Here is a 281,197-nt window from a genome sequence, read left to right as displayed (position 1 = left end):
GAGCAAATAAGAGTGGCCAGTGTGAGTGCTGAGGACTGGCCTGGGGGCATGCCCCACAACCTGGCTGTGGGGGACTCCCTGGGGCAACCCCAGGGAAAGAGGGAAGAGGTACCCATGAACCTGACAGGGTGAAACCACTGGGGCACTGGAAGTCAGGAGGTCTGGGTTCTGGTCCCATTCATGCGAACTTCTCTGTGACCTTGGGTAAGTCTCTTTCCCCCTTTGGGCAGCAGTCTCTACTTCTAAGAGGGATGGATGGGACCATCTGGTCTCTTAGGACTCCCCCATCTCTGACATTCTTCCTTACCTTAAACCAAGCTTTCTAACAACAAACAGGGCTGTGTAAAGATGGGGTGATGTGCGCCCCTTCTTTATTCCAGAGCACAACATCACCAGGCTCTCTCACAGAGGTAGGATGTGGTACATACTTGCCCTCTGTTCCAAATGTCTTGTCTACCTTCTCTGCCTTTAAGGTCATCCAGAAGAGCACAGTCCAATAGAACTTTCTGAAATGATGGGAATGTCCTATATCTGTGCTGTCCTGTAGGGTGACCATTAGCCACATGCAGATACTGAACACCTGAAGTGCAACCAAGGAACTGGCGTTTAATTTACTTACTTTTATTTTATTTAAGTTTCAATAGTCACATGTGGCCCATGGCTATTATATCAGACAGCACAGCTCTAAATCCTTTAAGTCCAGTTCATTCATTTATTCATTCACGAATTCATTCATTCATCCAACAATATTTATTGAGTGCCTGGTGTGGCCAGGCCCGGTGGAGGCTGTTGAGAATGGGCTGGCATGATCCCTGCCCTCATGACACATTTATAGTGGGAAGAGATGGGAGCTAGTGGAGAGAAAAAACGAATAGACAAACAAAATGATCGGAAATTATAATAAGGACTAAGAAAGAAACCAACTAGGGACTGAGACAGAATACAAAGCTTAGGAGAGACCTCCATTACATGGGGGAGTCAGAAAATATGTCTCTGAGGAGGTGTCCCTTAAGCTGGGACCCAAGGGATGAGAAGGAGCACTCCCAGGAGAAGGGGGGAGGGTGCAAGAGGTCGGGAGGTGGGCAGGCAGAAAGAGTTGGTGAGTTTGCAGCAGCCGGCAGTGTTGGGCTGTAAGGGGTGTCGGGGAGGGGCCAGGAAGTGAGGGGCGGGGCCTGCCGCAGAGGCCCGCAGGGAGGACTGTGGACTGAGCAGTAGGGGTAACGCTGGGCGTGCTTGCTTCGGCAGCACATATACTAAAAAAGAGCAATGTGGGGCTCTGAGGGGCTCCAGCAGCCTGAATGCACACCTTCAGACGCTGACGTGGCTGCTCCGAAGGGAAATGGAGGAGGCATTAAGGGAAGCCAGGGACGGTCGCCTAGGAGAGCGGCCCTGGCCAGGGTGGTGTAAGCAAGGAGCGCGGGTGTGTGTGTGTTGTGGGGGGGCCTCCACCGGGAAGCGCTCCTTGGCTCCCGAAGCTGGACCAGGCACCTCTCTGTGATTATTCCACCTGTCACAGCATTTTCACCTCCTGTCATTCATTGCCTGTTATAGTGGGACCCACCAGATGTGGGCCTTTCCCCACAGGGCCACGTCTGATTCTGTGTCCCCACATGGGCAAGCCCAGCCTGGCGTCCTCCGTCTCTCGGGAAGCGGCTGCCGTGGGAAGCTGGCGTGGTGGTGGGAGAGATGCCCCAACCCCTGCCTCCCCTGCTACTCCTCATTTTGCAGCTTAGAGCCTCTTTCCCAGGCTTGGCCTCAGCTCACTCTCCCAACAGTCCTGACAGGTAGGCGGAGCAGGAATCCTCCTCTACCCGTTTTAGGGATGAACAAATAGAGAGACCAAGTGCCTTGTCCTGGAGCAGGAATCTCTCTTTGAGGACACAAAGAGGAGTTACCTCTTTGGAGGTTACAGATTATAGAGGTTTCCTGTATAGCTTTAGGTCAGACAGCCTGGATTTGAATGCTGGCTGTTAATTTCTTAGCTGTGTGACTTCAGGCAAAGTAGGTAACCTCTCTGAGCATTAGTGTCCTCATCCCTAAAATGGTGAGAACAACCACATCTATTTCCCAGAGTGGTTGTGGGGCTTGAAGAGTGCTCAGCAGAGTGCCCCGCACACGAGAAGCATTTAGTACTGTTAGCAATAGTTATTTGGGAATCTAATGGAAATTCTGTACTTCCACAAGATGCACATACCTTCCGAAGGGTCACATAGCTCCTGGAGCCCAGCCACGGATGCCTTGGTAGCCATGAACCCCAGGTGAAGAACATATGATAAGAAAGACCCTTACAGCAAAAGTAGTATCTCAGGAATAAAGTACCTAAGGAATAAAAGCTGCGCAAAACTAGCATGGAAAAAAATTTTAACACTTAACCAAGAGGACATTAAGGAAGACTTAAATAGATGGAAAACTTAACATTGATGAAGGTGCCAATTCTCCCAAAATTCATTTACTTTTAAAAAAAGATTTTATTTATTTATTTATTTATTTGAGAGAGAGAGAGAGAGAGTGAGAGAGCGAGCACGAGTGCGAGGAGGGGCAGAGGGGAAGGGAGAAGGCGTGAGAGAATCTCTCACGTGGACTCCTCGCTGAGCTCAGAGCCCACCTGACTCGGAGCTAGATCCCACGACCCTGAGATCATGACCTGAGCAGAGACCAAGAGCCAGAGGCTCAACCGACTGAGCCACCCAGGCGCCACCCAAAATTAATCTATTAGTATATAAATATATTTAATGCAACTCCAATCTAATATTCCAATAGGGATTTCTATGGAATTTGACATATTGATTCTGAAATGTGTGTATAAGAATAAAGATCCAAAAACTAGCCAGGCCATTTCTGAAGAAGAATTAAGGTGGGTAGACTTTCCCTGCCAGACATCAATATTTATTATAAAGCTCTAATAGTTAAAACAGTGTGGGGTTGGCACAGGAATGGACAAACTGACCAGTGAAATAGAACTGACAGCCAGACACAGACCTCTGCATGTAATTTACATGATGGAAGCAGAAAGCAGTATAGAAACATGGATAAAAGTATGTCAGAATCTGGAGCCAGACTGCTTGGCTTTGTATCCTGGCTTTGACACTTACTAGCTGTGTGGTCTTGGGCAAGTTGTTGAATCTCTCTGGCCTCAGTTACCCCAAGGGGGAAAGAGGGACTATACAACAAATGAAGCGGATGACTTGTTACAGATATGGAAAAATGAGATTGAATTTGAGCCCAACTTTTTACCTAAAAGTCAATTTCAAATCAGTTATGTACTTAAATATCAAAAGCAACACTATGAAATTTTGAGAAGAAAATATAAGTGATCATTATTGAAACTTGGGGTAATTCTTTAAAAAGACCTCAGGAGCACCTGGGTGGCACAGTTCGTTAAGCACCCAACCCTTGGTTTTGGCTCAGGTCGTGATCTCAGGGTCCTGGGATCAAGCCTCTCGTGGGGCTCTCTGCTCAGCGCAGAGTCTGCCTAAGACTGTCTCTTCCCCTCCCTCTGCCCCACCCCCACCCCTGCTTGCTCCCACTCTCCAAAATAAATAAGTAAATTTTTAAAAAAGGTTAAAAAAACCTCAAAAGCACTAACCATAAAACACCAATATATTTGACTATGGTAAAATGTAGAACTTCTTTTCTTCAAAAGAAATCTTAAAGTAAAATACTACAAATGCAAGAATATATTTTAAATGCATGTAGTTGATAAAAGATGAGTATCAAGAACATGCAAAATTGGTATGAAAGGAAAACTAGCCCAATCAAAAAATGGGGGGAAAAATGACCAAGCATTTCTTAGAGGAGGAACCATGTATGGCCAATAAACATCTGAAGAGATGCTCAACTTAACTAGTAATCATGGAAACAAAGTCAAGACAACAATGAAATATCATTTTACGTTTGATTGGCCAAAATTAAGAAGTCTGACAATTACAGCAGGTGTGGATCAGTGGAACTGCTTACTCACTGCTGTGGGACCACACACAGATACAAGCACTTTGAGAACAAGTTATTATTTTGGAACATTGGTCATTATCCCAGCCTGTACCTCAGCAATTCTACTAGGTATATACCTCGGGGTTATGTACGAGAATCTTCGTAACACCAATTTGCAATAGCAAAACAACAACAAACCTCCTCCTCCAAGCAAGGGAGTGATAAATACAAAATTTAGGATAGTGATTCCCTGAGGTGGGGAGGGACGCGGGATGGGGAGAGCAACATAAGTAAACGGAAATTATTACTAATGCTCTAAAATTTGAGGGGTGGCCTCACAGATCTTCATTATATCATTAAAAATAAACCAATGAGCATCAGAAGACCAGCCACAGACTGGGAGAAAATATTTGCAAAAGACACATCTGATAAAGGACAGTTATCCAAAATATACAAAGAAAAGAGCTCTTAAGTCTCAACAAAAAGAAAACAAACAACCTGATTAAAAAATGGGACAAAGACCTTAATAGACACCTTACCAAAGAAGAGATACAGATAGCAAATAAGCATATGAAAAGATATTCTACAGCATGTGTCGTAAGGGAAATGCAAATTAAAACAATGAGATATCATGACACATCTTTTAGAATGGCCCAAATCCAAACACTGACAATAGCAAATGTTGACGAGAGTGTGGAGAAGTAGCCCGTTTTCCCTCTCCCAATCCTGAGGCAGACAACCCTGAAGTCCCTTACAACCGCAGCATCAAGGGAAAGCCCAGGGTTTCTGGATGGTGCACAGAGGTCTCAAAGTCAGGTCCAGATGTGGCTCATCCTAACCTGGAGCAATGAACCAGGGAATGAAGACATGGTACCTGCTAATCCCCTACCCAATATAAATTGTGGAACTGGGACACGGTCATTATAATAAACACTCTTATTCCGAAAGGTAAAGAATGGGAGACACCCAGCAGTAGACAGTGGCTCCTGGCAATTCTCAAATTCCATTAGGCAGACAGTTTTAGGGCCCTCTTCCATGGAGATGGAAAATAATGTTGTGTAGGCCCAGCTTCTGCTCCCTAGATAGCTCCTTTATGCATTGTTCTCTGTGGCCTCTGCAGCACTGTGTATGCGGACTTGCCCATGATCCTCCTTGGCCACATCTGAAAATGATGTTGGGGAATATACCCAAATTGGGGATTGGATCATTGCCTCAGTCAACTTTCTGTCCACAGATGGCTCGGGACCCAAGGGCCATTTTATTACTTAATTGTTACAGTCTCTTAGCCCAAGCTGGTAGTTCTTTTTTTTTTTTTTTTTTGAGAGTAAATTATGGGCTTTTATTAGGCAGCCAAGAATGAGCTGAATAATAAAATAAGAATTGGCCCAGAGTAGAGGTCTCCCTGCATTTGACATTTCTACTTTATTCTTTTTTTATTTTTTATTTTTTTATTGTTATGTTAATCACCATACATTATATCATTAGTTTTTGATGTAGTGTTCCATGATTCATTGTTTGTGCATAACACCCAGTGCTCCACGCAGAACGTGCCCTCTTTAATACCCATCACCGGGCTAACCCATCCCCCTACCCGCCTCCCCTCTAGAACCCTCAGTTTGTTTTTCAGAGTCCATCGTCTCTCATGGTTGGTCTCCCCCTCCGATTCCCCGCCCTTCATTTTTCCCCTCCTGCTATCTTCTTCTTCTTTTTTTTTTTCTTAACATATATTGTATTATTTGCTTCAGAGGTACAGATCTGTGATTCAGCAGTCTTGCACAATTCACAGCACTCGCCATAGCACAATGTCTATCACCCAGCCACCCCATCCCTCCCACCCCCCACCACTCCAGCAACCCTCAGTTTGTGTCCTGAGATTAAGAATTCCTCATATCAGTGAGGTCATATGATACATGTCTTTCTCTGATTGACTTATTTCACTCAGCATGACACCCTCCAGTTCCAACCACATCGTTGCAAGTGGCAAGATCTCATTCCTTTTGATGGCTGCATACTATTCCCTTGTGTATATATACCACATCTTCTTTATCCATTCATCTGTCGATGGACATCTTGGCTCTTTCCACAGTTTGGCTACTGTGGACATTGCTGCTATAAACACTGGGGTGCACGTACCCCTTCAGATCCCTACATTTGTATCTTTGGGGTAAATACCCAGTAGTGCAATTCCAAGCTGGTAGCTCTTTTGCAACTAGAACTCTCTTGAAAATGTAGTCGGCTTCTCATCTGTTTGTTTCTGGTCAGTTCCATATGCCACTAAGCCACACCCAGAGATCTTTCCTAGAGATTCTTAGATTTGCTATGCTTCTTTGTTTTCTCACCCCCATAAGTCCTGGGTTCGAATGTGGGTATCTGGGGCCAGCATGCTTTGCTGGGAGTGCTGGCTGTTTTCCTGTTGTCTCTCGGCTCCAAGTTCACCTGTGTATATTTTGGTTCGTGTTGACTGGAACTCAGCAAACCACCACTTCCCAGGTGTCCTTGCCTGATGGCTTCCTGTTAGGTTCTTCCAGTGGGAGAATTGGTGGGAGATGAGAAGGTGGCCAAAGGGGAGGCAGGACTTTCTTCCTCACTTCAGCACCCACTAGCATCCCTCCAAGAGCAAAAGACAGCTGTGGAGTCAGCTTTCAGCTTCTTTTGGCCCTTTCAGCCCCAGACCCATCATGTCCCCTCAAAAGTTTCAGTACCAGCCAGCCACACCTTTAGTGGTATGAAGACAGGTCCCCCAGAGGTCCCGTCATCAGCTGCTTGGTGTCCCCCTCAGATGTCCACACACCAGCTAGTGGTACCCCCCTGCCAGGTCTGAGTAGCAGCCAAGTGGGGTTTCCCAAACTTTAGTTCGGGTATCCGCACCTCTTCCTTTTCATTCCCCAGTCCTAAAGACTAGCTGCTTTTGACAATTACTAGAATCTCCTTACTTCAGCCCTAGGGGTGGTAGCTGCTGCTTGGAGTTACTAATATCCGGGTTATATCAGCATCCTCTTTTTGTTCCTGCAGACTTCCAACACCATTGAACACCAACTCCCTGATTAAATCTCCTTGAGACTCCTGGTGTAGTTTCTGTTTTTCTAACTAGACCAGATACAGGGGGAGGGCCACAAGGCCACGTCCCTTTTGCTGAGCTGTTTTGTCCAGTTGAAAGATTTGCTGGGTGCCGTGCCCTTAGTGGACCTTTACTGCGGTACTGACCCCATAACGCAGTTAGGGGTTTTCACAAGGGGGTGATGGCAATCCCTGTGTTTTCACTTAGCCTTTCCACTCAAAATTCTTCTTGGTTTCATCTTTTATAGATTGAGATCGAGAAACAATCTTGGAAGTCTCTGAGCGTCTTGACTCTTTCTGGTCCATTTCCTTCTTACTTTCAAAGTAGTCAATTATTTTCTTTTACATCTTTTTAAGTTTTAAGTAAACTCCATGCCACACGTGGGACTTGAACTCACAACTCCGAGATCAAGAGTCACATGCTCCACTGACTGAGCCAGCAGGTGCACCACTGATTCTTTTCGTAAAGCATATCTTTCTTGGAGTACCTTGCCAGATGTAGCTAACAGCAGCCAATACACAGTGCTGATGTTCTATTTCCAACCTCTTTCATTGAACTACAAGTTTATTAGACCCCTGATCTGCCCTCCCGCTTACTGCAGGGCATAGTTTTACCAAATGTTTCATCACTGCCTCCAATAACAATGTATTTGCTCCTCCCTGCTCCAACGCAAAGTCAATGCCATATATTTTGGATTACAGCAGCATTCCATCGCTGGTACCTATTTTCTTTTCCTTTCCTTTTTAAGAGTTTATTTATTTATTTGAGAGAGAGAGAGAGTGAGAGAGAGCAAGAGAGCACAAGCTGGGGAAGGGGCAGAGGGAGAGGGACAAGCAGACTCCCCAACTGAGCGTGGAGCCAAACACAGGGCTCGATCTCAGGACCCTGAGATCATGCCCTGAGCCAGAGTTAGACGCTCAACAGACTGAGCCACCCAGGCGCCTCTCTGGTACCAATTTTCCATGTCGGTTGGGAAAAGCTCGGTTATGAAGAGGTAACAAAAATTCCTGCATCTCAGTGGTTTAGTCTCAGTGGTTTAACCCAACAAAGGTTTATTTCTCACTCAGGCCAATGTGTCCATCATAGGCCAACTAGGGACTCTGTTCCATGTTCTCATTCCAGGACTGTATTGAATGCGACACCTCACGATGCGGGGAGATAAAGGGAGGCGGGAAACCATGCACAGACTCTTAGAGCTTCCAACTAAAAGAAAACATGTGACTTGGCCAAAGCAAGTCACATGGCCTAACTTTGGAGGGGTCAGGCACATGCAATTCGACTACGTATCTAGGTGGAGAACAGCACTAATCCAGTAACCCACAGAACGACCAGACCAAATTAGAATGGGAGAATGGAGGGTTCTGAGAAGAAAAAGAGTGGATGTGATAAATCGTGATATGATAGAGCGGTGACAGAGATAATGATAGAGATAATCACAAGTGTATGTTCACCGGTCTGTACCGGTGAACCTGCCCAAATCTAATGAGTGAGAAGAAATTAAGGAAAACAGTACAAGAAGTAGTTAGAAAACAAAAATAATTAGAAACCCTAGGAAAAACAAACAGCTCCGTAAGAAAGGAAATGTAATAGTACCCAATTGGCTCTAAAAAACCAATATTCCCCTAGCTGATAATAATGTAAACACTGTATATTAGTATCAACCTGTAGTCAAAGCTTAGGAGATTTAATTAGGGTCACAGGACAGAATTTAATGTTAACAACCTTGACAATTAAAACATTCAGACAGAGAGAAAACATTCTCTTAGAGAGGCTGAGAGGTCAAAGAGGGAGAGGGAAGCTGAATGGGAAAGGAAGGGCCCTAATATCCTCAGATTACAAAGTGGGGCACCAAGCACTCCTGTCTGTAGATTGTGGAACAACGGAGTGTATGGGTATTACTTGACTTTACAAAGGTCACCAGAGATAGAATACTATTGGGGTGGGAGAGGAGAAGGGTTATGGCAGTGGTATATATTAATTCATCATCTGTCATGGCAGGACACTTATAGATAATGTTTAAAACTGATAAAGTGAAAATTGCTGTATAAGCACATTATTTATAAAATTGTAGATAAAACTAGAAGAAATAGCTGAAATAATTAAAAAGTGGTTGCCTCTTGGGAACAGAACTGGTGGTTAGGAGGAGAGGGGCAGAGTACAAATGTCTTTCATCATAAATCTTTCAGTACTGTTTAATTTTCAAACCATATGGATGGATATAAAAAAAATCATTAAAATACAATTATGTTTTTAAAAGGGCTTTTACAGACAAATGAAACTGAAGATCAAAGAAATTAAGTAACATGTTCAAGGTCATGGAGCTTAGTGGTAGAGCTGGATTCAAACACAGTTCCTTTGACTTTCAGTCTGGGGTTCCTTTTGCTTGCTTACACAAGCTATTTAACAAACATTTATCGAGTGCCTATTTTTTTAAAAGATTTTATTTATTTATTTGAAAGAGAGAGAGAGCACAAGCAGGGTGAAGGGCAGAGGGAGAAGCAGACTCCCCGCTGAGCAGGGAGACGGATGTGGGACCTGATCCCAGGACTCCAGGATCATGACCTGAGCCAAAGGCAGACGCCCAACAGACTGAGCCACCCGGGCACCCCTAAGCACCTATTTTGGATATGATATCAGGTGTAAAGGCCAAGACACAGAAGTCCCATACTGGTCAGAGGTTGCACATAGTCTACTGTAGGAGGGCAGACACTTCAACCAGTCCTTACAGAGCAATGTGGTTTACATGATCATGTGTGCAAGGTTTGAGAACTTAAGTTATTTTAACCACACTCAGTTGACATTGCTGCCTCTTTCCATTTGGACTTCCTCACTGTAATACTTACACTGTGTCAGGTGGTGGTGGGATAGCCGTGGGCTTCTGTGGGGTGACTAAAGGAAAGTTGTGTTGGAAATCCGTTTAGTGGGATATATTTACGTGGTTCTCAGTCATTTCTGTGATTAGTTAGGTTGTTGCTAGCCATGCCAGTGTAGGAATGAAATTATAGTAAATGCTTGAGTAATTCAAAAGAAGGCAGAAAAAGCAGAAGGGGAACAAAGGGCATATGAGATTAAAAAAAAAAACAACCCTAGCAAGATAGTAGACTTAACCAAATCACGCCAATAATCACATTATGTGTGAGCAGCCTTAATACTCCAATTAAAGGGAAGAAATTGTAAGACTGGATTCAAAAAAGCAAAACTCAAATAATTTTATACTATTTATAAGACCATAAAAATATACTTTAAATATTAACACAAATATGTTAAAAGTAAAAGGATAGAAAAAGATATATTATGCTAACAGTAATCAAAAGAAAGTAGATCTAAGAGCAAAGAATATTACCAGGAATAACGAGGGTCATCACATAATGATAAGGGCCAATTCATTAATTGGTCATAACAGTTCTAAGTGGTTATGCACTTAGTAGCAGAGTATCAAAATACATGAAACAATGCCTAATAAAATTGCAAAAAGAAAAGGACAGATATACAATTATAGTAAAATATTTCAACACAATCAACATATTTGATGAAACACCTAGACAAAAAGTAAGTATAGATTTGAATACCACTCAACTGACTTAACCTGATGTTTATAGAATACTCTACCCAACAACAGCAGAATATGCATTCTTTCCAAGTGCACATAAAATACTACAGAAGACCATATTTTGTGCAATAAAACAAGTATCAATATATTTAAAGATTTTTATTTATTTAATTGACAGAGAGAGAGACAGAGAGAGAGGGAACACAAGCAGGGGGAGTGGGAGAGGGAGAAGCAGGCTTCCCGCCGGGCAGGGAGCCCGATGCGGGGCTCGATCCCAGGACCCTGGGATCCTGACCTGAGCCGAAGGCAGTCGCTTAACCAACTGAGCCACCCAGGCGCCCCAAGTGTCAATATATTTAAAGATTTATTTGTTTTATTTAAAAAATTTTAAAAAGATCAAATTAATTAGTTAATTAATTAATTTAAGAGAGGGGTGCGGGAGGAGCAGAGGGAGAGGGACAAGCTGACTCCCTGCTGAGCACAGAGCCTGACACAGGGCTCGATCCCATGACCCTGAGATCATGACCTGAGCCAAAATCAGAGTCGGATGTCTAACCAATTGAGCCACCCAGGTGCCCCTTTATTTATTTTATTATTATTTTTAAAATTTTAAAATTTTATTTATTTTATTTTTTTAAAGATTTTATTTATTTATTTGACAGAGAGAGAGAGAGCACAGGCAGGTGGAGCGGCAGAGGGAGAGGGAGAAGCAGGCTGGGGCTCGATCCCAGGACCCTGGGATCATGACCTGAGCTGAAGGTAGATGCTCAACCCACTGATCCACCCAGAAGTCCCTATTTATTTTATTTTGTTTTGTTTTATTTTATTTTATTTGAGAGAGAGAGAGAGAGAGGGAGGGAGAGAACATGAGGGAGGGGAGTGGCAGAGGGAGAGGGAGAGAGAGATAATCCCAAGCGGACTCCACGCTGAGCAAGTATCCTGATGCATGGCTTGATCTCACCACCCTGAGATCATTACCTGAGTGACACCAAGAGTTGGAGGCTTAACTGACTGAGTCACCCAGGCACCCTTCAATATATTTAAAAGTGTTTTAGTCATACAGAATTAAATTAGAAATTGATAACAGAAAGATATTTGGAAAATTTCCACATATTTTAGGACAAAGAAATGCACTTCTAAATAACTCATAGGTCAAAAAGAAATCACAAGAGATATTAAAAACAAGTTTGACCTGAATGAAATGAAAACACAATGTTAAAGTTTGGGGGATGCAGCTAAAGCAGTACTTGAGGGAAATTTATTGCATTAAACACATATTAGAATAAAGGAAATAAATTACCCGAACTTTCACTGTCACAGAACCAGAAAGTGAAAGCAAACTGCCTAAAAGTTAGCAGAAGATAGGATATAATAATGATAAGGGCAGAAATTAATAAACAGAGAACAGAAAAACAGTAGGAAAAACAAATGAGACAAAATACGGTATTTTGAGAAGATTAACAAAATTGATCAACCTCTAGACAGGCTGACCAGGAAAAAGAAGACTTAGGTGGCTCAGTCAGTTAAGCATCTGCCTTCTGCTTGGGGTCATGATCTCCGGTCCTGAGATGGAGCCCTGCGTCAGGCTCTCTGCTCAGCAGGGAGTCTGCTTCTCCCTCTCCTTCTGCTCTTCCCCCCGGCTCATGCTCTCCCTCATTCTCTCTCTCTCTCTCTCTCTCTCTCAAATAAATAAATAAATAAAGGGGCGCTTGGGTGGCTCAGATGGTTAAGCGTCTGCCTTTGGCTCATGTCATGATCTCCAGGTTGTGGGATTGAGCATCATGTCAGGCTCCCAGCTCAGGGGGGAGTCTGCTTGTCCCTTTCCCTCTGCCCCTCCCCTCCCCGTGCTTGTACTCTCTCTGTTTCTCTCTCTCTAAATGAATAAATAAAATCTTAAAAAGAAAATCTCTAAAAAAAAAAAGAAAAAGAAATTACCAACTTCAGAAATGATAGAGGGGAGATCACTACAAATTCAACAGATATTAACTAGATAATAAGGCAATATTATGAATAACTTCATGCCAATAAATTAAAATTTTTTTGAGAAAATGGAGAAAGATAAAAGTACCAAAGCTCATTTGAGAATAGTTAGGTTAAATAACTCTATATGGGGCACCTGGGTGGCTCAGTTGGTTAAGCGACCACCTTCGGCTCAGGTCATGATCCTGGAGTCCCTGGATCGAGTCCCGCATCAGGCTCCCTGCTCAGTGGGGAGTCTGCTTCTCCCTCTGACCCTCCCCCCTCTCATGTGCTCTCTCTCTCTCACTCTTTCTCTCTCAAATAAATAAAAAAATAAAAATAAATAACTCTATATGTATTAAAGAAATTTTATGTGTAGTTAAAAAGCCTCCCACAAAGCCTCCCATCAGCTTTACATATTGATGGCTTCACTGGCAAATTCTACCAAACATTTAAGGAAGAAATAATATCAGTTTACAAACTCTTGCAGAAAATGAGGAAAAGAATGCTTCCTAACCATTCTTCAAGTCCAGCATTACCCTGATATCAAAACCAGATAAAGATATTACAAGGAAGGACATCTGCAGAACAATATTCATAATGAACAGAGATGCAAAAATTCTTAACAAAATTTTAACAAATCAAAACCCACGATATATAAAAAATAAAATATATCTTTATGCAATACATATTTTCCTAGGGATGAAAAGTTGCTTTAACATTTGAAAAGTAATCAGTGTAATTCACCATATTAACAAATTTTAGAGGACAAACCATATGATCATCTCAATAGATGCAGAAAAAGGATTTGACAAAATCTAACATCCATCCCTGATAAAAACTTGCAGCAAACTAGATATAGAGGGAAGAGAACTTCCTCAATCTGATAAAGGGCCTTTACGAAAAATCTAATATCCTAACATCTTACTTAATGGTGAAAGACTGAATGCCCTCTCCCTAAGATCAAGAGCAAGGAGACGGTGTCGGGATCTTACCATTTGTATTTAATGTTGTGCTGGGAATTTCTAGTCAGGGCAATTAGGCAAGGCAAGAAATAAGAGGCATAGAGATTGGAAATAAAAAGGTAAAACTGTCTTTACTTTCAGACAACATGATCATCTATGAAAAAATAATTTTTTTATTTTTTATTTTTAAGCAATCTCCACACCCAATGGGGGGCTCGAACTCATGACGCTGAGATCAAGAGTTGCACGCTCTATTGACTGAGCCCGACAGGTAGCCCAGAAAATTTTAAAACATCTATAAAATGCCACTGAAAATGAGTTTTAAAAGTTTCAAAATATATGCAAATATAGTAATATACAAAAAGCAATTGTATTTCTACATATTAGCAACATTCTGACTGAAAGTGAAATTTTTATTTTTTAAAGTTTATTTATTTTTAAGTAATCTCTACCTTGAACATGGGGCTTGAAGTCATGACCCCCTGAGATCAAGAGTCGCATGCTCCACCAACTGAGCCAACCAGTTGCCCCTGAAATTGAAATTCTTAAAGTACATTAATAATGGTATAAGTATATGAAATGCTTAGTAATAAATTTGACAGAAGATGTGCAAGGGGTGCCTGGGTGGCTCAGTCGTTAAGTGTCTGCCTTTGGCTCAGGTCATGGTCGCAGGGTCCTGGGATCAAGCCCCGCATCGGGCTCCCTGCTCAGCAGGAAGCCTGCTTCTCCCTCTGCCCCTCCCCTGCTTGTGTTCCCTCTCTTGCTGTGTCTCTCTCTGTCAAATAAATAAAATATTTTTTTAAAAAAAGAAGATGTGCAAGACTTGTAACTGAAAATTATGAAATATTGCAGAGAGAAATTAATGAAAACCTGAACAGATGGAGAGATACACCATGTTCATGGATCAAAAAACTCAATATTATTAATGTCAATTCTTTCCAGATTGATGGATCCAACACCATCCCTATCAAAAGGGATAAACAAAGCAAGATTTATTTTATTTTTGAAAATGTATAAGCCGATTCTAAAATTTATTTATTTATTTATTTTTATTTTTAATTTTTTAAAAGATTTATTTATTTGGCAGAGACACAGCGAGAGAGGGAACACAAGCAGGGGGAATGGGAGAGGGAGAAGCAGGCTTCCTGCTGAGCAGGGAGCCAGATGCGGGACTCGATCCCAGGACCGTGGGATCATGACCTGAGCCGAAGGCAGACACTTAACGACTGAGCCACCCAGGCACCCCAAAATTTATTTATTTTTTAAGGTAATTCTTTTTTCTTTTAAGATTGTATTTATTTATTTAACACACACACACACACACAGAGAGAGAGAGCAAGCACACAAGCAAGGGGAGCGGCAGGCAGAGGGAGAAACAGGACCCCCCCACTGAGCAGGGTGCATTTGGAAAGCAGCAGTCGGACAAATGTAGTCAGTGGCCCAAGATAAACATGGCTCATCTTCTTGGAGTGTTGATTTTACTCAATCGTTTGGGGAGAAGGAGAGGGTAACATTATTCCTCTGTTAAAATTTCTATCAGGGCAAAATTTACATGGAATTTAAAATTACTAATATTGAGTTTTTTGATCCATGAACTACATCCATTAAACAACTGCTCATTTCCTTCCACCCCAGCCCCTGGCAACCACCATTCTACTTTCTATCTCTATGAATTTGACTACTCTAGGAAACTCATATAGTGGAATCGTACAGTATTGTCTTTCGTGATTGACTTATTGCACTTAGCATAATGTCCTCGAGGTTCATCCATGTTCTAGCATGTGTCAGAATTCCCTTCCTTTTTAAGGCTGAATATAGTTCATTGTACACATGTACCACATTTTACTTATTCATTCATCAGTCGAGGGACATTTGGGTTACTTCTACCTTTTGCCTATTGTGAATAGTGCTGCTATGGACACAGGCTGTATAAATATCTCTTGGAGAATCTGTTTTCAATTCTTTTGGATATACAAAAAACTCTTATGATTCAATAATAAGACAATCAATCCAGTTTTTTTTTAATTGGGGAAAGATTTGACTAGACATTGTACCAAAGAAGAAACAAAGATCATGGTAAGTCAGCATACAAAAAGATGCTTAACAACATTAATGGACAGGAAAGTATAAATGAAACCCACAATGATAAAGCACTCTGAATCCACTGAAATGATTCAGATTAAACTGACTGAACGAGTGCTGTGAAAGTGTGGAGGAACTGGAACTCTCAGAGGCTGCTGGTGGGAATGTGGGCCAATACCACCAGGGTGGAAAAACGTTGGCACCTTAAAAAACGTTAAACATACATCTATTGTATGACTTGGCCATTCAACTCCTAGATATGTACCTGAGAAAAATGACAGTCTATGTCCACATGTGGATTTGAACATGAACTTTCATACTGGCTTTATTTGTATACTAGCCAGCAACTAGAAACAATCCAAAATCTGTCAATAAGTGAATGAGTAACCAAATCGTGCTATAACCATAAAATGGCACTCTACTCAGCAATAGAAGTGGACAAATTATTGCCGTGTGCAACATACATATGAATTGCAAAATAACTATGCTGAGTGAATGGAGCCAGACAAAAAAGAATGCATACTGTGTGATTCCATTTGTGTAGCATTCTAGAAACGCAAACTAATCAAGAGTGACAGAGGCAGACTATTGTTTGCCTGGGGATGTGGGGGAGGGGCAGTGTGGGGCAGAAGGAAGAGATGACAAAGGGCCATAGGAAGTTTTGGGGGTGATGATATGTTCATTACCTCGACTGCGATGCTTTCACGGATATATATGTATATATATATTTATATATAATATGTATGTCAAAACTTACCAAATTATATACTTTAAATATGTACAGTCCATTGCATGTAATAATATTTCAATAAAGCTATAAGGCAAAAATAAATAAATTCAAGTAGACCCATAAAGATAAATACTATGTCGCAACGAAAACTATGGAAAGATATTTATGATAATTGTCGAGAGAAAAAAAAGCAGATTACAAAACAGTATATCCAATATGGTCACTTGTTTTTATTTTTTAATTTTTTATTTATCATTGTTATTATTTTTTAAAAGACTTTATTTTTAAGTAATCTCTATACCCAATGTGGGGCTTGAACTCACAACCCTGAGACCAAGAGTCGCATGCTCTACCGACTGCGCCAGCCAGGTGCCCCTGGTCAGTTGTTTTTAGATAACTTGAATATCTCCAGCACTCACCATCTGATTATAAAGACTACCACATTAAAATCAAATCGTGGCTTATGCCAGCCTAGAGCCATCCTGCCAGTGTGGGAATTCCCCTGTGAAGTCCACTGCCCTGCCTGTTTCTGGGTGTCCCCAGATGTGTCTCATTGCACTCAGAAAGCAATCTCGGATGTCATTTGCTGTTGGTGACAGCGGGAGCCTCTGTTGAGCTGAGGCTCCTGCATTAACGTTGCTAGCTGTGCCAGAGATAGGCCCACTCGTCCATGCCGCTGCCAGGCCTCATGCCGCTGCCAGGCCCCATGCGTGGGATGCCCGTCATTCTGGCCCTGACGCTCTTGGACCCTTAGGGTGCTCTGAGAGCATAGCCGGAGCAAAGTGACAAGGGAAAGTGCCCCGTCTTGTTACACAGTCAGGAGGGTGGCTTGGGCCCCAGGTGGGCAGCTTGGCAGCTCTATGTCTGTGGCCTGTCCTTTTCTCGGTAGAGGGGCTGGGGCAGGAGTTCAAGGACCAGCCTCTGGGAGGTATCTGCAATGGCTGATCCTCTGCCCCTCCCATCCTGGTGTGGAATGCAGTCCTCCTGCCAAGCTCCTCCCCCCAAGATCCAAGATCCAAGATCCAAGATCCACCATCCAAAAGTCTTTCAGTGGCCACCATCATCCTCGGTCAGGTCCAGATGAGTGGGTCTCTGCAACATGAATACTGATGGCGATTTTTCTAGGCAGCTCCTTATGCCTATGATCATATCACGTATTTCATATCATATCATATTACATTATACAACATACCATATGTAGACACACACGGTGGGGGAGGAGGGTTGCCTCTATCTCCCCAGTTAGCATGTCTGCATCTTTCAGCTCTAGTCTAGTTGGAAGCACATACCTTAAAATATTAACAGTGATTCTCTCTGAGGAAAGAGACCATGGAGGGTATTCATTTTCTTTGTTCTGTTCTGAGCTGTCCGTTGTAATTTTTTTCTCTGAATACCCATTAGGGCAAGACGGTGTGTGCGGCTCAGAGGCTCGTCTCAGCCCCCGGCTGAGAGTTTGGCACGCAGTAGATGCTCCATAAAGGTGCGAACGAATAGCAGGGATTACTTGTCCAGACCGTAAAGGAGCTGGTTTAGCAATAACAGGCAGGCGGCTTTGGCGCTCTGGCGCCTGGCCTGCTCCACGTGGACCCTGCCAGGTCCGGCGCCCGTGGTTCCGGCTCTGCCCGGCGCCCCGGCATTGACGCCTGGCGGGGCGGGGTGTCTGGCGCCACCGGGCCGGGTGCCCTGGCCCTCTGCGATCGCGGCCGCGCGGGCAGCCCGGGCCGCCCCACCCGTGCGGGGGGAAGGGAGGGGACCAGAGTCATCAGGAGCTCGCCAGGCCGCTTCCGGCGCCTCGCGCAGCCTCCCCCAATCAGGCTCTGCTCTGGCACCTCCATGCCCGGTTCTGAGCGTCTCCCCGCGGAGCTGCTTCTCCGAACGTTCCCCGCAGGCTCCCCCGGCCTCCGCCCTGCAAGCTGTTGGGTCTACAGGGTCGCACCTCTTGGGTAAGACCGGGGCCTCCCGCAGTCCCTCCCCTGCCTCCCTGCCTCCCTGCCTTGCGAAGGACCGCACTCTCTGGGACCCTCGTGCTCCTAAAGCACTCTCTTTAGGCAGAGCTGCCTCTACCCTGGACTGGGCGCCAGACAAGCCACCTGGTGCCTGGTGCCCTCTTGCTCGGGCACGCTGAGGCATGAAGCATCCTGGGGTTTGAGCTGAGATGGGCCCGCCTCTCAGTAGGCTGGGGGAGGCTGGCACCGGGTCAGGGCCTGTGGACCCAAGCCTCAGAGTCCAGAGGGTGCAGCCAATGTGACTCACTGGGACATGGGGTGGGTGGGGGAGCACTAGCCCTTGTTGTGAGGGCAACCTCCCTGCAAGGGCCAGTCCAGGAGGTGGGGCTGGGTCCTGACCCGCAGCAGCTGGGCCCAGGAGTTGGTTCTGGCGCCGGCAGATGCAGGTGGTGAGAGAGGAGCAGGCAGGTCATGTTGGAGCCTGCTAGGCAGGATGGAGTTTAGGATTGGCTGGGCAGGTCCAGTAGTCTGCTCATGCATCCCGCGTCTGGCCTCCGGGGCTTGTTGGCACCCCCACCCCCCATCTCCACCCACTGCTTTCCTTGCCCAGCTTCTCTGTAAAGGGCTGTGGTTCTGAGGGGGGCCTGGCCTTGGAGCGATGTTGTCACCTCCACTTCCTGTCTTGCTGGTATCACTACCTCCCTCCATTGTTCCTCCCTCCTGTCCGCCTTCCCATTTATCCCACAACTTCCTGTATTCTGCCATGCCGAGGCCAAGGGGCCCCCAGAAGGAACTGGAGTCTTCAGCTTGGAGAACAGAGAAGAGGATTCATTCATTCATTTGATCATTCACGTACACACGTATTCGCTTCCACTCACTCAGTCTTTCCCCTTCAATTCCTCCTTCATTCATTCTCGGGACACTTACTGAGCATCCGCTATGTTCAAGACCCTGCGTGTTTGGTGGGAGCGCAGGCAGGATACTCTGATGAATCAACTCCATCCCTGCAGCCAACCGTTCAAGGTCAAGAAGGGGAAATTAGCACAAATCAGCCCAATTTAAGGGAAAAAACAGTGTGAGAGAGAAACGAAGGGCTGTGAAGTGTGTTGGGGGGAAGCGGGGGGGGCAGGGGGACTGAGGAGGTGGATGGAAGTCCCACTTAGGAGGGGCACAGAAGACCTCCTGGAGGTGGTGCCATTTGAGCCAGGCCTGGGTGGGGGGCAGGGTTGGGACGTAGAGCTCTCAGAGGGCATCCAGACAGAGGGAACAGCAGGAACAGAGGGACGCGCAGGTGTGTGAGTGAACGGTTGGGAGCTCTGTTCACGGCTGGAGAAAATGAGAAGAAACGAGTGTGGATGGGGCAGAGGACATGGGCTCCCATCTGTCCGCCTTCTGTCGCAGGCCAGGGGAGCAGCCTTGTTCTGGGTGACCCAGAGCCATGGTCATGGGGTAATGGCAAGACCCTTGTGGCTATTAGAGCTCTTTAATTGTTCAGTCAGCCTTAGATGGAGTGAGCCCTTCAATCTTGGAGGCATGTAAGTGGAGGCTGGGACGGTAGGGGTGTGTGTGTGTGAGAGGAGCGGGGGACAGTTATAGGTTCTGACCCATGGAGGGGTTCAGCTAGGGCAGTTCTGAAGGTGGGAGTTGGAGTGGATGATGTCAGAGGTCCCTTCCTACCCAGAGTCCTATCTGGAAAGGCTAAAAGGCCCAGCAGAGGGAATTCCTGGAGTTTGGTTTTGTATTCATTCATTCATTTCCTCATTTGACCCTATGTCCCTCCCTCCCTCCCTCCCTCCCTCCTTCCTTCCTTCCTTCCTTCCTTCCTTCCTTCCTTCCTTCCTTCCTTCCGTCCTTCCTTCCTTCCCTCCTTCCTTCCTTCCTTCCTTCCCTCCTTCCTTCCTTCCTTCCTTCCGTCCTTCCTTCCTTCCCTCCTTCCTTCCTTCCTTCCTTCCCTCCTTCCTTCCTTCCTTCCTTCCGTCCTTCCTTCCTTCCCTCCTTCCTTCCTTCCTTCCTTCCCTCCTTCCTTCCTTCCTTCCTTCCTTCCTTCCTTCCGTCCTTCCTTCCTTCCCTCCTTCCTTCCTTCCCTCCTTCCTTCCTTCCTTCCTTCCCTCCTTCCTTCCTTCCTTCCTTCCTTCCTTCCTTCCTTCCTTCCTTCCCTCCTTTCTTCCTTCCTTCCTTCCTTCCTTCCTTCCCTCCCTCCCTCCTTCCTTCCTTCCCTCCATCACTAAACCCTTGTTCTGGGCAGACCCCATGCTGAGGACTCAGATGAACTCCCTATCTGTGCGAGTTCCCAGTCTGATGGGGGGACAGACCATGCTAGACAGTGACAACCCAGTATCACTGTGGCATATAAATGGAGGTTACTTCGCTGTGTTTTGTCACTGAGCGGGGTGGTAGAGCTGGGACATGGGCCTGAAGAATGAATGCAGACACGTCTCTTCCAGCCAGGAGGGCCCCATCTGTGGGGCCAGATGAAGGACATCACGTGGGGAAACAAAGTGCTTGTGGGAGAAAATACTCAGGGTCCGGGACTTAAGAGGCAGGCTTTCTTGATTCACAGGACTCCCCAGAGGCGCACTTGGGGACCAGGCCTTTAGGCTACATGAGCGTATGGGGTTCGGGCACTCCTAGAGAAGTCCTTGGTCTGCATAAGCTGTAAGAGGCTACAGTGAGTGCTGGTTACACCCGTGGGCTCTGGACTTCGATCAGGGTTAAAATCCTTATGCTAACTCTTATCAACTGCATGACTTTGGACAAATGACTCTTCGCCTCCAGTTTTCCTCTGTAGGAGAATGATAATGGTGGTATCTTCCTCCTAGGATGAGGCCCAAATGTGGTACTGTATCTGAGGTGCTTGCACAGGGCTGGGTGTGCTCAAACAGCTACAAAAGTGACGGTGGCCATGAGAGGTATGGACAGTCACAAGCCACCTCAACAGTCTCTGGGTCTCATTCTCCCCACCTGTGTCTCCAGCTCACTGGCTCCCACAGTACGGTCCCTGGACCACCAGCATCAGCATCCCTTGGGATCTTATCAGAAATGCAAAATCTTGGGCTCTCCGGGAACTTTTGCTTTCAGCAGTCTGAATTTTAAAACGCCCTCTGCATGATTCTGATGCAGGCTGAAGTTTGGGGAGCACCGACCTCACTCTCACTTAAGACCTCCTTTCTACCCACCTTTCCAGGACTGTGACTCATCCAGGGGTGCGGTGGGTTTCCCATGTTTGGGGCCCTAGTCTGGGGGGCTGATGGGGAGAGGGCACAGAGATGAGTAAGATGTGGTGTCAGCCCTCACGGGCCTTCCAGGAGAGTCGAGAAGGGGAGGCAGGTACCCATGGAAATGTTCACTGGAGCCACAGACCGAACAGAGCTGCCGAAGAGACACGAGTCAGTTCTGTACTAAAGAGCAGAGAGGAGAGAGACCTTTGTGGGCTGCAGAGCCCTCTGCAGAAAGGTCTGGCTGTCTGTGGCTTGTTCCTGACAGTATACTGATTCAACCTTGCTGGGAGTCCTCTTGTAAGTCTCACTGAAGCCTCTCTTATTTTGTGCTTTGCTGTGGGGTGAGATGGACTGGGCTCTAGGCTTGAGGTTAGGAATAGTGATTCCAGACAACTTCCTCATGGACTTTGGGTGGCTCGCTTGTCATCCCTGGGCTTCAGTGTACCCCTCTGTAAGGTAGGGGGACTAGACTGAGTCCAGTGAGTCTGAGACATTGTGGGCCACTGGCGAGCAGGTAGGCTGGGGACCAGAAGCTCTCTGGGTTTCATTCCCCCCTCTGTACCATGTGGCCCTGAAATTGCCCTGCTTGGATGCCGTGTGAGGAGCTGTCCCTTCTCTGGGCTGGTTTTCTTACCAGTCCAGGGAGGTCTCATGATTCCTGTCCTGTTCACTTCACATGGCTTTTATCATGTGGAACACGTTCTTCATTCTTAGAGGCTTCCTGATACCTCAGCCCAGTTGCCTGGCATTCGAGGCTCTCCTCCACAGATTTCCAGCTTTTTTTCTGCAAGATGAGGATCCCGTTCTGTTCCTGTTAGGCCTTCCATCTCACCCTCTTTTCAGACTATCCAGACCCATTCAGTCTTCAGGCCAGAAAGCACCACCTCCTCCAGGAGGCCTCCTAGATTGCCCCAGCCCTCAGGGCCATCCTTGGACCATCTTGCTGTCTTTATGGTGTGACTTTAATTTCTCATTCGTTAATACCAAACTGCTGACAGGCCCCTAAGCTCTTCGAGGGAAAGGCTTAAGTTCACAGGGATGGACATGAGAGCCCTTGACTCCTAGAGCAGGGAGGCTCTGCGACAAGAGGGAACTTGTTCAGAGGCACACAGCACATTAGTGAGAGAACCCGGCCCAGAGTCCAGGTGTCTTAGGCCCAGGAGGAGACATCGGTAGGTGTGTGGGGAGTGAGCTCGAGGCAATGAAGGGCAGAGGCCTCAGACCGGGCTGACCTGTGTTCCAACATGGCTCTGCACTCAATAGCTCTGCCACCTAGGACCATGTCATGTGCCCTCCCCAAGGGACCTTCTGGTGGGTTGGAGTGAGGACAGCACTAGGCCTTGGACACAGCAGGTGCTCAGTTATCATGAGGTGCTCATTATTACTCCTGATCCATTTGTCTACCCCAGCTCCCCTGCCTGGCTCTCCCCTGCCTTCTTCTCTTAACCACTAAGGACTTTATTTTATTGGCCCATTATGAAAAGTCCAAGTGTCAGTGTCAAGGCCTCCTCGTGAAGCCTCTTGCAGAAGTGAGAGGGACAAGGGAAAAATCTGGGTGGTGTCTCAGTCGGTGGTGGCTACAGAGGGCCTGAGCTGGGTGCCCAAGGGGCTGAAGCCTGTGGAACTCATGAGGTGAGATTTGGCAGAGGTCACTTTAAGAAGCACAGGGCTTATTTTAAGGAAGGAGGGGGTGCGCCCTGTCCCTGGCCAGGAGCTACACTGGGCTGCTCTTGGGGGCAGCACTCCCCGAGGGTGAAGAGTCCTAGTAGGTGAGTCTAGTGTCTCTCTGGGAGGCTGCTGGACGCTCCCTGGCTTCCTGCCACCTCCAGCCTGACCCCTTGTGGACGGATGGAAGCCTGGTGACTGGTGTGCCAGTCTAACTGGCTGGGGCTGGTGGGGTGGGGACTCCCGGCCCCTGGGAGGGACCCCGGAGCCAAGAGGCCCTGTGAGCAGGATGTCAGGGGCTGGAAGTGGGGGTGACTAAGTTTGGTTGTGGCTGGAAGTAAAGCTAGTATCCCGCTAGGTGCCCAGTGGGCAGCCAGAGGGCCCCCTGACGTGGCTGGGGCCCAGTTGGCAGCCACTCTCCTTCTGCTCTGCCAGGCGGGCACAGGAACCTCCGAGGGGGGTGCTCCGGGCGAGGGGGGGCAGAGGGCAGTGTGAGGAGAGGCAGGGCTGGGTGATAACAGCTGGGCTCAGGAGGGGCGGGAGCTCGGGAGGAGGGGCGTGAGGAGAGGCTGACCGGCTTCATTTGGAGTCGGAGCCCGGCTGTGGCTCAGGTGACCAGCGTCTCTCTCAGAGGGTGCTGCTGAGTGTGCCACCGGCTAGTGGGATCTCGGCCGCAATGATCCAGAATGTCGGAAATCACCTGCGAAGGGTATGCACGGTGGGCGGGGGTGGGGGGCTGACTGGAGGCCAGCGGGGGCGGGGGAGGGGGCTGCAGGCTGGGGATCCTGAAAGAGAATTGAAGTTTCCATTTTAAGTCAGAAGTTCTCCGTCTTCGCTCTCATTTTCCACGGGCCATTTTCTAGCTCTCCTTGGAAGGAGAAATTGCAGAACTCCTAGGCTGGTTTATTAGAGGTAACAATCCCCAGACAAGCCCCAGGGGCCATGCTGAGGGGAAGTTCTCTGTGTCTGGAATTCTATTCCGGGGGTGTGTGTCTCTCCCAGCCAAGTTCTGTGTGTGCTTCTGCCAGACGTCTGCGCTCCCTGCCTCTGGGGCGTGCTGGAGTTCAGGGCTCGAAGGCCGGGAGGCCGCTAGAAGTTACAGGGCTGGGGGGGAGGGCTGAGTGGGTGAGTGAGGGTGTAGCAGCCTGCGATTCTCGGGGACAATGACCTCTTTGAGAGAGCAAGCTCAGGACCAGGCGTGGGCTCTTGGACAGTTGTCCTGCAAGGTGGCCTTGCAGCCCACGTTTCCCTGGAATGTCTTACCAGGGACTTTGGAGCTGAGATTAGATGCTGAGGTATGGGACAGAGCCACGTGCTCATCACCGCCTGGCGGGGGCCTTTGATCTGGTGAACGGGAGCAGGGTGCAGGACAGACTGGTGGAGGTTGTGCTGGGCGCAGAGTGGGTGTCCTCTGAGGACGTTCTCAGGAAAAGCCTTTTTAAAGGGGGCGGAACAAATAAATCTCTTACCTATCCCCTCCCTCCATCTGCATGACCACCGCTCAGCTCAGACCTCAGCACCCTCCCCTGTCCAGGGCACCTTCTCCCTGCTTCCCCGATTCCACATCCAGCCCCTCCCATCCCCCTCCACTGGAGGGTTGCTTCTAATAGGTAAACCCGATTATCCCGATTATCCCGCACCTGCTCAGCCAGCTGCCTTCAGTATAACGTTCATGTTCCTTACCTGATACAAAAGGCTCTTGGTAATCTGCTTCGGCCTGCCTCTCCGCCCTCGTCCCCCTTTCCTACCCCCATAGGTTCAGCCGTCCTGAACCCCTTGCCACTGCCTCAGCATACCACCTTGGTTCTCTCCTCTGTGCCGTGGTCCCTACTGTGCTTTTTGCTCGGGCGGCCCCTAGCCTCCCCTCGGTCCCCCTGGAAAGTTACCTCTGAGCCCTCAGATCTCAGCTCAGATGCTGACTCCTCCAGAAAGCCTTCCCAGATTTCTCAGGGCACAGGGAGCCTCTGTTAGTTCCTTCTCACACTGGACTGTGTGGTGCACTTGCACGTCCATCCCAGCCAGTGAGTTCCACGAGCCTGCTCCCGGTGTGCCCAGCAGAGGGCCGGGCATGGTCAGAGCTCCAGAGAGCGTCTAATGAATGCATGGGCACAGGCAACCTCTCAGTGAGGCTGAGGGTGGGATCTGAGCAGCAGGGCCTCTTGCCCCCCATCTCTTGAGCTTGGAGCAGAGAGCATTTTCCAGATGGGGCTGTGTCTTCTCCTGTGCCTTTCATGATTTTTTTTCCCATTGATCCCCATCAATAATTGGGGGAGAAGGCAGTGGGGGAAGGATGTATCCTTTTCAACATTTTACAGAGATAACCATATTGTAGTCGCAAATCTGTATATAGTGCTGACCACACTACGCACTGCACCAAACGCTTTGTATATATTAATTCGTTCAGTTCTCTATGAGGTAGGTACAGTTATCATCCCCATATCCCAGATGAGGAAACTGAGGCTCAGAGGGGTTGAGGACTTGCCCAGGCTCAGGATCACACCGGCAGGAAGTGGCAGAGCTGGGATTTGAACTCAGGCAATCTGGCTCCCAAGTCTGAGCTTTTAGGGAACCTGAGGCTCAGCCCTGTGAAAGCCGAGTGAGACTCCAGTCCACATGTTCCGAGTGTGAGCCCACAACGCATTTTGCTTCCCTACACTCTCCTGCCCACTCTCCTGAATCTGGGAGTGGGGGTAGGTATGGGGGTGGAATTGGGCCCATGAGGTGACATGGGTAACCTCATGCCAGCTGAGAACACTCTAGCCTTGATTGCCACCTGTGGACCATTGCCTGCACGGTAGATCTCCTTGGATGCCCCCGTTTCCTCCCGAATTCCCTTAGTTCCTCAATGATACAGGACAGTTTGGGATGGTTTTCTGAGTTGTAACCAAAGCTGTTTTTAATGAAAAGCAAGCAAATAAAAAACCCCACCAAACTCTCTTCACGGGGGTTACAGAAAGCCAGGTTAACTGGGAACAGAAGGGGGCCCTCAGATAACCCACAGCCCTGCTTCCCAGGGTTTGGGGGCCCTTGTCAGTATCTCGTGACACTGCAGATGGCGAATGTTTTAGAGTTAGATGGTTCTGGCTCTTCCCTGCCCCTGGGCATCCATCAAGGCCTCGGAACATGTGAATGAGTGAGGGAGGTGGTAAGCCTGGCAAGCTGAGGGAGCGAGGTGTGTGTGTGTGTGTGTGTGTGTGTGTGTGTGTGTGTTGGGGGGGGCACTGATTGCCTGTGTGCGGGTGCTGGAAAGGTCCTGCTGTCCTGTCTCAGTCCTTGCCTCTCTCAGTGGAGACCCTCCCCTCCCCCACCCAAGTCTGTACTGGGCCCTGAGTCCCACACTCCTGGGCTGGTGAGGACCCACTGGTAGCCTAGTGGGAGACTGGGAAGCTCTGCTCAGCCTCAGTGTTAGCCAGGTCAAGGTCACCTCCTGAGAATTTTACTTACTCTGGGAAATCTGATGGGGCTGTTGATCCCAGCTCCCCTGAGAAGCCCCGCAACCTGGCAATGTCACCGACAGGGAGGTGGGAGGGTCAGAAACAGCTGTGGGCACCTGCGCACGCGCTCATGCAGCCACGGACGTACATGCTCCTCCCCACTCCTGGTGATGGGCCTGCTGCTTTGCCTGGAACCTGGAGACATGGGGAGGTTCTCCCTAGCCCAGCTCCCTGGCCTCATGAAGGGTCTAGTTCAGACTGTGAGGAGGTTTCAGGCACTGTGTTTGGCCCCCCTCCCCCCGATTAGAATCTTATCTTTACCCCGTTGCTCATGTGTAACCTTGGGCCAGGTGCTCCCCCTCTTTGAGTGTCCTCTGAGGTCCCCACCAGCCTTGACATCCTGGGGGTCTGGACTTTTGTGAAGGGTTTGTACACCATCTTGAGGTTGGTCCTGACCGCAAAAGGCAGGGGCCTGTCTGCCTTGAGAACCCCGCTGTGTGGTAGAGGAGGAGAGACCCACAGGAATAAAATGACATGCCTATCATATAGTATGAGTGCAAAAACTACTGAATGAATGACTGTGGGAGCTTGGAAGGGTGCTGAAGTAGTCTCAGAGGGCTTCCTGGAGGAAGAGGCAAGACGCAGACACTTAGCTTCAGCCTATTCAGGAGCCCCATATGAACCCTGGTCTCAGCCATGGACAGACACCCTTAGTGTTTGTAGTCTGTCTGGAGGACTCTTCTTCATCCTTCAAAACCCAGCTCAGCCATCATTTCCCATTCCCATCTGCAACCTGCCTGCCCCCAGAATGAATGGCGTCTCCTCAGGATATTGTACTGATTTCAGTTCTTCCCTGCCCAGGGATTAGCCTGTGGCAGGTACTGAGTACTCTGTGATGAACCCAGGCTGCTGCATGGAGCTGACAGCTCATGAAGGAGACACAGTGAGAAAACAGTTGAGTAAATACAGGATCCGAATCTGTGCCAAGTGCCATGATCAGTAATAACAATGAGAGTAAATGCCACGTAGGTGCTCCCTGTGTGCCAAGCATGCATTAACTCATTTAGCCTTTATAACATCGCTGTGAAGTAGATAACCTTACTATGCCCATGTTGAAGATGAACCTGAGATACAGAGGTTAAGTAACTTGCCCAAGGTTACACAGCTATTAGGCTCAGATTGCTAGAGAACAGGGGACTGTGAGAGAATAACAAGAGAGGTCAGGGGAGGGCTCTCTGAGCCGGTGACAACTGAGCAGAAACTTAGCAGTTGAGAAGGAGACAGCCAGAGGAAGGCCTGGAAGGGCATTCCAGGCAGAAGGAACAGCATTCATTGGCAGGCTCCAAGGTGTGGGGGGCTTGGTGCCTCTGAGCTACTGAGTGGAGGCCGGTGTGGCTTGGACATGAGCGAGCGAGGGCAGAGCAGGTGGGAGGGGCTGAGACAAGGCTGCAGTGGGCTGGGGGTCTAGGCCTTGCACGCAGGGTTTGGGCTTTGGAGTGATAGGGCTTGTATTGTCCTGCCCACCAGACTGTGTGGTACTTGGGGATGCTCTGGTCCCCAGGCTTAGTGCCAAGGTACATAGTCCCTGCACACTGTGCTCAGAGAAACTCGGAGACCTAGGGAGACACATCATCATGGTTTCCGTCTGTATGGCCAGCACCACGAAGGTCCTGGCCACCTTCCCACCCACTCCCTGACCCCTCACAACAGGCAGGTGGGTGATAGGCTCAGGCCCCTGGTACAGACAAGGCACGGAGAAGTGAGATGATGTGCCCGGGCTTGTACAGCTGGCGAGAGACTTAGAATCCTTACCTGCCAGGCTGAGACCCCTTTCCCAGCACCTGTCCTGGCCAGGGAAACATTGGGAACCTCTGCACATCTAGAGAGTAGTCTCACTGTCACACTCAGACCCACCCCATCACAGCCTCCTAGCTCACCTGACCATGCAGATTCAGGGCCGATCACCTGCCCCCCTGCCTCACACATACCGGGGGCTAGCGGAGGCTGTACCCCTGCCCTTCACCTGTGTTTGGTCCAGGCTGGGCCAAGCTGGCCTCCCCAGCACCTCTGCACAGCTGTTCATGAGTCTGGAGACCAGCCTTAGAGATACTAACTCACTTGGCCCTGTAGGCCTTAGGTTCCTCCTCTGGGAACCTGGGCTGTTCCTGTGGATCTTGCTAGATCATTGGCAAGCTCAATGACTTTGGAGGGGTGCGGAGCTCGGCACACGACTGACCATGGTAGATATGGGTCCTTGTCTTTTCATTTCATCCGGACTTCTGTCTCCTCAGTGTTTCAAAGATGGGGTCAGTTTGTTGGATGAGGTGGTAAAAACTAACTCATTGAGTACCTACTCGGTGTCAGGCATACTTCAGCTTCCTAGTAGCGTGGCTGCTAGATATTCATCTGGTTTTGCATGTAAGAAAATGAAGGCTCTAGCCTCGAGCCACTTTGAGCCGGTTAGAGAATTCATAGTCTTTTCTGCGCCCAAGCTACAGCTGGGCGGGGGCCCTGGTGCCAGGGCTCTTCTCCGTGTCCTGGACCGACCTGGCTAAGCAGAGGAAATGACCCCTCTGCCTTGTGCCTGCTCTGTCCTGTGCCTCCAGGGACAGATGGTACCGCCGGTTGGGTGCTCTGCCAGCTCCCCCGCTGCGGGCCTGGGAGCTCCTGCCACTCTCCAGGAGCAGCCTCCCTGTGTGGAGGAGGTGGTATCGGGGTGGGGAGGGAAAGCACCAGAGTCTGGCACTTTGGGGATACTGGGATGAGTCAGACTGGACCTGTCCTCAGGTGCCCCCAGCCTCATGTGGAGACAGAGAGCGGTACAAACCACTGATGACAGCAGAGTGTGGCCAGGCTGTGACAGAGGGAAGCCCAGAGGTGGCCCTTCACCAGCCTCAGGGGCAGGGCAGGCTCCCTGGGGGAAGTGATGGGTTAGCATGGCCTTGGAAGTTTTTTCGGGTCTGGAAGCCTGGTCCAGGCAGAGGCCTCTGTGCATGAGATGTGGGAAAGGAGCTTGTTCTGCTAGCAATGGGGAGAGAATTCAGTAGTGACTCCTTGAGGAGGCCCTCTCCGGCCCCCTTGTCCATGTAGTATGTATGTCCTGCCTGGGGCGTCTTCCATGGTAATAATTTGCCCTCAGCAAATCAGACATTAATTAATGAATGTCGGTAAACATTAAGCATTAAGCATCTCTTTTGGAGACGCAGCTTTGGTAGTGAGAAAAGCAAAGTCCCAGCGCCACCCCTCAGGGCACAGCGCCCTTAGGCAAGTCCTTCAGATAGCCCAGGTCTCAGTTTCCTTTTTTGTGCAAGAGGGATAATTGTCCCTCACAGGGAAGGATTACATGATATTATGGATGCAAAGCCATTATATAATATATATAAAGGCCTGGAACATGGCAGGTACTGAAAAAATTATGCCAGGGAGGCTGGGAGAAAGGGGAGATGTGGGTCAAAGGGTACAAACTTTCAGTTACAAGATGACTAAGTTCTGGAGACCTGGTGTACAGTGTGCAGACCACCGTTAACAACAATGTATCACCTACTTGAAATTTGCTAAGAGAGTAATTCTCAGGTGTTCTCAACCCCCCCTCACCCCCCCGCCCCAAACAGGGTAACTGTAAGGTGATGGATTTTTAATTAGCTTGACTGTGGTCATCCTTCCACAATGTATACATATGTCAAAACATCACATTGTGTGATCTTAAATATAGACAACTTTTATTTGCCAATCCCTGGGACTTTAGGGAGCCATGGGACCTGGTCCCATGCCCAAGGAGTCTCCTATTTCTGCATGTCTGCACCCACTTCACAGTCTGGGAAGCGCCCTACCAGCTTTATCTTGTCTGGTTGTTCGGAAGCCCAGCGAGTTGCCAGGCAGCCCCCCGTGGCACCTCTGCTGTGGCCCGTCCCTCAGGAAGGGATGCTCACTGCCCCATGGCGGTGCCGAACCCCAACCTCACCACTCCTTGCTGGTGTCCTATTTGTGACCTCTAGAGCAGGCTGTGATCTGCCCCCGGGGGTGTGGCCCTGCTAGGTGTGGCCCATTCCCAAGCCTGGAAAGTGGTCAGAGGTCGAGAAGGGGTGTGGCTCTTAAGCCTTCCTAAAGCAGCCTCAGGTTTCCACCATCCTCCAGGGCCGAGCTGAATCAGGTGGGTCTCAATTTCCATTTGATCCCTTGTGGGGGGGGCGTGTGTGGCAAGACCCAGCTCCTGTCCTTCTCTGGGATACTACCCTGTGTGAGCGGTGGCAGGGACAAATGGGGGTTCTGGAGTCAGAAGATTCTGGCTGGCTCTGGGCTAGTAGGCTAGTGGCTGGCTACTCCTTTCTCAGCCTTAGTTTCCTTGTCTGTAACATGGGGCTCTGGGCGTAGTGATGGGCCCGGTCACATACGCCAAGCTGGTTAGTGCCATGCTGGCTTTCCCACAGAGAAGACAAGTTTTAAGATTGAGTGGTATGCCTCCAGGCTTTGAGGGCGGTGGGGTACATGGGGAAGGGGGCTGGAGAGGGGAAGGGGCCCAAGGACCATGACTTTGGGGCAAGGGAAGGGGCAAGCCCCACATTGTTCTCAGCACTCCCCACCCCCCTCAGGGCCCCGTGGGACTCTGAGTTTACTTGATCCCCACCCCCTTGCTTAAGACTAAGAGAAGGTGTGTCTCACCATGCAAACTGGTCCTCAGCAAGGCAGGCAGGAGAGTGGGATGGACTTCTGAGCCCACTAGGCCCTCTGGGTAGGCCATTGTGGGGGTGATGATGGTGGCTGGGGTGCTGAGACCCCTCTGGTGCCGGCGGGATGGACTGTCAGAGACCGCAGCTCTTCCAGCTCTTTCTCCATATCACCTGGAAGGCAATTCATGGAGGTTCTCCAAAGTGCCAGGCTCTGTCTCAGAAGTCCCATGGACTATATGATCTAATCTGCCTCCAGGGCTGATGTCCCCCCTGCAGCACCCCGGCCAGGCTCTGGAGTCAGAACCCAAGTCCACTCCCCCCCGCCTTTCTTTCTCTCTCTCTTTTTTTTTTTTCTTTTTAATAAACTCTATGCCTAATGTGGGGCTCAAACTCACGACTCAGAGATCAAGAGTTGCATGTTCTTCCCACAAAGCCAGCTGGGCACCCCACCCCTCTGCCTTTTACTGGCTGCCTGTCTTCCAGTGGATCTTTCCATGTTCCTTGTCTGAGTTTCCTTTTCTTCAGCCATAAATAAGGACTCCTGCTTCAGAGTGGACTTGAGAATTCCCAAGGACTAGGCCTGGCACACAGTTGGTGCACAGTAGATGGTAGCCATAGATTTATAAAATGGCATCTTCAAGCTTCTGCCAGGCCAATTCTTGGGCAGCCCCTGTCTGTAGGCAGCTCTCTGGCTTGGGGAGATCCCTCTCCTACTGGCTGTGTCCCATCAGCAGCCAGATGAGACCTCCGGTATCTCCCAGCTTCTAAGGCAGATAAGACCCCTTCCCTGTACCCAGGTCCCCTTCCAACTACTTCCTGGTTTCTTCGCGCCCCTTTCCCAGAAAAATCTCTGCAAGAGTTTTCTGTGGTCCCTGCTTCTGCTTCTTTACCTCTTACCCTGTCCCTAATCCATGACTCCTCTCCCTGCCCTCCCTCCACCCCCTTACAGCTTCTCTGCTCATCTGCTGGGACTGCTCAGCTCCTTGACCAGCAGGTGCCCTTGCGGAGACCCACCCCAGGTATCTGGTCCGTCGGCGGGAATGGCTGGGGGGTTGGGCCTAACTGGGACTGACCGCCCTGCTGTTCTTCCAGCAGCCAGAGTTGTCCCAGATCCTCCTTGGGCTCTTTGCACCCTCTGTTCCCCTGCCTTGGAACCCTGTGTCTCCAGAGCCTTGCATGAGTGCTCCTGCTTTCATTCATTCAGAGCTGGGCCTTGAAGCCTCCTTGATTACCTAGGCTGAATTAGCATCTACCACTCCACCACCTTCTCTTTTCATCACATCCGCTGTTTCTTACAGCACTTTTCAGTCTCTAAAATGATCATGTTCCTTTGCTTGTTTATTGCCTGTCCATCAGAGAACACATTTAATGTTGTATTCCCAGCATCTTGAGGGAATGAATGGGAGTTTTAAAAAAGATTGATGTTGATCCCCAGGCAGCATTGGCCTCTTTCTAGCCTTGTGCACCCCTGTATGGTCTTGTTTTGTTTTGTTTTTTGAAGATTTATTTTTTAAGTAATCTCTACCTCCAACGTGTAGCTCAAACTCAGAACCCTGAGATCAAGGGTCACATGCTCTCCCGACTGAGCCAGCTACGTGCCCCTTGTCTTGGTTTTCTCTCTTACTGAACCTCCTGTCCTCTGACCCAGCCAGCACTGAGACGTGTAGCAGGAGGCCCATGACCAGGCCACAAGTAGCCCTACCCCCTCATGGTCTCCCTCCTGCCCGGTTTTCTTCCCCTGCTACCCCTCCCCTCAGCTCCCCCTCACGGGGCTGGGCCTTGTGCTGCCCACCACACCCCGGCTGCAGGCTGCCTCCTCCCTGTCACCGCATCGTTCCCTGCCCTAATCACGTCCCCACCCTCAGCACAGCAGAAGCCTTCAGCCGGAATCGGCACTGCTGTGGGGCGATGAAATGAGGAAATCGTGAGGCCGCTTCTGCAGATCCAACCATGAAGCTGGAGCCTCCCCAGCAGCCGTATCACTTAAAACAAAGTGAGGGCGACAGAAAGACAAAAACACAGGTGGATCCCATGAATCCTGTTCATTTCACCCCTTGGTCTTGTGTTCATATGTTACTGCCTTTCAGGTAGCCACCTGCAACCAGGTTTATCTTTGTCCCAGCTGTTTGATCACATGTTGAATGGAACAGACAAATGTGGTGCTCTACTGGAGACCCCTCCAATCGAACACATTTTCACATTTTTACTGAGCATTTACAATATTCTGGGTCTGTGCAAATGCAAACTGCACAGAATGTGTCTATTCCTGCCTCGTGATCTCTTCCCTTGCTCCTGGGATGCCGTGTTCCCAGTGAACCCGAGCTGGTTTCCAGGGATCTCTGCCTACTCTCCCTTTGTGAGGGGTCTCGAGCCTTTCAGGGGCCTGGGAAAGGAGAGATCCCGGCAACCGATGCATCTGCTTCGACTGCGTGTGGACGCCCGTTGGAGGCCTCTGTGGCATGCCACAGTCTTTTGCCTGTTCAACATCTTGGCTCGTGGCTGAAGCGAAGCCCTGGTAGTTGGTAGACAGTTGGCGGGTTCACCTGGCAGGGATTGTCACAGAGCAGGGCCGAGAGGGCCATCTGATGCTACCGCTGCTGGAGCTTCCCTGCCCCTTTCCTGTCCTCCCAAAGCCTGGGTCCTCGTCCTCAAGCTCGGCGTGGCCTCTGCGAAGGCTGCCGAGCCAGTCGTGGCAGGCGTCTCTCACCCCCAGGCACCGTGCAGGCTCCTGGCGAGGACGATTTCCTGGGTCACTCATCAATGCCTGGATTTGTAGTAACATGAAGAGCTGACACTTTTTAATTACTTTCCCTGGGTCAGAGTCTGTGCTAAGCACCTGGCGCGTATAATCTCACTGAATCCTGTCAGTGATATTATTATTCCCATTTTATAGATGTGGAAAGTGAGGTTTACAGTAGCTGTAGTACTAAAGGGCTTCAGGTTATCCAGGGAGACAGGAGGAGCCGGCACTCCAACACAGCTTCTGTCCCCTGGGCCTCGCTGTGGCCCTCCTGCCGGCTCCCTGGCCTTCCTGTCTGCTTCCTTCTTCTCTCTCTGCCCTGCTCATCCTTTCCTCCACAAGCCCTTCTCACACTCCTCGGAGACAGTGTAGGACACACGGGGACAGGTATGAGAAGGCCACCTTGCGGCTGGAGAACTCGGGGCTCAGGGAAGGCCCTGGGAGTGCCCCGGGAGAACCAGCAGGGCACCTGCTCAGCGCGGCAGCCTCTGCCAGAGCCCAGGCCCGGCTCCGCGTCTCTGACCCTTCCAGCTGGCCACTCGGGGCCTCCAAAGCAGCCTCTTGGAGTTGGCGGTCCTTTGCCAGGCCTATTCTAGCGCCTGGTTCACTCCTTGCCAGTGTAAGGAATGCAGCTGCGGCTAAAGTCATAGCTCTCACTTGGACCACTCCTCTGCTTTGGAATGGTTTCTTGAAGACTTTGCGGGGGGTTGGGGGGGGCAAAAGTTGGTGTGCTGTGTGAGGGGAAGCTGGGCGAGGTGGGAGAGAAGAGACGAGAGGACTGCAGACCCCCGGGGGCGGGGCAGGAGAACTGGGGGCATCTGGGGCCTCCTGCCTAAGCGTGGGAGAAGGGGCCCCACCTGCTGGGGAGGACAGGACCCCATCCCTCAGCACGAGGGGCCTGCAGGGCTGGAGAAGCAGCTGGAGCCTCAGAGGGGCCATGGTCTGCCAGCTTCCTGGGGCAGGAAGTCCTGGCTGTGTGGCCAGAATCCCTCCCGCGGGGCTGAGAGCAGCTCAGGCCTGAGGAATGTGTGCAGCTGGGGGCGGGGGTGGGTAGAAGGGGTCCCTTCCTGCCCTGTTACTTCTCCCTCTGCCTCTCTTCTACTTCTGTTCCCTACCAGCCTCTGTGCTGTGACCTCATGGTTTCCCATTCTCTCTCCCCTCCCCTTCCCTTCTTTCCCTCCTTCTCTCTCTGTAACCTCTCTCTCCTCCCTACTTCCCTCTTCTGACTCTTTCTCCCTCTCCGCCTTGCCGCCCTGGAGGGGCTTGGGGTTCCTGCTGCTGTGCCCGGCTCCAAGGTGAGCGGGGCGTGCCCGCAGGAGCTCGGGTGCCCGTTGCCATGGTGACCCAGAGGCAGGTTGGAAGCAGTTTTGGCAGTCACCTCTCGCTGTAACGGCCCCTCCTAGGTCGCCCCATCTAGACCTTGGCTCCGGGAGGGCAGGGCCCCACTCAGGCTTGTCCACCAGGCGGGCCCTACTCAGCCTCTCAAGAAGCGCTGGAGTAAAAGGGAAGCAGAACCCCCACAAATTACAAAGCACTTGTCTCCCTCCTTTATACCTCAGGACAGCTCTGCAGGGGGCTCATTAGTCACACCTTACTGATGGGGGAGCAGGTGTGTGTTGTTGAACACGTGAGTAACTGGGTGGAGAGGAAGCGAGTTCCCCGGGGCCCCTGTGCCTCTGAGGGTAGGTCTGGGACTCCCTTGCATCGGCCCGCCTCCAGAATCCACTGGCCCACACCGCCTCCGCTCCCCACATTTCCATTTCCCCAAAGTGAGAAACAAAGGCTGGGGGCATCCGTGGTGGTTCAGGAGAGACAAGTCCCTGTCCAGCCAACGGCCCCCTCACAAAGGCAGAGCACCTCACAGTTAGCTGAGTGCCTTTGGTTTGGGGACCTCCCTTAATCCTCACACTACTCTTGGATGGAGGTGGGGTGGGGGTATTTGTCTTTTTTTTTTTCCCCAAGGAGGAGATAACTTCTCAGTAACTTACCCAAGGTCCGCCTGACTCTAAAGACCTTTGGACAGAGATTCACCTGTGCCTCAGTTTCCCCATCCACACAAGCAAGCAGTTGTAATCAATCTCCAAAGCCCTTCTCACTCTCATGGTGGAAGAAGGGTCTGTTGTGTAGATGGAGGCAGGGGGCCAGGGTTCTGTGGTTCAGAGCTGGGGGACCGTGGGCAGGACTTGGGACTACTCTGGGCTTGGGTCCCCTGGGTACCTTGCCAGGGACAACGCTTCAAATATTTGTCCATGGGACAGATGAGGTACAGATGGGAAAGCATTCAGAAAAGGCCCTCCTCACCCTGGCTGGCAGCCTTCTCAGTGGGACAGGGGGAGTTTTCAAGATGACCTAGCTGAGGGTAGGTGTCAGATTTCAGACAAAGTTATTTTTACCCTTGGGGGTGGAGGGAGTCAGGTGATGTTTAGGCTCTTTTCTAGAATGGGGTGAGGGGGCAGGGGTGGGAGTTGGGCCTCTGGTGGGGAACCTCACCTGACCTCATGGCTGACATTCTCCCTGGTCTACATGGGGTGACACTAGTGGAGATTGGGGACCCACTGAACAAACTCATTCATTTGGTCCACAGCAAGCCAGGCACTATGCTGGGCCCTGTGGGTACCAGGAGTAGAGAGACAGGGCTTCTGCCTGGTGGGTCTTCAGATTCAGGCCACCCAAATACTCCCACAATTCAGTGAACATTATTGGAGTGGACAGCATTAGAGAGGAGAGGTACGTTGTGCCAGAAGCATGAGAGTGGGGAAGAGGTAATGGATCTGAATGGTGAGTAGGCTTTGCAGACACAGAGAGTGCTCCAGGCACAGCGAACAGCATGGGCAAAGGCCCTGCAGTGGGAGGTGTGACAGGGCACTCTGTGGGGCCTCATGGGCCTTGGTAAGGGGTTCTTCCTGTAAGCCAAACCCTTCATGGTTGGAAAGAATCTTGGAGACTATCTAGTTAAACGTCCCACTGGACAGATGAGGAAACTGAGGCCTACATAGCTAATAATGAAACCTATCATTTTTACCATGCCAAATATGCCTGCTTCCAATACCTTTAAAAAAAAAAAAATGTTTGGCATTTCACATTTAATTTATGTTAAATGAGCAGACTTACCTGATATTCGTCTAAAATGGTTTCTCTTAAGAATTAAAAAAATAATTTATTGAGGTGAAATACACATAATATGTAATTCACCATTTTCAAGTACACAGTGCAGTGGAACTTGGTACATTCACAATTTGGGCCACCACCGCCTCTGTCTAGATCCAAAACTTTTCTGTCAGTACAAAGTAAAGCCCGTTACCCTTTAAGAAGTTTCTCCCCTGTTGTCCCTCCCCAGCCCCAGGCAGCCACCAGTTTGCTTTCTGTCTCTGGGTTTGTCTATGCTGGAGACTTCACGGGACCGTGCAATAGGTGATCTTTTGTGTCTGGCTTGTTTCACTCAGCATGATGTTTCTGAAATTCAGCCACGTTTTACGTATGGCTGCTTCGTTCCTTCTCCTGTCTGACTAATGTTCCATTGTATGTACATACCACAGTTGGTCCGTCCATTTATTCACCGATGGACGTTTGGACTGTTTCCATCTTTTGGCTATTGTGAATAGTGCCGCTATGAACATGGGTGTGGATACATTTGTTGGAGTCTTTGTTTTCAGTTCCTTTGGGTCTCTACCTAGGAATGGAGTTGCAAAGTCATACGGCGTTTCTATGCTCAGCTTTTTGAGGACCTGCCAAACTGTTTTCCACAGTGGCTCCAACATCTTCTATCCCCCCTGCCCCAGCAGCGTACCGTGTTCTCCAGCCCCTTGCCAACACTTGTTATTGTCCATGATTTTGCTTATAGCCATTCTAGTGTTCACTGTCTTTTAGAATCCTCACTGTGAGCTCAGGTTCTTTTATTTATCTTTTAGGCAGATGAGGAAGCTGAGTCACGGAGAGGTGAAACAACTTTTTCCAAGGTCTTCCGGGAAGGATGAGCTGGTGAAATTTCCATTAATATTCACTTTTACAGGAAGACAACTAAACTGAAAATGTCCCGTGAGGCTCTACTTCTGAAGGGGGGATGGGGCTACCCTGAGGAAAGCTTGGCTTTACCTCAGAGTTTCTATTTTGCTCTGTATCCCTCCTCCCTTCCTCATCAGGTGGGGGTGTAGGGTGGGATTAGAGGGCTGGAGGCCCTCCCATCTCCCTCTTTCATGCTGGCAGAGCATAAGAGCTGGCTCTCAGAAGAAGGGAGAAACCCAGTGCCTGATCAGCCCACGCCACACTGTGCGCTCTGGACAGAGACTCAGGGCCGTGGCCTCTGTTCTCCTTCGTCACTGACTGGCTGTGAGACTTGGAGTCATTTGCTTCTTCTCTCTGAGTCTTAGACTGGAAGAACTTCTTTCATCTTCCCCAGCCCCAAGGCCCCGTGAAAGTTCTAGAGAGATGTAAATGTGGACTTCGGCTGGTCGGTCTGGGATTGCCTTAAACTCTACCATTTCCCAGGGGCTGCTCAGAAGCAAGGTATCTAAGTTGGCTCATCAGTAAAATGGGTAGAATAATAATGCCTCACAGGGTAGATGTAAAAATTACTGAGATAATCCATATGAAATGTCCTAGCACAGAACTCCATACATAGCAGGTGTTCAATAAATGTCGAACCAAGTGAATGGCACATAGGAGGTGCTTACTACAAAATACTGGTTTAATTTTCTACCTTTCCCACCCCATAATCTTGACAAATGTCAAGTGCCAGCACAGCCTGTAGCCAGAAGTAAAATGAGGATGTTTGTAGAGGGCACTGGGGACCATTATTTATCCTATAGAATGCAGATATGAGCTGATGTTATATGACAATCATAAACCAATGGAACAGCCCACTGGGGTCCTCCTAGCCCTTAGGCTGGCTTCCTGGATGAGAGCTCTCTCTTTTTCTCTACAAGTTTGGTAACCACTGCTATCCCTTTTTGCCTTTTTTTGTCTGCTGGGAACCTCAGGACAAAATGCAATTCTCTATGGCAGCATTTTTGAGCAATTGGATTCCTAACATAATCCTCTCTTCCCTTATTTGGTTCCTCAGCTTTGTTTGCATTTTGGCTCTGGGTGCCAAGTGGGGTCTGTGTGCTGTGCACATGCAGACTGCCTCAGAGCCTTTTTTGGGAGGAAGGTAGGGAGCAGGCCTGAAGGGGAGTTTGGGAGGTTGACAAATGCTCCCGCTTTGCTGGTGGGGAAACCGCCAGGAGGACACCCTGGTTTCTCTGAGAGGCTGGATCCCTCTTTGTGGGGACAGGCCATCTGGTTTGGACAGCTTCCTTTCAGCGCTTAGAACGGCCTGCCTCAGGCAATCAGGTCTTTCATGGGATCTGGCCAGTGGCTCCTAGGGTAGTCCAAAGCTGCTTCTCCCTGCGCCCCACCACGGGGCCTGCCTTCTGGTCCCCACTCCCTCAGGAAGTGGGGAGGGAGGAACAGGGGCTTTGCAGTCTCCTATCCAGGCTGGAATTTTTGTTCCACTGTCACTAGCTTGAATTCTCACAGAGGCTCACAGCCTTGTCCCCTCACAGGGTGGCCCTGAGGTTCTGGTGAACTCAGGTGAGAAAGTACTATGTTTGGGTCTCTCCTGGCTATATTTCTGTAGGAAGCCCAAACTCAGCTTTATAATGCTAACAGTAAATGCTCGGTCAATGTTGGCCCTGTGGTGGGTATGCACTAGCCTCAAACACTCAATCTCGTTTAATTTCATCCCCACAATGACACTTAGAGGTAGGTGTTAGAATCCCGTTCTTACAGATGAGGAAACTGAGGCCCACAGAGGTTGAGCATCTTGCCCAAGGTCACACGAGTTAGTTGTGGAACCGAACTTGAACCCCGGCCAGGCCAACTCCTAAGGTCTGTGTACAGACAGCCTCATGTCATGGTGGGTCGGTTGAGAGATCACGTAAGCCTGCTCCTCCCTGCCAAGACAGGTGGGTCTCCTCTGCTCTAGCCCTGTTCCAGATGGTTCTTGAAGGCACTAAGATCTATCTGCTGGCTGGTCTCATTTCCTGGCTCATCACTGTAGGCCACACCCTTCTCCAGGAATCTTCCACAGTTCCTGGAGACTCCTTGGCCCTTCTCCCTTTGACTCCACCTAGTACTTTCCACCTACTTCCTTTGGCCCCATGGGTCGTATCACCCAAGCCACTGTCATTCTACTCTCCCTTTCTGCTGTTCTTCATGTCCTTTCTGCCTCGTCTTCAAGCCTCAGCTCTAGAGCCACCCTGTCTCTCGCGTTTTCCTTCCTTTTCCTCTTTTGTAGGTGTTTTTTGGCATCTGCTCTGTGGCAGTCCTGAGTCTGTCCCTGTCCCATGGGAATGCCTGTCTGATGGCAGAGGTGGCTCACAAAACAGTGACCACACAGTTTGGTTAGGGCTGTGATAGACACAGACGAGGTTGCGGGGCCAGGGAGGCCCTAACTCCCTCTGGGGAAGAGGTGATGGGGACTTGAAGAGGGTGGACGAAGGGCTCACCTGGCACATAGGGCAGTTACAAGGATCCTAGGCAGAAGCAGCACCCACATGGTGAGGGGGTGGAGCTGGGTGAGAGTGGTGCTCTGAGAAATGGCATGTGGTCTCTAGCTTGGGAGAGCCGCTGCAGGACCTGCAGAGTGGGGCCTTGATCCTGAGAGCAACAGGGAGCCATTGAGGAATCTTGAGCAGGGGAGGTGTCTGGTCAGGCTGGCTCTTCAGAAAGGTCTGTGTGGTCCTGAGGGACAAATGAAGTCCCACAGTGGGGGGAGTTATAAAGACTGGACCTAGTGTCCCTGCAAGGCAGGGTACGGAAAGCTATGGTTGTCGTGTTGGTGGATTTGCTGTTGGGAAAGATGGGCCTGGTGCTTGTGGAAGCTAGAAGGAGGTGGAGAGACTGGAGGCCTGTGGACGGGCTGTGGGAACAGTCTAGTGAGCTAGCAGTGCCTGGGGGGGGCCTGAGGGTTTAGGGAGGCGGGTCACTGGGACTTGGTACTTGGAAGAGAGAGGAAATCGAGGTTAAGTCTGTTGGTGTGGGGTTGCTGTCACAGGAGGGCTCATCCTGGCTCCTCAGCTGTGTGATCCAGGGCCAGTCTTTCCCTCTGTGTGCGCCAGTCTCCCTAGCTATGAAGGGATTGGGTGAAGTGGTCCCTTCTGCTCTGACCCAGCAGGTCTATGGCATGGCTGTGGCCCAGGAGGAGGGACACAGGGCCCATGGTGTAGCCAGCTGAGGCCAGGTCTGGGCTGACCAAATCTGGCCAGGTCTGCTGTGGTCTGGGGCCAGTGTAGGCATATCTGTCCTCTGAGAGGGCACAAACTCTGACCCCCGGATGCCCTCCCCACCTTCATAGCAGGCTCTGCCCTCCCAGTCAGCTGTCTTGGCTCAGCCTGGCCTGGCCGCTCCAGGCCCTGACTCCATCCAGGGCCTCTGCTCTCCCCGGGACTGGCCCTGGGAGGAGTGGCCTGGCTCTGGGACCCCATTGGCCGAACCTGGTCTGGGCTGCACACGCCCCTGCCTCCCAGGCTGCTGCCTGCCCAACTTGGGATAGGAGGAGGGCCAGCCTGGCCTGCCATGACATGGGCAGACTGCCTTGGAGCTAAGGAAGGAGTTGGAGTCTGAGAGGCCGTGCCTGGGGCCACTGGTGCTGCTCTGTCCCCTCCACTCATGCTCCAGCCCAGGGGCCCTGCGCCCCCCTCTTGGATGAGAGTGGGGGATGGCCACCGTGGGTCTTGTCCCTCAGTTTGCCTGGGAGCTCAGCCCTGCTCAGAGGAGCATGATATTTCCTGTCTGATAGTGTGGCAGGACCTCTCAGCTTTCTCAGTGGCAATGTCAGCCGGACATGCGAGAACCCTGTAGGGGCAGAGTCCAGTCCTGGAACCAGGACCGGTGGTGCCTTAGGGATTGGCAATCTTCCCCTGCCCCTGCCTGCCCAGTGAGTGACAGATGAAGTTCAGGAGAGGCGGGGACATGCTCAGAATCACATAGCACCAGAGAGACAGGGCTAGGATTTGAACTCAAGTCTGTCTCTGCTCGTCCCTCCACAAACCTTTGATGAGGTCCTACTGTGGGCCAGGCCCTTCTAAGCATGAGCTTCTCAGAGGGAATGGACCAGTTTATCTTTGTTCTCTCGACGTTTGGTCTCAGGGCACAGAAGAAGTGCTCAGTGAATGAATGAATGAATGAATGAATGAATGAACAAATAAGGCAAAGATCCTGCCTCCTCCAGGCCTGTAGAGTCCAATGGGAGGGTAGCGACTCCTTTTCATAGAACAGGAAATAGGAGGCTGTTGAGAGTGGAGACTGACCAGGTGAAAAGCAGAGGGAGGACTGGAACTCAGATGTCCCACCGGCTGGTCTAGGGCTGTTTCCATCCTCACTTTCCACATCTGTAAAATGGGGTCAACAGTCCTCACCCTCTGCCTTCCTTGTGAGGATCCAGTGGGGTGGTAGACGTGAAAATCGGTTTGTGAAGCAGGGACATTGTGTGTAGGGCTTCCTTGTGTGCATGCCTGGAACTGCTCAGAAATCCCATTATGTTCTGCTACCTTTCTTCTGACCGCTTACCCTTTGCATCTTGCTTCCCCTATTTCCCTAGCTTGCTCTATGACTTCTTTCTGGAATGTTCTGCCCAGAACCCCTGGCTGTGGGACAGGTTTGGGAAGAGTACGGGTGACTGGAGTCTCTCTGCCTCCTCCCTCTACCATCTCCCGCACCCAGAAAGGCAGCCATGCAGCCACATCTATGCAGGCCTCCAATGCACAACAGGCTGGAAATGCCTTGGCAGCGGTTACCATGGTGATGGGTCCTGCTGCTCGGACCACAGTGGTCTGCCAGATGCCAGCAGGAGCCTGCAAGCCTGGCAGCCTGGCACCCTGGCACCCTGCAGGCCTCTTCCCAGGCTAAGTGTTCCTGGGGCTGCCTCGTCTCTCTCCTTGATGCCGAGCACTGTACCTCATACCCAGGGGTTCTCAGGAATGAGCTGCCTCTCTAGGGACCCATAAGCTGTTCTGGGTCAGACAGGCCTGGTTTGAATCCCAGTTCTGCTACTTGGGGGTCAGTGACCTTGAACAAGTCACCTTGGTGTGTTTTGAATTTGTTAAATTGGCTATGGGAGCCTCATGGGGGAACTTAGCCAAGGAGGACAGACCCCAGCACAAGAGCCATCCTTGCTCCCGTCTGCAGCTGTGGTGGGGTCAGTGTTGGGTCGTGGCGCTGGGGCATCTCAGCTCCAGCAGTAGACAGTGTAGTGTGGTGGGTAGGACCTCAGACTCTGTAGCCAGACCTTGGGCCACAGCTGTGCTCGCCACTTCCTGGAGCGTCACCTGCAGAGTGAGGGTAGCCATGAACCCACCTCAGGGGTTTGTTGAGTGGATAAAATGGAATTTGGACATGCGAAGTGCTTAGAAGAGTATTTGACGCCTAGGAAGCGTGCTGCAAGTGTTGGCAGCGATTGGTACAGTGGCCACGAGAATTGGAACTCGTGTCACTTCTCTCACACAGGCAGAGGTACTCAGCTCTCGTTCACAGCCTGTTAGGGAGAGCGGCCCAGAGAGACAGGAGGCCCCCTTCTTCATCCCACCCCATCCAGAGTACTGCCGGGTCCCCCCCATCCCTTCTGCCTGCGGACAGGCAAGCTAGGCCCTGGGTAGAAACTCCACCCCCAGTTCATGAGTTTGAGGACTTTTCTCTGCTGTTCCTCCAGCCGGCGGCTGCTGTCGCCCTGGCCTGGATCAGACAGCTGGTTGGTGGCGGCCCAGAGCCCTCCTGGTCAGGAAAGCCAAGTGCTGAGGACAGATGAACACCCAACGGAGGTGCCGCCTCTGATGTCATCCGAAGAATGAGGGAGCCCGAGGAAGGGCGCTCGGGGGGTGAAATAGGAGCTGCTTCTGGGAACACTTTATTGGGAACAGATCCCCAGACCTGACTGCTAGAGCGCTCACCAGGCCTCCCTGCATAGAGGGTGGGGGGGGATCTTTCAAGAATGAAGGTCAGTCTGAGGCACAACTTTAGCAAGCTGGCCCACGAGCAGAAGGGAGGACTGAATTTCTCTCCCCGTCCCTCAGGTTCAACCAAGGTCCTGCTAACATGGAGTTGGTGTCCAGAAGGAAGCTGGGTGGAACTGGCATCCAGTGAGCCCCCTGGGCTCCGAGTGCCTAGGCTGGAGGGTGGTGGCCGCTCTTGGAGTTGGGGTCTGGTGGGAGGTGGCCCCGGGGTGCTCTCCGCTCCCCCTGTGGCACTCAGCTCTTGGGACATGCAGACCTGGGAGAGCCTGCAGCGAGCTGACCTTTCTGTCCCCACCTTTTCCCAGGGCATCGCCTCTGTGTTCTCGAGCCGCACGTCCCGGAAGTCAGCCTCTCGCTCAGAGCACGCCGATGGTGCCATGGCAGACGGTGAGGGGTACCGGAGCCCTACGGAGGTGCAGATGAGCCAGATGGTGCTGCCTTGCCACACCAACCAGCGCGGCGAGCTGAGTGTTGGGCAGCTGCTCAAGTGGATCGACACCACCGCCTGCCTGTCCGGTGAGGCTCCGCCTGGCACAGGTGTCCTCCCGCCGGTGCCCGCCACCTGGAGGAGAGGCCTCGATCCTCAGAGATGGTCACTGTCCCCCCCGAGCGCCACGCTCATTCCTCATCCTGCTCTTTGCTCACGCTGCTCCACCTGCCTGAAATGTCCCCTCCCAGTTCTCGATGCTCAGCTCGGGCCCACCCTCTCTCCCCCCAACGCCCACAGCTCTGAGGGCTGGCCTGCACCCTCGGGTACCTGCTCCAACACAGTGCCGCCTCAAGTGGGGCTGCCCCAGACTGGCCTGAGGGCGCCGTGAGCCAGGGCCACAGCTGCCTGCCTTCCTGAGTTGAGTGGAGCTGAAGCGAGCTCATTCCTCTCCTTTTGGAGTCTGAGTATTCTCCAACCCACAGGAAGCTCGCAGCCCGGTGGGGGCACAGACAGGTGACCTCCTTGCCCCCTCCCCCCCGGCACTGCTTGATGGGAGCTGGGCAAAAGGCACAGTTGGGTCTGTGGGAGAACAGACCAGAGGCCCTGACCCCACCCCGGGCAGGGGAGGAATTCCCAAGGGACTAAGGCGGCGGTGAGCACAGTCCCGAGGGGAAGAGTGACTCAGCCAACAAAATAGAGGTGGGTGAAGCCCACGGCAGAGGCCAGAGGCGTGGCACCTGGGAAAGCTGGGAAGTAGAATAGCCCAGGGTGATCACTCAGTCATTCAACAGCCGCTCATTGGGTGTCTACCACGGGCCAGGCTCTGCTCCCGGCCTGGGGCCCAGAAGTGAACAAGACCGGCAATACTCTTGGCCCTCAAGCGACTTGCCGTCTCCCAGCAGGGAGAGACACCAGACAGACAAAACCCGGATAAACAAAGAGGGTCAGGGTGTAGTAATTGAGGTGAAGAAAGTAGAGGAGGGCTGGGGTGTGGGCCAAGAGGCACAGCCTTAGCTCGGGCCCCCTGACCTTTGCTCAGAGGCCTGGTGACATGGGGACGCTGCTAATGCACGGCTTTCTTCCGATACCAGCCGAGAGGCATGCTGGCTGCCCCTGCGTCACCGCTTCCATGGATGATATCTATTTTGAGCACACCATTAGGTAAGTGGCCCCCCCTGCTTCTTGGTCCCCTTGGTCTGCCCACCACAGAGCCAGGGCCCCTCCTCCATCTCCCCACCTGGTCGGCCTGTGAGCTGCCTGGAACCCTGGAATCTGACTCGACTGACTGAGGGCCTCTGCACAGCAGGTACAGGCCCCTCTGCAGGGGTCTGGGGGACCCACAGGCCAGCAGCTGGCCTGCTGCTGGGTGCTGTGGGGTGGGTTCCCGTGGCCAGGTTTGTGGTTGGACGTTGCTGAGGTGGCATCGTGAGGTGCTTTGCTGTGTGGCTTTGGGGAAGTCAGTCTCTTTCTCTGGGCCTCAGTTTTCTTATCTGCCAAATGGAAGGGATTAGACTTAATCGGTGCTTGTCCTTTGGAACTTGGACATTCTCTGGGGGTTGTTGGTCACTGGACTGTAGAAAGGTTTCTAGGCAAGATCCCTTGGCAAAGCCTGAGTCAGAAGTTTGGGCCATTCAACCTCTGCTTACGTACCTTCCGGAACGAGGAATTCACTACCTCACAGTTTTGTTTTGTGGTTGCCTTTTAAAATTTCTATCCTGGTTAGAAAACTCTGCATCACCCTGTGCTGAGCTTTACCTCCATTTAGCTTTGCTGGGACTCATGGAGCATGCCAAGCCCTTGGCCCAGGACAGGCCTCAGGGGTTGCACACAGTGTTCTGGCCTCCAGGACTGCTCCTAAACTCATCATCAGTGCCTAGGACACCAGACGCCAAGGGCTGATTCAGGACTTTCTGGGTACCCAGCATGTTGCGGTTAAGGAGAGAATTTGGCCAATCCCTGTCTTCATTTATTCGGTCTTTTGTCACTACTAGCATCTGTTCCGGACCAAGGCCCATGCTGGGTTTGGGGTATGCAAAGTCAACTGGAGCATAGTCCCTGTGCCCCAGGAACTCCCATTTGTCAGGAGGCAGATGTAGAAACATAATTTCAATTCAGAGGGGCACCTGCCTTGCTAATAATGATCTCTCACGTATGGGTGCTTTGTAACACTTTTTCTAAATATCTTTTATTTTAGTTTTTGATTTACAAAAAAGTTGTATCTCAGAAGATCGTATGGAGAGTTCCTACATATCTCACACCCAGCACCCAGTTTCCTATTATTAACATTTTAATTAGTACAGTACCTTTATCACTATGAATGAACTAATATTGATGTGTTATTTGTAATGCCTTTTAAATACATTAACTCATTTAATCCTCGGAACAATGCTACGAGGTTCTCGCTATTAGTATCCTCATTTTACAGATAAAGAAACTGAGGCACAGAGAGATGAAATAACTTGCTTAAGGTCATACAGATAGTGGAGGACCCAGGAGCCCCAGAGCTCTTGTTTTTAACCAGTGGGCCACATTTCCTGTATGTCTGGGGGTGAGTGTGATGGCATCGAGGGCTGTCAAAGGGGCTCCCTGGAGGAGGTGTTCGAGCTGGCTTCAGTACCATCAACACCATATGTATGACACTCTGAAGGAGCCACAGCTCCTCTGGGCCAGTTCTAGGTCTCTGCTGCCAACACCGTTTTTGGCACTCAGAGGAGGTAGGGAGGAGAGGGCTGGGGATAGGGAGTGGGCATGCGTGGTGGATGGACCTGCTGCAGGACTCAGAGAGTGAAGGTGAGTCTGGGCCAAGGAGGGTGTGGGTGGGAGGGGAAGCCAGAAAGGATCCTGGGAAGGAGGGCAAGCTGGGGATGGGTCAGGAGCAAGGTTGGTGACCAGGAAAGGCCTGACTGCCCCTGAGGCAACCTGCAGAAGGTTTTTTGGTTTGTTTTTGCTTTTGCCATTTAAAAATATTTCAAAATGTATCTCAAAGTGGTAAGAACTCCTTTAAACATAACCTCAACATCATTGCTACACCTAAACAAAATTAGCAATAATTTCTCGTGAACATCAAATAGCCAGTCAGCATTCAGGGGCTGTCTCCTAATTTTGTTTTTATTTTGTTTTGCTTTATAATTATTTTTGTTGTTCAAGTCAAGATGCAGATTAGGTTGCAACTGATTGCTGTGTCTCTTAAGTCTTTTTTATCTATAGATGCTCCCTCTCCCCCAGCACCCTGTCCCCTCACCATCTCTCTCCTTTTTTCCTCAGAATTTACTTGTGGAGGAGACCTGGTTGTTTGCCCTCTCAAGTTCTCCACCATCTGGGTTTTGCTGTTAGCATCACTGTGGTGTCATTTAATATGCTCCTCTGTTCCCGGCCAGTAAATTGGTCCCGGGGAAGGGCTTGCACAGGGCTCAGATTGTTTGCGGGAGCTGTCTCTCTGTGATGTGAAGAACACCCAGATGGTGTGTTGGGGAGCTAGACTAGGCGGAGGCTGGGCAGTGACCCTGGGGAAGGAGCCAGTTTTGGCCTGAGCTGTGGGATGGAAGAGTCAGGAGGGAAGAGGAGCTCAGGAGTCCAAATGGGTGTCTGCCTGGCTTTGGGGGAAGCTAGTCAGGAGGAGGGAGAGTGGAGGTAGGGGGGAAGAGGAAGAGGAAGAGACACAAATATCTCTTTTTGGGGGTGCCTGGGTGGCTCAGTCGTTAAGCATCTGCCTTCGGCTCAGGTCATGGTCCCAGGGTCCTGGGATCGAGCCCCGCATCGGGCTCCCTGCTCCGCGGGAAGCCTGCTTCTCCCTCTCCCACTCCCCCTGCTTGTGTTCCCTGTCTCGCTGTGTCTCTCTCTGTCAAATGGGTAAATAAAATTTCAAACAAACAAACAAACAAAAAACCCACAAATATCTCTTTTTTTAGCACCACAGAAAATAGGCTTATTTTTTATTTTAGGGATCACGGAAATTTTTTCCTAATTTCTTACCATGAAAACTCTTAAAACTCTAGAAAACTTGAATAGTGCAATGATCACCACCAGTGAGATTCAAGAGTTAACATTTTTTTGCTAAATATGCTTTATCTATATATGGATAAATAAATACGCATACTTCTTTCTCTCTCTCTCTCTCTCTGTCTTTTCTCAACTATTTGAAAGTAAGTTGCAGACATCTTGATACTTCAGCCCTCCACATGTCAGCATGCATCTCCTAGAAATGACAGTCCTTCCATGCCTACTAGGACTGCTGACAGAATAAACAGAAACGGACAAGTCCTTGGAAACAAGAGTTTCTGTTATTTATGGGGGCCAGGCCTGGCACTGGCTCTGTCACAGCCCCTCTCACTCGACCCTCAGTAGTCATGCATCTCGGTACTTCACAGACAAGGAGATAGGCTCAGAGAGGCAAAGTGACTCATCCAAGGTCACGCAACTCAGTAGTGTGACAGTCATGCTTGAGCTGGACTGGAACCCAGGCCCATGTAGTTCTTCCCGCTGTGTCCACTGCCGCCCCTTGACAGGCAGGCCCCTTGGAAGGGACCCTTCCCAGCTTTGGCAAGGAGGCTGTGTATTTGAGGAAGAAATTTGCACTGTGCCCTCTGTTTGTGAGCCAAGGCACAGAGAGATGAAAGGACTTGCTCAAGGTTGTCCCAGCCCCTGTCTGGCTCCTTCTCCTCGTCTATTCTCTGGGCACCCTCTGCTGCCTCTGAGCTGTGGGATGGAAGAGTCAGGAGGGAAGAGGAGCTCAGACATGGAGCTCCTCAGAAGAGGAGCTTAGACACGGAGCAGGCGAAGTGGCTCCTCTAGGGATTCTGACTGTTCATCCGGACATGGGAATTTTTCCAGAGGGAACAGGCTGCAGCTGGAAAAAGTGGGGCCACTGTAGTCCACAGAAGAGTCTAGAACCCTGGCTCTGTTACCTTTTAGTTGGGTAAACTCGGGCAGATGGCTTACCCTCTCTCATGTTCAATCCCCCTAAACCTATCTGTCAAGCTAATCTGGAGGCTCTAATGAGGTAATGCATGGTGCTTGGCACAGAGTAGGCTCGGCACAGAGTAGGCGTTCTTTAAATGTTTCCGTTTTCCTTCCCACCCTCTGTTTACAGTCCCTTGCACTTAGTGGGCTTTCAATAGATGTGGAGTGCGTTGATCCAGGAGGCCACTGTTTATGGAGGACCCAGCCGGTGCCATGTGCTAGGCCTTGGAGGGTCAATGCAGAGCAGGACAGATGTGATCCTGGCCCCAGTGGAGTTTAAGGATTGTGCGGGAGACGGAGTTGCCTCTGTTGGAAGAAGCGTCGGGAGGGTGAATCTTATCAAGTGACAGAGGGGCAGGGCAGGGCAGGTTCCCTGAGGAGGGGACTGTCGAGCCTCAAGCAAAGAGAAGCTTGAACATTCACTGGCCAGGGGAGAGGGGAATGAAATCATGCCACTTCTCCCAGCCTCTGCCTCCCCACCTGTAAAATGAGGTGCTCACGCTGTCTCGCCAGCTTGCTTTGAGGACTCAGTGACATTGCCAATGTGAACATGGCCTGTAAGCCATGACATTGCCCTGCCAGTTCCCCCAGCAGAGGGCCTGCAAGTGTCTGGGCCCCCTCTTCCTTCCCTTTCTCCCTTCTGGAAGGCCCACCTCCTGCTTTTCTCTCCCCAGTGTCGGACAAGTGGTGAATATCAAGGCCAAGGTGAACCGGGCCTTCAACTCCAGCATGGAGGTGTGTGGGGTGGCTGCTGCCTGGCTGTGGGTAGCAGGGTGGCTGGGGTTTCTACCTCCTCTCCCTTCTCAGCCCCCAGCCTGGGCACACTCACATTCACAGGGCCCTGGTGGAGGCAGCAGAGTTCGGGAACAGCTGGCCGGGCTGGGAGGATCCTAAGGCTCTTCCTGTCCAATACCCCATAACACAGAAGGGAAAACTGAGGCCCAGGGAGGGGAAGAGACTTGCCCCAGGTCACCAGGTCATATAGATTCCAACCCGAGACTTGACTTTCAGCCTCCTGGGTCTTCACATCTCACCTCAGACCCTCTTCAGCAGCCAGGTGGTCATGGGAAAGTGGGGAAGACAGCCGCTGAGCCTGACCCTGGAGGCAGCAGGGCTGGAGCAGGGAGAGCCTGGACTTCAGGGCATTGGCTTACCTCCCACAGCCTCTGTCTTCCCGTCGGTGAAATGGGAGCATGATTCCTGTGCTGTGGGGTTCTTAAGTGAGCTCTGCGAGCTCTGGGTGAGAGACTCTCTTTCCCACCTATGGATGGCAGTCCTGGGCAGCTTCCCCTAGCTGGGCCGCTGGTTACTGAGGGGCCATTGAGGCTGGGAGGGCAGAGTCCTGACTACCTCTGGGTACCCCCTGGACATCCCCCCAGATGTCTGTCTTTTCAGTATAGCCAACATTTTACCTACTTTAAGTCCTTTCCTAGATACAGTCTCATTTTCATTCTCCCCTAGGTATGTTCTTTCCCATTTCATTCATTCATTCATTCATTCATTCATTCATTCATTCATTCATATTTTAAGTAGGCTCCACGCCCAACGTGGGGCTTGAACTCACAACCCTGAGATTAAGAGTCACACGCTCTATCAACTGAGCCAGCCAGGCGCCCTGTGCTCACTCCCATTTTATAGATGAGGAAACCAAGGACCACAGAAGGGAAGTGACTTGCCCAAGGCTTTCCAGGGATCCAGGGGTAGAATCAGAACCTGTCTCAGGTTTCTGGCCTCCTAGACTCAGCAGGTGATACAGAAGCATGAGGCCTGGCCTGGGGCGGGCCCTCCTGTCTCATGGAGTTGTGGAGCCTCAGGTTGGGACCTCCATTTCTCCCCTCCTCACTCCTCCTACCTTTTCTTCCTCTCCAGGTGGGCATCCAGGTGGCCTCTGAGGACCTGTGCTCTGAGAAGCAGTGGAGTGTGTGCAAGGCCTTGGCCACCTTTGTGGCCCACCGGGAGCTCCCCAGGGTAGGGGGCTACACCTGGCCGCTCCATGCTGCTGGGCCGCCTGGCTGCTTGTCATGGCAGGCCGGGACCGGGGCCATGAGGTTGGGGGTTAGTGGAGGGGTGGAGGTGGGGGCGCTTCAGGGAATTCACAGAGGAAGCTCCCCCCGACTGTAGCCAGACCTCAGGCACCTTCCCTCGCTCCTCTTCCCCACCTCTCCGTGTGCGTCTCATGTGGGATTCTTCAGATCTCCCCATTCCCTTACGTGTCGTATAGACCTCCCCCATCTTCTGTGCCCTTGCCCAAGAAAGGGGTCTGGGGACATTTGGAGAACGAAAGTGATCTATCAGTCAACATGGAGACAGGAAGTTGGGGACAAAGAGGGGACGAAGACTCGTAACCATCCAGCAGCAGCCCCAGGTGTGCGATGAGGCACAGCCCCTCCTGCTGCTCCAGGAAACCTGTCCTGAGCATCCTCCCGTGCCACACGCCCCCCCCCCCCCCCGTCCCAGGTGAAGCTGAAGCAGACCACACCGCAGACGGAGGAGGAGAAGATGGAGCACAGCGTGGCGGCTGAGCGCCGGCGCATGCGGTTGCTCTATGCGGACACCATCAAGGACCTCCTGGCCAACTGCGCCATTCAGGATGGTGAGTGGCCGTGGGTGCGGAGAGCAGCTGACATCCCGCATGCCCCTGTCTGTCCTCGGCCCCCGCTGGGCAGTCGGGGAAGGACACTCCCACGCACAGGCCTGATGGCCCTCTTGCCTCAAGGTCTCCTTCCGGGAAGGGCATGTTTGGCCTCTTGCTCAGCTCCTGGGAGCTGTGACGATGGAATTAGGACATGAGGAAAACCCTTTATTGTCCACAGAGTGTATTTGGATGTTTAGGATTCAGGGTATTTGGTAAGGTGCTATTGAGCATGGCCTTAAAGACTATAGGATTTTTTAAAAAGCATATGTGTGTGTGTGTGTGTGTACGTACACATATATACATACATATATGCACACATATATGCATATATTATAGGCACACATATCTACATACATATATACACATATCTACATACATATATGCCCACACATATGCATATAGATGCAGGCACACATATATACATACACATATGCACACACATATACATATATGCATATAGATATATACACACATACATACATGCATATATGCACACACATATACATACATGCACACACATGCATATAGATACAGGCACACATATACACATACACATGTGCGCACACATACATATATGCACACCCATGTGCACACACATACACGCACACACACATACATATATGCACACATCTACATATATACATGCCCACACATATACATATAGATGTAGGCACACATATATACACATATGCACACACAATACATGTATACACACATACATATATGCACACACATGTGCACGCACACACATGCACACACATATACATGCATATGTGCACACATATACATTTAGATATATGCACGCATATATACATATAGATATATGCACGCACACAAAAATAGTATAGACATACATATACATATAGAATAAAAAGCAAGACTCTCTCTTACCCAGAACCCGGGCCCCCTCCAGTTGCTCATTTTTGGGCACCTTTCCGGAAGATTCCCTGCATATTTAAGCGTACCGTGTATTATTTAGCCCTCTCTTTTTACCCAAAAGGGAGCATACAGTACATACTGTTCTATATCTTACTTCTTTCCCCTTAAAAGTGCATCTTGGAGATTGTTCTATACCAGCACACAGATCTCCTGTGGAGTGGTAGGATTTTGACAGATGGAGAGATGAGGAAAGGTTTTTCTTGACGGAGAACACAGGCTGGGCAAAGGCCCAGAGGGGTAACCTTGGATTCACTCACCGATCTCCAGAGCGGGAGGATGTGGAGTCTTCTTGAACCCTAGAGGAGGCAACTGTAGGACAATTCAAGTGTAGTTCAGCTGCGCAGAGTGGGAGAGAGCAGGAGGGAGCAGCTGGCCCTAGGGAAGCAGCGAAAGGGGCTCCCAGGTCCATACGCCTTGTGCCTACGGAGTCTGGGGGCTGTGGCTGAGGAGGCCCGGCTCTTGCTACTGTCTTGAGACCCCCCTCGAGCCATCCATCCACCGCAGTGTCCAGGTCCCTGTTGTCCTGACAGCTCTTCCACCTAAGGGTTAGTCCAAAGGCCTCAGCATGGCATCTGGGCCCTTGGCCGGCTACTCAGCGTCACCTGGTGCTGACCCTTGTTTTGCCCTCGCCTCCACCTAAGCCAAGGCCTCGTTGCTTCCTGTGACCGTCCTGCCCATCCTGTCTCCAGATCTCAGCTCGGGCCCCCCATCCACCTCCCCTCCTGCCTACCTGTGGCATCTTGGAGCAGCCGGCAAGCCAAGTGAAAGGCCACCTCTCTGATGGGCCCTCCCTGACGAGGTCTCTCTTCCTAGTCGGTGGGAGATACACGGCACCTCCTTGGGTTCGGGGCGTCATATCAGCATCTGCTCCTCTGACCCCCACAGCCCTGTCCACTCTTGGGCCTCTCCTGCTGAGGATCTCCTGATGCCATTCCCCTGAGGGACAGGGCCTGTCAGGGCAGAGAGAGGGAAGAACTATCATTTTGAGAGGCTGTCTCCTGAGTTTGGTGCCGTGAGATCACACTTCATCTTCACAGTCCAGTGGCTTGGGTCTGACATCCGCCCTTCACCAATGAGGAAACTGAGGGTCAGAGGGTCAGGTTCCCTGACTGGCCCGTCGTACAACCTGTGTAGGGTGGTGCTGGGGTTCAGACCCAGGCGTGTCTTCTCTGTAGGTGGGTGTCCCGTCCACTGCCCCATGACAGCCTCACCTCTCTCAGCCCGAGTGTCCCTGCTCCTCACTCTCAGTGCTGAGTCAATACAAGAATCTGGGTGACCAGGAATGCTGGTGGCGCGGGGGGGGGGGGGGGCGGGTGCTGGGTTTGCCCCGTGGGAGGGTCTGCCCTTGGGAACCTCTCCCCTTCCCACCTCCCTCCCTCTGCCCTTCCCGGGTCAGATCTGGAGAGCAGGGACTGCAGCTGCATGGTGCCCGCCGAGAAGACCCGCGTGGAGAGCGTGGAGCTGGTCCTGCCTCCCCATGCCAACCACCAAGGCAATACCTTTGGGGGCCAGATCATGGCCTGGATGGAGAACGTGGCCACCATCGCAGCCAGGTGAGGGAAGAGTGCACTGTCTCTGCCTTCCCTCCTTTCTCTTCCTCTTTCCCTTGGCCCACTCCCTCTGGGGGAGAAACCCCAGCTTGGTGTTGGCGTTGAAGGCTTCAGGAGCTTGGCTGTTCTGTTAGGGAAACCTAGGGCTTTCAGACCCAGAGAGCCAGAGAGGAGTGATTTTTCTGTGAGCTGGCCGTTCCCTCCCTGGCGCAGTCCTCATCACCTGCGTGGGAAATACCGCCTCCCTAGCCCTGCACTGCAGCCTCCCGTTGGCCAGGCCCTGCCTGCTTTCTTCCTGTATCTTATGCTCCCTGCACCTCAAGCCATTTGCCCTTCCCCATTCCCGTCCTCCGGGTTCCCAGCGCTGCCTCTGCTCCCGCTCTACCCGCACCACCCCCCCCCCCCCCCCCGCCCCCGCCGTGCCACTTCCTCTCTTTTGGTCTGCCGAAGTCTACGAAGCCTCTCTGTTTCCTTCTCCCTAGAGGTGAAAACAATTCTTTCCTTCTTCTAGAATCTCTGCACTTCTCCAGGGCTTGTTCCCTACATATGGGGGTATTTTTTTTCCCAAAGATTTTATTTATTTATTTGACAGAGAGAGACACAGCGAGAGAGGGAGCACAAGCAGGGGGAGTGGGAGAGGGAGAAGCAGGCTTCCCGCCGAGCAGGGAGCCCGACGCGGGGCTCGATCCCAGGACCCTGGGACCATGACCTGAGCCGAAGGCAGAGGCTTAACGACTGAGCCACCCAGGCGCCCCATGGGGGTATTTTTTTATAGCTATGATAACTGACACTCACTGACTGACCCTCATACCTCCATGACTTTGTATTTGCTATTCCCTCTGCCAGGAGTGCCCTCCTTAACCCATGTCTTCCTCAGCCAGGGTAATTACTCCTCACCTCTAAAGAGCCTGGCTCAAATGGGCCCTCCTCTGTGTTGACCCTGTGGGACCCAGTGCAAAAGCAATGCCATTTTGGGCAGCCCAGCCTACGTGTGCGATAAGATCTCAGAGGCGGGTCACAGCCCAGATAGTCAGGGAAGGCTTCCTGGAGAACAGCTCTTGAGCTGGGCCTTGAATGACAAGTAGCTTTGGGTAAGGGGAGGGCTTCTAGGTAGTAGAAGGAGCAGGTGCTGGGGTGTAAAGGTCGAGGGAACATGGGGGAAGGGATTAACCCCAAGGCCTGTCCTTTCATCGGTCACCTCAAGCTTAGCTGCTTGCTAGCCATGCATAGACCTGAGTGTTCTAAGCTGTGAAATGGGACTTCAGTTCTGTTCCTCTGGGCAGAAGTGTCCCAGGTTGAGTGGGAGTGGGTGCGTCAGAGGACAGTGCATGTGAGCTGGGTCTGTAGATGGGGGCAGGGGAGAGGCTGATCCAGGCCTGTGGCTGAAGCACTGGGGCATTTGTCCTGTCTCTCCAACCCCTGCTTCCTCCAGCCGGCTGTGCCGCGCCCACCCTACGCTGAAGGCCATTGAGATGTTCCACTTCCGGGGCCCCTCCCAGGTCGGGGACCGCCTAGTACTCAAGGCCATCGTGAACAACGCCTTCAAACATAGGTAAGGAGTGGGACCAGGGCCCCCTGGGATTGAGGGTTCTTCCTGACCCAGTTGCAAAGCTGCCAGGAACCCTTTCCCCTGCAGATGAGGCCCATGAGGTCTAAACCCTGCCCAGCTGCAGGGCGCCTTCACCATGACCGAGATGCAGCTCTGCTCTTCCCTCCTCTGGGCTCTCCAGCCCCGTGGCTCCTGTGGTCTCAGATCAGACCCTATGCTCAGCGTGTCTCTCTCTTCCCGGCTCCTGCTGCTGGGCCTGGCGCACTGTGCGTGCTCACATCATAGGGCCCCCTCTTGCCAGTGTTCCATCATTTATCAAATCCTTCCTTTTCTCCTAAAACAGTTCATTCCTGGAGCCCTTAATTTGGAATGAAACCTAATACCTCCGAGAAAGCTTACTTTAAATATGTATCTTTGTTGGTGATTTCCGAGATCATAATGTAGTTGTTAAAAGTGAGGGAACCAGGCTCCCTGGGTTCCAGTTTGGCTCACCTTTTACTGGGTGTGTGGCTTTAGGCAACTTACTCCACATCTCTGAGTTTCAGCGTTTTTTAATAGCTGTACTCTTTATTTGTTTATTTATTTATTTCAGGGAGAGAGAGAGAGAAAGCCTGCAAACAGGGGTCGGGGGTAGGTTAGGGGCTGGGGTCCAGAGGCAGGAGGACCACAGGGTCCACAGGGGGACGACCAGAGGCAGAGGGAGAGAGAGAATCTCAAGCAGGCTCCGCGCTCAGCATGCAGTCCCACACGGGGCTCCGTCTCACGGCCCTGAGATCATGACCTGAGCCAAAATCAAGAGTCAGACGCTCAACTGACTGAGCCACCCAGGCGTCCCACTTGAGCTTCAGCTCTTTTGCCTGTAAACTGGGGCTCACCACAACGACACCATAGTTGTGACGATTCAGTGAGGTCTTACTGGTAGTATGCCAGAGAAACTGTGCAGTGCAGGATTATTATTCCTGTTATGGTCATCGCTCAGTCTGCTGCTGTGCAGGGGGAAGGGAGGGGAAGCCCTGAACTAGCAACTGCAAGGCCCCCCTTCCAGCTCAGCTTTCCTTCCTGGCTGTTGTGTGACCTTGGGCCAGTGACTGTCCTTTTCTAGGTCTTGGCTCCCCCTCTGCGTAACGTCCACATGCTGGGATCATAGAGCTTCCTAAGTGACGGGGGTGAGGGTGGCTGCTTTTTATAATTCATGAAGATGGATATATAGAAATAGCAGCAACTGAGCTGTCAGGAGCATGGCTGTTAGAGCTTTGTGAAGATGTGCGTAAGGGACATTTTTCCAAGTAGGCTCTGCACCCCCACCTTCATGCTCATGTCCTTCCAGAATCCTTTGCAGTTTACATTGCATATTATATACATATATGTACACATATGTGTATATTCATATGTGTGTACATATATGCATATATTATGTTACATATTATAGATACATATATATGTACATACGTGTGTGTGTGTGTGTGTGTTGGGGAGCCCCATTCCCTAGCTGTTAGCCCATGAGCGCATGGACCAAACCAGTTTATTCACTTCTGTGACCCCAGTGACTAGCATAGGGCCAGGCATGTAGTAGGTGCTCTGTAAACACTAATGAAAGGGAATAGTTCTGGGTTTCCTACCAGAGGGATTCTGATCTGGGCTGGGGCTGCTGGGAGAGCTGCAGGAGTATGTGTGTGTGCACGGGTGTGCGTGTGTGTTGGGGAGCGGGCACGGGCTCAGGAAGGTCCGTCCAGCATGGAAGCGGCCGTCCCTCTCCTTCAGCATGGAGGTGGGCGTGTGCGTGGAGGCTTACCGCCAGGAGGCTGAGACCCATCGGCGGCACATCAACAGTGCCTTCATGACCTTCGTGGTCCTGGACGCGGATGAGCAGCCTCGGACACTGCCCTGGGTTCGGCCCCAGCCTGGGGTGAGTGGCACCCTGCCCCACCACCAGCTCCCCTCCCTCCCTGCCCAGGGATGGTGGGGCCTGCTAGCCCCTGACACAGCCGGGGAGTGATGGGCTCAGCCCTGCTCCTCTGCCGGGGCACAGCCAGCTCGCAGTGCCCTGTGACCCCCGGAGATGCCCCTTGTGCAAGGCAAGCACCTTGGTCTGCCTGAAAGAACTCGGCCCCATGTATGGGTCTAGCTCAGTTAGGTGCCTCACAGGGCGGAGAATTGGCTGTGAAAACCCCGCAGTCCGCAGCTGGTCATTGGTGGGGATGGGGTTGGGGGAGGAGGGAGCCCGACAGACGAGGGGCGGTGAACAGTTCACAAGGGCCTCTCAGCCTGCGCCGGTTAACGTTCATGAGTGGGGAGACATCAGAAGCACTGGTTAAGAGGTGGGCTCCGGGTCAGGCCATCAGGGTTCTGTTCCTGGCCCCACTCCTTATCCCTGTGACCTTGGGTAAGCCACTCATCTTTCTGTGCCTCAGTTTCCTCCTCTGTAAAATGGGGCTAATATGAGTACCAACTTGAGAGGGTTGTGGCAAGGCTTGACATTCTGCACGGAAGGCACTTTAGAAGAGTGCCTGGTAGCAGCAAGTGCCCAGGAAATGTGGGTTCTTACTAGGACTGTCTATGCAGAGGAGGATGTCGAGGCCCAGCGAGGGCAGGTGGTGTTCCCAGAGTCACTCAGAGAGTCTGGGGGAAGCTAGGGCTGGAGCTCAGAGACTCGGCCCTTTCCTGTCTGGGCTGCTTTGCCTCAGGCTGCCCCCGTGAGACCTGAGTTCCACATCAGGGCTGCAGGGCCTCCTCGGGCCGTGGGGGGCAGACAGTAACACGGGGGTGGGAGTGGGGAGCAGGGCACAAGCAGCTCGTCTGGCCTGCACCACAGTCTGTCCCTGCGTCTCTCCCCAGGATGGCGAGCGGCGCTACCGAGAGGCTAGTGCCAGGAAAAAGATCCGACTGGACAGGCGAGTGCGGGTTGGGTGGTGGGAGGGGACACGGGTTCAGGGCTGTCCACCTGCTCCCCAGGCCCCAGGGACCACCATTTCTTCAGTGCCATCCCTGGGTTGGGCACTGGGCTGGGCCCTTTACGTCCACGCAGCCTCTCTACCCGGCGGTCTTCCTGGCTCCTTATCCAGGCGAGGACACTGAGCACAGAGGGATTAGGCGGCCATGGGCGTACAGATACAGGAATGATGGGCAGAGTGCAAATTTGAACCTGGTGGGCTCTGGCCACTTCTGAATCCTGGGTTCCTTCCATTGACCCTGATGTGTGTTGGGCAGATGAAAAAAGGTCCCTAGAGGAGAGGCAGTTGCTCAAGACACACAGCCAGGTGTGAACCACTGCTGCTAAAGCACTTTCCAGAGCGGAACGTGCTGGAAATACACTGAGGTTTGCTATCTGTGCAGATAGGAAAAGTGTGCATCTCCGGAGCACTTATCATAGGCCAACCCCCGTCTTCATGACCACCCCACGAGGCACATGCAACACCCAATCCCACTGTTGAGAAGAGGCCGCTGCTTTAGCCAGAGCCAGCTGCTCAGGGAGGGCGTGGGGACTGAGCCTTCCCCCGGCACCCTGCCCCTGGCCTTGCTCTGCTTCTGAATGAGTTTGTACGCTCTCAGCTCCCGTTTTCTGGGTGTGCAGCCCGTCTCCATGGCCAGACAGGAGTCCCTCCCCCGCTGCTGCGCTGAGCACCCAGAGCGAAGTCTTCTGAAAGACCTGGGCTCCCCAGGGACCATGGTTGTCCTCTTTCCTCTCGCAGGAAGTACATTGTGTCCTGTAAACAGGCAGAAATGCCCCTCTCTGTTCCCTGGGACCCTAGCAACCAGGTAAGGCCTTCTGCTCTGAGGGGGCAGTCCGCCAGCCCGTATTGGGACTAGGGAGGGGGTACCCTGACTCTCCATTCTTGTCAGAATGGGTTTGGGAGCAGGCCTGAGGGGGACAGGTTACTGTGTCATGACTCAAGATTGGTACAGTTTAGCAAGGGGCTTTCCTCGGTCCCCGTTTAGCAGGAGGGAGCTGAGGCCCCAAGATGAGCATCACACAGCAAGTCTGGCCAAGGTGGGGCCTCCTGTCCCAAAGCCCGGGGCCCAGCCCCCACCCCCCTTCACAGCCCAATGTCCTCTCCCCCAGTCTAGCGTGGCCCTGGCCCAGAGCCCCCGAGGAAGGGGAGAAGGTGAGGCTTCTGTCTGTGTTCTGGTCCAGGTGTACCTGAGCTACAACAACGTCTCCTCCCTGAAGATGCTCGTGGCCAAGGACAACTGGGTGCTGTCTTCGGAGGTCAACCAGGTAGCTGACCCCACCCACCAGCAGAGGTGGCTGATCTCAAGCAACAGAACTTCTTTCAACCGCTCGTGTCAAAAGGGGATTTCTTTTTTTTTTTCCAATATTTTATTTATTTATTTATTTGAGAGAGAGCGAGCGAGAGAGAGCGAGCGTGTATGAGTGGGGGTGGGGACAGAGGGAGATGGAGAAGCACCCACAGGACCCAGAGTGGAGAACCCCCAAATCTTTCCCTCCTGCCCACCCACCATCTGGCCCCCAACCCCTCATCTCTGCTGTTCTCTGCCCTGCTGCTTCCTCCCTGCAGAGTTAGGGCCAATGGGCAAGCCTGGGTTGAGGCGAGACGTGAGCTCTGCCTGTGCCCTGGGGAGAGTCACTTCCCCCACCTGTGACATTAGGGGCTTTAAAAGGCGCCTGGCTCTGAGGACCCGTTCCATTGTTGCCTTGGTCACCGCTTCCTACTGCACGCTTCTGTCCCCCTGCGCCAAATTCTCTCAGCAGCCCCTTTTCATGGGGATGGGACTGAGCCTCAGAGGGGTTGAGTCACTTTTTCACAGTCACACAGCAAGTCAGTGGCAGCCCTGAGCTGCCAGCCCCGGGCCTCCAGCATCCGAGTCAGCCCGGCCCCTCACCCGGCATAGCCCGGGGACGGGACGCGGCACGAGGCTGCCCTCTGTCCCGAGCAGGTCCGCTTGTACACTCTGGAGGAAGACAAGTTCCTCTCCTTCCACATGGAGATGTCAGTGCACGTGGACGCCACCCAGGCCTTCCTGCTGCTCTCGGACCTGCTGCGGAGGCCCGAGTGGGACAAACACTACCGGTGAGGGCCAAGGTGCCAGTGGGGCAGGGTGCTTTGCTCAGGCCTGGTGGGGAAGCTGGGCCCTCAGGTGTCCCTTGCTGGGCCATCCCCCATTATGCTCAGCCCCTCCTAGCCAGCTAAAGCCGGGCATGGGGGGGAGGGTGGTGTGGGGGGAATTGTAGTTCTGTGTTGGGTGGGTGTCAGAGTCAAGGGCATTCTGAGCCCTCAGGGAAGGGACTGAGCCTGTGTTCCTGCTCTTGCTGTCTCTCTGTCAAATAAATAAAATCTTAAAAAAAAAAAAAAAAAAAGCCCTGTTTCTGACCCACCTGGCTCTGTGACCTTGGGCAAGTCCCCTCCTTTCTAGGCCTGTTTTCCTCCTCTGAAAATGGGTACTTGAGGTGTAGGTCATGCATTTGCACTCTGGGATAGAGCAGTGATTTTCTTTCTTTCTTTTAAATCTCCCCTTTTTGTTTTTTCTTTTAAATTTCCCCTTTTTTTATTTTTGATTTTATATATTTATTTGAGAGAGAGAGCACAAGCGGGGATAGGGGCAGAGGCAGAGGGAGAAGCAGGCTTCCCGCTGAGCAGGGAGCCCGATGCGGGGCTTGATCCCAGGACCCTGGGATCATGACCTGAGCCGAAGGCAGACGCTTAACCGACTGAGCCACCCAGGCACCCCTAGATCAGTGATTTTCAAACCATGTTCTGTGGAGTTCTGTGTCCCCACAGGAAGCTTAGGCACCACTCGGTGGGGGTTAGAAGGCTGAGGGGGGCGGGTGGGCCCCCCCCCCCCAGCTTCACGGGAACTAATGGGATGGCCGGTTGGATGAATTCACCCAGTTTGCCAGCTCTTCTTAGGGGTGTGTGCGTGTATATGTTATTTTTGAATGTAGTGAGTTACTGACTATAAATGTTATTCCTAGGAATACGTTTGTTCCCCGAATTTACTGATTCTCCATGTGAATATTTTCTTCCTGAATTTAGCCAAGGAAGATAAATCTGTTCTTAGGAAAACAGCCAAAATTTCAGTATTTAATATGAGAATGTTAAAGTTGAACCTGGTATTTTTTCAAATTCCTTTAAAGTAATTTCTGTTGTGCCAACACCTTACTTTGGTCATTTCTCCCGTGGCTGCTTTACGAGGAGCCTATATTCCCAAGTATATCCATAAGGAGGGTCTGTGTGTGTGGAAATTCAGTGAGCAGGTTGTCTGGCGAGTGGAGATTGACAAATTGCCTTCCCCTTCCCACCCCCCATCTATCTTACCAGTGTGGGCCTGCTCGTGGCTGTTTTTATACAGGCTTTCTGTTTAAGGTTTGGCACATATTGCTTTAAAAAGCCTTGGTCAGGAGACGCCTGGGTGGCTCAGTCGGTTCAGTATCTGCCTTTGGCTCCGGTTGTGATCCCAGGGTCCTGGGATTGAGCCCCCCATCCGGCTCTTTGCTCAGCAAGGAGTCTGCTTCTCCCTCTGCCTCTCCCCCCACTTGTGCTCTCTCTCTCTCTCAAATAAATGAATAAAATCTTAAAAAAAGAAAACCAAAAAAGCGAAAAGCCTTGGCCTAGGTGACCCCAAGCCTATTGGCAGTGACATTCTACAAAGCTGGGAGGTAATTTGGTGGTGGATGTTGGGGGCGTTGGGCCTGTGGTAGGAAGGCTTCTTGGAGGAGGCAGGCTGCTGTGGGCCTTGAAGGCTACGTCAGATCTCCATACTTGATGGGATTGGGGCGGGGGAGTGTCCCAAGGGGAAAGGGAGCCCTTAGCTGCTTCCCCCAACCCTGCCCATAGCACCCTGTTCGTGAGGCAGCCTCTGAGGGTGGGTGGGAGAGCAGGGAAGAAGGTGGCAGGGTCGGGCATGGTCATACATGTTTCTGTGCACGTGTATGTATTGGTGTAAGCCTGTGTGTGTACCTGAACACATATGTGCAGTGTGCCTGCCGCCTGAGGGGTAGAGCTCTGGCCCCCGACAGTCTGGGCACGTTCCAGCTCTGCTTCCTTAATGCCTGTGGCTGTGAGCAGATTATTTACCTGAGCCTCAGCCCCTCATCTGTACAATGGGGATGCTGAGAGGACCTATTGCGTCGGCTGCTGTGGGATTAAATGAGATAGTATGTGGAAAGCACTTGGAACAGTGCCTGGCACATGGCAGGTGCTCCTAACCAGTAAACTGTCACACATCTGTGTGGGGCTGTGTATGCACTGGTGGGTATCTACGTGAGTCTGTGTGTGCTCACAGATGTTCCTTTGCACATATCTTTGTTCCCGTGTCTGTTTGCATTTGCGTGTGTACGTGTCTGTGTGTGTTTGTGCGTGCTTGGCCTGGCCTTCCTGCCCTCCTGTGGCCTCTGCTGAGCAGTGTAGGGGGTAAAGTGTCCCCCAGACATCTGCTCAAGAAGGCTGAAGCGTGGGAGGGCCTGGGCCAGATTGGCTGGCACAGGAGGAGCTGGGAGTCCTGACCTCTGGGCCTCCCTACAGGAGCGTGGAGCTAGTGCAGCAGGTAGATGAGGACGATGCCATCTACCATGTCATCAGCCCTGTCCTGGGTGGTGATGCCAAGCCCCAGGACTTTGTGATCCTGGCCTCTCGGCGGAAACCTTGTGACAACGGGTAGGTGCTGGCCTGTGGAGGCGGGAGGCGGCGGGAGGCGGGAGGTGGGCAGGAGGGGACATCAGCTTAGACTCAGAGCTCTGTTTGCCATGTGGGACTCCAGGCACCGCTTGGCTTTTCGGGGCTGCCCTGGCCTTGCTGTGGGCAAAATGGAGGATGGGGGTACACATCTTGCCTCTGGTCACATGTGCTCTAAGGCAGGGTGGTCTCTGTCCCTGGGGTGGCAAGACTGGCTTACCCCAGGCATGGCAGGCCCTTGCTCACGTGGCCACCTCCTTGGCCTCCACCCTCTGAAGGCCCGACTGAAGAGGGATAAGGCCGCCAGCTCTGCCAGGATGCATGGTATCACTTCTGCTAGAGACAAGCACAGAAAACTGAAGCATGAAAATCCAAAGTGTGGGACTCCTTTGAGCATCTGCAGTGGAGGGGCTTTTCCAGAAAATCTGCAATGAAACCATGCTGGCTCCTGGCAAATTCAGGGCTGCTAACGCACAAGGACCACCTCTCTCTAGCCTGGCCCAGAGCCAGCTGTCGGGCCTTTTAAGAGTTTATGTGCCTCAGTCTGGTGAGGGGGTGTGTGTGGAGGGGCCTCCGGGGCCTGAGCTGGGCGGAAACAGGCCCTCACCTTCTCTTCCTGTGCCCTTGTCCACCCTTGCTTGGCTCCAGGGACCCCTATGTCATCGCGATGCGGTCAGTTACACTGCCCACACACCCCGAGACGCCAGCATATAGGCGTGGGGAGACACTCTGCTCGGGTTTCTGCTTCTGGAGAGAGGGGGACCAGCTGACCAAGGTGAGGCCGGTGTTCCCTTACCACCCCCCCAGGTCCCCCCAAAGCCACATGCATGTCCAGAGCTCGGTGCTGTGGGCTCAACTCCATACCTGGGCCCCACCTGCAGGCTCTCTTCTAGCTTGGGGGAGCCTATGAGTGTCAGGGGCTGAAAACATAAGATCTAATCTGTGCAGAGATGAGACGGTAGGGTGTTGGAAAAAGCTCTGGATGCTGAGGGCAGAGGCCTGGGTTCTGATCTAAAATTCATGTCATTATTTACTTGTATACCTCTCTTGTCTGGGAAGGCTTTATATGGTTCTCAGGGCCCATAAAACTCAGCAGGGCAGTCAGTGCTATTTGAAAATGTGGGGGAGGAGGCCGAGGGTGGGGGGGGGGTTACTGCGCTCCCCGCCTCAGGGCCTGGGTAGGGATGAGGCTGGTGTTCGCTAACTTACAATACACTTACCTCGGACTTCTCAGCACAGTCCCTGAGCTTATTTCTAACTTGCTTCCATGACCCTAGAGCACCATTTGTCCATGCTGGGCTGTGGAGACCCAGCCGTCCTCCAGAACCTCCCCCATATGAACTGTGCGTGGTCACTGAGGGAAGCGGGGTTGTCAGCCCCCAGAAGAGGGGTCACACCACGTTATCTTCTAGGGCCCCAGGGTGCTGGCTTGGATCTGCTGCCCTTCCCACCTGGCTCATGCCCACGAGCTCCCAGCCCCTCCCTGCCCAGCCTCCCTGAATGTGGCTTCCTTCCCCTCCTGCAGGTGTCCTACTACAACCAGGCTACCCCAGGCTTTCTCAACTACGTGACCACCAACGTGGCTGGTCTCTCCTCAGAGTTCTACACCACCTTCAAGGCCTGTGAGCAGTTCCTGTTGGACAACCGGAACGATCTGGCCCCCAGCCTGCAGACCCTCTAAGCGCCCCCCAGTGGCCACTGCACACCCACTCCCCCTCCATCCTGCCCCCAGGGACACACATGCAGTGCATGGAGGCAGGCAGGGGCATTTATTCCTTGCTGTCTCCCCCGTGGGAAGCCTGGAGCCAGGGGCCCACCGGCCCAGCACCCATGGGTGCTCAGTTCCTGCCCACATCCGCCAGCAAGTCTTCGCGGTAACTCGGGGGCAGCCTGTAGTAGACTCGGGTCCTGTCCACAGCCCTGGCTCCCAGCAGCACTGCCCGCACCGATGCATAGTCGCCCCCCTCAGGACGGTGCTCCACCGTGACAGTGGCCCGGGGGGAGGCCGCCAACAGCCTGGTCACCACCCCAGCCGGGTTTGGGCCCAACAGCCCGGCCTGCAGCTGGAAGGACACAGGTTGCCAGAGACCCCGGCACAGCTCCAGCATATCTGCAAGCAGCTGGTCCCTGTAGCCACCGCCCAGCGCCTCCTCAGGCCAGCCTGGTGCCACCGTCACGTGGGGGAACACCTCAGCCACCGTTGTCAGCAGCTCCCTGCCGGCCACGTGGCCAGGGGCCGCAAAGCTGCCATGGGAGACTGTGGCCCCGATCCACACAGGCCGAGGCAGGTGGCCCAGGGCAGACAGGCGGGCCAGTGTGGCCAGGGCCGGCCGGAGGGCTGAGGGCTCTGCTATGTGCAGATGGACACCCCAGCGTCCGGGCCGCCCGGCAAGCTGCAGGAGGCAGGACTCCAGCGTCAGGGCGGGACCTCCTGGGGCACGTATGATGGGCATGGCGTCCTTGGCTGCAGGCCCCTGGAGGCCAACGGTCAGCAGGATCATGCCTTCTCTGTCTGAAAGAGGCAGTGGACGGAGGAAGCAAAGTGTCAGGAGTTCAGGTGATGGTGGGCTGTCAGAGGCCCCTGTTAAAGGGGTGGCAATCGGGGCGGGGGGCAGCCAAGGAGAAGCTGGTGCCCCGTCTGCTGAGATCTGTCAAGGGTCCAGGCTCCAGGTGGAAAGGCTGCTTTATAAATGTGCCTGGGGCTCATCCGACCATCTGAATGACATGATCAGCTGCTAGCTCGGCTCTTGGCCTTTGACTGGGGCTTGGTCCTGGGGCCTGGGCCTGCCTCTCCTGCAGTAGATATGGCTCAGGGCTCAAGGGCACTGACGGTTAGGGGCCCATGCTCTTGGTACCACTGCATTCTGCCACCATGGCATCCAGCACATTGCCACAGTAACAGAGGCCTTAGTTTCCTGCCCCAAGCAAAGGAATCCCTCCTCTTCACCCCAGTTTAGCTAGGAGCACAGGGGCTGAAGGCAGGCCTTACCTGGGAGGCTGACTGTTGCTGTTCTTCTGTTGCCCTGGAGGTCAGGAACCAGCCACTCCACGCTCAGACCGTGCCCCCCAGGGGGCTGGAGAAGAGGGATCAGGCTGCCTCCCGTGTAGTAAATGCGCTTCCGTGTGGCATTCGCTGTGGGGCCCCAAATTGTCAAGATGCAGTGGCCACCATTCACAGAGCCCCTTCTCTGAGTCCTGTGTCTACACACAGTCTCTCTCTGCCTCACAGCACCCTTCCAGGCAGACGTACTCCCATCAGAGATTACAAAGAGGGATTGCCCAAGGTCCCACAGCCAACCGGGGTTAGAACCTGATGGAACCAAGTCTGCCAGCCCCAAAGCTGGAACTCCCTCCCTGCACCGGCATGGCTCCCATGGTAGGAATGTTGAGTCTCATGGGTTCCCTTTGAGATGGCTTAACTGCAGGCTCTCCTAGGTCCAGGGTCAAGAGAATGCTGGACAAGCAAATGGGTAGTATCTGGGTCATTGATTAGTAGGTACATTGGTGTGTGGCGGGGGCTGTCTCTGAGAAACTATATTGTAAGGGAAACGCACATGGGGTTTGGAATTTGCTGGGTTCCAATCTAAGCTGTGCTATGTACAAGGGAATGACTTGGTGTAGATTATTTTACTGGTCTGAACCTCAGTTTCCCTATCTATAGAATGGAATCACTACTTCCTGGATATTTGAGGCTTACATAGCATACTATACCCATGTCTGGCATACAGCAGGTGCTTAAAAGAATTCTTTGACCTGATGCCTCACCCCTCCAGCTCTGCTCCACTGTCCACCAAATGCTGCCCGCAGAATCCAGCCCTACCAGCCTCCCTGGCCATCTCACACCCCTCCTACCAGCCAGTTGCTTGAACTGTGACAGGACAGGCTCAAAGAGGTCATAGTAGACTTGGTGGGAAGCGCTGTTGTCTCGGACATAGAGGAGATCATCCACCGACACGGGGTCCAAGACACCCTGCCACAGCGTCAGGCTGTACCTGGGGCCCAGAGACCAAGCTCAGCACCTGCCTGGGCCCAGCAAGGTCCTCAGCCCCACTCCTGTGCTCAGAACAGGACCCTAGCTGGGCAGGGATAGAGTAGATGGCCTCCAGCTTTCTCCCTGAGAGCTGCCTCCCTTTCCAAGGGCAGAAGAAGTCACAGGGGCTTCAGGCTTCAGGAAGGAAGAGTAAAGAGGCTGGAGCAGGAGGGGCTGGCCCACCCTGCCTCCTCCCTGGGAGTTATCTATTTCTGGTCCTGTCTTAGGAACCGGACAAGGACAGAAAGGGATGGGTACAGGCAGTGGCGGAGAAGTTAGGTGTAGAGGGGGAAGGGGACAGCCCTGGAACTCCTGTGGGAAGTGGCCAAGGGAGGTGGGACTGGGCAGTTGGGAGTCCCTCAATCCCTAGAAGACGATCCTGGGCACAGCTGGCTCCCATGGGAGGAAGACTTGCCACTAGGTCGAGTTATCCACTAATGGACTGGCTGCCTTGGGTGGTAGTGAACAGCCCATCACCAGAGGTATACAAGCAGAGAGCAGGGATGCTGTAGAGGATGTGATCACCAGTGGGTATTGGACAGATATGGTTAAGTGGCTGGGATCTCCCCAGGGAGTAACAGTTCCCCAGGGGGTGGGTTTGGTGGATCAGGGGCTGTGGCAGGGGCCTGGGAGTTTTCACCTCTTCGATTGGCCCAGCAGCCAGCTGAAGTGGGGCCAGGCAGCCCGTACCATGACAGCCCGCACGGGAAAGGTGACCCTCTGTGGCAGTGCGCCCACCAGCTCCTGCATCCTCTCCACCATGGCTCGGGTGTATGTCATGTTCAGGAACAGGGGCACATAGAGGGTGGTCCAGCCTGGAGACAGGGTGGCCTTAGGATACTTCTCCTGGACCAAGGCCAGGAATCTGCAGAGAATCAGAGACACTGGTCTTTGAGAGCCTTGTTGGCCACTTCATCTCCTGGGTTCCCCATCACTGGGCTAGGAAGTGGCAAGTCCTGTTGAATGTAGAGTATAAGGACCAAAGCTGAGTCCTAAAGAACAGAAGTGACTTAAGGTCCTACAAATGGGGCATGGACTTTGGAGTCAGGGGGTTCTGGGTTCAGGTCCTGACTCCATAACCTTGGGCAGCTCATTTCAACCTCTTTGATTCTCAAAGATGTCATCCCTTCTGGTAGGGCAGGGCCTCTTCAGCATCCCCATTTGGACAGGGGAGACAAGCCAGGGCCCCAGATACGGGGATCTAGTCCCTGCCACTTGTCTCTGAAGCTTCAGATTTTTAAATTCCATGTAAATTTTCCCCTGATAGAAATTTTAACAGAGGAATAATGTTACCCTCTCCTCCTTCCCAAACTATTGAGTAAAATCAACACTCCAAGAAGATGAGCCATTATTTATCTTGGGCCACTGACTACGTATTTTTCCAATGGCTGCTTTCCAAATGCACCTCAGTTTGAGAATCACAATAAATACTGGATGGATGGATGGAGAGATGGATGACTAGAATCAGGAAGGCCTGGCTTTGAATCTTTGCAATTTTTAGACCTAGGCCACTTGTGTAACTTCGATCAGATAGTTCTTGTATTAATAAAATGAAAATATAATAATACCTACCTCATTCTCTTGATAACTGAAGTACTTTTTGAAACAGTGCCTGGGCACGTAATAAAACATTCAATAAACTGAATCTCGATTACTATCAGCTTTCTCTTCTGCAACATGGGGGGAGATGCTCCCAACCCGGCACTGCTAGGTAAGGGTCAAATTGGACACACTTGTCCTTCTGTGTGGCCCCTCATCTGTTGTTATGTGCAGCTGGTCTATGTGAAGGGTGTTGGTGGTAGTGCTGGGATTTCAGGGGGGGGGCTGGGGAAGGAGTTAGCACTTTTAGACTTTTCTCTAGCAGGCCAAGCCCTGCCTTGGTCACTGGGGATACAGAAAGGACTGGGCCCTGTCTGCCTTCCAGGAGTCCACTGTGGAGTAGGGGCTATAAACTGGTAATCTGGCAGTGACAGCCCAGTGAAATCAGGGCTGTGTTAGGAGGACGTGTTGATGAAGGCTCTCAGCAGCCTGGGATGTCAGGGTAGATTTGGGAGGAGGTAACGACTGGGCAAAGGTTCATGAGGAAATTTGGGCAAGGCATTCGAGGCAAAGGGAAGAGCATGTGCAAAGGCTCAGAGGTCAGGTTATATGGTATGGCTGGAAGTAAACTCAGCAAAGGTGCCCCGAGCACTTTCTGTGCCAGATGGTGAAGGAAGAGGGCTGGACACAACTGGGGCAGGGAAGTGAACACTCACTGTGTGGCATTGACCTCGACTGAGATGGGCACATTGGGGCCCCTCAGGATGTCAGCATTGATCCACACAGGTCTCCGCACTCTCCCGTCCTCTGTCAGCCGCCGCAGAAGGTCCAGCGAGGGGCCCACAGCCTTGAGGCTCTTGAAGTCCAGTTTGATACCTGTGGGGAGGGGCCCAAGGGCTTGGGGAAATGGACCCTCATGCTCAGGGCAGAAGGAACCAGCAGACACGACTTCCTGGAACAGAGAGAGCGCGGGGTGGGGGTGGGGGTGGTGGGCAGACAGGGACCAGACTCCAGCTGGGTGTGAAGAGGGCTTTCAAAAAAGCCAAGCTACCCACAGAGGAAGGACCTGCCCCTGCCCCTGCCCCTGCCCCTGGGGGGAGAAAGCTGAGGCCAGCCAAGGGCTCAGACTTAGGGGTTGTCAAGCATCGGAGAAAAAGGGACTGTGGTTCTTGGACAGGGTAGGCTTAGAGCGTCCTAAGCCAACTTAGCCTGAGTGGAAGTTCCTCAGCCTGCAGAAAGAGGCGTTTGAGTAGAGGAGGGCCATGGAAGTGGAGGAGGAGCTCCTGTGAACAAAAGCCTGTCCTATTCCGGCAGCTGGGGGCTGGGGGTGAATGGCGATGAGGGGAACTGCAGGGGGATGAGGTTGTGAAGTTGGAGACGGCTGTTGAAAGCCAGGCCAAGGAGATGACACTTTGTCCCGGGACAACGGGGAGCCATGCAGGGCCAAAAGAGGGGAGTGACAAATTTGGTGTTTGGAAAGCTCACACAGATGTACATGGTGGTGGTGGTGGTGGAGGGAAGACAGAGCGGCTGAGTCTGGGGGCAGGACGAGGTGAATGACAGAGGGGGAGGCAGGAGGGTGATGATGCCTAGATTCTGACCAAAACTTGGCAAAGGGACCTGGGAGGGAAGGGCGGAGGTGGGCTTTGAACAGGTTACACCTAGTTCTGGAGGTTCTGGAGGGAGGGAGGGAGGGAGATTCAGGAGGGAACAATCTGAACGTGTCTGCACTTTGTGGTGTACCCTGCCCTTTCCCACCCCCACCTCACCTAGAATTCCCTGGGCCTGGGTGTCTTGAGCCGGTTGTGGGGGCAGGGGAAGCCCAGGCAATGAGCAGTGAGCCTGGGACTGGCCTGGCTTCAGCAGAGGACCAGAGGGAGGGGCTGAGAGCGTCCTTACCCTTCTGCGAAGAGGCCAGCACAGCCTCCAGCCACTGCTGCAGGGTGTTGTCGCTGTAGATGGCTGGGGGGTGCGCCATGATGGGGACCCCTGTCTCGTTGGCTGTGTTGAGTCCTTCTACCGTGACGTCTGCCTCCAGGACCATGGCGCTGCCTGGGCAAGAGGCAGAACTTGGGTCGCTTCCTTTGAAAATTTTTTCTTCTTTTTTCTCAACATCAAAGTATTACACATTTATCAAAGAACATTTGGAAAATACAGAAAAGCCGGAAGAAGAATGCTCATTCACATTTCCATCCTAGCTCACATTCTGTGTGTATTTTCTTCCATCTTTGTCTATGTACGGGTTTTTATGCAGTTGAGACCACACTGCATTTGTCATTTTTAATCCTCTTCTTTCAGTGACATTTCTATAATCTTCTATGTCTCATTTTTTTTAGAGGCTACAAAAGCTCTGGTGGAGGGTCATTAGCCACCTCTTACTCCTGAGACAGTTTGGTAGTTTCCAGTTCTTTGCTACTCAAATGATACACAGTTTATCCTGGTGTTTGAATTATTTCTAGTCCCTGCTTGTGGCATTTGAGTTAGGGCCATGCTGGGTCATTTTTAAAGCCCACATTATTCAATTACCATCCAGAAAAATTGTTCTGATTCATGTTCCCGCCTAAAGTACATAAGCTTGCCCACCTCCCTGCACCTTTATAGCACTGAGCCTTGTTATTTTAATTTTTAAATTTCTAAAACCCTGTCCTCCAGAGTTCGGTCTAGGAGGGAGCTAAGGCCTTCCCAATGGAAGTGGACTTGGAAGACCCTGCCAGGGCCACCGCCTTTGGGGTGTGCAGTGGAAGGAGGGGAGAGAGGGAGGCAAGGGATCACGTTTGGCTCTGCAACATCACAGACCCTTGGCATCAGAAGGGGCCTTTTCTCCTGGTTTATACTCACAACCTCCTGACCTCTCACCTCTAGCCCTGCTCCCCTGGAAGTCCATTCTCTACACAGCAACTAGAGTGAGTTTTCTAAACATGCACCTGCTCGTGTCACTTTCTGTTAAAAAACAGAATGGCCCCACCCATTGCCCTTAGACTCAAACCCAAATTCCTTAGCAGAGCCTCTGCGGTCCTGCATGACCCAGCCCTGACAAAATTTCCAATCTCACCCGAGTGCCCCTCTCCCTCCATCTCTAGGTTCCAGCCCCTCCAGCTTCTGCAACATTACTGTGCACACAAATCATCCAGGAGCTGTTAAAATTCAAGCTCCTATCAGTGGGTCAGGGGTGGGCCCGAGGTTCTGTGCATCTCACAGCTCCCCAGCCATGCCCAAGCTGCTGGGCCTTGGACTGCACTTGTAGGGAGGCTTGAATTTGTTCTGTCCTCCCATCTCTGCTCTCTTACTGCTGGTTGTTGCCTCGGCAACTCTCCCCTCCGCAGATTCACTAGGCTACCTTCTGCTCGTCTGTTAGTGTTTGGCTTAAAATATCACTTCCTCAGGGAGGCCATGCCTGAACCCCATGCCCAGTCTGACTTAGTCATTGCTTCGGGACTACTCTTTTTGAGTGCTTAGCCCCATGTAATTGCTCACTTAGCATCAGCCTTCCTGAGTATAGGTGCCAGGGTGCAGGGTCTAGGTCTGAATTGACCATCACTTGAATCTCTGGTGCCTAGATGGCATCAGGCCTAAAAAAGGAGCTTTAAAAATGGTTGTTGAATGACGAGCACCTGAATGACTTAATGATAGAAAAGTCAAGCTCAGTAAGCCTGGGTCCACAGAGGTAAGAAAGAGCTTGGCCAAAGTCAGAGAATTTTTGCAGATTTCTCTAAAATTTAGGTGCCTGGATTTCCAGGAGGGGAAGAAGGTGAGTGCCGGCATGTGCCTGGCAGTGAGCCAGGCATTTCACATCATCCCATTTCCTCCAAATGTTGTGGATCCTGCTTCTAGAGCATGGGACTCCCAGGTTCCCTCGTGGGGATGAGCCCCCCTGGGCCATGGAAACAGGACATGAACATAAAAACACGTTGTTAAACCATTAAGGGCTTTATGAAGGCAACCTTCATTTTCGGACTTGAGCACAAAGTTCTTTCTCATCTTACTTTGTGGTTACTTGGGAATGCAGAGAGGGGTTCCGAAAGGCTTGGGCCCCAGTGAGGCCCACCACAGAAGCCAGGCTGGAACCGGGGTGGGCTGCAGGTGAGAAGGTAGCTGCTGAGAATGGATGCAGTGGGGTTTCCTTCCCACCCAATGGGGGGGCCAGTTGCAGTCTTGGTGGGGGCTACATCGAGAGCCCTCTGAGTCCTGGTGACGTCCTGCTGCCGCTGCCTTGTTTAACTCGCACTCGCCAACCTCCCTGAAGACACTGGGTCCCTTGGAGACAAGGTCACATCTCACTCATTTCCAAACCCTTCTCCTGAGATCAACCCAGGGCAGGGACCCAGTGAAGTGAATCGGACTGAAGACCAGCAGAAAGTACATTCTAGACTTAGCCTGCCTCCTTGCAATTGCCACCTAGGCCCAGTTTCTTCTTGCAAAAGTCTTTTCTCTTATCATGAAAAGTTGTTACTTGCCTTCCAGATGCTGAATCTGAAGGCTGACATGTTTGGGTCGGGTGTGAGGGATGGACAAGCGAGGAGGGAAGGATCCATTTCCTGCGGCCCCAGAAGGGGAGGAGCGCTGGCCCCCCAGGGAACAGACAGGAAGTTATGGAGCCCCGCTCCCCAACTCCCCCCCCCCCCCCCCGGCCACACACACACACCATGGGGCAGGCCTCTGAGCCCAGACCGCAGGCATGAGCGCCAGGACAAACAGCGATCTGTGTCACTCGGGCAGGGCACTTGTCTCCTCTGTGCCTCCTCTTTCTCATTTACAGGAATTGAATAATAAGATAGCCCTGGTTAGGCATTCACTAAGTGTTAATCATTATTTACATGGAGTAGGCTCACTTAATTAGAGTCGCTGTATCCTCCCCGACCTTCCCTTTGCCTGGGAGAGTCTGGTGTATTTCCGTAGGCTCAGCATTATTTAGTTTGGATGATAAATGATATGGGAATTCTACCACTCCACATTTGGCAGAGGGAAAAACAACTGTGGACAGGTGAAGTCACCTGTCCCAAATCACTGTGCTGCTAAAGAGCCAAGGTAGGATTTGAACCCAGTTCTGTCTGCCTCCCAGATCTTCGCTCTGGCCCCTTCTCTCCACGTGGAAGTCCGTTCATGTCCAAGATGACTTCACCAGCCTGGTCCTGCCCCTGGGTCTCACCCAGGGTCCCCACCCCCGCTGTGCGCCTCTTCCCAGAGGCCTACCACAGGGACCTGGCAGAACCCTCAGGGAGGAAACTGGGCCTCTGGATCCCTAAGCTATGCTAAGGGGTACCTATCCATGCTCCCTGCTGTTGGGCACTGCCTGGCTGGGGCCATCGGCCTTCTTCTTGGCCAAGGTCCTTATGTTGTGGGGCCGGATCTCTCGTCCGCTACCCCAGGGCCTCCATCATCACTCTGAATCAGAGGCGCAGAGGCATTTTCCAATTTGCTCAGCTTTTCTGCTCATTTTTGATAGCACTGGGCCTCAAAGTCACGTCTTCTGGCTTCCACAGGCTTGGGGGGCAAGGACCTCCGAGCAGGCACAGCTGGCTGTCACGGAAGGGGTAGCTGGGGCAGAGGACATCAGACATCTGGGTCGAACCCTAATGCCGCCACATACGTCATGCTGTCTCATCTCCACCTCTGCCCTCCCCCATCTCCTGCACCCCTGCTCTGGCCTGTCCCAGTCCTGGCAGCCAGACTTACTGCTCAGGGCAGCTTCCATCTCCTCCCTCCTGTTGGCAGCATGGTACCAGGTGACCAGCAGGCCGTCCGGTTGGCTGATCTGGCCCAGGCTCTGCAGGTAGTCCAGCATGTCCGCGTCGGGGTGGCAGGCCGCATCCTGCTCACAGTCTGGAATGGAAGTCAAGCAAGCTGTTAGCCTCAGTTCTCGCCTCTGCCCAAGATTCCCATCTGTTCATCCCTCTGACCCTCCCTGGGCTCCCAGGGTGTGTCCAGCTTTCCATCTAGCAGAGGGACAGGGGGACCCCAGAACCATCAAGTGCTATGAGAAATACATGGGCTCCTGGGCACAAGGAGCCCCCAAACCAGCCTGGGCAGTCAGGAAGTTTACAGAGGAGGGAACATTTAAGGGGGCTTTGAGGATGGGTGTAAATTTGACAGAAAAGGGGGACAGAGAGAACAGTATCAGCACAGGCTGGGCTGAAGGACAGAGTGTGGTCCCCTGAGTAACAGCCACTGGCTGGTACAGATGGCCTGAGACATGGAGAGGGCAGGCCTGGAAGGGGGTGTTGTGATCAGGCTGTAAATGGCCATGAACGCCAGCAAAGGGGTTGGCTGTGTGCTGAGGGCAAGGTGGGCTTGTGTTTAGTCTGCTGAGCCTGAGATGCCCACAGGACCCCCCAAAAGGAAGGTCCATTCAGGGGCATGGGTGGGAGGTGTGGGCTGAAGGCAACAAGCCTGGTGGAGGCGGGAGGGGGGGGAAGTTGATGGGGATAGAGTCGGCTGGGGATGGAGTCTTAGTGGAGATGCGGGATGGGAGAGGAGGCCATCAGAGCGGTCCGTGGGGAAGCCAACGAGACGGCATGACAGGGGGCCCTACCCGGCTGACTGCGCGGCGACAGTACGAAGCTCAGGATCAATCCAATGGCGATCACCAGAACCACGCTGGCACTGCCCAGAAGGGCCCACTTGGTCTGACCGTTCGAGCACCCCTTCTTGCAGGCCATGATGATCCTGTCTGCAGAAGGTCTCCCGAGTCCCCACGGCCCAGAGGCCCCCAAGGCTCCCGGTAGCTGGGATCCGGTGGGACGCGGGAGCCCCGTGTAGCATCCAGTTCTTCACCCAGGCCCCAGCTCTGGCGGGTCAGGAATGTCTCCTGAGGAGGTAGCCCCTGAGGCTCCTCCTCCCTCCCTCCCCACCCTCCTCCCGGCTCCACACCCTTCGAGGAGCTTAATAAATCAAGCAGAAAGTCCTACCACCTCCAAAATGACCTTTGAGCACACCAAGAGGCCAGAGAATGTTGGACCAAGCGTCGGCCTGCTGCATGTCTCTGCTCCTGCCTGGGAGCTGGGAGACCAGGACCTAGACCCAGGTTGACCTTGCTCTCCCGAGCCCCGGAGCAGGAGTCTTCCCCTCCCTGGGCCCAGTTCTTTTCCTGCGCAAAAGGTGGCAGCTGGATCGTTCTTTCCCTGTGTTGCCATGCCCCAGGAGGTCACCAGGGTCAGACAAGCGTTGATGACAAGCACATATTAGATCTGCCCGAGGCTATGAATTTTCCTTCCATCCCAGATTGTGGTTGACAGATTATCTACCTGAGATTGAAGCTGATAGGCTTGGCATGCGGGCCTAGGGCACACAGGCCACTCCTGGGGCAGTGAGTCCACAAGGAAGGGGCTGAGTCCACCCGTCACGCTGAGGGTGTCCTGGGGGCTCTGGTGTGGGAAGTAAGTTAGAGACTGTCTCTACTTAAGGGACGCTGGAGTTTATTTTATCTTATTTTTTTAAGATTTATTTATTTGTCAGAGAGAGAGAGAGCACGGGCGGGGGCGAGTGGCAGGCAGAGCTATGAGAAGCAGACTCCCCGCTGAGCATGGAGCCGGACGTGGGACGCGATCCCAGGACCCTGGGATCATGACCTGAGCCGAAGGCAGCCGCTTAACTGACTGAGCCACCCAGGCATGGGACCCTGGAGTTTAAATGAGTCCAAGAATCACCTGTAATGTACACAGGGACTTTGGTTTATAGAGGTTCACAGAGAAATTTATCAGGGTCACTGGTGACTGATTCAGAGTGTGTGTGTGTGTGTATATATGTGTGCGTGTGTAAGAATATCTGAAATGATGAATGATGTCCAGGTGGGCAGATGGAGGGAATCTGGGGGATGGGGAGCAGGTCAGGAGGGAGTTTGGTTCAGGTTTCGTGGAGTCGTGGGGGTTGTGGGTCATTCCTGAAGAGTTACCCAGGAGGACACTGGCTATAGAGGTCTGAGGCTTGGGACCAAAGACAAGGGTGAGAGCATCATCCCTTGCCCTAAGGCAAAGAGAGAAGGGTCTTTCCAAGCAGCACACGGTGTGCTGCTCATTATCCTTGGGAAAGATGCCAGTGCGCTCTGAGCTTGCCCACTTTGCTTGGCTCGGAGGGTTCTGCGAGCTACGTCTTGGAGGAAGAGGGACCTTATCCAGCTCTGGCTTTGGCAGGTGGAACAGCTCTGCAATGGACACCAAGCTGCAAAAGATTCCACTGCCCGTGACCCTTCTCATGAGACAGATAACTAATTGTTGCTGAACCCCACTCTGCATGCAGCACTATGCCAGGCTCCGGGGAGCCCCCCCCATGACATACTGTAGAAGAGAAGAAGCCAAGGGGTGTCAGGAGGCTTCAGCATCTCAGATGTGGAGCTGCCATTCTAGGGCTGGTGTTGAAGGAGGGGAGTTCAAGCCCGTAAGGATGTCAGACCTGGCAAGTACCAATGGCAGGGCCCCCACGGGGAGCATGATGGATTGGGGAGACACAGGGGGATTAGGAGTCCAGAGGAGGAGCCCCAACCTCCCGGGGGGCAGTTAGTGGTCTTCAGAAGAGGCATGGCCTGAGTTGACTTGGAGAACCATGGGGGCAGGGAGTAGGGAAGGATGTTCCAGACAAAGGGAGTGGTGCTTGTGGGAGCGAGCAAAGGCGTGTGGGAGAGGGCTTGCTTGGGGACATGGGCAGTGCAGTGTGACTGGATCACCAGGTGCAGTAGGGGTGCTCGGGGAAATAGGTCTGGGTCACCCTGGTAAAAAGCTTGGCCCCAACCTGGATGGGTGGGAACCCTTCACCTATGGGATAAGCAAGAGAGAGACTTGCTTAGCTTTGCATTTCAGAGGGTGATTCTGGAAGCTGGTGTTGAGAAATGGCTGGAGAAGGTCCGACTGTCCCTAGCACCTGGGCCATCTGTTTTAGCACCGTCCCCCCAACCCCCCAGCCACATGACTTCCCCCACCATACTGCTCAGAAAGACAAAAGGCTCACCAAAATTTGAAACCCAGGCTTTGTTACCCGGGTCACTTTGATATATTATAGAGAAAAACGAGAGGGTGTTAGGAAGCACCAACATTTCAGATGAGGAGCAGCCATCTTTAGAGCTGGTACCACAGGAGGCTCTGCCCACTGGGCCCTGAGAGCCCCCCCCCACCAAGCTTCTGTGAGGCTGCATTCCCCCCACCCCCATGCCCCCAGAGAAGCTCATCAGAGTATGGGGAAATGCAGCCTTGAAATACCTCAGCTAGGAAAAATCCAGCTCATGGACGTTCAACTTATACTGGCTGGGGCCCTGCTGTGTCTTGGGAAGAATCCAACATGGACCCTGCCCCTGAGGCATTTGGAACCCAGTTGCAGTGTTAAGGCCATGGGAGCAGAGAGAATCCCCCCGCCCCCGCCCCCGGCCAAGTCAGAGCTATCTGGGAAAATTCCTGGGGGAGGCGGTGTTTGATCCGGACCTTGAAGGGTGGCTAGGATCTCTTAGGGAGAAAATAAAAGCTGATTATTTTTCCCCTTATAAAAGTGGTATAAGAAAGATACTGGAAATTCAGAAACATGGAAAAAGGAAATGATCATCTTAAAATGAACAATGAGATCCACTAACCAGTTATAATTTGTTTTCATTTTATTGAAGATCTTTCCAATCATTTCAGTGCACATTTATTATTAGTATTTTTGTTTTGTTTTGCCTTTTTGGTGGGTGTGCTAGTTTTCTTTCTTTTGGGGGTGCTTCCTTTCTTATTTAAATCCAATTAATTAACATATAGTGTATTATTAGTTTCAGAGGTAGAGTTCAGTGATTCATCAGTTGCCTAGAATACCCAGCGCTCATTCCATCACGTGCTCTCCTTCATGCCCATCCCCCCTCCAGCAACCCTCAGTTTCTTTCCTATGCTTAAGAGCCTCTTATGATTTGTCTCCCTCTCTGATTTCATCTTATTTTATTCTTCCCAGGTTTTTTTTTTTAGATTTTATTTATTTATTTATTTGAGAGAGAGAATGAGAGAGAGAGAGAGAGAGAGAGAGAGCATGAGAGGGGGGAGGGTCAGAGGGAGAAGCAGACTCCCTGCTGAGCAGGGAGCCGGATGCGGGACTCGATCCCGGGACTCCAGGATCATGACCTGAGCCGAAGGCAGTCGCTTAACCAACTGAGCCACCCAGGCGCCCCTTCCCAGGTTTTTTTGTTTTGTTGTTTTTTTTTTTTACTAACCAGAATCACGCTGTATGTATTGTTCTTTGACGTGCTTGTTGGAGATGTTCTCAGACTAGCACACTCCTTTTATCCATTCTATATTCCACAGAAATAGTGTCACTGGGTTGCTTCATTCCGCTGTTATAATTATGCCCACTTTTGTGCACAAACTTGAGCACAGGGGCTGGAATGAGGGAAAGAGCGCCAGTTTGAGCCCTTGGCAATCTGAGGTGAAGGCATGTTGGCTTGGCATTGTAGTTTTCCATTGCTGCTGTAAGAGCATGGGGCTAGGGAGGCATGTGGGGGGTGGGGTGGTGCAGAGTAAGAATAAGACTCATTTCTTCCGCAAATACGTCTTGAAGATGTTGGGTACCAGCTCTGGGGCAGACTTTGGGTACAAGGCAAGCAAAGATGAAAAGACATCATCTCTGTCCTTAAAGCATTCCCGGTATAATGAGGGAAATAATCCAATGAGCAGAAACTTACAGCATGCTGTCAGAAGTGTTCCGAGTTATGCTGCAAGAGCAGAGGAGAAAATCATAACCCAGCTGTGGGGAGGGCATCACGGAGGACTTCCTGGAGATGATACCTATCAGGTTTTGACAGATGGGTAGGAGTTAGACAGGTGAAGTGCAGGGGAACTGTAAGCAGGAAGAGTTAGGGGTCCCCAGAAAAAGAAAGACAAACACAGCTTTCTTGACATAAGAAAAGTCATGTTAGGCCCTCAGCCATCTTGCGAAAGAACGTAAGAACAAACAGCCACCATGAGGTCAGGACATAGCCCCGTCATATTCAGAAGTGAAGACTGAGCTGACACACATTCTGAGTTATTTCTGCAGGATCTCAGCCCCTCTGAACACTGAGATAGCTGACCCACTGGAGCTGGAGACTCGGTGATGTTGACCCTTGTAGGCCTCGAGATTTTGACCTGGGCTCAGTCACCATCACATGACTTTTGTCCCAAGTGCATGCTGTATTCCCCACTGCACAAGCCCCTTCGTGAACATGTGTGTATCCTTAGCTTAAAAGTTCCCCAATTGTGTTGTTTGAGGGGACATTGCTTTGGGAAAGATCTCCGGGATGCTCCTTTTCTTGTTGCAGGTAAAACCCTTCCTTGTCCTATCCTTGGGCTTGTCTGTGTCTTTTGGCTCACCACAGAGGTGAACCCAGTTTTGGGCAACAGAGTGAGAGGGAAAGAAGATTCTAGATGGAGGGCATATCATGAGAAAAGGCACAGAGGTGAGAACCATTACTGTGAGTTTGGAGAAACCACTGTGTGGCTACGGCAGAAATTGTGTAGGAGGGAACGGGACGAGAGGAGGCGGGGGCACGGCTCCAACAGTGTAACGAGCTAAACGCGCTGGACAAACCTCCCAGGGAAAACAACTTGAATGCTGGATAAAATATAATAATCGTTTAAAGTGCATCTCTTGGCTGATGTAATAGGAAACGCTGAGGAATGACATGCAAACAGGAGCTCTGAGGAGTAAGCAACTGTCAAGGCTGACTTTTGTCCTGAGGAATTTTGCCAAACCCTGGTGACATTGAGCTTCCCCTCTGGTGGCTGTATAGATTGAGGTGACAAGGGATAAAGTCTAGGACTCCCTCCAAAGTGGGGATTCTAGTAGGATACACCTTCATGAAAATGGAATCCAAAGGTTGCACCCTGAGCAAAGGTTAAGGAGAGATAAACCCACTTGCCAGTTTGATATTGGCACTTGGTGGGTTAACAAAATTCCTCTGGGGGCGCCGGGCTGGCTCAGTCGGTTGAGCATGCGACTCGATCTTGCGGTCATGAGTTCAAGTCCCACGCTGGGCATGGAACCTACTTTAAAAAAAATAAATTCCTCTGAAAATTATTAACCACAGGTTGTCCCTCACACTGGTCCTTGGTCCAAATTCATATCGCCTAAGGGGTCCAAAAACTCTAAATGGTAGAATTTAGTTTAAGGTAGTTGGGGGTGCCCCTAGGTAACTAGCAGAAGCAAAAACAAATCTTTTCAAGAGGAAATATGTAGCTTCATCCAGGACTTAAGGAATTCCCAGGCAAAGGGTCAAAGAAAATGAACAGCTCATAGTCTGCAACCCCAAAACTCATAAGAAAACAAGGCCCCATGAGTGGAAACTGACAGAAAGGCAAACAGCAGAATCAGACCCAGGAGGTCTTTAGAAGTCAAAACAACCAGACACAGAATAAAATATGTTTAAAGAAATAGAAACTACCTTGAAAATGTGAACAAACAGCAGTAGACTAAACAGAACGACCAAAGCAAATTTTGAGAGGGAGCAAAACAGAGCTTCTAGAAATGAAAAGTACAATTAAAATAAAACATTTAATGGGAAGACTTAACATAGCATAGACTCAGCCATTGAGAGAATTATGTAAGGTCTCTCCAGAAATCAAAGAGATGGGCAGTATGAGAGGTGAAGACGGAGAAGGGTTAGCATGCATGTAGTCAGAGTAGTAGAGGAACTGAAAGGGAATGAGGGAAAGGCAATTATTTTCTTATATTTGTGGGAAAACTTCCAAATGATTGAGCACCAACCTCCAGATTTAGGAATCACAGTGAATTCCAACTAGGATAAAATAAAATAAAAAGCAATCCATAGGGGCGCCTGGGTGGCTCAGTCAGTTAAGCGGCTGCCTTCGGCTCAGGTCATGATCCCAGGGTCCTGGGATCGAGCCCCACGTCAGCGGAGAGCCTGCTTCTCCCTCTGCCTCTGCCTGCCACTCTGCCTACTTGTGCTGTCTCTCTATCTCTCTGTCAAATAAATAAATAAAATCTTTAAAAAAAAATCTCTTTGAAATTCTTTAAACAAAAAAAGCAATCCATAACTACATATGTCATAGAAAAATTGCAGAACACTCAAGTCAAAGATCTCAGAGGCAGCCAGAAATAATAGGTTGATCACACAAAAGCTGGCAAACTGACTTCTCAAGGCATTGACGGGAGCCAGGAGTCAGTGGACTATTATATTATCATTGTTGTGCTCAAATAAAATAATAGGCACCCTAGAATTTTCTACATACAGTGAAAACAGTTCCAAGAAAGAGGATAAAATGAAGTGTTTTTTTTTTTTTTTCAAGCTATTAGAGCTCATCCCTATAAAACTCTTACTCAGGAAATGATAAAGGCTATTCTTTTTTTTTTTTTTAAGATTTTATTTACTTATTTGTCAAGAGAGAGAGCACAAGCTGGGGGACGTGCCGGCAGAGGGAGAAGCAGACACCCAGCTGAGCAGGGAGCCCGGCGCGGGACAGCGTGGGACTTGATCTCAGGACCGTGGGATCATGACCTGAGCGGAAGGCAGACGCTTAACTGACTGAGCCACCAAGTGCCCCAAGGCTATTCTTTTTTTAAAAAGATTTATTTATTTATTTTCGAGAGCCAAGTGAGTGGGGGGAGGGGCAGAGGGTGAGGGAGAGAGAATCTCAAACAGACACTACGCTGAGCGCAGAGCCGAACGTGGAGCTCGATCTCAAGACCCTGAGATCATGACCTGAGCCGAAATCGAGAGTCAGACCCTTAATGACTGAGCCATCCAGATGCCCCAGTAAAGGCTATTCTTTAGGCAGAAGGAAATTGATCTCAGGTGGTGGGTCCGAGACTCAATTTTAAAAAAATGGTCAGCCAAGGTATCAGTTAAACCTAAAACAAACATGGATCACATAAAACGATAATGTCTAATTGGTAGGTTTAAAAAACAGGACTGGACTAAAATAAAGGTTGACAATAGCATAGAAGCTGGCAGGTGGTTGACTAAACTTACACTCTTGTAAGCTCCTTTTGGTTTTCATTTGTTGGTTTTCCAAAGGCAGATAACATTATTAATTTTAGACTTTGCCAGTAAGTATGCATGTTCAAATGGCTGGCGTAACCCTAAAGAATAGACATGAAATATGTAACTTTCACCAAGTAGAAGAGAGAAAAGCAGAGTAAGAGTAGGCAGGCAAATTCAGAAATCCTAAAGCAAGTAAGAAAAAAGAAAAATAAGAGGAGAGATTCTACTAGTAAGGGCAAAGCAGCTCCTTCGGACCAACCAACTGTGAACTCTGGACAAAATATAAAAAAACCAGCTTCCCGGGGGCACCTGGCTGGTTTACTCAGTGAAGCATGTGACTCTTGATCTCGGGGTCGTGGGTTCAAGCCCCACTTTGGGCGAAGAGCTTACTTACTTAAAAAAAAAAAAATAGAAAAAAACTTACAAAGAAAAAAAAAACTACCTGAAGGTTCTGGAAAAAGAGAAAAAGCAGGAAGAGACCAGAGGGGCGCCAACATTTGGAAGGAGCCGCTACCACATGTAAAAATACGTGAAATCTCACAAAAAGTGTTCAACCAAGGAAGCTAGAAACAAAAGAGTGTGTGCTGTATAATTCCACTTAATGAAGTACAATTTGAACGATGGTATTAGAAGTCGGGATAGTGGTTACCCTTGGTGGGGGATAGTGACTGGAAGGTCTCTGGGAGTCCCGGCAATGTCCCATTTCTCCATCTCTGGGCGCTGGTTACGTGGTGCACTTGGTGGAAATTCATCAGAATTGGCACGATACGCAGTTTCCTGTATGCATGTGGTGTTCCAGTATGAATTAACAAAATCCCAAGGGAGGAGAGACAGGCAGGTAGGAGCATCCTGCGGAAGGGCCTCGATGGCTTGAACGTGCCCTCTGGGCAGTGGGAGACATGGAAGGCGTGGGAATGAGTTGTCAGGGAGTCTCCTTTGCTGCAGGACGGTGGCAGCTAGCGCAGGGGAGAGCTTGCCCTGTGGGACAGTATTTAGAAGACGGGCCAAAACCTGGGCTTCCGGTGATGAGGACTGAGCCGGAGTGGAAGGCGTGGCGTTACAGGGACAGAACAAAATTGGAAGGACCTTTGGTTAATTGGGTGCATGAGGCCAGGGGAGGAGAGGAGGGGGTCAGAGGGGGTTCTTGGGAGAGGCTTGGCACCGCAGCTGAAGGACGGGTGAGGGGTGCTGGGAAAAGAGAGGAGTTCCTGCCTGCGGAGGATTTTGCTGAGAAAGAGAACTTGGCCATGTTGGGTGGTAGGCCGTGTGGAAGAGGCAAGTGGGCAGGAGCTCCAGATGGCACGGGGCCCTGAGGCCGCAGGTGGGTGGGGAGGGGGCAGAGCCAGGAGCAGGCAGGGCAGGGGTGTGGAAGGCAGAGGGGTGGGGGCAGAAAAGGGAGATCTGAGGTGGTAGGAGGGTATTCGCTGCTGAGCACTGAGGCGCCTGGGGCGGGGGCTTCGGGGGATGAGGCGGAATTCCAGCCCAGATTGAATGCCCTGGGTAAGCGGGAATATAGTTTATTTTTTTAAGATTTTATTTATTTATTTGACAGAGAGTGAGAGAGCACAAGCAGGGGAAGCAGCAGGCAGAGGGAGAGGGAGAAGCAGGCTTCCCGCCGAGCGGGGAGCCCGATGCAGGGCTCGATCCCAGGACCCTGGGAGCATGACCCGAGCCGAGGGCAGACGCTTAACCGGCTGAGCCACCCAGGCGCCCCTTGGGAATATAGTTTAGTGGATAGTTTCACTACAGCTTTTTAAAAAGGTGCCCAGTGAAGTTTTTCAGAGTAGTCACTGGTAATCGTAATCGGCTTACTTCTTGCTCGATCTCAAGACCCTGAGATCATGACCTGAGAAAGAGAAAGAAACTTGCTTGTTACAAAGCTTTTCTTTAGCAAGATAGTAGTGTTTTCATTGCCTTATCCTGGAATCTAGGTTTCAGGGTCTGGGTCTCCCGGCCGGCCAGCTGGGCCCTCATTCCTGCCCTGCTCCACACTGTTATCTGTGCCTCGGCTGAGGAGGCAGGGTGGAGTAGGGAAAAGATAAGGGACACTCATGACCTTGGGCCAGGGCTTTCCCTCTGTGGGTCTCAGTTTCCTCCACATGGACTGCCTGGTTCCAAAGACCTTTGCACACAGCCCACTACCCGCAGGCCTCCCTCTCAGATATGCTGTGCCCCAAGCCTGCAACATTCCTCAGAACGAGCCTGTCATCCCAAGACAAACAAAGGCGTAAGGTCATATGGTAAGGGGCTTTGATGGGGAGGCTTGAATGCTGGGCAAGGAACCTGGTCTTCATCTGAGTAAGGTCATTTCTCAGCAGTGTTGGAAGGTCCTCCTTTGAAAGGATACGTTCCCGCTTCTAGCTAACTGTGTAGGCAAGAGGAGGGGCCTCATTGGCTGGGAATTCCTGAGTCACGGTGACCTCACAAAGACCGTAACACCAGCCTGGGCTGGGGGGAGAGTAGGTAAGCTGAGGGGTGGCTCTGGGAAAGTCCCAGGGGTGGGGGCGGCCTCCACAGCCTCAAGGCCTTTACCACCTTGACCCCACCCCCCGGGTAAATTCCACAGTTAGAACTTCATACCTTTGGCTTAAAGCTGAATTTTCTGTTACCATGTGGATGCCCCAGGTGGAGGTAACACATTGAACTTTATATCAGCAGCTCAAGGCTCATGGAGAAAGAGTTAGGCTTGTTCTGAGAGTATGGTGGGTAAGAGTTGGGGGAGGTGAGAAGACCCAGGAAGGAGTGCCATAGACTGGGGGTCATGGTGGGGGCAAGAAGGCAGAGACCCTGGAAGCCAGACTTGGTCTTTATCTCAAGTTCTTCTACCCCCTCCTCACCCAGAGGGAGGAAGGGATGAGGAGGAGGAGCATTTACTGGGGGACTCTTGGGGGTCAGGTGCTGTGATCCTACGTCCATTAATCCATTTTATTCCCTATACTAATGTTATGGATTGAGTATTAAGACTCAACGTTAACTGAGGCCACCTGCCCATGCTCACACCACTCGTGAGAGACCAAGTAGGTTTCAAATTCAGGTCTAGCTGACCACAAAGCCCTGGATTGGTGCATTATGACTGGGCATCCGGAGAGTTGTGTTGTTTTCTTTGGACTTTTCCTCTAGGGTAGGGCCTAAGTGGCAACGGGAATGAGGAGTGAAAAACAGGGAGTTGTGGGCTCACTGAGTGATTCATGGCTCAGAAATCCCTGGGGTGTTGTAGGAAAAGCTACCGGTTGAGACGACCTGGGTTTGAATTCTGGCTGCCATTTTCTGGGGCTTTGGAAACATTACTTTAGATTCCTGAATAGTCTGAATTAACGTGCCAGTAAATGAAGATAATGATACCTATCTTAAAGAGTTGTCATCCATCCATTCCCTTACTCCATGAATTGTTTCTGAACCTCCCCTGTGTGCTAGGCACTGTGCCATGCGCTGGGAAAACAGGGGTAACAGGATAGCTAGAGACTGACAAGCTCATTTTTTAGAGTGGAGACATATGAGTAAACAGAGTGATCCTCTAGAACAGAGTGATCACATGCAGAGGGCACTTCACCCACATTTGAGGGTCCCAGGAAGACTTCCTGGAGGAAGGGACTCCTAAACTGGCATCTAAGATGTTAGATGTTAGCCAGGGGAAGTGATGGAGGTTTAGATGAGTCATCTCGGGGAAGTTTATAGGAAGAGGAAAGAGTATTTACAAAGGCCCCAAGTCAAGAAGGAGGCTAACACGTTTGAGGCACTAGGAGAAGTTGAGAGTGGTTCAAGTACGGGGCTGGGGAAGGGAATGGGTGGAGCTGGAGAGATAGAGGGGCCAGGCCTGTGGGCTGAGCGTCCTGGTAAAAGAAACACAGCCATCACATTGTAGACCAGGGTGTCTCCGCCAATGGCCTACCCACCAGCTTTGTGATAATCACTTTGGGGAGGGGCGAAAGGGGGAGAGTTTGATAAAATCTGATTCTTCAGCCCCCTCAGAGGTGCAAAGTGGAGGCCCAGAAATCTGTCTTATGAAAGATATAAGCTTTACTTACAACCCATCATCTGAAAACCCGTGAGAAGTCACAGAGGGGTTCTTACAAGGGAATGGCATGGTTGGATTGGCATGCATTTTTCCTCTGTCTGAGAATATCTTTATTTCCCTTTCATTCATGAGGGATAGTTTTGCCTGATGTAGAATTCACAGTTGACCGGTTTTTTTTTTGTTTCAGCAGTGGAGATATGTGTCCAACTTCTTTCTGGCCTCCCTGGTTTCAGATGAGAAATCCTCTATCATTCAAATTGGTGTTCTCTGATACGTAATGCTCTCTGGTTGCTTTTAAGATTTTTTTTCATTGTTTTTAGTTTTTGGAAGTTTAATCATGATGCATTTTGGGGTGGATTTCTTTGGGTTTATCCTCTTTGTGGTTTTCTCAGCTCCCTAAAACTGTATATTTATGTCTTTCACTAAATTTGGGACACTTTCAGCTATTCTTTTTTTTTTTTAACATTTTATTTATTTATTTCAGAGAGACAGAGAGCACAAGCAGAGGGAGTGGCAGGCAGAGGGAGCAGGGAGCCTGCCATGGGGCTCTATCCCAGGACCCTGGGATCATGACCCTAGCCAAAGGCAGATGCTTAACCGACTGAGCCACCCAGGCGCCCCTCAGCTATTACTTCTTTGAATGTTTTCAGTACTCTCTCTTCCTCTGGAACCCTGACCAGAGTTTTAGATATTTTGTTTTGTACCACGGGTCCCTGAGGTTCTGTTCGTATTTTTTAGTCCATTCTCTCTGTTGTTTGGATTAAGTAAATTTTATTGATCTGTCTTCAGTTTCACTGATGCTGTCCTCTGTCACCTCCACTTTAGTGTTGAACTCGTCCAGCAAGTTAAAAGTTTTTCAGTTGTGTCTTTAAAATAACTTCTATTTTAATTTTGGTTATTACATTTTTTATTTATTTGTTTATTTATTTATTTATTTATTTTTTTAAAGATTTTATTTATTTGACAGAGAGAGACACAGCGAGAGAGGGAACACAAGCAGGGAGAGTGGGAGAGGGAGAAGCAGGCTTCCTGCTGAGCAGGGAGCCCGATGCGGGGCTCGATCCCAGGATCCTGAGATCATGACCCGAGCCGAAGGCAGATGCCCAACGACAGCCACCCAGGCGCCCCTCGGTTATTACATTTTTTTATTACTTCTAATTCTTTGCTGAGATTTTCTAGTTTTTCATTTTGTTTCAGGAGGATTGGTAATTGCCTGGTGAAGCATTTTTATAATGACAGCTTTAAAATCATTATTGCAAACTCCAACATCTGGTTCATCTCAGTGTTGAAGTTAGTTATCTTTTCTCAAGATGAGATTTTCCTAGTTTTGGGTATGATGGGTAATTTTTTATTGTATCCTTGACATCTTGGACATCATGTTAAAGAGAGTTTTGAGCCTACTTGAATCTATTTTAGCTGGTAATCAACCTGTTAAGGCTCAGAGTGTAGGTTCTGGCCTGCTTTTATGGACCATAGTTCCAGTGATAGTTTTCAGAGCCTTGGTAGGCTGTGTTCTTCTGGCCCTGCTGGGGCTCTTGTTCACTCCCCGTGGTACTGCCTGCAGGGGCAAGATGGTGCTGCCCTTGGCCACCTCTTGTCGCCAGGAGGCCAGGAGCTGTGTGACCTGGTAAATTCTCTGCCACTGGGTAGAGAGCCCAGAGAGGCAGGGCTCTTCTAACACTGCTCCTGCAGGTGGATTGGCCTGCCACTGCCCTGGATGTGGAATGGGGATTAGGGTTCCCCACGGGGGGCAGGGGGCTGCATCTCTGTTGGGCTTTCCCTGTCCTGGTCGTTTGGCCAGAGGGAACAGGCTTTTTTCCCTTTGTATGTGTGTATACCCACCCATGCTCTTGGCCGATCTGTGTTGCAGGCCTCTCTGGTACTCAGTCTGGGATATATGGGAGATAAAAAGAAAACCCTGGGGAGTGCACCCGGTGCCATCCCTCCAGTCCTGAGGGTCCTGGCTAGTCCATTGCCTTCTTCCTAGCTTTCAGAGTCCTTCTATGGTTTTCAGTTGAATCATTTCCAGGATATTTAGTTGTATTTGGAAGGGAGGAGCAGGGAAAAGTGAGTCTACACCCTCTTGCCTGGTACATGCATTAAAAATACTGTGGCACAATATACATAGCATAAAATTCACTATTACTGACATTTGGTACCTTCACCGTGTTATGCAACCACCATCACTATCTAGTTGCCAAACATTTTTGTCACTCCGAAAGGTAAGCCTGTACCCAGCAAACAGTCACTTCCCATTCTCTTTCCTTGGTCCCTGGCAACCTCTCTCTATCTACCTTAGTCTGCTTTTAGTCTCTCTAGAATTGATTATTTTAGATATTTCGTATAAATGGAATCATACAATATGTGGACTATTGCATTCATCTGTATATCTATCCTTATGTCAGCACCACACCATTGAATGCAATTTTATTTATTTATTTTTTTAAGATTTTATTTATTTATTTGACAGAGAGAGACACAGCGAGAGAGGGAACACAAGCAGGGGCAGCGGGAGAGGGAGAGGCAGGCTTCCCGCTGAGCAGGGAGCCCGATGTGGGGCTCGATCCCAGGACCCCGGGACCATGACCTGAGCTGAAGGCAGACGCTGAACGACTGAGCCACCCAGGCGCCCCTGAATGCAATTTTAAAGGAAGATATGTGCAGCTCGATTTAGAAAATGGTGTATTGGGAGCAGTCCCTACATACAGGAGTCGTAGGCAATGGGATCTGCACTAGGGTCTGGCAGTGGTGACGGAGATATGCGGGGATATTTGGGAGCTTTTCTGGAGCCAGAGTTGGCAGAACTTGGCCAAAATTGGATGCAGCTAGTGAGAAAGAGAGTAGTCAGGGATGATATCATTTCTGGCTCGTATAGTAGTGCCAGTTTCTAGAAATGGAAGAGAAGAGGAAGTCTGATTTAGGGGAAAGCTGGCACCTTCTGGTTTGGATTCTCTAGGTGTGAGGTCACCCGATGTCAGACGTGTGTGTGCACATGTAGGTGTGTGAGTGCATTCTTACAAGTACTTAACATGTCCCAGGCCCATATAGCTGATAAATGTGTTCTCCACGAGGAACTGGATGACCTCCTGATAGTTACACCCCCTGAGAGCTCCAACAACCCTTGTTCAAGGCCTGGAAGGGTTCACTGAGCAGGGAGGATGGGAATCAGTCAGTGATTCTCTCAGTCTTAGACAGGATTAGCTAGTTGTTTTATAGGGGTCCTCCGCCCTCCCCATTTGGGGCTCCAGGGCTTGGGAAGCAGAGGCTTGTGGCTGCCAAGTCAGTAGTAAGCTCCTTTGGCTCTGCTGTGTCCCACCCAAGCCCCTCAACAACCACCACTCTTCCCTTTGGTGGAGGGGGAGACATGGGCTGCCTCCGTCACTGGCAGGCCGCTCTGAAGTCTTGCCTGTCTGTTGAAGATGAAAGAAGAGAAGAATGAGGGAAAGAAGAGAAGAAAAGTGGGGGAGATCTCTTCTTTTCTCACGGAAAAGGGAGGGTCCGCCAGGGTCGAGACCTGTAGCTGTCTGCCCAGTGACCTGGTATTATGCACCTGCTATGTCAGAGGGGGTAGAGATTGTTCTCTTCCATAGGCCAAACCACGTGGCCTTCTAAAATCCTACACGCAGCGTCAGAGGCTGCACCTGTTGCATATTTTTCCAGGTTGTGAATGCCTCTCTTTGATAACTGTGGTGTGTGTGTGTATGTGCGTGTGCGTGTGCACACACACACACACACGCTTACATGCATGCACACAGGTGGGAGGGGCAATGACGGGAAGATCTAGGGGTTTTTGGAGCCTGAGGATTTTTTTTAGGCTCTTCTTTAAGTAAAAGAAGACAATATTGTGAACACAAAAGTAAGTACAGTACCCTTGGAAAGGGACTGTGTAGGCCAGGAGTCCTGAATTTTTAAATTTCACTAGCTTCAGGGTCAAATCAGCCCTGGGGCTGATGGTAAGCGGACACTTCCTGCTTCTGAGGCAGGATGCAAGCTGTGCGTGATCTGCTTGCTTGGAATGAAGGCAGCTCCCCCTGCGCTCTGAGCACCTTACTCCTATCTGCCCGCAGTGCCTGGCAAAGGGTAACAGAAAGGTAGCTATCATTTAGAGAGGCCTTCGGTAGCCCGTGTGTTCTGTGCTAGGCACTGAGACCGCCACCAGCATGGGTGGCAGGCTTTATGCTTCCCATGTTAGAGATGAGCAGGAAGAGGGCCAGAGGGGGAAAGTCTTTTGCCCAGGCTCCCTCAGACTAGTAAAAGGTTGAACTGGGATGGAATCCAGAGCCATATGACTCCAAATCTATGGTGTTTCCAAAGCCAAGCTATAAAGAGGCATAGCAAAATTTATAGAATGAGTAAATGATTTAGTGAATGAGTTAGTGTGTGAATGAATAATACATGAATAAGCGATGAAATGAGCTAGCGAATGAATGAGTGAGTGAAGAAGACATAAGAAGAGGAAGCAAGCAGCTTATTTACTGAACGGTTCCTGTGTGCCAGGCGCTATGTTAGACTCTCCGAGATCTTGCTGCCTAGTGGAGGGACCAGATATTATTATGTGCCAACAAAGGAGAAGTGGACAAGGTACCCTGGGAACTTACAGGTGGACCTCACCTTTCTGGGGGACCTGGAAGGCTCTTAAGCTGAAATCTGAAGGGTGAAGCCATAGGTGCCAGCCAGGGAAGGCGTCTGGAGAAGGGTATGCCCAACTTCTGGAAGGCCCAGACCGACCCCGGGAGCCTGACTCTTTGGAGAAGCACAGAAGCGTTGAAGGGTGGTGGAATGGAGTGGGGAAGAGAGTAGGGAGGGGCAAGAGGGGTGAAAGGGCCATTAAGGCCGGACACAGAAGGGCCTTTAGGTCCTGCTGAGAACTGGGAATGCTGTCCTGGAGACAGTGGAAGGCCATTGGAGGAGTTTAGGTGGATGAGTAGCATAAAGAGATGGCCTTGGCTTCTTCCCTGAGGGCTGGTAGGGTTGGTGACATTCTTTTCCTTGACCTCCACTTCCTTAAGTATATAATGGAGCAATAATATCTAACTTCTAGGACTGTGTGTGTGTGTGCGGCGGTGGGGGCAGATTTGGTTAGCAGATGTGCATGTCTGGCCTGTAGACTTTGCTCAGCAAGCATTGAGAAAACACACTTCACCTGACTTGGTCTTCTTCCGTGTCTGCTCGCAGGGGCCCAGTCCTGCTTAAGAACACCATGAGTGCAGGTGAGCGCTCCCAGTGATTCCCACAGGGAGAGGAGCCCAAGGGTGGAAGTGGGGTAGGGTGGGGCGAGGGCTGGGGAATTCACCCCGCAGTCCAACTGCTGGCGTGAGGCGGGCTCTGGTTTGGAGGACTGCCCCAGGTTCTCCTCCCAGGTAGCCTGCCCCACCCAGAAGAGGCAAACTGTCAAGGCCAGTGCGTAGCTCTGCCAGGGGCTGTTCTGGGAACCCAGTGCCACAGCCATCTGCAGAGTAGTTCTAGAAATTTAGGCTGGAAGTAGGGTAACCCCTACGGAGGCTCCCTCTTGCCCTTTTCTACCTTGGTCTAGTATTTATGGACTTCCCACTGGGTGCTAGAGGCCGGGGATGTCCCAGGGACTAAGATAAGCATGGTTCTTGCCACCTCTTCCAGAGGCTAGACCACGAAATGGGTCACTGGAATAAAGTAGGATGAATATTTTGCGGGGGGGAGTGGGCTTGGCAAAGGACAGCGGGAGGAGGTTCCAAGCCAAGGGAATTGCATTGGTTAAGGGCCAAGCGCTGAGAGGAAGCAGGGTGTGGTCAGAGAAACCCGGCGCCTCTGGCTGGGACCCAGAGCGCAAGGCGCAGAGCTGTGTGGATGGGGCTGGAAAGGTGGGCTGGGCGTGGTCGCGAAGTACCTGGGAAGTCATGCAAGGGCTTTCATCCTAAGGATAGTGGGGAGCCATGGAAAGGTTTTAAGCATGACTTAGAAGGTGAAGCATGCTGGATTTGCCTTTTTCTCTCTCAGGAGCATTGCAGGGAGCTCAATAGTTGGCTATTGGAGAGAAGGGAGCAGAGGCGTTGAGAGACCGCCAGACCGGCATGGCCCTGAACCCAGGGGCTAGTCTGGTCCTCTGTGAAAGCTCAAAGATGACACCTGGTCTCAGCTTCACCGAGGCCTCAGATGTAGGCTCTGGCACCATCTCTGGGCCCCACTCAGACATGGGCCTTGCTCCTCTCTTGAACCCACCCCTGAATCCTGGCTCAGCTCTTGTTCCAGACCTTAATCCAAGTCTGAGTCCTGTCTCAGAGGAGGCCCCTGGCCTGGTGACTGGTAACACCCTCAGGCCTGCAGACAGCTGGACTGTGGGCCCCGCCTCCCTCCAGATCACCACTTCCCACTCAGGTGAAGCCCTGGGCCCGAGTTCAAATCAGGTCTCGAGGCCTACCTCCCAGAGGGCCCCAAGTCCAGCCTCAAACCTCGTTCTGAGCCTCAGCTCTACTGAGGCCCAGGGTCTGAGCTCAGGGAGCCACACAGGGCCCAATTCTGAGGAGGCTTTCAACTCCTTCTCAAGAAAGATTTTTGATTTGGGTCAGAGTAACTCCAATCCTTCCAGGCCTGAAGCAAACCCATTTATAAGGCCCTATTCAAGAGAAGCCCTGGTTGTGGGCCAATGCGTCTCCAGGCCAGGCTCGAAAGCACTCCTTATTCCAGCCTCAAACTCTTCTCTGGACCCAGACGCCAACTGGATACTCAGTGTGGGCTCAAGAAACACCTCTAAGCTGGACCTGCATGAGGCTCGAAGTTCTGGGGGAACCCTGATCCCAGATGCCAACGAGACCATCACTGTGGTTTCACATAAGATCTCCGGGTCTGTCTCAAAAGGAGTCTTTGGTGCGACCTGGAACACGAGTTCCAAGGGAACCATGAACGTGGCTTCGAATGGCAATCCCAGGTCTGACTTGAACATGACCATCACTCAGGCCTCATGCTTGACTCTGATTCCTGGCTCCAGTGACGGTCTCAGCCTGCACTCCAGCACCCATGGACCCAACTCCACCCTCTCTCCACCCTCGTGCATGACCCTGATCCTGGGCTCTAATGAGACCCTCAGCCTGGGCTCCAGCCTCATTTTCAGCGACACCTCCACCCTGATGCTGAGCAGCCAGCAGGATTATTCTGAGGACAACAGCATCCATGCCATACCCTTGGATGAGAATCTGGGGAGCTGGGGCAAGATGGTCAGCACGGAGACTGGTCAGTTCCCGCTGGGGTTCCCCACCTGTAACACCACAGACGAGGACAGCACAGCCTTCCAAAGCATCCCAGAGGGTGAGCACAGCAAGGGTGACAGCCCCAGAGAGGGCACCACCCTGGAAGAATTTTGTATTCAGACTTGTAGGGCAGGGAGGCTACAGAAGGGGAGCGGGAGGAGGAAGGAATAGCCTGCAATGGACAGCATGCACTATATTAATTATACACAAGAGATCTAGTGCTCAGCCTCTGTTTCTTGTGTGACTTGGGAGGAGCTACATAATCTCTCTGAGCCTCAATTTCCCTAACTGAAATAACTCCATATCATAACTCTTTTATTATGTCCAAATTATGAGTCACACAACTAACTCTACATTTCTTTCAAAATATAAGCCTGTTTCTTTCCAGTTAAATTTCAGACCTGGCTTCTCAGGGTCAAGTTTGACCCATGGAGCAGGCAGGCTCTAGGCTCAGCTCACCTCTGTTGAGTGTTTGACATCCTCACTTGAGTGAAGCCTTGACGTCCTGTCTGGAGCCTCCGCCTCACTCACCTGGGACACGCAGGAGTTCAGAAAATTAATCCCCTGTCGACCGTTGATGTTGTAAAGACCTTTTCCCAATTATTTATATCTCCAAATATTTTTGTTTGTTCATGCACCAATACCACATTGTGATTTTTAAAAATATACCATGGCTTTGTAAATATGTATTTACAAAGGTACAATGTGTATCTGGTAGGATGAGCATTCTTCTTTGAAGCTCTTCTCAAAATTATTCTGAGGACAATAGCATCCACACAGTGCCTTGGAGGCTGCTAGTAGACCCTCATTCTTCCATATACATTTAAAAACAAAAAAAATTTTTTTAAAGATTTTATTTCTAAGTAATCTCTACACTCAACATGGAGTTTGAACTCACAACCCTGAAATTAAGAGTCACGTGCTCCACTGACTGAGCCAGCCAGGTGCCCCTTCCATGTGCATTTTATGTTTGTTTGTTTGTTGTTTACTTACATACTTATTTTTTCCATATGCTTTTAGAATACATTTGTCTAAGTCCTCAAAAAGTCTTTCTGGCATCTTTATTGGAATGTTATTGATTTATCCGTCTATTCAAGTTTTCCTTTATATAGGATATACCCTTTGCTAGAATTTAAAAATTTCTCCATAAAGGTCTAGTGCTTTTTTGGTAGGTTAATTCCTAGGTACTTTATAGTTTTTATTGCTATCACAAAGCATATCTTATCTTCTAATACAATTCCTATTTTGTGCTGGTGATGCTGATGATATAGAGGAACTTGATGCAAGTTGTTTTTTTCTTTTTTAAAAGATTTTATTTATTTATTTGAGAGAGAGAGAGCACAAGCAGGGAAGGGGCAGAGGGAGAAGCAGACCCCCCACTGAGCAGGGAGCCCGACGTGGGGCTCGATCCCAGGATCCTGGGATCACGACCCAAGCCAAAGGCAGCCACTTAACCGACTGAGCCACCCAGGTGCCCCGCAAGTTGGTTTTTTTCTTTAAACAGCTTTATTGAGATATAATTTACATAACCATAAAATTTATCCACTTAAAGTGTACAATTTAATGCTTTAAAAATATACACGGTGTTATGCAACCATCACCACAATCCATTTTAGAACATTCTCATCACCCCAAAAAGAAACCCTATACCCCTTAGATGTCATCCCCAACCTATGACCCCCCCCCCGTGCCAGTCAGTCACTAATCTACTTTCTGTCTCTATAGATTTATCTATTTCGGACATTTCATATAAATGGAATCACACAATATGTGGTCCTTTGTGATTGGCTTCTTCTACTTAGCATAATGTTCTCAAGGTTCATTCATGTTGTAGTATGGATCAGTGCTTCATTCCTTTTTATGACTGAATAATGTTCCACTGTATTCCACATTTTGTTCATCCATTCATCAGCTGATAGATATTTGGGTTGTTTCTACCCTCTGGCTATTTTGAATAATACTACTATGAACATTCACGCATAAATTTTTGTATGGATATGTCTCCATTTCTCTTTGGTATACACTTAGAGGTAGGATTGCTAGGTCATATGGTGACTCCATGTTTAAGTGTATTAGTCACACTCACAATATTGTACAACCATTACCACTATCTAGTTCCCAAACTTTTTCATCACTCCAAATAGAAGCTCATACCATAAAGCCACAGCCCCCCATCGCTCTCTCTCTAGGCTCTGCTAAACTCTAATCTTTCTTTCTCTGTGAATTTGCCTACTCTAGATAGATCATGAAAGTGGAATCATATAATATTTGACTTTCTGTGTCTGGTTTATTTCACTTACCATAACGCTCATCTATGCTGTAGCATGTATCAGTACTTTGTTTCTTTTTATGGTTGGACAAAATTCCAAGATGTGTACCACATTTTATTTGTCCGTTTACCCATGGATGGGCACTTGGGTTATTTCCACTTTTTGGCTATTGTGACTAATGCTGCTATTATAAACATCAGTGTGCAAGTTCCTGTTTGAATCCTTATTTTCAATTCCTTTAGATATATACCTAGGAGTGGATTTGCTGGATCATCTGGTAATTCTGTGTTTAGCTTTTTGAGGAACTGCTGAACTATTTCCCAGAGCAGCTGTACTATTTTGCATTTCCACCAGCAATGTACAAGGGTTCCAATTTCTACACTATTAATCTCTCCTTGCCAACACTTGTTATTTTTCTTTGTTTGAAAATATTTTTTATAATAGACATTCTAAAGGCTGTAAAGTGGTATCTCATCATGGCTTTGATTTGCATTTCCCTAATGATGACCGATGTTGAGTATCTTTTCATGTGCTTTATTGGCTGTTTGTATACTTTCTTTGGAGAAATGTGTGTTCAAGTCCTTTGCCCATTTTCATATTTGGTTGTTTGTTTTTGTTGTTGAGTTTTAGAAGTTCTGTAAATATTCTCTCCCATTCTGTGAGTTGTCTTTTCATTCTCTTGGGTAGTGTTCCTTTTTTTAAAAAAATAAGATTTATTTATTTATCGACTCCCTGCTGAGCGGGGAGCCTGATGCAGGACTCGATCCTGGGACTCCGGGATCATAACCTGAGCCAGAGGCAGCTGCTTAACCGACTGAGCCACCCAGGCACCCAATAAATAAAACTTAAAATAAAAATAAGAAGCAAAGATTGACCCTAAATAGCCAAAATAATCTTGAAAAAAAAACAACCCCAAAACAAGAAAGTTAGTGGACTCACACTTCCTGATTTCAAAACTTACTGTAAAGCTATAGTAATCACAACAGTGTGGTTTTGGCGGAAGGACAGACATATAGACCCATGGAATAAAATAGAAAGCCCAGAAATAAATGTAGTCAATTGATTTTTGATAAGAGTGCCAAGACCATTCAGTGGGGAAAGGATGGCCTTTTCAACAAATGGTTCTGGGAAAACTGGATTTCCACATGCAAAAGAATGAAGTTGGGCCCCTACCTCACACTATATACAAAAATTGACTTGAAGACTAAGAAGACAAGCTAAAACTACAAAACTCAGGCAAGGAGGACAGTGTGGCCAGAGTATGGCCAGCCAGAGGAGAGCTGCAGGAGATAGGCTGGGGAGGTGGGCAGAGGACACTGATCCGCAGGGACTTGAGGGCCCTGACAAGAATGGTGGCTTTATGCTCAGTGGAATGGGGTGCCACTGAAGGCTTTCAGGGAAGGCAGCTAGGGGAACAAGGATTGGAGGGGCCCGGTGGTGGGAGGGGAGACAGGACTATGGCACCAGATCTACATCAGATCTTTACCCTCCCTCTTGTCTCCTCACTGAAACTGTGACATTCAGGAGTCTTTGATGAAGTGACCTCATGCCTGGTGAAGGTGCCAGGGAAGAGAGAAGATGACAACAAGATGGCTCTGGTATGCTTCCTGCCCAACCCCCAGCTGACTTCCCCAGGGTGCCCCCCCCAACTCTCCAGCCCCAGTGGTCCCTGTTTCTCTGCTCGGCTCTTCTTTTCTCCATAGGACTCATCACCATCTGGTATACACTATGCTTTGCTACTTCATCTTGGTTTTTGTTAGCCTCTCACACTGGAATATATCCTCTATCAATCAGGGATTTTTTTTTTAAAGATTTTATTTATTTATGAGAGAGAGAGAGAGAGAGTGCACATGAGTGCAGAAGGAGAGGGAGAAGCAGGCTTCCCGCGGAGCAGGGAGCCCGATGTGGGGCTCGATCCCAGGACCCTGAGATCATGACCTGAGCTCAAGGCAGACATTTAACTGGCTGAGCCGCACAGGCGCCCCCTAAATCAGGGAGCTTGGTCTGTCTTATTCCCAGCTCTACTCCCAGCATCTAGAACGGTGCCTGGCACATCATAGGTGCTTAATAAAGGTTTTTAAGCACTGAAGGAGGCCAGAGAAAGCCGGCACCTATCGGATTTGGTGAGGGCCAGTGGGGGCAGACTGGACAGGCTGCTGGACATGAGTGTGAACACACGCACAGTCAGGGAGACTGGCTGGTGGATGGAGGCTGGAGGTGGGATCCATCCAGGCCAGGCCGTGCAAGAGGGAGGCCCTGCCCTCAGGCTGCTTCAGAGGCAAACTCCAGTCCCTGGGGTGCCCCAGGGTGGGGCATGAGGAGACGGTGCCAGGACTAATAAGAGGTCTGGCATTTTAGGAGTTTCCATCCTCATCCCATGGCATTCCTCCGGTTGTCCACCTTGTTCTTGCCACGCCGGCCTTTCTTGGTTTCTCACACATGCCATACTCATTCCTGCCCCAGGGCCTTTGCACTTGTCTTTTCTGCCAGGAAGTTTCTTCTCAGCTACAAAATGGGCATAATAGTTGAAGTGAGGCCTAGTTTGGGGAGATAGGCAGAGCTTCCTCTAGTTCTTCATGTGGTTACATCTTTTTTTTTTTTTTTAAATGGTTACCTCTTTCTTGTCATTCAGGACTCAGTCCAAATATCAACTCTTCTGAGAGGTCTTCCATGACCATTCAGTCTATAAGCTATCCCTCTATCATCACTTTGGCAGTTTAAGCTATCAGTTGTTACATAGCAAACCAACCCAAAAGTTAGTGGTCTAAAAATTCACTCCACTGGGGGAATAAGGACTGAGGGGCCCAATTTCTCATGATTCTGAAATTTTTGAAAAATTTTAATTTTAATTTATTTTTAATTGAAGGCTATACAATATTATAAGTGAATATTATACAATATAATATATATTATATATTATACAATATTATAAGTGAATACAGTATTCTATTAGTTTCAGGTGTACAACATAGTGATTCAACATTTAAATACATGACCAAGTGATCACCAGGATAAATCTAGCTACCATCTGTCACCATATAAAGTTGTTACAATATTATTAACTATATTCCCTGTGCTGTACATTGCATCCCTGTGTCTTGATTACTTTATAATGGGAAGTCTGTACCTTTTAATTCTCTTCTCCTATTTTGCTCAGCCCCCCCACCCCCCCTCTGGCAACCACGAGAATGTTTTCTGTATCTATGAATCTGTTCTGTTTTGTTTCGTTTGTTCATTTGTTTTGTTCTTTACATTCCACATATAAGTGAAATCATATGGTATTTGTCTTTCTCTGTCTGACTTATTTCACTTAGCACTATATCTTCTAGGTCCATCCATGTGGTTGCAAGTGACAAGATCTCATTCTTTTTTATGGCTGAGTAACATTCCATTGTGTGTGTGCACATATAGATCTCACCCACCTTCTTTATCCGTTCATGCATTGATGGACGCTCAGGTTGCTTCCGTATCTTGGCTGTTGTAAATAGTGCTGCGGTCAACATGGCGGTGCCCACATCTTTTAGAATGAGTGCTTTTGTTTTCTTCAGCCAACTACCCAGAAGTGGACTTGCTGGATTGTATGACAATTCTGAAACGGTCTGGGCTCAGCGAGGTGGCTCTTCTGCTTTGTGCTGTAGACTGAGGTCACTCGGGAGCAGGGGCTGGGACATCAAGATGACCCTCATCCTCCACATGCTGTCATCCTTCCCTATCTAGCCGGGCTTCCTTGCAGCATGGCGGCTGGGTTCCAGAAGGAAAAGACTGCCAGTTCCCTTGAGGGCTAGGCCAGGAATTGGCACATCATCGCTTCATGGCCTTCTGTTTGTCCAAGCAAGCGATAAGATGAGCCCTGATTCAAGGGCTCTCCGTCCTCTTGATTGCGGTGGCGAAGAACATGCGGCCTTTCGCACTCACCATGCTGCCCGTCAGGTTCACTTGCTTTGCTTTCTTCACTACATGAAGTTAGTTTATCTCTTCCATGAGTTTTTCTTCTTCTACCTTAAGATAATGAGAACTCATAGATTAGCTGGACATCGGTAAAGGTATTCCCTCTCTCGGGTGGCAGGATGCCTTGACCTGACTAGGATGTGCCCTTAAGAGTGGAGACTAGAAAGCCCTTAAAAGGTATTACTAGTCGTGGGATTTCGGCGGGAGGTGTCAGCACCCATGAGCTCCTGCCTCCTCTCCCTCAAGAGAGTGAGACTGGAGAGGGGGCGTGCTTGGCAGTCCCTGAAATCTGGTCCTCCCCCAAACGCTGCCCTTCAGGGATTACCCAACCCCTCCCCCGCTGCCACCACAGTCTTCCCAAATCTGCACCCGACCCCAAGTGCCCCCCCTTGGTTTCTCATTTCTCTGGAGCCGATGCTGGCGGCTGGTGCCTGGGGACGAGTTGACGGTGGCTGGTGGGGGTGTGCGGGCTGTCCCTGAGGGCGGGGGTCAGTGCGGCTCTCACCCTGTGGCTTTGCCCTCTGCTGCCTCCGAGGTGGAGAATGTCATCGCCCTCCAGAAGTGCCAGGAAGGGGAAGGCGAGAAGAAGACCATGATGCAGAAGATGATGGTGTGGGAACCCCGTGCGGGTCTGTGGCATTGGGTGGGGAGGAGGTGGGAGTCGACCCACTGATGAGACAAAGCTTGAGGTGGGAGGGGGACAGAGGAGGAGGCAGGACGCTGGGATGTTAGCCTCAGTCCACCTCTAACTGCCCTCTACCCGCCGAGGGAGCTCGGCGAGCCATTCTCCTTCTGTGAGCCTGGCTCGTCTCATCTCCTCAGTGCCTGTGGTAATGCCTGTGCAGGGGCTCGCTTGTTGGGAGGATGCAACCCAGTGGTCAGATCACTGGAGAGCCCGAGCCCCGGGACCAGTCATTACTATTTAATACATTCTTTTCCCAGAAATTCCTCCTGGTGGGAAACTTCCAAGAGTTTCCTTATCATTTTGCAAAATACATTCACTTCTCAGTTGTCCACTGGAACGGTTTGGGCCACCGAAGTCCCCAAAATTGTATTTAGTTTTGGGTCCCTTAAAGATCAAGTCCTTGCCCTTGATAACTTCATTTAACTAACATTAATTGAGCACCTATTGTGTGTAGATGGGAGATGAAAAGTGAGAAGTAATTAGGATGTTTTAATTTTATTATTTAGTTTTAAGATTTTATTTACTTATTTGAGAGAAAGAGCCTGCATCCGCGTGCAAGCATGAGTGGGGGAGGGGCAGAGGAAGAGGGAGAAGCAGACTCCCCACTCAGCAGGGAGCCCAGGGCGAGGGCTTGATCCCAGGACCCCGGGATCAGGGCCCGAGCTGAAGGCAGAGGCTTAAAAAACAGCCACTCAGGCACCCCTATTTTTTATTTTTGAAGATTTTATTTATTTATTTGAGAAAGAGAGAGAGAGTGCGTGCACAAGCTGAGGGAGGGGCAGAGGGAGAGAGACAAGCAGATTCTGCACTGAGTGTGGAGCCTGATGTGGGGCTCGATCCCGGGACCCTGAGATCATGACCTGAGCTGAAGGCAGATGCTTAACCGACTGAGACACCCAGGCGCTCCTAGGACAGTTTTAAGGAATTCAAGTGGACCCCCTTCAAGAGCCATTCATGGTGTTTTTTGCTTTGGGCCGGTCCATGGCTTAAATATACCTCCTTACCACGAGGTTGCTGAAGCAGTTCTTGCGGGGCGCTAGGTGTGGGATGTGCTTGGTGGCCTTGAACTGAACTCAGGACAGGGTTTGAGCCGGGAGCTGGCTCTCCCCACGGGAGGCCCTGCATGGTGTGGAGGTGGGGAGTTCTGTCCAGGCTGAGGGGCTGCCGCGGCCCGTGCCCTATGCCCTCAGTCCTGGTGGTCGGCTGTGGCCTTGCCCCCTCATTGGCCCCTCTGTGATCCCCTGTCCAGAGGCAGATCCAGGAGGAGCCACTGGATTCCCTCTCAAGCACCGTCCGCTGGCAGGCCATGGAGACTCTGACCCAGCTGAGGTATCCACAGCCCCCTCCCCAACCCGCAGCCCGTTCCCCTCTTCCCTGGGCTCCACCTGTAGCCTCTGGGGCCTGTCCTCAGTGCCCCACCCACTCGGGTGCCTTTTCCTCTCCCCAGGCCCAGTCCTCCGCACTCACTTCCCTCCTCCCACCTCATCTTGCTCAGGCCATGCCCAGGCCCCCAGCTAGGTGCCCTCCTCCCAGCCCTGCATCCTTAGCTTCCTGCCTCCGGCCCCAGGGCCCCTCCCTCACTGAATGCCCTTGCTTTCTGTCTCCGCCAGTCACATCCAGCCCGTGCTGGGTAGGCAAGAAAGATCAGAGCTGGTGAACACGTGTGTGAAGAGTGTGTTCTCCCTCCCCTCTGTGCAAGCCATGCAGGAGAAAGACGAGGCCAAGGCTGAGGCCACACAGGTGAGTCCTCAGGGCCGTCAGTGTCCTTAGAGTAAGGTGCATTTCTGATCCCCCAGTGGGGAGAGAAAGAGCGTTCCAGAAGGTAGATGTGAATCTTCACACTCCTACTCCAAGCTGGATGAACTCACCTCTCCTGGCCTGAGCAGGCACTTGATAAATATTGGGTGAATGAGTGAATCTTCAGAATAAGGGATTGCTCATTTAGGGTGCTCTGTCCACTTGTGGGTCTTGCCCTAAGAGAGGGATGTGAGCACGTGTTGGCACGGCCAGTGGAGGTGGCCAGGAGTGGGAGGGGGGCTGAGGACTGGGTGAGCTGGGGTGAGGCCTAGCTGGGGTGAGTATAGAACCTCAAGGGGCTCCTGTGAGTGTCTTCCAACCTCGGCAGGGTGGTCCCAGGAGAAGTGGGTAGAGGTGACCCTTAGGGTAGGATGTAGGTTCAGTGGGGGAGGTTTAGGGAGAGGAGTTTCAGCCAGGAGGGAGGTACATTCATTCATCCTTTCATTCAGCAACTATAAACAGTGCCCACTCCAAAACTACCAGGGGCTGGGGGGTACAGTAGAGGGAGGGCAGGGGGGAGATGGACAATGTCAAAGAATCATACGAATAAATGCACATTTGCAGCGGGGGTAAATGTTGCAAGCAAGCCTAGAATGGGTGTCCTGGCCTAGGTGGGGGTCAGGGGTCATGGTGCTGCAGCAGAGAGGTTAAAGAAGAGCTAGTTAGCTGGTGGGGGAAGGGGGGTTGGCAGAAGGAAGGGCATGCCAGGCAGAGGGAACAGCCTGTACAGTGGCCTGAGGCCAGTGAGAACATGGTGACTGCAAGGATGACAAGGGGGCAATGTGGCTGGAGCACAGAGGTCGAGGCAAGAGTGCTGGGAAGCGAGACTGGAGAGCAGTGGGGGCCAGACCACACTGGCGCATGAGGGTTCTGGGTCCCGGGAGATGGTGCACTGAGACAGGACCCAAAGGAAAGGTGGGGGGATCCCTGCAGCCTGGGAAGAGAGCCGGCAGCCCTCTTGCAGTACCAGGCCCAGACGGTAGAGGTCAGTGCTGTGCAGTGATGGGCCCCAGATCGAGGGAAGGAGGAGGTAGTTGGTAAGTGGGGTCGACTTGGTGGTTGTGGTGTAACCCTGGTGTGCACAGACTGGGGAAGCCTGGACGGGGACAACCTGGGAGAAAGACAGATGTGACGAGCTGGGAGAAGGAAAGGAGGCAGGGGACAGAGGGTCTTCCCAGAGTGGCTCAAAACCACTCTTCCACCTTGTGTATGTGTAATGCCTGCACCTTCCTAAGACAATTCTCAGACTGTGGTGTGTCTAAGGGAAAGGGAGCCTGGGCAGGCGAGACATGGCTCCCTGCAGAGGCAACTTGGAAAATCTATTTGGGTCTAGGAGCAGCAAGTAAAAAAAGGATCCGAGAACTTCCCAGAGATGATAATAAAAGTAAGGCTGGCCCCCACCGTTTAACTGGCTCTTAATTCCCGCACCCATCCCCTCGTTCGTTCCTCACAACGCGAAGCCTCCTTGTCGTGGCAGCTGGGGCAAATGCGTCCTCATTTGCAAAATGAGAAAAACACTGAGGACAAAGTGATATGGTTGTGCGAATCACCAGGCACTGACCTGGCCCATGGTAGAGTCTCAGTCAATGTTGGGGTTCCTCTTCCTCCTCCTTTAAGGTAGGAGTGCAGGGATAATAATCACCAATTTTTCTTTTAAGATTTATTTATTTGAGAGAGAGAGAGCAAGCGCAGGAGGGGCAGAGGGAGGGAGAGAATCCCAAGCAGACTCTGCGCTGAGCACAGAGCCCGACGCAGGGCTCAATCCCAGGACCCTGAGCCAAAACCGAGAGTCTGACGCTTAACCGACTCCGCCACCCAGGCACCCCACCGATTTGTTGATAAGGAAACTGTAACCCATGGGGGGGCGGAGTAATTTGTCCAATATCACGCCTTAAGTTAGTCTCTGAGCGGGGGCCAGAAAGCAGCTCTCATGGGTCCGAATGCTCCTCCTCTGACCCATAGTAGGGGGTGCAGGCCGGGTCTGCTCCAGAAGCCTCCTAGTGGCTTGGTTCTCCTCCTGTCCACAGACACTTTACCGTCACACCCTGGAAGCCCTGCAGACTCTGCTCAACGCCCTCTTTGTGGAGGACCCCACTCCTGCCGGGCTGAAGAGCATCTTGGAGGTGTGGGGGCAGGGAGGAGCACCAGGGCAGAGGGGAAAGGAGAACAGGCTCCGGAGCGGTGGGGAGGCTGTGCCCAGAAGGAGTGGTTTGACTTCCAGATGTCACCTTGTGCTAGTAGTGTTCCACCCCCGGGTCCCTCTTACAGGCCCTGTTCCAAACTTCTGCCCCTTCGCTCTCTCCCTATTCCCCACGCTCCTGCTCTAGCAGCCCCCATAGCTTTGCCTTCTCCGTTCTCATCCCTCTCTCTCTCTCTCTCTCTCATCTATTCTCATGACTCTCCACCTATCATCTCTCTCCTCTCTGACCTTCCTCCTCCCTCTGGTCTTCCAGTCCTAGCCTCAGCTTCTGGACCCCACGTCTCCCTATGCTCCTGGAGAAGGGGGAGGAGGGGGGCTGTGGACTGTTGCTTTTATGCCCTCCTGGAAGCTTCCTGCTGACTGGTGAAGGCTGACCTGCCCACCCAGGCAGCAGAAGGCTGGCCTCCTGCCTGTGGCTCTGAGTCTCGCCCTTGTCCTCACAGCCCCTGGGGCCCTGGATGAACTCTGGGAAGGCCCATGAGCGAGCACGGGCTGTGAAGAGCAATGTCTCTGTGTTGAACCACACTCTTCTGACCCTGCCTTTCTTTGTGAGTGGCCCCTGGGAGGGGAGGACACGCTTAGGGAGAATCTTCTTGGCTCTAAGGGAGCCGGTGTTTCTGTCCCGAAGTTCCCGGTGGCCCTCGTCATCTTCAGAGGGCTCTCCTATTGGGGCCAGACCATCCAGCTCTGTTCACTAATTACTGTATAATAGTATTGAACCTATAAGACTCAGTCCCTGAAGTTATGACACAAACAGATGACCTCGGGGTTCCCGGCGCTGGGGCTTCTGCTGGGGAGGCTCATCCTTCGCATCGGGGATCCTGATGAGGAGATTGGCCGGGAGGCTCTGGACGGCATCACCATCCTCTACACCATCCTGGAGCTCCAAAAACGTAAGCTCTTTGGAGTGCCTCTGAGGCAAGCCTTCTGAGCAGGTGCTCAGCCTGGGAATGGACTAGAGCCTTGGCAGCAAGGCACGGGGAGAAGGTGGAGGAGCCCAGCAAAGGGTCCGTTGGGGTCTGCAGAAGCCAGTGTGAAGCCTCAGTCCCCACAGACCCAGAGGACAGAGGTGACAAGCAAACCTATTTTGATTTAAGCAGTCCTTCCACTGGAGCCCCTCCTCATCCTTCCAAGTGTAATCTGTGACTCTCACCGTCACATTCCTGTGATGGCACCACGCACGCGCAGGCGTGATAGCCCTAATGTGGCGAGAGCAGGGAAGGCTGTGTCTTTGTCACCAGTGCATTCCCACGGTCTAGCCCTGGGCCTGGGCACAGGTGGGTGCTCAGTGAATGTTTACTGAGTGAATGAACAAAGAACAGGTCCCACGTTAGAATCTGGAGGGGCTACAACCTGTAGACCCAGCATTAGGGAGCTGGGGACGGGCAATGGGCTCACCGGCATCGGGCTGGTACTGTGCCATCTCGGCAGCTACCTGCTCCTTCCTTTCTCCGCGGTCCCAACCCTGCCCAGGCCTTTGGCATGTTGTTTAAACTTCCCTGGCTCCGGAGGCCGAGTGACCTGGCAATCTGAAATCGCAGTTAACTGGCTATCTTGTGTTTTATCTGGTGACCCCAGATCCACACTGTTAAGACTCTCAAGGGTGAAGTGGTTTGTCCAGACCCCCTGAGTGGAGGGAGCAGCAAAGCTAGGCTTTGATCTTGGGTCTCTCTGATTCCAGGTCTCAAGCTTCTTTTCTTTACAAATAACCCACACCCTTGGTCCATAGGGCCCCTCTGTCTCGATGGCCCTTTCTTGTGTTTATGTCTTGCATACCCCAGGAGATCCAGGCCAGGCCGCAGTCAGGCCTTAGGAAATGAGCCTGAAAGGTATTTCCTTCAACAGAAAATATGAAGCCACCTTGTGCCAGGTCCATTCCAGGCACTGAAAACAGTGATGAAGTTAAATAATCCTCCCTGTTGAGCTGCCCTTCTCTTTGTCAGGAGACAATGAACAAAATAAACAAGTGATACGTATAGTGAAGTCAGATAATGAGCACTTAAGAAAACAAATCAGAAAAGGGGGTTTGGGAAGGCCAGGTAGGGGGGTTGCAATTTAAAGAGGTATCACCACACACCTACCAGAACAGCAGAAATCAAACCAATAGCTCACTGATGGGATGCGGACCCACTAGAACTCTCGTGCGCTGCCGGTGGGCACATAGTCGGGCCCGACGGAAAACCATTTGGCAGCATCCCCTGAGGCTGAACTGATGCCTAGCCTAGGACCCGGTGAGTACACTCCTGGCTGCATACCCAACAAATGTATACATACATTCACCAAAAGGCACGGACTAGGCATACCAGAATGTTCATAGCAGCACCAAGAGCTGGACATGACCCAAATGTCCATCAGAAGTAGGAGAGAAATAAATTGTAGTGTATTCACACCATGGGAAATGATGCCGCACCACAAACCAATGAGCCAATGCTCCTTGCAACAGCGTGGATGAATCTCCCCCACATAACGCTGAGGGAAACCCAGGCACACAGGGGAACATGCCACGTAAAGTCCAATAGCAAGAAATCTAAGCTGTGGGTTTAGGAATCAGAATAGTGGTTACCTGGGTGGGGGGGGGCAGGGGACTGGAAGGGAGAGCAAAGGGGGGCCTCCGGGATGCTGATCATGTTCTGTTTCTTGACCTGGGTGCTGGTTACCTGGATGTGTTCATTCCGGAAAAACGTACCAAGCTGGTTATCTGTGATTTGTGTACTTCCTCCATCTATGTTTAACAAAGAGTTAAAAAAAAAAAAATAGGGTGGCCAGGCCTCACTGAGGCTTTCTTCTTGCAGGATCCGGAGATAAGGAAGAGACCAATAAGGAGGAGCTATATGAGAGCAACAAGCGATTCCTGGGGCCCTACAATCCTGTCAGCCCATGCCAGAATATTCTGCGCGTGATCGCGGTGACCGCCCGCTGCCCACCAGCTCTGGGCCTTCCAGGGAACGGGGGAGAGGGGCAGTGACAGCCCACCCTAATGTCTTCTCCCCTGCTTCCATCTTCCCAGGCTCAGGTCCCCTTTAAGGAAGCTTTCCCCAACCACACAGGCCCACCCTGAGTACCCCCTCCTCCTCTGGTCCCTGCCCAGAAGCCTGTTATCCCATTCTGGGGGCAGGGGCCATGTCTCCCCTTCTTCTGTAGCTCCTCCCCAAAGGGTTGGACCTGCACAGAGTCTGCACGGCCTGCCCTGGTGGTGGCTGTGCGTCCGTGTATGGCTCGCTTGGGGCCCATCCATGGGTGTCTGTATCTCTGTGCCTTTGTTTCAGGAGTTTGGAGACTTCCTGGGACCCCAGCAGGTAAAGGACCTGTTGCTAGCAGCCCTGGAAGGCTTGAAAGGCAGCTCAGAGGCCCGGGGGAAGGACTCCGGGGAGATGATGCAGCTGGCCTCAGAGGTCACGCTCAGCTCGGTGCTGGAATGGTACCGCCACAGGGTGCTGGAGGTGGTAAGGCTCCCTGGGGGCAGGGGCTGAGCCGGGAGACCCCCAAGGGATGAGACCAGCCATCTGGCAGTGGCAGGGTGGGGGGGTGCGGGAGCCCCTAAGCACTGGGGCAGGGCAGGGGTGGTGGTGGCTGAGTTCTAGGTGCCTCCTACTTGCGGGTGAGAAAGAACTCACTTACTGATCTGGGTGGGGGTGGGGGTGGGGGTGGGGAAGGCAGTGAGGACCACTGGCTGTTTCCCAGGGAAGGAGCAGGTGCGCTGCGGCCCGCCCCCTCATCTGTCTCTTTTGCCGCCTCTCTCTCTCTCTCTCCCCTGCCCCTCTATCCTGTCACCCCCACCTCCTCCCTCCTCCCCTCTCCCTGCTCTCCCCACGCCTGCCTTGGCTTCTCCAACTGGCCACCTGGCTGCTCACGGCCGCTCTGGCTGTGCCCCAGATCCCAGAGATCATGCAGGGCATCTACGCGCAGCTGAACCACATCCAGGAGCCGCGGGCCCGCGAGGTGGCCCTGCTGCCCGTCTCCCTCCTGGCCAGCTCCTTCATGACCGAGGTGGTTGTGGCCCTGCTCAAGTGCCCCCTCCCGCTGGACAGGTACCAACGGAGGGGCTCCCGCCACCATACCTCAGAGGGTTGGAGCAGCCCCCATCCTGGGCTGGGAACCTGTCTCCCACCCAGAGCAGGCCCTGGCCCTCCCGGCTGGCCCCTTTTCCGTATGGTCTGTGGTGCTTATGACAACCATTAAGCACTTCCAAAGCACCGCTGGGTGTCTGTGCAGAGCATTAATCCCTTCCCTCCTTAGTACAACAACCCCACTCTGCAGATGGGGAAACTGAGGCGAAGTTCCTTGTCCTCGGCACCCAGTGAGCAAACAACAGGCTGAGGACCTAAACTCAGATTTGACCAACTCCAAGCTCAGAGCTCTAAGGAGGCCATAGAAAGGAGGCCTGAGTGTTGGTCCTGACTCTGCCTCTAGCTGTTGTGTGATCTTGGGTAGTGCACCTGCCCTCTCTGGGCTTCATTTTCCTCCATAGGCAAAAAGGGGAAACACTCCCTGCATGCTTCCCATTCCAGATGGCTGGTTGTGACAAGCAATGTAGCCAGCTAAGCTGAGTGCCTGCCCAGGGCTAGACGGTGCGGGAGGATGCCCCCTGCTCTCAGCCTTCGGGGAGCTCGTGGTCTGATGGGCAGAGGGCACTGTGGCCAGAGAGACCAGACCGACTGCTCCAGCCTCCCAGTCCAGGAAACACTCTCACACCTTTGAATGAACACAACAAGGCAGCAAGTCTATGGCCCACGCCTTAAGATAGTTGTACAAGAGTGCACGCAGAATTGTGCTGAGCTGGGTGATGAGCTGTGCTTCTAGTAGGGGACAGTTGGCATCACTCATAGAGGCCAGGAAGACTGGCTGGGAAGGTGAGGGCAGGGGACACGTCCCTGTGCTCCCACCTGGAAGAATTTCACCCTTTCTGGCCACACTACCAGCCCCCCCCCCCGGGGGTTTCTTCTTGGAATCACCAAACCTTCAGACTCACAAGACTGGCAGGACCACACCTGACATCGGAGTCGCTCAGGCCGTAGGACAGAGCAGGGGCAGGGGCTCCTCCTCCCAGGAGTCCTTGCGGCAGCCCGTGCAGCTGGCCAGACAGAGCCGGGACAAGATGGAAGGAGGCCCGGCTCTCAGGTGCCACGCCGGCACTTGCGTGAGCCGGAGAGAGATGGCCTCCTTTCATCTTGTGCCCGGGATGCCCTAGTCTTCCCTCTGGGCTTAAGAGCTGGACTCTTAAGTCCTCCCCGGTGAAAGGGCTAGGGGCTGCCCTAGCTGAAATGGCTCCTAAGAACTGCTCTCTCTTACAAAAGATCTGCAGACTTTGCTTCTGGGGTCCCCACGGGGACAAGCCCAGTCCCAAGAGTCACAGCTCCGTGGGAAGCTCAAAACTACAGCGTCCTCTTCGGTTCTTTTGGTTAATTTATAGTTCCTCCCAGCCCAGATGCAATTTACCAGTTGGGCCATTTTTACCATAAGCAATGTTGCCTAGCAACATAGTTGACATACTATCTTTATCAGGTTTCCAGGGGAACAGAGCTAGCAAGTTAATGGAAGGTTCAAATGCTCATGCAGAGGGGCAAGGGGTTCCGTTAACCCTTTCGTGCACCACTGGCCTCTCAGTGCTCTCAGTTCCGCACAATCGATAGGAATGCCCACAGGCTGGTGCCGGCTGGCCCAGAGGCTTTGCCCTGCCTAGAGTACTTCCTTGTATGGGGACAGGTGCAGGCGCTCCTCGATATTATGTGACAAATGTAAGGTCCAGGCCCCAAGGGGTCCCCTGGCATAGAGGAATGACCACCGGCTTTGAAGGCACCAGACCTGGTCACTTCCTGACTCTGCAGCTCATTAGCTGTGATGTCTTGGACTAATGATTTCCCCTCTCTGAGCCTCAACTCCGCATCTGTAAAATGGGAATAATAACCCACCTTGAGGGTCATTTGAGAGTTCAGTGAACTTGAATGTCTTGAGTATCTTGTTCACATCTATATGCCCAGATATTTGCCTAGTGCCTGGGGTTCGGCAGATGCTCCATATTTGCTGAATAAATTGTGTATAAAGCACGTGGCATGATACCCGGGAAATGGGGTTTTCAATAATTGTTAGTCCCCTGCCTCTTAGAGAGTGTTTTCCGGACCATTCCTCGCTGGCACACATGGAATTCTGATGGCATCTTCCCTTCTCCTTCTCCAACCCACTGGGAGGCGCCCTGGTCCCCACTAACCATCTCCACCCCCCGACCCCCCAGCAATGGCGCAGAGATGTGGAGGCAGCTGATCCTGCGCAAGCCCAGCTGTGATGTCCGAGACCTCCTGGACCTGCTCCTGACCAGCCTGAAGGAGAAGCCCTTCACCAAGAAGGGCCGGGCCTCCATCGTGCCCCTCGCGGTGAGCACCCGCCTCGCCCACCCCCTGGCCGCCCTGTCCTCCCCTCCTGCGGAGCTCAGCACGCCCAGCTCCTAGTGCCCTGCTCTGCCAGGGACTAGTCATGTGGCTTGGGCTCTTGTCTCCGGGCTCTTGTTTGTGACCCACTGGATGCCACGGTGCTGCTGCTTATTACAGGGAGGGCGGCAGCCCGGGAAAGGGACTCGCAGACCTGGGTCTGAGAACAGGCTTGGCTACGGGTACCAGTTTGTGACCCAAGCAAGTCACTTCTCCTGAGGCTCAGCCCCTGCGTCTGTAAATGGAATGATAATGAGGAGATTTGGCTTATGTGGTGGTTGTGAAGATAAAATGAGGTGCCTCATTGATTCATTTAGTGAGGTAACATGTTTACATGCTCGCTGCCAGGCTCTGAGGTCAGCCCTGGGAACACAGAGGGAAAGGAGGTTTTGACTGCAGGAAGGTGACTGGGTAGAGGGACAGATTTCTCTCTGCCTCTTGTCGTTGTCACCCTGGCCCTAGCCAGCTGGATGATACCCCTGCTCATCTCCCTGCTTCCACTCCAGCCCCTCCAATCTGTACTGCAGCCAAAAAAATCTTTGAAAATGCGCATCTGCTCTTCTCAATCCCCTCAATGGCTTCCCATTACCCTTGAGAATAACACAGTGTTCCTGCCTGTGTTGCAAGGCCCTGCGCCCCTCTCGGGCCTTACCACACTCCAGGGTCCCTCTTACTTGCATGGCTCCAGCCTTGTTCTTTGTCAGAAATTCATACACACCATGCTTTCTCTGTCACAGGGCCTTTGCACATGTGGTTCCCTCTCCTGACTGCTCTCCGCTAACCTAACTTCTACTCATCCCTCAGCTCTCAACTCAAGCATCACCTCTTCAGGGAAGCCCTCTCTTATCTCCCTGACATGATCAAATCTGTGCATATTACACTCTGCTCCACATACTTTACCTTGGAGGAGTTTACCCCAGTTGTGATTTGATTTGACACCAATTTGTGGGGTCATTTGAGTAATCTGTGAGATGCATGGATTCAGTGCCTGAGCCTCTTTTGCTCACCGTGACATCCTCAATGTCTGACAAATACCGGGCACATAGTAGATACTCAAAAAAAGTTGCTGGACTATTTATTCAACAGCATTAACTGAGCACCTACTATGTGCCAGGCAAGCTCATGAATTCTGGGGATTCAGCAGAGAGCAAGACATTCTGGTGGAGGGAAGCGAATAAAGGTGGGTGGAGGCACGGGTGGTAACCCCTTTACAGAGGAGGACACTGTTGCTCAGTTACATCCCAGGCCTTAGCTAAGGTCACAGAGGTGGTGAGTGGTGGGGCCAGGGCTCGAGCCCAGATCTCCTACCTCTGAGTCCTGTGCTTCACCACTGGGTCTCTCCGCCTCTCTCCCCCAGCACTGGGGTCTACAAATAAGGCATGAACTTCCATTCTTTCCCTGATTCGGTCATTCATCCTCTCCTCTCTCAATCAGCGTGTGTTAGTGTGCTCTTGAGTCACTCATTTGTGCTTTTGTTCAAGTACAGTTTGAGCATACACACCGCCCGGACTAATTTTTATCTCATGCTGTTGATAAACAACGTGAGCAAGATTGAGCCGAGAGCAGAGCCCTATGGCACCTCACTGGAGACTTTCCTCTACAGCACAGATCGTGTTCTTCGGATACAATCATTGTCTTTGGTTTACTGAAAAACATGAAGGCTTTGAGTCCACGAGGCTTATCTTAGCTCTGCCACTGTCTCACTATATAATCTCAATCACTTCCTCCCCTCTAGCCTTGGTATTTTGATCTGTAAAATGGGCGGTAATGAGTCCTGCCTTGTCTGTCTTCCCTTTTCAGAAGAAGAGTGAAATAGTGTTTGTGAAAGGGCTTCCTAGGCTGTAAAGTATAAATAACTGCCATTCATCATTCTCATCCAGCCCTCATTGTGTCACTTATTTCCCTGGGAACATGCCGTGGGCTCTGTCACTTCACAGTCAAATGCTCTTCCCTTGGGCCCGCAGCAGGGGAGCACAGATCCTGGTCACTTCTTTGTAAAGCATTCTCACCTCTCCCCTCATTCACTCTCCACCACACCTGTGGGGCTGGCGGGAAGAGGACCGTTGACCGCTCCCCTTGACAGAGGATGAATGAATCAGAAGCCCAAAGACGGCCAGGGAGTGGTGGGGCCAGAACGAGCTATCCAATCTCGTGACCCCCGCCCCTGCATTGTCCTCCTGTCAGTTAGAGAGGCCTTAGTGGGCGGGGCGGGAGGCGGGCCCAGGCCAGGACCAGAGATGAATGGCAGGTGGAGAGGTTGGACGGTGGGCACCAGTCGGGTCCCAGGGAGCATGGTGGGCCAAATGCCAATAAAGCCAAGTTCCCGGGACTTCAGACGCCCGGTGTGGGGAGTCGTGGAGAGAAAAGGCAGGGTGTGATCAGTAGGCGTGGAGTGCCAGTGTCCAGGACTGGGCCTCCCTGGCTCCCACTCAAGGCTGGGATTTGTTTCTCTTGGTTGCTGGGCACCAGGGGAGGCAGTGAGGGTGGCCTGGTTTAATGGCCCAAAGCGAGGGGACAACTGGTGCCCCACCATGGTCTCCGTGACTGTGTTATGAATGAGGAAGAGGCAGGGCATGCGGAAGTTGGTGTCTGAAAGCCAGGGTTCCAGTCCCAGCTCTGCTCCCAAGGGCCAGGTGACCAGGGCTGTGCTTTCACCCCTCCGTGCACGTCTCCTCACCTTCGCAATGGGATCAAGACTCCACCTCACAAAAGGTGGGAGAGGAGCCCTCCACCCAATTCTTCCAGGGTTGTGTCAACACCAGAGAGGCAGGCCATTGTTCTGGTGTAGGGCTCATCCACAGAGCCAGGAGTTGGGGTGCAGTGGCAGTGGGGGGGGCGCTGTGGAGAGATCTGGGCTCTACCAGTTTGAGCCAGAGAAGAGCAAAGATCCAGGTCCAACCTGCTAGAGAAGCAGCCTAGGCCCCTGCCAGGAGCCTCCAGCCAGCCCTCCGCTCTGTCCCCAGGCAGCCAGCGGCCTGTGTGAGCTCCTGTCGGTCAACAGCTGCGTGGGCCGCGTGAGGCGCATCTACCCCCAGCTGCTCCTGGCCCTGCTCATTCAGGTCCATTACCACATCGGTCTCCACCTGCCCAGCCGCATGGCTTTCTGCAAGGACGCCGAGAAGGACACTCAGCCTTCTCTCTTCGTACCCGTGCGGTATGTCCTGCTGTCCCTGGCTGGGGGAGGGCCACCTAGCAAGGGCCCTTCCTAAAATCTTGAGGGCAGTCAACCGCTAGAGATTAGCTTTGGGACTAAAAGAGAAAACAGTAACGTATTTTTAGGAGAGCCAATAATCTGCACAATAGCTATTTGGGAGCACCTGCTGTGGTGTGTGTGTCAGGCCTGCCTGGTGCTGGACAACAGCAATGAATCAGCCTTCCCCCAAGGAGCTCACAAGTTCATGTTTCCTCCTCCCTCCCTAGACATATCATTTGTATTAGATTTGTATCCAAGGTCCACCTTTTATTATTTATTTTTTTTATTATGTTCAGGTAGCCACTGTATAGTACATAATTAGTTTTTGATGTAGTGTTTAGTGATTTATTAGTTAAGTATGACACCCAGTGCTCATCACAACACGTGCCCTCCTCAATACCCCTCACTCTGTTACCCCCTTCCCCCTCCTACTCTCTGAGACCCTCAGATTGTTTCCCGGGGTCCATAGTCTCTCATGGTTCATCTGCCTCTCTGATTTCTTCCCCCTTGGATTTCCCTCCCTTCCCCTATGGTCCTCTGTGCTATTGTTTATGTTTCACATGTGAGTGAAACCATATGATAATTGACTTTCTCTGCTTGACTTATTTCACTTAGCATAATCCCCTCCAGTTCCACCATGTCAGTGCAAATGGTGGGTATTCATCGTTTCTGATGGCTGAGTAATATTCCATTATATGTATGGACCACATCTTCTTTATCCATTCATCTGTTGAAGGGCGTCTTGGCTCCTTCCACGTTTGGGCTATTGTGGACATTGCTGCTATGAACACTGGGGTGTGTGTGCCCCTTATTTTCACTACATCTGTGTCTATGGGGTAAATACCTAGTAGTGTAATTGCTGGGTCATAGGGTAGCTCTATTCTTTACATCTTGAGGAACCTCCATACTGTTCTCCAGAGTGGCTGCACCAGCTTGCATTCCCACCAACAGTGTAAGAGGGTTCCCCTTGCTCCACATCCTCGCCAACATTTGTTGTTTCATTCTGTTAATTTTTGCCATTCTAACTGGTGTAAGGTGGTATCTCATTGTGGTTTTGATTTGTAGTTTCCTGGTGGCTAGTGATGTTGAGGATTTTTTCATGTGTCTGTTAGCCATTTGTATGTCTTCTTTGAAGAAGTGTCTGTTCATGTCTTCTGCCCACTTTTTGACTGGGTTATTAGTTTTTGAGTGTTGAATTTGAGAAGTTCTTTATAGATCATGGATATCAGCCCTTTATCTATAATGTCATTTGCAAATATCTTCTCCCATTCCGTGGGCTGCCTCTTAGTTTTGTTAACTGTTTCCTTTGTTGTGCAGAAGCTTTTTATCTTCATGAAGTCCCAAAAGTTCACTTTTGCTTTTGTTTCACTTGCCTTTGGAGACGTGTCTTGAAAGAAGTTACTGTGGCCGATGTCGAAGAGGTTACTGCCTATGTTCTCCTCTAGAATTTTGATGGATTCCTGTCTCACATTAAGGTCTTTTATTTTATTTTATTATTTTATTTTTTAAGTGGACTTCATGCTGGGCTTGAACTCGTGACCCTGAGATCATGACCTGAGCTGAGATCAAGAGTCGGATGCTTAACCGACTGAGCCACCCAGGTGCCCCTCACCATTTTATTTTTAATTATTAACCCGGGTAGGTAATGTATGCACATGGGTAAAAATCTCAAAGGGCATTAAAAGTGAGTCTCCTTTCCTCTCCTTACCCAGTGAGCCTCCCCAGAACAACCAGGTTCTTTCATACCCTTCCACAGGTGGTTGATGTAGACATAAGCACACGGTTCTGTTTCTATTTTTACACCAGTAGTTGCGTACTTTACGGTTATACACTTTTGCTTTTAATATACTATATCTTAGGAGAACATACATATAGAGCCACCTCATTATTTTTAACAGCCACATACTATCCCTCTGAGTGGAATTCCAACGTACCATAACTTATTTAACCAGGATCCTCTTGGTTTAGGTACTTTGCACTTACAGACAAAGCTCCAGTGAGTTCGTTTATATGTCTTTATGCACACATGTGATTGTACAATGTAAGACAAATTCCTGAAAGGAGACTGGGCACATCAAAGGGTTTCTGCATTTTAATCGTGAGCTGGGACAGGGATATGTGGTGGAAAATGTTCTTGACCAGTGAATGATGAAGGGGAAAATTGAGTACCGCCTCAAGCACCCAGTTTGCCACACAGCCTCCCCCAGAGGCCACCGCATCCAGGAGGGTGTGAGAATGGCCGCCTCCCACACCTTGGCCAGCACAGTGGAACAGAAGATATTTATATCTTCACTGATCTGAAAGTTGAAAAAAAAAGGCTGTCATTTTAGTTTGCATTTCTCTTATTATGGTTGAGGTTGAGGTTGAAATGCCCTTCGTGTTTTCTTTTTTTAAAGATTTTATTTATTTGAGAGGGAGAGAGCAAGTGCACGTGTTGGGGGGGGTGGAGAGGGAGAGAATCTCAAGCAGACTTTGTGCTGAGCAGGGAGCCCCACACGGGGCTCCATCTTACCACCCTGAGATCATGACCTGAGCCAAAACCAAGAATGGGATGCTCAACCATCTGAGCCACCCAGTGCCCCTGTGTTTCCTTTTCTGTGAGCAACGTTTGCCCAATTTTATATAGGACTGTTGAGATTTTTTTTTGTGTGTTAATTTGTAAGAGCTTTTTATATATTAATATAAATATATATAACATATATATTAACATATATATATGTTAACTCTTTGTCACGTGTATTCCACTTAACCAGTAACTATTTTATGGTCTTTGCCATTCGGAAGGTTTAAGTTTGTATGCGGTCAAGTTTCTCAGTCTTTTCTTCTTTGGCTTCTATTGTGTGGGATGCTCAGAGAGGCACCCTTTGAGGGGCCGAGGGCAAGCAGTTGCAAGGCTGGGCTTGAAGTCAACGTCTCGGATTTGGGTGCTGGTTCCATCATTTGGGCTTTGTCCTTTGGGTAAACCACTTTAACCTCTTGGCAGGCTGGTGTGCTTGCCCATGAAATGGGGTAAGCGATTCCTGCCCCACAGGTGTGTTGGAAGGACCAAATAGGACCCCGCCTCCCAGCGGGACACCTCGTGCCGAGGCCATGGCACCACCTCTGACTCCCCTGGTGCTCGTGAGGGTGGAGAAGCTTGCAGAGTGGGCATTTGGGGGAGCCGAAGGGACTGCACCACCACCCACAGCCTTCCTCCCCGCACTGTCACCTCCGCCTTTTTACAAAGCAGCGAAGACCTTGTCTGGGGCTCCTGGAGGTGTATCTTTGGGAGTCGGGTGGGGAGGAAGGAAGATGGGTAGTGTCATTTTTGTTAAAATTTGGAGCCTGATCAAGGAAATGGTGGAAGAGTGGAGTGACCTATCTAGGAATGATGCGGCACTGTGTCCAAAAGCTTTAGCCTGATTCCGAGTTCCTCAGCTGCTCACACCGGGAGCAGGTAGGTGAGGTCTGGGTAAAAGCTGCAACTATCTGAAACCTCTAAGTCACGTCACTCTAAGTCACAGGAACTCACAGAGTTCCTGAGCCCAGAGCTGTCCCCAAGCCGGGTGGTGAGAAGGTGACTGGCTGCCCCTGGAGATGGGGATGCACTGGGAGAGGAGGGTGGTCAAGTCATGGAGGAGAACATTACACAGGCGGCTCATTTGGTCTTAGTTAAAGGTGCTGATGCTTGACATGGAAGGTAGAACCTTCCTTCTCCTAATGAAAACATATAAATCTTAGCTTAGCTATTCAGCCAGTTTTTGTGGGGGAGGGAATAGGTGAGGGAAGGGAGAGTTGGGGAGGGCAAGCTCCAGACTCTTAGGGTGGGCAACACCTGGAGCCTGCCTCCCTCTCTCCTTCCCTCGGTCTTTGAGACATATGCTGTCAGTTACAGTCCTGGACCAGCAAAGTCACCACCCCCCACAAACACACCCAGGGAGGGAGAGAGGGAGGTAGGCCCCGGGGTGCTGGGGAGGCCTGGCTCCAACCTCTCCCTCCAGGGAAACGGACCCAGGAGAAAAGGGAGGATGAAGCACCATTTGGCGGAATTTTGCTTCTGTTGACTCTCTTTCTCAAAGCCAATAATAATTTTTTAAAAGCCGCTTTTGGTGGATACACCAATGACTGCTACCTCACGATCAGCCCAGCCCAGAGAAGCTTGTCTGGCCAGATGGGAGGCTGGCTGGAGGGAGGCCTGGCCCGCGGGGGGTGGGGGTGGGGGGCATGAGGTCTCAGCCCCCTCGTCTCGGCAGCTGGGTGGTCAAAGTGGTGAAAACCCTGCTGCTGAGGATGGGCTGCTCGTATGAGGCCACCTTTCTGGAGGACCAGGGCGGCTGGGAACTCCTGGAGCAGGCGGAGAACCACCACCGGGGAGTGTCCCTGCTGGCCAGGTGAGGCTGGGACAGCCTGGCGCAGTGGGTGGGCGGAGGGAGAGACTTGGGTTTGCATCTCTCTCTGGGCAAGACCCTTCCCTCAGTCCATCACCTCCTCTAAGCGGCAGGGTATGGTCTGCCTCGGTGGGTGGCCGCACCCTCCGTGGGCACTAACTGTGGCCGGGACAGTGCCTGGCAACTGCAGGGCACTTAGCTTCCCTACGAAGCACCTTTTCTTACTGTATGGGGACCTTAGTTCCTACACTCATACAGACATGGTGGCATAGCCGAGTAGTTCAGAGTGTGGCCTTGGGGCTGGTCTGCCTGTGTCCGAGTCCCGGCCCACCACCTCTCAGCTGTGTGACCCAGGGCAAGTTCTTGCCCCTCTCTGTGTCTCAGTTTTCCCTTCAGTCGTGTGGAAATAATAATAGGACCCATCTCCAGGGTTTAGGATGAGGGTTAAGGTACTTTAAACAGCCCCTGGTATATGGGAAGGGCTCAGCACAGGTTAGCTTTCACAGGTTATGCTGACTAGTGGGGCAGGGATTATCAGACCACATTTTGCACAGCAGGATGCCAAGGTCCAGAGAGGGACAGCTGTGTATCAAAGGTCACACAGCCAGGAAGTGGCAATGCTGGGAGATGACCTGCTGACCCAGACTGGGGTCTTCCATTGCCCCCATACACAGCCTCCCATGGGGTTGGGAAGCGGCACCTTGATTCCAATGATGTGGCTCCCGCAGGAACAGTCTGTTCCTTAACCTTGCACCCTGAGTGCCCAGGATGGTGCTGTCCCCAGGGGTCTCAGGATACAATTGCATTTATTGAGCACCTACTATGCTCTAGGCATTGTGCAAAGAGCTGTATGCTCTGAGCTCTTGGGCAAGCTTTTCCACTCTGAGCCTCAGGTTCCCCATCTGTAAAACAAAGCAGTTAAACTAGATGGCCTCTGAGGTCCTATCCAAGTGGGAAATCCTGGGAACCCAGGAACCCAGGTGCCTCTGACTTGCTCAGAGTTTATTTATTTATTTATTTTTAAAGATTTTATTTATTTATTTGACAGAGAGAGACACAGCGAGAGAGGGAACAGAAGCAGGGGGAGAGGGAGAGGGAGAAGCAGGCTTCCCGCTGAGCAGGGAGCCCGATGCGGGGCTCGATCCCAGGACCCTGGGACTTGCTCAGAGTTTAGGGTATCAGGCCAGGCCCTCCTACCCCCCAGCAGATCCCCTGGGGCTGGAGAGCCTGAGGCTGCTCACCCTTCCTCACCCCCAGGGCCATGGTTCACTACTCGTGCCAGGAGCTGTGCCGCATCCTCTACCTGCTCATCCCGCTCCTGGAGCGAGGCGACGAAAAGCACAAGATCACTGCCACTGCCTTCTACGTGGAGGTACCAAGCGGGCAGCAGGCACTGGGCGAGTCTCCTCCCTGGCCTTCCCGAGCAACACATGTCAGTTCACATTACCGGTCATTTCTCCTGTGCAAACAGTACTTAACAATGGAGAGTTTCGGATCTCCCATCTGCTCCTCCTCTCTCCACCCCTTTGGCCCATTCTACTCTTTCCAGACTCCCCCCGTGCCCAGGCAACCCCCAACCTTTGCTGAGCACTGCCATGTGCTGAGTACCAGACTAGAGATACAAGGTTGGAGGTACAAATATGAAATTGACTCTGCCCAGCCCTCAAGGAATTCTCAGTGTGACAGGGAAGCCAGAGGATGTCCCAATTATGAAATGGGGTGCCATGGAGTTACTTGTGCTCTGATGGGGGCAGTCCAGGCTGCGGTGGGAGAACAGGAGACTTGTGGTGGTGGTGGTGGGAGCATCAGGGAGGGCTTCCTAGAGGAAGTGACATCTAAGCTGAGTTGAGTGTGTGGAGGGTACTAGGGGGTGCTGGGAGAGATGGATCAGGAGGTTGGTTAGGGTCAGACCTGGAAGAGGAGACCCACCAGCAATAATAGTTGACATTTATTGAGCATTTACTATCTTCCAGGCACGTTCTTAGAGTTTTACCCATATTGATTCATTTAATCCTCATAATAATCCTATGATGCAGATGCCATTTCATCCCCCATTTTAGAGGAGGAGAAGGAGGCACAGATTTAAATCAATTTTCCAAGGCCACGCAGCTCATAAGTGGCAGACTCAGGATTCAAACCCAGACTCCTGGGTTCTCAAACCCACTCTCTCTTTAGTTTAGAAAGAATCGTGGTGAAATACACATAACATAAAAGTTACCATTTTGGCCAAGGTTAAGTGTACGTCCAGTGGCATGAAGTACACTCACATGGCCAGCAGCACCATCCACAGAACTGTTCAACTTCCTTCCCCAGTGCAGCCTCCGTCTCAAACTGAAACTGTCTCATGAAATACTACTTCCCCAGGGGGCCTCCGCAGCCCCTGGCAACAAGCATTCTACCTTGTCACTATGAGCTTGCCATTTTAGGTTTCATATGAAGCCGAATCATACAATATGTCCTTTTGTGTCTGGCTTATTCCACTCAACGTCATGTCTTCAAGGTTCGTGCATGTTGTTAACAGGGCTCAGAATTTCATTCTTTTTTAGGGCTGCATAATACTCCCTTGTATGCATCTACCACACTTGGTCCGTTCACCTGTCCATGGACCCTTGTAAAGCCCACTCTCCTAACTGCCACCCTTGCTGTCTCGTGTGACCTGCTGGTTGTCGTGCTGGGGTCTGTGCCATCATCAGGGTCTGCAGTGGGGTTCAGAGGTAGGAGGCTCACTTTCTGCTCAGAGAGTAGAAGGTCAAGGAAAGCTTCCTGGAGGAGGTGCCATCTGAGCTGGGCCTTCACAAGTCAGTAAAGTTTGCTAGATGGACAGGAGGCAGCATGGCCTTCCAGGCATTTCCTGCAACTTTTCTGTCTCTCCAGCTGGACTGTGAGTCCGGGGAGGAGGGACCATGTCATGTTGGCATTGCATCCCCAGCCTCAGTCCGGAAAGCTCCACAAGTAGGCGGATGGATGAGTGAGTGCCCCGATGAACACTTGGCCTGGCCCTGCAGGCACCGGTAGAACATGTCACTTCTGGCAGGACAAGCTAGGGGCATGCTCAAGGAGTCCAGAGAGATTCCGGCTAGGTCTGCCTGACTGGATCCTCAATTTGAGTCAGCCACTTCTCTCTAAGTCTGTGAGTGGCTACACTTGTGGTTCTTGGGGGGCGGATGGTGGTGGTGGCACCTTGCCACACCTCAGCGGACACTCCCATGTCCACCCCGAGGTCAGGGGCGCTAGGCTTAACCTTTCCTGAACATTCCCCTGGAACTCTGCAGTGGCCCTTCTCCCTGGAGCAAGTATCCTCAGCCAGGTTCAGTCCTTCTCCCGCTCCCCAGAAGAGGTGGGCTGCTCTCCGCCCGAGCCAGGCCCACCACAGTCACTGCGGCGCCTTGACGTAGCTCACATATCCCGCCCCGGCCTCCCCAGTCACCTGTGCTGTGGTCGTCTATGTGCGGGCTTGCTGCTCCCAACGGCAGGGGAACTCAAGGGAGCTGTGTGACCTCAAGTCCCGGAACCTGCCTGTGCCTCAGTTTCCTCGTTTGCAATATGGAGATAATGAATTGCCCACCTCATAGGGTTTTTTTAATAAAGAGAGAGCACTAGAGAACTCATGCAAGCAGGGGGAGGGGCAGAGGGGGAGAGAGAGAAAGAAAATCTCCAGTAGACTCCCAGAAGAGTTTGGAGCCCCACTCGGGGCTCGATCCCACGATCCTGAGATCATGACCTGAGCTGAAATCAGGAGCCAGACGCTTAACCGACTGAGCCACCCAGGCGCCCCAAGGGTTTTGATGAGGATTAAATGAGTTCACGTAAAACTCTTAGGATAGTGCCTGCATCTAGGAAGTATTGTCTGTGAGTCAGCTATATTGCTATTATTATGATGATTGATTATCATCAGTACTCTTCTCTACATCTCTAGTGTGCAGCCCGGAAACTGGTGCCGGGCGGGCCTGAGTCCCAGTTGTGTGGATGGGCAGAGCGAGGGCGGTGGGTGGAGCCCCTCCTCCGCTGCCTCCTCCCCCTCTGGGCCACCGCCCTGCCCCTCTGCCCAGCCCTCTCTCCTCATCATACTGACTCGGGGTCTCAATAGTCACAGTAGCGGTAAGGCCAGGGAATGGATGAGAGAAGTGTTTATGAGGATGACCAGGCAGGAACTGAAGACGAGTTGGCTGCCGTGGGTGGGAGGGTGGCAGGGAGAGGAAGGAGATGGGGGTGATGCCTGATTTAGGCTAGGACAACAGCGGGTGGTGGTGCTAGACCTGGCAATGGGAACACAGGAGGAAGGGCAATTCTAAGGAGGAAAGGAACTGAATTTCATGTTGGACCTGAACTCTTACACCAAAAAGTATCCCCTAAGCACATACTCTACCCCAGAGCTTGTGTTAGTTAACAGGAACCCAGGGAGTAACGCTCAGTGTTTGTCCTCAAGGAAGCCCCGGGGGGATGCCGGAGGTGGATGCATTAAGCAGACAGGGTCACTCAGGTTTCCCTGTTCAGGGCTCCCAGGGGCCCAGAGAAGGGGGCAATCCACCCAGGTGAGGTGAGGTCTGGGGGCACTGTCAAACGCAGCTTCAAGGGGGGGCCGAGTTTTAGATGGAGCCACGCAAGGTGAGTCGGGGCTGGAGTGGAGGTGGGTGCCCTTGCAGAAGGGCAACCTGCCAGCACAGAGAGGACAGAACAGCCTGGATCGTTCCACAAGCAATGGGCAGCTTGCTTAGAAGCTGGTTGCTGGTAAGAGTGTGGGCTATAGGGTGGGCACGGAGTGAATGAGGCCCCAGAGGCAAGCTGGGCCCGATGGTGAGAGGCAGCGGGGGCGGCACGGGGCCTCTGAGCTAGAGAGTGACGTGTTCTGCCTTGCTATGAGGTGGTGATGGACATCAGGTGGAGATGGACATCGGGCGGAGATGTCTGGCAAACTGTTGGTTTTCCAAGTCAGAAGCTCTGGGCAGCGGCACAGACTAGAGACAGTGACTAGGGTATTGCATGCCTGGGGACAGCACAGCAGTTAAAGTCCTGAGCAGAGGAGCTCATTGAGGACAGTGGGCAGAGGGAAGCCAGGCAGAGAGGACAGAGTTCAGCGACACCAACAGTGACGGCTGGGTGGGGACAGGAGTGAGTGGCCGTCGTAACTAAACCAGTGCCATCCAGTATGATAGCCACGAGCCACATGGGGCCTATTCAGCCCCCAAAATGTGTCTGTCTGAATTGATATGTGTTTTAAGTTTAAAATTCACACCACATTTCAGACTTCGTTCAAAAAACTTTTTTCACAGAGTGTAAACTATATTTATATTGATTACATGTCAAAATGATAATACTTTGGATATATTGGGTCAAGTAAGAGGCATTACTCTACATCAAAAATTAATGATGTAATGTATGGTGATTAACATAACAATAAAAATTTTTTAAAAAGAGGCATTACTAACATTAATTTCACGTATTTCTTCTTTGCCTTTTTAACGTGGCTCCTAGAAAATTTAAACTTAACGCACGTGGCTTGCCTCGGACAGCACTAACCAGAGAGCCATCATTCATGCCCCACACTCAGCCCCTGGTCATCCAGCGAGCACTACTGGTTCATGGGAAGACGGGGGGGCTGCCCTGCCCCTTGGCTCAGGGAGTAATTCCTGTTACTCCCGCAGCTTCTGCAGATGGAGCAGGTGCGGAGGATCCCGGAGGAGTACTCTCTTGGGCGGATGGCAGAAGGCCTGAACCACCAGGACCCCATCATGAAGGTGCTGTCCATCCGAGGCCTGGTCATCTTGGCCCGCAGGACTGAGAAGGTGAGCAGAGGGCAGAGGAGAGCCCGGCCCAGCCAGGCCCTGAGTTGGAGGAAGGAGGGAGCCTGGCCATCACTGACTCTCAGATGCTGGAATCCCTGTCTGTCCCTGCCTCAGTTGCCCCATCTGTAAAGTGGATAGCCTTTAATAATTCCCTATACACTTTATTCTTTTTGAAATAGTTTCTACTCCAGTTTTTTTTCACAGTAACCCTGAAGGCAGCATGTCTAGGAGGGGTTGGGGATGGCAGTAATTATTCCTATTTTACAGATAGGAAACTGAGGCCCAGATTGTTGGTACATCTTAACATTTTTAAAAAGTGCTTTGTTTTCCTCTACCAGGCACTGTTGCAGCTCATGGTATAGAGGGATGAAGGGGCAGGATGTAGACTCAGAAAGCTAGCTAACAATGCAGGTCCTCTACCACGTGCCAGCAAGGGGTGGCAACAAAGGGCCTCAGGTGTCCAGACCCTGAAGGAGTCAGTGAGGCCAAAGAGGACTTTGGGGACAACAAGAGCTTGAGTAAGGACATTCCAGGCAGGTGGGATGGCATAACCAAAGGCCTGGAGGCAGCACCTGCTCCACCAAGTTCATCTTAGTGAATCAGAGGCTGGGTCTCCCACCTGTCAGCTCCTGCTGTCAGGTAGGAGCCCGCATCCCAATGGTCCTGCCCCACAGACTGCCAAGGTGCAGGCCCTCCTACCCTCTATGGTGAAGGGCCTGAAGAGCATGGACGGGCTGCTGGTGGTGGAGGCTGCCCACAACCTCAAGACCATCTTCAAGGGGCAGGACCGGAAGCTGACGGACAGCTCGGTCTATGTGGAAATGCTGCAGATCCTGCTGCCACATTTCAGCGATGTAAGGGATCCCACGGTGGGGCGAGGGTGGGAGGGTTGGGGGGCAGCCCACGGAGGGTGGCTCTTGACTACTCTGGGGGCTGCTATGGCTCTGGTGGCCTGCTGAGGCAGGACAGAGCGGAGTCAGCCCCAGGGGAAGGGGCACCTCGTTCCAACTGGCCCATGTCTTTTGCACCGATTTCTCGGTGCAAATCGGTGCAATCCTTCTCTAATCGGTTCTCACAGAGAGAGCTCTTTTGTAATCATAGTCTCGCCAGACACTTGCCTCATTGCAATTGACCCTCCTAGAGGGAGGCATGTGTTTTTGATGCTTCCAGCTGAGGGGGGCATTTTCCCACTTGGCACTAAGGCACCTTTTAGGTTAGCAGGGGGCCCTGGCTGGGGAGAGCGGGCAGAACTCCAGAGGTAGGCTCCAGTGAGGGGGGGCGCTGGCCCCAGATCAGCCCCACCCAGTGGCCTCCACCCTGCTCCATCTCTGTGTGTCTTGTGCCCGGAGGGTCCCCCAGAATGAGTGGGAGGAAGGCCGCATGCCTCCATGTGGGGCTCAGAGGGCCAGGCAGCCCTTTGGAGGAGGGAGCATGCCTGAGCCTCGGGGTCTGCCCCAGTCTCGAGAGGACGTGCGCTCCTCCTGCATCAACCTGTACGGCAAGGTGGTCCAGAAGCTACGGTTGTCCTGCACCCCAGCCGTGGAGGAGCAGCTGATCAGCACCTTAGTGCCCCTGCTGCTGATCATGCAAGAGAGCAACGCCAAGGTGAGCCAGGTGAGTGTGCGTAGGCACTGGGCCCTGTGGCCGAGCCTCCCTTTATGGAAACCAAGCCAGAATCACTAACCATCCGTTATGGACAAGCCTGTGTTCCAAAGGCACCATGTCAGAATTCCTCCTCAAAACGGACAACTTCACTTGTGCATTTCAAATAGGAATTGATTTTTCTAGACTTCAGTTTCACAAAACCTTTTTTTTTTTTTGGAAGATGTTCTGGCTGTCCTGGAATTCCCCAGCTCTGGTATTGTCTTCCTATTGGTCCCCAGAAATGTATAAAGACCCTGTTCCGCTGTTCTTGCCTCATGGAGTGGGAATTGCCGAAAAGAGCTTATAGCCGGAAGTCCTGGGACAACCAGCAGCAGACGGTGGCCAAAATATGCAAGTACCTTGTGAGTGCTTTCAAGAGCACAGTGGTTCCCAACGAGTGTGCTGGAGGTGGGCAAAGCTTTCCCCCTTCCTTCCTTCTTTTTGCACAAGCGTCCTGACCGGCAATTGCACTATTATGCACACGTTGTTGGCTCCTGGATGTTCATCTGCATTTCTGGCTTCTCACTTCTGGTGTCCCTCTCCAGTGGCTTACCGGACACGTCCCTGCTGACCCACACGTGCTTCAAGCTCGGCATGCCTCTTCTGAGCTGATGGCCTTCCCATTTCAATTCTGCTCTGTCCCTCTTGGTCCCCAAAGCAGAAACCTAGAATTACCCTAGACTCCATCTCCCCCACCTTCCACAATCGATCAATCTGAAATGTCCTAAACATCTCTGCATCTTTTTTTTTTTTTTTTTCACTTCCTGGCCCCTCAGTCCTTGCCCTTGGTTTGGGGCATGGATGTCTCCCAGCTGGGCTGTGGATCCAGCCACTCCCGGCTCTTTCCACCTTGAACCTCATCTCTTCCGATCCCATTCCCACTTGGGCCACCAGAGTGGTCTGCTTCAAACACGAGTCTGTCTGTGTTATTTCCCTGTTTCAGGAGCTTCACTGGTTCCCTGTTCTGCATCAGCATTTCCCAGGGTGTATTCTCTGTGACACCCACCCCACAGGAAATGCCCCACAGGGGAGAAAAGAGGTTCTAAGATGAATAAGTTTGGGAAACACTGCCTCGCCATCTTCCTCTTGGGGGTTTGCAATGCCTTCGGCTCACTAAAGGCTCTGAGATGGTCTGTGCTGAGATGTTCCATGGTTGTTGATCCATGGTTTCCCAAACTTATTTAACACCAAACCCCCTTTCTAGTACACGGGAGGGCATCCTGAGGTAGGAGCAGGCCACCCGTACTCCATGGAATGCACACCGCAGGATGCAGCCCAGTCCCTCTGCACACCATTTGGGAAGCTTTGCTCTAGGTTCCATCTACCTCCCCTGCCGTCACAGGCACCCCAGGATGCAGACTCAGGGACAGAGATTAGCATGCAGGAGGTTTATTTGGGCACGGCCTTGGGATCGACACCTGTGGAAGGGAGGGCAGGGGCAGGAGGAGAGGTCAAGCTGCAGTGTAGCTTTGGGGGAGGTCTCAGCCACCGCTGCAGTGAGATCCCCCACATTTGGGGCCAGGGCCAGGTCTTTACACCCCTGCGTCCATTTGTTACTGGATGCCAGCCATCCTGGGAAAGAGACGTGACCTTGGGTCGGCAGTTCTATTCCTCGGAGGCAGTCCCCAGTGTTGGGGGAGAAATCCTTCACACCAAAGGGAGACCTGGGTGGGGCATGCCAGCACCCCCCCCCCCAGCGATCTAATGAAAATATGCAGAGTCCCAGATAGTTCCTAGGATTAAGGAAAGGGCTGGACACCACCACTATCAGTAATGCTCAAAACCTCTGCAGTCCAGGGTCTAATATTATTCTCGTCATTTCATGAGGGAAAAAGAGGCCTAGAGGCGATGTTTGGCCAGGGCGCTAATTCAAATACCTCCAGTGACCAGGGAATGGGCGGAAAATGACCACGGGTGACACGGAAGTGGTGGGACCTGTGGCAACACGGAGGCCAGGCCCTGTTGAAAGCGTGAGTGGGTGCTCCCGCTCACGGTGCGGGCCACTCTTGCCAGCAACTCTGCTTCCACAAGAAAAGCTAGAGACCCAGATTTTTATAAGACATTAATTAGCAATCAATTTAGCTTGTTGAAAACACTGTGCTGGTCACTGCTCTGCCAACTCCTCATGGTTTGTGGGCTGTCGGCTGGTGACCTCTGCGTTAGGCCCTTCTAGAGCCTCTGTTTTGGCTCTTCTAGCATCAACAGGTTTGCTCATGTGAAGGTCAACTTCTAGCCTGAGCTTTAAGGAGGGGGGCAGTAACCCATTAATTCATCCATCCATCCATCCATCCAGTGCTTTCTGGGCATCTCTGTCACACCAAGCTTTGTGTCCAGGAAGCTGCGGACTCGGAGCTGAGTGAGCTGGCCCCTTCTCTTGGGGGAGCTCCGGATCTGGTGGGGGAGATAGGTATAAATAATCACAGCACAATGTCATAGGTGACATGACAAGGGCTGTGCAAGATGCTGCAGAAACATGAAGAGTGGTGAGAGCCGCTCTGTCTGAGAGTTGTGAAAGGCTTCGGGGGGGGGGGGTGGCTTCTGAGCTGAGCCTCAGGGGATGAGAGGGATCCATCAGATGAAGAAGAGAGGGAAGGGCCCTCCAGTCAGGAGCAATCGTTTGTACCAGGCACAGAGCTGGGGACAGCCGGGCCACATCCTGGCACTGGAGCAGAGTGTGCATACCAGGTAGAGGCACTGGTGGAAACTGAGGCTGGGGAGCATGATCATGAAGGCTTTGATGCCAGGCCCAGAGTTTACTCCCTGACATGCAGATTGTCAACAGGAGGGTAATCGTATCAGATTCTTCTTCGTCTCCCTCCACAGCCTCTTAGCAGAATGCCTGCCCCCTAGTTTCTACTTGATCAAACTCATCCTGAACACCACTGTCAGACTATTTTGCCCAAAACATTGCTTTGTCATTGCTCTATCAAGAATGGATTCTGGCTTCCTACTTTCTGATGCATAAGTAAGCCTTATTCCTGTCCGGCTTTTAAGGACTTTTAAGCTCTCTAACTCTCTAATTTATTCTTCTCTGCACTGTAACTTGAATTCTTCACCCTGATCAGACCTGTCTCCTTATCTATCATGTCCCTTGCATGCCATGTCCACTCTCACTTGGCTGGACTTCTTATTTTAGAACTTTATTTCGACCTGTAGCAGGGGGTGGACTGGAAGAGGTTACACTCAAGGCGGGAAGACCATGGAAAGGATTGTTGCAATCCCCTAAGAGAAGATGAGACCTGGCCTCCGGGGGCCTCAGGCAGAGTCCAGGATGGGGGGCAGAGAAGTTTAGGAGGCGAGGAGCCAGGGCTCGGCTGCCTGACCGGGTCACCGTTCCTAGCTTTGGGAAGGGCGGGTGGGCGATTGGTCCCTCCGAGGGCCAGCACTCCTGGGCTTTCTCTTTGTCCCAGGTGACTACACACCAAGACAGCGCCTTCACATTCCTCAGCCAGAGCCTGGAGTACGCCAAGAATTCCCGGGCCTCCCTCCGGAAGTACTCAGTCATGTTCATAGGTAACCTGGCAGAACTAGTTTTGCTGCTGGGACTCTGCCTGCCCTCCATTTTGCTTCCTCCCCTTGCAAGGAAGCTGCCAGTCCTTCTGGCACCTGGGAAATGCCTCCCTTGGGTTCAAGGCTTGGCCAGCAGACAGTCGTGGTGCAAATTAGAAAGGTCTTCCCTCCTCTAAAATCCCTGCTTGGGAATTGGGCCACAGGGTGGATCCAGCCTGGGGTCCTTGTGCAGGTCACAACCTTGGCAACTGTACACAGTGGAACGGCTGCTTCCTGCCCGCCCCTCCACCCCAGTCCAACATGGGTCCAGGCCCAGTGGGAGCCTACCATTGACTGTGTCAGGAGGGGCCAAGCTGTGCAGTAGAAAGAGTGAAGTAGAATCTCAGCTCCATGATCCCCTTTCCGTGTGACTCCAACAGGCCCAGTGAGCCTGTTTCCTCACCTGTAAAATGGGGATAAACTCCTGTTTTACAGATCAGATGAGAATATTTTTTAAAAACGTGAAGCCTGGCTAGTCAAGGTACTCCCTCAACATAGCTCACTCCACATTTCCCATAATCCCAACTGCCTTTCTGGGGAAAAAACAACTAGATTCCCCTCACTCAAAATCCCCCACTCTAGCCCAGAGCCTTCTGATGGCATGTGGGAATATCTCCTCCCAGCTACTGCCCTCCCCTCCCCCAAATAACCACAAACTCTTCACCAGGACCAAGAGACCGCACTGCCCAGGGGCTTAGAGAGGATGACCTTCCCATCCCCCACTTTGAAAAGCGATGCTTCTTTTGGTTCCTTTCCCCAATTCACTTGTGGTTTTCATCGGTCCAGTCACCCATGCACCCATTCACTAGTTCAGTTAGCAAACGTTGCTTGATGCTCCACTCTGTGTCAGGCACCATGCCTAGTCTAGAGAAACAGAGAACCCTTCTGGAGGTGATGTGGATGGCAGGGGTGGGGGTGGGGCACGTGTGCTGTTAACACGATCCAGGCAGGGACAGAGGAGCAATGCCCAGGACTGGGGGCATCCCTCAGACTGTGAGGGCCTGCTCAGAGGTAGCTTCTCACACAGAGTGACATTATTTCCTAGACCGTGACTTCTCTAAATCTTGCTCCAAATTAATCACATCTAAAAATGTTAGTGTTTAACACTTGAGTGTGTTCTCTGAGTCAGAGGCCTGTGCCAGGGAAACCAAGCAGAGGAGAGGCGGCGTCAGCCCCCCCACGCACACACAACCCCCTGCCCAGTGCAGTGATTTCTCACCTCTTGTGCGTTTGTGAAACTCAGAAGAAAGTTATGAACACTTTCCCTAGAAAAATGCATACATGCATACAATTGTGCGTGTGATTTAAGATCCTCAGAGACTGCCCTTCCCACTTCCCCACCTTGAGTGCATCTAAGCGGGGGACCTCAGGTCTGGTGGGAGAGGTTCATAGGTCACCAAGGTATATCACAGTATATACAGATGAAGGGAAACTCAGGTGCTCTGAGAACCCAGAGAGACACCTAACCGAGTTTGGGTGCAGGGTCAGGAAGGATTTCCTGGAGAGGTAATTATGTTAAGCTGAATAGTCAAGGATAAATAGGAATGAGCCCAGCAGAGAAATGTGGGAAGGGCCTAACAGGAGGCCACATTCAAGGACCTGCAGGTGCTTTGGGAACCAGGCACGCAGGCAGGGAGCAGGGGAGGGCTGGACAGTGTGGCTGAAGAGCGGAGTCTCAGGCCCTCCAGGGCCCCACCAACCACCTGCCTGAAAGGTATGCGAGGCACTGTGTCCTTCACATGAATGCTGCTCAAACTACCTGAAGAACGGGGGGCAGCTGAGGCAGCAGCTCCCCGAGTCTCAGATCAGGACACTGAGGGCCAGCCTGGGTAAGGGACCACTGTCAGAGTCAGCTGCAGCCCGGGTCCTGTCCCTGTCCTGGTGCCATCCCTGCCCTCTGGACCTGCCACCTCTCCCAGGACCCCGCGTAGAGAATCTGTCCCAGGGTCCGAACGAAGTTCTCCTTTTATGTCCTCATTCGTGGGACTCAAGAAGGGTGGGAGAGTTTCTCTTAGGAGGTCTGGTCTGAGGGTGGGGGTCAGAGTCGGGAGGTGAATTCACTCACCTCTTGGATTGCACCCAAGGGTCCCTCGTCCCCTGCATGGAGAGCATAATGACAAAAGACCGCCTGAATGAAGTTAAAGTGGGTAAGTCATACCCTGCATCTTTGAGATCTTAGGGGGCCAGTGAGAGAATGAGTGGGCTCACAGTGGGTGACAGGAAACAGAAGGGATAGGTCTCAAAGCAAGTGGCTTCCGCTCAGCCCGGCTGTGCTAGTCTGTATCCACAGTGAGTAGTGTTAAGGGGTCACCAAGACACAGAATACACAGCCTCACCCTAGGGGGGTTTACAATCTAGGAAACCAGACTAGAAAATAAGCCCAAAACCATTTAGTGCAGGGCGAGTAGTTCAGACTCTTAACTGGGGCAGATTAATTTTGTAACTGGGGAAACGGATGGGAGTCTGAGGCTGGAGCAGTCCCAGAAGGCTTCCTGAAGGATGCCGGTTTTGATTCAGGCTTTGAAACGCGGGAACGGTTTGAAGAGCTGGGAGGAAGGTGAGTTGAGGGGACGCTGAGCAGAGTGCCTGAGTGAAGACACAGAAGTGAGAAGGAAGGATGAGTGTGACACCTATGTGGGGACCCGGTCTTAACAAGCGGCCTTTCCCCTCCCCGTGGCCCAGCTCTGGAAAACCTGAGACACGACCCAGAAGCATCAGTGTGCATCTACGCAGCCCAGGCCCAGGACCACATCCTGGCCAGCTGCTGGCGGAACTCCTGGCCACTGCCGCACGGGGACTTGTGGGGGTGCGACCCGGCCACCATGCACCGCTGGAGCCCCAGCTGTGAGAACCTGCCCACTTCCCACCAGCGGCGCTCCTGGATCATGCAGGCCCTGGGCTCCTGGAAGATGTCCTTGAAGCAGTGATGTCCCTGAGCCCCCAGCCCTCCTCAGGGGTGGCCACAGCCATAGTCATGCCCCCATAAATGCCACATGGCTTACCTCTCCCTGTGGGTGTTTCCTCATGGGAGATGCCGTGGCTCTGTGCGGCTCATCTGCAAGATGAGCGTGGCCTTCACCGTTGACTCGCTCAGCATCTACAGGCTCACACAGGCTGTTTTGTCCACATTTTATAGGTGGGGAAGAAATGCTCTGAGAGGTGAAGTGGCTTCCTCAAGGCCACAGGGCAAGTCTCCTGCATGCCTCAGTGTCCCCTCCCCCACAGGGAGGGTAGAAGAACAAAAGGGGCTGATGATTGGGGTGGCTTTAGGGGAAGGAAAAGGAGAGATTCTCCCACCCCATGACATCGGCACATCCTGGAGCCCTGCTCTCTGAGTCCCACTCTTGGGTCTCTGCTCGGAGATTGGCTGTCTCTTATTCGGGTCACATTCACGGAGCACCTAACCTGGACCAGGCCTGCTCTGGGTGCTGGAGGAGAACAAGAGTAGTCCCAGGCCCTGGTAATTCATACTCGGGAGCAGGGCTTCTCAAGAGGCGTGATTTTGACCTGTGGGGAATATTTGGCAATATCTGGAGACATTTTTCGTTGTTGGATGGAGCCCAGAGACGCTGCTAAACATCCTGCAGTGCACAGGACAGACCCCACAGTGAAGAATTATCCATCCCAAATGGTCAAAAGTGCTGAGGTTGAGACACTTTGGTCTAATGGAAGTATCAGAGACATGGAAAGACACCAACAACCCGGTGCTGTGATGAAGGAACTCATGGGAGCTGTGACGTCCAAAGGATGCACATAGGCCAGCAGGGAGCTGGGGTGTCAGGGAAGGCTTCCCAGAGACAAGACCCCCCCATTTAGGGGGCTTGGAAAGATGACCACATGGTGGGCGTATATGGAGGAGAGGACTAACTGCTGATACGTAGGTTCAGTGGATCCTAGAGTGCGTGTAGGGGGAGGAGATCAGGGCCAGGGCCAGGTCCCTCAGGCCTTGGAGGCTGTGTGAAGGAGGGAGACTTCAGGGAGCAGCGGGAAGGCATGGTGTGGTGTTAAGCCAGGCAGAGATGTGTGCAAATATCGGCTTTAGAAAGCTGCTTCCTCTAGAGGATCAGGAACCCCACAGACACAGCTGGTGGGAGGGCGGATGGCTGCAGCCCTCTGGACACGGATCTGTCCCTGTTCAGTGGTACTAAGTTTATGCATGCTGTCACCTGGCAATTCCACTCGTGAGCACACACCTTGGAGCTCGTCCCACAGGTCCCTAAAAGAGACGTGTGAGGAAGTCTCCTGCAGCATTATTGGTAGTGCCTGGGAGAGGAGGCAGCCTGGGTATCCCTGGTCAGGGAGGGAATGGGCACCGTGGAGCCCATGCAGCAGTTAGAGGCTGAGGGGGTACGTGGTGCAACACGTGAGACCTAAAACCTCCTGCTGAGGAGTAAAGTACATAAAAAATGCACGCACAAAAGAAGTCACATTTTGCAAGAACACTTACAAACTGAAAATACACATTAAAACACACAGTGGTGGGAGGGAGTAAGGAGGAGGGCTCTGGGGCATAAAAGGGGATAAATGATAAAAGGGAGGGGAAGAACACTCACTCTGTGGTGGAAGGAAAGCTGGGGGAGGGCAGCGAACAAGGGCACAGGGAGACTTGGCTGCGGGCTTGGGGGCAGGAATGGAAGTCTGGACAGCAGGGTAGATGGAGAGGGGGACCGGACCTTCCGGAGACGGGAGAAGAGGAATTTTCAGAACCTGGTGGTTGACGGATGGAGGAAGGGGGAGAGAGAGTGAGGTGCTGAGGGTGGTGCCTGCATTTCTGCGCCAATAACTGGCTCAAGGGTGTCCCCCCAGTGGGTGGTCCCTCCACACCAGAAGCAGGTTCAGGGGGAGAGAAGTTCAGGCTGGATGTGGTGAGCTTGAGGGGCTTGGTGTCACAGTAGTATAGACATCTGCTGGGTGGCTGGCTGCGCAGTGGGAGGCTCGGCAGAGGGACTTGGAATGGAAACAGGTTTGGGATTCCTCACAGACAGGGCTGAGGTGAGATTCCCTGGGCGAGGGCGTAGAGTACATTTAAGCTCCCGCTTGGATGAGGAACCCATGAAGTTGACCACACAATCATCTGCCAATAAATGATAGGCCAAGACCATCAGGGCCTACGAGGGAGCAGGAAATGGGGGTGGTCCTTGTGCATAACCTTTTCCATTGCCAAGAATGTTCACAAGCACGGCCTGCTTGGAATCTCACAGTAGCCATATGGAGTTATGGAGAAGGCAGGCTGGGTTTACTGCCTGTGTTCTATAGATGAGGACAGGGCTTGAAGATGAGTGGGCCTTGTCCGAGGTCACACAAGAGAATCAACAGAAGTACGGGTCCCCAAGCTCTCCCAACTCCCATGTCGAAGCCCTTTCCACCCAAAAACACTGCTGCTTTCATTGGCCAGAACCTAGGTCTGGGCTGGCCTTGACAATTGACAGTTGCCACATTCTGGGTCCGTGTGGCTTTGAAGCACAACAGAGGCTGACAGTGTCAGTAACTGGCCAGGGCCCCCAAGTAGTCTTGAGTGGGAAGGGCCCAAGAGCACTCAGGAAGTCACTTCCCTCACTTCCTGAGCCTCCCCCATCATCACCTGCAAAATGAATTCTTGCCTCACAGGGTTTTATAGGAATCAAAACATGGAAGCCAAAGGATTTGTAGGCTCTGTACCCAAGAAGGGTAAAGACAGTTAAGAGGAGAATAAGAATGGGAACCATTAGGGAGCAGGCTGGAGGAGGAAGTGTGGAAAGGAGGCTCAGATCTGGAGGAGAGGAAGCCCTTGGAGCAGGTGTTCTGCTGGGCATGGGGGGGGTAGAAAGGGGAAAGACACAGGTGTGGCCCTGGAATGCTCACGGCCCTCTGTGCGTCACCCTTAGCCCTGCTGTGTCTCTCACCCTGGGATCAGATCATGACCAAGCCTGCCGGTTCCACTGCTGGGCCTCCCATCTCTTCTCTTCCCTGGTCTCTCATCAGCAGCCTTGTCAATCTCTTAATCCAGCCTCCCCCCATCCATCCTTCACCTGGCAACCCAGACCTTCCTAAGACAAATTTGCCCTTAGGTCTATCACTGGCTCACTATCCTCTGCAAGATAAAGGGCTACAGGATAAAGGCCCGACTGCCCTCTGGCCCCCATTCATCTTGCTGGCCTTTCCTCTTGACTCTTATGGTACCCAGCATGCCAGGCTCTTGCACACTGCCATGCCTCTCTGCACAGGGATTCTGACAGCTGCCTAAAATGCTCAACTCCCTTCCAGCCTCCAACCATCTGGGGAGACCTTCCTCATCTCTGCTCTCAGCTCTGCAGAGAAGGTGGGTCTGTGAAATCTTGCTGACTCCCTGAGGTAACACCCACCCTTCTGTGCCTCCACTGTGCAGACTTGTGAAAGGCCCTGCTTTAGATTGGCCTGCTGCCTATCTGCCTTGCCTTCTAGACCAGGCTGTGGGCTCCCTGAGGCTATAGCACCCATGGCTGCAGGAGGGCGCACCTGGCCTGGAGATCTTGTTTCCATCTCAGCTGGGGTGGATAGGGAGGTGGTTAACCTCAGGAATAGGCATGGCTGATCACATAGCCCCTTTTCTTGAAACTCTGCAGAAGGTACCACTGCACTCTTAGGAAGACCCAAGTCCTCAGAATCACTACCCATCATCCCTCCTACCTCACCTACTCATCCTCCTTCTCATTTTGCTCCATCCACCCCCATCCCCAGCTCCCCTCCCTGGGGCTTGGCACCGCCAGTCCCCTCCCTAAAGAATGCTTCTCCCCAGACAGACCCTGGCCACTCTGGGACTCCTCCTTTGCTTGAATGCATGTATACCCAGTTTAAACTGCACCCCCACCCCCTCATTAGGGACACCTGGTGGCTCAGTCAGTTGGGTCTCAAACTCTTGATTTCGGTTCAGGTCATGACCTCAGGATCGTGAGCTGAGCCCCCACCTGGCTCCCTGCTTAGCGTGGAGTCGGTTTGGGACTCTCCCTCTGCCCCTCCCCCCGCACACGTGTGCACGCTCTCTCTCAAATACAAAATTAAAAAAAAATAAAAACTTTTCCCCCGATAGCTTTTGCTAGCACCCGACAACCTCTCACATCTTATTTGTTTACTGTTTGTCTTTCCCCACTATCTTATCAACTCCTGGAGAGCGGGGTGGGGGGGGTGGGGGGGTGGTGGAGTTTACCCAGCGACCACAATGGGCCTGAACGCACAAAGAGCTTAGGAAACGTGTATTGACTGGCTGAACAAATGAATGAATGAGGGGCGCCTGGATGGCTCAGTCGGTTAGATGTCTGCCTTTGGCTCAGGTCATGATCCCAGGGTCCTGGGGTGGAGCCCCACATCGGGATCCCTGCTGGGAAGGAAGCCTGCTTCTCCCTCTCCCACTCCCCCTGCTTGTGTTCCCTCTCTTGCTGTGTCTCTCTCTGTCAAATACATAAATAAAATCTTTAAAAACACACACACACAAATGAACGAAGTGATAGTGGGCACTGTGGGGCGCCGGGTTTATCCACCACCCCAAACACTCGGGGGCGGGGCGGGGCAGGGCGGGGCGGGGCGGTGGCCCGCTGAGGGGAGGGCGGGGCGGGGGAGGGGCTGGTTGGGGAGGGGCTGGTTGGGGAGGGGCGGAGCCGGCGGTCAGGCCCCAGAAGGGCGGAACCCGAGGCTCGCGGGCGGGCGCGGCCGGGAGGACTGAGGGAAAGGCACACGCGCTGCCGGAAGTGGGCGCGCGGCTCTCGCGGTCCGGACCGTGGCGGCAGAGCTGAGGGGTCGCCATGGAGCAACTTGACCCGGACGCCGCCGGCGAAGATGCCATGGACTCGTTCCTGGAAAAGTTCCAGAGCCAGCCTTACCGTGGCGGCTTCCACGAGGACCAGTGGGAGGAGGTGGGTGGCCCGGGGCCCCGCACGTGTGTGGGGGCGTCGTCCCGGCCCCTGGGGTTGGCTGGCTGGCGCCTCCCGCACCCCCGGTCCCCCCGGCCCTGCCAGCGGAAAGGTGGTTTCCACCTGGGAGTGTTAGAAAATCGGACCCGGGGTTTTGAGGGCAGTCTTCAGCTGCCAGTATATTTAGGAGTCCAGGTTTTGGGGTCAGACAGACCTGTGACTCCACCCTTTGCTGGCTCAGTTACTTAACTTCTCTGAGCCCGTGTCCTCATTTGTAAAATTTCCCTAACTAGAGCCACAGTCCCGTAGCATTGCGGCGAAAATGAAGGGATATGGTGGGTGAAGTGCCGGGAACATAAGAGCGTTCAATTAATGGTGATTCCCACCGCCCTTGGAAGATTGTGAGCACCGAAAGAATCGTTAGAGATCCTTACCCTGCGCTCTCATCTTACACGTGGGAAACTGAGGCCTGGTTAGGGAGAGAGATAGCTAACCATGACTTGCGAATCGTGATGAGCGAGAAAACTTTGATATGGAGATGTGGAATTGGATCTACCCTGTGGAAAATCTTATTCCTATAGTTCATTCCTCTCTTCATCTCCAGGAATTTGAAAAGGTCCCCCTATTTATGAAGAAAGCGCCATCTGAAATTGATCCCAACAAGAATCCTGACTTGGCTTGCCTTCAGTCAATTATTTTTGATGAAGAGCGATCTCCAGAAGGTATCTTACATAAGTCTAATATTTGTTTTGTGTCTCCATTGAATTGAGGTAAAGAGCGAGTCAGAAAGTTTCTGATAACAAGTAGTAGTTAGCCTGGGCTAACTCGTCACTATTTATTCCACATATACTCCCCTCCCCCCATACCTACTAAATGCTAGGCTTTGGGGATAAAGGGATGAGTAAGATTGCCCTCAAAGGTCTCAAGCTCCATTTAAAAAAAAAGTCTCACGCTCCATTGGATAGCCAGATTGCCCTGTGTATATGTGATAAGTACCAACATGTGGCTCTGTACTGGGTGCGTTGGGAACACTGAAGTGGGGGAGGTGGGAGAGGGCTCACAGTGGATTGGAAATCTGAACTGATTCGGAACAATTTTGTAGGTTCTTACTAAGGTGAGGAGAGGGGAATTTGCATTCCAGGGAATAAAATATAAGCAAAAACAGAAGTATAATTTCCCTCTATTTCTTCAGTAATTAAAAACAGTCCTTCAAGAGGTAGGATAAATATACTTTTTTTTCTTTATGCATCTTTTTTTTTTGGTAACCATCCAATCTACCTTGTAAGATATTTGGAATTGATTGTAGCATTAAGTGCACATGACTTCGCTTCTCCATGTTGATACCCAGTTTTACAGGATTAATTTTGGAGTTTCCTTTATTGGTTTCTTTTTATTTGGTTTATCATATGTAACATTATGGTATGATTTAGAATCTATTTTTAATGAGACTTTAAAAAAATAGGAAATAGTGATTACTTACTCTCTTCTTTGCAGAACAGGCCAAGACCTATAAGGATGAAGGCAATGATTACTTTAAAGAAAAAGACTATAAAAAAGCTGTGATTTCATACACTGAAGGATTAAAGAAGAAATGCACAGACCCTGATTTGAATGCTGTCCTTTATACCAACCGGGCAGCAGCACAGTACTATCTAGGTAATTTATTCTATTATATAGTGCTTTCTAAAGAATTAACTTATGGTAAAAGCCATTATGATGGCTAGTGCAGAGTTTGAGAGCATCAGAGGAAGAGCTGCTTATCCCAGAAAGCTAGGCTAGTTTACTCTAGTTGAACGCTGATCTTCCAGGTAGACGGGCTGAAAAGGGAAACCAGATAGATTATAATTCTTACTCTCTGAACCAAATGAGTGACACACCTTAATACATGAACTGGTATGATCTGAGATTTTTTTTTTTAGCCCAAATGCTTTTCTCTTCAAAAAAATGTGTTTTTGGTTTTGGTTTTTGGCCTTTTGCCCTCTTCTGAAGAATGCTAGAAGGATTCAAGCAAAGAGATGTTTGTGTGAGAGAAACTATATTAAAGGGAGAATTTTTCAAAGAGTATTCTGTGGGACCTGAAGTGAAAAATACTCTTGGGAAGGTGCTGCTGCTTTGTTGCAGATTGCAGTGCACAGTATGTTAAAGATGCTGAGATGACCTGCAGCAAAGAACTTTACCCTTTGATTCTTAAGTTTTGTAAGCCCCCTTTTCAAGTAACACTAACATGCAGGACTCTTCTGCACGTGTGACTTTGGGAAACATTATTAAGGAGACCTTGGGCCTCTGAGGGGCTGGTAGAGAATAAGCCTTGCAGTCTAGCTGGGATGAGTCTGCTGGGACTCATCACCATTTGAGCAGAGTTTCTCCCCAACCATAGTCTGCTCCAACTGTTGTCTCTTTTAGCATGTTTCCTTATAAAATTCTAAATAGTAAGAGTGGTATAGAACTTCAGAGATTATTTGGGCCAACCAACCCCTTCATTTTTTTTTTTTACTTTTATTTATTTATTTGAGAGAGAGAATGAGAGAGAGCACGAGAGGGAAGAGGGTCAGAGGGAGAAGCAGACTCCCTGCTGAGCAGGGAGCCCGATGTGGGACTCGATCCCGGGACTCCAGGATCATGACCTGAGCCGAAGGCAGTCGCTTAACCAACTGAGCCACCCAGGCACCCCCAACCCCTTCATTTTACACAGGCCCAGAGACGGTCCCTCCGATTAGTGCGAGAACTTGGACTAGAAACCCATTCTTCTGACTTCTGGAGGAATACATTTTCTTCAGCAGATGAACTTAACTTCTTGTTCTGTGCTAGGCAGTGGTGTCACAGAGATGAGTAAGATCTGGCCTTTTCCAGAAGGAGTTTCATTTCTTTATTCAATCAGTAAATATATATAATATATTAAAAATATATATATATATATAAAATATATATAAAGCATTTACTGTGTGCTAGGCATTGCACTGTGAGCAACAGCTACATAGTTCCTTTCTTTGGGGAACTTAAATACTGTAAGGCTAATCAGACCAGAAGAAGCACCTTGCGAGAAGAAAACCATGTGTGTGTGATGCCAGAGGAGCGGAGGCATAATCATCACAGTCATTCCTTAAATGAGATCTCACTGGTACAGCTTACAGAGCACTTTTTATTTGTGATCCCTCTTGACCTCATAGCACCTGTGTAAGGTAGGTGAGGTTAACAGCTTTATCCCTAGTCAGCAGAGTACACAACTGAAGTAAAGTACAGTAAATTTAGTAAAATGAACTGTGTAAGGGTGCACAGTGCTAGGATTAGTATGCAGAATCAGGTTTAATTCCAAGTGCACTAAATGGAAAAAACCTTTACCCACCCTTCCAGAAGGTGCCTGGTGCTGTCAGTTCCTTAGTCCTGGGTACTTTTAGGTTATGCAGTACAACTTGACAGCTTTGGGGCTTTCCCTCTGCTGCCTCAGAATTCAGTTTTCTTAGGCCTGATTAGTCATTTAACCATTGTCCCTTTGTTTTCGAGCTTTAAAATGTGTTGTGTTCTTACTCTTGTCTCTGTGGGTTTATGGCATTTTGGGGGGAGGGGGAGAGTAGTGGAGGTTTAGTTAAATCCTTATGTTCAATCTACCACCCTTAACCAGAAGTCTTTGGATCTCTTTTATATACATTTTTTTCCATAGTTAATATCATGCTGTTCTTCCAGTTTTGTATTCAGTTCTTTTCACTTAATTTTATAACATAAACAATTTCACCTGTCATAAAATATTTTTGAATACTATTTTAATAGCTACATACAGTTGCATCATTTGGACATACCAGTGTTCACACAGTTGGCTTTACTGTTCTGCTGTTATTGAGTATACATCTGCTTTTAGGTTTTTTAGAATAATGCAGGAATGAACATAGTGGTAAAGTTTTCCTACGAATTCTGATTATTAAGGCTGAAGCCAGATTTGTCAAACTATGGCTCACAGGCCACATCTGGATTCCTGGCCTCCTGTGAGCTAAAAATGCCTTTTACATTTTTAAAGGATTGTAAAACAAAGAAGAATGTGTAACAGACCATATGTGGCCTGTAAAGCCTAAAATATTTACTATATGGCCCTTTACAGAAAAATTTTGCTGACCTCTGCACTAGATTTTTAGAAGTGAAAATAGTAAGTAAATACCAAACTGTTAAGTAAATTTACAGTATAAACTAGAAAGTGAAAATCTACCTCATGCCCTTCTAGTTTGGATAACAGTGTGTTTGACTGCACACTTTTTTTTTTTTTTTAAAGATTTCATTTATTTGAGAGTGAGTACAAGTTGGGGGGAGGGGCAGAGGCAGAGGGAGAGGGAGAAGGAGAAGCAGACTCCCCGCTCAGCAGGGAGCCCGATGTGGGCTTGATCCCAGGTCCCTGGGCAGAAGGCAGACGCTTCACTGACTGAGCCACCGAGCTGCCCCTACACACCTTTTTTTTTTTTTTTTTTTACAGATACATGTGTGTGTACATATGTCTGTGTATCTAGATTGGTTTGTTTTACAAAAAATACTGATATTTTACACATTGACATTATACACATAGAACCACCAGTTAAAACAATATAGCACAGGCATCCTGTCACGCCTTTTACGTGCACATGTATCTTAACCTTTTTAATGGTTGCATAGTATTTAGTAGTGTGGATTTACCATAGTTCATTTAATCATTACTACATTGAGGATGTTTAGGGTATCACCAGTGTTTCACAACTCAGTTAAAACTAATGCTGCAATTGACATGCTTTTACATTTATCCTTACATATTTGTCCAGGTATTTTTAAGGGTAAGTTGTTAGAAGAATATTGTTGGGTCAGAGTATACACACAAGTGCATACTAATTTGCTCTCTAATTTACCCTTAAGAGTGCCCTTTTCCATGTCTTCACCCATCCTGGATATTACCTGTTTTTAATTTTTACCAGTTCCATGTTAATTTTAATTTCTTCAGTCACTGGTGATGTTGAGCGTCTTTTCATGGGCTTGCTAGCCACTTATAGTTGTTCTGTGGGCTTCTAGTGTTACAAATATTTCTAAGACTTGATGAGCACAACTATATTTTTTTCCTAAAAACTGTTGCTCTGATTTATATTTCTCTAAAGCTATACAAGAATGTCTATGTCTCCACACATGAAATTTTGCAAATATTCTGATCTCAGTCTCGTTTTCTCTTTTACTAAATGGTGCCTATTAGGCAATTTTCGTTCTGCTCTCAATGATGTGACAGCTGCCAGAAAGCTAAAGCCCTGCCACCTCAAAGCAATAGTAAGAGGTAAGTGTTGTGGAACTACAGTATGATTGTCCTTATGGAAAAGTTGGCACTCACTGCACCAAAAGTTGAGGCATTTTAAGCTTTGATATTAAGGTGCTAAGATACTAATGAAGTCACCTTATTTTTGCAATCTTGATATTAAGTTCCTGGTCCTTATCAATAGCAACATACCATTTTTAAAAGAATTTTCCAGAGAATAATATAACCCTTTATATTTTAAGAATTTGTAGAGAAATTGAAACTCCTCATTTTAAATTAGCAATAAAATTAATTAAAATAAAGCAGTTCCAAAAGCCACATTCTAATTTTTTTTCCAAATTAGCTAATTGAAAGGGGAGATCTTCAAATGCCATGTTAATTAAAAGATAAGTTATGGGACCTTTGCTGATAACTCTGATGCCGAGGTGTTCCCAGATTATATTTTCTTTTGTGGTCTGACCTTTCTATGTAATAATAGTGCTTATATTATTTTTATACTTTACCTTTTCTTTGAGAAGCTCAGAGGTGCTTTGTAAACTTTAATTTATTCATAACATATTAATCTTCCTTATAGTCCCATGATCGACTGCTTTATCATAAGCCAAATGCTTTACCAAAGTTATGCATCTTTAGGTATGCATAGTGAGGGGTTTGTATAGGTAGATCCGTGTCCCTCAGCTGTAGGGAACGAAGGTACTATTCAAAGATTGGCAAGTAAAGTCAGCGTAGTCCTGTGGAATTGGGACAAGCTGGAGTCTGTAAATCTTGAATTGTCAGTTTTACCTCAGCATGTGACCTTGGCAAGATACCCACTCTGAGTGTCAGTTTGCTCATCTCTGGAAGATGAGGTTGGATTCTGTTGACATCTAAGCCCTTAGAGTTCTGATATTTGGAAATTCTGTGGAAAGTCTAAAGAGGCTAACTGGAGAAGAATAAACATGGTGAGAGGAGAGGCAGCTTAACCTGGAAGCCATTAGGAACAATTTTAGGAGAGACCCAATGTCTTTGGTCTTGCCACTGCTTTGATGAATGGCTGAGGTCAGTTCTGTTTTCTGTCTCTGTTAAATATCTGAGATGGACTTTATTCTGATTTGCAGATGAGGAACCTGAAGCTTGGAGATGGTCAGTATTTTATCTAACGTCTAGTTGGTAAACAGTAGAGCCAGATTTCCAGCCCAGATCTGTCTGACTCTAAACCCTGTGCTCTTTGCCATTAAGTTGTAGCCTTACCTACTTTAAAAGCTGTTAATGTCAGGGAGGCTTACAGGAGTTTTAAGCTGAATGGGCCCTAGAGATCTTTCTGATCTAAGGTACAAAAAATATTCTTCCTTGTCTGGGGAATGCAGTAGAAGGGGCTTTAGTCATCTGTTGTCCCTTCAGAATGCTGGCTGGTAGCTGGTGGAGGTTGGGGACGGGGGTTGGGAGGGGTGGTTCCTGCTCAAGGAGAGCTCTTCCCATGCATATTGTCCACGTATTCTAAGGGTTCTGGGTTCTACAGGTGCCTTATGCCATCTGGAACTGAAAAACTTTGCTGAGGCTGTGAACTGGTGTGATGAAGGGTTGCAGATTGATGCCAGAGAGAAGAAGCTTCTGGAAATGAGGGCTAAAGCAGACAAGCTGAAGGTTGGTGGCAAAATCATTAGCCAGTTGGCATTTATTACTTAGAACTAATTAATTAGTATTTCCCAGATTATGTCTTTTGGGTCATTGTCAACTTTTTCTTCTTTAAAAACAAAACCCAAGGACGCCTGGGTGGCTCAGGTGGTTAAGCGTGTGCCTTTGGCTCAGGTCATGATCCCAGGGTCCTGGGATCAAGTCCCACATCGGGCTCCTTGCTCAGCAGGGAGCCTGCTTCTCCCTCTGCCTGCCCTTCCCTCTGCTTGTTCTCTCTCTCTCTGACAAATAAATAAAATCTAAAAAAAAATAACAAAAACAAAACCCAAAACTATTCCCTACCTTTGGAACTCTGGAGGACACAAACACAGACAGACATAGGTAGTTATAATGTGACAGAGGCAAGCAAGAATATATAGTACATATAGTAGTAGTATCTGCCGATAGCTGAGAAGGTTTGTTGAAGGAGGTGATATCTGATCTCTTGAAGACTCAGCAAGAGTTTACTCCACTGGAGGGTGGGGGTGAGGAGTGCAGAACATTCCAGAAAGGAGAAAGCATAACCATCGGCAAGTCCTTGATATTTCTGAAACTCAGTCCACTCTTTGAAAATAGTGTACATAATATATGCCTCAACGGTTTTTATGAGGATTAAATGAGAATGTGTGTGTGTGTATGTTAGCACATTTCTTGACTTACAGTAAGGAGTTGATAAATTTGTGGCTATTGTGATTTGCATAAATAAGAAATGGCACGAGACTGCCATAATGTAGTCTGCACACTATGTAAATCTCTTGAAAGGAGAGGAAATGACAGAAATATTTAAACAGGGGCGCCTGGGTGGCTCAGTCGGTTAAGTGTCCGACTCTTGATTTCGGCTTGGGTAGTAATCTCAGGGTCCTGGGATCAAGCCCTGCGTTGGGCTCCCCACTCAGCAGGGAGTCTGCTTGTCTCCTCCCTCTGCTCCTGTTCGTGTGTGCACACGCCACGCCCTCTCTCAAATAAATCTTTAAAAAGAACATTTAAACAAACACTTAAGTTTCTACAATATTATGTAACTCCCAGCTTTAAGACATCTGTAACTTGCTGATGAAATGCACATAATAGCAACTGATAATAATAACAATACCATCACTACCAAAAATAATGTCCAGCATTTAGCATTTACTGGGTGTATCTTCCAGTTGCTATTTAAAAATTTTTACTTTTATGAATTCATTTAAACCACACAACAACGCTATAAGGTAGGAACTATTCTAATTCACCTCTCAGTAGTGAGGTAGACTAAAGCACAGAGAGATCAGGAAGCTGCCTGAGTCACATAGCTGTGGTGAAGATGGGTGTCAGAATCAGGCAGTCTGGCTCTAGAATCCTATGCAGTACTGCCTTACATGTCTATTCAGTACAAAGCCAGAACTAGACTTCAATCTGATTCCTGGCCTAGGTCTGTCTTCATTACTTACACTACGGAAGGGGAATTTTCAGTGCTGTGGGAGCCTGCAGCTCTCCGTGCAAAGGGGTAGGTTTTAGAGGTCATTCTGGTCATATAAAATGGTAGAAAAAGTAGGTAATCTGATGACTCACATGGCTCGGTAACAGAATTCTGAGCCTAGGTAACTGGGTGTAGGCCAGAATTTCTAAAAGTGGTGTATACAGGAGAGAATGTCTACAGGGCTACTGCGGAAGGACATAGCCAAGTGAATCCACGGAAGAACCCTTAGTGGACCTAAATGAAAGCTTGCAGATCCTGTAGCACAGGTGCAGTTTTTTGTTGTTGTTTTGTTTGTTTTTGCAGATATCTTTTTTAAAATTTAAATTCAGTTAATTAACATATAATGTATTATTGGTTTCAGAGGTAGACATCAGTGATTCATCAGTATTATACGATACTCAGTGCTCATTACATCACATACCCTCCTTAATGTCCATCACCCAGTTACCCTATCCTACCACCCTTCTCCCCTTCAGCAACCCTCAGTTTGTTTACTGTGATGAAGAGTCTCTTATGGTTTGTCTCCCTCTCTGATTTTGTCTTTATTTTTTCCTCTCTTCCCTCATGATCCTCTGTTTTGTTATTTAAATTCCACATGAGTGAAATCATATAATTGTCTTTCTCTGATTGACATTTCACTTAGCATAATACCCGCTAGTTCCATCCACGTCATTGCAAATGGCAAGATTTCGGTTTTTTTGGTGGTTGAGTAGTATTCCATTGTGTATATACCACATCTTTTTTTTTTTAAGATTTATTTAATTATTTGTCAGAGAGAGAGTGAGTGAATGAGCGAGTGTGCACGTGTGTGCAAGAGCACAAGTGGGGGAGCGGCAGGCAGAGGGAGAAATAGGCTCCCCGCCCGATGCAGGACTCAGTCCTGGGACCCTGGGATCATGACCTGAGCTGAAAGCAGACGCTTAACTGACTGAGCCGCCCAGGCGTCCCCATACACCACATCGTCTTTGTCCATTCATCTGTCGATGGGCGTCTGGGCTCTTTCCACAGTTTGGCTATTGCAGACGTTGCTGCTATAAACACTGGGGTTCATGTGCCCCTTCGGATCATTACATTGGTATCTTTGGGGTAAATACCCAGGAGTGCAATTGCTGGGTCGTAGAGTAGCTCTATTTTCACCTTTTTGAGGAACCTCCATACTGTTTTCCAGAGTGGCTGCACCAGCTTGCATTCCCACCAACAGGGTAAGAGGGTTCCCCTTTCTCTACATCCTTGCCAACATCTGTTGTTTCCTGACTTGTTAATTTTAGCAGTTCTGACTGGTATGAGGTGGTATCTCATTGTGGTTTTGATTTATATTTCCCTGATACAGGTGCACAGTTAAAGATTTCAGGGCCCAAAAGCCTGACACTGGGTATGGGTGACATTGCTTGCTAAGTGTCAGTTTATTCTGTATCTGAGTATAAATTGACTGGATTCCTATGTGCTTGGCTTGTATAAACAATGTATCTGATATGCCTATATTAAAATCAGAACAGCCATCAAGTCAATGAATATTACCAGAAATAAAGCATGGCTTTGTTAAATGATAAAAGGGTCAGCTTATCAAGAAGATTTAACAATTCTAAATATGCACGTATCTAATAACAACCTCAAAATATAAGAAGCAAAAAAATTGAGGGAGACAAATCTACAAATAGGTGTGGATGTCAACATCCCTCTCTCTCAGTAATGGATAGAACAAGTAGATAAATCAGTAAAGAGAAGTGATGTCAGCAAAAATGGCCAAATAAAGACCTAAAATTCTTTACTTCATAAAGTCTATGGAAAACTGGCAAAAATGGTCAGAGTCACTAACTTTTTTCAGAGCTCTGAAATGAGCCAAAGGCTTGCAGCAATCTGGGGAGTGTTTATTCAAGAAAAATGGCTGCACCTGCATAAGCACGGCAAGCTTTGTGACACTTTAACTTCCCCTAGTCCCACCTCCTCCCTCCCTGGTACCACAGTAGCCTTGAAAGAATCATGGTGAAAATGAGCAGCCCAGCGGCCACCAGAGGAGGCAGATTGGATTAGAACTCGTTCAAAGCCCCATTCCCAGGGAATTGCCATTATTGGACCTATCTGGGCGGTCTCCTAGAAGACCCCACTCATGAGGTGGATTTTATTTGACTCATCTTGGAGCTATCCCAGGATGAAAAGCTTTTGGGAGGGGGCGCAGCTGGGAAGGAGGGATGTGTAAAACAATTAGAAACAGTTATTTAAGATTGCAGCTGCCTGAGATAGTGAACAACAGGGCAAACAGTAGGCTTAACCTTTTTTTTTTTTAAAGATTTTATTTATTTGAGAGAGGGAATGAGAGATAGAAAGCACGAGAGGGAAGAGGGTCAGAGGGAGAAGCAGACTCCCTGCTGAGCAGGAAGCCCGATGTGGGACTCGATCCCGGGACTCCAGGATCATGACCTGAGCTGAAGGCAGTCACTTAACCAACTGAGCCACCCAGGCGCCCAAACAGTAGGCTTGGAAGAATATTTAAAAGGAAAAGCTGGGGAATGAGATTCTTCAGGGGCTCTGAAAAGCTCCAACATATTCCAGGAGATCTGCAAGGTCACTTGTGTGTCCAGGGCTATGCATGTGCTCAGGAAGGATCTAAGAAGGCCTAAGCTCTGACCTCTGGCTGACTTGCAGTTTCTGTAAAAGTAGTAAGCGAAGGCTGAGGCTGAATTGTAAACTGTTTGGGTGAGTGTTGAAGGTGTGCCACAATATGCACCAGAGAGCCCTCAGCTAAAAGTGGGAGACTTTTTGGCTTCGGGCATTTAGGGAAATCTGTCAATCATTAAGGACTTTAGTGGTCACATAAAACCAAATACAGGCTTTACAGAATTAGTTCAGGAATGTAAATAGTAACAACAGCAGTATCAAACACTGGAGAGGAAAGAGACAATCCAATTTCCAGAGTTGCCACATTGTATTATTTTAAATGTCTGGTTTTCAATTACAAAATTACAAGACATGCAAAGAAATGAGAAAATATGGCCCATACACAGGAAAAAAATCAATAGAAAATGTCCCCGAGGAAGCCCACACATGAGACTTTAAAAAGCAAAGACTTTAAGCCACACGTTGAAATATGTTCTAGGAAGAAAGAAAGCAATGTCTTAAGAACTAAAAAAAAAATATGAGAACAATGTCTTACCAAATAGAGACTATCAATAAATTGTGAAAAAGAAACAGGAATTCTGTAGTTGAAAAGTATAATAATGGAAAAGTTCACGTAAGGGCTCAAGAGCAGAACTGTGAAGAAAGATCAGTTGTGATTACCCAGTGTGAGGAACAGAAAGAAGAATAAAGAAACATTAAGAGAGGGGTGTCTGGGTGGCTCAGTCAGTTGGGCATCTGACTCTTTGATTTCAGCTCAGGTTAAGATCTCAGGGTCATGGGATCGAGCCCCACGTCAGGCTCTGCACTCAGAGGGGAATCTGCTTGAGATTCTCTTCCCCCCTCTCTCTCTCTTTCTCTCTGCCCCTCCCCCCACACCCGTGTTCTCTCCCTCTCACGCTCTCTTTAAAATAAATAAATCTTTTTAAAAAAGAAAAGAAACATGAAGAGAGACTGAGGAACCTGTGGGATGCCATTAAGTATATCATCATAGAATGGGAGTCCCAGAAGAGGAGAAAGAAAAAGGGACAAAAGAATATATGAAGATTTAATAGCTGAAAACTTCCCAGATTTGATTTAAAAAAAATAATCTACCCTTCCAAGAAACTTAAACTCCAAGTAGGATATACTTGAAGAAATCTACACCCAGACACATCATAATCAAACTGTTGAAAGTCAAACATGAGAATGTTAAAAGCATCAAGAGAAAAGAGACTCTTCACATACAAGAGATCCTCAATGAAAGTAACAACTGAGGGATGCCTGGGTGGCTCAGTTGGTTGAGCATCCAAATTTTGATTTTGGCTCAGGACATGATCTCAGGGTTGTGAGATCAAGCCCTGTGTAGGGCTCTGTGTTGGGTGTGGAGCCTGCTTAAGATTCTCTCTGGCCCTCTTCCTCTGCCCCCTCCCCCAAAAGCAACAGCTGATTTCTCATCAGAAGCCATGGGAGCCAAAGGGCTATGGGTTGACATTCAGAGTGCTGAAAGAAAGACTGTCAGCTAAGAATTCTATATACCGCAAACCTATCCTTCAAAAATGGCAAAGAAAAGGAAAACTCTTTAGGTGCAAATGATACGATCTTATATATAGAAAATCCTAAGGAATTCCCCAAAAAAACTATTAGAACTAATAGATTAGTAAGCTGGTATGCTACATTAATATACAAAACCCAATTGTATTCTATAGACTTTTGGTAAATATTCCAAATGTGAAAACAATTCCATTTACAATAGCATCAAAAAGAATAACATTTAGGAATAAATTTAACAGAAGTAGCGTAAAACTTACAATCTGAAATACAAACATTGTTGAAAGAAATTAAATCTAAAAAAATAGAAGACCTCCATGGATCAGATCTTAATATTGTTAAGATGAGAATGCTCCCCGGGCGCCTGGGTGGCTCAGTTGGTTAAGCGACTGCCTTCAGCTCAGGTCATGATCCTGGAGTCCCAGGATCAAGTCCCACATCAGGATCCCTGCTCGGCAGGGAGTCGTCTTCTCCCTCTGACCCTCCCCCCATCTCATGCTCTATCTCATTCTCTCTCCCAAATGAATAAATAAAATCTTTAAAAACAAAAAAGATGAGAATGCTCCCCAAATTGGTGTACAGATTCAGCTCAGTCTGCACCAAATTTCCAATTGGCTGCTTTGCAGAATATTGACCAACTGATTCTAATATTCATACATAAATTCAAGGGACTCAGAATAGCCAAAACAATCCTAAAAAAAAAAAAAAAAGAAAAATTAGAGGACTCATACTTCCCAATTTCAAATCTTACTACAAAGCTGTAGTAATCAAGACATTGTGGTACTGGCAGAAGGGGATAGACTTACAGATCAGTGTAATAGAATTGAGAGCTCAGAAATAAACCCTCATATTTATAGACAGTTGATTTTCAACAAGGGTGCCATTCAGTGGGGAAGGAATAGTCTTTTCCATAGCTGCATGAAAAGCATGAATTTGGACCCCTCCTTCACACTATATACAAAATGGATTGAAGAGCAAAGTATAAACTCTTCAAAGAAAACGTTGGCATTAATCTTCATGACCTTGGAGTAGGCATGGTTTCTTAGATATGACACAAAAAGCACAAGAAACAAAAAAGATAAACTGGACTTCATCCGAAGTAAAAACTTGTGCATCAAAGGCTGCCATTGAGAAAGTGAAAAGACAACCCACAGGATGGGAGAGTATTTATAAATCATATATCTGTTAAGGGACCTTTATCTAGAATATATAAAGAACTCTTAACATTTCAATAATTAAAAGACAACGCCATTTTTTAGATAGGCAAAGGATGTGAACAGACGTTTCTCCAAAGAGGATACGTAAATGGCCAAAAAGCACATGAAAGATGCTTAACATTCTTAGTCATTAGGGAAATGTAAATCAAAACCACAGTGAGATACTATTTCACGCTAGGATGGTTATAATTTTTTTTAAAGGAAAATAACAAATATTGAGAAGGATGTGGAGAAACGGAAACCTTCACATGTTGCTGGTGAGAATGTAAAATGACAGCCACTATAGAGAACAGTTTGACAGGGACGCCTGGGTGGCTCAGTCAGTTACGTGTCTGCCTTCTGCTCAGGACATGGTCCCAGGGGCCTGGAATTGAGCCCCACATCAGGCTCCTTGCTCCGCAGGGAGTCTGCTTGTCCCTCTGCCCCTCCCCCTGCTCGTGCTCCCTCTCCCTCTCTCTCTCAATAAATAAATAAAATCTTAAAAATTTTTTTGACAGTTCCTCTAAAAATTAACTACAAAATTAACATGAGAACCAGCACTTCCACTCCTAGGTATATACCCAAAGAAATTGAAACAGTATTAAAATAAATACTTGTACAGGAGTGTTCATAACAACATGTTCATAATGGCCCAAAAGTAGAAACAGTCTCAATGTCCACCAACTGATGATAGATAAAATGTGGTATGTTTATACAATGGAATGTTATTCAGCCATAAAGGAGAATGAAGTATGGTATACAATGCAATGTAGGTGAACTTCAAAAGCACTATGTTAAGTGAAAGAAGCCAGATTTATAAAAGATCATATATTGTATGACTCTGTATATATCAAACATCCAAAACAGGCAAATCTATAGAGCCAGAAAGCAGAATAGTGGTTGCCAGGGGCTGGGGACGGCGGGAAGGGCAGAGGTGTTTGCCCAAGAGAAATGAAAACATGCTCATAAAAAGACTTATGTATAAGAATAGTCACAGCCTGTTTTATTCATAGTAATCCAGAAACAGCTCTTGTGTCCAACAACAGGTAAGAGATAAGCAAAGTGTGATACTCGTACAATGGGATATTACTTGGTATAAAAAGAAACCTTTCAGTGATGGGGTAGGAGGGAGACTGCAAAGGGGCATGAGGGAACTTTCCAAGGGATAGAAATGCCCATCTTGATTGAAGTGTTGGGTACTCAAGGTATACCCTTGTCTAAACTCATTGAACTATACACTTAAAATCTGTACATTATACCTCAACAAAGTTGATTTTTTTTTTTTTTAAGGGCAGCAGACTCCACAGCTCAGGGCTCCTCTGACCTGGCGGTCATTCTACTTTATGTGGCTGCCAAGACCCCAAACTTCATATGAGACTTCATAATCCACATCACTCACATGTATAGTGTGATTCAGAGTAAAAACAATAGGGGACAGAGTCTGTGTCGTCCTTAATCATTCTCTGATATGGACCAGACACTGTGGTTGGATGTAGCTCAACTGTAAAGGCAGAATTGGATATAGATTTTAGTGGTGTCCGTGGGGTGGAGTACTCTGGATAGTGTAATCAAACAGCAGAAAGGAGTTTTGCAGCTCTGTTGGCAGACTGGATTGGAGAAGGAATGGACAAGAGTTACCAGCCATTGTCTTCCTGAATGGGTAGACTTTGTTCACGAGAAATAAAAGATCCATGTTAGCCTTTGTGGGGAGGACAAGGGATGGTTGGTACTATATTTTAGATCAGAGGTCAGCAAACTGACCCCCAGGCCAAATCCAGCCTATGGCCTGTTTTTATACATTTGGTGAATTAAAGATGTTTTTCACATTTTTAAAGAGTTATAAACAACAAAAGTAGATAATTTGTGACAGAGCATACATGGTCTGCAAAGCCTAAAATATTAACCTCTGGCCCTTTACAGAAAAAGTTTGCTGACCTCTGTTAATCTACGATTCTGAGGGTAAGAGCAGAATCAACTGGTTTGGGGCAGATTTGCAAGAAAAGGAAATCTAAATTATATTTCTGCCAGATTAAGTAGACTGATGATGTTTTTCTGTCATGGATTATAATTGGGCAAAGGGCAGAGCCTCTGATAAGTTCTTGCCCTGGGTTTTTCCAGTGTTTCCTATACTCCAGCCATTCCAGAGAAGTTGAAATACCCCGTAGATCCTGATGTCAGTCCCTCTACTTAGAATGCCCTTTCTCCTTCCATCTGGTGGCATATTCCATGTCCATCTAAACCTACCTCCTCAGTGGGGCAGAATCCATCAGTCCTGTATTTTATAGCACTGGCTTCACATCACCAGGGTAACACATAACGGACATTTCATTGTTTGTTCCCCTTAGTAGACTGTGAGCTCCGTGGGTATGGGAACTATACATTTTTAAATTTCTGCTGCCACCAGTCCTGGCACCAGACGTGCACTCTTAAAATATTAATTGAACTGAATCAGGCCGCTGGTATTGCTTGACACAGGAACCTGGGTTGGACAGATACTGGAGATAGTAAGAAGCAGGCTGGGGTGACAGAAGAGGAAACAAGCTCCCTAGAGCTGATGGGTGTGAATTTCATTTTTAGAGAACTGAGCAGAGGGATATCAGGAAAGCAAAGTTGAAAGAAAAGAAGGAGCAGAATCAGAACAAGGCTTTACTCCAGGCCATCAAGGTGAGTTCTCAAACCTCAGGCCCATATGGTCTTGCTAATCCTCAAGCTTGTTGGGAAACTGTTTTGGGATGCTTTACCTGAATGAATTTGTTCATTTTTGTTTTGGTGAAGCAGTGTGCTAAAAGGGCTCTGCAGTCAGACCCCCTGAGTTCAGTCAGCTTTCCTGCTTGTATACATATGTTGATCTCAGGTAAGCTACACTGGATAGTTGCTATGGGTTAAGCATTACTAAATCTTCACAGTGGCCTTCTGAGGTAGATCTTCTAGCTACTGATTTGCTAGATAGTGATATGGTCTCAGGGAGGTGAAGAAACCTCACACAGCTAATGTGTATCAGAGCCAGGTCCTTGCTCTTAGCCACTGCATCCTGAAAAAAATCTGAATTTTTAGGATGTTGCTCCTTTAACAACAACAAAAAATTCAACCCTGTCCTTTCTTCCCTGCATTTTAAGTGGATGTAGTCTGAGCCAAATCTTGTTTTTTCACCTGGATACTGAATACCAGCAAGTCACCTGTGAAGCTTTGGCTTGCTTGGTTTTCACAAGGGAAATGACACCTGCCATGAGATTGTGGAGTAGGTTCTTGGTTTCATTCTTTGTTGAGTTAAATTATGCACCATTTAAGTTACTTGTTGACTTTGAGAACTTCACACTATTAAGATGCACTCCACTAGTCCCTCCCCATAACAAGCAATCTCTTAACTCCTGTTAACAGGTTAAGTGGGATGGAATACTCCAGATTCTCTTGCTAATCCTCATTCACAGTGAGAGATTTGGTCACATTCTAAAATGTAGAATATTGGAATGCCCATTTGCATACAGATCTGATTTTGGCGCTCTCCTTTAGTTTGACCCTGCATCTCAAGCTTCATTGTACGTAAGAATTACTCTAACAGTCGTATACACAGAACCATATTTTACCGATGGTTTAAAGCAGGAGCCAGCGGATCTGTAGCCAGTGGATCACAGCCCTGCCTATTTGTTTATGTTACTTATGGCTATTTTCACACTATGGTGGCAGTCAAGTAGTTAATTTCAACAGAGACCATTTGGCTCGCAAAGCCTAAAATATTTCTGTCTGACCCTTTAAGGAAAAGTTTGCCAACCCCTGATTTAGCACTGTCAAATCAAAAGTAATTTTGATTGCATGTAACTTTCCCCTTTTGCGCCCCTGTGCCACACATACATAAAGAGACAACTCTTCTGTTCAGACCTTTGATTTATCTTTATTTCCATGAGACAGTCAAGATTAGGTCAATGTGCATTATTTTTAGTATTCCGTATCCTAGCTAAACCAACACACTTGCCATTTTCGTATGTGCTACGCTCTTGATCTTTTCTGTGCCTTTGCATATGCTGTTCCTTGGTGGTGAATGCCTTTCCATCCTCCCCCGACCCTTCCAACTTCTCTGCCTGAGAATAGTCATTGCTCAGGGCCCAGTCATCTCCAGCCCCTAGGCTGAATTAATTATCCATGGTCTGCACTTCTGCAACTCCACTTCTTACCTTATGTTGTACTTATTTCCATAGTTGTTCACTCACTAGACCATGAGCGGGGTCTTGAGGGCAGGAACCATGTCTAGCTTTTTTCTGTGATACAGGGTCCAGCATGTGTTAGAATCCTGGTGAAGGTGAGTTATCCCTGCTGTGCTAGGCCTCAGGGGTAATGAAGATGAATTGTGTAGAACTGACCTCAGGGAGCTCACAGTATGGTGGTTTCCCTGCTGTTGAAGTGGGCTTGCATCCTTCCACACAATAAGGTTTGTGTGTATTTCTGTTTTTAATCCAGGCTAGGAACATCAGGCTAGTCTCTGAAGCTGCTGGTCAGGATGAAGATTCAGACTCAGAAGGTCTAGGTGAGCTTTTCCTGGATGGGCTCAGCTCGGAGAACCCCTGTGGAGCCAGGCTGAATGTAGACGAGCAGGGCAGGTTAAGCTGGCCTGTGCTCTTTCTGTACCCTGAGCACGCCCAGTCGGACTTCATTGCTACTTTTCACGAGGACTCCAGGTACTTACTTGCCCAAGAGCCCTCTGTTCTTGCCGGCATGCTCTTTCCTTGCTGTCTCAGCAGAGGGACAAGTGGATTTTTGGTTGAGGAGGGAAGAGAATAGAGGGTTAACAGTCTGGTTTGGCATAACCTTTCTATCCTGGAGCTGATTTCTCCTTTTTACTAACTGTAACTAGCTTTGCAACGACAGACACAAGTCTCACCATCATCCTGACTGGGCCAGTAAGTAGAGCACCACAGTATTGTTTGTCAAGCACTGACACATACCTCTGGTGAGATATGAAGTCATTCTAGGTAGTATATGCATAGTAATTGAAGTGTGTATTAGAAAAAATATAACTAGCAATTTTAACATGTGATTTCATAGGGTTGGTGCTTAGAATGTGGCTAAATGTAAGGAATGTTAAGCCTGAGTCAGTTTAAAGAAAATTACTGTGTCATAACAGGACAAGTAATACACATCCATTTTGGCTTAAGTCAGATGGTTTTGGCTCAAAATGGCTTAGGCCTGCATTTCATGTTTTGTACATTTTTGATAGCTCTCTGAATGGGTGTCCAGGGACTGTGATGTAGGAAAATAGATCATGACTTATTGATACCTAGAAAGTACATGTTATATCCTTAGGTTTATTGATCATCTAATGGTGATGTTTGGTGAAACGCCCTCTTGGGACTTAGAGCGGAAATACTGCCCTGATAATTTAGAGGTAAGATGTTTTACCTTGTTCCTGGATGGGATCTTTTTTGCAGGGGGGTGAGGGGAGCAAGTTTTTACTGCCTTAAAAAAAAAATTGTGGGCGCGTGGGTGGCTCAGATGGTTAAGCATTTGCCTTTGGCTCAGGTCATGATCCCAGGGTCCTGGGATCAGGCCCCATGTTGGGCTCCCTATCATCCCAAACTGAAACTCTGCACCCATGAAACAGTAACTTCATTCTCCCCTCCCTCCAGCCCCTGGCAACCACCATTCCACTTGCTATATGAATGAGCCTACTCTAGGAACCTCATAGAAGTGGAACCATATATTGTTTGTCCTTTTGTATCTGGCTTATTTCACTTAGCTTGATGTCTTCAAGTTTCATCCATATTGTAGCCTGTGTCAGAATTTCTTTCCTTTTTAAGGCTGAATAATATTCCATTGTTGGGACCTTTTTTTTTCTTTTTTTAAATCACATCTTACAGTACAAAGACTTTCTCTTCTACTAATCATTTGAGAGTAAGATGCCAACTGATGCCCTGAATACTTCAGTGTCAGTTTCCTACAAACAAGGATATTTTCCTTCATAATCCCAACCAACTATCAAAATTAGGAAATTAACTTTGAGGGGAAAAAAAAAAGGAAATTAGCTTTGATATACTAGTACCGTCTAATTCTCAGACACCCTGTATCAGCTGTCCCCACGCAAGGACACCCTTCTCACCCACATGGCCTCTGACACCTCATCTTGCACAGCCATCCTACCAGGTAACCCTTCTCACCTGGCTTAGGCTCGCCACCTCCCAGCAAGGCTGCCCTCCACTGACCGGGCTCTGGCACCCCTCCCTGCCAGCCCTTCTGCACAGACATCTTCCTCACCCTGCACGGGCTCTGACACCTGCACAGGGCCATCATCCTTCTCCTCCTTGGGCCCTTCCCCTGCTTTGGGCCACCATAGCTTGCTTCCCCCACATCTAAGGGGTCTAGGACTGAATTGCTAGGGAAGGGAAGACTCACGGGTCTGGGCTTGAATCTTGGCTCCTCTGTTTGCTAGGTGGGTGTCATTGGTGAGTTATTTCCCTTCTCTGAGCCTTCGTTCGATCTTTGGAAAATGGAGCTCATAATACCTTTCTTGGTATCATGGGCGAGGACTGAGTGCTTTATATTCCACAACTCATTCAACTAATAACAGTTGCCATCTCTTTAGCTTTTCCCTAGACTTGGCCTCAATGTGCCTAGTGCTGCTGAGGCCTTATATATGTGTCTGATTCCCGCTCCTCTGTTATTCTTGCAGGTCTACTTCGAGGATGAAGACGGGACAGAACTCTACCGGGTGCCTCTCAAGAGCACACTACTGCAGGTGCTGCAGCACCCCAGGTAAGCCACCTTCATGAGGCTGAGTAGACCAGGGAAGATGCCCAGGCGCCATCCCAGGGATACAGCCAGGGTTTCATTCCACTGCTGTTGGATTGCCTTGTACTCCCCTCCCTTCCACCCTGACACAAAACTGTGAGATGGCAACCATGGAGCCTGGCCCAGGTCATTGGCCAAACAGGCTTCAGTATGACTCAGCCTGTTGTGCTGCAGCCAGGACACCCTCAGACTGGGAGAGGTGAATGGGGCTGGTCTGAGAAGGGACAAGCTGCCTGGCTGTGGGACCTGAAAATAGCAGGGTTGGCACTCCTGTTCCTCATTGTGCCTGTGTCCCCTAATATTGTTATATGGAAAGAACATCAGTTTGTGAAGTCACGCCATCATTTGCCAGCTGTGTGACTGTAAGCACATACTGCCTCCCTGGGGAGGTTTCATCATCTTTCGGGTAGGAGTACTAATCCTTGCCTACATCGTTCTCCGGTGTCTGAGAGCCGGTGAGAGAGTAGGAGTCAAAGTGCTTTTGTAAACTGTAAAGGGCAGTCTTGTTGTAAGAGTGCATCTTTGTTAGTAGCTATGGCAGCCAGCTGGATGTGGCTTTTGTCTCTTTGTTCAGCTTTGGGGTGTTCCTGGACCATAAAGGAATCCCCTCAGTGGATCTGTAAGTTGACTCTTGGACTATTTTCCCCTAAGCTTTGAGCAAAGCAAATGCTCTTGCATTTAGGCTAAAGGAGCCCGATGTATTAGGCATGAGGGTGGTTGGGCATGGTAGGAAAGAGGCTGGAGAGCTGGGCTAGGGCCATTCACGGAAGCCTCGAATGCCCTGCTCAGGAGCATGCTTTATCCTGATAGTGGTATATGGAGCCACAGAGGATGTGTAGGTAAAATTTATAGAGTAGTGTATAGATTTTATGTGTACTAGTTGACGGTGAAGCATGAGGTGAGGGGTGGATTGGCAAAGAGATTTCAGAGGCAGACTGGATGGGAATTGGTGATGTGGTGACTGACCTGGTAGGAGATCCAGCTGGTCTCTTGATGCTTCTGCTTTGGCTTGTCAGGCAGGAGGTGAAAATTTCTTCAGATATGAATGATGACTTCTCTTAGTAGGGTTTTTTTTTTCTGGCACTAAATCTCCGTTCTAGTTTATAGACAAATTTTTTCCATTATTTAGTGAATTATTACCATAATTCTTTAAAGGCCTGAGGTCCACTCTGCCCATCTCCAAAAAATGGGGGAGAAATCTAAACAAAGTAGATCTGTGGAGGAAAGCCAATTTCATGCTTCTCAGAACACGTAAATGCTGCTGGAAATGTTTACTTCTTAAATGACTGGCATAGTGAGAGGCTACTCGGGGCAGGATTCTGGCAACTTCAGGCCCTGAATTGAGTGGAGCTAGGATAGAGCTCCCGCTCCGCCTTGGTCCAGATCCAAGCACACTGGGTAATGCGAACACTCTTCAATCTGGGAGGCTAAAGCCTTGCCTACCTCTCCGACCTGCCCCACTCCACTTGCTTTTTGCCCCAACAACAGCAAATGCTCTGGTGCCGTGCACTTCCTCGCTTTTGCGCCCCTGTGCCTCATCACTACCCCTATTCTAAATTAAAGTCAAGATGGACAAGGCATCTTCCAGGAAGGTTTTCTTGATTCCCCTTCCCTACGGAGGGAATCATGCCCTTTGGACTAACGCTGTACCTCACAAATGCTTCTGCGATTGTTTTTGTTGTCATTAATTGATTACTTATCTCCCTCCCCTCAGGACTTGAAAGCAGGGATGATGGGTTTTGTTTTTAGCACAGGGCCCAAGTTACCCTGGGCATGCACTGTTGAATGAAGGAATGAATGAATGAAAGCAAACAAGCATGTTCTTATACTTTGATTTCATGTTTAGCCACAGGCATACATGATGCTAGAGGACTGGCCCAAATGTTCTGGCTAGGTTGTAGGGGGGAGAGGATCATGCTACTTTGACAGATATGTAAACAACCAAAAAAATAAATGTGCTAAACTTGCATTTTAATGTTGACTCACATCCAAAGGTTCACCTTGAATGTGGTTGGGGAGGTGCCTGGATGATTAAGATCAAAATTCAATTAACCCCTTCTTCTGTTGTGTTCACTGCAGGTACTTTGTAAAAGCCCTGACACCAGCATTTTTGGTCTGTGTAGGATCCTCTACTTTTTGTAGGAATTACCTCCAGGGGAGAAAAGTGCACCAGGTGAAGTAACCAAGCCAGGCGGAGCCAGGGCCCCTGGTTCTCCTCCCTCGTTCGCCTCTGCCTGGAATCCAGCACCTTTGAATCAGCTGAGCCCTACACTATTTCTGCCACCCTGGGGATAGTGGTGGGGGGAGAGCTGCTGACTTCCCTGAACTACATTCTCTCTGGTCAAAGTGCCAAGCTCCAGCTGGTCTCCACTCTCTTCTGTTGATACACAACTCTGTACCTTGGTCATGACATCCTTGGACTCACTGTGAGCTGTGTTACCAGCCTCTATCCCTGAAGGGATCATCTTACAGTTACCACAGCAGCTGACCTAAGGAAGTCCTGGCCTGTGGACACGGACTCAGGATCCAGTTGGCTGGACCTTTATGATGTTAGAGGCCTCAGAGAAGCTACCCCTCAAATCACACAAATAATTTTAAGGCATTCAGGCTGAGGGACTCCAACCTCCAGGTTCTCGTGAGCCGAGAGGCTTGCTCTTTGGGGATACTGTTGTTCTTGGAGTGAGATGAGGTCACGAAAGCTGGCTCCTGTTTTTGCACCTGTAAAGACCTACAGACCGGGATCCTGCAAAACCCCTAGAAAGTTTACCAGTTTTCCTGATCTGTGTAGTAGGGCAAACTGACAGACTTGGATGGTGGACTCTTGAGTTCTTCTCCAGTTTTCACATTTTAGGATTTTGTGCCTTTTAAACATCTTTTGGCAGTTGAGTCATTGTCATAGGTTGTATTTTTATGTGCAACTGTTGGCTCCCTCTTTCCTAGAGAATATAGCCACGGGACTGCTTGCAGTGTCCGCCCCGTCCCATGGGGGAGGCAGAGGGACGGGGGTGGGCTCGTCCAGACCGGAGGTCAGAGAGCATTGCGTGGTGCATTCATGCTTCCCAGCTGGCAGCTATTCCGTCAGCCTGGGTGCCAGCATGGTAAGACATGGAACAGAGCTGAAGGAGCTGACCTGCAGCCGTTGATTGTAACGTGAATGAGAAATAAATGAGATTTGGGGGTTGTTACTGTAGCAAAGCTAAGTAAGACATCATTAAACTGAAACCAGCTGCTGTCCTTAAGATGGACTAATTTGAGGTTTTGTGCCTTGTGCTTTACTGTCTTTGAAGGGCAGTTTGCTGTGGAATATTGACAACCATGCAGCTTTCCTTCCAGGTGCGGGTCCCTGCATGTGGCTTGTGGCCTGGAAGCTGAAGTCCCGCCTCCACCCTCACCTGGCTTAGGCCATACCGAGGCCAGTGGCTCTCCCAGTTAGAGACTGGCTGTTTGGCTGTCTTTGTAAGAACTCGGCACCCTGTGAACGAGGCCGAACAATGGGCCAGCAGCAACCCTGGCGGCCAGTGCAGCAGCCGCACTGTCCTGGGGCAGAGCGGGTCCCGGTGTACCCTCACTCATCTGTGCAGCAGACGGCTTACTCAGCTCTTTTCCTGGACACCCCCTGAGAAACCAAGTTCTGAGACCTTCGTCCCTACCACCCAGTCCTTTCTTTGGGCTCCGGGCTGGGCCCTGCCCCTCTAGGTAGGGGGAGCAGAAGTAGAAAGGGGAGGAGTGACTTGGCATGACAGACTGCAGACTACAGCTGGGACCCTGGTAGCTGCTGACTTGCTGTGCCTGTGAGGACGGAATGCTCGGAGCCTCCCTCTCAGTGAGTCACCACACCTACCTGAGAGGCTTGTCCATTGCACCTCTGTGCAGGATCAGCAGCATCAGACCAGCAAGTCTCAACAGGGGTGACTTGTCAATGTCTAGAGACATTTTGGTTGTCACAACTTGATGGGATGCTACTGGCATCTATGGGTAGAGGCCAGGGATGCTGTTAAATATCCTGGGGTGTACAGGACGGCCCCCACAACAAAGCATCGTCTGACAAACTGTCAGTAATGCTGAGTTTGAGAAACACTGCACAAAAACTTCCAGAAGGAAAGCTCTCAATGGGCAGAGGCCAGATGGGGATTTGTCTTAGTGCCCAGGCCTGACACACAGTGAGTGTGACACATAGGGAGCTGTGGTGTGTGTGCGCTGATGAGTGGATGGATGAATGACGGAACTAATGAATGAAAAAAACCAGAGTTCTGTTCCAAGGACCCATCTGCACACACACAAGCATGAGCAATGGCATTCCTGGGCTCCAGCCCATGTGCCTGGCCTTGCACCCTCTCCAAGAAGACTTCTGGCCTCCCTGGCCCATGGGCCCTGCCTTCTCTGACCTCTGCCATCTTCTGGTCTCTAGGGGAGTGGTAGAGCGCAAACTGAAGAGCCGGCCATGGAGGCTAGGACTAGAAATAAAGCCACAACAAGCAAGTCCTCACCCCTGCTGGGAGCCCTCAGCGGCTCCCCCTTCCCTCATCAACATGCTTGGTGTGGCACTCGAGGCCCTTTAGGGTCTGGCCCCTAACCACCCTTGCAGCTTCCTCGCTCCAACCTTAGCCCAGGCATCCCAGACATGGTTCAGCTATGGGGCAGGAGGGTGCAGTGGCCTGAGTCTCACCTCTGGAGCCAGGCTACCTACCTTCCAGTTCCAGCCCCGCAACTCAGCTGATGGCCTCAGGCCCTGTGCCTCAGTTTCTTCATGTGCAACACAAAGAGCATAATAGCACCTCCCTCACACAGGTGCTGCGAGGGCTGTATGAATTAATCTATGTGACACCCATGGAACAGCTTGCCTCTTAAGTGCTCACTCTAGCACAATTATTTTTTTACTCTCCAGTCATGCCATGCTCTTAGCTTTGGACCTTTGCACATTCTGCTCCCTCTGCCTGGAGCATTCTTACTCTCACTTGCACCCTTGCCTCCACCCCCAGCTCTTCCTCCCTTTCCTGTTTAACATCTAGTCTTTAACCAGGCCTGGCTGCCTCCTCCAGGAAGCCTTCCTGGCCCCCTATCCCGCATGTCCCATGGCACCTGTACCATTACCACCCTTGCCACACTGCATTTTAATTGTCTACTTACTGGATGGTTCCTCCCACTTCTTTGTAAATTGAGTCAGGGACCCTGACCTGTGCACATTTGTACTGCTAGCATCCAGCCCAGCACCTGCTCAGCACACAGTAGGTACACAAATAATTAGCTGATGGCCCAGAGGAAGGGGTGGTGAATTCTAAACATATTATGGGTGGAAGCCACCACCCATGATGGATATGGGCCATGAAGTTGGGACAAGGACCTGGGAAGGGTGGTGAGTGTGGGTTGGAAAGACCCCGAAGCAAAGGCAAAGAGCATGCTCCAGGGGGCGTGCATAAGTGCCCTGGCTCACTAGTAACAGCTGCCATCTACTGAGCACTGAGGATGCGCCAGACCGTGTTCTCAGTGCTTTATGCGGACTGGCTCGCTCACTTCACCTGACATGGAGGCTAGTAGTTTACAGTACCATTTTACTGACAAGGAAAGGGGTACAGAGAGGCTAAGTAACTTGCCCAAAGTTAGCTAGCTAGTGAAAAGCAGAGCCAGGATTTGAATTCATGACTCCCCTAAGCCCTTCAAGAGATACTTGTAACAACTAGACCGGGCCTCTGCCTTTGAAGAGTTGGCATGAGACCCAGCGGCCCTTTCCTGTTCACTCCAATGTTGTGGTCAAGTCTTGGCATTCAATGTCATTGCAATGTCCCCAAACTGCCTGGGCAGAAGAGTCTAGCCTGCAGAGCCAGACTGCCAGAGCGTGCAGCAGACTCCCCACAGCACTCAACAACCTGCCAGTAGGGCTCCTGTCAGCCCATGAGCTTTCTGGGTGAGCCTGAGTGACAAGTTCTTGCAAATGGCATGTCCTCAGTCACCATTAACCAGTAAGTGCTTCCTCCTCACTCTCCTAGCACTACAGTTTTATTTAGCCAAGAGCAATTAGGCTTTAACCATGGAAGCTCATTAGCAGCCTTCAGAGCGGCTGGCTTAAGAGGAGTGGACATCATCCCTGCACCAAAGTGGTATTTGAACAGGGGGACCCTGAAGATGCCACCCCGTTTTGCTGGCCCACATGCACCCCCCCCCCCACGACATGCAAAGGGCTAAATGGCCTAGTATAAGGGCAGCTGCCACTTACCCTGCTGAGCGCCACTGTTGTTCCTGTTGCACCGAGGGAGCGCAGGAAGCGTGAGGAAGCATATCACACAAGGTCAGATAGCTATCAAGTGGCCTAGGCAGACTGACTCCACAGTGTCTAGTGTGGGTCACTATGATGTAAGTCATTAAGTGCAGCATTTTGAGTTTTTTCAAGTTTTAAGTTTGCAATAACATAAAAAGTTTACCATTTTCCACATCATAAAACTTTTCCTAACTCTAAAACAAAACCTTACATGCCCTTGGATGCACAGTAATCCATTCTAAAAAGCATCCTGGCATCTTGGTGTAGAAATGGATGGTGGGAACTCTGTGAAGTTCCCTGGCACTCAAATAGTTAAGCAAACGACAATTTCAACAGATTTCTGCAAAATGTCTTTATTGATAGCCCAGCAGGTGTTGCTTCCATTAAAACACAGAATATTAATGGAGCCCTTGATTTACATTCTAGGCTTGATTTACACAATGGTTTTGTTATGCACCAGCTTTTGTCCCCAAGTATTAATTCTGCTAAATATTTCCCAGCCAGTTGCTTCTAGATCTCCCCAAGGAATGAGCAATGATAATACATCCTATGTCTGTTACTTTGCCAGCATCCCCATTTCATCAATTTATAGCAAGAGGTAACACTGGCAAATTCAGACAGGAGAGAGTAAGGTACATGGTCTGAGTATCTGTCTTTCCTCTACGGCGATGGAGCCATTCCATGGGTGTCACTTAATTCTTGCTCGTGGCGCTCCCCCCAGGAAGGTTATAAAACATCACATCAAGAAAACTAGATCCAGCTCTTGAGCTACGTTACCGGCAGATCCTAAGTCGTCTGGTGTGAAGGAAGTGTTTCCTGACAGCACAGGGTTAAGTATTTCACGTAAGCGAGCTTAGGCAACCCCCTGGGAGGTGCACTGCCATGAGCACATCTTACAGATGAAGAAGCTGAGACGCATAAAGGGCAAGTAATTTGTCTAAGGTCACACCCCTGGTAAGTGGCGGATCTAGGATTATGTCTCTTCCAGGTTCTGGTCTTTCCACCAGAGCATACTGACCCTGGCTTCTTAGAAGACACGCTGGCTTAGTAATCAGGACACCTGGGTTTCCGTTCAGCTTGCCTTTGGGCCAGTCACTGTACTCCCTGTATTTGTCTCCCTTGGAAAATAAAGAACAGCACCTGTTTCACACCTACAAGGCTTTTGTAGTTCAGAGGCTGATCTAGCCAGACTTCTCTTGAAGCAATAAGATGGACCAGAGGTAGCCTGATTTAGGGGACACAGCTCTTGGCCTGCAATCAGGTGTTCTGCCAGTCAGATGGTGTGTGGCAGGTTAATTCCCACCCCAGGCTTGCTTCCCATCTGTGAAAGGAGGGATGGACAGGTGGGCCCCAAGTCCTCCTGTTCTAAACTTCCATGATTCTGTATCGTCCTCAAACTTTTCTGTAACTCGAACATTTATGAAGAGTTTAAAGTTAATTGGTTCTCTATTCCTGAAACCTGGTTTTAAAAAAGTGCTTACATTAGGCTAGCCCTCCAGCTTCCATAGATCAGCTTATGGAGCACAAATTTAAAATTAAAAAAAGGTGAGTGGGAGGTACAGGCTTCCAGTTATGGAAGGAATAGGACACAGAGATAAAAGGCACAGCACAGAGAATACAGTCAACGGCATTGTAATAGTGTATGGTGACAGATGGTGGCTACACTTGTGGTGGGCAGAGTGTCAAGTACAGTTACTGAATCACCATATTGTACACCTGAAATGAATGTAACCCTGTGTGTCAACTATACTTCAGTAAGAATTAAATTTTTTAAAATATTAAGACAATTTGCACAAATTCTACGTGCTCATCTATCTGGGGCTAACTCGATTAGATAGACATAAATAATTCAGTTTTGTTTACTGAAATTACTTTTGTCTAGGCAGAGGCCATGCAGTTGTAATGGGAATGGCGTAGGTGTTGGTCAATACTCGGATTCTAGTTCTGATACTGTGCATCCTCAAGTTGCTGAATGGAGCTTCAGGTTCCTCATCCGTAAAAGAAGAACAGCACCCACCTTGCACAGTTTAAGGTATGAAAATGATATATAAAAGTGCCTCACAGCACAGTGGTATGTGGCAGTCCCTCAACAAATAAATGAGCAGACCATTAAAAGCAGAGAGTGTACATCATCTGATAATGTACAGAGCAAATTACTCAAAAGAAACACTCAGCTACAAAGCCGCTCAGGGACGGCCACTGCCCGGAAGTACGCTGGGAACCATGAATCAACTCGGCACATTAGAATCATCTACGGAGCTTTAAAATGCATGATGCCCAGGCCACACCCCAGACCCTAGCCAGAACTGGGTGGGACCAAAGTGCAGCCAAGGGGAAGGTCCCCCGACTTACAATCCAGCCTTTCTAGGTTTGCTCTCAGAATGAGCATCTCCTGGCCCAAATGCTGGGCCCAGGGCGCCAGCGGTCGGCCTGGGGGCCATCAGGGCTTGCCACGTACATTAACTAGGAAACCTGATGGTGTGTGTTTGGGCAGTAACAGCAGAAGCAGTAACATGCTGCTGGGAAGCTGTTTGGCAGGTGGGACAACTGGCTAAGACAAGAAGTGCAGTATGCTGGGGTGGCTCAAGCCTGATCCTGGTTTCCCACAGAATTCAGGCAGACACCTTGATACGTGCGCCCGGCGTGGCTCTAGGACCCAGCTCTGCTCCCAGGACAAGCTCACCGTGACACCTGAAGCCTGCTATCCCTCCCATCTGGGGGAAGAAATGGTTTCAAACATACTCCCAGCCACCAAAGGTAGGGTTTTTTTGTTCGAGTAGAGTGTAGACATAGTAGAAAAAGAAAGGACAGAACAGTCTCAGGTAGGAAGCCGCTCACAGTGAAAATGGCAGGCCTTACCACCGTTCATTAACAGGCAAAGCTTGTCCCAGTAGCCTGACTTTATTCAATCAACAGAACAGGATCTCTGCGCTAAGCCACCTCAATAGAGCCACATCTCTGGGGGTGGTTTTTTGGGCGATTAGCTAATTCTATCAACTTTCTATGTAGCTTAGACTATGGAGGATCAGAGGAACCAGATCTGCCTGTCATGAACCTCCTGTGGAACCCACCGGTGACAGCTGTAAGGACTTTACAGATCTAGTTCCATTTTCTCATGTCATAGATGGGGAATTTGAGGCCCCAGCAGGAGAAGGGACTTGTCCAAGTGGAGCAGGGCTGGTGGGCCTGCTCTTCAGACCAAAATGCAGCAAGGGGCCAGGGGTCAGAGTGCTGGAGCTGGGAGGGCCTTGGCCACCAGCCACTCCCACCCTCTGCATGGGAAACTCAAGAGAAGGGAAGTGACTCACCCGAGGGCCAAGAGGAGCAGCTCTTTCTTGCCCCCCTGCCTCCTCACAGAAGCCTCCACACTGGAATGGAAGAGGAATGGTATGTGGCAGCAAGGTCAGCCCAGAGAATGGAATCACCGACTTGAAATACAAAGAGTCTAAACAAAGGATTGGATAAAAGTCAGTTTCCCTAACACACTCCCGCGTTCCATGAGCTGCCTTGTTTCTGGAGAGACCGGCCCTGGAAGGGAGTGTAGGAAAAGGCAGCATTAGAATGAACACCAAGGCTGCAGGATGGGGTGGGAGTGGCTCGGGGCTTTCAGACAACCCGCACTTGGCTCAGAAATTCCGTGACTCCCTCTCTGGTGAGGAAGACCACCTCACCGGTGTTCTGGCTCCAAACTTCAAAATGTGCCGGGTCCTCCAGGGCCCTCTTGCCCGCGATGATCACAAAGGGGTAGCCAAACTTGTTGGCGTCTTTTAGTCTGTTTCCAATGGTCCGATGGGTCCTGTCGTCAAGCAGGACCTCCCCGCGGAGCTGCGGCAGGGCCTCCGTGATGAGGTCATACAGGTGGTCCATGAGCTCGGCGGCCACCTCCTCCTTACTGCCCTTCTTCGGGGGGATGAGGCACACCTGGTAAGGCGCCAGGAGGCCGGGCCAGCGAAGGCAGTCCTCCGTGGACAGCACCTCAATGGCAGCGGCCAGTATCCGCGTCACGCCCAGGCCGTAGCAGCCCATCTCGGCCAGGCACGGCTTGCCCTGGGCATCAGTGAACTGGGCATTGAAAATGGAGGAGTACTTGGTGCCCAGGTAAAACGTGTGCCCCACCTCGATGCCTCTGGCCTCAGTTAGTGGGCCCCGGCAGGACGGGCAGTCAGTCTGCAGCCAGCGCAGTGTCTCCGTGTTGGCCGAGAAGCCGCAGCCAGAACAGACGGCAAACCGGTCCTCCCCGATGTCGGCCGGCAGCTGGAACTCGTGAGACGCAGTGCCCCCGATGCTGCCCACGTCCGCCTGGACCCTGATGCACCGCAGCCCCAGCCTGCGGAACAGGCTGCCGTAGGCCTCGCACACCAGGCCGTAGGTGTGCCGGGCAGCCTCTGGGGAGGAGTCGAAGCTGTACATGTCCTTCATGTAAAACTCCCGGCCGCGGAGAAGACCGAAGCGGGGCCTGGGCTCATCCCGAAACTTCCTTGTCACCTGGTACAGCAGCAACGGGAGCTGCTTGTAGGACACTGTCTTCTGGGAGGCGACCAGGGCTGTGACGGCTTCCTCGTGAGTGGGTCCCAAGCAGTATTCCTTGCCGTGTCTGTCTCTAAGTCTTAGCAGCTCCTTGCCCATGAGGTCCCACCGGTTGGTGGCTCGCCAGAGCTCCCCTGGACTGAGGCTGGGCATGTTGACCTTCTGCCCCCCGATGGCCCGCATCTCCTGGTCTATCACCCGCTCGAGCTTCTCCATGGCTCGCACAGTGTAAGGCAGGAGGTGGTAACAGCCGGGGCTTGCTGGGTGGATCAGGCCCACCTGCAGCATCAGCCTCTGGCTCTTACAGGTCAGGTCGCCAGATGTGCCCTCGAGAGAGAGCACCTGGTCTTCCCGAAGGTTCTGGGGCTGGAACATGCGAGAGAGCACCAAGCGCTTCCCTCTCTCAGGGTCACAGTGGTAAAACCTGTGAGGACTGGACCCAGAGAGCTGGTGGCTGCAGATGGCCAGGACGGACAGTGCTCTGCATCTTGACAGCAGGCCTTTCATGACACCCAGCCCAGAGAAGCACTTGTGCCTGGAGAGAGATGAGCCGAGCAGAGATAAGCGTTAACGGTGTCCTGACATGGGGACGCAGCCAGCTCAGTCTGGTCTCCAACACACACTTCTAAGACAGCCACCGACTTTCAAGATGCAAACCCTTTCATTTCTAATTTTCTAGCAGATTCAAGTCCTACCTTTTGTTTAAAAAAAAAAAATCAATATTTTCCCATTAATAAAATTTTAACAGCATACTGTGGAGAGACACCACTGCATGGGATCGCACAGGCTCTGGACTCGGGCAGCCTGGATTCCTTGGAGTGCTTCTTGCTGACTGCACCCTGTGTAGCTCAGGACGCGTGACTTAACCCCTCTGTGCTCAGTTTCTTCATCTGCTAAATGGTAATACAACAGGACCTACCTTGTAGGTTTACTGTGGGGATTTAGAAGAGTTATAAAAAGTTAATAGAACAGATCTGGCACATTCTATGAGTACAATCAATGTTTGCTATTGTTACTACAGAAAACTGGGAAAATCAGAAACAAATTGCTGCTGGCCTCATCAACAGCCCTTTCCCTGTTCCAACTGTGCCATGTTCACTCTAAAACATACTGTGCCCCTTGCATACCTACTTATCCTCCGGGCCTCGGGATCACCATCCTGTCCTCTAGGATGCCTTCCTTGTCCCCCGCCCCCACCCAGAAGGCCAGCTTCTCCCACAGCAGCCCCTACTGATCACCGATCACTCTCAGAGTGACTGCTCAGGTTAGCTGCCTGTCTTCCCCCCAGGCACGCAGCTCTGTGCGGCCAAGGACCATATCTAACTTGCTTGCCACTCAGCACGGAGCAGGGCTTTACTAGACACTGTCTACTGAATGAGCACATGTGTTTCTCTATGATTTTACAAAAATTCACATTCCTGATGGCAGTACAACATTCCATTAAGCATATCAGAAATGATTCTCCTACTACAGAGAGTTGTCATTTTCTGTTATATACAATCTACAATGAACAGAAGGCTTTTGTTTGTTTGTGGTACATTTGGGAGAGATTTCAGGAATGGAATTACTGAGTCAACACATACGAACTCTTTTAAGGTTCCTGATTTATATTGCCAAGTTCAGTGAGCGCCTCTACCTCTCAGCATCTCCCATGAAGCAGAGCTGCCCTGCAGTATGCTGAAAATGGGTTGCTGCCTCCTCTCAGTTCTGGAGCCTGGAACCCTTGGGCGGCCCCCTCCAGCTCTCAAGTCCTCCAGCTGGTCCCCTACCACCTCAGGAAGCTTCATCCATTTCCCCTGTGCACAGTACAAATATTACCATCCCCTACATGGCCTGTGGCCTGAGACAGGTTGGAGCACACTACCACAGAGCCGTAATGGGACTGAGTGGAAAAGTGTGGGCCCCGGAGGTAAGTACACATGGTTCACATCTGGCTCGGTCACTTACTTCAGGTCCCACCTCAGGCCAGGGGCTCACACCAGAAACTCCTTCCTCCTTGACTCTCCTAAAGCAGACGAGTCTGTCTCTGACCTTCCTCTCAAGTCCACCCCCTCCTTCCTGGCTCTTACTGCCTCTATTCTGGGTTAGCACTTCAAAAACGCTTGGTCCATTACAGTAGCCCAGTGGTTGTGAAACTTAAGTGAGCATCAGAATCACCTGGATGGCTTCTTAAAACACTGACTGTGGGGACTCAGCGCCAGAGTTTGATTCACTAGGCCTGGGGAGTGGGCAGAGAAACTGTAGTTCTAACAAGTTTCCAGGTGATGCTGATACTGTTGGTCTAGGGACCACACTGGGAGAAGCACTCCACGTGGGCAGTAACTGGGTCTTATTCCAAGTTGCATCTGTAGCATTCCGCACGGGGCCTGCCCACAGTGGACACTCAATAAATGTCCATCAATGACTGAACTGAATGACTCTTGAACCCTGTCTGTCCCATCTCCAGATTACAGCTAAAAAGACAGTTGATCCAATCACTCCCCTGCTTATAACCCAGGAATGGCTCCCCATCCTAATTTTCTTGGGATGGTTCTTCCATAGGAAGCCTCTTCATATTTTGATCCTAACACACCTCTTCCAGCTTTTTATCCTACACCACTCCCCTAACATGCCCCAAACTGCTCATCATTCCTGGAAGAGGCCAGCTGCACCCCATCAACTGCAACATTCAAGGCTCCTTATTTCAAGAAGCTTCTCCAACCGCTCCAAACAGAGATAATTACACTTTCTTCTCTGTGCCTCCACTGCACACACCTCTTTAGTTTACGGTTCTGGAATAATTTTCAAAAATATTTCTGAGAAACTGCTGTGCCAGGCACTGGGAGTGAGCAAAGCTTCATGTCCTATTCCTCCATTAAACGAGTAGTTCCTGATGTTTTTTCTACATTGTCAGATTTCAGGGCCTAGCACAATGCCTAATATTTAGGCTATTAATAATGTTTGCTGATCAGATACACTAGTGAATGAAAAGCAAAGTGAAGGGGTGCAATGCGACAATTATCTGGATAGTTTAAATAAAAGACGTGAGCCCTCTGCCCTCACCCCCAACGTGTCCCTGTTCTCAGACCCCTCAGCTTACACAGAAGGGAGAATATTTACTATCATCCCAAATTCTCAAGGTTATCTACAGACAATACCTCAAAAACAGTATAGGAAGTAACGTGTCCTGCCCCTCAGACTCTGGCAAAGAGCCTCTGAGTCGTTCAGTCACTCCACAAATTTTTACAGAGCGGCTACTCAGGTCCTTGGGGCACAGGCCTCTTCTAAGACTAACTCACGATGGCCCTGCAATCCAATCACGCAAGCTGTGCGTAAAGCGCTTCCAACAGCGCCTGGTATATAGTAAGCGCTACAGTGTTTGCCATCATTATGCCAACTCACAGACGAGGTAAACTCAGGGATGTGCGGTCACCGGACCAGCGACACTGCAGATGAGCACAGGGCACACCTGGAATGCTAGGTCCTCGCCTCCAATTTCCACGGTTTCCATCTCGGACCGTGCTGCACCAAACAGCAATGGAACTCCAGAGCTAGTTCTACGAACCGGCTCGGCCTTCACTGACTGCGCGACCCTCGCCAAGTGACTTCAGTCTCCAGGCCTGTCTCCCCATACGTAAAATGGGAAGGTTGGCCGGGCCACCAGACGCTCCCAGAGGGTCTCTCCAGGGCGGGCACTTCCGGGAACACCACCGTGACACTCACAAGACCCGAGGTCCACGGGGAGGAAGGTCGGCCCTCATGCTACAACAGACGAAACACGTTATCCCAGAGTTCAGGTGACTGCGACCCCGCCCCAAACCAAGGACGGGACGCACGCGTCAACACAGCCACCAAGGTCCTAGGTCTCCGCGCGTAAACCCGACACCGAGCCCGAGCCGTCACTTCCCCCACCGCCCCCCACACTCACCGACTGAAAGGCCAGTCAACGCCGCCCGCGCGTCCGCCACGCCGTCCCAACGCGCCTGCGCCAGGGGCCCGCCCCAAGCCCCGCCTCCTGACTTTCTTGCCAATCACAAAGCCGCTCTCACGGAGACTGGTCCCCACCCCACCACTCTAGACTCCTGTGAGAGGTTTTCCGGAAGTTTAGCGAAGGAGAAAGAGCCCGGCTCTACTCCACGACCATAGATTGGCTTGGACAGCGAAGAGTAAATTACTGTTCCGGAAGTGCCCTCTAGGATTTAGGGAGGTGTAACTCTATGATAAAAGCCTGGGGTTCCCTCCCTCTGCCAGGGGCCTCCCCACTCTCGAAATGGAAAGGCTGGCAGCGGTGTAACCAAGGCAACAGTGGGCCTTTCCGTTTGGAATCTACCCTAGGATTTTACAGGCTTTCAATTTAAACACATTAACAATTTTTAAACAGAAAAAAATACCTTCATTACAAAGTCCAAGACAGTGTTTAAGACACTAAATCAAATTTTAATTCACAAAATATTTTTTTGAGCAGCTATCATGCACCAACCACTTGGAGAAACTGGGAATAGTGAACAAAACAAAATTCCCTGCATTCAAGGTGGCTTACATTCTAGTGAAAAGAGTCAATAAAATCAATACAGTGAAATTTGGAAGGGGAGCACGAACTCAGTAACCAAAGGTAGTAGTATTTTTATGCAATTAATTAAAATTATTGTAAAAAAATCCATGGTAAACAAAATACCAAACTTTTAAATAAAGACAGGATCCATCAGTATCCATCCATAGAGAAAAAAAATAACTATGAAAAAGGAATGGGTTGGAGGTAGAGTGGTTGCAATTCAGGATGATCAGGGAAAGCCTCATCTAGAAAGTGACGTTTTGGCAAAGACCTGCAGGAGAGAGCCTTGTAGCTATCTGGGGGAAGAATGTTCTAGATACAGGGAACAAGCACACATGTCCTGAAGAGGGAGCTGCATATCATGTAACTCCAGCTAACTAAAACAGCTATAGTCTATTGAGTGCCTAAAATGTGCCAGAAGCAGTGCAAGACACTGGCTCCAAGAAGCTCTCAGACCCCAAGATCTGCCAGGAGCAACATCATATATTCAGTGTAATAGGGGCCAAGGAAAGTCCTGTGGGAGTGTAGGGAAGGAGGAATTCACTGAGGAGGTGATCCTTGAGCTGAGCCTGAAGGATGAGTTGAGTTTCCCAGGCCAAGGATGGTGGTGGGAGTGGAGTGGAATGGCCAGGCTGAGGGACCAGGACACTCAGGCAGGGAATTAGGAAATGAGCTGGTATGAAGGAATCATGGGGTGTCAGAGGGTTTACTGCTCCTACCACAGTGCTTGCCACACAGGCCAAAACAGGGCTTCTCAACCTGAGCTGCACTGAACTCACCCTGTGCCCCGGTCCCCCTGCCCAGAGATGCTAGGTATCAGTCTGGGGTGGGACTTAGCATCAGGAGTCCCCCAGATGATCTAATGTGCAATCTGGGCTAGTTCTGCTGGTCTACAGGAAAGGCACTGGACAGCCTGGTGGGGCATTGGGTTGCAGGGGGCAGTGTCGATGGGTGTCATCACCTTGGTCCTACAGTGGAAGAAAATACCGCTTGGGTGAACCCCACGACTGGCATCTGTCCTCCAGCGAGGAGGCCAGGCAGAGCTGGGCTGGACTTGAGCTCTTTTGCTCTAAGAATGTCACTGGGCCTCTGCAGCTCAGCACTGTGGTCCGGGCTTTCCCTAAGGAGTACAGTCCTAAAGATTTTACTGAGGCAATATTCCCCACACCTCCTCTCTGGGGGCAGGAGGTGAATAATCTTCAGTATCAGGATCCACAGTAACCTTATATTTCTCCCTGCTCCCATGCATGTTATTACATCCCTTCCAATCCTGGAAACACCAGGCATCCGTCCTCTGCACCCTGAGGTGTTAATTATTTCTCAATTAGCAGTTCCCAGGCTGTAGAGCATAGTGGTGTGGAGAGGCCTAATGACTTGCCATGTTTATACACCCCCACATCTTCAGAGCACTTTACTAATGGTAACTAATTAATGCTTACGACCCCCTTGGGAGGCAGGCGAGCACTGCTGCATTTTACTGTGAGTTTGCAGGAGGTTTTGCAGTCTGGAGCCAGCCATGGTCAGAGTAAATCTGCTCCCCATTGAGAAAGTCCAGGGGTGGTGGAGACCCAGAATCTAGCCCTATTGCTGCAGCAATTTCTGGTGTGACATTTCAGTCAATTACTTGATCAGTTATTTATCGGGTTTTTTATTTACAAAGTTCATTCATGATTAGAACCCTACAAGTTCCATAAAACAGAGAAAAGAAACCCACAGAAAGAATTCATTCATTCAGTGTCATTAAAAAAAAAAAACAACAACGCTAAAGCAAAATGACCCCACACCTACCCTGGTGCCTCACAGCCTTGGGGACAGACTATGCACTTAGCAGTTTGCTTGCACTGGCCATTGGTCGTCAGACTGGGAGCTCCTTGGGGGTAGGCCCAGGTTTTGCTCTTTTCTGTATCCTTAACCTTGACCAGAGGGCCTGACCCGGTTGGCGATTAGCAAAGCGTTCTGCTACTTGATTGTTGTTTTAATATATCAATGAGTGAATGAATAGATAGTTTGTCTCTTCCTCAGGTTGGACCCCTTCCAAGGACACACTGAGTCATTTCCTCATCCAGAGCCCATGGCCTGGCACAGAGGGGCTCTGAGTATGTGTTGAATGAACAAGTGAAGTCAGAGTTCATGGTGAGCTTCCTAACCTCAAGCTGCTCATAATCTCCTGGAGAGTCTGCCTCTCAAAGTGATGGTCCCAGGATCCTGTGGCAAGAAGTTATGAAGAGGAGAGCAAGAGCTGTACTGCACGAAGAGGGGAGTGGGATCAGGGAGGGCTTCTTGGAGGAGGGGACATGGAGATGGACCTTAAAGGATAACCAGGAGCTTCCCAGGATGACAGGGGAGATAGAAAGACAATGTAGTCAGAGGGAAAGCAGGTGACCACTAGCTGTAAGGAAGAAGGCTGAAAGATAGTCTGGCTGGAGCACAGAGCACACTGAGGCATTGTGGAAGCACGGCTGGGAAGGCTGTGGATGCCAGTGTGCCAGGGCCTGCTGGACCAGCCTTCAAGTTTCTGTTCATCTCTGAGCTACAGTGAAGTGTTTTTCCTGAAGACTGATACTCCTCTTCCTACCAACACATACATCTATTTTGAGGCTTAGCCCAAAACAACTCCTCGGAGAAAATCCCTGGGCATTTTGCGTTCCACTCTACAGCATGTGTTCGTTATAATTTGAAAACAAGTATGATTGTCACTCCAAGAAGATGGCTGCTTCCTCCGCTGAAGACGCCGGCCAGTGCAAGAAGCCAGCCTGCAGGAGATGGGAGGGCTTTACACCAGGGAAGGACACGGGCAGCGGTGTTTCCTTGCCCGAGTGAAGTGTGAACTCAGATGGGAGGAAGGGAATGGCGAGAGAGGCGGGATGGGTGACTCCTACAATGGGCCAGGCCCGGGCAGAGGTGGGAGAGGAGGGTACAGACTCCAGGGCCCTGGGACAGGCCACCGGATGGACTCCTGAGCCCACCCCTGCCCCGTTAGCCCAGCCCGGCCCACATAGACTGGACTGGAGGGGGAGGGCAGCCTTGACTTGGAATCCTGCCGGCCACTTCCAGTGATGTGACTTGGGGTCTCCTGCTTCCTCGGTTCTTCACTAGTAACACAGGAATCATGAGTCACACATAGGGCCATTGTGAAGGTTCAATGAGAGATGTAAAGGAAAGCATCTGGCTCATCCTTCAATCCATTCCAACTCGGGCAACACCATGGCTCCTCTCACCTACCATAAAGAGAGAACCATCATTCTGCTGCTGCCCATTTCCTTCAGACTCCCTCCTCCTGCCACCGCCACATGACACCGATCTCTTTTGTCTTCAGCAGCCTCTTCTCCTTGGGCCCAGAACGTATCACTTCTTTACTTGTTTTGTGCCTAAGTCTAGGGTCATTAGAGACCAGAAGGAGGCTGGGAAGGCAGCCCCCCAACTTTTAAAAAAGATTTTATTTATTTTGAAAGAGAGAGAGTGTGCAAGCAAGTGGGGTGGGGGGGCAGAAGGAGAGGGAGAGAGGAAATTTCAAGCAGATTCCTCACTGAGTATGGAGCCTGACTCAGGCTCGATCTCATGACCCTGAGATCATGACCTGAGCCGAAATCAAGAGTCGGACGCTTAACCGACTGAACCACCCAGTTGCCCCAGTAGGCCCCTTTTTTATCCAGAATCCTCAGAATTGAAGAGTGTGACTGCCAATCATCATCATCATCATCATTATCATTCACATTTATACAGTATTCGCTGTGAGCCAGGGGCAATATTAAACACTTTACATCATATCTGATTAAATCCTTAAAATAGTCCTGTGAGGTATAAGTATCACTGTTATGTCCATTTTACAGATGAGGCAACCAAGGCTTGGAAAGTTTGGTTAGCTTGTCCACGGTCAACACAACTAGTAAAAGGGGGAGAAAGGATCATCTCCAGGTCTGTTTGGTGCAAAGCCTGATCTCCACACTCACGGCCTCCAATATCAACTTATTTGTATCGACATGTCTTGACCCATAACCAAATTTGCAGGAGCGATCAGCCAAACAGGTCACTTCTGTTCGGCTGGGTCCCCTCTGGACGCCCACTCTTCAGGGCCTGGCTCAAGGGCATCCTGTTAGGGACGCTTCCTTGAAGCCCACACTGGCGGGGACTCTCCCTCTCTTGAGACCCCTCAAAATTGTGTCTGTTCCCTCTCTGAGTTTACAGCTGAGTGTGCACATGCAGTGGGGCAAACAGACCTGAATGCCAATCCCCACTTTGCCACTCACTTACCATGTGCCTGTGGGGGATACTCAACTTCCCCGAGGCTCACATGCTGCAGCCTTAAATAGCAGTGACAACTTTCCCTTGGAGTTTGATGAAGATATAAAGGGCTCAGCACAGTGCCTGGTGCAGAGTCAGGGTTCAGGAGTGTTTGCTATTATTATTCTTATTATTGATGATGAAGGTACCCTGGCTGGCACAGTGCCGGGCACACACTGGGTCAGGAGCACATACATACAAAAAATTCATCTCTCTCCCCACATCTGACTAGCCTGCCAGCTCCTAGAAGGGAGGACACATGTCATGTCCATTTCTAGCCCTGCCACAGTAAATCCGCTTACTCTGTTAAAAGGTTTTGCTCTTTTCTGCACATAGTAAATCTCAATACCTATTTGCCAAATTAATGTCTTTCTAAATAATTCCCTCAATTCATAGGAATGCCGTGTTAAAAATGCAACAAAACAAAATCCTAGCGATAGTTAATCTGTCATGCGGTAAGTCCTTTTTGAGCACCTGCTTGGGGTGAGCTCCGCAGAGCACCGGGCACAGCCTCAAGACTGGGGCACAGTGTAGGTGCCCCAGGACAGAGCAAATGATCACACGTCTGTGAGTATGGCTGTGATTCCAGCAGGCTGTCTGGTCACTCTCATCTGGGAGGTTGAGGGAATGGAGTTCCTTCCAACAGGCCCAGGAAGGCCCTCGCCCTTTCTCTTTGGTGCACTGTTTGAGTTAGGTGTGAGTGGGATGAGGTGGAGTTTGTGCCTTCTGAAGCCGGTTGCTCAGAGAGAGGGAGACAGCATCTGGATCCAAACACGCCTGGGTTTGCTTTCCATTTTCGGAACTTACGGGCTGTGTGACCTGGGTCAAAGGACTTGACCTTTCTGGTCTTTGGCTATAATACAATGGGGTCAGTAAACTCCTTGAAATGTTGTGAAGAGCAAGCAAACAACATTACAAAACAACTTTGTAAACTGAAAGTTCCATATGAACACTAGTAACAGAAATATATTCAGGGATACCTGGGTGGCTCAGTCCGAGTGTCGGCCTTTGGCTCAAGTTGTGGTCCCAGGGTCCTGGGATCGAGCCCCGAGCCCCATGTCGGGCTCCCTGCTCAGTGGGGAGCCTGCTTCTCCCTCTACCTTCCCCCCACCCCAACTCCCCGCTCATGCTCTCCCTCTCTCTCAAATGAATATTTTTTTTTAAAAGATTTTCTTTATTTATTTGACAGAGACAGACACAGCGAGAGAGGGAACACAAGCAGGGGGAGTGGGAGAGGGAGAAGCAGGTTTCCCGCGGAGCAGGGATCCTGACGTGGGGCTCAGTCCCAGGACCCTGGGATCATGACCTGAGCTGAATGAAGGCAGACGCTTAACGACTGAGCCACCCAGGTGCCCCTCAAATAAATAAAATCTTAAAAAAATATTTATTCAGATCATTCTTTTGTAAGATTAAATGTGTAATGAGATGATGAATTTTAGGTAATTAAATGAGATTATGTATGTGAAGCGAGGGAAGGGCGTCTGGTACATAGCACTCAGTGTAGGATTAACTATTGTTAATACTTCAGTACAGCCCTCACATCTGACTGTCCACCAGCCAGCAGCTCTTTCCCCCCACGGCCACATGGCTCCCTTCTTCCCCTCCTCCAGATCTTTGCTCCATTGTCATCCTCACAGCCAGGACTTCCCAACACCCTAATTTTCACTGCAATCCCCACCCCTGCCCCCATTACTCCCGATCCTCTCTTTCTCCCTGCTTTTTCTCCTTCCCAGCATTGGTTACCATTTAACATAGTAAATGTCTTAGTTTTTTTGTTTATTTGCCTAGACCAATGGGCACTAAACTTTTTCTGTAAAGGCCCAGAGAGTAAATATTTTATGCTTTGCAGGCCATATGGTCACTGTCACAACTACTCAACTCTGTTGTTATAACATGAAAGCAGCCATAGAGACTTGGGAACAAATGAGCATGGCCGTGTTCCAATAAAACTTTATTTAAAAAAAAAACAGGTGGCGGACTGAATCTGGCCTCTGGGCCATAGTTTGCCAACCTCTGGCCTAGATAATTGCCTGGTATATTGCAAATGCTTAATAAATATTTGTTGAATGAATTAATTAGTGAATAAATGAATAGAAGAGCACAAAACATCTGGTACAGTGACGGGTACACATCTGGTACTCAATAAATGCACATTCCTTCCTATTTCATACTTAATAAATACAACAAGATGGGCCATAATGTACTGCATTAGAGGTGTGAAGAAAGTGCCCTGGGAATATTGCAGTGGTAGAGGGAGGGCTTTGAAGTTGTCTAAAGCTGGACTCCTCCAGAAGCCGACCTCGAGTCAAGGATGCTGGGGCAAGTAGTATATTTGAGAGGTGATCCCAGGAAGCACTGGAAGAGGGGTGGGGAAGTGAGAGCAGAAAACGCTGGAAGTGAATACAGGGTGTGGTAACGGACTAGCAATTTCCTGCTGTGGGCAATGGGGCATTAATGCCAACAGGACCACAGGGAGACTGTGAAACATGCTTCAGATTTATCCTGTTCCCCCACCCCACCCCTGCTTATGAGGCTGGGGGATTTATCTTCCAGTTTCCACTCCCCATTGGCTGAAGGTTGCTCCCAGAGGCATCAAGTACCCAGTGCTTCCGGTCAGGTGGAGAGTGGCAGGTGCATGCAGTAGGATGATCTTAGCGGGTGCCTGGTGGCTGAGGGGAGAAGGGAACATGGGCGGGCACTGAGGTGATATTTGAGCTGGCCTTGCAAGATAAATACACCCCATCTTGTTTAGGATACTGTTTTCAGGTCTTTGGTGCCATGGCTAAGCCTAATCCTAACGGGGACACTTGGTAATAGCTGTTCCAGCAGACAGAGAGTGTCTTCTGTCCCTTGCACCCAGAGGAAAACTCTGTGGGAAGGACTGATTGGCCCAACTTGGGTCCTTAGGTCCTTAGGTCCTTAGGGGGAGGGCGGGATATTATGATTGGCAGCCCTCTGCCACCACTCAGAGTGGGGAAGGACACATTAGAAGCCCAGGAAGAAGAGGCGTGGTGTCCCCAGCAGGGCAGGGTGTTGGGCAGATGAAATAATAGATCTCCACCACAGTAGGGCTGTTTTCGTTTTTTCTTTTACTTTGTGGATGACAAATAAAGCTCACAGAGGAGCTGCAGTTTAATGAAACCATTTACACACCAAAATAGAACAAACCCCATCACAGAGCTATTGACTGTTTTTGGAAACATAAACATGAAAAATGCGTTGATTTTCTGAAGTGTTCAGTTTATAGAGCAACATATGTGATAGAGGAGAGAGTAATCTAGACCCCAAATAGTTAAAGAGCCATTTGTTAGTACTCTTTAGCCTGCCTACATCCCAGGTAAGTGTGCAGGGGCCTCAGGAAAGTCATCTAACCTCCCGGAGCCTCAGTTTCCTCATCTGTAAAATGGAGACAGTGCTGAGAACACAGCTAATGGGCTTGTGGGATTAAATGGGGCAAGGTGTGTGAGCTGTGTGCTAGCATGACTGACTGGCCCATGGCAAGTTCTCAGTAAGTAGTTTCGAGGGTGAGGATGATGATGATGACTTTCTTTGACTTCCCCTCAGGAACTTCCCCTGCTCAAATTGTTCTTCTGTGGCCACCTAGAGGCCAGGTGGGGGCATTTCCACATCTCCACCGGAGTTTCTGCTCACCTCTGTCTCACCAAGAACTTCCTCTGCCTCTCCTCCTCATCGCAACAGTGGGGAGGTAGGAAAGGTGCCCTGGGTAGGCGGGACAGGGTGTGCCGGGGCAGGCTCACCCGTGTACAGCCCGGAGTGAGGAGGAGCCGGGGCAGGAAGGAGCTGGCTGTTAGGGTGCTCGCTAACTCCACTGGCAAGCCTTGCCAGTGATTTGGCCCCACGGAGCCCAGCCGGAGCAGGAGCGGGAAGGGTTTCTCCCTGGAAGCACGCCCCGCAATGCTGGGGATCTGTTTCCATCTGCTCACTTTACTGCTGAGTTGTAAAGTGCTAAATGTCATTATCCTCCCCTTCCTTAAACAAGAAAAAAAGTTAACAGCCTGAGAAAAGGAGATATTTCACTTCATTTGGCATCCAGCCACCATCATCCGCACAGGGTGTTCCCTTGGGGCCTGATTAGGGATGAGGAGGAGCCCTGTTCTGCTCAGCTTTCACCTCCCAGCACCCACTCTGTGCTCTCGGCTGGGCGCCGGCAACTGCAGGCTGGGTCAGAGCTTGGCCTGCCCATTGGCAGAGTAGCCAGAGCAAAGTGACTTGTTCAAGTTCACCTTGCTTATTAGGGTCTGTTCTTTGTGGCCCCGAAGGTGAACTTGATAGTGATAGTAGTAATGAAAAGATTTCTTTCTTTCTTTCTCTTTTCTTTTTCTTTTTCTTTCTTTCTTTTTCTTTCTCTTTCTTTTCCTTTCTTTCTTTCTTTCTTTCTTTCTTTCTTTCTTTCTTTCTTTCTTTTTCTTTCTTTCTTTCTTTCTTTCTTTCTTTCTTTCTTTCTTTCTTTCTCTTTCTCTTCTTCTTTCTTTCAAGATTTTATTTATTTATTTGAGAGAGAGAGAGGGAGGGAAAGAGAGCACAAGCAGGGAGGTGGGAAAAGGGAGAAGCAGGCTCCCCGCTGAGCAGGGAGCGGATATGGGGCTCAATCCCAGGACCCCAGGATCATGACCCAAGCCGAAGGCAGACACTTAACTGTGACACCCAGGCGCCCCTTTCTTTTTATTTATTTATTTGAGAGAGAGACAGCAACAGAGATATGGAGAGAGAGTACGAGCAGGGGAGAGGCAGAAAAAAACAGACTCCCCACTGAGCAGGGAGCCCAATGCAGGGCCCAGGGCTCCATCCCAGGACCCTGGGATCATGACCTGAGCCGAAGGCAGACAGACGCTTAACCGACTAAGCCACCCAGGTGCCCCAGAAAAGAAGATTGCAACTTAATAATGCGCCACACTCCGCAGACTTAAGATCTGCTGAAAAATGGAATGATTCCCTCAATAGGTAGTGAGTTGCCTGTCTTCTAGGGGCATGCACATGGTTTAGACACTCCTTTGAGAACACTCACTGATGAGAGGAGTTCTGATCTAGATGGAGAAGCTGGAAAAGGTGACGGCGAATGTTCTTTCCAACACTGAGATTCTAGAAACCTGTAACTGAAAAATCTTACCTGTTTTCACAATCTTTAATGTGCTTTGTTCACGCTGGCTGAGTGGGAGTTTCTAGCTGCCTGATGTTGGCTGCTAGACCCAGAGGAAGAAGTGGGCAGGCAGCATGAGGTGGGATTCGTCTTCATTACTCCGATGATGGGGTCATTAAGGCTTTTACTCTGCAATGCTCCCCTAAGGAGCTCCTGCTGCTTCGGCAATATGACAGACAGTTGTCCTCCCAGCCACCTAGCAGACAGAGGCATTCTGCGCGGCTCAAAGCTGTAATTAAATCAAGATCACCCACTCGCTAGCCTCCTCCTGGGGGGCTTCCACACCTGGCCTTAGCAGTGACTTGCTGAACAGGGGGAGCCAAGGAAGAGGGAAGTCAAGGGCCGGTGGGGGAGTGTGGGGAAAGGCCACTAACGCAGGATGAGTGTGGCTAGTATAGAGGGGGAGGGGTAGCCAGCCCTGCGGCTAAAACCTTTGATAGCTTTCCACTGGTCTCCCAAAGTCCCCAGTGTGGCCCACAAGGCCCTGCATCACCTGCTCTGCCTGATCTACACTGTGAACTCCCTGAAGGCAAGGGCCTATTTTGGTCTCCACTGTAGCCCCAGAGCTTGGCACTATGCTTGGCATTTGGCCAGTGCCTGATAAGTATTTGCTGAGTGAATGAATGGAAAGCCTGTAGTCTTCCTGGACTTACCGGAAATAAACTTGGCAGAGGAGGCAGCGCTGAAAGGGCAGAGAACACTGGCCTATGAGTCTGGAGGTGGGGTTCGAGTGTGTATCTGTCATCAGTTTGCTGCTCGACCGTGCCCAAGTCCTGCTCTCTTGCCTCGGTTTCCCAATCGCAGAATTGGGGAACTGGCAGAAGGTGGTGAGGAGGTGGAGAGAAAGCCAACGCTTTCTGGTTGAGCTCTAGGCCTCCAAGGTCTTTGGGCTACAGACCTGACCCCAACCCCAGCCCTTGTGGACCTGGTGGTGATGGAGTCACCTGTTTGGGACTGAGGTAGCACGTCACTGCTGTGAGTTTCCTCAGTTCAACAACAAACCTGAGCCTATTCTGTGTGCCAAGCTCAGTGCAGGGCCATGGGGCTGAATCAGATGTGGTTCCTGCTGTAAAGATTCCAGAGTTGAGTGGGGGCAACACTCATGTTGGGATACTTATGACCCAGGGCAAGGGGAATAAATGTAATGCAGTGGGGCGCAATGCCCTGAGAGCAATCCATGCATAAAAGAGAGTGCTTTGTGACAGTTGGAAGGATTCGACAAGATTCCCTGTTGGAGGCACCTTTGAGCCAAGCACTCAGGACAGAAATTACAGGAAAAAGAGCAGCAGAGGAATAGGATATACAAAGGCACAGAGGTAAGGCCATTTGGGCAGGGAGACTAGTACCTGGTGGGGAGGGAGCAGGGGTAAAGTGATGGGATGAGTTGGTGATCACAGGCCTAACTCTAGACCACAGATGACACATCTTCGAGGCAGGGCTTTGTCCCAGGAGGCAGCACACAACAGGGCAGGTCTGGTCCAAATCCTGGCCCTTCCCATATTTATCTGTGACCTTGTTCAGTGGCTCCACGTCCTCACCTGTAAAGTGAGGATTACAGTGCCTACTTCTCAGGGCTGGTGAGAAATTTAGTGAGCTTACATGTATGAATTGCCTTGCCCATAGGAGGCAGTCCTGGAAATGGGGTTTCCTTTCTCTTTTCGTCTTTTGGCCAGTGTGCAGATACTCCACGCTCTAGTGTGTATATGTTGGTTATTTATACGGTTAGTTATGGATGAGATTATCAGAAAGAAAGTTTATTGGAAAGGTTCAACAGGAGTCGGAGGCAATGAAGGGAGAAATACACAACCTGGCACTGGGAAAAGTAAGGAAAAGCTGCAAACTGGGAAGCCTGGGGACACAGACAAACTTCACCAGCTTCCCAATTTTGCCAGCAAACTGCCTTGAATTCAGTTTGTCTGTTCGGGGAAGCAGGAGAAGAAAGAAGAAAGAGCTGGTTTTCTGGCCTAGGGAAGGGTACAGGTCACAGCTGTGGGGGGAGGGTTGGACAGGGCTGGGTGTGCTGCTTGCTCTGGAGTCAGCTCCCGGACTCTGCTGCAGTGGGGATAAGAGGAAGGAAGGAGGGAGAGATCACCACCCACGGCAGGGAGTCATGGTGAACCACGACGTGGAATTTCGGGCCTCTGGGGTGGTCTCACTGCCCAGACGTCACAGATTTCACTGCTGGTGTTAGAACATTATCCTAATGAATCTCAGAGTGCCCCATGTGACAGGTGACACTTAAACCCTTAACATGTAAACACTTGATGCTTTAGTGTTAATCACTTTATTAGTATTTTTCCAAACCTGCAAAGTGCTGACACTAAGTTTGAAGGACAGGGGTGGGAGGCTAGGAGGTGAGACTCTGGGCAAGCCACCTCCCTTCTAGGAGTCTCAGGATTCTCATCTACACAGGGGATTGGAGTGCACTTCTCAGTCTGTTCTCCATCTGTCACTGGAGACATGAGAAGCAATGCAGGGTGCTGGCCTTTCCCTGGTAAAGTTTGAGGATCAGAGATAGGAGCAAAGCAATGCGTATGACTCTCCAAAGAAAGGGAAAAAATGCAAAGTAAATCACAAACCATTATGGGGGTCCTGCCATTGCAGTCATGAACAACCAGCATTCCCGGAGTCTGGCAAGACCTTTTCTGGAATTTTAGGTTAAACTGGATCTTGTAGGTAGGGCCACAAGAATCCAGCTTGGCCATTCTAAGATTTACTGGCAATCAGAGCCTAAGTCTTTGACAAGAAGGTTCCACATCCAAGACTCTATGACTATGATGAGTCCAAGGGTGTAAAATTCCAAGACTTTTTTTTTTTTTTTTGCATTTATTCTGTAGAATTTACTCCCGGGCCATAAGTTTTTGTTTCTTCAGTTTCTTCTGGGATATCTTTTTCTTCTGTGCAACCTCCTCTTCTGGTTTAGAAACAATCTGCTCTTTTTCAGTAAGGATCATCTCAATGTGGCAGGGAGAGCTCATATATGGGTTAATCTGACCACAAGCCCTGTACGTTCTACGCCGCATCTTGGGGGCTTTGTTCACCTGGATGTGCTCAATGACCAGAGAATCAACATCTAAACCCTTAAGTTCAGCATTACTCTCTGCATTTTTAAGCATGTGCAGTAAAAATTCAGCACGCTTCTTGGGCCACCGACCCTGTGTCCAGCCCCACTGTTTGGCCTGGGCACACCTACCAACTCCACCATTGCAGCGACGGAATGGCACACACTGCTTCTGTAAAGTGACGTCTTTCAGCTACTTGGTGGCTTTTCGGATATGCATATCCTTGATGGCCTGGGCAGTTTCACGTGTGTTCTTAAAGTGAACACGAAGATTTGAACCTCTTGATTTACATGATTTTGTAGGGTTTTCTGGGTCAAGCGAATAGCGAACCATTTTCGCAGGTCACCTCAGGCCGCTTAGGGGGAAGAGGCCAAGACTTTCTTCACGCTTTTGTGGAAGGCCCACGACTGGGTGCAGGTAGCACTTCCTGATGGGTGGGAGACCCTAGGTTCTCCTAAGAACAGAGAAATCAAGCAAAGATTCTACTGGATGGGCTTTATGTCAGGGAGTTTGGGGGCATTTCAGACCAAGCTGGCCAAAGATGAGGCCTGCTGGAGACTGCTAGGCAGGTAGGCTAAAGGCCCGAGCAGCCAGGTGTAGACTATTGCCTTGCCCTTACCTGCTCACTGTGCAGCTTTGCCCTCTGCTCTGGCGTGGTTTTTCTGGCTGCGGGACCTGAGACCCACTCCGGTCAATTTATGGAGAGGCGGCTTTACTATAAGGGTAGAGTGTGGCTCACGGCAATCCAAAGACAGACACTCAGGCCTCGAGGATTGCGCACGGGGACTAAAAGGCCGCCAGAATGGAGACAACTATCTTCTGTATCTTGCATCCATTTTACTTTTTCTGCATATCTGCACAATTCAGTGCTTTAGATGGCAGTCTCCCGGTGGTCTCTCGCGTCTGCCCCCACCTCAACGGCTCTCCCGAGCAGGGCCTTTGTGACTCTGCGGGCAGGCCAACCTGCCCTCGTGTCTCAACCGCCCCATCCCAATTCCCGGAAGAGAATCTAATTGGCTCCGCTCACCCGCCAGCCTATGGCAGGGCAGGCCCGTTTTGAGCGCCCAATCGGCTGTAGGTAGGGCGGGGCCTCGACGGGGCGGGGCTTCGACGCCCCTCAGAGAGAGAAGGCGCGGCGGCCCCGCGGCACGCCTGCGACGTCGCCGTCCTGCTCCATGGTCTCAAAGAGTAGCCGCACCAGCGCCGGCCGTCCCTGGGCCACCAGGGCCCGGGCCAGCCCCAGCACCTCGCCCGTGTGGCCGCGCCACACGCGCTGCAGCTCCTGGCGCAGGCGCGCCGCGGGGTACTTGCCCTGGGCGCGGCGCAGCCACGCGTCCACCTCGCGGCCCAGCTCGGCGTCGCTCAGCTGCGCCTCGCTCCACTGCGCCAGCAGCGCCTCGAGCAGGCAGCCGAAGCCCTCGGTGTGGCTGGAGCCCGCGTCGTCCAGCTCCACGGCGCGCTTGAAGCAGGCCGCCGCGTTGGCCTCCTCGCCCTTGATGCGCAGGCACTTGCCGCGCAGCAGCTGCAGCTCGGGCAAGGTGGCGCCCAGCTCCGACTCGCTGGCCTTGGCCAGGAAGACCAGCGCCTGGTTCAGCGCCGCCTCGTCCACCGCCAGCAGCTCCTGCACGGCGTCCACACCCATGTAGTAGTAGACCTGGGCGGGGAGGGCGGGGTGAGCCTTTCTCCTTGGGCATTCCGCGCCCATACTTGCTTTAAAAAAAAAAAAAAAAAATTCCACCCTCCCTCCCACAATGCTTCACAAATTCCCGCCCCCGGAAAAGGAGAAGAAATAGCGATTCCAGTTCCAGCCCCACCACTCTTGGCCGTATCAGCTTGAGCGAGGCACTCTCTGGGCCTCAGTTTTCGCGTATGGAAAATTATGATATTGTCACCTCTTGGTAATCATTTCTTGTGCCCAGAAGGCACTTCTGGATAAAGAGTAATGGCCCTCACTTCCTGAGTGCTTTAGAAAGAGCACGGCCCTGTTCTAAATGCTGTATATGCGTTTTCTCATATAATCCTCACCATGGCTGTAGGAGGTGGGTACGGTATCAGACAGGGATGGGGGGGTAGCTGTATTTCTCCCTGTGTCCTCAGTGCCCAGGCCTGCCTTGGTAGAGAGTAAACAGGTTTTTAGTAAGCCGTTGGCTGCTCAAGCCAAGAGGCTGCCTTACCTGGCCGATGTCCAGGTAGGTCTTGAGGCTTGGGCACACCTTGACCACTTCCTCCAGATCGGCCTTGGCGCAGGACAGGTGGTTCCTGTCAGGCATGCCCCCGAGCCCCATCTTGGCTCGCTCCAGGTCGTGCAGATAGGCTCTGAGGTGGATCTGCCGCAGACAGTCAGCTCAGGGAGGATGCTCCAAGCAAGGACCTCTGCCCTCCTTTCTACCCTAAATGATGCCAGTCTTTTTCTCAGCAGCACCTCAGGGCAGTTCTGTGGTGCAGTAGAGGGCCCCTGAGACTGGGACCCAGAGTCCTAGGTCCTAGTTCTGTGCCAGCTGTGCTGATGACACCTTTTCTGGGCCTTAGTTTCCCTGTCTGTACAATGAGGGGGTAAAGAGCCCCTCATTCATTCAACAGACATGTACTGGGTACCCACCATATGCCAGGCCCAGTGCTAGGTACTGGGCATGCAGTGGTGACAAGTGGCTATGAAAAACTAAACAGGGTGATGGGCTAGAAGGGACTGGGGGAGAGGGCCGTTTCAGGTAGGACGGCAGCACGGATTTTGTGAGTCCACATAAGCAATTTGGAAAGAATGGAAGGTGGCCCCAACTTAGAAGCGTCAAATTACAAATGATTCCAGACTCTTGCCTTCATCCTCACCCCTCCTTTCCCCCCATACTTGGAGCCTTAAAAAAATCTACAGGTTCCGAAGGGGAGGCATGAGAAGGAGGAAGTCGGTAAAAGGGGTCATTGTTGCTGAAGGTATTAACGCTTTACAGCCAACCCGGTGGGCTCTAGTTCTAAGAGAGCAACGTAAGGTGGGGGAGGAGGGAACTCTGGCTTTGGAGCCGGTTGGACTTGACAGAATTCCAGCCCCTCCCCTCTCCTCGTGTTAGCCCGTGAGCTGGGGAGGATGTTGTTCAACCTCTGTGAGCCTTATTTTCCACATCTGAAAAATTAGTACACTGGTATCTTCCTTGGAGAGTTCCCATGACAACTGAGAGAACATATTCTAGCCAAGATCTAGCATATGGTATGTGCTCAGTTCATTCATTCATTCATTCATTCATTCATTCAACAAATATTCATCAAGAGCCTGTTATGTGCTAATACTGTTCCAGGCACCCAGGAGAGAGCAGAACAAAATTCCCTGCCCCCATGGAGCATATATTTTAGTGTGGGAGAGAGAAAGACAATATGCATGATAAATAAATAGTATGTTTGAGGAGTAATAAGCACTAAGAAGAAAAAGTAAACCAAGAAAAAGGACAAAAAATGTTGGTGAGAGGTTGACATTGTCAGTAAGATGGTGCTAGAAGCTTCGTTTTCGTCCAGACCTCCAGAAAGTGAGGAAGGAAGCCAATCAGGGAGAAGAGCATTCTAGGCAGAGGTCATTATCCATACCTTACAGTTTGGGGAATGGGGTTTTAGATACAGCAGTCGGTTGAGAGGCCAGAGTTCAACCCAGGTCAGTGAAGCCTGTATTGAGTGCTAACCAAGTAGAGGCTGGAGGTCATTTACCAGGTCATTGTAGAGGGGTGCCTGCAGTGGGTGGGAGTCTCCTTCATTCTTTCACTCAACAACCTTATAGAACACAAACCTTGTGTCTTGATGGCTCCCAAGCTCCTTTCCACCATGAAGGCCCTATGACCTTTGGGCTCTGGCAACACAGTTTTAGTCTCCGGCCCTTGTTCTCTGATTTCTGATGGCAGGTTGAGGCGGAGCCTGCAGGCTGACTCACCTTGGCCCTTGTGCAGTATGCCTGCCAGTTGAGCTCCGGATCTCGTAGGATATCTAGAGCCATGTTGCAGGTTCCAATGGCCATGTCCTGCTTTCCTAGGAAGTGGAAGATTTTGGCCAGGCGATTCAGGATGGGGGGTTGGTCCTTGGCTATCTCAATAGCCTAGGGAAGGGAGAAGGGTAAGAGCAAACTCTTTGGTTATTTGCCTGACCAGCAGGTCTCCCATCTCTGGATAGAGCCATGTCACTGCCATGCTCTTATTCCCGAAATCCATCTGCCAGTAAGTTTGGCCGTATCACGGAACCTAACATGTTAGGGTACAGCTCACTGGCACTCAACCCCCAAGAGCCCGACTCCCATGCTCCCCACCATGTTCATATGTCCCATCCAGTGACTCCCTCCATACAAAGGCAGATCTCTCTTCCTCAGGCACATCCAGGGTATGCTCCCCCAGTCTCCCGGGGCCGTTGCAAGGAGGGTCAGAATCAGCCTCTACCTCCCCCATATGTACATAGTGCAGTGTTTCTACTGGGGCCGCAGTACTTCCCCTCTATACTGTTACTGACCACTGCCTGTCCTGTGTGGGTTGCTGCCTCTGGAATAGTGAACTCCTGTAGGGACTCCTCTCTGTGCCGGGCACAGGTTAGGTTCTCAAGGAAGGGTGAAGGCAGTATGTTTGTTAAGTTGGACACAGCTCTCAGAATCCTTATGAGCCATCGTTTCTCCTCTGTTGTTTTAAGATCTCTCACCAAGGACTTGCTCATTAATCTATCTAGCTCATTAATCTAGCAAGCATTAGGGACGCGCCCCATGCAGGGCACTGGGCTGAATGCACAGGTCAATGAATATCACAGGGTCCCTGGGCTCCAGGAAAGACTTCAAAACTGAGCTAAGTGTGGAAACTACCACATAAACGAGGTGCCCAAGAACAAGGCTTGAACAGCACTTCACAGTTTACAGTGAACAGTTTCAACCACTACCGCCTTTGAGTCTCTCAATGACCTAGAAGGTAGACAAACGACATAATTAACACATAATGAGGCTCAGGGATGGAAGTGACTTGCTTAGGGTCACATGGCCCATGGGCAGAGCTGGCACAAGACCCCACCTAAGCCCATCTTCTTTCCACTATGTCACTGGGGGTGGGGAAGGACAGTGAGAACCACACCTGAAAGGGAGAAGTCTGAGGGTGTATCTGAGACAAGGCGAATAGCTTAGAAGATAAGGCTGGAGAGATGGGCTCCGGGACTGGGCGTGGGGAGGGTCTGATTCTTAAGCAAAGAGGAACAATGACAAACATCACCTCACCATTGTCTTGAATGAAGAGAGGAGGGAAAGCCAGGGCACTTCCTGGGGGGGGTGCACACGATGGGGAACGGAGGTGGGACACCACCCAGAGAAGCAGCGGGTTCCAGGAGAGGAGGCTGGGGTGTCAGGCTCCATCCCAGTTTGGAGGGTGGGTGTGGCCAGGGGACGTACCTTGCCAAAGCAGTCCAGGGGGTCGGTTCCCGAGTACCCGCAGTCGTGGACACCCATGGGGGTGGTGGAGAAGGTGTCCTTCCTCTCTAGCAGCATCCCGAGGTAGCACCAGGCCAGAGCTAGGGGTGAAGTGTGGGAGAGGGGTGTCTAGGAAGCAGCAGGGTGGAGAGAGGGAGGGGGCCAGCTCCACGCACGGTGTTAGCCCCCAGGAAGATGAAGGGAGGGTCTGTGGCATGAAATCACTGAGCAAGGTGCAAGGTGCATGAGTTCTGTGAGATGAACAAATGTGTATCTGGGACAGAGGGTGAGAGAGAGAGCAACAGGATCCCCCAAAAAGGAAGACGATGCTAGAGGTGGGGACAATGACAGTGACAGGCAGGGCTAGTGACAGGTAAAGGGGGAGCCAGGGGCCCTACCTTGGTGGTGGGGGTCTGAGGACTTGAGCACTTGCCGGAGCAGGGCCAGCGTGCGGTTGAAGGCGGGCAGCCTCTTCTGCTCCTCGCTGCCCATTTCCAGGAAGATGCCATCTAGCCTGCGGCCAAGAAGGGGATGTGGATGCCTGGCACCCCCTCCCAGCTGTCCCTAGGGTGCTGCGAGTACTCCCCAGGCTAGTGGCATGGAGAGGAACTTGGGGAGCCCTCACCATGGAAATGGACTCAGCCACCTCTTCCCCGGGTCCCAGGCCACACATCACCCTCCCCACTGTCCAGTCCCGGGCTCCCCAGGCTGACCTGATGAAGAGCGTTGCCATGGTGAAGTACCAGCCCCTTTTCTCCTCCACTGGGATCTAGGAAAGCAGAGAATGGCACTTGCCCTGAACCCCGAGAAGCAGCAAATACACCTCTAATCATGGTCCTGGATCTGCCACTGTGGCTGAGTAACCTTGGGCGAATCACCTCATTTCTCTGACTGCACAAGGTTTGACGAGACAACCTGTGTGAATGTCCTAAGTAAGGTGCCCATCACGGAGCAGGAGTGGAATACATTTCTTCCCTCCATCTCGCTTTCCAAACTAAGCTCCCCTCCCCGCCTGGCTCCCCGACCTGTGCTCTGGATCCCCCCCCCCCCATTCCAGGGCCCACCAGCCCCTGGTCACCTTCTCTCTCCCCCACTGTCCACTCGCTTCTCTCCTTTGGCGCCACCCTTCAGCTTCCTCCTTCCTGAGAAAGCCCTTTCGGGCTTGTTAATGGAGTTCAGCTGCAGCCCAGGACCCCCCTGAACGGTTTTCCCGCTGTTATTCTTGCCAACCTCACCAGGCATTTAGACTGACTTGGGCACCAGATAAAATATTTATGCTGTTATTTATGGGAGTAGCTGCTGCTGCCTCGGGAAGGAATTTTAATGAAAACCAATAAAACCCCTAGTGCATATCAGCAGCTCTGCTTCAGGCTCTGCTCCCTCCCTCCACGTTCGTCTCCTGGCGTGGATCTCCAGGCTGGATTCTGCACTCACCACCCCCCACCCACCATGGCCTCCTCAGCTCAGGATCCCCATCAACCCCCCGACTCCCAGCAGCCGAGTGAATGCACTCAGTTCAGCCAGAATTTCTGGGCATCTGTGGTGTGAGGCCCTGTGCTGAGTGCTTAGGGACGTGGCACCGAATTGGACCGGCACCCTGGCCCAAATGGGTTCACAACCTAGCTAGGAAAACAGGTCCAGGCATAAATAATAGAGCTTGACTGAGTGACTGCCATGTGCCAGGATCCTGACACCCACCCTCTCAATCTCTCCACAACTTATTGGGTAGGTTTCATCTGCCTTTTACAGATGAACATATTGAGGCTCAGTGAGCCTCAGTGACCTTGCCCAAGGTCACACAGCATATAAGTGTCAGAGCTGGAACTCAAGCTCCCTTTGTTAGGCTCCAAAGCCCATGCTCCTCTTAGCACACCAGCTTGCCTATAACATTCATATGAGGCAGAGTCCAAATAAGGCCATGAGAGTGATGTGGACAGATGCACTAGGATTGGGGAGGCCACTCCCAGCCAAAAGACTCTGAGGTCTTGCAGAGGATGAGCTGTCAGATGAGTCTTGAATAGCAGTGGTATTTCAGAGGGTGGGCTGGGGGTCAAGAGCATTCCAGATGGAGGGCTCAGTGTGGACACGTGTGGCACGCCTGGTGAGCATGGAGCACGGTGTGTGTGAACGGGGCGTGGGGGGGGAGGAAGTGTCAGCAAGTTACATTGTAGCCATTCTGAGGAGGCTGTGGATGAGCTTGGAGGGAGAAGAGAGAAAGGGCGTCCTGTGAGTCCGATCCCACTGAGAGGTGTGACTGCCCATCCAGGCAGGGTCTTGACCCAGGGTGCAAGCCAGATCCCCCAGAGGAGGCCCCGCTAATCACATTTCTTAGCCACTATTCACCAAGTATCTTCTCTGTTTGGCCCAGGCTGGGCACAATGGGGATAGGAAAGGAAAGGCAGGTCCCACCTTTAGGAGCTCCCAGTCTGGTGCGAAAGCCAGATCATATCACAGTGCGAGTGGAAGGAACGCTATGGGTTGTGGGAGGAAGTATCCTGCATGTTACAGGAGTGCCCACAGAGCTTCTAGAGGAGGACTTGCTGGCGAAAGCTTCTCCAGGACAAGTAGGAACCACCCAGGTGGACACCATGAGAGAAGGCATCAGATAGAGGGACATCGTGTGCCAAAGCTCAGTCAGAGGTGAGGGAGTGTGGTGTGTTGTAAGGGGCGGGAGGATGAGCCAACCCAGGGGCATATCAGGAGGGGCCCCCGAGGGCCTGACTCAGGCCCTGGGGTTCACGTGCAGGGCAGTGGGGAGCCATGGAAAGGGCGGTGCCCAGATCCAGTTTGTTTTTACATTCACAGCACCTTGGAGAGTCCTCCTGTCACTTAGGTGGGAATACGTGTATGCGGCTTTAGCTGGGGACAGGGCTGTCCGGAGGGGAGGGCGGCAGTTGCCAAGGGTTGAAGGACATCCTCAAGGGCTCAGTGGGGAACATTTGTCAAAGCAAAAGGCTAGGATGCGCTGCTGGATAACCTTACCTGTTCTACCAACACGGCACCTGGGACATAGGAAGGGGGACTCCAGAGTCATGGGGCCACTCCTGGGGGCCATGCTGGCCAAAAACCGGGACGTAATGTCAGTGTATGATCGTGTGACAGAGTGAAGCTTAAGTGCCTCAGGCTTTCTGGCTGTCTAGAGGTATGATCTCATGACCTCTGGCCCCATGCCCATTTTGAGGTTGGCCAAACTGAGTCCTGGTAGGGAGAAAGGGAAGCTGCTGCCTCATTCGGGCTTCTGAGAAGGAGGTATGGCCACGAGCAAGAGCAGAGGCTCAGGTGGCCAACAGGCCTGGCCCTATGAGGTGGGCGACCCCGGATGCGTGAATTACCTCTGGGAGGCTGTGTCCTTATCTGCAAAGGTGGATAATAATACAGAGCTCGCAGGCATTGTGGGGCAGTGCCCAGCCCAGAGTATGCGCTCCATAAATGTTGGACCCCTTTCTCCTGGCTTGGGTTAGAGCTGAGCGGGTTAGGCTGCTCTGTCCAGGGGACTTATTCCAGTTCCCTCTGGGGCAATGACCTCTCTGGAGTCCAGAGGGGTCCTGGCTCACCCTGCTCTCCACCGCACCTCCCCCCACCCGCCCACTGTGCTATTAGGGCTTCACATCCCCTGTGGGGTCCCAAGCACCTTTCTCCCCTCCACAGATCCCCGGTGTTGGAGAGTTACATGGTATACTCAGGGCTCTCCCTGTTCCTCTTGTTTGGCATTCAAGCCACAAAGAAAGTAAGTTATGTGCACAGATCACAGCTAGTACCAGGCAGAGGTGACACTTAAATTTATGCCTTCATAATCCTAGCTCCAACCATTGTTCTCAGCACTGTTTCCTTGATCACTCGCATTCTTTCTCTGAGGATACTGAGACCACAGAGGTGAAGCAACTTACCCAGTAACACACGAGTTAGTATCAGGACTTAAAACCCGTTGGTACCCTTGAGTAATTCAAGAGCCTGGTTGTGGTTTGCACTATGCAGGCAATACCACCACCTGGTGGCGGTATGCCTGAATTGCAGGGGTAACTCCTCTCCCCTGGTTCCCTTCAATTTGACGGCTAAAACAGATTTTCAGAAAAGTAGCTAGCTGAGTGACATCGCTATGACAAATCCCAAATGTAGTCCCTTTCAGATTCTGCTTAAGAGTGACGTTTTCAGGAGGGCTTATGGGGTTGCAGATTTGGAGTGGAGTTAATGGCCCAAACAGATCTAGTCTGAGGTCACACCTGGCTTGAGCTTTAATCCTCTATCCCGGTGATGAAGCTGGTGGATGCCATGCACTCTGCTGGGCTATCCTGGCCCGAAAATGGGCTGTCTCTTTAAAAATCCTTCTGGTTGTAACTAAAGCAGCAGCTGAGGCTGTTACCAGGGGCAACCTGGCAAGCCACCGTGCGTTAAATTAAATTAAACAGGCCTCTGGTTCCCCCCTCCCCTCCCGGAGAAGGAGGGGCCGTTCAACCTCTCTCCTGGAGAATGAAATTGCCCTGAAACCTCTTAGGGCTGCAAGGCTCTCACTTCCAGAGTTGATAGCTCCCAGAGGCAAGATGTTGGAGGCAGCCTAGGAGGCCCGGTGAGGGCTTCTGCCAAAGGAGTGTTCCCCAAGGGCCTGCCCGGCATGGGCTCTGGGCAGCACACCACCCTTTCTCTCGCTGGGTCTTCCTTACAGCCCTGTGAACTGGGAGTTCCGGGGTCTGGAGAGGGGGCCAGCCAAGGCTGCAGGCTGGAGGGGGTCTCACATTAGGCCGCCACTCCATGGCAGATCGGTGGGAGGGAGCTGGGCAAGGCCCAGGCACCTGCGCTGACCCTCAAGTGAAATCCTCAGACCCTGGCACTCACTGAGTAAGGTGTAGCCCTCAGGCAAGGGGTCCTCAGGACCCTTCCCTGCTCCCCGGAGGCCCACGCTGTTATCTCCCTCATTTTAGAGAGGGGGAACCCGAGGCTCGAAAGATGCAGAGGCTTGCCCACTTAACCTGACATTTCAGGCCAGGTTTCTCTGACTTCAAGGTCATGTTCTTCCCACCACATCTAGCTGCAAGTGTTTGCACAGCGCTTACCATTTACAGAGTGGACGCACACAGATTCCATTTGGTCCTCAGACCATCCTGTGTGGAATGTAAAGTGAGTTACCATTACTCTCTTAGCACTGATGGGAAAACTGAGGTGGGACCATGTCCTCAAAGTCACACAGCCAGTGTAAGCCCAGAATGAAACCTGGAAATGGTGCTTTTGTCGCTATACTGATAATAGCAAATTTTATTGAGCACTTACTATGCACCAGGCTCACAGTTTTTACATGTGTGAACCCATTCAACCCCCAGGGTTACCTATAGGTAACATTACCTATAGGTAATGAGGTCGTGACTATGATTACCCCGGTTTTACAGAAGAGGCGACTGTGGCCCAGGGCAGCACAGCTAGAAGGCAGCAGAGCGGGGGACCCCAGCAGCCCAGCCCCAGAGCCCCTGCCCCTAAAGACTAGACTAGGGTTTCTCAATGTGTGTCCCCGCCCAGCGGCGGCAGCACCTGCAGTTTGATAGACATGCAAGTTCTTGACTCACTGAATCAGGAACTCTGCAGCAGGGGGCGGGGCGGGGGGGAGGGGAGCAACCTGGGTTTTAATAGGCCCTCTGATGCACTAGATCCTCGCTGTAGCGCACGGTGGGGAGCTGAGTGACGGTGGGCTGGTCGGTGGATCTCTTTTTTAAATGAGCCAAAGGATCAGAATTGTGATCCTCAGAAAAGCCTGAAAACCCAGGTTCCTGCCACTGCATGGGTGAGTGACAAAGGTAGGTGATCTGGCAGAACCGGCAAAGAGGAGGGTCAGGATAGGCCATTACAGGGCAGGCTTTGTGTTAACTTGGTGGCTACAAGGGTGGGTCCTGACTGTTCCACTTACTTCAAAAGGGGGGCCCCCGAAGAAGGAAATGTTGTGGGGCTTGGCTATTTTCAAGGATTTCGGTAGAAGATCTTTTAATATACCAATGAGCGAGGAATCTTTATGCATCTGGATAGGCTATAGAGAGACCTTGCTGGTTCTTCAGGAAAATAATTGCCTTGCAATTTGAACTTTGCCCCTGATGACGTTGTACTCTCCATTTCTGATTCCTTTCCTGAGAGCTGACTAGTTCTCCTCCAGGAGAGGGGGATGTGAAGGAGCAAAGGGCATGAACATTTCCGAGCATCGACTCTCCACTGGGCACTTCAGTGCCTCCGTGGACTGGACCCTCGCAGCAGCCTGAGAAGGTGCAATGCATCCGCCTCCTTTTCTGGGTGAGGAAACAGAGCCTAAAAAAAAAAAAAAAAAAAAAAAAAAAAGCCACCGCCCAGCCCCACAGCCCGGGGTGGAACTGCCAGGACTCAAGTTCACATCTGCTTCCCTCCAACGCCCCTGTTCTTTCCACTTCATCACGCCGACCCTGTGAAGGCTGATGCTGCAGAAATAAAAGTCACAAGGTGGCAGGCCTCAGGAATACATTCTTCCTGCACAACTGGAATGTCCTCTGTGACGACACGGAGCAGCCTCCCTGCTCTGCACACAGAGCCCCGCCCCCACCCCACCTGCAGGATACGCACCAGAAAGGCAAGGGCTGGGGTTCTCCCTCCCCCCATCCAGCTCCTGCCACAGGGGGTGCGGAGATAAATGGAGGACTGGGATTGGAGTCCCATTCCTGCCTCTGCCTCCCCCAGGGATCCTGGAAAGACCCCCAGCCCAGCCTCGGCCTCCGCTTCTGCATCCACAAACGGGATGATCCCACTTGGCCTGCCTGTGTCACATGTGGTCAGTGTGACTGGTGGAGAGGATTTGAAGGAGCGGTGCTATGCCATGGAAGTAAGTCACCTATGCCTCCCTGTCCTGGCTTCCCGGGATGGTCTTCACGGAATTTAAGATTTGAGCAGATTGACCGCAGCTCCCCATTCGCACCCCTCTTCTGGTCTTAGGTCTGTCATGTCACTGTGGTGGGTCATCTTTGCATTGCACTCGTTCCCTAGACTTGCAGGACTATGTTGAGCCACTTTTCTATCCCACTGTCCTTAGAGAAAAAGGACCCTGTCTAGTCCTGGCTCCAAACCCAGCTCTGGAGCCAGTAGAGACTGGGTGGGTCTGAAGAAGTGTCTCGCCTCCTGTAGTAATAACGGTGATGCCCGAATGTTCTCAGCTCCTCCCATGGGTCTTCCTCCCATGGGTCTGTGCTGTATGTGCCCTTAACGTTCTTTTCTCCCGTAAAAGAGGTGGCTGGGCCAGATGATGCTAAAGGCAAGCTGGATCCTCTATCAATGAGGAGGGGAAACCCACTTCCCAAACATGCTAGGTACAGAGGGAGAGAAGCCAGCAGCAAACTCAGAAATGTGAGTGGCTCCAAGGCCCTCAGAAGGCTGGAGCCAGAGCCCAGGAAAGCTGCCCCAGCCTGGGTTTTAAGTCCAAGAGACCTGAGTTTGGTTCCCGCCAGCCACCCCTGGCTGTGTGCCCTTAGGCAAGTCACTACACCTCTGTAGTCTCAGTTTGCTCCTCTGTAGAATGGGCTAATACCACTTCTGGTTTCCCAGCATTTCTGTGAGGACCAGATGAGATCGTCTACGAAAAGTACATTGAGTGCACAGTACCTAGCTCACTTTCCAGTGTTAACCATCTCTTTTCCTTGCTGAACCCAATCAAACCACTCAGATTTGTGGAGTCGTGTGTGTGTGTGTGTGTGTGTGTGTGTGTGTGCGTGCAGGGGACCCTGGGGCTACTGACCAGCTCTGCCCTCCTGGCCCTTCCTACCACGTCCCCACCCCGCTGGGTGTGGTGGCTGGTTGGAATGTCCACACCCTGGCTTGTGAGGCTGTCTGCCAGGTCTGTAAGCACTGCCTTCCTCCCTGCCCACCCGGCTGGGGGTGCGATCTGCACGGCCGTGGCACGCTGGGTCACCTTGGGCAAGCAGCTGCCCTCCCTGAGCCTGTTAGGTCCTTGGTATAATGGGGAATCACACTACTCAACCAGCAGTGTGTCTGTGAAGTCTGAATAACAATCAAATGCACTAATGAATGTAAAATTCTGAACTCCGGGCCTGGCACCCATCATCGTACTATCACCCTGGGCCGTGAGCGGGGGTGAAGCCCTGCGGGAGTGCACCTGTGTGTCCAGCCACCATTATTTGGGTAAAGGGGAAGACAATCAAATACCTGAGCTAGCTTGGGACAGGGGTAATTTTTAGAGAAACAGAGGTTCAAGTTACCTTATTTAAAAAAAAAATAGGGATCTGAAGACTCAAAGTCCAGTGACTCAATGAAATGAAATTTAACAACAGTTACAAAGAGCTCTCGGGTGTCCCACCCTATGCTGGACACGGAGTGGTGGGGGGCTAGAGAGAGGCCCAGGCGCAGGGAGAAGGTTGGGCTCTGACAGGACGTGCATCCTGCCTGCAGCCTTCTGACTTCTCTCCGTCCTCATGGCCACCCAGGGAGATGGGCCTTAGAATCCCATTCGGCAGATGAGGAAACAGAGGCTCAGGGAGGTAAAGTGACTTGCCTGTACCACCTGTGATGGAGACAGAATTTTAACCCAGTCTGTCTACCCCCCAAAGCTCCTAGCACCCCCTCGCCCCCGCTTTGAGATTTGTCACCAAGAATCCACCCATGACTGTGTGCGCGCCCACGCCCGCGCCCACACGACGGGGTTGCTGGCAGGAGGTTAGAACTGACAGGTCAGAGCAACTTCTGACCTCACGTTGTTGTGACTTAAAGAAAAACAGGAGGGAGTGCAAAGCTGAGAACAGAAGTCACAAACATTCCCCCCCAACACACACACACACACGCACACGCACACACACACTGGGCTTATTTTTGGATTCTGGGCTGAATTATTAATTTTATAAGGTTTTCTCTTGTCATTTTAGTTGGCAGATGAGCACTGGTTCTTCAGCCGCTCTTTATCCTTTGAGCACCAGAGGCTCCTCCGTGCCTGAGACAGTGCCAGCCCTGTGAGGCTGGAAAAATCTCTTGCAGCTACAGCACAGGGTGGGCCAGACCACCAGCCGCCTATCCCCCGCTGGGCCCCCGTGGGCCAGACCCTCTCAGCAGGGGTCCCACCTCCTCCTGCCCTGGCCCTGACTCTGACGTCATCTCTGCTCCCCTCTTTCCCACCCTCCCCCTTCCACACAGGCATGGCAACCCACCTCCTCTCTCCTGACACTTCCTCTGCCCTAGTTTCTAGGACGTGGTCCGTGCAGCCATCTGCACTTAGTGCGCCCCCACTTCTCTGACCTCCCCAGAACGAGCAAAGGCTTTGAGGTCAGAGTCGGGTGGATTCGACTGCCACTTACTAGCTCTGTGACCCTGGGCAAGTTACCGAGCCCAGCTGTGCCTCAGTTCCCGCATCTGTGACATGGGATCAGAAGGTTCTTGTGGGGACTCAGATCGTGTTTGGAAGACATTCGTATAAGTATTATTGTGTGAAGTTGCGTGTTGTGTGAAGGAAGGCTTCAAGGCGGAGGTGACATCTGAGCGGGGTTTTGATGGATGGAGTCTACTTGCTAGGCAGGGAGGTATGAAACAGCCCAGCATGCTGGGAGGAGCAGAAGTGGTTTCCAGTTGCTGGGAAGTCAGAAGCAGCTAAAGAGGAGGGCAGGAAGCAGATTTCAGAGATCAAGTCAGCAGTTCCCCAGCCAGCCTGCCCTCGTTCCAAGCCACTCAGCTGTCACTAACACCTGACGGCTCTGCAGGCCCTCACCGCAGGACCTTCGCACACACCACGCCCCTGCTGGGAGTGCCCTCACCTCATTCCTGCCAGTACACTCCTGCTCCTTCCGGAAGCTTCTGTCACTCACTTGTGCTGAAAGGAAGCGTCCCTTCTCTGAAACTCCGTCACTGCCATTCTACCCCCGGGACCTGGACTGCAGACTCCAATATCTGGAGAGCTGACACACAGTAGGTGTTCAATAAATGTTAAGATGCTGAGCACCTGCCTCTCAGACATGCCCAGAATTTGCCAGTTTATGGGCACTTTCACCCCATGATTTGATTGGAGGCAGAGATCACTATTGTTAACATTCATGAAGCAGATGCCAAGACCAGAGACGAAAAGTGACTTGTCCAAAGCCACACAGCAAAATGATAAAAGAGCTAGGTGTTTGAACCCAGGCCTTCTGCTCTAACTACAGTGAAATCATCACTGTTACCCCCAATATGGCCATTTCTTGAGCATCTACTCTGGCCAGGTGCTTCAGAGGCATGATCTCTTCCAATTCTCAGGTGACAAAATGGAGGCTCCAAATCCCCAACCTTCTCCTGTGATGGGGGGGCTGACTACAGCTGTGCTGTCCAGACTCAAGGATAGCACGGAGTCTGGTGCTGGGCCACCTCACACCTGAAGCAGTCAGTTCCTTCCCTGAAGACCTGGGCAGTACCCTGCTTGACACTGTCCTCTGGGAGGCCACTCACAGTGGGGGTTGGGTGGGGGTTGGCCCCCACCATGGCTAGGCTGACCAGCGGCGATGGCAGGAAGAGAGATGCTGGACTCTGTTTGATCCCTATGCCCAAACCTCTGCCTCCACGCTCACCTCCTCCAGGTAGCCTTCCCCCTGAGAGCAGGAAGGGACCTTGTGGACCATTCCCCTCTCTGCCCCCATTTCACAGGGTGGGAAACCACAGCCCAGAAGGGAAGGCCCAGGAGGTCTCCTGGCTCCTAGCTCAGGACCCCTTAGGCCCTGCTCTGCTGCTGGGACCACACTCAATACACACTATGCTGTCCATGCCTCCTGCTGAGGGCAGCAGGCATTCAGGGCCTCGGGCTCAGGCTTTAAAACAGAACACCTGGGTCCCTGTGGGCCCTGTGGGATGGCCACAGCTACCCCCCCCCCCCCACCGAGGCAGTGGAGGCTCCACCAGCCCAGGTGAGGTGGGCGTTGTGTCCGATTTGCTGGCTCTTTGCACACTCTTTTCCAAGTGCTTTCCAAATATGAGCTCTTCATTATGACATCAACCAACTGAGAATGCCCCCCTCTTACAGCGGAGGAAGCCCAGGACATAGGTACCATTATTATCCCCATTTTACAGGGAGGGAAATGCAAGCACTGTGATGCTGAGGATGGACTGCAGGTGAGAGAGTGTGGGGGGAGGGGGTTGGGATTTGGACCTGGACTGTCTGACCCAGAGTCTCCCGTCTTAACCTCTACCCTGCGATGCTCTCTTGAACTCAAGTCTGTGCCCTCCACCCCGCATTCCCTGAGGTCTGGACTCCACATTTCCTCTCTGAAGGTGGAAAAGGCTTTGGGTGGGGAAAGGCTCCAAGGGAGTGTACAGAGGTTTTATGATTGAAGCCCTGTATGAAGGCTTGTTGTTATTTAAATATCACGAATCTAAGCCATTATAAAACATCATGGTTATCAGCTAAACCTGCCTTCACGGAAGAGTCACCGTACCTCTCTGAACTGTGGTTTCCTTCTCTGTAACAGGAGAATAATGCCCTCTGTCATCCGATGCAGGTAACCTTTGAGATGGCTCCCAGTGACCCCCATACCCTGGTATTCATGTCCTTGTGTAGTCCCATCCCTTTGAGTGTGAGCTAGACCTAGTGACTCACGTCTAGTGAACAGAATATAGCAAAAGTGATGGGGTGCCCATGTGGCAAAGGACCTGAGGGGGGCTTCTGGCCAACAGCCAGTGAGGAACTGAATCCTGTCCATAGCCATGCGAGTGAGCTTGGAAGCAGGTCCTCCCCCAGCTGAGCAAGGCTTCCGATGAGAACACAGCCCAGAGGCATCCAGCTGAGCCATGCCTGGATTCTTGATCGTATCTTGATCCACAAAAACTACGAGATAATAAATGCTGCTAAGTTTTGGAGGGTGTCTGTTAATGCAGCTATAGGCAACTAATATACTTGGTGTTTTTCTACTCAGTGCCAGGCCCTATTCTGCCCATACACGTATTTAAGATACATTTATTGAGCGCCACTGTGTGCCAGGCACAGTGCCCAGTATAGAGTTTGCAGCGATAAACCAGACATGTCACCCCCACTCTCAAAGACCTCAAGGCTGAATTAAGGAGACAGATTTGTGAACGGACAGTATGAGCAGTGCTGTGGGAGCCCAGGGCAGGCACCTGACCCAGCCTGCAGAATTCAGAGGAGGCTTTCTGGAGGAGGGGATGCCTGAGACAAACCCAAGACTGGGGAGAACCTCCCAGTCAAAGGTGGAGCAGAAGGGCATCATAGAAAGAGGCCAAGAGAGTGGCAAGGTGAGCTGTAAGGAGACTTGCCCACTGGGGGGACACAGGGAAGCAGGCTGTGGCAAAAGCATGGCTGGAAGGGGGTACTTGGCAGAGAGAGAGCAGAGAGGAAGAGCATGGAGGGTCTCAGGTGCCCACCAGAGAGCCTTGGACTTATCTGCCAGGCAGTGGGGAGTTACCAGGGGTGTAAGCAGCTCAGGGTCGTGGCCAATAAGACTGAGCAACATGATGCTGGCAGCAGGGTGGAGGACCAGGCAGAAGGGTCAGGCAGGAGGGCAGGGACCCAGGCAGGATGATGGCAACTACACTAGTCAGGCAGGAAATGATGGAGGTTGGGCTGGCAGAGGGAGGCTGGGAAGGAGTAGCTAGATCTCAGAGATATGGACAGGCCGAATGCACAGGGATCTGGGGTCTAAATGGATGGGGAAGGTGGTGTGAGGGGGAGGAGAGAGGAGGTAAGAATGCTGCCCAAGTTGGGTTGTGGGGTTGGTTGTGCCATTGACTTAGGCGATGTGCACAGGTGCATGGACAGGTGCTTGCTGAGAGAAGCAAGACAAGAAGGATGAGCTGGCCAACGCGGATTTTGCAGCGTTGCCAGAAAAGAAACCTAGGCAGACTGTCCCGCTAGGAAGCAGGTCCACGCCCTTGCAGAGAAAAGCTACAAGCCTGGTCTGGGAGAGGCGCCCTGGAAAGGTGTCCCGGAAGCCAAAGGGCCGGGGTTTGGAGAGAATCCGCGGGGACGTCCCTGCAGACGTTGGGGGCCACGACCCCCAGCCCTCGCGACCTGGGGACGGGTCACCCACCTGCTGCCCGTAGCCCAGCGCCTTGTCGTAGAGCGCGATGCCGGCGGCCAGCACCTGTGCCCGCTCCTCCGGGCTGGCGCAGCCCACGTCGAAGCCGTGCGCATAGCCTTGCTCGGCCAGGCAGCGCGCCGCCCGGCGTTGGGGGTCCCCCGGCGCCTCGCGCTCCGCCGCCAGGCCCATGAGGCCAGCCAGCCGCCCGGCGCTCGCCTCCTCCTCTTCCTCCTGGCCCAGCCGCCCGTACACGTGCGCCAGGTTGGCCCAGGCGTTGAGGTTGCCCGGGTCCTCGCGGGCCACCTCGAGGAAGAGCTCGCGGGCCTCGTCCAGTTCGTCCAGGTAGAAGGCGAAGGTGCCTAGGAGGTGGCGCACGGCGGGGCGCTGCGGGGCGGCCGCCAGCTTGAGCTCTTGCCGCAAGCCGTCCCGCTGCAGCTTCAGGTCCCGGGCGCGGAGCGAGGCCGGCGAGCGCGGCTCGAAGTTCAGCTGCATCTCCAGGTGGAAGTGGCCCGGCAGGTAGTCCAGGTCGTCGATGAGGGCGTCCAGGTCCTCGGCCGTGGCCTCTGGCTCCGCCATGGCAGCCCCGCTGCTCCCTGGGCCTCGCCCCTGCCCCGGCGACTGCGGGGGTGGGGGGTGGCGGGACGTAGCTGGGACGCCCTGGATCGAGCCCGGCGCGGAAGGCGAGGTGCAGCGCGCGCGCGCGCGCGGAAGCCCAGGGTCCCGCCGCCTCCGGGTGCCTGGGCGCCTCCCTCTGGTGGGAGGGTCTGAGCGTCGGCTCCCGGAGCGCCCTGTGGGTGTGTCGGCTTTCGCTGCTCAGCGGCTCTTAAGACGCCCGCATTGCACAACCAGGTGTGCCTGAAAAACAGGTGCATTGCCAAGTGCAGGGCGCGCAAAACACGGTGCATGGCAAAAGGCCTGTTTTGACTCTCTCTGCCCAGCAGACGCAGAAACAGGCTCAGGAGGAAAGGACTAGCCCAGGTCACAGGACGGAAGCTGTGCCCAAGCCTCCCAGAGCCCAGTTGCCTGAACCCCAGCCAGGCCCTTTCTCCGTGGGCACTTCTCCACGCTCTCTGTGTGAGCTCGCTAGTGACTAGGAGGGTGAGGGCTGGTCCTTCCAGCTGCCTGGGGAAGCCCCCTCATTCTTGCTGCTTCTCCCATCGTCTCCGAAGTTCCTGTGTTCTCCTTCCCCCAAAGGGAGCCTGCCACTTCTCTCTGAGCCTCCTTAGGCCATGATTTATCAGGCTTCCCCACTTCTCTCTGTCCTGCAGCTGGCCACTGTGGAAACACTCTGGGGCTCCAGGTGCTGGTTCTAATCCTGGTTCTCCAACCCTAATAACCTCTGACCTTCATAATTATGAACGGCTTCATAATTTCACACTTGCATACTTTCCTCATCTGCGACATGAGGGTCACATTCTGTCCCCCAAGGTAGACATCCAGGGTAAACCTGGTGAATGTCACTCCGGGTACCTATCAGCTCCACTGCTCCCCCTTGGTTCCCACTCTATCCTGTACACCACCTGTGGTCCAGTTTTCTTTCTCTTATCAGTCTTCCCCCAGGACTAGCACTGGTTCCCTGCCCTCGAGAAGACTAGGCTATGCTCCCAGCTGCTAGGCTATGCTCCCAGCTGCAAGGCTGCTAGTCCTCCAGTGCTTGGGCTGTGTAGCAAGTCTGAGCTTCTGAGACTCTCCCACCCCTCATTCCACCTGGGCAGGGCTCCTGAGACGCTGTTCCTTCATCTTCTCAACAAATAGGCCAGGATTTTCAAAAGTGGAAATAGAGCCAATTAGTAAACTTGGAAAAAAAAATTGACTTGAGCAATAAAAAGGTAAGTTAAAAATATCATTCTGGTGTTAGGTTTCACCTGTGATTTTACAATATAAAATTTAATAATTTTTAATAAAAAAATTATTGCTATAAATTCCTAGTGATCATGAGATGACACTTGGGCTCTGACCTTCTTGGGGGCATCAAGGATAGATTCCCAGAGTGCTTGGCTTTTTCCCCCTCTTTTTATTGCGGCAACACATACTTAACATAAAACTGACCACTTGAACCATTTTTAAGTGTATAGTCAGTAGCATTAAGAATATTCCCATTGTTGGGGCGCCTTGGGGGCTCAGTCGGTTAAGCGTCTGCCTTCAGTTTGGGTCACGATCCTGGGGTCCTGGGATCAAGTCCCACATGGGGCTCCCTGCTCGGCAGGGAGCCTGCTTCTCTCTCTCCCTTTGCCCCTCCTCCCTGCTTGTCCCCTCTCTCTCAAATATATAAATAAAATCTTAAAAAAAAAAGAATATTCCCATTGTTTCATCTCCCCCACAGTGAAACTCTGTACCAATTAAACAGTAACGCCCCATTCCTTCCTTCCTCAAGCCACTGGTAACCACCGTTCCACTTTCTGAATTTGAATTTCTCTCTGAATTTGAGTACTTCAGTGACCTCATATAAGTAGAATAATATAATATTTGTCCATTTGTGTCTGGCTTATTTCACTTAGCCTAATGGTCCTCAAGGTTCATCCATGTTGTAGCCTGTCAGAACTTCCTTCCTTTTTAAAGGGAATAATATTTCATCATATGTATGTATATACCACATTGTGTTTATCCATTCATCCAAGGTTGTTTGCACCTTGGCCATGGGAAACAAGGCTGCCATGGACAAGGGTATACAAATACCTGTTTGAGTCCCTGCTTTCAGTTCTTTTTGGCAATACACCCAGAAGTGGAATTGCTTGCTCAGATCAATTCTATGTTTAATTTTTTTGACGAACTCTTATACTGGTTTCCATAAGAGCTATATCATTTTACATGCCCACCAACAGTGCACAAAGGTTCCAAGGTCTCTACATCTTTGCCAACACTTGTTATTTTCTGTTTCGTTTTGTGTTTTGTAATGGCCATCCTAATGGGTGGGTTTGGCTTTTGATCTGCCTCTGAGAAGGCGAGTAGGAATTGGATGGAAGGTGTAGGTTGTGGGTGCATTTCAGCGGCAGGAAGGGCACAGAGAAAGGCCAGAGGTTTGCAGCGCAAGGGGTGCCTAAGGGGCAGGGCAGCGCCATACAGCTGAAATGTACAGAGCATGGGCCAGAGATGGAGGGGATATGCACTGAAGGCAGCGGGGACAGCACCATCACGGAGGCCTGAATCCCGAGGATCTTGACTTGATTCTGCTGACCTAACTGCTGGCTCCACAGTCCGGATGGTTAGAACCTCTTGCAGCCAGGGAGCTCCCACACCTAATGATGAGTCCCATATCCGCCATGTCACCCTACATCTCACTAGATGTGACCAGGGCAAACTACTCTCCCTCTCTGAGCCTTGGTTTTTTCTTCTGTGTAATGGGATGGGAGGGGGTTCCAAGAGAGAATGAGCTGCTTGCTAGGATTAGTGCGTTGCTATGATGGGGAGGCTTTGGGCTGCCGTGGGTGGGCAGGCTGCCTTGCTGCCGAGCTGACTCACCCCTGCCTGTACCTGCTCTGGCCTGCCTGGCAGCCCGGATTCCCAGCCCAACAGATCTCGGCCTAGACTCTGTGGTCAGTCCTCCACGAGTCCTGGAGCCAAGGGGCTCAGGCCGGGAGCGAAGCTGCAATGCAGCCTCAGGCAGGTTCTAGCCACGCTGACAGACGCGGGGCTGGTCACAGGGCTTCTCCCGTGTACAGGACTTGCTAGTGGACACAACCCCACTTCACGGACACCTCCAAATAGCTCCTCCAAGAGGCAGCAGTCAATGTCCATGTCACAGATGAGGAAATTGAACACTGATCAGGGTCACATACCCAAGGCCGCCAGCTAGAAAGCAGCAGAACCAGGATTCAGACATGACTCTCTTTGAGGATTTCTGCGTCACTGGGAAGTTACTCTAGATTAATTCCTTTATTTGTTCACTCGTCCTTCAACAAATATTTACTAAGCATTGACTGTGTGCCAGGTACAGTACCAGGAGTGGGTGAGACACAGTTTCTGCTTCTGGACCTTTGCTAGGGGCCCTTCCAAGGGCTGGGAATTGCCTCTTATTGAGATTCTGCTATGTGCCAAGAACATACTTAAATTAGCTCCTGCTAATTTAATCCTGCCAGCAGTCTGGAGAGACAGATTATTAGCTTCCTTTTACAGGTAAGAAAGTGGAGAATCAGAAAAGGAAACGAATTGCCCACATCTGCACAACTGGGAAGGGGCAGGGCCTGTGCTTAGATGACCAAGGGTGTGTGTCCCCAGGCCTGACATGTTTGCTCCTCAGCTCAGTGGTGCAGGGTGGGCACTGTGCTAGACATGGCCATGTGCCTACCTGGCCTGGGGCCTGAGAGGCCAGCCCACAACTACGCTAGGCATCAGGACTTCCTATTTTAGTGCTAAATTGGGATGTCAGAAGGGTACTAGGTGGACCCTGTAAGGAGACACACTGTCCCGGGAGCCCGGCTCCACCACGGACTGCATGTAGGACCCCAGGCAAGTCCTGTTTCTCTCTGGCTTCTGTTCTGTCATCATCAAATGGAGTGTGACTCTCTGCTGTGCCTCAGCCTAAGAACTGGGAGGATCAAAAGTAATCATGAGAGATGTTATTAGAAGTAGCATGACCAAGGGGCACTGATCAAGGGATAAAGGAAGAGGAGGGAAGAGAGCTGACAATACCCTGTTGGGGACTCAAGTCCGTTCTTTACCTAGCACTTCATACACACACTTAAAGATGAGTTTGGAATTCTCCTCCAGGAAGCCCTCTATGACCTACCGACAGGCTGGATCAGAGGCCTCCTTCTCTCATAGGCCTGGCCACATTGTGTGGTCACTCTTTCCCCCACTAGACTCTCAAGGCCAAGACCAGGCATCCTATACAGCGTCTGCCCAGAGTGGGCGTCTGGGGTCTGTGGGGAACAGATGAGCCCAGCCTCCACCCCTGCAAGCCTTCCCTCCCTCTCTGCAGCCCTCCACACTCTGGCTCTCCTTGCTGGCTCCCACTTTCTCCTCCTTGCCTCCCCGAAGTGGAGAAGGAACGGGGATGCCCTCTTTGCCCGAGCTGAGCCCTCTCTGTGGGACCCGGGGTCCCCACGGGCGTTAACTGTACGAGGCATTTCGGAGCCGCGCTCTACCAGGCGCCGCCCTCTACCAGGCTCCGCGCCGCGCGCTGGAATACAGCAAGCCATCAGAAAGGGCTCCTCCACAAATGACTCTGAATCGCGACCACATGGCATCCATACTAACCACCGTGAGGGGCCATTAAACCTGCAGGGCTCAGCCGAGGATCTCCGGCAGGGTGGCGGGGGAAATGCGCAGAGCGGAAGCAGAAAGGCAGGGGGCGCCCCGTGGGCACAGCCGCGCACAGATCTCGGGCGAATCACAGGTCACAAGGCGGGGTTGCCACGGCAGCGGTGACCCCCGGCCTCAGCCCGAGGAGTCCCGCGGCGCGAGTCCCGACGACGACCTCGCCTGGGGGCGGTGGGGCCATGGGTACCAAGTGGTTCAGCGGGGCGCCCTTCGGGGTGCAGAGCCACAGGTGGGCCCCCCCCCCGCCCCGAGGCGCGGCTGGAGCCTGGGGGAGGAGGGAGCGACGGGAGGGGGCCTGGCAGGGAGGGGGGGCGCCTTTCTCTTCGGGTCACACCTGCCGCACTTCTCGGCCCGGGGTTCGTTCACCATCCTTAAGTGATTGGAAAGCATTTCGAGAGCACCTCCTATGGGCCAGGCGCAGAGAGGCTCGGCGGCCCGGCCGGTGGGAGGTCAGTCCGCGGAAGAGTGGTGGGCAGGATTTCAGTCCCGGGTCCTCCATCCGGACATTTACACCGTCTACGCGTACCACCTACTCTGTGCCGGGCACAGTTCTAGCATCTGCGGACCCAACAGTGAACAAACAGCAAAAGCCTGTACTCCGGAGTTTGTAATTCTCGGGGGGAGGGGTGGTTGGAGTAGATAATAAACCAAAAAGAAAAACAGGTAAAATGTTGGGTAGTGATAGGGCTATGGAGAGGAAGCAAGCTGGGAGGAGGAGCTTGGGGGGGTGGTGTGAGGAGGTGACTTTTGAGTAAAGGCCCCCAGCAGAGGGGAGGGGACCAGGCAAGGGTGGCGTCCAGCGAGAGAGAAGCAGGAAGGACAGAGACCCTGGGGTCCGAGCAGCCCTGCTCCTGTTCCACCGGTCAGCTCCTCTGGGAAGCCAACACCACCCCCCCCCGGAAGTGCCCACACCAGGACCGGGTGCGGGGCTTCGGGCTCTCACTGGGCCTCTGTCCCTCCCTAGGTTTGACGTCTCTGCTGTTTACCCCAACCAGAAGAAATTCAGCACCTTCACGGAGGCCCCATACTCCCGGCTTCATTCTGTGGACCTGGTGAGTTTGTGCAACTTCCCTGCCATAACCTGCCCCCCCCCCCCCCCCCCCGTGCCTCGCTGCAGGGAGGAGCTGAGTTGTGCAACAGTTGTGCCTTAACACCTCCCCAAGCCCCCAGTTGGGAGCACAGAGCTTGGCTCAGAGCCGGGGCCTTAGATGTGTTGATAAATGCAGGACTGTGGTGAGGACAGCATGGGCTGGGGCCGCAGAGCCCTGGGGGCCCTTTCCTCTCCGAAAGAACTGGCTGTGAGCTACCAATGAGGCGCTACCCCTCCCTGTTGCAAGGGAGTGTAAGGGGATCAATGACGGAGGATGTTGTGATGGTACCTTGAGTGCCCTACCCCTCGGTGCCGGGCTCGGGACTAGGGGTAGGGGCTGCAGTGGGGTCCAGCCTGTCCGCCCCAAGCTCACGGTGGGGGCCTGAGGAGGAAGTCGCTCTGTGGGCAGCCTGGGTGGGTGTGACTGTGCTGTGACTCAGTCCCACATAGGACCTGGGACCTACAGCTCCAAGGAGACCTGCTTTAGCAAGAAGAAGCTCAAAAAGGAGGTGGGCACAGGCTGGGCCAGGACCGAGGAAGCCGTCCGGCTGACCCAGCTGCCCCACTTCCAGTACCAGGCCATCATGAAAGAGAAGCAGCTGCAGGTGAGTCCTCCCAGGCCCGGCAGAGCTCCTCCCTTAAGGAATGCCACCACCCTCCAGACTCCTTCCTGGGTGGACATTCCCAAGTTGCAGGTTGTCACCCTCTGCTTTCTTCTCTTGGGGCAGAAGGAGAAGCTGGGGCCCGGCTCCTACAACCTCAAAGACTTCTTAGAACTGCTGAAGGAGAAGCCCTGCAGCACCCGGGGGCTGCTCAGCTCGGGGGAGATTCGTTTCCGAGGACTCATTGGGGTAGGTGTCCTCATGTACTGGGGAGGGGCCCTCCCACCCTCCCCTCCATCTGCAGAGCGTGCAGCCTGGCTGGTGCTGGACGCGCCCCTCCTCGTGCCATCTCCTCCCCAGGCTAGCCAAGCTTTCCTCTGGGTCCCCCAAACCCCTCTGCCTTCTGCCTGCCAGTACCACAGCCTCGAGCCCAGGGGCGGTCATATATCCCTGTGCCTGTCTCCCCCACCAGCCCAGGAGACCCATCCCCTACTGGCAGGGATGGGTCTCGTTCATCTCCGAGTCCCCAGAAAAGAGTCCAGCATACATCAGGTGCTCAACAAACGCATCCATCTATATGTCCAGCTGTCTAGCCAGCAAATAATGGCTGAGCGCCCACTAGGTGCCATGCACTGTTCTCGGGCTTAGGGACCGAGCAGTGGTGAAGACAAGGCCCCTCCCCTAATGGAACTGGAGCCCTTGCGGAAGAAACAATGGTACAGAGAAGCACATCCATTATGATCAGGACTGTGAGGAAAAATGAGACGGGAAAGGGATACAGAGTGATGGAGGAGCAATTCACAGGGTGGTCAGGGAAGACCTCTGGGAGGAGGTGACATTTGAGCAAAACCTGCAGGAGGTGAGCCCTGGAGATTCACGGTAGCTGTGGGAAAGTGTTCTAGGCAGCAGGAACAGCAGGTGCAGGCCCGGAGTTGAACCAGCGGGCAGGAGGCCAGTGTGCTGGAGGGAGGGGCGCGGGCGGAAGGAGGAGAGATGGCAGAGGAGTGAGGACCAGAGGGCAGGACCCTGCAGCAAGGTGGGGGCTTTGGGATTGACTGCAAGCGCTGTAGGAGGACAGTGGAGGGTTTGGGCAGGGGCAAGGCCGGCTCCTGGGGGTAAGGCTTGGAGGCATCCAGATGGGAGGTGTTGGTGTGAGGGGTGGGGTGGCATCCGTGTGGGTGGGGGCGGTCATCCCATGTGGGGAGAACAGAGAGGGGTTCAGGCTCACTAAGGGCATGAGGGAGAAGGCAGAAGTCACAGCCTCCTGGAGCAGTGCGCACGCTGCGGTTTACTGAGTGTCCCTCGTCCGCAGCCCTGCTGCTCTCTGCACTGGATGCTCTTGGTCTCCTTCCAGCTCCTCAAATGGGCCAAGTTCTTTTAACTGGGGCTTTCTTCCTGCCATTCCCTCTGCCAGAAATGCCCTTCCTCTCCCTCCCCCCTCCTGCCCTCCCCTCGAGCTGACCCTTGGTCAACCCTCAGCTGTCAGCTCCAAGGTCACCTCCTCCACGAAGCCTGCCTGACCCCCACTAGGTGACAGACATCTCCCTTTCCTAGGAGTCCCGATCATGGTTGTGTGTCTAGTGTTTCTGCCCTACCGGACATCAGCCCCTGACCGCCAGGTCTTAGCAGTGCCTGGCACACAGTGGGCACACAGTATTTGTGGACTGAATAAGTGCACACATGCCTACTAAGTACGTGGTGTCCCCAAACATTCTAAGTGTTTGCAAGCACTCCAGGTGAGGCCCTGGAGGCTCAGAGAGGATAAGCCTTTTGCCTCAGGCAAGCAGGGAATGTCCATCCCCAAAGCCAGGCCCTTTCTCTCCACCTTACCACTGTGAAGCCTGGAAATTACTCTTTGCATCTTCAGGCACAGAAGCTCTCCCTGCAGGTAGGGAGAAGGGTTGCCCCAAGGCATTTCAAACTGAGTCATTACCTTCAAATCTAAAGTAATAACAATTGACGCTTGAGGCAGCGCTTGCCATGTGCCGGGTGCTGTCCTAAGCACTTGAGTGCACCGATCAACCTAATCCTCCCAACGACCCTGTGAAGTAGGCACTGTCATTATCCCTGCTTTACAGCTGAGAAAACAAGCACAGAGAGCTTAAGCAACTGCCCAGGGTCACAGAGCTATGAGTGGCACAAGCGGGAGGGTTTGGATCCAAGGGTGCCCACACGTAAGCACTGCACTGTACACATAGGTGGGCTCACTGGGGTTTTGTTCCTTGATGGCCCCTGGAGGACAGTCTGGATCGGAACCCAGCCCAGGTGGTGGCAGAGGAACAAGCCTTGATGCTTCCTTCCCGTGTCCCCAGCACCCAGCCCCCAGCCCCGGGGCATCTGTGAGTGTTCGCTGAGTAGGGAGAAAGGTCCCACGACCTGCCCTCCCTTCCAGCTGGCTCTTCTCCCACTTTGTCCCCCTATCTACTCCTGCAGTAACCTCCCTCGGGCCCTGCAGGATTTCTCCGAGCCGCTCTCCTGGGCTCAGGGCTGGACTGCAAGCTCAAGGAGGTGGCCCTGCCCCGGTGGGTGGAGAAAGCAATCCCCGGGGAGCTCATGTCCAAGGCCTATTTTTCTGTCTTCTTGCTGTGAGACCTGGACTGGGAGCCTGATGGCCTCCTCTGGGCTACAGAATGCCACCTGTGCAGAGTGCTGACCCCTCCACTGGTCCAGCTTAAAAAAAAAAAAAAAAAATCTGTGCCAATTCCTACATTCCCACACACCTCCTCCAGAATTAATCACTCCTGCCTGGATCCCCAAAGCGCTGACAGCCGAACATTCCTGTTAAGATCACGGACTTTCAGGGCGCCTGGGTGGCTCAGTCGTTAAGCGTCTGTCTTTGGCTCAGGTCATGATCCCAAGGGTCCTGGGATCGAGCCCTGCATCGGGCTCCCTGCTCGGTGGGAAGCTTGCTTCTCCCTCTCCCTCTGCCTCTCCCCCTCCCCCTGCTTGTGCTCTCTCTCTCTCTCCCCCCTCTCTGTCAAATAAATAAATAAAATCTTAAAAAAAAAAAAAAGAAAAAATCACGGACTTTCACATGAGCCCAGGTGTGGGCTCCACCTTTAAAACTGAAGGGTTGAAGGAAGAGCTGAGCCAGAGCTCTGGGCTCGGCACAGTCCATGGACTCCAGGCACAGTGGTCACTCTCTGTTGTAACCGCACTTCTTTTTTTAAAAAGATCTTTATTTATTTGAGAGAGAGAGACAGCGCAGGGACCCAGCCTCCTCCCTGGGGCTCTTCTCCTGAGCACATCTGGAAACCCCGGGCCCTGGAAGAAGGCAACGTGGCATCCTGTCCTCTGAGGGCAAATAGATCTGATGCCATAGTGGCCCGACTCCCCCAGCAGGGCTCCCTGCCCCCTCCATCCTGCCCTGTAGGGCTGCCTCCCTAGGGCTGGTTCCTGCCGGAGATGGGCAGGGCTGAGCCATCTGTGGGGCGGCAGCGGCCTCGTGTGGCCGAGAGATGCAGTGCAGCAGCTAACTTGCTCCAGGTCTCTATCGGAGGACTACCTCCCCACACCAACCCACCCACCCCCCTCACTCCACCTACAGAGACCATACTTCCAACCCTGGCAGTGGAACCCCCAAATACTCCATCTCTCCTACCCCCTCAGTCTCTCCTCCTGACCCCCAAGACAGGCATCCCACCCTGACTTAAGAGTTGGTGCCCAGTATGGGCTGAGCACTACACAGGAGGTTTTATGGACATTATTTAATTTTCTCCTCATTACCTTGGAAGGAAAGTATTACTATCTCCATGTTACAGTTGTGGGCCATGAGGCTTAGAAGGACTAAGTGGTATGCCCAAGGTCACTCAGCTATGCAGCAGCAGAGCCAGGATTCAAACCCAGGACTCCAGATCCTTCCAGGTCACAGCATGTTCGTAGCACAGTCAGAACTCTATTCATGCAAATGCAGGGCTATAAAATGGGTGTAACAGATGGCATTTTTAAGACCACCAAAGCCAGTGACTGTCTGGGGTGATAGGGAAGGAAGGCTTCATTCCCAGGAGAGATGACATTTGCGCTGGCTTTGCAGAATTAGACTTTTTTTTTCTTTTTTTAAAGATTTATTTACTGGGGGGGCACCTGTGCACACACCTGTGAGGGGGGAAGGGGCAGAGGGAGTGGGAGAGGGGAAGCAGGCTCCCTGCTGAGCGAGGAGCCCTGCCTGGGGCTCCATCTCCCAACCAGGAGATCATGACCTGAGCCAAAATCAGGAGTTGGACGCTCAACCGACTGAGTCTCACCCAGGTGCCCCAGAATTAGCATTTTCCAAGGCAAAGAAGGCAGGTAGGGCATTTTGGGTGGTGTTAACAGCACAAGCAACACAGACAAGGAGGTTGGCAGAATGGTACATATTGGGCGACAGGCAAGGAACCCAGTTTGGCTGGAGGGTGGGATGTAGGAAGGGAGCAGTATGAAATAAGTTGGACAGGCCAGTGGGGCCCCAGGGAAGAGTCTGATTTGGGACTGAAGGTTTGAGCAATGGTGGAGCTGTGTTGAGACCAACCATGCTGTGTGTTGGGGGTCAGTTAACAGGAGCCCTGAATATCCCATTCCCCTCCTAGGGGCTTCTCTTCCTCAGACACTCTCTGCATAAGGAGAGGGACTGATGACCTTCATGTCCCTCCCCGCCCCCCACAGAACTACTATCCAGGCCCTGGAAATTATGGGGTGAAGGGCAACCCATACACAAAGCTGGAGGAGAAAGCCTGCAGCCGCTTTCATTCTGAGGGCCTCATGTGTCGGGTGACCAACAAGGTGCCCCCCATGGCTCATCAGGTACTCCCTCACCTGGCCGGGGCTTGCCTGCCTTCCTGCACAGTCCTGGGGCAGCCGGGGTGGGGGACTCCCGGGGCAGATGGGGAAACTGAGCCCCCCCGTGGGGGGGGCGATGGGCCTGCTTCAGCAGTTCTCCTGGGGGACTGTCATCTGTGTTCTGTTCTAGGGGAGTGGTCTGGCACCAGACACCTACTCTTTCAAAAGTGGCATTGAGGCATACCTGGCAAAATCCATGGGCACCCGCGGCATTTACGACACGTTCTCTGGTGACCGCAGCAAGCCCCAGCCTTACGGACATTACTCGGTGCAGGTGTGTACCCAGGCGAGGCGTGGAGCATGCGTTCCCCAGCAGGATGGCCGGCCTCACTCCCCGACACCGGGCCACCACCAGCCCGTGTGCTCACCACCCTCGCGGCCGCGGTGGGACATAGCTCCCTGTGTTGGATGAGGAAGCGGGGTGGCCGCGCCGCTGGGAAGGAGCAGAGCTGGGGTCTGAACGCCAGCACATCTGTCTGACTTCACCTGCCTGAACCACAGAAGAGGCACAGAGCGGCACAATGCCAGGGCTGCATGCGGCACCGGCCACGGGGCCACAGGGCCCTTGACGGCGCCGGTGTGGGTGCCCGGCTATTTTGGAAGCACCGGCCAGGGGTCATAGGCCCAGCTCACTGGCCACGTTAGCAGCAGTGCTATTAACGAGCCAGAGGCCTGGAGGGCTGGGAGGAGAGGGAAACCCGAAGTAGAATTTTAACTCGCTGCCCCCCTTTCCTGCCCCCGTCATGCTCCCGTCATGTGGTCCGTGGCATGCTGGAGTTAGGTCTCTGCCCCATGGCCTGTTCGCTTTGTCTCCACCGTGCATTCCCTCGCTGTGTAGCTTGGGGCCAGGTCAGAGTCGCAAGTATGACCGCCCCTGTGGCGCTTCTGCTCCCCTGGCAGAGGACACACAGTCATGAGTAAACACCCCACAGAGTGTCGACAGGTGGTGAGGACAGGCTGCTGGTGATGAAATGTTGACATACTTCCCCCGTTCGGCGACTCGCCGCGAAATAAGCCCTCGCACCTGACTCTTCGGCAGGGCCTCCCAGACGCCCCCACGACCAGCTACTGACGTGATCCTGTCCAGCATAGCAGGGGCTGTGGGAGATAATATTTTTTATTATCTAAAGAATAATAGACTTTAATTTTTGGAGCATTTTTAGGTGCACAGCACACTTGAGCAGAGAGTCCAGCGTTCCTATGCCTCCTCAGTGACCCCTCCAGGCCTGGCCTCCCCCACTGGCCACATCCCACCCCAGAGTGACAGACAAGGTACAATATACTGACATCATTGTCACCCGAAGTCCACAGTCCACCTGAGGATTCACTCTTGGGATTGTGTCTTCTACAGGTTTGGACAAACGTGTCCATCATTATGGTATCCTACAGAGTAGATCACAGCCCTAAAAATCCTGTGTGTTACCCCATCACGCCGGTTTTTAGATATTTGGACCACTGCTCCTGCTGAGAACAGGGCGCATGCCATAAATGCCGTTGAAATGAGCACAAAAATGAAGGACGTGCAAACAGACGCCGGTTACGTTGTCTGGGGTGCTCGGATGTGGAGGCTTCGAGAGACGCTGTGAGACTCACTCGGCCTCTGGCCGGGGCTGCGTCTCTGGCCACCCAGCCTGGGGTCCTGGGGAGGCAGGCTGGAGAGTGATGCCTCCTTGTGTGGCCACCTGCTTTTCTCTGCTCCCGAGGGTCCAGAGAGAAGGCTCGGATTTTCCTGGCCTAACAGACACCTTTTTCTTTTTCTTTCTGTTTCTCAGAAAAAAAAGCCCAGGGAACTGATGAATTTTACGAGCTTCGTGGAAGAACTTAACTCACGTCACAATAAGAAGCGTGGGGTTTTTTCGAAAATTTCTCGCAACCCGGAAACCCCTACAGAAAGGATTTACTGGGCCACCCTTAGCCAGTGCCCCCGAAAACTAGTCAGTGCCCACCCCCTTGACCTTCCTTTCTTCTTCTCCTGGGATGGGGCTCTCCTTTGGGGCCGACATGGGATGGGGCTGGCTATTTCAGGGGAAAGCTCAGCCTTGGGTATCAGACCCATGGATTCCATTCCTGGGCTTGCCTGTCTTGTCACTCTGAGTAAGTTCCTCCCACTCTCTGAGGCTCAGTTTACTCGTTTATCCTCTGAGCATAACCAGGTGGCTTGAGAGTTAGAGGTGAAGGAGTGGAGCTGGAGCGTGGGGCCTGGAACCCACCAAGTGCCCATCTCTCTCCCGGACAGAGGCTGAGGGAACATGGGTCAGGGCAGAATGTGAATATGGGGTCTACCCCGACAGGGGACTGCCCACCTGCTCCCTCCAAGGGAGCAGACCACTCCTCTCTGGGGGTGGGGCAGCCGGTGACCTGGATAGACCCCCCAGGGCAGAACCTGCCCCCCAGGGAGAAATCCTCAGGGCTTGGGAAGGAGTAGGGTCCAGAGGAATGAAAAAGGGTGCCACCATTTCCTGAATGCCTGCTCTGGGCCAGGCACCTTCCAGCACCCCAAAGTAGGAGTTATCATTTGCATTTCACAAAAGGAAACTGAGGCCCAGAAATGGGAAGGGATTTGTCCAGGCTACCCCAGCAAGTCTGAGAAGGAAGCCAGTTCATCTAGCTCCAAAGTCTGTGTGGCTTTCATTTTCCGTTGTAAATGTCTCTATGGCCCTGCCAGGCCGTGTGGGCTCTTGGGACCCCTGAAAGAGGTGTCAGGCTGATGGGTGGGGTTAGAGTGGGTGGCATGGGTTATGAGGGCAACACAGGGCCCCTTTACCCCCGGAGGACGGGCTCCTGGTGGCTGGGTAGCCCCCCACCCCCTGTTTTTGGCTCAAGGCCTAAGGCTGCCAGGTGGATGAGGTCAGCCACCAGGAGCCCTCACCTGCCCCGGTCCCAGGCTGACCACTGCCAGACCTCTCTCGCTTTCAGCCTTCATTTCTTACCCCTAGGCCACGTCTGGTCCCGGTTCATGGCTTCCTCCAAAGAAGGAATGCAAACACGTCAACCAGCCACCGTTCCTGCTGTCTTCCAAGTGGATGGGCATAAAGGCCTACCAGATGATTTTGGGAAGCTGGGTGAGTGGGTCTGGGGTGGGAGTTACGTGGTGATGGGCAGGGAACCCTCTCCTGCCTCTACAGGCAGCCCCAAGCCCTCCTTGCCCCTGGGAATTGAGGCTCTGTGAGAGCCTGAACCCACTTCTTTCTCCCCAAGGGACAAACACCGATTCCCACTATCTTATTTCTCTAAGGCAATGGTTTCCAAACTTGAGTGGGCATTAGCATCCCCTTGGAGGGCTTGTTAAAACAGATTGCTGGGCGCCATGCCAGAGTGTCTGATTTGGTAGCCTGTAGTGGAGCCTGGGTATCTGCATTTCTAACACGTTCCCAGGTGATGCTGCTGCTGCCGCTGCTCTGGGAAACACATTTTGAGAACCACTGCCCTAAAGGACATCACCCCAGAACCATCCCATTCTCTTACTTTCCCAGAGGAATGCTCCCTCCTTTCTCTTTGTATTTGTCTTGGGGCCTCTGGGGCAGCTAGTGGAGTTGGCCCCCTTCTCATCCTTGGTTGAGCGAGGACCCCTTGTCACCCTCCCCCTGCCCCTCCCCAGAGGCAGCCATCCCCACGTGTGCAATATAACCTTCCGTTAGTGTTCTTGTAAAACAGCTAAGCTCTTGGGTTACGTGTGCGTGCCTTCTTAATTTACACAAATGGCATTGGGCATCGACCTCGCTGTTTCCTCTCCTGCCCTTTTGTCTTTAAGTGCACCTTTTATTGGGTTTGAATAGTTACCCAGAGAGGTGTGTGAATCCTAACAGCTCCGTGAATGGCCACAGGTCGGACTCATCCATGCAACCAGCCCCCAGAGCGCTGAAGAGCACATTTCCGGCACCCCAGGACCCCCACAACACACACCTCCCTCCCCATCAGGTAGCCTCATCTTGACTTCCAGTAGCGTGGCTTAGTTTTGCCTGGCTTTGAACAACTGTTTATTTTTTTAGGTCCCTCTTGGTTTCCCCGGGGACCGTCCTGCTTGTAACTCACCTGCCTTCCCATGATGCTCCTGCCGCCTCCTCTCGCACCCCTACACCTGCCTTCCCATGATGCTCCCGCCGCCTCCTCTCGCACCCCTACACCTGCCTTCCCATGATGCTCCCGCCGCCTCCTCTCGCACCCCTCCTCCACCCCACCTGCCCACCTTCCGGAGTGATGGCTTGGCCCCCGCTGTGCCCACAACCCTGTTGCCCTGCCTGATTCTCAGGAGGACCAGCTGGTCAGCTCTCTGCAAGCTTCTTTCTCTCACCCCACGCCGGCACCTCCTGCAGGGTAGAGGGTCTTCACGTGGGGACCCCAAATAAGAGCCAGATGCTGCTACCACAGGGCTGGCCACTCCAGAGCGGGAGGGGCTGAGGTGAGGTCCAGGTTCCAGGGCAGGCGGCGCACCACCGGGAGCTTGCTCCGCAGTGTGACAGGCCTTTCCCTTGTGGGCAGCATATTGGACCCTGTCAGGCCCCTGACATCTCCCTGCCCTGCCATTGGCACGGCGGCTCCACAGGTGCTGGGGTTCCTGGCCCGCCACTCTCCCACCCTCACTGGTCACTCTGGGCAGGTGGCTTCTCTCTGAACGTCTCTGTTGGTGCCTTTTGTATCTACGACCCAGGTCTCTGGGTGGGATGGAGTATAACTTCCTACGACCGCCCTGCCATGGTTCCTCAAACTAGGTGGCTTCAGTCTATCCCCTCCCACTGTTCTGGAGGCTGGGCTGCTCCCTTTGAAACCAGCAGGGGGAATCCTTCCTGGCCTCTTTCCAGCTTGGGGTGGTGGCCGGCGAGGTTTGAATTCTTGGCATGTAGATGCCTCACTCCAGTCTGCCTCTGTCATTGTCATCCTTGTCTCAGGGCTGTCTTTCCCCCGTGTGTCTCTTCTGTGAGGACACCCGTCTCATTGGATTAAGGGCCCAGCCTACTTAAGTTATGACCTCATCTTAACCAATTATCTCAGCAACTGTTCCCAAATGAGGTCACATGCTGAGGTACTAGGGGTTAGGACTTCTGCACATCTCTTTGGAAGACACAATTCAAACCATAACAGGTGGAATAGGGAGCGGGGGCGGGGGAGGGGGTGCGGGGCTGAGTTCACGTCTCCAAGCCAGGCCTCTGGCTTGCTAATGTCCTGCCCATCCTCTTCCTGGTGCAGAACCCCGTAGGGGTGGGCCGCTACCTCAACACCTGGCTGGCAGAGACCAAGGACCATCGACAGCGATATCGGTCCCTGTTCTTGGGTGGATCCAAGCGCTACCCCTCAGACCCGGCCAGGGACAGGCTCATGCAGTGAGTGCTCCTGGAGCCCTGGCAGAGGGCAAGGACTTACTCTGGGGCGGGGTGGGGTTCCCTCTCCCACCACCACCTTGTGCTCCCTTCCCATGAGAACACAGCTATACGGCCCCTAGGGCCAGCCCAACAACAAGGCAGCAGGGAGAGTTTAGATCCTGGCCGTGCTGCTTACTGGCTGCGTGAGGTGGGGCGTGTCCCATAACCTCTCTGAGCCTCCTTTCCTCAACTGTCAGATGAGCAGAAGACTGTGGAGCCCCAAATGAGAGGCTCTGTCTAAAGCTCCTGGTAAGGAAAAGGGACTCAACATCTAGGTGCTATCTTGGGTGGCTTCCCCATGCAGAACCTGTTTCTTGGTGTTCATGATGGGGTTGGTAAAACAGGTTTCAGGAAGCCATTTTGAAGCCTAAGGAGAAAAGGTGCATGAAATGCCATGGCTAACTACAGAGCAGCTTGCAAATGCTAGCTGCTGCCATATTTTATTGACCTAAGAGGCCATCAGTTGCAATGTAATCTCAATTTCAGAAATGTTAAAATGCGAATACACATGCATTCCAGATCATTTTCTTGTTGGAAACTCTGGTGAGGGCCTGAGGACCGGATTGCTGAGGGAAAGCCAACTTTTAAATGCTTATTTTTAGCAAGATAATCCTTTTTTGTCTTCTTCCTTGATTTATGCCCTTGTTTTGGGGGGCTTTTTAAGAAAAGGTAATGGAAAGTAACATTTTTGATAGACTGCACGCCTGAAAAAAAATTTGTTTTCCATACCTGCACAACTGATAAACAGTTGGATTGGAAATAAGATTTTAGGTTGGAACTATTTTTCCCTAGGAATTTTGAAGACTTTGCTCCATTGCCTTTGAGCTACAAGCAGGGCTGAGAATTCCTATGCCATTCTGGTTTTCTGTCCTTTGTACGCAATCAGCATCTTCCTCTCTAGAAGCTTTCAGGATCTTCTCTTTTGTGTGCTGAAATTTCATGATGAAATTTAGTCTTAAATAGTCCTAGCATGAGTCTGTTTTCACCCATAGTTTTGGGTATTTAGTGGGTTCCTTCCATCTGGGACAATTTTCTGGGAAAATCACTCGCATTGTGTCTTTGGTGATTTCCTCCCCTCTGCTTTCTCTCCCCTCTCTTAGATGAAGGTTAGATATCCTGCTCTGATGCTCTAGCTTTCTTACCTTATTTTTTTCTTATTTCCCATCTCTGCCTTTTCCATCCTACCCTTTGGTAAATTTTCTTGTCCTTATCTTTGAACCTTTCTATTGCCTTTTGAAACTTTGGCTCCATCTTTTATAGTTTGCAAGAGCTCTTGAGTGTTGTAGATTGCTTTCTTTTCTTTTCCTAGTCCCCGGTTCAGTGTCTTGTATGCCATATGTTCTTTTATCTGAAGATAACAATGACAATTTCCCTCAGTTTCCTTTTGCTCCCTGCATGGCCTGCGCTTCTTCCAAGTTCCTTATTTCTTTGACTTGTATTGTTGGTGTTTAAGAGGAAAGCACTAAACAATGCTGTGAGTCCGGGTGGGGCTTGTCAGTTGGTGGCTTCACAGGGAGTGATTAGATGATGGGGGTCTGGTCCTTCTTTTGGAGGACCCCCAATGTCAGTGTTTCTAGGTGCTTTCTGTGGGACCATTCAGCTTCTCTAGAAAAGGATCCTACGTCCTGGGGTGGGTAAATGTGGTTGCTGGTATTTAGGGGATCTCAAGCAGTGTATGAATTTCCACCTACTTCCTCTGTTCTGATGAGAGTGCCTGTCTGCCTGCCTTCCATTGTGCCCAGCCTCCCTGCTCTGGAGCCACTCTGCATACTAAACCTCCAGTCTTCTGCCAGGTGCGTGAGGAGTGGTGTGTGTGTGTGTGTGTGTGTGTGTGTGTGTGTGTGTGTGTGTGTCTAACTTTCCCTCTGTTTTCAGCCATTGGTCTTGCACCTGCTTTTTGGTGCCTCCAATTCCTGGGTCTCTCTGGGGTTGTGGTAGGAACTGGAAGGTTTCTCACTGGCTCCCCCTATTGCAAGCAGCTTGCTCCATTTCCCCAAATAACATGTTACACCCCTTGTCCCCTGATATTGGCCTCTCCCTTTCTCGTTTGTCTAGCTTCAAAATATTCCTTTCTAGTCCTTTTAGGAGATTGCAAGAGTAGAGAGAGTAGAGATAAATGCATGTATTCATCTGCCTTGTTTAATTGAAAATCAGATGGAACACTCTGAGTGTGCCAAAGCATTTTCTTCCTCTTTCTAGCCAAGGTGGTTGGGTTTATTTTATGGGTGTTCACCCAGGACTAGAGAGGGAAACAACTTAACCAAGGTCACACAGCTAGTGAATTATAGAGCTGGGACTTGTATCTGATATTTCTTTCCAGGGCAGGGCCCTTCCCATCACACATGGCCATGTGAGGATTTGGGCATTCCTGCAGGGCCATTCCTCCCCAGCCACCCTGTCAGCAAAGCTCCATTCTATATACTCTTTGCTCAGCAAAGGCCTGCAGGGAAAGGAAGGATGCCCCATCTCCAGGAGACCCTCAGCTTTCTCCCCTGAACATCTGCCTTCCCTTCGGGTCCCAACTTCCCCTTCACCACTGTAATCACATCCAAGACTCAGGCTTATGAAGTTATAGGACTTCCTTTGTAGCCCGGTTTAGAATTCTGTCTGCTACTTAGCTGTGTGACCTAGGACACGTTACTTGGAGACAGACTTTGCTCTAAAAAATGAGAGTGAACAAAACAACCCACCTTTTGTAGAGTCTGCTTTGAGGACTGAAGGAGATGATGCTTGTAAATGTGCTCTGCCTATGGATGCTGTTAGGCAGGTATGTTGCAAGTGCTAGCTAGCATCCTTGTCCCTTAGCAGCTGCTATGCCCTGGCGGAATTCTATGTTTTAGTTAGATAAGGGGTAAGTTCTTTACAGAGGCTTCGAGTGCACATCATCCAGGAAAAGAAATGACAGCAGTTTAACTCACCCTCTGCTGTCAAAAACCTAAGGAAAAAATATCTATTAAGAAGGAAATTTGATAGGGATGGGGGAGAAATAGGAGGGCATTTGAGTCCTGAGGGAGGGTGGGGGCTTTTAAAGAGGAGGCCAAACTATTAAATACGATAGTAAAATGCTAAAGCCTTCTCATGAAGTCAAGAACAAGATAGGGATGCTTGTGTCATCGGCATTATCCAACGCTGTTGTGGAGTTTCCAGCAAATGCAGTAAGACAAGAAAAACAGATAGGAAATAAAAATCTTGAGGAAGAGCAAATCCTCACAATTTATAATGTGTTTACCTAAAATAGTCCAAGAGAGAAGAGTTTCCTCTGATACTGCAGCCATAACTAATAGAAAACATAATTGAGGCAAAGGAAAGGATCTCATTCTTAGTAGCAACACCAATGATAAAATGCATTGGGATAAATTTAATAAGTATAGTTAAGGCATACATGAAGAAAAATATAAATCTTTACTAAAAGATGTCAGAGAAGGCTTGACTAACCGGAGGGAATACCATGTTCGTGGATGGAAAGATTCGATATTGGAACAGTAATTCTCCCCATTGATGTACATATTTAATGCCATTTTAGCAAATTTCAAGGGGCTGGTTACATTTATTATAAACTTCCTCTGAAAGAATAAATATATATGAATATTAAAAATAGAAGAATAATGATCATATTAAAATACATTTCCATATGCATAGACAACACATTCTGGAGAACTAGGCCCCAAACTGTTGCTCATGGTTACCTCTGGAGGGTTACCAGGGTCTTTCGCATTCTACTTTGTTTTGTTTCTGAGATGTTTAGATTTTTCAGAATAAACACGTAACATTTTTATAATCAGAAAAAAATAAGGCAAATAGAAGACAAGCACTCTTGAGACAGACTATACAAATTGTATGTTCTCCATTTAGGTGCCTCTCTAGCCGAGAGTCACCCTTTGTTCTTCAGACCTTAGTTTTCCCACCTGTAAAATGGGAATGATTTATACCCTACAGGGACATGGTCAGGTTTAATTAAGCCCTATGAATGCTACTGAATGGAAGTCGACCAGCAGATCCCTGTGGGTGTCTAATTGTTGGGCTGGTGCATGATTTTCCCTGGGGCTCTGTTTTGGCATTGTCCATGTAACCCTGACCCACTTGGGCTCTTTCTTGGGTCAGGAGGACTGTGTCACAAGGCGCAGCAGGTAAAAAGGATTCCCTGATAAACTCTTTCTCTATTTTTTTAATTTTTTAAAATTTTATTATGTTATGTTAGTTACCATACAATACATCATTAGTTTTTGATGTGGTGATCCATGATCCATTGTTTTCGTATAACACCCAGTATTTCACTGATTCGTTTGAAAAGCCTGCTCTGTGCTTGGTTCCATCCTGGGTACAACTGAGCTGCTGATTGTTTCCAGGTGACCAGAAATGTTCTCTCTTTCACTCACTGAGTTTTTCATTTTCTGACTTCATATTTGACTTTCTAATTTCTCTTTTTTATTTTCTAAATGTTTTAGTAACACCATTCTCTTATTTCATGGATGCAGTATTTGCTCATACTTTGAAGATATTATTAAGACAAGTTTGCCTGACATTGTCTCCTTTTACCAAATCCTTTTTTCCTCCCTGTATATTTGTTTTGGCCTCAATATTCCATATCAGAGGTTTTTCTCAAATGGCTGGTATTTCTTGGCTGTGCATTCATGTCTAACTGAAAATCCTACTGAAAGCTCTGGGGCACTGTTTGATTATGGACTTCACCATAGGATGTCCAAGCTGGGTATTTTCACTGTTTTCAATGTCAGTGTTGTGAGATGTTTTGTCTTTTACTCTGATGTGAGAAAACTCTTCTGGGGGGTTCTAAGCTTGGCTGCCAGAGCTCTAAGTAGAGGGGAAGAGCCTAGAGGTCTCAATATTTAGGGATTGAACTTCCATTTGATTCCATTTTAAATATGGTACTCATGAGATCACCTGTGCCTGGTGTCATACTGTACAGAGAACCTCTCTATCCCCAGAGAATAAATTCTCCAGTCTTCACTCAAGAAAGGCACTCATCTAGCTGCAGAGAGTGGGGAGGGAAACTGGTACTTCATAGACTCTCCATCAGTAGCCTTGTCTTTGGTTCCACTTTCTCTCTCACTTCCAGAGGTACTTGGTGCTGCTGATTCTTTAGCATCTGGAGTGAGGGAATTCCTAAATTTATCTTCTCCTGGCTTAGGGTTTATTGTTCTTGGGTCTGCTAAGTTAGTTACTGTTCTTCCATCTGCTTTTTAACTTCCAAAATATTTTTTTACTGCTGCTGCTTCTATTCTTTTTGTCCCTGTGAGTATATGCTTTAAAAATTTTATTCCTTTACTCTTGTTTTAGTGGGATTTTGCAAAGGAGATAAGTTAATGTATGCATTCAGTTCACTTGAAGTGTGGTGAAATTTCTGAGTTTCAAAGGTAAATTAAAAATCTTGTAAGTATAACGTCTAAAAAGACAAATAACCTACAACTTAAATAAAAGACAATCAGACATGTTTTGGGCTTCTCTTCTGACACACAGATAGAAAACACTGTGTATAGAATTCTCTGTCTAACCAAACTGTAATTCATGTGCAAGGCAAATAGACATGCACAGGATTTAGGCTATATACCAAATTTGTTTTTTCTGAAAATAGTACTGGGGGATACACTCCAATCAAGTGGAAAATGAATTAGCATGGAGAGCTCAAGAAAGGGGAAGACAAAGTATGTAAGAATACATCTGGCTATGAGATACCAGATAAACGTAACCTACAACAAAAAAGAAAAAGTGGTAATACAAATACCAAGCAAAGTAGAATTCAAGGCAAAAATATTAAATGGGACAAAGCTGGGTATCTCATCATGATAAACAATAAAATCCATAAAGAATTATATAATAACTTTGAACCTTTACACACCCAAAATAACAGTGACGAACTCCCACAATCATAGTGTGAATTCTGAATAGACTTGTTTGAGGATTTGACAGGTAAGGCTACATAAATAATTATTTGGAGGATTTGAATAGGTGTACTTCACTCCATATTATTTTCAGATACTCGTGGAACATTTATAAAAGTTGACCCTCTAAGAAAATCTTGTTAAAAAAATGTCTAAGTTTAAAACATCCTACATAGAAAATTTGAGGTCACTTTTTCTAAACATAGTTACAATAAAACAAGACATTAACAATAAAAGGATAGTTACCCAAACCAAGTATTTGGAAATTAGGAAGCACACTTCTCAATAGCTCTTGGGTCTAAGAGAAGGTCAAGTTTGAAATTACACACTCTTTAGAAATTAATTATGATTAAAAAATCCTCTGTATCAAAATCTGTGTAATATTGTCAAAGCACCGGTTGGAGCAAAATGTGTTACTTTAATTGCTTGTGATATTAAATGAGAAAGATTGCAAGCAACAGAAGCAATCTGGAAGTTTAAAAAAATCAAAACACGTAAAAATAGAGCAGGAGTCAAGAATGAGTGAAAAGGGAGGGAACCTGGGAGGATGGAGGCATTCTCACTGGATCCTGACAACTGAGTGCTGACTTTCCCTTGTTAATCCCTGCCCATAGCCCCTTCGTGGTGGAAAGGCATACAAAGTCCACAAGCTGTGCAGGTGCCATAGAAGGCAAAGGGTGAATGTCAGGGCCCTCTTCCCTGCCTTATGCATGAGTAAGTGAGGCTTGGAGAGGAAGTGACCACCAAGTAGAGGCAGGGGAGAAACGGCACCCCTGACTCTGACCCTGGGCTTCAGCCTCTCCTCCTGGGCCAGGTTTTTGGAGGAGGCCACTGATGGCAGAACACAACATATCCTCAAACATTTTGCTGTCTCCAGTCCAGGCCTGGAAGGGCATGTGTGGGAGAGTTGCCAAATCTCTTTCTGGGATGTGTAGTGACAGCTAATCTGTGTCACCTCCCACTCTCCGAGGCTCACCTGCTTCTTCTTGCCTAACCACAGGGTTCTGGGCTTCCAGCTCAGCAGCCTGGGATTTAATTCCTGTGTGGGAAAGGTAACCTTTTGGTTTTCAGTCTTTAGAGCTGTGTATGCAGTAAGTGTTTCATAAATGTGCTTGACTGACCAATGGACCACGATTTCCGTCTGGCCACTTTCTGGCTCTTACAGCTAGGTCTTTTTTTTTTTTTAAGAGATTTGTGATTTTAATGTTTCTTTCTTTTTTGAAAGATTTTATTTATTAGAGAGAGAGAGAGAGAGAGAGAGCATGCGAGTTGGGGGAGGGGCAGAGGGAGAGAGAATCTCCAGCAAACTCCCCAGTGACCACGGAGCCCAATGTGGGGCTCGATCCCACGACCCTGAGATCATGACCTGAGCCAAAACCAAGAGTCACACGCTCAACTGACTGAGCTATGCAGGCGCCCCTCCTTTTTGTTTTTTTGTTTTTTAAAGTAGGCTCTGAACCCAACGTGGGGCTTAAACTAGCGACCCTGAGATCAAGAGTCGAGTGCTCTACCAGCTAAGCCAGCCAGGAGTCCCGCAGCCAGGTCTTTTTACCCCAACTGGCCCACCCTCTTGCTGGATGGACAAGAGCACTTTGTGCCCTAGCCAGGCCATGCTTTGCACCACTCTCCACGCTTTGGCCACACAGTGACCTGTTCTTGGAACATCTTTTTGCTAGTTCCTGTCTGGAAAACTCCTATTCATCCTCCATCACTCTGCTTAACTTGGAAGCCTTTCCTGATTTGTCCAGAGAGAGTCTATTCTCAATCCCTTGTGATCCCCAGGTTGAGGCACTTGTCCCCCTTATGTTGTCACTACTTATTCCCATGCTGCAGTCCCTACTAGATACAGCTTCTCGATTCTGGAGCTCTAGTGTCTCGCTGGCTTGCAGAGAAGGTGCTCAAGGAATATTTGTTAAGGGGTGAGTCAGGGCATTAACTGACAAGACGGTCCAGAGTCTGGATGACTCTATGAAAGGAACACATGGGAAATTTCCAGTTTGATTTGGCAGAAGGTTATTTTTCCTTTTAAGCTTTTTCACCTGACATTTTTATCATGAAAAATTTCAAACATACAGAAAAATGGAAAGGATTTTTACCATGTACACCTATATACCTACCACTTAGATTATATCATTAATGTTTTACTCTTCTTGCTTTATGACATCTTTTTCTACCTACCCGTCCTTCTGTCCATCTATTAATCCTCTTATAATTTGATACGTGTTAAGTAGATGGCAGACATCAATACATTTCCTCCTGAATACTTCAGCACGCATACTACCTTTTTGGCATTTTAAACTAAAGCCATATTCCTTGTCCAGAAATCTGAAATTGAAATCCTAAATATCCATTCTTTGTAATAATAATGATAATTATTCTTGGAGCACATTTATAACATACAAAGTGATTTTGTAGGCATTTACTATACACGATAATTTTAAAAGGGAGATCTTACTGTCAATGTTTTCCAGTTGAGACAACTGAAATTTGGGGAGAGAGTGATTTCCTAAAAAGTCGCTGCCCGTCCGTGGCGTTCATGCACACAGGCTTCAGAGGTTCACTGAGCAGCTGCTGCACGCCAGGCCCATCCCGGCTGCTGGGACATGGCAGAAGAGAGCCAGACAGCAGCTCTGCTCCCCAGTGGTGCCCAGCTTTGTGCGGAAGACACTCACCCCTTCTTATAGTGATAGGGCAGCTGAGAAGGAGGATCAGGGCAAGTGGACCCAGGACTTCTGTCTCCACACCCCGACACTTCCCTCACTCTTTCCCCATGGCCTTCTGGAGGATGAGATAAGGAGGGAAGGCTCTTCCAACCCTGGAAGGCTAAGGCAGAGAAAGCCTTCGCCGTGACTTGTCTCCCTGTCCTCACTGCACCTGCCCCTGACGGGTCAGTTCCCTTTGACTTCCTGGGCCCTTGTATATGCTGCTTTGGTGGGAGATTTAGGAGTTTGGACTGGAAGAGGGAACCTTTAGGAAGCTCAGCACAGAGTCTGCTCCCTCCACAATCCCACTACACATTTACTGTGGACGTCTGGTGACTGCCATAGAGGCAACATGGCACCAAGGAAATATGGGGCCTTAAGCTCCAAGGGAAGGCAGAGAGGAGAGGAGGTCATATTTTTACTTTTCCTTCCTTCCTTCCTTCCTTTCTTCCTTCCTTCCTTCCTTCCTTCCTTCCTTCCTTCCTTCCTTCCTTCCTTCCTTCCTTCATCTTCTATACTCTATTTTTGGTAGGAGTGGGTGGGGATAGAGGCTTGAGCATATTTCCAGCTCGATGGGCAAGGAAGAAGCAGGTGATTTGATTGCAAGGTGGTGGAAGTCACTCCTTGTTCAGGCTGGAGGGGCAGTTTCCCGCGTGCAGAAAAAGGTTGACCTAGGATGAGGGCAGGAGGCAGGGAAGAAGACATAGAGGTTGATGAGCCAGTTAAACGTAAGCTAACAATTGCTAGGGGCCAGGGGGGTTTGCTCAGAAAGTCTTAGGCAAATGGGGTGAAGGGGAGGGATTGGTTTAGAATTAGGTCCACAACAGAGGGCTCCGCAAGATGCTGTGGGAGCATGGTGTGCAGAGAGAGGTAGCCACAGTCAGCCTGGGAAGGTGGTGCAGAAATGGAGGGTGTCCCAGGCTGCTGGCTTGGGCACGGAGGGATGAACAAGCCTGGCCTATTGGAGGGGCTGAGTGGTGGGAGGTTGGGGCAGAGGAGAGGATGTGGCAAGGGATGGAGCCAGATAGATAGGCACAGCAGGATTGCAGTGTCCTAATGTAGGAGTTTGCAGACAGATACCTGTGATTCAAGTAGCTCAGAAGCTGGGTCGCTGCGAAGATGTAATATTAGGGTGGGACTTGGCTTTGCCTCTTCATGTCTGAAATACTAGTTGCTCAGACAGGGACCTTAGGGGGTGATGAGACTTTACAGTAGACCCTAAAAAATGGGCTCTGGGTCAGGAGAGGAGATGGGTCTGTTGGTTGGCTGGGGCTGGCTGGTCTGGGATGGTCTTGGACGGGACAACTAGACGCTCTTCCACAGGGACTCATCCTTCAGCAGTCCAGCCCAGGCTTGTTCTCATGGAGGAGGCAGGGGTTTGAGAGAGGACATGTTCAAGGCCTTGTGCAGCCTAGGCTCAGAGTGGCACACCATGACTTCTCCCACATTCTGTTGGCCAAAGCAAGCTGCAAGTCCAGCCCAGATTCAAAGGGGAGGGGAAGCAGACTCTACCACTGGGACCATGCCGGCCTCTGTCTGCCCCAATGGCAGAGCCGGGCTGAATCTCTGCCCAGCTGCTCCAAGCTGTGCTCTTCCCAGGAGGGTTCACTTTTTCCAGGGAGGAGAAAACACTTAGGACAGAGAGAAGAGCAAAGGACAGGGAGCAATAAAGCTCAGGACGTGTCTGGAAAAGTTGAGACGGTTCATTTTGGATGACGTGTGGAGTGTACAGGGAGAACAGCAGAGGAGAGGGCGGGTGGGACTGGCTAGGTCAGTCCTCAGGGACTTTGGACTCAAAGCTAAGCTGCTTGGACTTTATCCCGCAAGAAGACACAGGAAGGTTTCTTTAAAAGTCAGATTTACAATAGTACAACTGCATACAGTAAAATTCACCCTTTATAGGAATATAGTTCCATGAGTTTTGACAAATCCCTATGGCCATGTAATCACCAAGGCAGGCAAGATGTAGAATATTACCATTGTCCCCAAGGGCTTCCTTGTGCCCTTTGTAGTCAATCCCCTCCCCCAGCCTCTGGCAACTATTGCCAGGATTTCATCCCTCTAGTTTTGCCTTTTTCAGGATGTTGTGTAAGCAGCATTGTGCCATATGTAGACTTCTGTATCTTTCCTTTGTTTTACGTGTGGCTCTTGAGATTCACCCACATAGTTGCATGTAGCAGTAATTCCTTCTGAATACTGACTTGTATTCCACTGTATGGATGTACCACAGGGTTTTTTTTAAATCCATTCCAAGGTGAGGGACATCTGGATTGTTTCCAGTTTGGGCCGTTTTGAATAAAGCTGCTCTAAAGTCACGTACAGGTCTTTGTGTAGACACATACTTTTGTTTCTCTTTGGCAAATATCTCCTGTAGGGTTTCAAGGTCACGTGGTATGTATAACTTTATAAGAAACTGCCAAGCTATTTCCCAAAATGGCAAACTATTCTGTGTTCCCACCAGCCATGTATGTGGGCTCACCTTGCTTCATATCCTTGTCAGTAGTTGATTTTGTCAGTTTACATGGAAGACACAATAAACAAACACATAAATGTGTGTTGGGTAATGACTGCTAGATGCAGTTTGATACACAAAGCAAAGGGTTCTTCTTGAAATGCCATCTTCCAAATGGCTCTGACGATGGAGCCAGAGTCTTCAGGGGTTCCCTTCAGAGGAAAGAATCAGAACAATGCAAGGGACACTAGACTGAGGTCAGGGGCTCTGGGCTAGAATTCTGGCCCTGACTCTGACCATCAGGGTAACCTCAGGCCACTTCTCTCCTCACGCTGGTCCTCAATCTCCCTCTCAGGGTGGGCTAGATGATCTTTTTTTTTATTTTCTTCGAAGATTTTATTTATTTATTTGACAGAGAGAGAGAGAGAGAGAGCACAAGCAGGGGAACAGTAGAGGGAGAGGGAGAAGCAGACTCCCCACTGAGCAGGGAGCCTGATGCGGGGCTCGATTCCAGGACCCTGGCATCATGACCTGAGCCACCCAGGCACCCCTAGATGATCTTTCAAGTGCTAGGATTTTTGTGCTTGAAGTTCTTAGAAACCAACTTGGGGCTCTGATAAACCAAACTAGGTGCGAAGGAAAGGAATCTCCTCTCTGGAACCAGGCTGTTTTATTGCTGGAGGTCATCTTCTTACCCAATATAGGATCCCTTGGGAAGCATAGCCAATGGGCCGCTGTTCATCAGCTCCCACCCTGGGTGCCCACCCAAGGATGGTGGCTCAGTCCTTCCCAGGGACCAGTTTCATGTTCTCTTTCTGTCTTTTCAAAGGGAAAGGATCACACCTTTCACCAAGGGGAGGTGCCCTCCGATGGTGGATTACAACTCAGATCCTATTCCTCAAAGCTGCATATGAAGGACAGCCTGTGATGACCAGAGGGCCCAAAGGCCTGAAGACAAGTTTGGGGATGGGAGGGTCGGAGTGGGGATCCGGAGCGTGGGGAGGGTCTTAGAGAAAGGACACATGGGAATGCCTGGCAGAGGGGAGGCATACGGTGAGATCACTTTTGCTGGAGACATCCTCCTGGAGGTCACGATGTCTGCCAGGACAGCCGGGGCCAGAGATCTTTTGATATGGAAGATCAACTATCTTGAGAATTCAAATTGGCTGGTGGCACGAACGTGGGAGCTGATGGACTAATGGAACCTCCTCTATTCTAAAGCCACATCGCTTGACTCCTTGATTATTAAAATCCAAAAAGAGGCTGAAAAGGGTAGCATATGTCAGAAGACAGCTGTAGGCCCCCTTTGGGAACTCTTCATCTCCATCCAGGTTGCTTCTGGAAGCCCAGCAGGGCCTAACACTACTATGAGGAGGCTGCTGGCCCCCAGGCCGCGTGCAGTCACTGGAAACAATCAGTTTCATCCTTGGAGTTCGGCCTTGTGGGCACACCAGTCTAGCCCACAGATGGGTCTGCGGGGTTGGTCACAAGGTCCTGAGCTACTTGCTTCACTGTTTTTTGTTGGTAAGAGATTGTATAGGGTGGCAGGATTGTGTTGTCCCTAGAAAAAAAGGAGGCTGGGACACCACAGCCTCAGCCACAAAACTCCAATAACGATGAGAAATACTCTTACTCTTCAGAGCGTGAGTGCCTTACGAAAAGCAGTTACTTTCTCACTCGTGTCAAAATGACTTTTTTAGAAGAAGTAAAACTGTCTTTATTCACAGACATGTTCCCTATGTGAAAAAAAATCCTGTGAATCCTCAAAAAAAGCTGATGAGCCAAAATGGGTGCAAACTAGATCTAATAAATCAGCTTAGCAAATTTTCAGGAAGTAAGATCAATATATCAAAATCAAGTATTTCTATATATTAGTGATAATAAAAAATTGAAAATCTAAAATGCCACTTACGATAGCCTCAAAACTATGAAATATTTAGGTATAAATTTGACAAAAGAAGTATAAGATGTTTACACTGACAACTACAAAATACTGCTGAGAGAAATTAAAGAAGACTTAAATAAAGGAGAGATATGCCATGTTCGGGATCAAAAGACTCAGTGTTGCTAACATATCTGCTCCCCCGCAAATTGATCTATAGACTCAATGCAATATCAATCAAAATCCCAGTAATTGTTTTTAAGTCGACAAACTGATCCTAAAAACAAGGAAATATAAAAGACACAAAATAGCTAAAACAACTTTGAAAAAGAGGAACAAAGCTGGAGGAATAGCATTACCTTATGCCATAGCATGAAACTGGTGTCAAGATCGACAGATTAAAGGAACAGAACAGAAAATGTAGAAACAGACCCGCACCAGTGGACAGCTGATTTTCAACGAAGATGAAAAGGCAGTTCAGTGGAAAAAGAGTAATCCTCTCAACAGATGGTGCTGGAATTATTGAATATCAATATGCAAAAAAATGAACTGTGACCAATGACTCAAGTCATATACAAAAATTAACTCAAAATGAATCATAACCCGAAATGTAAAACCTAAATTAAGAAGGCATAGGAGGAAAACCTTTGGACTGTAGATCAGGCTGAAATTTCTTAGATACAAATGTAACTATTTGCTATTCTATAGATCATACTTCAGTATGATATGAACAAATCATTAAATTCTTAAATTGAACTTAATTAAAATTTAAAAATTCTGTTTTTTTTTCCAAAGACACTATTAAGAGAATGGAAAGACAAGCCATAGGCTGGGAGAAAATATTTGCAAATCATAGATCTGGTAAAGGATTTATCTCCAGAATATATACATTAGTCATTAAGGAAATGCAGATTAAAACTACAATGAGATACCACTACCCACCTATTAAAAAAGCTAAAATTAAAAAGACTGACCATGCCCAGTGTTGGTGAGGATGTGGAGAAACTGGAACTCTCATACGCTGCTGGTGGAAAATGTAAAGTGATTCATCTACTTTGGAAAACAGTTTGGCAAAAAACTAATTGCACACCTACCATCTAATCCAGTCTTTCCTCTCCTGGGTATTTACCCAAGAGAATGAGAGCGTATGTCCATCCAAAGACTGTAATGTTCCCAGCCACTTTATTTGTGGTGGCTGCAAACTAGAACGAGTCCAAATGTCCATCAACAGGTGAATGAATAAACAACTGTGGTGTGTCCATACAAATATTGAGCCTGGCCAAATTGTACAGTTGAACTGTGTGCAGTTTATTAGATATAAATGATTACAGTTTGGAAGAAAATAATTAACAACTAAGAGCAATGTAGAATCCTAGATGGGATTCTGGAAAGGAAAGGAACATTCCTATAAAAATCAGTGAGAGAAAAATAAGGTCTGTGGTTTAGTTAATAACAGGATGCTGATGTTAATTTCTTGGTTTTGATAATTCTACTGTGGTTATGTGGAAGATGCTAATGTTGGAGGGAGCTGGGTGAGGGGGGCATGGGAACTCTAGTCATTGCAGCTTTTCCACAAGTCTAAAATTAATTCAAAATAAAAAGTTAAAAATATACACAATAAAACTTTTTTATTTTTTTTTATTTTTTTTTTAAAGATTCTATCTATTTATTTGACAGAGAGAGACACAGGGAGAGAGGGAACACAAGCAGGGGGAGTGAGAGAGGGAGAAGCAGGCTTCCCGCCGAGGAGGGAGCCCGATGTGGGGCTTGATCCCAGAACCCTGGGACCATGACCTGAGCCGAAGGCAGACGCTTAACGACTGAGCCACCCAGGCGCCCCACAATAAAACTTTTTTAAAAGATTGCTTTACCTTTGGGGCGTCTGGGTGGCTCAGTGGGTTAAGCACCTGACTCTTGATTTTGGCTCAGGTCTTGATCACAGGGTCGGGGAATTGAGCCCCGTTGTCAGGCGTGGAGCATGCTTAAGATTCTCTCTCTTTCCCTCTCCCTCTGTCCCTCTCCATCCCCTGCCTGCAGGCATGTATGCATGTGCTCTCTCTCCCTCTCTCTCAAAAAAAAAAGAAAAGAAAAAAAAAGATTGCTTTACTTTTTAGAATAAGTACATTTTTTTCAAATATATTTGTTAGCGGTCATATTGCTGACACTCACTGTCAGCATAGAGCAGGTTAACAATTTTGGAATGCTTGCCTTTTTGTAAGAGAAACCTGTGTGACAACTTTAAATGAGGCAATTCCTTTAAGTACTTTGTCTCGAAATACCAGTGCACTTTTATATGTTACAAAAGTCGCGTATATGCTAAGAAGGGACATTCGGCCACAACGGAGTGAAAGATTCTCTGGCTGCCATGGAAGGCTTCTTTTCCATGGAAGGTTGAAGTGCCACAGGAATTAACATCCCTCAGGAGCTGTCCTCAAATTTGACTGACGGCGTTGACATATAAACACCCAGCAAACTCACTCCTTGTGGGATAGAACTCTGAGGTGTATGTTTTACTCTGGCTTTCAGAGTTTTCCCCACACAACTCAACTCCCCTTGCCCACAGTGGTAACCTGTCGACAATGCACACTTTCTTGGCTCTCGTCTCTTCCTCCACCTACTGCTGTTTTCTTCACCGCCCAAATGAATGGCTTGTGCCCAAATCCTTGTCTCAGGGTCTGCTTCTGACCCAGACCAACACAAGCACTGATATTTTTTTCTAGCATCCCACTGTGTCACCTTGCCAGACCGCTGGCTTGGGCATCTCACTTCGGAGACCACTGCTTTCCTCCACAACAGTAACTGTCTGCCAAGCTCCTTATGCACTGACAAGACAGCCCCATCCAGCAGAGGGCAGCCATGCCTGCAAAAGCATCCTATGGACGCCCAGCTGAAATCCGGCTTCCCTGTGAGCTTTGCCCTTTTGCCTGGGCAGGGCTATAAGGAGAGCCGAGGTTTGTTAATTGGGCTCTACTGAGGTGTCCCTTGACCTCTGGGGAAGGAAGGCAGGAGGGCTGGCCATGAGGGCTGGGCTCTTAGCTTTGCCCTGCTTGAACCTAAGTACAAACCCTGTTTGTGATATGTTGGACTAAAAGCTTTGGAGAAAAAGAGTTCCACGTCAGGGTAAAGTTTTGCCCACCGTCAATTCTAGTTCAATCTCTTGCAGTAGTCCACAGAAGACTGGGGTGAGCACTCTGGCACATGACATCCTTCACATCAGGATCTAGCAACTCCCTGGTTGCCTAGGAGGGTAGCAGTTTCTTCCAGTTGAATATAAAGTCCTGCCAAGTTGTGGGAAGCCCTGAGCAGGGCAAAAACTGCCTTTCATAAGCCATGTCACCAGACCTGTGACTCCAGCACCATCCTGCAACCTGGATCACAGGTAACATAACAATGAGTGGGCATCTCACATAGGCAGTCCTGTTGCAGCTAAGTAGCTGGTCATCTAATACCTCAGCATGATCAAGCACAGCTGGCTTTTTGCAAGAGGAAACAGGCTCAGAGAAGGGACGTTTCCCTAGGTTGCCCAGCACTTATGCTTTAGCTAACATAGTTAATAGGATGAGACTTTTCTTGGCTGTGTTAGGTTCTCAGTAAACGAGGGTGATGGTTTTGACCATCAGGAACCCTCTCCAGTGCCTTGTACCTCAAGTCCACAGTGACCTCAGGCACAACAGCCAGGCCAGGTGAGAGGGAAAGCCCCTCCTGTTCCGAGCTCACGTCCTGAATCCTTGTAATATGGGCTCCTCGCTGCCTGCCCTGGGCCTCAGCAAGCCTGGCCCCTGCTGTTGGCCCTGCCATGGTCCTTTGGCCCTAAAGGGAGTTTCACCTTCTCTAACCTGACCCTTGGAGCTCCATCCCTGAGCCCACCAGGAGCCCACCCAGAGTTGCTTCATTAGGACAAAAGATACTCCTATCACCCAGGAAATTCCAAGGGATTTAGGATTTAGATTCAGAGTCAGGAATCAGGGTCAAAGGCCAAATATTAGAATAAAAGATGTTTCTAGTGCTTTCATCACTTAGGAAATTACAAAGTTTTTTTTAGGAGCCCTGTGCCAAGAACTGGGGACAGAGACCACTATATATTTTTTCTATTACCTTGCAATGCCCCATTAAAAAACTCATTCCCTGGGACTGCTCCCTAGGGAACCCCGTGGGGAGAAGAGGTGATGGACAGAGCAGGATTCAACTATTTCTGGGTCCATTGGGTCAACAATCTTCACACCATCTGTCTTCAGCTGTTCAAGCTGCTATAACAACTTACCAGAGACTGGGTGAATTAAACAATATTTATGTCTCACGGTTCTGGAGGCTGACAAGTCCAAGATCAAGGTGCCAGCAGATCCCGTGTCCGGTAAGAGCCCTCCTCCTGGTGTGCAGATGGACATCTTGTATCCTCACATGGCAGCGATCAGAGAGAGGGCTGGATCTCTGGAGTCTCTTCTAAGGACACTAACCCCATCACAGGTATTCCACCCTCATGACACGCTTACTTCCAGAAGGCCCCATCTCCCAGGACCAGGACACTAGGGCTTCAACATCCCTAGCACCATTGAAATACCCCTTCCTAGACCTCAACAAAGCCTCACTCTTTTTCTCAACACACCCTGCCTGGGCAGTCACCTGAATAATTTGAGTAGTCATGCAAGATGAAACCTGTTAGACCATTTAATCACCAAGACAGGACTAGGAAGCCTAGTTTAGAAATATGCCCGCATTTAACTTGCGTAGCGTGATTTTTCACACTACTAAGCCAAGTTTGGAAAACAACTGTTGCTACTCTGGCATGAATGCCAATGTGTGGACACTATGTGTGTGGACTGAGGGTCTGTTTAAACTAAAGAGCGTCTCCGGTGGAAGGAAAAGCCCCGTCAGAGCCGAACACTCCCTGCCTCCCTTCTCGGCAGATCATGCCGTGAGCTCTGACCTCCCGCTACAGGTGAGGCCCAGCCACGGGGGCTCATTTCACTGCTTCCAGAGCTGGAGCGACTGTCTCCGCTGGTGCTGAGGCTCATTCCCTACTTCTGTGCTGTAAGATGAGCTACAGCTCTGTGTCCTTGTTTAATTTGTTAATAGCGTCCATGTGGCCTTCAGGCAAATCACTTGACCTTCCTTGAGCCTCACTTTCTCACCTGTAAAATGGGGGTGTAAACTGACCTGCTTCTGGTACAGGATGAAGATCCAATACGAGGGGCACATGGGTGGCTCAGTCAGTTGAGCGTCTGCCTTCGGCTCGGGTCGTGATCTTGGGCTCCTGGGATGGAGCCCCGCATCAGGCTCCCTCCTCAGCGGGGAGTCTGCTTCTCCCTCTGCCCTTCCCCCAGCTCATGCTCTCTCTAATAAATAAAATCTTAAAAAAAAAAATCCAAGATTGTGTGTCATGTGGCATTTAAGGCTTAAGATACAAATTCTATTTTAAGGGACATTAAAGATTTCTCGTTTAAGGTGAGTTCACAAAAATCCAGACTTGTAAGACTGAATGACTGGAAACGTCCTAAAGGGTTCTTCCCAAATAACCTTAGGATAGGACCCTCATGTCTCACATATTTTAGGAAAATGTCCATCACATATATCCATGTGTACCAAACTCAGCTCTTTTATCTCTGCTCATTTAGGCCTGACAACCAACTTGGGTGACTTTAAGAGCTCTAGCGAACACTCCCAAGTGGTAGTGACTCAGCTACAAAGCTCTATTTCTTGCTCCTGGAATAGGCCAGGCCAGGGCTCAGGTGATGAGCAGTACTGCATAGTTACTCAGGAATCCGGGCTCCTTCCAACTAGTGACCCTGCCAAAGCCTATGGCCTGGTTGTCACTGGCATCCAGCTAAGAAGGGGAAAGTGCCAGAACCTCATGTGGGAGGTCTTTCCCACTTCTGTTCACATCTCCTTAAGACGGGAGACACCTGAGTGCAAGGGAGGCTGGGGAAAGCAGCTCTAGCAGCTCGAAGAAGGGATTTTAGTGACCAAGCGGACAATCAGGACTGCAGCTCCTGATGACCACGTCTGACACCCTAAGAAGTCGTCCCCTCCCTGATCCGAGCTACCATCACCCCTCCCCTGAGCCCTTCTCACTGGTCGTCTGGCTTCTAGCCTCTCCTCCTGCGGTCAGCCCCATCCCATTCACACCTACGATATGTCACGTTGCGACCAGCGGCAGACGTCCAAAAATGGGGAAAAGTGCCCACGATCCCCGGCCCTCCTCCGTGTCATCCTTCAGCCCTTGCCCCTGGTCCAGAGGGGGAAACCCACTGGCGCCGGAGCCCGAGCCTCAAACAAGAAGCGACGAAGGCTAGTCTCCAGGTCACACTTTTATTTGTATAGAAGCAGCGGCCACACAGCCACGGGGACGTGTTCCTGACAGCAAGCACAGCTCCTGCGGCTGCAGGAGCCTGCTCAGGGACACTGGGGCCTTTCTCCTTGGTCCCCGCAGTCATGGGAAAAATAACGACACACCATGCACTGCCGCACACATCCCCCACCCCTTCCCCTTCTGTAACAGCTAATGAGATGATGCATCCTTCCAGCCAAAGAAACTGGCTGCAATTCGGATTCTAGAGAAAACCTTTGTGCAGCCAAGAAACTCGGGGCTCTGGAGGGGAAAGGCCTATTCCTTTACTTTGCACACACACTCACCCCAGTGCCAAGTTTCACTCCCCCTGAAACCACCACATGGATGGACAGGGATGGGGCTGGCTATGGGAAAAAGCCGGTCACGCGGCCTGCCATGCTTGCAAGTCTGCCCCTGTCGGGGCACCGTATGACAGGAACAAAACATAAACCTGAGGCTGCTGTGATCCCGAGACCCTTCCTTCCAAGCCCCAGTTTCCGGGTGAGATCTGTGAAGGGCAGGATTTTGGTTTTTCTAGGACTAAGGGCAGTAGAGGCTGCTAGCATCTCTGGCTACCCTCCCGGCGGCTTAGGATGGAGGCCCCCCTGGTGGAACGCCAGGGCCTTCTTGGCCGGGCCCCTCTGCTCGGGCTAACCATTCCTCCACAAGAAGTAGGATCATCAGTTTAGCATCGAGTGGGAAACGCAGGCACCCACCAGGAAGCGAAGGCCAGAATTCACGTGCTCTGCAGACAAGCTGGAGAATGAGGTTTCTTATTTTTCTCATGCCCCCTCCAGAGGCCAAATGGGTAAGGGGAGGAGGGAGGGGGTGTCTTTGCCTTCTGAGTGTCACGAAGGTGCCCAGCACTCACGGGACCATCCGAGGACACCTGATAGTGTGCCGAGCCTGCAGGAGGATAGCCGAGCGGAGAAAGCCTGGCTCCATTGGGATAATGGCAACCTGCAGCGACAAGACGCGGACCCTTCCCTGAGTGCCATAGGTGTCATTCTCTGAGGGACAGGAGAGCTGGCCTTGGACTGAAGGAAGGACCTTACAGCACCCACACAGAGGGTTTATGTTTGGTCTGGCCTTGCTCGGCACTGCAAGCACACGGTCTAGGACAGTCCTGCACTCCCACAGCGGCAGGGCCTGGGGAGGCGAGGGGCCGCAGCTCTGAGGGCCAGATGACTCGCCCACGGTCGCACGGCTTGCTAACAAGCCAGCAGGGACTGAGAGCCAGCTTCTGCCTCCTAGTGCAGTTCTCGCTCTTGCTCTCAGCATGTCACTGCCTGGCACAGTTCACTCCATCCCAGCTCCATACACAACACACTTCCTTCTCAGATGCTGGGTCCTCAGCTGAGGACGGGCCGTTCCTCAGCTGGAGTTGCTTAACCAACCAGGCTTTTAACAAGTCGGGAAGGACCTAGGGAGGCTCCTTTCCTTCTGGAAGGGAAACGGGGCTAATTTTCTCTGAGCTTAGGATTTGTAAGGCACTGAAATTAACTACAGCTATGGGCGGGGGCGAATGAAGGGAGGAGTGGTTGGAGAAATCAAGCTGATGGTCTTTCCCTTGGGGCCCCACAGTGAAACTCCACACTAAGCCTCCATCTTCCTGCTTAGTGGGGTCCACCCCCCGCCCCGCTCCCACCCTGCCCCCCCCCCCCGCCCCGTGACTAGGCAGGCTCTGGGGCCCAAAAGAGGCACGGAGGGTCGGGGAGCCAAGGATGGGTGCGGGTGCTCCGGCCCCAGGTCAGAGTGGGAGCCACACCGCCTGGGCTGGGACAGGAGGCAGCCATGAAGTGTCTTTGAGGACACGGTCTTCTCTGAGACCTGGGTGATGGCTGCGGTGGGCCCGCAAGCCTGGGCCGGAAGGAGGAAGGGGCAGGGCGTCCCCAAGGACAGCACAAGGAACTTTGGACTGGGACCTGGCTTTGGCACAGCACGTCTTGGGCCTGCCTGCCCCATCTGTTGCCCTCCAGAGACCCCGGGGAGGGAGAGGAACCTTCCTTCCGTCTGTCTTTGAGGGGTGTTTCTGGCCGACTGAAGCAATGGCGGGTGCGACTCTGGAGCATCCCCTCACCCTTCCAGCCAGAGCTGCACCCAGGTGACCTCACGTGGGGACTTCCTGGACTCGGTGCTGAGCGGAAAGCCAGAGTCAGCGCAGCTACGGCCCTCAGCACCTCCCGCCAGACCGCCACCGGACCCCGATGCCCACAGCCTGCAGGCAGGCACTGTGACCCCCCTTCAACAGATGGACAGCTGGGTCCGGAGGGGCTGGGTGACTCGCCCAGAGTCACGCAGCTCACGGGGGGCTGAACTGGGAACGGGACTCAGGTACGTCTTACTCCAGAGCCCACGTCCTTTGCCCTCCACTCGGCTGCCTCTGGGAGCCAGGGCTAGCTGTCGAGGCAGTCCGGGTGGGATTTCTGGAGGGGGTTCTTTCTGGAAGCGTGGATCTGGGAGAGCAGTCAAGCTTGAGTGAAGAGAAGATGCCTCCTGGACCTGGGGACAGGGCCCACCCACATGTCTGTCTCTTTCCGGGCGGGCCCAGGCTCAGTGCCTGGCGGCCTTGCAGATTTTGTCGTACACCTCAGGGAAGGCGTCCTGGCAGCCGAGCCGCTCCCGAAGCCTGTGGTACAGGGAGCCGTCGAACATCTCCCAGAACTCCTCCCGGCTCATGTAGCAGTCGGCATACAGCATCTGGAACCTGGGAAGCACAGGATGGAGAGGGGAAGGGACCCGAGAGGCCCCGGCTGTGTCCCTGACGAGCCACAGGAAGCTCTCGTGGAGAATTTCTCGTTTACCCCCTGCTGACCCGGGGGCGGGGGCAGGAGCGCTTGCCCCCACATCCATAACCCCCCAAACTTTGATCATGGCCCCGTGTCGTCCGTTGCCCTCCACCACCCAGGCAGCTCAGCTTTCTGTCACTGTGGGTTCGAGACTTTCGTATACCAGGAATCATACAGTACTCCTTTTTCCTGGTTTTTTCAATCAGCCTAACTATTCTGAGGCGTGTCCATGTATTCAATACATCAAGGGTTTGTTCCAGGCTCGTTTCTGAGCTATGCTGTCCTGGGCCTCTGTGCCGCTTTCAGTCACGAATCCCTCCGTCCTCCGCTGAGCTCCTCCACCCCCGAGTAGCAGCCCGGAACCTATCTAAAACCACACCGTCATCTGCCCTGGGGCGCGGAGCAGGGTGATCCTGGGGCTCTGGCCCGAGCACCTGGGGGATGCTGGTGTGCTCATGGGAGGGCTGTGAGGAAGAGGGGCGGGAAATCCCACCTCCAGACTTTCTCAAGGTACTTTCCAAACCAGAGGCCACTACGGCCCCACACTCCCTCGGCAACCAGTGGGGCTGGCTTGGGGCTGGCCACCTTGACCTTACTCTACACCCCCGGCAGCGGCACCCTGGGGCTGGCGGCCGGAGAAAGCGTGCCACGCTCTGGGCCACTCACCCATGCACGCTTCGGACGAACTTCTCCAACTGCCGCATGCACGACCTGGCTTCAAAGTGCTTCACGCGTGGCTCCCCATACGCTCCAATGTCAACATAGAGCTCGGCCTCATCTCCCTTGGGGTGCACCAGGCCCGGCTGGCTGGGCAGGATGAACGGGCACAGCCAGATGGGGTAGACCTGGGTGGACCAGGGAGAGGGGCGTTGGTGTTTTTTCTCCAACAGGTGCCAGCCTCATGGCGGGCCCGCTCCACCCCCACCCAGAGACCCCTCTCTCTGGCTGCCCACGGCTTCACTCCCAATCCCCGAGGCTATGGCCGACAGCAGCGCCTCCACTTTGCCACGTTAGAGGACACAAATGTGAACAGTTCACAGGAGTGCTCAGCAGCAGCCCCCATGCCTTCTCTCCTCTCAGGGCCATCACAGAGCAGGCCCATTTTACAGCTGGGAACACTGAGGCCCAGAGGGTGCCGTCCCCGGCTCACGTGGATGTCATTGTGGAAGGTGTGCACTGCCTGCGACAGGCACTTCATGGGCACCAGCATGTCCTGCACCACGTGGTGCTGCTCGTACAGTTTGCGCAGGGTCTCGCCCTGGGTCAGCTTCAGGAGGGAGATCTTGGGAGGCACCATCCAACCGAAGAGGTAGCGGAAGACGGGGTTGTTGCCAAAGGGGATGATGTCCTGAAAGACAAAGGTTGGCGATGGCGAGAAGGGGCCAACAGGGCCAAGTACCTCCGTGCACCAGGGGCCAGGTCCTCGTTCAGCGTTCCATATGACAGGGCCCACTCCTCCTGTCTGGAGGGGAACGGTGGTACCCACAGTTTGCCCAGTTGGGTCTGGGTTTGAGTCTCAGCTCTGGCATTTACCTGCTGCGATGACCTTGGGCTAGTTACTTACCCTCTTTGAGCTTAGTTTCCTTATCTGTAAAACAGGATTTGAAGGAATAATGAGATACCACCTAGAAGGCACACAGCCCAGTGCCGGGAGCAAAAGAAGATAACTGTAATTGCTGTAGTTGAGGTCACAGTGGCTGGCACACAGAAGGCATTTTGTAAATGGTCGAGAAAATGTTACTGAATGAGAAGATCATCAGAGAGCTTAAGCAATTGCCCTAATGTCACACAGCTAGGGGCCGCTCTCACTGGGGTGGGCAAGGTCTGGCTCAGGGTCATCCATGAGCCCACCGGTTCAGTGTCTCCAGAGAGGCCTGCTCAGACTCCTCTTTAAAATGTTACTACTCCCCACCCCTCCACGCACAAAAGCAAATTCTCTGTCATCTTTCACGGCCAAGTCTGACGGCTAACCTCCGACCCTAGGCAGAATTAGCCACTTCTCTTCTCGTGCCTGTGGCCCTTCACAGCGCTACCCTGCCTGCCTCGCCCAACTCAGCCTCCCTGGAGACGCTCCTGAGCAGAGGCTGCTCTTCTTCTTCCGTGCTCAACCCACCCCCGGGGAGGAGCCCCCTCCCTCAGCACTGCTTCTGACAATACCCCATGCTACCCACCAGCTCACCATGGCTCCCACCTGCCGGCCATCCTGCCTGGTCACCAACAGCCAAGACTCTCGCCTCCCTCCACTCACTATCTTCCTCCCTTGCTCCAAGCCTGTCTTCCCGAATGTAAAGGAATGTCCTTGGCTTCAAGAATGGGGTAGCATTCTTGGAGCGAGCACCTGCGCATGAGCCGGGGGAGGAGCAGAGGGAGAGAAACAAGCAGATCCTGCACTAAGCGCGGTGCCGGATGTGAGGCTCCATCTGACAACACCGAGACCAGGACACGAGCCAAAAATCAAGGGTCAGATGAAACCAAGGGTCAACCGACTGAGCCACCCAGGCGCCCCCAAGGACATTCCTTTATTCATTAAACAATTATAAGGTGCCTATGAGGTCAGGTATGAGGTTCCACGCTGGGTGCTGGGGATAGCAAGAAAAATGAGACGTGGTCCCTATCCCTGTCCTGCAGAGTCGACGAGACAGGCCACAGGACTACAGTGTGGGAAGAGCTGGGACAAAATGACGCAGGGCCCACATCAGACGAGGGGTCAGGGGTGGCTTCCCAAAGGAACCCAGGTGCTAAGCTCTGAAGCCCAGGGACCCTCCCTCTCTCCCCTGGAGCCAGCTCTCCAACTGGCGGCCCACTCCTAAGAGGGAGGGACCCATCTGCACTCAGCTCTGCTCAGCTCTTAGATCCTGGCACCTACACTGACGCTAGCACATGACCGGAGAACAAGGTGTGGCTTGGCTTTTATTGTTCCCTCGCTTGTTTTTGGAAAAGTCACACATACCCACAGCAGAAATCCCAGCCATCCAAAGGTTAGGCCTCCTTTCATGTCCTCACCCCATTTCCCCCCTGGGTCCTGACCCCACTTCATTCTTCCCCAACCCAACTTCTGTCCCCTCCCCAAAGGCAGCCATTGTTAGGATGATCTGTGTCCCTTTCTAGAGACACTTGATGCGCAGACACGCGGATGGGAGTACAGACCAACAGCTCACAGATGGTGGCGTCTAACAGCCTTGTGCTTCTCCCTTCCCAGAGTCTCGTGCGCAGCCAGCCAGGACACGCTTGCCCGTGGGTGCTACCACTGCCCTGCGGACACCCACAAACTATGGCTCCTGGGACAAATCTGGTCCACAAATAAAGCTCTACTGGGACACAACCATGCCCATGTGTTTTACACCCTGTCTGTGGGGGCTTTCGGGCTGTAAGGGCAGATCGGCCTCTAGAGAGACCCCATGGTCCACAAAACCCAAACGAGCACCTGGCCCTTTACATTGCCCTCCCGTGTGGACGGACCTTAATTGATTGAATCAGTTCTGTACGGATGAACATTTAGATGATTTCCAGACTATTCCAGTGAGTATCCTTTCTACATGTGTCTTTGCCCATTTACATCTTCATTTATCTGTAAAATAAATTCCAAGACGTGGAAAATTCTGGTTCAGTGTGTGCCATTTTAGTAGATATTATTTCAAGAGCGTGTGCCACATCACACTCTCCCAAATGACACCAGGGAGTGCTGTCTCCCCACACCCAGGCCAAACAGCGTCGTCAAAACTTCTGCCTCGCCTCGCCGTCATCCTGCGGGTGAAAGATGTGACTCCTGCAGTTTTGTTTTGCCCGGCGTTAACGGAGTGAGACCCATCATCGCTCTCATGTTTAAAAGCCATTTGTATTTTTCCCTTAAAAACAGTCAATTGTTAGCCAAAAGCATCAGCTAGAACCATTCCTTTCCAAAATCTCAACCTCAGAAAAGTTCAAGTTTTTAAACAGTGAGCTCCGACCTCCTCTTTTCAACCCTCTGCCTCCGAGTGACCCCAGGCCCCGTGTCCCTGGCTTTACCCCTGGCCCCCCGGTCTCTGCCTGCCCTTGCCATTTTCCTGGGTCCAGTCTGCTACTGGCCTGCTCTGCTCTGCAGGGCCCCACAACAGATCCAGGGGGCCGGGCCTGAGCCAGGACCCCAAGCCCCAAATGCAGGCCCTGTGGCAGTGGCATTAAAAAGAAACACCCGTCACCAAGAACCCTATCCGGTGCTACCTCCCTGTATTAGGCAACCACTTACACCGGCTGAAAAGGAGGACAGAAAAGGGAAGGGAAAGAGGGGCTGCCCAGAGTCCTCTTTCCCTTCAGTCCTTCCTTATGCAGCACTAAGCCACGCTGGAGTACTGAGAGAAGGTGAACTTACCAGGAAGGGAGATAAACACAACTGAGCTTGTTCTGTGCAACTGGTCCACTAAGAATGAAACACATACTCACGAAGAGTTAAATACTCCTAATAAGAGATGAACAGTAAATTCGTTCCAATCATTTAACTTACTAATTTTTCTTTACTTAGAACGTTAAATAGCAAACTTAAGAGAGACCACGGGACTATATTTGACGGTACTCTTTCCCTGATTTTTGCAACAGGCCCTGCAGATCATGCGGCTGGCCTCGACCCCAAATATTACTGATTAACTGAGCTGGGCGAAGGAAGGCCTGGCCCCAGGGTGACAGGATTGGACCAAGAGGTTCAGCATCAGCCTAGGTCACCTGTGATTGATTCAAGAGTGGATTCAGCAAGGAGGAACCAGGGTGGAGGGCTGCCCGAGGGAGGAGGAGTTCACCCCGGGGGAGGGGGAAAAGGCATGCACACTTGACATTGTTTATTACCCCTTCTTTCTAGAAGTCTGGGCTTCTGCAAATCTACTGTGGTGGATGCCGTGGTGCTCCGCCCAGTTGCCCTGTGTGCAAATCTCAGTTGTAAGACACCCGTCCTACTAGACTCTTCCTTTCACCTCGGGAAGGACAGCCAGTGCTTCATGGCACAAAAATATAAGACAAACCTCATTATGAATCCTAGCTCTGTGGTTTAAAAAAAAAAACCCACAAATTCTTACTCCTGAAACCAATACTACATTATATGTTAACTAACTTGAATTAAAAACACAAAGCAAAACACCCACAGATGCTTTGCTACTCCTTTCTTCAAAAGAGGTGGAGCGTGATTTGCCTCCCCGAGTGGGGGCTGGACTTGCTCTCACAGCGTACAGCGGGGCTGGCGGAGTGTGAGGAGACGGGCCCTACAAGGCCTCGAGGCTCCTCCTTGGTCTCTCTCCTGGACAGCTCCCGCTGCCCTGTCGTGAGGACACTCAAGCAGCCCACGTGGCAAGGAACGGAGGCCTCTTGTTAACAACCGTGTGAGGGAACCTTCTGGAAAACAGATCCTCCATCCCCGCGCAAGCCTGCAGACGACACTGGACTGCAACCCTGAGCCAGAGCCACCCAGATTAGTCCCTCCCCAATCCCTGCCCTCAGAAAACTGTGAGAGAACAGAAAATAAGAAGAAGAAATGGTCAGTTGTTTTAATCCTCTAAGTTTGGGGTAGCTCATTAGGCTGCAAGAGATAACTATACTCGATCTCTTCCTGAGTTGTGTTACTCTGGACAACCTAAGCCTCAGTTCCCCCCCATTTGAAGAATGGAATAGACGCGAGGCCCCACCACCCCGGGGCTGTTAGGAAGGTTGAGATAATGCGTGTGTGGTGTTCCGCGTCACAGCTAACACGTGCAATTACTGTGTACGATCTGATGTTCTTCTCGGGGTCCCTTGCTGGTCCTTTCTTTTCCTGTCCCTTAAATGTTCTTGCTCCTGACAAAAACACACCTGTCACAACCTTAACACTGTTCTTGCCAGGGCCAAAGGGACTTCCAGTGTGTTCTGCATTTGGCAGACCACCAACCGCTCTGGGCCTTGACAAGGGCGCTCTCTTGGAGGTGGGGGAGCCCCGCGCTCCCAGGGCGCTGAGGGGCCCTCCGCTCCCCGCTCCTCCAAGCCCTCACCACGGCCCCATCACATTCGGCCTCAGAGACGGGCCCACAGTTAGGATGTCCCACCTTCTCCTAGGAGACTGTCAGGTCTAACCTCATGCCTGTCAGCCTGGTTTAACCTAGTCATCACGGCCTCCAGGTGCCCGGTGGCCTGCCACCACGAGGCAACATGTCCTAATCTGACTCCACCCGGCCCTGTCCCCTCATCTCCCAAGCCCTCCTCCATGTTCTCGTGGTCTGACATCAGCAAAGCCCCTCTATCCTCAGTCTCTTCTCTGGACACTGTCTTCCTCTGCCTGCTCTTAGCTGGGGGCTGGCTGGTCCCTGCGGGCCTCCGCAGGGGCATCATTTCCTCTCCCATGACCGTCTGGGGTAGACGGAGGTGAGGGGGGCTCCTCCCGCGGCTTCGTTACCGCTTCCAGATTACTGTCCGTCTCCTCAGCAACTTTGGTGCAAGTTGCACAACACGACAAATGTACTAAATACCACTGAATGGTACACATTAAAGTGGTTATTTCTAGGTTCTATGACTTAGAAGAAAAAAGAAGCCATGTAGCCCAGTTGAGGACCCACGCTCCGGCTCTTCCTCTGCCTGGCTCGTCATGTACCCGCCCCCGCCCGTGGTCAGGTCCCTGCGCACAAGTCCCTCCCCACCCCCCCAGAGGCCTTCTCCGTCGCTCCTCTTTAAAATGTCACTGCATCTCACCCCTCCACACACAACAGCAAATTCTTGCTCACCTTTCAAGGCCAAGCTCGACGGCCACCTCTGATCTTGGGCAGAACGAGCCGCCTCCCCTTCCCGTTTCTGTGGCCCTTCACCGTGCCAAGGTCTGTCGGCTTGGTGAGGCTACGGCTCCTCAAGGGCAGAGCAGGTGTGCGTGCTCCCAAGTGCCCGGCCCGCGCCCCACTCCCCGGCACAGAACAGGTGCTCTGGGACAGGCTAAGTGAAAGCGGTCTGCTCCCCCCGGAGGACAGCGCTGTGGTGTTGTGTCCACGGGTGCTCCAGGTCCCTGGGACAAAGCCCCTCTTGCCCTACAGTCCTGGCCGGCCTGGTTCCCTTCCCGGCCGGCTGGGAAATCTGAGCCTCACCTGGAGCTCCCAGAAGATGCTGCGCGTGTGGCGGTGATAGTAATGTCTCAAGGGAATGTACTCCAGGCCCTCCCGGTTTGTCTTCAGGTAGTTCTCCACGTGCTTGAAGAACCAGGGCTTGTAGTAGTTGCCAATGCTATTCAGCTGAAACGACAGAGGGCACTATGTCAGCCCACAGACGAGGGCCTGGTGCCACCGGGCCGTAACGGTGATACCCGCTTCTGCTCAGCACCCATGGCCTTTTCAAAGCTTTCACGTCTGTCACCACCCTTGAGACTCTCGAGAGCCCGGTGAGGCTGAGCACAGCGGGCATTCTCTAGCAGAGCGAGGGTAAGTGGTGGCCGACGGTCTGGAGAGCTCAGCCACCCCTCCCCCTCACGGACAGAACCAAGGGGCAAACGCTGAAGGACACAGCGCCACGCGGGGGACGCCTTCCCTCCCTCCCTTCCTCCCTCTGTCCCACTCGGCCGACCCCGTCACCGGGTCCCGCGGCCAGCAGCACCGACTGACCATGGCACTTTCCCTGCCACCGAAACCAAGCCCCACGACCCTCTGGGTGCCGTGCTCCCCTCAGGCAGCCCCCTCAGTGCAGTAAGCTCACAGAGGGAACCTAACACTTCCCTGGCACCAGGCCCCCGGCCTCCAATGCCTAGATCTTATATTGAGACAGTCTTCAGTCCTAAATGGTTCAGCGCTCCACCTGCGGGGGCCCTGGCATGACTCAGCCTCTCTGGGCCTCAGCATCCTCATGCATGGAACGAATTCCAGGCAGGTGCTTTTGGGAAGAGGCAGGGCGGCGGCCTGGAAGGAGCATGGGCTCCAGAGCTGGGGCCAGACCCCGGCTCCTGTCACCCACCAGCTGTGTGACCTGGGGCCGGTCGCTCTCTCAGCCTCTTTCTTCACATATAAAACGGCAGTAAAACTATCGACATTGTGGGAGGTTTTCTGTGCCTACTAGAAATCACACCCACATGCGGCAGACACTTGGGCCCCACGTCAGACCCTGTTCTCTGGAGGGTGGGAGAGGCCCCCGAGTTTTATGGGGCAGGTGAGATCACACCCAGCTGGGGTGCAGCACAGGCTGAGGAGGGGGCCGAGAGCAGCGGCCTCGGAGCAGAGGCACGATGCTGCCGGGGAACCGTCGGGGCATAAAGCCAGGAGCAGAGTAAGATGAGCATTCCCAGGGTGGCTCATGGCCCAGACCCATCACAACAACATGCTCCGGGCACTTGGCGTGCTTGTTCTGTACCCCCTCCGTGACCTTGCAAGGCAGAGCTGTGCTTGTCTCGCTGATGAGGAGACTGAGAACCATCAAGGTCGAACAGGGCGCCTGAGGCCACACGGCTGGCCAGGGTTAGGGCAAGGACTCAAGCTTATCCAACGTTGCACAACAAGGCCAGGGCTGGGCAGCGGGGGAACTTGAATGTGCTCTGGAATGTGAGCATTATAAAAACAACAACAACAAACCTATCACTATTTTCTCCCGATTCCAAAAGCAAAATAAATGCCTGTGGGAACTTCAAATGCTGCTGAAATACGTAACTTGGCAAGAGAGACACCTTGCAGCCTCATCCTCCAGAGGTAACTACTAACACGGATGTGTACTCATTAGGTTTTCTTTTCTGTGCATACACGTGGATTTATAAAAATGGGATCGGCTTGTGCACTGTTTGTGGATTCGCTTGTCCTACTTTGAACACACGGTGCTGGTCCTGGGCAGGTCACTCTGAGCCTTGCTTTCAGCACTGGTGAAACGGAGCTATTACCTGCCCTGGAGTGGCTGTGGAAACCAGAAAAGCCAACGAGGAAAGTGCCCAGCATGGCGCCTGCCCACAGGGCACAGCGGTCAGTTCCCAGCCCTCTCCCCATCCTCTGCCCCCCACCCCCTCGCAAGCCCCTCCCCTAGGAGCCTCTGGCCCCCATCTCCGGCAGCAACACTCCAGCCCATGAGGGTGTCCCCTCGTGCAGCAGGCCACTATGCTGGCAGGAAACCGGGGCCACAAGGTGCCAGGATGCTGGGCTGAAGAGTCTGTTTGTGCAAGTCCATGTTAGCGTGGCTAGCGCAAAACGGCAAAGGACACCGTGCGCTGGCCTCTGCCTGCTGGTACAAGGGACAGTGAAACCCAACAGGAGCGGAGCAACCTGATCTAACCCCAGGTGTGGCCTGGCCACACACCTGGCAGCGGCACCAGCTGCATAATGGAATCGAGACTGGGGCATACCTGGGTTCGGGCACTCCCTGTGCTCCTTGACTCAGTAGGAACCTCCATGCCAGACAAGCCCAGGAGATGCTAAAGAACCCGGATGCTGTGTCTCTCCCAGGGATAGGTCCGCTGTGGCAGCCAGGCGGCCACAGGAGCTCCAGTTCTAGCTGGAGCACTCAGAGAGCACGCCCCTCCCTAGCCCTGGGCCTCCCCTGTATATCAGGGTGGGCTGCCTCCCCCCAGTGGCTCTTCTGGGCCTGCAGAGGGCCCATTCCAGGGCCAGACACCCAGGGAAAAATTCCTGAGCAGCTTGCCCACCAGGACTGTTTGGAAGAATGAGATGTCCATATGTCTAATGGCATCTGCCACTCTCCTCCCCCAACCCTGTTACTGATGGGCGTCAGGACACTGTAAAAGTCTGCAGCCTGGGGGCCCGGACCCTCTCCGATTGACACCACGCAAACCTTGCGGGTAAGACCGTGGTCTTCTAGGGCAATAAGGGAATTGGTTACGGTGTTTCAACATTTTTAAAAGTTGTACAAACCCCGCTGCCTGATTATAAACTTAGGTGGCATCTAATGCAGCAAACAGGTACCAGGGATGAGCACAGGGAGGGCCCCTCCGCCAGCCTCTAAGGGAATGCCTGGGAGAAGGCAGAAAACATCTGCACTAGATGTCCTTGCCAGGTGACCAGGTGCTAGGTGACCAGCACTGTGGGTCAGCAGAGCTGGGGCCTGGGGAGCGACACGGCACATTGGCTCTGTGTCTATGTCCAGTGTTCCCACTCCTGCTCCAGGATCCCCATCCCCCAGCACCCACCACGGTGCCCCACCAGGAGGGGTCCTCGGTCAGTGTCTCTGAATGCTGCTGGATTACAGAAGCTGGTATGCTGGGGAAATAACACTGGGCTAGGAGTCAGAGACCTGCCCCATGCTAGCCATGAGTGCTCACAGAAGTCTCTTCCTCTCCAGGCCTTGTTTCCTTATTTAGAGAGGGAATTGCACCAGACGATTTCCAAGTCCTTTACAATTTTAAAAGGTTTTAAGTATACAGATATAGATCAAGAGCCTTAAGGGTACTTATCCTTTGATGTACTTTAAGATATTATTCCAATTATAGACAAAAGATGTTCATGGCTACCTTAATTAAAATCAGGAAAGACTGGGGCGCCTGGGTGGCTCAGTCGGTTAAGCGTCTGACTCTTGGTTTCGGCGCAGGTCATGATCCTGGCGTCGTGAGATGGAGCCCTGCATCGGGCTCTGCGCTGCTGGGCATGGAGCCTGCTTGAGTCTCTTTCTCCCTCTCCCTCTGACCCCCCTTGCCACTCTCTCTCTCTAAAAATAAATAAATGAATAAAAAGAAAAAGGAAAGACTGGAAGCAACTTATATTTCTAACCACGGGGCCATGGTTCAGTAAATGAGAGGGCATTCATTCAACACAAGTGCTCTGCAGTCATTAAATGACAATTTTGAAGGCCATGTGACTATGTGGGGAAAGGCTTATCACACTCAGCCGGAAAACGCAAGTTCGAACAGCCGGTCACAGCCAAAGACAAACGGAAAAAAATGTACAAAGAGATGTTCGAACCACAAAGGCAACCCGAGAACCGCAAAAGAAAATGAGATGCTATTTTTAACCCTATCAGATTGGCAAAAATGAAAGAGTGATCGTATCCAGCATCGGCAAGAATGTAGGAGAAAGGCCTATTGTCACACACCGTCGCCGGACGCGGGCAGAAGCACCACTGTTCTGAAGGACTGTTTGGCAGCGGCTGTCAGTGTGTAATGTGCTCCAATCCTTAAGTCAGGAATTCCAATTTTTGGACTCAATCCTACGGAAGTGCTTGCCCAACAGGCCAAGGATGGATGTCAGAAAATCTTCAACGCAATCTTATTTGTAAGAGCAAAACATCTGAAGCAAGACAGATGTTCACTAGGAAGCAGCGGGCTAGGTCAGTTATTCACACGCCATCCTGAGTCACTGGGAGGAAAGGAGGGTGTGCCCACGAACCGTGCGCACACACCTTGAGGCATGCATCGTGTTACAAGCAGTTACTCTGGGGGTGAGCCTGGGGGAAGAGACCCATTTTTAACTTTCCTTTATATAGTTCAACGTTGTGACACTACTTTTATAATTTAAAAACTTTAATGTATGCCCTGAAAAGAGAGGAAATAAATATACCCAATGGTTAGCAAGAGCTGGTTTTGGGTCATGTTTATCGGTAGGGTCTTCTTTCCTTTTACTCATTTATACTTTCCAAGTCTCTCATAAACACAGACGCTTTCACACGAGAGAAAAAAAGCTGCTATTGAAAATGACATCCAGGGCACCTGGGTGGCTCAGTTGGTTAAGCGACTGCCTTCGGCTCAGGTCATAATCCCAGAGTCCTGGGATCGAGTCCCACATCAGGCTCCTGGCTCAGCGGGGAGCCTGCGTCTCCCTCTGACCCTCTCCCCTCTCATGCTGTTTCTCTCTCTCTCTCTCTCAAATAAATAAACAAAATCTTCAAAAAAAAAAAAGAAAAGAAAATGACATCCATCAGAGGAAATGTCCATCTAGATTCTGAGGCATCAAATCCATTCTGCAAATCTCGGTTCTGTCATCTCGTGGAAGTTCACAGGACCTCTTAGAGCCTCAGTTCCCTCATCTATAAAATGGGGTTGCTGTAAGGATCAGCAAAAGGGTGTGCCTTCCGAGAGGCACACATGTACCTGGCAGGTGTTTGGGGCAGAGTCAGCAGATGCTTCCATCCCCATCTGAGACAGCTCTGACTGTAGATCCTAGGGCCCCAACCCCAGGTGGGCTGACTGAGGTCACGGCCTCCAAGAACGTGGCTGCCAGGCAGGGTCAGGGTGGGGGCACAGGCTCAGGCTCAGCCCCAGCCCACCCGAGCCTTCCTCCTCCCCAGGCCATGGCCCTTGGCCGCTGACGCCCTGGCCTACCTTGCTGGGCTCTGCCTGGTCTGTCATGACCCCCGTCATGATGACGGCCTCATCCAGGGAGTAGAGCAGCCCTTCCACGAAGTGGTTCTCCAGCCGCTGGGACTCCCGGGTGAACTTGTCGCAGATAGCCTCCAGGCCCCGCACCGGCTCAAACCGAAGCCTGACGTACTTCTTGGCGGGGATGATGCGGATCTCGGCGGCCACCAGGAAGCCCAGGGTCCCACAGGACCACGGCACAGCGTAGAACAGGTCTGAGTTTTCCGACTATGAGGCAGAGTCAACACATGCTGAGAGCCTGCACCCCCAGACCCCGCAGTGTGGCACACAGTGAACAGGGGTGCAGAGAACCCAGGGCCTCAGCTTACTTCCTGCTCTGTTGCTGTCTTGTTGTATAAACTGTAACAAGGAACTTCAGAAACAGGATTTTCTGGGCCTGTGTTCCCTCTGCAGCTTCAACTGCCCTCTGTACCAGAGATGCTCATGGAAAGCACAACCTCTCTCTTCCACCTAGGTACAGCCCCCGGACCACAGGCTGCCCAGAAAGAGGCCAGGACCAGCACAGCCCAAAGAGCCAAAATGGGGGATGAAGGGCTAAGGGTCCCAGGCCAGGCTAAAAAAAGAGCTTCCTAAGGGTCAGGGTCATCAGGGAACATTAAAATGGGCCATTACTAATACAAGCCTTTTTTAGTCCATTAGCTGTGGAATCCCCCCGAAACCCAGGGAAAGCACTAACAGTTCCACGTGAACAGGTAAGGAAAGTGACGCTCTAAGAGGTGACATGGCTCCCCCCAGCCATCCCACAAGTCAGCACAGAGAGGCCAGGATTGAGGCAAGGTCGCCTAACTCCCTACCCAACATTCTTCCTGCAAGACCTCATCTGGTTCCACAATTTGCTTCTAACCTTATCATTTCTTGTTCTGGTATTTGTCTTAGAGACAGACAACCGACTTTTCATCTGGCCATTCTCATTCAGGTTCTTTGATTCTAACAAAGCTCCTTTTAAAAGAGTCCAGCCTTGTTGGGCCCTTTACCAAGAGGACAGTCCTCTGTTGTCTCTGCTCATGCTGCATGCCCTTGGTGTGGCTGTGGCGGAGTGCAGGGGGTGAGGGCGGGGGACTGGAGCAGGGAAGCTCTGCAGCAAGCTGGCAGAAGTCTCTGGAACGGCAGAAGTGGGCCGTCTGGGCCCCCACCTAACCACACTGTCGGATAGCAGCAGTAATAACCAGGTGTCTGCCAGGTACCCAGCTCTATGTTAGGAGTTTCACATGTGGCATCTCCTTTCTCCTCCTGACAACGCATTTGTCAGACGAGGAAAACGGGCCTCAGGGAAGAAGTTAAGTCATTCATGAATGTTTGTCTCCTTTCTCTGCTAGTAATAAACAGGTCAGAAGGCAGGGCCCAAGCAAGTGTTTAGGAAAATGTGAATCGCTGTGAATCCTGAAAGGGGTCTCTCTTGTCTAGGACCAGGGCTCTCAAGCCTGCCCTGGACTCTCTTCTGTGAGGCCAAGAACCCTGGTGGCTCTCTAAAACATCTTCTTGTAAAAAGGGGCCGTCTAGGGGCCCCTTAGATGTGCTCAGAAATCTGAGTTTGGTTAAAGTTTCAATCCTGTCCCACTCATTAGGGTAAAATGCCTTAAATGTTTGCATCCCACTCTGGGCAGCAGAATTATCTTTTGTTTCTCCAAAACAGCCCCTCTTGCCACCTTTAGTTACATCTCACAACACCTGGCACAGAGCTCTGTGGCTCGGGCCCGACTCGCCCGAGAGAGGCAGAATGCTATAATAAATGGCTAAGGGCATGGATCTGGGAGCCTGATAATTTGGGTTTGAAGCCCAGCTATGTGGGATTTCCTAGCTGTGTGATCTTGGGCAAGTTTATTAACCTCTCTGTGTTTTAATTTCCCATCTCTAAAATATGGCTAATAATAGTACCTCGTAAAGTTATTGAAGGATTAAATGGCTTAATATATATGAAGCATTTACAACAGTATCTGAGCACACATAAGGGGCTATATCAATCTTTGTTATTATTATGGATACAGACCCAGACCGACCAGGTGTGTTTGAAAGGAAGCACCCTCAGGGTTCCTACCTCCCCAGCCCCAGGATCCTTGATGCCCAGGGCAGGCTGGTGGGGATATCCCCCATCTTGGAACTCACCGGTGTGCATCGCACAAAGCTGCCATCGGCTAAGACCAGCTCATAGGCAGTGCAGATGTGTTGGAACAGGCCGTACTTGTGGGATGACGACTCAATGCCCGTGCCCATGATCAAGCCCCCTGCAGAGACACGTGTGTTAGCCAGGCAGAGCTGTGGGGTGCAGGGTCAGGAGGGGATCGGGTAAAGGGCACTTCACAGGAGCTGGGGTTGCTCACAGCACAAGGGAGGTGTGACAGGACTGGCCACTTCGTGTAGATTTCCCATCTCTGTGGATGTGGAGAGCAGGAGAGGGGAGGAGGGGCTCGTACAGGAGCCTGGGGGGCTTCCCCGAGGTAGGGGGACCTGCAGGAGAGCCTGTCAAGGATGCTCACACCCTCACCTCTATCCAGACCCCGCCTCCATGCCTGTGTGCACTCATCTTAAGAGGGACCTTAACGAAACGGGGCGGGGGGGTGCCTGGGTGGCAGGAAGCTGTGTCCTGTGGTATTTCCCCTGGAGAAGGAAAGGCATTGGGGACCATGAATCCTGCAGAAGGAGAGACAGACTAGACTTATTCTGGGTGCTCCTCAAGGCAGAACTGGAGTTACAGACACGTGTCACGGGGACACAGATTCGCACCAGAGAGAAGGTACTGCCTGAGAACCTGAGCTGCCCGGGGACAGAAAGGCAGGCAGCCAACACCCTGCCTTTGGAGCTGGGTGAGCAGACACAGGGACTTCTGTCACAGACGGGATAGCAGCAGCCCCCACACCGACAAGAGGTGCGCCACAGGGCCTCAGCTCTGACCCTCGGCCTGTCTTGAGTCCTCACCCACTGTGAGGTCATCGAGCTCGGGCAACACAGGCAGCGTCCAGCCAATGGAGGTCAGCAGGGCGGTCACTTGACCCATGGTCACCAAGGGCTCCACACGGACAATCTGTTGACACAAGAAGAGAGACCCTGGGTCACCGGGAGGCTGCCAGGGGTGCTGGGGGCCTCTTCACACAGAAGGAGTCACCCGAGAGCTTCCCACACGATCACGTAGGATTCCTGCATGCCCCTTGCAGCCTCTTGCTAGAACACGACACTGCCTTTCATTGATAGCGAATGCGGTTTCTGGTGCTGGGTCTGCTAGCATTTGACCGTGTTCTTTCAAATATCTTTACACTTAATACTTAGTTTATTCCTCTTCCAGACTATCAAAGAAATACTCTTTTATTTGAAAGAAGACAAAAGTCATCCATCCTACCTCTTCATGTTACTCTAGCCGTCAGTGTTAATGCTGGAGTGTCCCTACATTCAGGCTTTTTCTAACTGCTATTTTGTATGTTGCAATACAACACACACATAAACGCAAATTCAAGCACACACACGCATACTTTTCTACTTTGCTTTTTAAAATTTAACGCTATGACCATCATCCCTTGCCACAGAATATTCACAGAAAAAGGAAACCACAACTTTTAATGGACACATCCATATGCCAACAAGTGGACTTCAGCTTCCAGCCAAGGTGGAGCAATGGGGATCCCCTTTACCCTGCTGCCCAAAAGCAAGAAACTGACAAAATGAAACAAGAGTTTTCAACAGGGTGGACATCAGATGAAGTTAATGACCGCTGAAAGGACAGGAAACAAAACGAGGGGAGCTCTGTGAACACCCAGGCTAATTCTCTGGAGTCAGGCAGTGCAGGGAGGGGAAAGGCAGGGGGGCCCAGGGAACTCTGTGCTGAGCACCACAGAAGACCAAGGTGAATAGGGTTTGTAGAACAGAGCACTGGAGAGGAGAGAACTGCACAGACAGAAGACTCTGAAAAACTGCAAAGGATGCCCACCGAGCATTCAGCAGAGTACCGGTCAGTGCAGACACTTAAGGAAATTACCTGAGGCTGACGCCAGGGAAAGTGGCCCCGGAAAGGCGAACAGGGCCAGGGGCTCACCCAGGGAGGAAAGAACATCTGTTCTCACAAGCCAGACTGGAAAACCCCTTGGTTCCCAGGGCAATGGGTAGAATATGATCTTGCCTCAGCAGTGGCGGGATAACTACCCTTAGATTACACGCTGCTCTGACCTCACCGGAAAAATCAAGACCCTACAGGATCAAACTATTTCCCAGTAACATAGCTGTGCCCCAGAACAAAGCTCAAGATTTATAGGAATACAAAAATATCTAGCACCCGGGGCGCCTGGGTGGCCCAGGTGTTAAGTGTCTGCCTTCGGCTCAGGTCATGAAAGCCCCTCATCAGGCTCCCTGCTTGGCAGGAAGCCTGCTTCTCCCTCTCCCACTCCCCCTGCTTGTGTTCCCTCTCTTGCTGTGTCTCTGTAAAATAAATTAATAAAATCTTAAAAAAAATCTAGCACCCAACAAGGTAAAAATCACAATGTCTAGAATCCAATCAAAGTTTATCAGGTATGCAAGGAGGCAGGAAGATTTGACTCATAACAAGGAGGAAAATCAATCAATCTGTTGTGATAAAATAGGCCCAGGTTGGACAGAGATGTTAAAATTAGCAAACAAGAACATTAAAATAATCATTATAAACCAGTAGTTATACGACTACATTCCCCATATTCAAAAAGTTAGGTAGAGACATTAAAAAGATCCTAATCAAACTTCCAGAAATGAAAACAGCATCTGAGATGAAAGACACACTGGCCGGGATCGACCTTATAGGAGGAAAGAGCAGTGCACTCAAGCACACAGCAATCAAAATTCTCCTAAATGAGACACACAGAGAAAGAAAAAATGTTTACAATTTTTACATGGTATCAGTGAGCTGAGCTGTGGAACAACTTCAAGAGGTCTCATATCCATGTGATAGTCCTCGAAGGAGAGAGAGCAGGGGGCAGAAAAAAATACTTGAAGAAATAATGACCCCACATTTTCCAAATTCGATGAAAATTATAATGAATCCCAAGCACAATAACTAGGAAAAAAATGATACCAAGGCATATCATAATAAACTTGCTCAAAACTAATGATAAAATCTTAGAAGCAGCCAGAGAGAAAGAAGACATGTTACATCCAGAGGAACAAAGACAAGGATGAGAGGTTTCTTGTTGGAAACAATGCAGGAAGGAAGACAGTGAAGTATCTTTAAAGTACTGGGGGAAAAAAAACCTGTCAACCTAGAATTTCATACCCAGTAAAAACAGCTTTCAAAAACGAAGGCAACCTCAAATGCGTTAAGATGGATTATCAAAAAGCCGAACAAACAAAAACCCAGAAAATAGCAAGTGGAGGTGAAGATGTGGAGAAATGAAAACCCTTGTGTCCTGTTGGTGGGAGTGTAAAATGGTCCACCTGTTGTGGAAAACAGTGTGGTGGATCCCCAAAAAAGATTAAACATAGATATGGTAATTACCATATGGTCTAGCAATTCCACTTTGGGGTATATACCTCAAAGAATTGAAAGCAGGACTCGAAAAGGTATTTGTACATCTGTGTTCCAAGGGACACTATTCACAATAGCTAAAACGTGGGAACAACCCAATGTCTGCCAACAGATGAATGGATAAGCAAAATGTGGTACATATATACAATAAAATATTGTTCTGCCTTAAAAAGAAAGGAAATTCTGCAATGTGCTATCATATGGATGAACTTTGAGGATATTATGTTAAGCAAAATAAGCTAGGCACAAAAAAACAAATACTGTATGATTCCACTTAGGAGATACTAAGAGTAGTCAGAATTGTAAAGACAGAATTTGTAATGGTGGTTGCCCAGGATGGGGGTGAGAGGAGAATGGGGAATTACTGTTTAATAGGTAGAGTTCCAGTTTTATGAAATGAAAACAGCTATGGGAATAGATAGTGGGGATGGCTGCACGACCATGTGAATGTATTTAATACCACTGAAGAAATGTACACTTAAAAATGGTTAAGATGATGGGGCGCCTGGGTGGCTCAGTCGTTAAGCATCTGCCTTCGGCTCAGGTCATGATCCCAGGGTCCTGGGATCGGGCCCCGTGTCGGGCTCCCTGCTCAGCAGGAGGCCTGCTTCTCCCTCTCCCACTCCCCCTGCTTGTGTTCCCTGTCTCGCTGTGTCTCTCTGTCAAATAAATAAATAAAATCTTTGAAAAAAAAAAATGGTTAAGATGATTAGGGTGCCTGGCTGGCTCGGTTGGTGGAGCATGTGATTCTTGATCTCAGGGTCACGAGTTCAAATCCCATGTTGGGCATAGAGCCTACTTAAAAAAAAAGGTTAAGATGATAAATTTTATGTTACATGTAGTTTCTCAAAATAAAAGTTGGAAAAGAAATGAAGGCAAAAAAAAAAAAAGAAAGACATGTTTTCAGACATACAAGCTGAAAGATTCATCACTAGCAAAATCACCATACAAGAAATGTCAAAGGAGTTCCTTCAGACAGAAGGAAAATGAAACCAGATGGTAATACAAATCCACATAACAGAATGAAGAAATGGTAACTACAGGGGTAAGTACAGAAGATTTTTTCTTATTATTTATATTTCTTTAAAAGATACCAGACTATTAAATAATAATGCACTGTGGGGTTTACAACATATAAAAGTATGACAAAAATAGCACAAAGGTGGGGAGGAAAGAACCGGAAGTATATTACTGTAAGATTCTTAAAGTATACACGACATAGGATGCTACCATATTCACTATGGTAAGTGAAATGCAGACTATAAATCCTAAAACAACTGCTAAAAGAACAAGACAAAGTTACAGCTAATAAGCCAACCAAAGAGCTAAAATGGGATTTCAAAAATTATTCAGTAATCCAAAAGAAGATGGGGAAAAAAAAAAAAGAAAAAGGGAACAAAGAACAAAGAAGAACATAGGAAACAAAGAACAGGAATGCCTGGGTGGCTCAGTTGGTTAGGCATCTGACTTTTTTTTTTTTTTAAGATTTTATTTATTTATTTATTTGAGAGAGAGAGAAGTAGACTCTCTGCTGAGCAGGGAGCCCTGACCTGGGGCTCGATCCCAGGACCCTGAGATCATGACCTGAGCCAAAGGCAGATGCTTGACCGATTGAGCCGCCCAGGCGCCCCAAGCATCCGACTCTTGTCTTGATCTCAGGGTCTGGCATGTTGGGTGTCCCTCTGGGTGTGGAGCCTACTAAAAAGAAAACAGAACAAGGTGACAGATTTAAACCAAACCCAACTGATAATAACACTAAATGTAAATGTATATGGTTTTTTGGGTTTTTTTGTTTTTGTTTTTTCAGAGAGGGTGTGAGCAGGTGGGGGGTACAGAAGGAGAGGGAGAGAATCTCAAGCAGACTCTGTGCTGAGCATGGAGCCTGACACGGGGCTGGGTCTCATGACCTGAGATCACAACCTGAGCTGAAATCAAGAGTTGGATGCTCGGGGCACCTGGGTGGCTCAGTCGTTAAGCGTCTGCCTTCAGCTCAGGTCATGATCCCGGGGTCCTGGGATCAAGCCCTGCATTAGGCTCTCTGCTCCGCGGGAAGCCTGCTTCTCCCTCTCCCACTCCCCCTGCTTGTGCTCCCTCTCTTGCTGTGTCTCCCTCTCTCTCTGTCAAATAAATAAATAAAATCTTAAAAAAAAAAAAAAAGAGTTGGATGCTCAACCGAATGAGCTACCCAGGTGCCCCTGTAAATGGTTTTGACATCTTGATTAAAAGGCAGAGATTGTCAGATCGTATTAAAAAGCAATACCCAACTATATGCTGTCTACAAGGAATACACTTTAAATATAAAGGTACACCATGCCACCACTAGTCAAAAGAGAGCTGGAGTGGCTTTATTAATAATATCAGATAAAGTAGATTTCAGAGCAAAGAAGATAAATAGGAATAAAATCAGTCATTTCATAATGGTAAAGGTAAATACATCAAGAGGACATAAAAATCCTGAACATTTATATACCTCTTAACAGAGCCTCAAAATACATGAAGCAAACCTGATGGAGCAAGAAGAGAAATAAATCCACAGTCACAGGCAGAGATTTCAATATCTCTTTCAATCACTGATAGAACAGAGAGAAAATTCATAAGAATACAGACAACTTGAACAACACTGTCAACCACTTTGACCTAATTGACATTTACAGTACACGCCACCCCGAAACATTTTTTTAAAAATTGCACACAGAACATCTACCAAGACAGCCCATATTCTGGGCCATAAAGTAAGTTTCAATAAGTTGAAAAGCATTCTAATCATATAAAGTAAGTTTTCTAACAATAACTGAATTAAATTAGAAATTGGCCTTAGGAAGATCTCTGGAAAATTCCCAAATATTTGGAAACTGAATAACATGCTTCTAAATAACCCATGGGTGAAAGCAGTATCAAAAGGGAAACCAGAAAGTATTTTGAACTGAATAAAGATGAAAAAAGATTCCAAATTTGTGGGATGGTTTTAAAACAGTGCTTAGGGGGAAATTTATAGCACTAAACACCTATATTAGAAACAAAGAAAGGCCTAAGTCAATGACCTCAGCTTTCACTTAAAGAACTAGACCAAGAAGAGTAAAATTAAATGTAAATCAGAAAGGAATTAACAAAGATCAAAGCAGAAGTCAATGAAATAGAAAACAAAGTAAAAATAGAGAAAAATCATTGAAACTGAAAGCTACTTCTTTGAGAAGATCAGTATAGTTGATTAACCTCTAGCCAGACTGGTCATGAAGAAAAGAGAGTAGTCACAAATGACCAGTATCAGGTATGAAACATGTGACATCACTACAGACTTTACAGGTGTTCAAAAGACAGTAGGAATATTATGAATAACCTAATGTCAATTCATTATACAACTTGAAATAGACAAATACCTGTAGAGACACAAACTGCCAAAGCTCACCAAGAAGAAACAACTGAAGAGCCACCGGGCTATTAAAAAAATTAATTTGTAGATAAAAACTTGCTCACAAAGAAAACTCCTTTCATTGGTTAATTCTACTAATTACTGCATGAAGAAATAATACCAATTTTATACAAACTCCTCCAGAAAAAATGAAAAGAAAGGAATACTTCCCAACTCATTCTTAGGGACTTATGAATCTACAGTAATCAAGACAGTGTGGTACTGGCATACAGATGGGCAAACAGATCAACAGAAGAGTCCAGAAAGAGACCTATGTATACAGACAACTGATTTTCAACAAATGAGCAGAGGCAATTCAGTGGAGAAAAGATTATCTCTTCAACAAAAGGGGCCAGAACAATAGGAAATCCACACACACAAAAATATTTTTTTCACTCATATTTCATACTATATGCAAAAATTAACTCAAAATGGATCATGGTCCTAAACATAAAACAGAAAACCATAATACTTCTAGAAGAAAACAGGATTAGGGCAAGACGTCTTAAAGAAAACATCACAAACACGATCTACGAAAGAAAAAATTCCTATACTGAACTCCACCAAAATTAAAAACTTCTGGTTTTCAAAAGAGAAATCAAAAACTGGGAGAAAATATTTGCAAATTGCGTATCTGATGAAGGACTTGTTTCTAGGACATCTAATAAGAAAACAAACAACCCAATACAAAATTTTAGCAAATTGACCAAAAAAGATCTACAAATGGCAAATATGCCCAACATCATTAGTCATTAGGAAATGGAAGTTAAAACCACAATGAGCTACCCCTACACACCCAACCGTACCAAGTCTGTGACGATGTGGAGCCATGGGAACACTTGTGGGAATGCAAAATGCTACAGCCACTTTGGAAAACAATTTAACAGTTTCTTAACAAGTTAACCATACACCTATCATATGATCCAGCTACTCCACTTCTAGTTTTTACCCAAAGGGAAGGAAAATCCTATGTCCCTACAAAGAACGTACATAAATGCTCCTAGCCACTTTGTCATAGCCCAAATGTTCATCAATAAGTGAATGGATAAACAAACCGTGATCTCTGCATACAACGGAATACTTCTCATGAGTAATGCCGAATGCACTTCTGATACATGCTTCGACATTGATGAATTTCAAAATAATTATGCTGAGTGAAAGTTGCCAGACAAAATAAAAAAGAGTACATAATGCCTGATTCCATTTATATGAAACTCTAAATACAAACTAGTGATGCAAAGCAGGTCATTATTTGCCTAAGAATGTGGCAGGGGCGGGGGGAGGTAGGGAGGGGGCTAAACAGGGATTAGCAAGGGGCCCAAGGAAACTTCGGGGGGCAATGGGTATGTTCATTTGTCCTGATGGTGGGAATGGCTTCACGGTTCCATACATATGCCAGAATTTACTATTGCTGGACACCTGTGCAGTATTGCATACCAAGTATATGTCAATAACACTGCTTACGAAAAAGGAAAGACACAGGGACATTAAGCAACACGGCCAAGGCCTCACAACAAAATGCCATCATATGGATATATTATATCTAATAATCCTTACCATTAGGGTGCTGTGCTGTCTTCCATTAGAAACAGAGCTGTGAAAGGGAGATAGGGAGGGAGGGAGGAAGGGAGGGGAGGGAGGGAGGGAAGGGAGGAAGGGAGGGTGGGAGGGAGGGAGGGAGGGAAGGGAGGGAGGGGAGGGAGGGAGGGGAGGGAGGGAGGGAGGGGAGGGAGGGAGGAGGGAGGGAGGGAGGGAAGGGAGGGAGGGAGGGAGGGGAGGGAGGGAGGGAGGGAGGGGAGGGAGGGAGGGAGGGAGGGAGGGGAGGGAGGGAAGGAGGGAGGGAGGGGAGGGAGGGAGGGAGGGAGGGGAGGGAGGGAGGGAGGGAGGGAGGGAGGGGAGGGAGGGAGGGAGGGAGGGAGGGAAGGGAGGGAGGGGAGGGAGGGAGGGGAGGGAGGGAGGGAGGGGAGGGAGGGAGGAGGGAGGGAGGGAGGGAGGGAGGGAGGGAGGGAGGGGAGGGAGGGAGGGAGGGAGGGAGGGGAGGGAGGGAGGGAGGGAGGGGAGGGAGGGAGGGAGGGAGGGAGGGGAGGGAGGGAAGGAGGGAGGGAGGGAGGGAGGGAGGGAGGGGAGGGAGGGAGGGAGGGAGGGAGGGAGGGGAGGGAGGGAGGGAGGGAGGGAGGGAGGGAGGGAGGGAGGGAGGGAGGGAGGGAGGGGAGGGAGGGAGGGAGGGAAGGGAGGGAGGGAGGGAGGGAGGGAGGGAGGGAAGGGAGGGAGGGAGGGAGGGAGGACACAATCCCTCTGTGTTGTCTTTGATTTAAACTTACTTCCTTTTTCCTTGTGCCAGGTTTCAAGAGAAATTACTGGGCAGGCCACAGAGCACGCACATGTAAGGCTATTAACGAGCGGCCCCAGGAAGCCTGGAAGAAGGCCCGCCTTTCCCCCCACCTCCACAGTCCTCTTGTCATTAGCACACTGACTGGATAAATAGGTTCCATTTTGTCTCTCCTCTTTGCCCATGATTTCCCCATACTTTTTTCCTGGAGAACTGCTGACAATCAACAAGTCTCCCTGAGTTCAGCGTGCCCACCTGGGGGATGGGACTCTGACTGATCTCTTCCAAAGCTATGAGGTTTTGAAGGAGGGCAGAGCCTTCTGTGAGGACCGGGATCCTCTGGCTACAACTGCCTCCCTGTGAGTCACTCCCGGCAGGGATAGTATCCCACCTGCTGCCAGAGCCTGGGAACTCGGCCCCTCTCACCTGTTTCTTGGTGTCCACCTCCAGAATGTCCATCAGGTTGATCATGATGTTTTTGTGTGTCTTCTTGTACTTCCCAACCCGCAGCGAGACAGTGAGCCAGCCAGGGCGTCCCGTGCACATGAAAGTCTTGCTGCCCTGCTCTTTCCATTCCCGCACCTGCAACCATGGGACAGAGGCTCAGCTAGCCCTGCCGGGGGCTTCCCAGAGCGGCTCGCAGCCCTGCTTTCAGGAGAGGGAGCTTGGAGGGATGCCTTCACGTGCCAACAAACATTTACTGAGCCCCCGCATCCTGCCGGGCCCTGGAAGGCCCACAGCCCTTTCCCTCTGAAACCTCCTTGGCTAGCGGGGCGAACAGAAAGGCTGAGGTGCTGCCACACCACCGAGCAGGATGGAGAAAGAGCGAAAACCCAGGATCAAAGTGCTTCTGTAAGCAACCCTAACTGGGCAGCTCAGCAAAGGCTTTGTAGCGGTAATGATACAGCTCCACAAGTGATAACCATCCACTGGGTGCCCCCGCTGTGCCAGGCACCCAGGCTCCTGCTATACGCTGGCTCATTTACTTCTCACAGCAACCCCGGGGGGGGGGGGGTGGCCAGCCCCCTCTTGTAGGGGAGAAAGCCAAGAAGCAAAATAACTTGGGCCACTCAACAATGAAGGGCAGAGCCCGGATTCACAACCGGGACTGTCCAACTTCAGGCCTGGAAAGATAGACGGGCTTGTGTTAATAGTCAAGAATAGAATAACAGTTAACACTTACTGGGCCTGTGTGCCAAGGCCCGTTCTAAGCATGTGTATGTGTTAACTCACATGTCGTCACTTGGAGGGGGAGAGAAGGGGCAGAGGAGGACCACCAAGCCGATGGAAGGAAGAGCTTTTGCAAAACCTCCACTGTAAGTGACCAGGGCACACAACACAGAGAGCAAATGGCCCAGGAGATGCCAAACCCATCAGGAACACGAAGTGTTCCCTTCCTGTGGAGACGGACATCTGTTGCTGTGACCTCTGACCATCTGTCTCCTCTTCATATGCTTCTAACAGTCCCATCTTCCTTTGGTCCGGGTGATGCTGAGTCTCCTCCTGCCCCCGAAGGTGGAAACATGACAAAGGTCTGATTCCATCCTCTGGCCATAGTGACCAGTTCAGGGATGGGCCTAGGGTCCAAGTCAAGACAATACGGCCAGTTCTAAGAGAGACACTCTCCTTTTACTGGGATTGCTAAGCTGGTTGGATGAAACTGCTGGAGTTTCCACAGGGAGACGGGCCTCCCTGAGAATGAAGTCAACCCAGAGGAAAGCCGAGCCAACAGAGGGTGGATGGATGGAAAGCCAACACCGGGACAGGGGCTCCTGGATCTAGTCATACCTGAGCCAGTTTTATTCCTGGGCTTTTCAGGACCTGGGTCAATACAATCACTCTCTGCTCAGGCCAGTCTGAACTGAGTTCCTATCACATGCAACCAAGAGTCGTGGAGGAGGCTGCATTGAAACTGATGGGGCAAACAGCTCAACACGGAGGAGAACTTTCCTAACCATCAAGAGGCCAGGGTGCCCTGTGAATAGAGGTGTACGAGCAGAAGAGGGTTACTGAGGAAGAGATTCCTGTGAAGGGACCAGAGGAGGGATTCCATGATGAATGGGCCCCTGCCTGACTCTACGACCCCAGGGCTTCATATGTACTCAGCGGTGTGGGAAATGGATTGTGGGTGCTGCATTCCAGCAGTTGGATGGGCCGCATGAAGTGAGTGTGGAAGCCTTAAAGCCTGAACCACCGGTTGGACTGGATCCTGATGGGAACTGAGCAAGAATTTGGGCCGGGAGGCAAGGTTGTACAAAGTCCCTCTTGTGATGTGAATATGTGCAAACCAGAGAGAGGTGGGGAGGGCCAAGAAGAAGGTCAACCAGTCAGGAGGCTATTATCACAAGCCAGGTGTGAGGCAACAGAACCAAACCTACTGGGTGGAATGGGAAGGGATGGGAAAGGACAAAGGTCAGAGTTGAGGCTCTAAAACCAGGCTGACCTGGGTTCCAGCCCCATTTACTAGCTAGATCACCTTGAACACATGACTACCACTTCAGTCTCAATTTTCCCATCTGTAAAACAGGTACAAGCCCTATCAGGGTTGCTGTGAGATCAGAAATGATGGACATCAAGGGGCATGGGCTATGGCACATGGCAAGTCCAGCGCAGTGGGCTGGTTTGGCCGAGCCCTTTGTCTTCCTGTCCAGTGAGAACCTTTGGCTTCGTTTAGGTAAACAAGGGCTTCATACACACTCAGCGGTGTGGGAAATGGATTGTGAGTGCTGCATTCCAGCTGTTGGGTGGGCTGCATGAAGTGAGTGTGGAAGCCTTAAAGCCTGAACCATCGGTTCGACTGGATTCTGATGGGAACTGAGCAAGAGTTGGTCTGGGAGGCAAGGTTGTACAAAGTCCCTGGGCTGCTCTGGGCCAGGCCCCAAGGGCCAGAGGTGAGTTGGCGGATGGTCCCTGCTTTCCAGGAGCTCACGCTCAGCTTGGAGGGGAATGGGGCAACAACAAACAAGCAAACGGGAGAATCAGAACCGTGGATAGAGTTAGGAAAAGAGGGCGCAGTTGGGGAGGGAGGGTAGGCAAGGCTCTGGAGCTGTGACTGTGACCAGATGAACCCAGGACAGCCTATGCAAAGCAGTTCCAGACGTTGCATTCTGCCCCCAGCCCGAGGTCTTACCCCTCCTAGGGGTGGCCCCCAGCATCCATCTTCCCACTCTTGCTTGCTGCACCCATCACCGCGGGCACAGAACATGGAGGCTGCTCTACCTGCGCTGAGCTTCGTGGCAAGAAACAGAAGCTCTTTGCAACCAGACACTCCTAAGAGGAACGTCAGGAGGGGCAGAGAGAGCCAAGAATGCCGAGGCCCCAAGCCCAGGCCAACCCTGGGTGTGGAGAAGGGGGCTCCACTGTGAGCAGCAGCAGGGGCCCGGGCTCTGTGGGCGCAGACCCTGGGGAGGATGTGGAGTTACTGGGGATGCCTCCTCAACGACTGCGCGCCACTGCGCGCCAGGCCCAGGGCCGCGAGGCTCTTGACCCTGGCTCGGGGCTACCTTCTCACTTTGGTCTTCGTTCTAAAGAAGTCAAAAGCTCCTTGCTGCTACAGAGTAAACTCTAAACTCAAGACCCCGCCCCAACCTAGTTCCGAAGGGACTTTCCACCCTTCTCCGCCTCTGGGCCTTGGCTCACACCCCAACCCTCCACCAGACACACCTTCCTCCTATCATTTCCCCTACTTCCCAGTGTCTAGTGCCAGCCCCACCGCCCAGAAGCCCTTCCGTCTCCGAGATCGCTCGGGCCTAGAGGCAGCCACCTGTGCACCGCTCGCCCTCCCCTATCTGGTGATCCTTTATATCCCTCTGGGGAAGCCGCACGTGCTCCGCACAGAGTAGACACTCCATCAACACCGAGCAACGTTTTGTCCCCTGAATGCCTCTGCTCACTCCGTTCCCTCCCCGGGAAGCCCCCACCATCCCATTTTGCGTTCCAACCCCCCCCCGCCACCGCCGCCTCCTCGGCGAAGTCCGGGCTCCCGGTGCACCGCACACCACCTCGCGCCCAGCGCGGAGCTCCCCGCGCACACGGCCGAGTCCCGCCGACCCGCTCCCGCCCCGCTCGGCGCCGCTCACCTGCTTCTGGATGTCCCGCACGCGCTGCCCGTGCAGCCGAGGCGCGCTGCTGAGCTTGAACACCACCCAGGCGCGCACGTAGTAGTAGATGTCGAAGATAAGAGAGAGCGGCAGGAGGAAGAGGCACACGAACACCCAGCGCTGGTGGATGAGCACGAACTCCAGCCCCTTCACGCGGACCCAGAGCAGGAAGAGCAGCGCGCACACGGCCAGCGACACGGCGGGCTCCATGGTGGGGCCGGCGGCGCGCCGCGCGGGGGAGGGGGATGCCGGCTCGCGCCGCCTGTCACCGCCACCCGCTCCGCGCCCGCCTGAGCCCGCGCCGCCCGCCGGCCGCTCCCGGGGAGTCGGGGGCGGGGGGGGGGGGGGGGTCGCCTCGCCTCCTCGCGATTGGCTCGGGTCGCCAAGGTTCGGTGGGCCGAGACCCGGCTGGCGACCAATGGCGAGCCGCGCCGGGGATCGGACCAGGAAGCCGCGGCTTTTATTGGCTGCGGGGGTCAGGCCGCTCCACCCTCTCCTCGCAGACGCGCTGGGAGGGGTGGTTGGGGAACACGCGCGCTGGTGGGGTAAACTGCGCCCTGCGGCTAGGGAGGCTGCGGCGGCGCGGGCGGCCGCAGTGGAGGGGCCGGCTGCTGCCGCAGCTCCTCAGGTGGCGCCTCCTCGAGGGTCGCGCGTTAGGCGGTCACGCGTTGGGTTGCCTCGGAAGGGGTGCGCTGGGAGCGCCCCAGGGCCCTGGGTCTGTCACCTTGCAGCTTGGCCGAGGACTCCTGACCTGGCCAGGGAGAGTGCAAACTTGGCCTTGACTGCGGCAGTCAGGTCGCTCCGTACCCGCAAGGCCACGAGATGCACCTTTTCATTTCTCAAGGCGCTCTCTGTAGATTCATTTGAGTTCTACAGCAGTTCTGGACGGTGGGCACCCTTACTTACCCCTTTTCCACTCGGCTGAGGCAGATAGGGAGGACTGGGGGGAAAGAATGAAGGAAGGACCCCCAGCCGCTGTGAACGTTCTAGCGGCCACTGTGCCCGGCGGGAGGGGAGGGGGGACGTGCGGGGGGTAGGGGTAGGGTGCTCCGGGGCAGCCTGCACCGCGGACCACTGACTGTTATCAGTAAAAGGTTAAATCCAGTATCATTTGCGTTTCACCTCGATTCTTAGAGAGACCGTTACCTCTTCTGAAATTTTAGGAAGTGTAGGAGGTTTTTATTTTGGGAGCTAAACCTGACTAATCAGGTCCTACACTGGTCTTGCTTACGAATCCACTTTCTTTCATCTTTGCAGGAACATGCACTCTTAGGAGGTTTCCTGGGCCCCATCATCCCTCATTTCTTCAGTGCTTTTGCTCCAGCTGGCACCTCTGGAATGCCCTTACCCATCCCCTTAATAGAACTAAACTTAGACATCCTCAAAGACCTCTAGAACTACACTTCCTTCCCTTTTCAGGTGCTCATAAAACAAAGTGCATCCGTCATGATTCTTACACGTTATTTTGTAATTCTCTTTATGTGTCTCTCATCCTGGCCGACTGAGCTTTAGGGCATACGATGTGTCCTCGTTCCTTTTTGTGTTTCCAGTTTCTAGCACAATGCTTGATGCTAGCAGACACCCTAGGGTTTTTTGACCAATGAACGAATGAACAATGTAGGCAGAGGCTCAAGTATTCGATAATGATCAAAGCCCAGATGGTGAAAGGCTGTTTTCATTGGGCTTTAAAAATGAATAGTCTTAGACCTATGTTGTCTTATACAACAGCTACTAGCTACTGGTATGTGGCTAATCTAAATTGAGATGTACTTTAAGTGTAAAACACACTGGATTTCAAAGGCAGTACAGAGAAGAGAATGCAAAATATTTCATTAACAATTTTTATATTGATTATATGTTGAAATGATGTTTTGATGTACTGGGTTAAATAAAATATTAAAGTTGATTTTACTTGCTGTGTTTACTTTTTAAAGGTAGCTACTAAAAAATTTAAAATCATGGATCTGTCTCAAGTTATATCTCTAGCAGCTCCAATCAAGAGGGGGCAATTGAAATGTAAAGAGGAGAGCCACTATGGAAAATGCCTTTCCCCTGGGTTCTGTCTGAATTCAAATGTTGGAACTGTTAGAGAGGGTTTTACTTTAGAAGCTTAACCCCCCGGGGGGGGGGGGCTGGGTGGCTCAGTCCTGGGATGGAGCTCCCCATCAGGCTCTCTGCTCAGCGGGGAGCCTGCTTTCCCTCTCCTTCTGCCCCCACCCACCCACTCCAGCTCTCTCTCTCTCTCTCTCTCTCTCTCTCTCACTCACTCTCTTGGTTTCAGCTCAGGTCTTGATCTCATGAGTCATGATCTCATGAGTTATGAGATGGGGCTCCTCCTCAGTGAGGAGTCTGCTTGAGATTCTCTCCTTCTGCCCCCTCCCCCCACCCCCAGGCACATGCTCACTCATGCTCGCTCTCTTTCTCAAATGAATAAACCTTAAAAAAAAAAAAAAGCTTAACCAGTCTGAATATTGTTGGGGTTTGAGGTAATCTGGAAAGTTAAGTTCCACCTAAAAATCAACTTTGGACTAAAGTGTTTAGTGCCTTGTGGGAGAAATTACAAAATTACTGGTAATCAGAATAGTTTCACCCTTGGGGAGAGGAGGAGGACCCCTCAATAAGTAAAGAAGACTGAGCTTTAGGGGACAACTCTCAAAAGAAAAATCAATGAAAAAGTACTCAGAACAGGGGCGCCTGGGTGGCTCAGTCGTTGGGCATCTGCCTTCAGCTCAGGTCATGGTTCCAGGGTCCTGGGATCGAGCCCCGCATCGGGCTCTCTGCTTGGTGGGAAGCCTGCTTCTCCCTCTCCCACTCCCCCTGCTTGTGTTCCCTCTCTCGCTTTGTCTCTCTTTGTCAAATAAATAAATAAAATCTTTAAAAAAAAAAAAAGTACTCAGAACAGTTGTTAACCCAGCCTGCATGTTCTCATTCTCTCTTCCTGCATCTTTGATTCTTCTTTTGTGTCCCCAGAAACCTCAACATTTTGGGCTACTATTGTCGAGGCAAGAAAAATAATAACCTCAAGTTGGGCCAATTAATTAACTTTATCTTTTAAATTAACGTATAGTGAAGGTGCTTATCGTTTGCCTACAGTTTATGAATTTTAGCACACGTAAGGGTTCTTGTAACCACCAACACAATGAGGATCTAGAGTAGTTTCGTTATCCCAAAAAACTCCCTCCTTTGAAGTTACATCCTTCCCCCACCTTTAGCCACTGGAGACCACTGCTGTGTTCTCAGGAGTATAGTTTTGTCTTTTCCAGAGGTCAAGGTCATACGAATGGAATCATGCAGTTTGTTATCTTGGGCCCATTAATAGTTTTTAATGGATTTCTTATAGTGGTAAAATACACATAACAATGATCATTTTAACTGTTTTTAAGTGTACAGTTTGGTGGTATTAAATACATTCACGTGGGGTGCCTGAGTGGCTCAGTCGGTTAAGTGTCTGCCTTCAGCTCAGGTCATGATCTCAGGGTCCGTTCAGTGGGGAGTCTGCTTCTCCCTCCCCCTCTGTCCATCCCCCCCCCCCCCCCCCCCGCCCCAGCCCACCGTGCATCTTTTCATGTGCTTATTGGCCATTCAAATGGAGAAATGTCTGCTGAAATCCTTTGTCCATTTTTGAATCAGCAGCTTTTTTTAATGTTGAGTTTTAGGGGTTCTCTGTGCATTCTATATATTAACCCTGATCAGATATATGATTTGCATATATTTCCCCCCATTCTGCGGGTGATAGGCCCATTAATTTTTGCCCAAGGCAAGGAAGCTCCCTTTGATGGGGAGTCTCCTCATGAATGCACATTATTGTTACTAAAGGTACATTATTTACATGAAATCTCAGTTAGTTTGAATGCTTAGGAATGGGATGTTCTGGTTAACAAGTTCTCAGGTTAACTGGAAAGTAAGCAAAATCCCCCTTACAGTTTGACAATGTAGCAGTCTTTCTAAAATGTGAGTCCCCATTCCTTTTGTAACGAATATAACCTAATGAACACAGATGATTTTTTTTTTTATTAAGGAGCACAATGAACACGAGAGTCCTAGCAAAGAGCATTTTTTTATATTTGTACCAAATGATCTACTGAGATCATTTGGTCTTTGAAAGAGGTCTGAGGGGTAGCAAGGCAAAGGACTATTGATCCACGTTGTTTTTAATAAATGGAGATATACAGACTTGGGGGGTCTAAGTGACTTGCCTGATCAGTGTCTTATTCTGGTGAATAGATAAGCCAAAATACAGCTCCCATTTTCTGGATCTTTCCATCATTGGAATATGTTCCCTCAATTATTTGGTGAAACGCCATTTCCTGTGGTTCAGTTCCACTGATATAAAGTGGAACTTTTAGACTAGGGTTTCTTGAAGTGCAGTCTTGCAGACCATCCACATCAGAATGCTTGTTAACATGCAGGTTCCTGGGCTCACACATCACACTGAATCTAAATCTTCAGAGGTGAGGCCCAGGAATTGGCTTTTAAAGGTCTCCAAGTTAAGCTTATGCTTGCTAACATTTAGGAGATTAGACTGAATGTTTATTGACTCTGAAACTTCTCTAAGAATATTCTTTGTTTTTTTAAGCCCTAGTAAGAGGTTCTTTTCCCTTGCAAAGTGCAGCTTTCACCTAAAAGTTTATCCACAAAACTATAAGCTAACTTCCAGATGGTCAAGATTTTATTGTCTTATTACCTTGACTTTCTTAAGAACAGTAAGCAGTTTTTCAAGTTTGCAAGACAAGACCTTAACTTGATTGTAGGGGAGTTGGCTTTCTTATGCTAGTGGATGGAGTAATTTATTCATTCAGTCAGTCAGTCTCTCGCTTGTGATGCTTTTGGCTGCATGTAGCTCAAAGAGCTGCAACAAGAAGGGTGCTTGTATTCTCATGTAGCAAGAAGTCTGAATGTAGGTTGACCCAGAGTTGGTTAATGCACTGGCTCAATGATACCTTGAAAGACCCAGTCTTTCTTATCTTCTCAGACAGTCTGAGAATGACCCTGTCATTCTCAAGTTAGCTTCTATGATGATGGCCAGAGTGTCCATGGTTCCAGCAGATATAGCAACATCCAGTAGAGGAAGGGGAATCGATTCTAGGTGATTAACAGTGTCTATCAGTGATTATTGATGTGTAGGAACTGTGAAAAGTACTGGGGATATAGCAGTGACCTAGACACAGTCCACACTCTGACAGACCATTGTGGGAGATCTAGACCAATCAAGAAGCAATTATAAAGCACTGTAAGTATGACAATAAGGAGTTATGGGGTTCTAGGAAGGCACGAGAAGAGTCATTTATATACACAGTTCAGGAGGGCTTCTGGGAGAAATTGATGACGAAGCAGACACACGGTGGGATGAATAGGAGTTAGCCAGGTGAGTTATTTGGGTCCAAAGGAATGAGAGCTGTTCCGGAGAGGAATGCTGTCCAGAGAAAACTAAAGTTCACATATTTATGGCCATACTTCTAGAAGTATCTTTAGGCCCATGTACACATACTTATATGATTTTACAAAACAAGATCAACTCAACATGAGCTTTATAATTTGCTTTTTAAAAACTTAACGACATGCTATAGTCATTTTTAATGGCTTCTTTGTATTCCAATGCGTATATGTGTGCATACATAGATCGGCGTATGTGTGTGTGCGCGTGTGCATGGGTATTGCTTAATTTATCCAATCAGTATGCTATTGAAGGACATTTAAGTTGTTTTCAAAGTTTTGTTATGATGGGCAAAGTTCCAGTAAATTTTCATTATCACACATGTTTTCGAACCCATTAGCTTTCTTTTTATATTTTAAAACTGATTGCCAAATTGCTCCCCAAAAATGCTATCCACAGAGTATAAGAATAGCAATTTCCCCATGCCCTTACTAACATTATGAAATGTCACAGTTACTTTTTTTAAGTTTATTTATTTGTAATCTCTGCACCCAAGGTGGGGCTTGAACTCACCACCCCGAGATCAAGAGTCTCATGCTCTACTGACTGAGCCAGCCAGGCGCCCCTGTCATGGTTATTTTGACTGTGGTAATTGAAGACGATGTAGCTGGTTGCACCACTTGGCCTGTCCCATGTCTCTCACAGCACGCATGCAAGCAGTTTGCTTCAGACCAGCCCACTATAAAGGACATTCAGCCACCGGTCTCCTTTTCCAGCTTGCTGCCATGACCAGTTCTCAGTGCTTTCTAGATAGGAAGGACTGAAGTCAATGTCTCAGACTGACCAGTCTTGGCGCAGAAATGCGGGCATTGCCATTTCGATCCTTGGCACCGGCAGCCCAGAGCACTTCCACACTTTACCCTCATTCCCAGGGGCAGCTCTCCTAATCTCTGTATGCCCAGTGCCCAGCACAAGGCCAATGTCCCCAAGTCATCTGATTCCCAGCTTGATCCCTGAATGAGAATAATTTCAATTTTTTCGAACAACGTCAGAACAGCCCTTAAACAAAAACTATCAGCAGATAAGCACTGCCTACAAACAATAACACTTATATTTCTTCTTTATTCAGTGGCCAGGCCTTAGCAGCTCCCTGTTGGCAACACCAGTGAACCAGAGTAAAAGTTAGCAGTGCCCGTTTCATTCTGACAGTCGTATTTGAATCCTGACTCCCATATATTAACCCTGGGCAAAGTTACTTCACAGCTCTAGATAAGTCCCAGCATGTAGTGAGTTTCCAGTGAGAATTATCTGTCATTACCATTTCCCAACAGAAAGGGGCAACTCTCTTTGATCTTTTACTGAGTCTGTGCCCTTATCCCTTGTAAGAGATAAATGGTTTCAAAGTCACAGGCTGTTGACTTAAATTGATGTGTAAAGTGAAACCACTGATTTAATAAACTTGGTAACCTGATGTTCTTTGGATGATGGGCAGAGGAACAAGCTAAATACATGAAGGAACAGCTGTGTGGTAGGAGCAAATTGCAGAGGTATTGGGATTGCTACACATGAACAGAAAAAGCAGCCTGGGCAGTTTAATGTGGGACAAACAGTCCTGTCTAAGTAGCCTCCCTAAGGGCATGGTTGTGGGTCTGACAGCTCTTTATGGTAATAGATGTGCTTAATGATCACTGGAAATGTCAATAAAAGGTCAAATATGTTCCGAGCAAGCTGTTCAGCCAGGCAAAGAGGTATGTAATGCCTTTTAAAAGACACCTGAACTTCACCTTGGAAGGGATCTCTTTGAGAAACCACTTTGCCTAAACCCTTACTTGCCCAGGGGCAGCATGTCCTCAATTTTAGAAGTACATGGACCAAAAAGATTGTTTAAAAAACTGAGGACCATCCCATGGTTGCCAGCTTGGTATTCTGCCCTGTGAAGAAACCAATGAACTGGGTGCCTGGGTGGCTCAGTCGGTTTAAGCGTCTGCCTTCAGCTCAGGTCATGATCCCAGGGTCCTGGGATTGAGCCCCACATCGGGCTCCTTGCTCAGCAGGGAGCCTGCTTCCCCCCCTCCCTCTTCCCCCCATGCATGTTTGCTCTCTCTCTCTCTTTCCCTCAAAATAAATACATAAATAAAATCTTTTAAAAAATTTAAAAAAAAGAAACCAACGAACCACCATCTCTTGTCCTCCTTACACGAAAAAAAGAAAATTTCAATACCCGAGAAAGTCAGAAGGTCATAGTCTCAGAATAAGGAACAGTCCTTCGAAATGAACACATTGAGCATTGTGAAACACTTGATGTGTTTCATAATTTTTCTGACTTCTGGAAGCGTTGTCATGAACTAACCAAATAGGCCTGGGATTTAGAAATGGCTTTCTTGAGGATGTAATAGGTCTCAAATCGTATACATGGGCCAGTGCCATTGGTACCACCTGGGTACTGGTTACAGATGGAAAGTCTCGGGCCCCACCCCAGGCCTTATGAAACAAAAGTTCTGGAAGCAGGCCCATGGATCTGTGTTTTAGTAAGCGGTCAGAGTGATTCTTACACACCCACGTGGAAGAGTTGCTGTCATAAACCTCCCTTCTAAATGGATTGCACACGTTTTATCGGGAAACCCTTCAGTAACGCAATCCCACCACCTCAAAAGGAGCGTCTCTCGATGTGAGTCACCTCAGGTGTTTAGAAACTCCGAGAATAGCCTCCTTGGTCCCAGTTCTGCCCTTCTGAGCCACACAGAATGAGTCTTCCCTATCTCCTCCCACTTGACAACTCTGCACATTTGAAGATGACCATCCCTGCTGCCATCCTCCAGGTAAAAACAGCCGTGACTCTTTACTGGTCCTCACATGAAGTCGTCTCTAGTCCTTTCATCAGCTCGGATGCCCTCATCTGAAGGCCCTTTTACTATTATTATTAACAACCAGCACTTCCTGAATACCTGTTATGATGTGTCATGTGCTGCCTAGGGATAGTCCATGCACTCCCATGCTTAATTACCTCAGCAGCCCTGCAAAGTTGGTCTGCTGTCTCCACTCTAGAGAAAGAACAGAAGCTTGGGAGGTCAAGTAACATGCCCGATAGCACTCAGCTCGTAAGCGGTTGAACAGGATTCCACATTCCACTCTACCAGGCTGCCCTTACATTTCCATCAAAAGCTTGTTCATTTAGGGGAGGCTGAGCCAGGAAGAGATGGCTATGAGGGCTGAGTATGCAACATGTGGGGAACATGTTGGAGTCAAACAAATCGGGGGTGAGTTCCGTTTTCTGCAGATACTAATTATATGACCTTGGGTGTGTTTCCTATTTGCTCAAAGCCTTAATTTCCCCATCGGCACAATGAGGGTAATGATAGTTTCCACCTTCATAAGGCTGCTATGAGTAGTAAATGAATTAGTGCTTATAAAGCACTTAGCCAAGTGCTCAGTATGTAGTAAGGACTCAGTAAATATCTCTGTTATTACTGAATAGATGTACTCAGCAATTACATAATTATGGTATAGATGGGTCGTATTGAGACACATGTACCTTATAGTAATATAAATCACTGTGGTCTTTCCAGCTCCACGGAACACCCACTTATATTTCTGGCCCTGGTCTATTTCAGCAACTTCCTAACTGGTCCTCTGCCTCCAGTTTCTCACTTTTGCACCAACCTACAGATGCTGACAGGTTCGGCTTCCTACAGCCCAGCTCTGAGCGTATGTGTCATCTCCCTGCTGAAACAGCATCTGCAAATTAAGTTCAAGTTTCTCTTCCAGGCTTTCAGGGGTCTGTATATGATATGGCCCTAAATTCCCACTCCCTCCTTCTCCCACTGTTGCCCTACATGGACTCTGGTTCCAGTGGAGCCGAGTTCTGTGCCTTTGCAGTTTGCTGGTCCACGACGGCCACCGTCTCCACCTTACCCTCCCCTGCCCAGTGGCTTTCTGTCCGTGTCTTCTCACCGATCCAGTAGGCTGCTCTCACGAAACTTTTCCTACACCGCCCAGAGAGATGCGGGCAGCTTCTTCCTTTGAACCCTCCGGCCTTTATTTCCTGAATTAGAAGAGTGTTAGGAAAGGAGCTTAGATCCTGCCACCAGATAGACCTGCGATTTGGTTCTGAATCTTCCTCTAATTAGTGTATCCTCTCCCTGAGGTTGAAGTTCCTTATCTGACAATCAAAGATAATAAAGTCCAGCTCACGTGGTGTATCTGAAGATGAAAGGAGGCTGGGAGATGTGAGGCCCTTGCTCAGAGCCTGGTCCAACCACGTTCCCTTGTCCCCCAAACGCATAACGACTTCTATCCCCTATTGGTTGATAGTAAGGACTTTGTCT

General features: G+C 50.6%; 8 protein-coding genes across 16 annotated transcripts; 4 read left to right on the top strand and 4 right to left on the bottom strand.

The window, feature by feature from the left end:
- The first annotated feature begins 18,099 nt into the window (after nucleotides 1-18,099).
- Nucleotides 18,100-69,298, top strand: ACOT11 (acyl-CoA thioesterase 11). Its single transcript, XM_028106938.2, has 16 exons — nucleotides 18,100-18,217; nucleotides 44,236-44,446; nucleotides 45,452-45,521; nucleotides 49,994-50,054; nucleotides 51,189-51,287; nucleotides 51,777-51,912; nucleotides 54,290-54,446; nucleotides 55,876-55,995; nucleotides 57,754-57,898; nucleotides 58,828-58,883; nucleotides 59,682-59,748; nucleotides 60,125-60,208; nucleotides 60,889-61,022; nucleotides 63,474-63,605; nucleotides 64,272-64,398; nucleotides 65,149-69,298. The coding sequence occupies exons 2-16, from the start codon at nucleotides 44,308-44,310 to the stop codon at nucleotides 65,302-65,304; spliced, it is 1,683 nt and encodes a 560-aa protein (XP_027962739.1). The 5' UTR covers nucleotides 18,100-18,217; nucleotides 44,236-44,307; the 3' UTR covers nucleotides 65,305-69,298.
- FAM151A (family with sequence similarity 151 member A) lies at nucleotides 65,462-75,899 on the bottom strand. The gene is made up of 8 exons (XM_028106937.2): nucleotides 75,722-75,899; nucleotides 74,862-75,012; nucleotides 71,092-71,240; nucleotides 69,909-70,068; nucleotides 68,294-68,518; nucleotides 67,476-67,615; nucleotides 66,613-66,756; nucleotides 65,462-66,135 (listed from the first exon to the last, which is right to left on the bottom strand). Exons 1-8 carry the CDS (start codon nucleotides 75,846-75,848, stop codon nucleotides 65,462-65,464), a joined length of 1,770 nt encoding a protein of 589 aa, XP_027962738.2. The 5' UTR covers nucleotides 75,849-75,899.
- A 17,276-nt stretch (nucleotides 75,900-93,175) lies between these two features.
- MROH7 (maestro heat like repeat family member 7) lies at nucleotides 93,176-133,133 on the top strand. 3 transcript variants are annotated; one of them, XM_088022985.1, is made up of 23 exons: nucleotides 93,176-94,406; nucleotides 98,143-98,216; nucleotides 101,102-101,176; nucleotides 102,501-102,580; nucleotides 102,862-102,991; nucleotides 105,076-105,171; nucleotides 105,692-105,796; nucleotides 106,006-106,141; nucleotides 108,041-108,153; nucleotides 108,515-108,691; nucleotides 109,122-109,276; nucleotides 111,478-111,616; nucleotides 114,634-114,824; nucleotides 119,096-119,233; nucleotides 120,488-120,618; nucleotides 120,952-120,959; nucleotides 124,873-125,013; nucleotides 125,688-125,882; nucleotides 126,373-126,627; nucleotides 126,897-127,019; nucleotides 130,068-130,170; nucleotides 132,291-132,353; nucleotides 132,889-133,133. In XM_088022985.1, the coding sequence occupies exons 1-23, from the start codon at nucleotides 93,176-93,178 to the stop codon at nucleotides 133,131-133,133; spliced, it is 4,104 nt and encodes a 1,367-aa protein (XP_087879111.1). The 3 variants fall into 3 exon arrangements, with proteins under 3 accessions (XP_087879111.1, XP_027962765.2, XP_087879112.1); XM_028106964.2 differs by lacking the exon at nucleotides 120,952-120,959 and having other exon boundaries at nucleotides 120,488-120,602; nucleotides 125,688-125,867; nucleotides 126,472-126,627; XM_088022986.1 differs by lacking the exon at nucleotides 120,952-120,959 and having other exon boundaries at nucleotides 98,125-98,216; nucleotides 120,488-120,602; nucleotides 125,688-125,867; nucleotides 126,472-126,627.
- A 4,719-nt stretch (nucleotides 133,134-137,852) lies between these two features.
- On the top strand, nucleotides 137,853-161,795 carry TTC4 (tetratricopeptide repeat domain 4). 2 transcript variants are annotated; one of them, XM_028106775.2, is made up of 10 exons: nucleotides 137,853-138,071; nucleotides 138,673-138,790; nucleotides 139,563-139,724; nucleotides 143,263-143,340; nucleotides 144,818-144,942; nucleotides 154,342-154,428; nucleotides 156,217-156,434; nucleotides 157,060-157,141; nucleotides 158,423-158,505; nucleotides 159,116-159,595. In XM_028106775.2, the coding sequence occupies exons 1-10, from the start codon at nucleotides 137,961-137,963 to the stop codon at nucleotides 159,162-159,164; spliced, it is 1,113 nt and encodes a 370-aa protein (XP_027962576.1). In that variant the 5' UTR covers nucleotides 137,853-137,960; the 3' UTR covers nucleotides 159,165-159,595. The 2 variants fall into 2 exon arrangements, with proteins under 2 accessions (XP_027962576.1, XP_027962575.1); XM_028106774.2 differs by lacking the exon at nucleotides 159,116-159,595 and adding an exon at nucleotides 160,621-161,795 and having other exon boundaries at nucleotides 137,855-138,071.
- A 3,336-nt stretch (nucleotides 161,796-165,131) lies between these two features.
- PARS2 (prolyl-tRNA synthetase 2, mitochondrial) lies at nucleotides 165,132-173,274 on the bottom strand. Of its 3 annotated transcripts, none has more exons than XM_088022405.1 (3): nucleotides 173,229-173,274; nucleotides 168,466-169,856; nucleotides 165,132-168,322 (listed from the first exon to the last, which is right to left on the bottom strand). In XM_088022405.1, exons 2-3 carry the CDS (start codon nucleotides 169,826-169,828, stop codon nucleotides 168,240-168,242), a joined length of 1,446 nt encoding a protein of 481 aa, XP_087878531.1. In that variant the 5' UTR covers nucleotides 169,829-169,856; nucleotides 173,229-173,274; the 3' UTR covers nucleotides 165,132-168,239. The 3 variants fall into 3 exon arrangements, with proteins under 3 accessions (XP_087878531.1, XP_087878530.1, XP_027962573.1); XM_088022404.1 differs by lacking the exon at nucleotides 173,229-173,274 and adding an exon at nucleotides 173,024-173,181; XM_028106772.2 differs by lacking the exon at nucleotides 173,229-173,274 and adding an exon at nucleotides 173,024-173,181 and having other exon boundaries at nucleotides 168,240-169,856.
- Nucleotides 173,275-186,097: 12,823 nt separating this feature from the next.
- Nucleotides 186,098-205,426, bottom strand: TTC22 (tetratricopeptide repeat domain 22). 2 transcript variants are annotated; one of them, XR_015767981.1, is made up of 8 exons: nucleotides 204,759-205,426; nucleotides 192,471-192,526; nucleotides 192,156-192,271; nucleotides 191,740-191,858; nucleotides 190,261-190,422; nucleotides 188,528-188,680; nucleotides 186,973-188,007; nucleotides 186,098-186,807 (listed from the first exon to the last, which is right to left on the bottom strand). XR_015767981.1 is itself a non-coding variant. In XM_028106950.2 (7 exons), exons 1-7 carry the CDS (start codon nucleotides 205,323-205,325, stop codon nucleotides 187,471-187,473), a joined length of 1,710 nt encoding a protein of 569 aa, XP_027962751.2. In that variant the 5' UTR covers nucleotides 205,326-205,426; the 3' UTR covers nucleotides 186,098-187,470. The 2 variants fall into 2 exon arrangements, 1 of the variants encoding a protein (XP_027962751.2); XM_028106950.2 differs by having other exon boundaries at nucleotides 186,098-188,007.
- Nucleotides 205,427-210,168: 4,742 nt separating this feature from the next.
- On the top strand, nucleotides 210,169-236,373 carry CIMAP2 (ciliary microtubule associated protein 2). Of its 3 annotated transcripts, none has more exons than XM_088022402.1 (10): nucleotides 210,169-210,237; nucleotides 210,973-211,060; nucleotides 211,539-211,703; nucleotides 211,827-211,949; nucleotides 216,646-216,789; nucleotides 218,288-218,449; nucleotides 219,452-219,577; nucleotides 220,340-220,433; nucleotides 221,700-221,833; nucleotides 233,753-236,373. In XM_088022402.1, the coding sequence occupies exons 1-10, from the start codon at nucleotides 210,188-210,190 to the stop codon at nucleotides 233,849-233,851; spliced, it is 1,185 nt and encodes a 394-aa protein (XP_087878528.1). In that variant the 5' UTR covers nucleotides 210,169-210,187; the 3' UTR covers nucleotides 233,852-236,373. The 3 variants fall into 3 exon arrangements, with proteins under 3 accessions (XP_087878528.1, XP_027962741.1, XP_027962744.1); XM_028106940.1 differs by lacking the exon at nucleotides 220,340-220,433 and adding an exon at nucleotides 216,342-216,479; XM_028106943.1 differs by lacking the exons at nucleotides 220,340-220,433; nucleotides 221,700-221,833 and adding an exon at nucleotides 216,342-216,479.
- Nucleotides 236,374-242,802: 6,429 nt separating this feature from the next.
- DHCR24 (24-dehydrocholesterol reductase) lies at nucleotides 242,803-271,803 on the bottom strand. The gene is made up of 9 exons (XM_028106842.2): nucleotides 271,478-271,803; nucleotides 267,825-267,980; nucleotides 259,098-259,203; nucleotides 258,288-258,406; nucleotides 256,128-256,391; nucleotides 250,981-251,124; nucleotides 245,070-245,267; nucleotides 244,586-244,764; nucleotides 242,803-243,837 (listed from the first exon to the last, which is right to left on the bottom strand). Exons 1-9 carry the CDS (start codon nucleotides 271,706-271,708, stop codon nucleotides 243,684-243,686), a joined length of 1,551 nt encoding a protein of 516 aa, XP_027962643.1. The 5' UTR covers nucleotides 271,709-271,803; the 3' UTR covers nucleotides 242,803-243,683.
- Between the last annotated feature and the right edge of the window lie 9,394 nt (nucleotides 271,804-281,197).

The sequence above is a fragment of the Eumetopias jubatus genome, unplaced genomic scaffold, assembly GCF_037043125.1.
Source record: "Eumetopias jubatus isolate StellerSeaLion01/CBP00866 unplaced genomic scaffold, mEumJub1_p1.0 scaffold_4, whole genome shotgun sequence".
NCBI lineage: Eukaryota > Metazoa > Chordata > Mammalia > Carnivora > Otariidae > Eumetopias > Eumetopias jubatus.
Note: the sequence above shows the minus strand (reverse complement) of the source record. Positions and strands in the feature narration are given on the sequence as shown.

Coding starts and splice junctions, on each gene's coding strand:
- DHCR24 (XM_028106842.2), bottom strand. CDS start 271,708: ATGGAGCCCGCCGTGTCGCTGGCCGTGTGCGCGCTGCTCTTCCTGCTC. Junction 256,392..258,287: donor GCTTTGTGCGATGCACACCG/GTGAGTTCCAAG, acceptor TCTGCCTCATAG/TCGGAAAACTCAGACCTGTT. Junction 251,125..256,127: donor ACCAGGCAGAGCCCAGCAAG/GTAGGCCAGGGC, acceptor CTGTCGTTTCAG/CTGAATAGCATTGGCAACTA.
- ACOT11 (XM_028106938.2), top strand. CDS start 44,308: ATGGCAGACGGTGAGGGGTACCGGAGCCCTACGGAGGTGCAGATGAGC. Junction 58,884..59,681: donor AAAAAGATCCGACTGGACAG/GCGAGTGCGGGT, acceptor TTCCTCTCGCAG/GAAGTACATTGTGTCCTGTA. Junction 63,606..64,271: donor CGGAAACCTTGTGACAACGG/GTAGGTGCTGGC, acceptor GCTTGGCTCCAG/GGACCCCTATGTCATCGCGA.
- TTC4 (XM_028106774.2), top strand. CDS start 137,961: ATGGAGCAACTTGACCCGGACGCCGCCGGCGAAGATGCCATGGACTCG. Junction 154,429..156,216: donor CTTTACTCCAGGCCATCAAG/GTGAGTTCTCAA, acceptor TTTTTAATCCAG/GCTAGGAACATCAGGCTAGT. Junction 158,506..160,620: donor CAGGTGCTGCAGCACCCCAG/GTAAGCCACCTT, acceptor TGTTCACTGCAG/GTACTTTGTAAAAGCCCTGA.
- PARS2 (XM_088022404.1), bottom strand. CDS start 173,061: ATGAGGGCCGACCTTCCTCCCCGTGGACCTCGGGTCTT. Junction 169,857..173,023: donor CCCCGTGGACCTCGGGTCTT/GTGAGTGTCACG, acceptor ATCTCTCTCCAG/GCACAAGTGCTTCTCTGGGC. Junction 168,323..168,465: donor AGTTTGGAGCCAGAACACCG/GTGAGGTGGTCT, acceptor ACTCCCTTCCAG/GGCCGGTCTCTCCAGAAACA.
- TTC22 (XM_028106950.2), bottom strand. CDS start 205,325: ATGGCGGAGCCAGAGGCCACGGCCGAGGACCTGGACGCCCTCATCGAC. Junction 191,859..192,155: donor CTCAGACCCCCACCACCAAG/GTAGGGCCCCTG, acceptor CTTCACCCCTAG/CTCTGGCCTGGTGCTACCTC. Junction 188,008..188,527: donor CCTACCTGGACATCGGCCAG/GTAAGGCAGCCT, acceptor CTCCCCGCCCAG/GTCTACTACTACATGGGTGT.
- MROH7 (XM_088022985.1), top strand. CDS start 93,176: ATGGCCCTGAACCCAGGGGCTAGTCTGGTCCTCTGTGAAAGCTCAAAG. Junction 108,154..108,514: donor ATATTCTGCGCGTGATCGCG/GTGACCGCCCGC, acceptor CCTTTGTTTCAG/GAGTTTGGAGACTTCCTGGG. Junction 125,883..126,372: donor GCGATGTAAGGGATCCCACG/GTGGGGCGAGGG, acceptor AGGGTCCCCCAG/AATGAGTGGGAGGAAGGCCG.
- CIMAP2 (XM_028106940.1), top strand. CDS start 210,188: ATGGGTACCAAGTGGTTCAGCGGGGCGCCCTTCGGGGTGCAGAGCCAC. Junction 211,950..216,341: donor GTTTCCGAGGACTCATTGGG/GTAGGTGTCCTC, acceptor CGCCCCCCACAG/AACTACTATCCAGGCCCTGG. Junction 219,578..221,699: donor AGATGATTTTGGGAAGCTGG/GTGAGTGGGTCT, acceptor TTCCTGGTGCAG/AACCCCGTAGGGGTGGGCCG.
- FAM151A (XM_028106937.2), bottom strand. CDS start 75,848: ATGGCCTGCAAGAAGGGGTGCTCGAACGGTCAGACCAAGTGGGCCCTT. Junction 71,241..74,861: donor GAAGCTGCCCTGAGCAGTAA/GTCTGGCTGCCA, acceptor TTGCCCAGGCAG/CGCCATGGTCCTGGAGGCAG. Junction 66,136..66,612: donor AGCAACAGTCAGCCTCCCAG/GTAAGGCCTGCC, acceptor TGCCTCTTTCAG/ACAGAGAAGGCATGATCCTG.